The sequence below is a fragment of the Rhinoderma darwinii genome, chromosome 3 (assembly GCF_050947455.1).
Source record: "Rhinoderma darwinii isolate aRhiDar2 chromosome 3, aRhiDar2.hap1, whole genome shotgun sequence".
Lineage (NCBI taxonomy): Eukaryota > Metazoa > Chordata > Amphibia > Anura > Rhinodermatidae > Rhinoderma > Rhinoderma darwinii.
In genome coordinates, this window is record NC_134689.1 from 415,730,370 (window position 1) to 416,014,414 (window position 284,045).

The following is a 284,045-nucleotide window of genomic DNA, read 5'->3' on the forward strand; positions in this document are numbered from 1 at the left end:
TCACCCCAAAAATCTAATACTACTATTCTGGGTCTCTTTCACCCCAAAATCTTCTGGGGCTCTTTCACCCCAAAATCTAATACTACTATTCTGGGTCTCTTTCACCCCAAAATTTTCTGGGTCTCTTTCACTCCAAAAATCTAATACTACTATTCTGGGTCTCTTTCACCCCAAAATCTCCGGCCACTGATAGACAATCCCTTTCTGTCTATTTTCTACAGCTACCGGCAAACAACTTAACTGGGTCTCTTTCACCCCAAAAATATTCTGGGTCTCTTTCACCCCAAAAATCTAATACTACTATTCTGGGTCTCTTTCACCCCAAAATCTTCTGGGTCTCTTTCACCCCAAAAGTAACTGGGTATCCTTTCAACCCTAAAAGTAACTGGGTATCCTTTCAACCCTAAAAATAACTGTGTATCCTTTCAACCCTAAAGATCAAACAACTAAACTGGGTATCTTTTCAACCCTAAAAATCAAACAACTAAACTGACGTCTATCAGGAGTTTCCTCTTTGAGCAGCACTTTCCGACACGCACACACACAAAATAGATTGGAAGTATAACAATTATCCCTGCACAAAGCGATCCCCCTGTAATACGGTCAATGCCGTTTCTCTTTCACACAAACTGAGATGGAAGTCAGGCACTTACTTTCTAAGGGAGTACAGGGTTCTGGAACTGCGGCTTCATACCTTACTCCCTAAGGTGGAGCCTTAGTCATCTGAAAATAGGGGGGCCAGACGGGGAGATGCAGAACAAAATGTGAGAATCAAATCTTACATTATGCTGCAGCTCTTGGTCTACACGTTCCCGTCCGGTCTCCTCTGCCTGGTTCGGGTGGTCTCTGGGTCCTAGTGCCGCAGGCCCTGTTCGGGCGCCAAAAACTGTGAGTGCAATTCAGCATCCCACTACGCCTTGAGTTCCATCCAGCTCCAAATTACCTTTTAAAAATCAATTTATGAGTACGAGCAGCTCGGAGTAGCAAAAACACACAGACACGTTACTGTATGAAAATGCTTCTACTTTATTCTTATCAGCACAGATATTTATAACAAAATTGCAACAACAAATGAGTCAGAAAGTTTAGATAAAGTTCCACAACTTAATTGGCTCTTAGGGGGGCCGTTCCCTCATCTTCCCAATTATTGCTGCGTAGTGCTTTGCACACAGCACTATGATTCTCCATTTTAATTATTATTATTGCTGCGTAGTGCTTTGCACACGGCACTACTGCCTTAAAGTCCCAGAGCATCTACCTTCTAATATAACTAACTTGTACAAGTATATAAGGATATAAGTATATAAGATATAAAGTAAGTCTAAAACACTTTGGAAAATATTTTTGCTTTCACAGTATATATGTGCATGTATGTTTGCATGTATGTTGGCATGTATGTATATATGTGCATGTTTGTATGTATATTTGCATGTATATAGTTGCATGTATGTATGTTTGCTTGTATGTATGTTTGCATGAATGTATGTTTGTATGTATGTTTGCATGTATGTATGTATGTATGTATGTATGTATGTTGTCATGTATGTATATATGTGCATGTATGTTGGCATGTATGTTGGCATGTATGTATATATGTGCATGTTTGTATGTATATTTGCATGTATATATTTGCATATATGTATGTTTGCATGTGTGTATGTATGTATGTATGCTTGCTTGTATGTATGTTTGTATGTATGTATGTGCGTATGTGCATGTATGTATGTTTGCATGTTTTTATTTTTGCATGTATGTTTGTTTATATATATATGTGCATGTATGTATTTATGTTTGCATGTATATTTGTGCATGCTTGTATATTTGTATGTATGTATCTTTGCATGTTTGTTTGTATGTATGTATGTATGTTTTTATGTGTGTGTGTATGCATGTATGTATGTATGTATGATAGTTTGCATGTATGTATATATGTGTGTGTATGTTTGCATGTATGTATATTTGCATGTATATATGTGCATGCTTGTATGTATGTATGTTTGCATGTATGTTTGTTTGTATGTATGTCTGTATGGCCATGTATGATACTGTCTGCTGGCGCCCTGTATCTAAGTCAACTTCGCGGCAGGCTTCTATACATGGTATAACAGTCAGTATCACACATTAAACTGAATCTAAGCCTACGACATGTTTTATTTCATTTTTTTTATTTTTTACAGGTTTGGTGTTTGGCCTACGTCGGTTTCGAGGACTACTTAGATGACGCTTTTTCTTTTTTTCCATCAATAAAATGGTTAATGAGGGTTGTGTTGGGGGTGCTTTATTTCAATAAAATATTTTATCTATATCTTTGTCTTTTTCTTTTCAAATTTTATTAATACCACTTTAGTAATGGCCGCTGTCTGAGTGACAACATCCATTACTAAGACGAGGCTTTCTGTTGTGATGGTCGGGCTCTGGGGCGGCTGCAGGCTGGTATTATGAGGCTGGGAAGGGCCAAAAACAGTGGACCTTCCCACCCTTGTAATGCTAGGCTGCTGCTGCTGCTGTGTTGTATCTGGCTGGTTATAAAAGTGGGGGGGACCCCACGTCATTTTTTAAATTATTATTATTATTTTTTTTTAAAAAGACATGGGGTTCCACCCAATTTATCATAACCTGCCACATACAACACAGTGTTATTAGCTTGGGAATGGACAAAACCAGTGGCCCTTCCCAAACATGTAATGCCAGACTGCTGCGGCCTTGTATATGGCTGGTTATTAAAAATGTGGGGGACCCGTCTATTGTTAAATTTGTTAAATTCCCCCCAAAAAACGACGTGGGGGTCCCCCCCATTTTTATAACCAGCCCGATACAACACAGCAGCAGCAGCCTAGCATTACAAGGGTGGGAAGGTCCACTGTTTTTGGCCCTTCCCAGCCTCATAATACCAGCCTACGGCCGCCCCAGTACCCGACCATCACAACAGATGGTCGGGTACTGGATCGTATCAAGCTCTTCCCGGCACCCCTGGTGGTGGTGGTGGGTAGAGATGAGCGAACTTATGAAAAGTTCGGTTCGGCAGGTCCGCCGAATTTCATGAAAAAGTTAGATTCGGACCGAACTAGTTCTGACCGAACCTGTATTACAAGAAAGCCCCTAAAAATCATGTATAACACTGTTTAAAAGCCCTAGAAGCCCTGTATAACACTCTTAGGTCACCCATGAGTGTATCCAAGTACTTTTGAGCTGTCTTTAAGGCAAAATTTGTGTCAAAGTTGCGCCAACATGTATGGCTATAGGAAAACGGATGGGACACGGTGATAACTAACAGAAACCACTGCACTTGTGCATGTTGTATGCTTAATGCATTGTTAAAAAAGGTACAAAAATTAACCATTTTTGGCGGCAGATGCCTGCCAGGGTTCATACATATAAGGTGGTAAAAGAAGAAGCAATAGCTTTTGACAAGCCCTCAAAAAATTTACCCTTTATGGTGGCAGATGCCTGCCGGGGTTCTTCCATACATGGATGTAAAAGCAACAACCAATGGCTTTTGACAAGCCCTCCAAAAATTGACCCTTTTTATTGGCAGATGCCTGCCGGGGTTCTTCCATACATGGATGTAAAAGCAACAAGCAATGGCTTTTGACAAGCCCTCCAAAAATTGACCCTTTTTATTGGCAGATGCCTGCCGGGGTTCTTCCATACATGGATGTAAAAGCAACAAGCAATGGCTTTTGACAAGCCCTCCAAAAATTGACCCTTTTTATTGGCAGATGCCTGCCGGGGTTCTTTCATACATGGATGTAAAAGCAACAAGCAATGGCTTTTGACAAGCCCTCCAAAAATTGACCCTTTTTATTGGCAGATGCCTGCCGGGGTTCTTCCATACATGGATGTAAAAGCAACAAGCAATGGCTTTTGACAAGCCCTCCAAAAATTGACCCTTTTTATTGGCAGATGCCTGCCGGGGTTCTTCCATACATGGATGAAAAAGCAACAAGCAATGGCTTTTGACAAGCCCTCCAAAAATTGACCCTTTTTATTGGCAGATGCCTGCCGGGGTTCTTCCATACATGGATGTAAAAGCAACAAGCAATGGCTTTTGACAAGCCCTACAAAAATTGACCCTTTTTTTTGGCAGATGCCTGCCGGGGTTCTTCCATACATAGATGTAAAAGCATTAAAGCAACAAGCAATGGCTTTTGACAAGTACTCCAAAAATTGACTCTTTTTATTGACAAGGGTGAGTAGTAGCAGCACATTAAAAGACACTGGACGACAGTCACAGGACAAAGCCCTGTGGTGGGGCAGGCCTGCCTGTAGCAGACGGGCGGCAGTGGAGGTGTATTGGTGGTAGTAGAGGTAGCCAACACAGTCAGCAAGGGTGGTAGACTAGTAGTAGCAGCAGCACATTAAAAAAAGAGACTGGACGACAGTCACAGGACAAAGCCCTGTGGTGGGGCAGGCCTGCTTGTAGCAGACGGGTGGCAGTGGAGGTGTATTGGTGGTAGTAGAGGTAGACTAGCCAACACAGACAGCAAGGGTGGTAGACTGGTAGTAGCAGCAGCAAATTAAAAAAGAGACTGGATGACAGTCACAGGACAAAGCCCTATGGTGGGGTAGGCCTGCTTGTAACAGACGGGCGGCAGTGGAGGTGTATTGGTGGTAGTAGAGGTAGCCATTACAGACAGCAAGGGTGGTAGTAGTAGTAGCAGCACATTAAAAAAGAGACTGGAATGTCACAGGACAAAGCCCTGTGGTGGGGCAGGCCTCAGGCCTGCTTGTAGCAGACGGCAGTGGAGGTGTATTGGTGGTAGTAGAGGTAGCCAACGGACAGCAAGGGTGGTAGTAGTAGTAGCAGTAGCAGCACATTAAAAAAAGAGACTGGACAGTCACAGGACAAAGCCCTCTGGTGGGGCAGGCCTCAGGCCTGCTTGTAGCAGACGGCAGTGGAGGTGTATTGGTGGTAGTAGAGGTAGCCAACGGACAGCAAGGGTGGTAGTAGTAGTAGCAGTAGCAGCACATTAAAAAAAGAGACTGGACAGTCACAGGACAAAGCCCTGTGGTGGGGCAGGCCTCAGGCCTGCTTGTAGCAGACGGCAGTGGAAGTGTATTGGTGGTAGTAGAGGTAGCCAACGGACAGCAAGGGTGGTAGTAGTAGTAGCAGTAGCAGCACATTAAAAAAAGAGACTGGACAGTCACAGGACAAAGCCCTCTGGTGGGGCAGGCCTCAGGCCTGCTTGTAGCAGACGGCAGTGGAGGTGTATTGGTGGTAGTAGAGGTAGCCAATGGACAGAAAGGGTAGTAGTAGTAGTAGCAGCAGTAGCAGCACATTAAAAAAAGAGACTGGACAGTCACAGGACAAAGCCCTGTGGTGGTGCAGGCCTCAGGCCTGCTTATAGCAGACGGCAGTGGAGGTGTATTGGTGGTAGTAGAGGTAGCCAACGGACAGCAAGGGTGGTAGTAGTAGTAGCAGTAGCAGCACATTAAAAAAAGAGACTGGACAGTCACAGGACAAAGCCCTCTGGTGGGGCAGGCCTCAGGCCTGCTTGTAGCAGACGGCAGTGGAGGTGTATTGGTGGTAGTAGAGGTAGCCAACGGACAGCAAGGGTGGTAGTAGTAGTAGCAGTAGCAGGACATTAAAAAAAGAGACTGGACAGTCACAGGACACAGCCCTCTGGTGGGGCAGGCCTCAGGCCTGCTTGTAGCAGACGGCAGTGAAGGTGCATTGGTGGTAGTAGAGGTAGCCAACGGACAGCAAGGGTGGTAGTAGTAGTAGCAGCACATTAAAAAAGAGACTGGACAATCACAGGACAAAGCCCTGTGGTGGGGCAGGCCTACTTGTAGCAGACGGCACTGGGGTGGATTGGTGGTAGAAGTAGTAGCAGCACCAACAGCGGCACATTAAAAAAAGAGTGGACAGGACAGAATCCCGTAGTAGCAGGCGGCAGTAGCAGGCGGCAGCGGCAGCAGCAGCAGCAATGTCAGATCTAATCAGTGGCATCAGGCACAGGGGTTTTAAAATCCTCACCGATCCACGCTTGATTCATTTTCAGAAACGTGAGATTTTCCAAGCTGTTGGCGGACAATCTTGTTCGCTTAGGGGTGACGAAGCCCCCTGCCGCCCTCAATACCCTCTCTGACGCTACACTGGAGGGTGGACAAGACAGTACACCCATGGCAAACTGGGCCAGTTCTTGCCAATGATCCAATCTGCTGACCCAGAAGTCCATGGGGTCTGGGATCAGCATTTCTGACGGAGAAAGGGCACAGTCCAGGTACGAGTGAACCTGGTTGTTTAGGTGCTGCACCTGGTGATGGTGAACATCCCTTTGGTGACTACGATGTGTGTCAGGTCGGGGTATTGGATGTAAAAATGTTGTCATCATATTTTCCAAACTGAATTGGCTGCTGCTGCTGCCGCGGCTGCCGCCTATTGCACAGGTAGCTCTGCCAGAGGCGGTGGAACGATGAGACAGTGGGGAGCGGAGAGTGGCCCCCCGGTCAAACATGCTTGCAGCAGGCATTTGCCGTTTGAAAGCCGTGACAAGCTGGCTGCATAGCTTCTCTCGATAATAAGCCAATTTTGCCTCCCTCTCGGAAGGCGCAAAAAACTCCCCCATTCTGGCTTTATACCGAGGGTCTAAAAGTGTGGCTATCCAGTACTCATCTCTTTGCTTCATGCTAACAATACGACAGTCAGCGCGCAAGTAACGAAGCATACAGCTCGCCATCCTGGCCAGCGTTTCAGAGGGCCCGGTTGGTTCCATCTCCGCCCCATACTGCCATGGTTGTCCATCATCAAGGTCGTCGTCAGACTCGTCATCACCACCATCACTGTCATGTTGTGCGGCTGCCTCGTCCCCTATCCCTTCCTGTGATTCCATCTCCAAATCCAGCTCCTCTTCAGGTCCTGTTTCCTCATCCTCATCCTCCTCCTCCTCCTCCTCAACATCCATAACCAGATGTGATCCTTCCTCCATCCTTTGCTGAATCATCGCTGTGAGTGTTTGCTCCATAATGAATATCAGCGGCATAACATCGTTCATTCCGCTAGCGTCACGGCTCACAAATCGTGTGGCCTCTTCAAAGGGCCTCAAAACGCGACATGCGTCTCTAACCAGCTGCCAGTGCCTGAGCTCGAAATTACACTGGCTCCAAACGCTGCCCGTCTGCTGCATCAGGAAATCATTCACGGCTTTCCGCTGTTCGTACAGACGGTCCAACATGTGCAGGGTGGAATTCCAGCGTGGAATTCCAGCAAATCAAGCTGTGTTCTGGGAGATTGTTTTGATGCTGCAAGTCCAGGAGGGCGTGCTTAAATGCATACGAACGTCTAAAGCGAACGCAAACCCTCCTGGACATGGCCAGCACACCCTTCAAACCAACATATGACTTTAGGAAGCGTGTTATGACCAGATTGATCACATGTGCCATGCAAGGAGCGTGTGTCAGGTGACCTAGACGCAGTGCAGCCACAACGTTCTTGCCGTTATCAGAGACAACATTGCCCAGTGTGAGTTTCAGAGGAGACAGCCAGCGTGCGATTTCCTCCTTGATGCACAGCAGCAGCTCCTGCCCTGTGTGGCTTTTCTCGCCCAGGCTCAGCAGGTGTAAGACAGCGTTGTGACGCTTCACCTTGCACCTATGAAAAGAGGAGGGAGGAGGAGTGGAAGATACGCTGTGTCCTGTCGGGGACGGGAAGACCTCCAAGGAGGAAGGCAAGGAGGAGGAGGAGGAGTTGGAGGATAATAGGCGCCTGGTGTCCGGAGTTGAACCAGAAAGATACAAGCGTGGAGGTGGTAATGCCTGGCATTGCTGCGGTGGTGCATCGGACTGCAATATATTGACCCAGTGGGCCATGAAAGACATGTACTGTCCCTGCCCATAGTTGCTGCTCCACATGTCGACGGTGGCATGTACCCTGCTGCACACGAATAATTGCAAGGACTGGCACACCTTTTCCTCCACATGCTTGTGCAAGGCAGGGACAGCTGTTTTGGAGAAGTAATGTCGGCTAGGTATTCGCCACCTAGGCTGAGCGCACGCCATCAATTTCTTTGAAATCGGCGGAGTCGACCAGGTGGTACGGCAGCAACTGCACCACCAACAACTTAGCCACGTGTGAATTTAGCCGCACGACAAGTGGATGACTGGGTATATATTGTTGCTTATTCGACAACGATTCCGTAATGGATAACTGACGGGACGTAGGAGGAGCACTAGATGACAGTGATGATGATGATGACAACGACATGGTGGATAAGGCCTGGCTACTACTTAGATGACAGGGACTCGGAGCAGCAGCAGCAGCGAAAGAGGGGTCTTCATTAGATATACATGATGATGGTGGGGCATGTCGATTGTCCCACATGGCCTTGTGATGCCGCTCCATGTGTTTACGTAGAGCGGTAGTTCCTACATTGCTGCCCTGCCCACGCCTTACTTTCTGCTTGCAGATACGGTACTGTGCCATGTTTTCGTCCTCCGGGAAGGTACAGAAAAATTGCCACACGGCAGAGTACCGTAAAGAGGTAGTACCACGTCCACCACCACCACCACAACCACCCGAGCTTGCCCCTTGTCTGGCAGGCTTTTTTCAGGAGCCTACACCAGCATCTGTGTCACCGTCACCGGCTCCTAAGCTGACCCTACCGCTGCAACGTTTTGCAGATTGACTTCTGCCCCTACCTCGGCTTGGCTGTTTATAACGTCCAATGCCGCCACTACTACCCTCCTCCTCTGACGCCGTCATCACCTCGTCACCTGGTTCCCACATCCTGTCTAAAACAACATCATCATCATAGCCTTCCTCATCATCCCCGCCACTTCTGTCACTGTGTTGTGAATGTGATGTGACATCATGGCGGGCTCCATGCCCCCCCTCATTACTGCGTCTGCCACCACGGCTACCACCACCAACACCCCCACTACCGCAGCTATGCGTATCGGACACCACTTCCACCTCCACCACTGCCGCAACACACTCCGTTGGCAGACTCGCGGAAAACAAATCATCATCATCATCATCACTATGTTGCTCAGTATCTTCCTTCGCACCCGAGGAGATGTCTCTTAGGACTCTCAGGAAAGATGGCTTCCCGCTAGGAAGGGGGAGCGAAGACATAGATGATGGAATGGAAACGCTAGAAATACCTATATTACTACTGTCACTGTGCCAAGGAACTGTAGAGGATCTGGAATCCAACAAAACCTGGCTTGAAGCCAGATCGTCAGAGTCTTCCTGCTGAGATGACCGCGAGCCAGCCAACCAGTCCACAATGGCCGTATTGTCTAAAGTAACCCGCCCACCGGAGGAGATGGACAAGTCTGGCTTGGTGATACTGCTACTACTACCAGCAGGCACATGGCTGCTGCTACTAGTAGAACTGGGCACATGTCTTGTGCCACAAATGCTGGTACTGGGTCTGGCACCAACAGATCCAACATTTGGACTGGAAGAGGAGACGGCATGGGTGTTTTTTCCTCTACCCCGTCCTTTCACAACCTTTTTTTTCCCAGACATTTCAGAGCCCCTTCTAAAAGAGTATTCACACACTGACACTGGCTTGGCAAATGGCAATGAATGAGAATTTCTATCAGCCACGCTGCAGGTCACTCAGGGAATGCTGGGCCTTGTAGTACTACTAGGCTGCCTGTATTGCAAGTTGGATTGTTTGTTATGTTAACGGCCGGGGATGAGCCTTTTCTAAAAGCGTATTCACAAACTGACACTGGCTTGGCAAATGGCAATGAATGAGAATTTCTATCAGCCACACCGCAGTGCACTCATGGAATGCTGGGCCTTGTAGTACTACTACTACCACTACTACAAAGGCGGCCTGTATTGCAAGTTGTATTGTTATTTGTTTGTTATGTTAACGGGCCGGGGATGAGCCCCTTCTAAAAGCGTATTCACACACTGACACTGGCTTGGCAAATGGCAATAAATGAGAATTTCTATCAGCCACGCTGCAGTGCACTCAGGGAATGCTGGGCCTTGTAGTACTACTAGGCTGCCTGTATTGCAAGTTGGATTGTTTGTTATGTTAACGGCCGGGGATGAGCCCCTTCTAAAAGCGTATTCACACACTGACACTGGCTTGGCAAATGGCAATGAATGAGAATTTCTATCAGCCACGCCGCAGTGCACTCAGGGAATGCTGGGCCTTGTAGTACTACTACTACCACTACTACAAAGGCTGCCTGTATTGCAAGTTGTATTGTTATTTGTTTGTTATGTTAACGGGCCGGGAATGAGCCCCTTCTAAAAGCGTATTCACACACTGACACTGGCTTGGCAAATGGCAATGAATGAGAATTTCTATCAGACACGCCGCGGTGCACTCAGGGAATGCTGGGCATTGTAGTACTACTAGGCTGCCTGTATCGCAAGTTGGATTGTTATTTATGTTAACGGCCGGGGATGAGCCCCTTATAAAAGCGTATTCACACACGGACACTGGCTTGCCAAATGGCAATGAATGAGAATATCTATCAGCCCCGCCGCAGTGCACTCAGGGAATGCTGGGCCTTGTAGTACTACTACTACCACTACTACTACAAAGGCTGCCTGTATTGCAAGTTGGATGCAACGGGAATGAGCCCCTTATAAAAGCGTATTCACACACTGGCTGAGTAGTGAGTAGTGGATGAGCCCCTTCGATTTCTGGATTCTTGCCTTTTAGATTCCTAAAGCTTTCCCTTACTGCACAGAGATGCTATCCCTACAGCTCCTGTCTGTAAAATGGCAGCTGAGCTCCATGCATAGACTTTTCTTGCAGGCTTGAGCCCGCCCCTATGCTGCCTCCCGATTGGCTGAGAGAGCCGTTTGCAAGGCATTATGGGGTAGCCTGATGATCTTGTGAAATCCTCCATTTTAGATGTAACATGTGGCAGGCGCCAAAATGTAACCGGGTTCGGCCGAACCCGGTGAAGTTCGAATTCGCTGCGAACCGAACTTTTCCGGAAGTTCGGACCGAAACCGGGTTCGGTTGTCCCGGTACGCTCATCTCTAGTGGTGGGTACCGGGGTAATAATGGGTGGTTAGTGCTAGCCTCTGCACCGGCTAACACTAAGTACCGCCTTAATAATGGACGCTGTCAATCAGCCAACTGCCATTATCTAGGCACTAATAAAGTTTAAAAAAAAAAACACAAAGACAATTATTTTTTATTGAAATAAGAAATCCCCAACAAAACCCTCGTTAACCAGTTTATTAAAATTTGAAAAAACGTAGATCTGCGCAGTAGTCCAACGAATCGAAGATGTAGTCCAATCGGTACATCAAAATCTGCAACAACATAAAAAAACAGTTATCAATGTGAACAATACCAATACTTCTACTCACAAATATACACGCACACACAAACAACCATACACAAACACACACACATATATACACGAACTCAAACAAAAACACATTTATACACAAACACAACAAGATATACACAAACACACAAACTAACACATATACACAAACACACACACTGTTTCTTTTAAATGCTGCTGGGGAAACAGCTCGGTCCACTATATAAGGTTGCGCTACAGTGCAGCATTTAAAAGAAACAGGATACTGACCTGTCCATAGAGTTTAAGGCAGCACAAAGTATTTCAGGAGATGAGCGTGCAGATTCAGTGCTGCTGTGAACTCTGCTCTTACCATTACGTAGCTCTCAGTCTGTTACCTCTCCTCCACTCCTGTCCTCAAGAACACCTTCACATGATTGGCAAGTCACCACGTAATGGTAAGAGCAGAGTTCACAGCAGCACAGAGTATTTCAGGAGATGAGCGTGCGGATCTTGTGCAGGGTGGTGACTTGCCAATCATGTGAAGGTGTTATTGAGAATATATAACCCCAGCACACACAGAGGTACGCAAAAGATCCAAATGCAAACAAATGTAAGTTTTATTGCAACAAAAGATGGTAGAGTTGAGGTAGAAAGCGACTTGGTAAAGACGTTTCGGCCGAACCTCGGCCTTTGTCACGGTCGCTAAAATGATAAAGAATAAAATGCTTTTACAAAGTTGGCAATACAATTTACAAAAATACAGTATGAACAAATGAAAAATAATAATATGAAAATAACATATATAGATGAGTTCTCTGTTTACATGAAATTATATAGCGCTGTCACCTCAGATATACACAGAGAACAATTATTATACATCATAAGGAAAAAAATAAATTATAAGGAAAAAATAAAATAAAAATATTTTAATACTGAACCATATAAAGAAAATTGCGTGATCAATTAGTGGAACACGTAACACAAGAATTAAGGAAATCATAATCATCTATGAAAGAATAAGTCATAATGATCTATAAAAAACAAGACTAGGGGCTGAATAGTCAGAACAAAATTAAATTAAATATGCTCAAGGAGGATCTAGCAGTATATAACTGTATGGGGCATAAACAATCAGGAAACCTCTGATGGTAATGCAATACCTAGGTTACATATATTGATTTTGTTTTGTTATTGTGGTGGGGAGAGGAAAGAGTCCTCACTGTAAACCATACCATAAAGTACCGGTAGAAAATAAAGGATCGTGTGGAAAGGAACAAACACTAGAGGATAAACTAAAGGGAGAAAGTCATGTGCTGCTGTACCTGTAAGACGATATCACTGGTATGGGATGTCCGCCGGATATTCCCTGTGTGTCTGTGCTATGTGAGTTGCGTCTGTGGAACTGACATCAGTGGTACAGCCAGAGCCTTCTAACAGCTGATATGTGAGTGCAGTGAATATTCATGAGGTAATTATAGTAAGGGACCGTGGAGAAAGAGAGCAAAGGGACCTAGCAGCTGATGTGAGTGCAATGAATATTCCTGAGGTTATTATAGTAAGAATGTGTGTTAGTGTGTGTATATATATGTGAGTGGCATGTAATGAAGGAATGTAACTATATAGAAAAGTATGTTGACAGAAACTGATCGGACGCTATCTAGTTGCCATGACAACGAACCAGAGAAGGAAAGGGACCATATGTCTGAGGGTATAGATTATCTCAACCCATGTGTATGGGATGTCAATGTAAGGATAGATGTAGGAACGGTATAGAAGGTGATAGTAGTCATGGCAACATATAGAGGGAAGGGAAAATTAGAAAAATATATATGTATAAAAATGAAGGAATAAAGATGAGATTTGACAGCCGGTTTTATGGTACTTTTACCTGGTCCGTGTGGATGTGTTTTTTCTCTAGCATGTCTAGAAACAGAAAAGACAACAAGTTAGAATATGCAAGTCAAACAAGATATAGGAACTGGCATTAATACATGAACTGCACAGAAGATAATAGGGTTTCGTATCAATTCATTAGGTCAAATTCCCTATTGAGACCCCTGGGACTTAAGGTTTGTAATGTATGTATCCAGTAGGATTCCCGTTCCTTAAGTAAATGTATGTGGTTGCCACCTCTACGTGGTTGAGGAACGTGTTCAATTATCTGGAACTGAAATTGGGAAAGTTGATGATTAGCCTTACTGAAGTTGTCTGGTAATGGTAACCAGTTTTTATTACAGCGGATAGTAGATTTGTGGTTTGTTATGCGATCCCTAATGTGTTGTGTGGTTTCGCCCACATATATTAGCCCACACGGGCACTTTACCAGGTATACCACAAAATTGGTATCACATGTATAGAAGCCTTTTATGGGAAAATATTTATTCGTGTGGGGATGCTGGAACCGATCACCCTTGATAACGTTGGAACTCTGCTCTTACCATTACGTGGTGACTTGCCAATCATGTGAAGGTGTTATTGAGGACAGTAGTGGAGGAGAGGTAACAGACTGAGAGCTACGTAATGGTAAGAGCAGAGTTCACAGCATCACTGAATCTGCACGCTCATCTCCTGAAATACTCTGTGCTGCTATGAACTCTGCTCTTACCATTACGTGGTGACTTGCCAATCATGTGAAGGTGTTATTGAGGACAGTAGTGGAGGAGAGGAAACAGACTAAGAGCTACGTAATGGTAAGAGCAGAGATCACAGCAGCACTGAATCTGCACGCTCATCTCCTGAAATACTCTGTGCTGCCTTGAACTCTGTGGACAGGTCAGGATCCTGTTTCTTTTAAATGCTACACTGTAGCGCAGCCTTATACAGTGGTTCGAGCGGGTTCCCTAGCAGCATTTAAAAGAAACAGGATCCTGACCTGTCAACAGAGTTTAAGGCAGCACAGAGTATTTCAGAAGATGAGCACGGCCGGCCACAGGCAGCCGGTCGTTTTTCCGAGCCGTGCTCCCATTATGCACACGACCGTAAAAACACCCGTTATTGCGGGTCGTAATTACGACCCGCAATAACGGGCTCATAGACTTCTGTTACCCACGGGTACCTTCCCGTTTTCTCACGGGAAGGTGCCCGTGCCGTTAAAAAAATAGAACATGTTCTATTATTCGATTTTACGGGCCGTGCTGCTATAATTATAATGACAGCACGGCTCGCAAAAGCGGCCGGCTGCCCGTGGCCGGCCGTGCCTGGCCGCGCTCGTAACTACGAGTCGTAATTACGAGCACGGCCCGTAAAATAAAAAAATAGAACATGTTCTATCTTTTTAACGGCACGGGCACCTTCCCGTGAGAAAACGGGAAGGTACCCGTGGCTAACAGAAGTCTATGGACCCGCTATTTTGGGTCATAATTACGACCCGTAATAACGGGTGTTTTTACGGTCATGTGCATGAGGCCCCGTAATGACGGGTGGCTACATGTGTGCACCCGTCATTATGGCAGCGTTGCTAGGCGACGTCAGTAAATAGTCACTGTCCAGGGTGCTGAAAGAGTTAACTGATCGGCAGTAACTGTTTCAACACCCTGGACAGTGACTACCGATCACAATATAGAGTAACCTGTAAAAAAAAAAAGACGTTCATACTTACCGGGAACTCCCTGTTCCTCCAGTCCAGTCTCCTGGCCATTGCCTTGGTGACGCGTCACTCTCGACATCCGGCCCGACATTCCTTGATGACGATGCAGCCCATGTGAGCGCTGCAGCCAATCACAGGCTGCATAGGCCTCTGCAGCCAATCACAGGTTGCCGCGTCAGAAAAGAAGGTCGGACTGGAGGAAGACGAGGGACTCGTCACCAAGACAACGACCAGGTACGTATGAAATGCTTTTTATTTTATTTTTAATCAGCAGCCTCTTTTCAGGCAGTGATTGATAGAGATAAGTGACTGCCAATTTGTATAATATTTTTGACCGGGTTTGGCCGAACCCAGTGAAGTTTGGATTCGCTGCGAACAGAACTTTTCTGGAAGTTCGGACCGAAACCGGGTTCGGTTGTCCCGGTTTGCTCATCTCTACATTACACCATGGAACCCTTGACAATAGAGTGCAGTTTGGATATTTCTACTAAACAGGCAGTACGTGTAATTACAATAACAGGTTGGCTATCATTCAAAATCGACCTCCCACAATAATCAAGATGATCACCAAGATGTAAACTGTGGCAAGGTCCCACCGAGAGTTGAACTTGGATTGCTGGATTCAAACTCCAGAGTGCTAACCATTACACCATGGAACCCTTGACAATAGAGTGAGGTTTGGATATTTCTACTAAACAGGCAGTACGTGTAATTACAATAAAGGGTCGGCTATCAATCAAAGTCGACCTCCCACAATAATCAAGAGGGCATAGCTTCTGTGCCTGCATGATCACCAAGATGTACAATTATTTTCTATTGCGGTTCTATAACAAAAGCTAGAAACCTGCATTTAGAAAGGGAAAATACTATTACCAACTCAATGGGAAATAACTGGGAAATGAAATTATGAATTTCAGTTGACTGAAAAGTTAATGGTAGTAACCAGTGTCAGGCAGCTAACTGCCAAGGCAAAAAGACTGTAAATTAGTTTCCATTTTGGATAATCTACAATGTGGATCATACTAATTTCCAAGGTCTGTCTGTACTGAACACCCTACGAGCTGGAAGTAGAGCCAGTGTTTGCATTACATGCCATAAAAAGACCCTTTAAATTTGTTGATTTTATATGCCCTCAATTCCATTCGTTTAATTATCTCTACGAGAGAATATTATAAAAAAAATTGTGTTGCTAAATCGTGTTTATGGCGTACAACAAGCACTATCAATACAATACCTCATTGAAAAGGTACTACACTCAGAAGTAAACTGTGGCAAGGTCCCACCGAGAATTGAACTCGGATTACTGGATTCAAAGTCCAGAGTGCTAACCATTACACCATGGAACCCTTGACAATAGAGGGAGGTTTGGATATTTCTACTAAACAGGCAGTACGTGTAATTACAATAAAGGGTCGGCTATCAATCAAAGTCGACCTCCAACAATAATCAAGAGGGCATAGATTCTGTGCCTGCATGATCACCAAGATGTACAATTATTTTCTATTGTGGTTCTATAACAAAAGCTAGAACCCTGCATTTGGAAAGGGAAAATACTATTAACAACTCAATGGGAAAAAACTGGGAAATGAAATTATGAATTTCAGTTGACTGAAAAGTTAACGGTAGTAGCCAGTGTCAGGCAGCTACTGCCAAGGCAAGAAGACTGTAAATTAATTTCCATTTGGATAATCTACAATGTGGATCATACTAATTTCCAAGGTCTGTCTGTACTGAACACCCTACGAGCTGGAAGTAGAGCCAGTGTTTGCATTACATGCCATAAAAATACCCTTTAAATTTGTTGATTTTATATGCCCTCAATTCCATTCGTTTAATTATCTCTACGAGAGAATATTATAAAAAAAAATTTGTGTTGCTAAATCGTGTTTATGGCGTACAACAAGCACTATCAATATAATACCTCATTGAAAAGGTACTACACTCAGAAGTAAACTGTGGCAAGGTCCCACCGAAAGTTGAACTCGGATTGCTGGATTCAAAGTCCAGAGTGCTAATCATTACACCATGGAACCCTTGACTACAGAGTGACGTTTGGATATTTCTACTAAACAGGCAGTACGTGTAATTACAATAAAGGGTCGGCTATCAATCAAAGTCGACCTCCCACAATAATCAAGAGGGCATAGATTCTGTGCCTGCATGATTACCAAGATGTACAATTATTTTCTATTGCGGTTATATAACAAAAGCTAGAACCCTGCATTTAGAAAGGGAAAATACTATTACCAACTCAATGGGAAATAACTGGGAAATGAAATTATGAATTTCAGTTGACTGAAAAGTTAATGGTAGTAACCAGTGTCAGGCAGCTAACTGCCAAGGCAAAAATACTATAAATTATTTTCCATTTGGATAATCTACAATGTGGATCATACTAATTTCCAAGGTCTGTCTGTACTGAACACCCTACGAGCTGGAAGTAGAGCCAGTGTTTGCATTACATGCCATAAAAAGACCCTTTAAATGTGTTGATTTTATATGCCCTCAATTCCATTCGTTTAATTATCTCTACGAGAGAATATTATAAAAAAAATTAGTGTTGCTAAATCGTGTTTATGGCGTACAACAAGCACTATCAATATAATACCTCATTGAAAAGGTACTACACTCAGAAGTTAACTGTGGCAAGGTCCCACCGAGAGTTGAACTCGGATTGCTGGATTCAGAGTCCAGAGTGCTAACCATTACACCATCGAACCCTTGACTACAGAGTGACGTTTGGATATTTCTACTAAACAGGCAGTACGTGTAATTACAATAAAGGGTCGGCTATCAATCAAAGTCGACCTCCCACAATAATCAAGAGGGCATAGATTCTGTGCCTGCATGATCACCAAGATGTACAATTATTTTCTATTGCGGTTATATAACAAAAGCTAGAACCCTGCATTTAGAAAGGGAAAATACTATTACCAACTCAATGGGAAAAAACTGGGAAATGAAATTATGAATTTCAGTTGACTTAAAAGTTAATGGTAGTAACCAGTGTCAGGCAGCTACTGCCAAGGCAAAAAGACTGTAAATTAGTTTCCATTTGGATAATCTACAATGTGGATCATACTAATTTCCAAGGTCTGTCTGTACTGAACACCCTACGAGCTGGAAGTAGAGCCAGTGTTTGCATTACATGCCATAAAAAGACCCTTTAAATTTGTTGATTTTATATGCCCTCAATTCCATTTGTTTAATTATCTCTACGAGAGAATTTTATAAAAAAAAATTGTGTTGCTAAATCGTGTTTATGGAGTACAACAAGCACTATCAATACAATACCTCATTGAAAAGGTAATACACTCAGAAGTAAACTGTGGTAAGGTCCCACCGAGAGTTGAACTGAGATTGCTGGATTCAAAGTCCAGAGTGCTAACCATTACACCATGGAACCCTTGACAATTGAGTGAGGTTTGAATATTTCTACTAAACAGGCAGTACGTGTAATTACAATAAAGGGTCGGCTATCAATCAAAGTCGACCTCCCACAATAATCAAGAGGGCATAGATTCTGTGCTTGCATGATCACCAAGATGTACAATTATTTTCTATTGCGGTTATATAACAAAAGCTAGAACCCTGCATTTAGAAAGGGAAAATACTATTACCAACTCAATGGGAAAAAACTGGGAAATTAAATTATGAATTTCAGTTGACTGAAAAGTTAACGGTAGTAGCCAGTGTCAGGCAGCTACTGCAAAGGCAAAAAGACTGTAAATTAGTTTCCATTTGGATAATCTACAATGTGGATCATACTAATTTACAAAGTCTGTCTGTACTGAACACCCTACGAGCTGGAAGTAGAGCCAGTGTTTGCATTACATGCCATAAAAAGACCCTTTAAATTTGTTGATTTTATATGCCCTCAATTCCATTCGTTTAATTATCTCTACGAGAGAATATTATAAAAAATATTTGTGTTGCTAAATCGTGTTTATGGAGTACAACAAGCACTATCAATACAATACCTCATTGAAAAGGTACTACACTCAGAAGTAAACTGTGGCAAGGTCCCACAGAGAGTTGAACTCGGATTGCTGGATTCAAAGTCCAGAGTGCTAACCATTACACCATGTAACCCTTGACAATAGAGAGAGGTTTGGATATTTCTACTAAACAGGCAGTACGTGTAATTACAATAAAGGGTCGGCTATCAATCAAAGTCGACCTCCCACAATAATCAAGAGGGCATAGATTCTGTGCTTGCATGATCACCAAGATGTACAATTATTTTCTATTGCGGTTATATAACAAAAGCTAGAACCCTGCATTTAGAAAGGGAAAATACTATTACCAACTCAATGGGAAAAAACTGGGAAATGAAATTATGAATTTCAGTTGACTGAAAAGTTAATGGTAGTAACCAGTGTCAGGCAGCTTACTGCCAAGGCAAAAAGACTATAAATTAGTTTCCATTTGGATAATCTACAATGTGGATCATACTAATTTCCAAGGTCTGTCTGTACTGAACACCCTACGAGCTGGAAGTAGAGCCAGTGTTTGCATTACATGCCATAAAAGGACCCTTTAAATTTGTTGATTTTATATGCCCTCAATTCCATTTGTTTAATTATCTCTACGAGAGAATTTTATAAAAAAAAATTGTGTTGCTAAATCGTGTTTATGGAGTACAACAAGCACTATCAATACAATACCTCATTGAAAAGGTAATACACTCAGAAGTAAACTGTGGTAAGGTCCCACCGAGAGTTGAACTGAGATTGCTGGATTCAAAGTCCAGAGTGCTAACCATTACACCATGGAACCCTTGACAATTGAGTGAGGTTTGAATATTTCTACTAAACAGGCAGTACGTGTAATTACAATAAAGGGTCGGCTATCAATCAAAGTCGACCTCCCACAATAATCAAGAGGGCATAGATTCTGTGCTTGCATGATCACCAAGATGTACAATTATTTTCTATTGCGGTTATATAACAAAAGCTAGAACCCTGCATTTAGAAAGGGAAAATACTATTACCAACTCAATGGGAAAAAACTGGGAAATGAAATTATGAATTTCAGTTGACTGAAAAGTTAATGGTAGTAACCAGTGTCAGGCAGCTTAATGCCAAGGCAAAAAGACTATAAATTAGTTTCCATTTGGATAATCTACAATGTGGATCATACTAATTTCCAAGGTCTGTCTGTACTGAACACCCTACGAGCTGGAAGTAGAGCCAGTGTTTGCATTACATGCCATAAAAAGACCCTTTAAATTTGTTGATTTTATATGCCCTCAATTCCATTCGTTTAATTATCTCTACGAGAGAATATTATAAAAAAAATAAATGTGTTGCTAAATCGTGTTTATGGAGTACAACAAGCACTATCAATACAATACCTCATTGAAAAGGTACTACACTCAAAAGTAAACTGTGGCAAGGTCCACACAGAGAGTTGAACTCGGATTGCTGGATTCAATGTCCAGAGTGCTAACCATTACACCATGGAACCCTTGACAATAGAGTGAAGTTTGGATATTTCTACTAAACAGGCAGTACGTGTAATTACAATAAAGGGTCGGCTATCAATCAAATTCGACCTCCCACAATAATCAATAGGGCATAGATTCTGTGCCTGCATGATCACCAAGATGTACAATTATTTTCTACTGCGGTTATATAACAAAAGCTAGAACCCTGCATTTAGAAAGGGAAAATACTATTACCAACTCAATGGGAAAAAACTGGGAAATGAAAGGTTGAATTTCAGTTGACTGAAAAGTTAATGGTAGTAACCAGTGTCAGGCAGCTAACTGCCAAGTCAAAAAGACTATAAATTAGTTTCCATTTGGATAATCTACAATGTGGATCATACTAATTTCCAAGGTCTGTCTGTACTGAACACCCTACGAGCTGGAAGTAGAGCCAGTGTTTGCATTACATGCCATAAAAAGACCCTTTAAATTTGTTGATTTTATATGCCCTCAATTCCATTCGTTTAATTATCTCTACGAGAGAATATTATAAAAAAAAATTGTGTTGCTAAATCGTGTTTATGGAGTACAACAATCACTATCAATACAATACCTCATTGAAAAGGTACTAAACTCAGAAGTAAACTGTGGCAAGGTCCCACAGAGAGTTGAACCCGGATTGCTGGATTCAAAGTCCAGAGTGCTAACCATTACACCATGGAACCCTTGACAATAGAGCAAAGTTTGGATATTTCTACTAAACAGGCAGTACGTGTAATTACAATAAAGGGTCGGCTATCAATCAAAGTCGACCTCCCACAATAATCAAGAGGGCATAGATTCTGTGCCTGCATGATCACCAAGATGTACAATTATTTTCTATTGCGGTTATATAACAAAAGCTAGAACCCTGCATTTAGAAAGGGAAAATACTATTACCAACTCAATGGGAAAAAACTGGGAAATGAAATTATGAATTTCAGTTGACTGAAAAGTTAACGGTAGTAACCAGTGTCAGGCAGCTACTGCCAAGGCAAAAAGACTGTAAATTAGTTTCCATTTGGATAATCTACAATGTGGATCATACTAATTTCCAAGGTCTGTCTGTACTGAACACCCTACGAGCTGGAAGTAGAGCCAGTGTTTGCATTACATGCCATAAAAAGACCCTTTAAATGTGTTGATTTAATATGCCCTCAATTCCATTTGTTTAATTATCTCTACGAGAGAATATTATAAAAAAACAATTGTGCTGCTAAATCGTGTTTATGGCGTACAACAAGCACTATCAATACAATACATCATTGAAAAGGTACTACACTCAGAAGTAAACTGTGGCAAGGTCCCACCGAGAGTTGAACTCAGATTGCTGGATTCAAAGTCCAGAGTGCTAACCATTACACCATGGCACCCTTGACAATAGAGTGCTGTTTGGATATTTCAACTAAACAGGCAGTACGTGTAATTACAATAACAGGTCGGCTATCACTCAATATCGACCTCCCACAATAATCAAGAGGGCATAGCTTCTGTGGCTGCATGATCACCAAGATGTACAATTATTTTCTATTGCGGTTATATAACAAAAGCTAGAACCCTGCATTTGGAAAGGGAAAATACTATTACCAACTCAATGGGGAAAAACTGGGAAATGAAATTATGAATTTCAGTTGACTGTAGTGGATATTTCTACTAAACAGGCAGTACGTGTAATTACAATTACAGGTCGGCTATCATTCAAAATCCACCTCCCACAATAATCAAGAGGGCATAGCTTCTGTGCCTGCATGATCACCAAGATGTATAATTATTTTCTATTGCGGTTATATAACAAAAGCTAGAACCCTGCATTTGGAAAGGGAAAATACTATTACCAAGTCAATGGGAAAAAACTGGGAAATGAAATTATGAATTTCAGTTGACTGAAAACTTAACTGTTGTAACCAGTGTCAGGCAGCTACTGCCAAGGCAAAAAGACTGTAAATTAGTTTCCAATTGGATAATCTACAATGTGGATCAAACTAATTTCCAAGGTATGTCTGTACTGAACACCCTACAAGCTGGAAGTAGAGCCAGTGTATGCATTACATGCCATAAAAATACCCTTTAAATGTGTTGATTTTATATGCCCTCAATTACATTGGTTTAATTATCTCTACGAGAGAATATTATCAAATTTTTTTTTGTTGTTAAATCGTGTTTATGGCGTACAACAAGCACTATCAATACAATACCTCATTGAAAAAGGATTACACTCAGAATGAATTAAACTGTGGCAAGGTGCCACCGAGAGTTGAACACGGATTGATGGATTCAGAGTCCAGAGTGCTAACCATTAAACCATGGAAGCCTTGACAATAGAGTGCAGTTTGGATGTTTCTACTAAACAGGCAGTACGTGTAATTACAATAACAGGTCGGCTATCATTCAAAATCGACCTCCCACAATAATCAAGAAGGCATAGCTTCTGTGCCTGCATGATCACCAAGATGTACAATTATTTTCTATTGCGGTTATATAACAAAAGCTAGAACCCTGCATTTGGAAAGGGAAAATACTATTAACAACTCAATGGGAAAAAACTGGGAAATTAAATTATGAATTTCAGTTGACTGAAAACTTAAGTGTTGTAACCAGTGTCAGGCAGCTACTGCCAAGGCAAAAAGACTGTAAATTAGTTTCCAATTGGATAATCTACAATGTGGATCAAACTAATTTCCAAGGTATGTCTGTACTGAACACCCTACAAGCTGGAAGTAGAGCCAGTGTTTGCATTACATGCCATAAAAAGACTCTTTAAATTTGTTAATTTTATATGCCCTCAATTAAATTGGTTTAATTATCTCTACGAGAGAATATTATCACATTTTTTATGTTGTTAAATCGTGTTTATGGCGTACAACAATCACTATCAATACAATACCTCATTGAAAAAGGATTACACTCAGAAGGAAGTAATCTGTGGCAAGGTCCCACTGAGAGTTGAACTTGGATTGCTGGATTCAGAGTCCAGAGTGCTAACCATTACACCATCGAACCCTTGGCAGTAGAGGTCAGTTTGGATATTTCTGCTAAACAGGCAGTACGTGTAATTACAATAACAGGTTGGCTATCATTCAAAATCGACCTCCCGCAATAATCAAGAGGGCATAGCTTCTGTGCCTGCATGATCACCAAGATGTACAATTATTTTCTATTGCGGTTATATAACAAAAGCTACAACCCTGCATTTGGAAAAGGAAAATACTATTAACAACTCAATGGGAAAAAAATGGGAAATTAAATTATGAATTTCAGTTGACTGAAAACTTAACTGTTGTAACCAGTGTCAGGCAGCTACTGCCAAGGCAAAAAGACTGTAAATTAATTTCCATTTGGACAATGTGGATCATACTAATTTCCAAGGTCTGTCTGTACTGAACAACCTACGAGCTGGAAGTAGAGCCAGTGTTTGCATTACATGCCATAAAAAGACTCTTTAAATTTGTTAATTTTATATGCCCTCAATTACATTGGTTTAATTATCTCTACGAGAGAATATTATCACATTTTTTTTGTTGTTAAATCGTGTTTATGGCGTACAACAATCACTATCAATACAATACCTCATTGAAAAAGGATTACACTCAGAAGGAAGTAAACTGTGGCAAGGTCCCACTGAGAGTTGAACTTGGATTGCTGGATTTAGAGTCCAGAGTGCTAACCATTACAGCATCGAACCCTTGGCAGTAGAGGTCAGTTTGGATATTTCTGCTAAACAGGCAGTACGTGTAATTACAATAACAGGTCGGCTATCATTCAAAATCGACCTCCCGCAATAATCAAGAGGGCATAGCTTCTGTGCCTGCATGATCACCAAGATGTACAAATATTTTCTATTGCGGTTATATAACAAAAGCTAGAACCCTGCATTTGGAAAGGGAAAATACTATTAACAACTCAATGGGAAAAAACTGGGAAATTAAATTATGAATTTCAGTTGACTGAAAACTTAACTGTTGTAACCAGTGTCAGGCAGCTACTGCCAAGGCAAAAAGACTGTAAATTAGTTTCCAATTGGATAATCTACAATGTGGATCAAACTAATTTCCAAGGTATGTCTGTACTGAACACCCTACAAGCTGGAAGTAGAGCCAGTGTATGCATTACATGCCTTAAAAATACCGTTTAAATGTGTTGATTTTATATGCCCTCAATTACATTGGTTTAATTATCTCTACGAGAGAATATTATCAAATTTTTTTTTGTTGTTAAATCGTGTTTATGGCGTACAACAAGCACTATCAATACAATACCTCATTGAAAAAGGATTACACTCAGAATGAATTAAACTGTGGCAAGGTCCCACCGAGAGTTGAACACGGATTGATGGATTCAGAGTCCAGAGTGCTAACCATTAAACCATGGAAGCCTTGACAATAGAGTGCAGTTTGGATGTTTCTACTAAACAGGCAGTACGTGTAATTACAATAACAGGTCGGCTATCATTCAAAATCGACCTCCCACAATAATCAAGAAGGCATAGCTTCTGTGCCTGCATGATCACCAAGATGTACAATTATTTTCTATTGCGGTTATATAACAAAAGCTAGAACCCTGCATTTGGAAAGGGAAAATACTATTAACAACTCAATGGGAAAAAACTGGGAAATTAAATTATGAATTTCAGTTGACTGAAAACTTAACTGTTGTAACCAGTGTCAGGCAGCTACTGCCAAGGCAAAAAGACTGTAAATTAGTTTCCAATTGGATAATCTACAATGTGGATCAAACTAATTTCCAAGGTATGTCTGTACTGAACACCCTACAAGCTGGAAGTAGAGCCAGTGTTTGCATTACATGCCATAAAAAGACTCTTTAAATTTGTTAATTTTATATGCCCTCAATTAAATTGGTTTAATTATCTCTACGAGAGAATATTATCACATTTTTTATGTTGTTAAATCGTGTTTATGGCGTACAACAATCACTATCAATACAATACCTCATTGAAAAAGGATTACACTCAGAAGGAAGTAATCTGTGGCAAGGTCCCACTGAGAGTTGAACTTGGATTGCTGGATTCAGAGTCCAGAGTGCTAACCATTACACCATCGAACCCTTGGCAGTAGAGGTCAGTTTGGATATTTCTGCTAAACAGGCAGTACGTGTAATTACAATAACAGGTTGGCTATCATTCAAAATCGACCTCCCGCAATAATCAAGAGGGCATAGCTTCTGTGCCTGCATGATCACCAAGATGTACAATTATTTTCTATTGCGGTTATATAACAAAAGCTACAACCCTGCATTTGGAAAAGGAAAATACTATTAACAACTCAATGGGAAAAAAATGGGAAATTAAATTATGAATTTCAGTTGACTGAAAACTTAACTGTTGTAACCAGTGTCAGGCAGCTACTGCCAAGGCAAAAAGACTGTAAATTAATTTCCATTTGGACAATGTGGATCATACTAATTTCCAAGGTCTGTCTGTACTGAACAACCTACGAGCTGGAAGTAGAGCCAGTGTTTGCATTACATGCCATAAAAAGACTCTTTAAATTTGTTAATTTTATATGCCCTCAATTACATTGGTTTAATTATCTCTACGAGAGAATATTATCACATTTTTTTTGTTGTTAAATCGTGTTTATGGCGTACAACAATCACTATCAATACAATACCTCATTGAAAAAGGATTACACTCAGAAGGAAGTAAACTGTGGCAAGGTCCCACTGAGAGTTGAACTTGGATTGCTGGATTTAGAGTCCAGAGTGCTAACCATTACAGCATCGAACCCTTGGCAGTAGAGGTCAGTTTGGATATTTCTGCTAAACAGGCAGTACGTGTAATTACAATAACAGGTCGGCTATCATTCAAAATCGACCTCCCGCAATAATCAAGAGGGCATAGCTTCTGTGCCTGCATGATCACCAAGATGTACAAATATTTTCTATTGCGGTTATATAACAAAAGCTAGAACCCTGCATTTGGAAAGGGAAAATACTATTAACAACTCAATGGGAAAAAACTGGGAAATTAAATTATGAATTTCAGTTGACTGAAAACTTAACTGTTGTAACCAGTGTCAGGCAGCTACTGCCAAGGCAAAAAGACTGTAAATTAGTTTCCAATTGGATAATCTACAATGTGGATCAAACTAATTTCCAAGGTATGTCTGTACTGAACACCCTACAAGCTGGAAGTAGAGCCAGTGTATGCATTACATGCCTTAAAAATACCGTTTAAATGTGTTGATTTTATATGCCCTCAATTACATTGGTTTAATTATCTCTACGAGAGAATATTATCAAATTTTTTTTTGTTGTTAAATCGTGTTTATGGCGTACAACAAGCACTATCAATACAATACCTCATTGAAAAAGGATTACACTCAGAATGAATTAAACTGTGGCAAGGTCCCACCGAGAGTTGAACACGGATTGATGGATTCAGAGTCCAGAGTGCTAACCATTAAACCATGGAAGCCTTGACAATAGAGTGCAGTTTGGATGTTTCTACTAAACAGGCAGTACCTGTAATTACAATAACAGGTCGGCTATCATTCAAAATCTACCTCCCACAATAATCAAGAAGGCATAGCTTCTGTGCCTGCATGATCACCAAGATGTACAATTATTTTCTATTGCGGTTATATAAAAAAAGCTAGAACCCTGCATTTGGAAAGGGAAAATACTATTAACAACTCAATGGGAAAAAACTGGGAAATTAAATTATGAATTTCAGTTGACTGAAAACTTAACTGTTGTAACCAGTGTCAGGCAGCTACTGCCAAGGCAAAAAGACTGTAAATTAGTTTCCAATTGGATAATCTACAATGTGGATCAAACTAATTTCCAAGGTATGTCTGTACTGAACACCCTACAAGCTGGAAGTAGAGCCAGTGTTTGCATTACATGCCATAAAAAGACTCTTTAAATTTGTTAATTTTATATGCCCTCAATTAAATTGGTTTAATTATCTCTACGAGAGAATATTATCACATTTTTTATGTTGTTAAATCGTGTTTATGGCGTACAACAATCACTATCAATACATTACCTCATTGAAAAAGGATTACACTCAGAAGGAAGTAATCTGTGGCAAGGTCCCACTGAGAGCTGAACTTGGATTGCTGGATTCAGAGTCCAGAGTGCTAACCATTACACCATCGAACCCTTGGCAGTAGAGGTCAGTTTGGATATTTCTGCTAAACAGGCAGTACGTGTAATTACAATAACAGGTCGGCTATCATTCAAAATCGACCTCCCGCAATAATCAAGAGGGCATAGCTTCTGTGCCTGCATGATCACCAAGATGTACAATTATTTTCTATTGCGGTTATATAACAAAAGCTACAACCCTGCATTTGGAAAAGGAAAATACTATTAACAACTCAATGGGAAAAAAATGGGAAATTAAATTATGAATTTCAGTTGACTGAAAACTTAACTGTTGTAACCAGTGTCAGGCAGCTACTGCCAAGGCAAAAAGACTGTAAATTAATTTCCATTTGGACAATGTGGATCATACTAATTTCCAAGGTCTGTCTGTACTGAACAACCTACGAGCTGGAAGTAGAGCCAGTGTTTGCATTACATGCCATAAAAAGACTCTTTAAATTTGTTAATTTTATATGCCCTCAATTACATTGGTTTAATTATCTCTACGAGAGAATATTATCACATTTTTTTTGTTGTTAAATCGTGTTTATGGCGTACAACAATCACTATCAATACAATACCTCATTGAAAAAGGATTACACTCAGAAGGAAGTAAACTGTGGCAAGGTCCCACTGAGAGTTGAACTTGGATTGCTGGATTTAGAGTCCAGAGTGCTAACCATTACAGCATCGAACCCTTGGCAGTAGAGGTCAGTTTGGATATTTCTGCTAAACAGGCAGTACGTGTAATTACAATAACAGGTCGGCTATCATTCAAAATCGACCTCCCGCAATAATCAAGAGGGCATAGCTTCTGTGCCTGCATGATCACCAAGATGTACAAATATTTTCTATTGCGGTTATATAACAAAAGCTAGAACCCTGCATTTGGAAAGGGAAAATACTATTAACAACTCAATGGGAAAAAACTGGGAAATTAAATTATGAATTTCAGTTGACTGAAAACTTAACTGTTGTAACCAGTGTCAGGCAGCTACTGCCAAGGCAAAAAGACTGTAAATTAGTTTCGATTTGGACAATGTGGATCATACTAATTTCCAAGGTCTGTCTGTACTGAACACCCTACGAGCTGGAAGTAGAGCCAGTGTTTGCATTACATGCCATAAAAAGACTCTTTAAATTTGTTAATTTTATATGCCCTCAATTAAATTGGTTTAATTATCTCCACGAGAGAATATTATAAAAAAAATTTTGTTGTTAAATCGTGTTTATGGCGTACAACAATCACAATCAATACATTACCTCATTGAAAAAGGATTACACTCAGAATGAATTCAACTGTGGCAAGGTCCCACCGAGAGTTGAACACGGATTGATGGATTCAGAGTCCAGAGTGCTAACCATTAAACCATGGAAGCCTTGACAATAGAGTGCAGTTTGGATGTTTCTACTAAACAGGCCGTACGTGTAATTACAATAACAGGTCAGCTATCATTCAAAATCGACCTCCCACAATAATCAAGAAGGCATAGCTTCTGTGCCTGCATGATCACCAAGATGTACAATTATTTTCTATTGCGGTTATATAAAAAAAGCTAGAACCCTGCATTTGGAAAGGGAAAATACTATTAACAACTCAATGGGAAAAAACTGGGAAATTAAATTATGAATTTCAGTTGACTGAAAACTTAACTGTTGTAACCAGTGTCAGGCAGCTACTGCCAAGGCAAAAAGACTGTAAATTAGTTTCCAATTGGATAATCTACAATGTGGATCATACTAATTTCCAAGGTCTGTCTGTACTGAACACCCTACGAGCTGGAAGTAGAGCCAGTGTTTGCATTACATGCCATAAAAAGACTCTTTAAATTTGTTAATTTTATTTGCCCTCAATTAAATTGGTTTAATTATCTCTACGAGAGAATATTATCACATTTTTTATGTTGTTAAATCGTGTTTATGGTGTACAACAATCACTATCAATACAATACCTCATTGAAAATGGATTACACTCAGAAGGAAGTAAACTGAGGCAAGGTCCCACCGAGAGATGAACTCGGATTGCTGGATTCAGAGTCCAGAGTGCTAACCATAACACCATGGAACCCTTGACAATAGAGTGAAGTTTGGATATTTCTACTAAACAGGCAGTACGTGTAATTACAATAACAGGTCGGCTATCATTCAAAATCTACCACCCACAATAATCAAGAGGGCATAGCTTCTGTGCCTGCATGATCACCAAGATGTACAATTATTTTTATTGCAGTTATATAACAAAAGCTAGAACCCTGCATTTGGAAAGGGAAAATACTATTAACAACTCAATGGGAAAAAACTGGGAAATTAAATTATGAATTTCAGTTGACTGAAAACTTAACTGTTGTAACCAGTGTCAGGCAGCTACTGCCAAGGCAAAAAGACTGTAAATTAGTTTCCAATTGGATAATCTACAATGTGGATCAAACTAATTTCCAAGGTATGTCTGTACTGAACACCCTACAAGCTGGAAGTAGAGCCAGTGTTTGCATTACATGCCATAAAAAGACTCTTTAAATTTGTTAATTTTATATGCCCTCAATTAAATTGGTTTAATTATCTCTACGAGAGAATATTATCACATTCTTTATGTTGTTAAATCGTGTTTATGGCGTACAACAATCACTATCAATACATTACCTCATTGAAAAAGGATTACACTCAGAAGGAAGTAATCTGTGGCAAGGTCCCACTGAGAGCTGAACTTGGATTGCTGGATTCAGAGTCCAGAGTGCTAACCATTACACCATCGAACCCTTGGCAGTAGAGGTCAGTTTGGATATTTCTGCTAAACAGGCAGTACGTGTAATTACAATAACAGGTCGGCTATCATTCAAAATCGACCTCCCGCAATAATCAAGAGGGCATAGCTTCTGTGCCTGCATGATCACCAAGATGTACAATTATTTTCTATTGCGGTTATATAACAAAAGCTACAACCCTGCATTTGGAAAAGGAAAATACTATTAACAACTCAATGGGAAAAAAATGGGAAATTAAATTATGAATTTCAGTTGACTGAAAACTTAACTGTTGTAACCAGTGTCAGGCAGCTACTGCCAAGGCAAAATGACTGTAAATTAGTTTCCATTTGGATAATCTACAATGTGGATCATACTAATTTCCAAGGTCTGTCTGTACTGAACACCCTACAAGCTGGAAGTAGAGCCAGTGTTTGCATTACATGCCATAAAAAGACCCTTTCAATTTGTTGATTTTATATGCCCTCAATTCCATTTGTTTAATTATCTCCACGAGAGAATATTATAAAAAGCATTTGTGTTGCTAAATCGTGTTTATGGCGTACAACAAGCACTATCAATACAATACATAATTGAAAAGGTACTACACTCAGAAGGAAGTAAACTGTGGCAAGGTGCCACCAAGAGTTGAACTCGAATTGCTAGATTCAAATTCCAGAGTGCTAACCATTACACCATGGAACCCTTGACAATAGAGTGCAGTTTGGATATTTCTACTAAAGAGGCAGTACGTGTAATTACAATAACAGGTCGGCTATCATTCAAAATCGACCTCCCACAATAATCAAGAGGGCATTGCTTCTGTGCCTGCATGATCACCAAGATGTACAATTATTTTCTATTGCGGTTATATAAAAAAAGCTAGAACCCTGCATTTGGAAAGGGAAAATACTATTAACAACTCAATGGGAAAAAACTGGGAAATGAAATTATGAATTTCAGTTGACTGAAAACTTAACTGTTGTAACCAGTGTCAGGCAGCTACTGCCAAGGCAAAAAGACTGTAAATTAGTTTCCATTTGGATAATCTACAATGTGGATAATACTAATTTCCAAGGTCTGCCTGTACTGAACACACTACGAGCTGGAAGTAGAGCCAGTGTTTGCATTACATGCCATAAAAAGACCCTTTAAATTTGTTGATTTTATATGCCCTCAATTCCATTCGTTTAATTATCTCTACGAGAGAAAATTATCACATTTTTTTTGTTGTTAAATCGTGTTTATGGCGTACAACAATCACTATCAATACCTCATTGTAAAAGGATTACACTCAGAAGGAAGTAAACTGTTGCAAGGTCCCACCGAGAGTTTAACTCGGATTGCTGGATTCAGAGTCCAGAGAGCTAACCATTACACCATGGAACCCTTGACAATAAAGTGCAGTTTGGATATTTCTACTAAACAGGCAGTACGTGTAATTACAATAACAGGTCGGCTATCATTCAAAATCGACCTCCCACAATAATCAAGAGGGCATTGCTTCTGTGCCTGCATGATCACCAAGATGTACAATTATTTTCTATTGCGGTTATATAAAAAAAGCTAGAACCCTGCATTTGGAAAGGGAAAATACTATTAACAACTCAATGGGAAAAAACTGGGAAATTAAATTATGAATTTCAGTTGACTGAAAACTTAACTGTTGTAACCAGTGTCAGGCAGCTACTGCCAAGGCAAAAAGACTGTAAATTAGTTTCCATTTGGATAATCTACAATGTGGATAATACTAATTTCTAAGGTCTGTCTGTACTGAACACACTACGAGCTGGAAGTAGAGCGAGTTTTTGCATTACATGCCATAAAAAGACTCTTAATATTTGTTAATTTTATATGCCCTCAATTACATTGGTTTAATTATCTCTACGAGAGAATATTATCACATTTTTTTTGTTGTTAAATCGTGTTTATGGCGTACAACAATCACTATCAATACAATACCTCATTGAAAAAGGATTACACTCAGAAGGAAGTAAACTGTGGCAAGGTCCCACTGAGAGTTGAACTCAGATTGCTGGATTCAGAGTCCAGAGTGCTAACCATTACACCATGGAACCCTTGAGAATAGAGTGCAGTTTGGATATTTCTACTAAACAGGCAGTACGTGTAATTACAATAACAGGTCGGCTATCATTCAAAATCGACCTCCCACAATAATCAAGAGGGCATAGATTCTGTGTCTGCATGATCACCAAGATGTACAATTATTTTCTATTGCGGTTATATAACAAAAGCTAGAACCCTGAATTTGGAAAGGGAAAATACTATTAACAACTCAATGGGAAAAAACTGGGAAATTAAATTATGAATTTTAGTTGACTGAAAACTTAACTGTTGTAACCAGTGTCAGGCAGCTACTGCCAAGGCAAAAAGACTGTAAATTAGTTTCCAATTGGATAATCTACAATGTGGATCATACTAATTTCCAAGGTCTGTCTGTACTGAACACCCTACGAGCTGGAAGTAGAGCCAGTGTTTGCATTACATGCCATAAAAAGACTCTTTAAATTTGTTAATTTTATATGCCCTCAATTACATTGGTTTAATTATTTCTACGAGAGAATATTATCACATTTTTTTTGTTGTTAAATCGTGTTTATGGCGTACAACAATCACTATCAATACCTCATTGTAAAAGGATTACACTCAGAAGGAAGTAAACTGTGGCAAGGTCCCACCGAGAGTTGAACTCGGATTGCTGGATTCAGAGTCCAGAGTGCTAACCATTACACCATGGAACCCTTGACAATAAAGTGCAGTTTGGATATTTCTACTAAACAGGCAGTACGTGTAATTACAATAACAGGTCGGCTATCATTCAAAATCGACCTCCCACAATAATCAAGAGGGCATAGCTTCTGTGCCTGCATGATCACCAACATGTACAATTATTTTCTATTCCGGTTATATAACAAAAGTTAGAACCCTGCATTTGGAAAGGGAAAATACTATTAACCCCTTTAGGACACAGCCTGTTTTGGCCTTGTGGACACAGATGATTTTTTCAAATCTGACATGTGTCACTTTATGTAGTAATAACTCCGGAATGCTTTTACCTATCCAAGCGATTCTGAGATTGTTTTCTCGTGACATATTGTACTTTATGTTAGTGAAAAAAATGTGGTCGATAAATTTAATATTTATTTGTGAAAAACTTCAAATTTTGGCAAAAATGTGCAAAAATTAGCATTTTTCTAAATTTAAATGTATTTGCTTATGAAACAGATAGTAATACCACACAAAATAGTTACTAGTTAACATCCCCCATATGTCTACTTTATGTTTGCATCATTTTTTTTCACGTACTTTTATTTTTCTAGGACGTTACGAGGCTTAGAACTTTAGCAGCAATTTCTCATATTTTCAATAAAATTTCAAAAGGCTATTTTTCCAGGGACCAGTTCAGTTCTGAAGTGGCTTTGAGGGCCTTATATATTAGAAAGTCCCCATAAATCACCCCATTTTGAAAACTGTACCCCTTAAGGTATTCAAAACCACATTCAGAAATATTTTAACCCTTTAGGCATTTCACAGGAATTAAGGCAAAGTAGAGGTGAAATTTACAAATTTCATTTTTTTTGCCGAAATTCATTTGTAATAAAAAAAAATCTGTAACACAGAAGGTTTTACCAGAGAAACGCAACTCAATATTTATTGCCCAGATTTTGCAGATTTTAGAAATATCCAACATGTGGCCCTAGTGCGGTAATGGACTGAAATACCGGCCTCAGAAGCAAAGGAGCAACTAGTGGATTTTGGGGCCTCCTTATTTTAGGAATATATTTTAGGCACCATGTCAGGTTTGAGGAGGTCTTGTGGTACCTAAACAGTCGAAACCCCCCCAAAGTGACCCCATTTTGGAAACTACACCCCTCAAGGCATTTTTCTAGGGGTATAGTTAGCATATTGACCCCACAGTTTTTTTGCAGAATTTAGTGGAATTAGTCTGTGAAGATGAAAATCACCTATTTTTCTGTGGAAACATAGAATTTTTTCATTTTTACAAGGAATAAAAGCACCCCAATATGTGTAAAGCAATTTCTCCCGATTACGGCAATACCCCATATGTGGTCGTAAACTGATGTTTGGACCCACAGCAAGGCTCAGAAGGGAGGGAGCGCCTTTTGGATTTTGGAGCGCAGATTTTGCTGGATTGGTTTTCAGTGCCATGCCGGGTTTGCAACGCCCCGGAGGGACCAAAACAGTGGAAACCCCCCAAAAGTGACCCCATTTTGGAATCTACACCCCTCAAGGTATTGTTCTAGGGGTATAGTGAGCATTTTGGCCCCTCAGGATCTTTTTTAGAGCTAAGGTGACCAAAAAACAGCGATTTTGGCGCTTTAAATTCTTTATTTATTACAGCATTCACCGTGCGCAATAAATTACGTTTTAATTTATTCTGCCGGTCGGTACGATTATGTCGATACCATATGTATATAGATTTTTTTAAGTTTTGCAGCGTTTGCACTATAAAATTAAGTTTCTATAAAATAATTTATTTTCTGGGACACGCTATTTTGAGCCGTAACGTTTTTATTTTTTCGTCAAAAAAGCTGTGGGAGGTCTTGTTTTTTGCGGGATGGGTTGTAGTTTTTAATGGTACCATTTTGGGGTAAATGCGACTTTTTGATCACTTTTTATTCTCTATCTTGGGAGGGGTGGTGACCAAAAAATAGCGATGCTGACAGTTTTCCGTTTATTTTGTTTGCGGCGTTCACCGTGCGGAAAAATTAACATTATAGTTTCATAGATTGGGTCGTTACGAACGCGGCGATACCAAATATGTGTACTTTTTTTTATCGTTTTCATTTTTTCCCTATAATAAATGACTTATTATAGGAAAACAAAACCTTTTATTTTTACACTTTTATAAAACATTTTTATTAACTTTTTTTTTACTTTTTACACTTTATATTTTTGTTTATTAACTTTTCTTTTACTTTTTACACTTTATTTTTTGGACCTGCAGCTTTGATCGCTGCTAGAATACATTACACTACCTAGGTAGTGTAATGTATTCCAACTGTCAGTGTGACGTCACAGTCACTCTGACAGTTGGTCTACGAGGATCAGCAGAGGCTGATCCTCATAGGCTGACATAGATGGCAGACTTGGGGGCCGTTGTCTGGCCCCCGGGTGCCATCACAATCATCAGAAGCCCCCACGATTTCATCGGGGCTGCTGATGCGCTACAAACCCGCTACATGCGGAGATCGCAATCGAGCCCCGCATGTAACGGGTTAATTACCGAAATCAGCGGCGATGAGCCGCTGATCAGCAACACTGGAGAGTGTCAGCTGTCGGGGACAACTGATCTCCAAGTTCCCGATGCACACTGTCGCCGACAGTGTGCATCGGGAACGGCACAGTGACTTTCTGTCACTCTGACAGGAAGCCTATCAGGACCAGCCGAAGGTTGGTCCTGATGGGTTTCCGTCCATGGCAGACCCGAAAGCCATTGTTTGGCTTCTGTTTGCCATACTAACTATCGGCAGACCCCGCAATTTCGGACGGGGGTCTGCCGATATGTTAGAAACCCCTAAAATTCGGTGATTGCACCCGATCGCCGAATTTAAGGGGTTAATGCGCCAAAATCAGCGGCAAAGGACCGCTGGATGGCAAGAGGGGAGTGTCAGCTGTCGACGACAGCTGACCTCCCGATTCCCGGTGCACACTGTCGCCGACAGTGTGCACCGGGATTAACTCAGTAACTGTACGTCCTCGTGCGGGAAGTAACCTCCCGAAACGACGGACAGTTACGTCCTGGTGCGGATAGGGGTTAACCACTCAATGGGAAAAAACTGGGAAATGAAATTATGAATTTCAGTTGACTGAAAACTTAACTGTTGTAACCAGTGTCAGGCAGCTACTGCCAAGGCAAAAAGACTGTAAATTAGTTTCCAATTGGATAATCTACAATGTGGATCATACTAATTTCCAAGGTCTGTCTGTACTGAACACCCTACGAGCTGGTAGTAGAGCCAGTGTTTGCATTACATGCCATAAAAATACTCTTTAAATGTGTTAATTTTTTATGCCCTCAATTACATTGGTTTAATTATCTCTACGAGAGAATATTATCACATTTTTTTTGTTGTTAAATCGTGTTTATGGCGTACAACAATCACTATCAATACCTCATTGTAAAAGGATTACACTCAGAAGGAAGTAAACTGTGGCAAGATCCCACCGAGAGTTGAACTCGGATTGCTGGATTCAGAGTCCAGAGTGCTAACCATTACACCATGGAACCCTTGACAATAAAGTGCAGTTTGGATATTTCTACTAAACAGGCAGTACGTGTAATTACAATAACAGGTCGGCTATCGTTCAAAATCGACCTCCCACAATAATCAAGAGGGCATAGCTTCTGTGCCTGCATGATCACCAAGATGTACAATTATTTTCTATTCCGGTTATATAACAAAAGTTAGAACCCTGCATTTGGAAAGGGAAAATACTATTAACCCCTTTAGGACACAGCCTGTTTTGGCCTTGTGGACACAGATGATTTTTTTCAAATCTGACATGTGTCACTTTATGTAGTAATAACTCCGGAATGCTTTTACCTATCCAAGCGATTCTGAGATTGTTTTCTCGTGACATATTGTACTTTATGTTAGTGAAAAAAATGTGGTCGATAAATTTAATATTTATTTGTGAAAAACTTCAAATTTTAGCAAAAATGTGCAAAAATTAGCATTTTTCTAAATTTAAATGTATTTGCTTATGAAACAGATAGTAATACCACACAAAATAGTTACTAGTTAACATCCCCCATATGTCTACTTTATGTTTGCATCATTTTTTTTCACGTACTTTTATTTTTCTAGGACGTTACGAGGCTTAGAACTTTAGCAGCAATTTCTCATATTTTCAATAAAATTTCAAAAGGCTATTTTTCCAGGGACCAGTTCAGTTCTGAAGTGGCTTTGAGGGCCTTATATATTAGAAAGTCCCCATAAATCACCCCATTTTGAAAACTGTACCCCTTAAGGTATTCAAAACCACATTCAGAAAATATTTTAACCCTTTAGGCGTTTCACAGGAATTAAGGCAAAGTAGAGGTGAAATTTACAAATTTCATTTTTTTTGCCGAAATTCATTTGTAATAAAAAAAAATCTGTAACACAGAAGGTTTTACCAGAGAAACGCAACTCAATATTTATTGCCCAGATTTTGCAGATTTTAGAAATATCCAACATGTGGCCCTAGTGCGGTAATGGACTGAAATACCGGCCTCAGAAGCAAAGGAGCAACTAGTGGATTTTGGGGCCTCCTTATTTTAGGAATATATTTTAGGCACCATGTCAGGTTTGAGGAGGTCTTGTGGTACCTAAACAGTCGAAACCCCCCCAAAGTGACCCCATTTTGGAAACTACACCCCTCAAGGCATTTTTCTAGGGGTATAGTTAGCATATTGACCCCACAGTTTTTTTGCAGAATTTAGTGGAATTAGTCTGTGAAGATGAAAATCACCTATTTTTCTGTGGAAACATAGAATTTTTTCATTTTTACAAGGAATAAAAGCACCCCAATATGTGTAAAGCAATTTCTCCCGATTACGGCAATACCCCATATGTGGTCGTAAACTGATGTTTGGACCCACAGCAAGGCTCAGAAGGGAGGGAGCGCCTTTTGGATTTTGGAGCGCAGATTTTGCTGGATTGGTTTTCAGTGCCATGTCGGGTTTGCAACGCCCCGGAGGGACCAAAACAGTGGAAACCCCCCAAAAGTGACCCCATTTTGGAATCTACACCCCTCAAGGTATTTTTCTAGGGGTATAGTGAGCATTTTGGCCCCTCAGGATCTTTTTTAGAGCTAAGGTGACCAAAAAACAGCGATTTTGGCGCTTTAAATTCTTTATTTATTACAGCATTCACCGTGCGCAATAAATTACGTTTTAATTTATTCTGCCGGTCGGTACGATTATGTCGATACCATATGTGTATAGATTTTTTTAAGTTTTGCAGCGTTTGCACTATAAAATTAAGTTTCTATAAAATAATTTATTTTCTGGGACACGCTATTTTGAGCCGTAACGTTTTTATTTTTTCGTCAAAAAAGCTGTGGGAGGTCTTGTTTTTTGCGGGACGGGTTGTAGTTTTTAATGGTACCATTTTGGGGTAAATGCGACTTTTTGATCACTTTTTATTCTCTATCTTGGGAGGGGTGGTGACCAAAAAATAGCGATGCTGACAGTTTTCCGTTTATTTTGTTTGCGGCGTTCACCGTGCGGAAAAATTAACATTATAGTTTCATAGATTGGGTCGTTACGAACGCGGCGATACCAAATATGTGTACTTTTTTTTATCGTTTTCATTTTTTCCCTATAATAAATGACTTATTATAGGAAAACAAAACCTTTTATTTTTACACTTTTATAAAACATTTTTATTAACTTTTTTTTTACTTTTTACACTTTATATTTTTGTTTATTAACTTTTCTTTTACTTTTTACACTTTATTTTTTGGACCTGCAGCTTTGATCGCTGCTAGAATACATTACACTACCTAGGTAGTGTAATGTATTCCAACTGTCAGTGTGACGTCACAGTCACTCTGACAGTTGGTCTACGAGGATCAGCAGAGGCTGATCCTCATAGGCTGACATAGATGGCAGACTTGGGGGCCGTTGTCTGGCCCCCGGGTGCCATCACAATCATCAGAAGCCCCCACGATTGCATCGGGGCTGCTGATGCGCTACAAACCCGCTACATGCGGAGATCGCAATCGAGCCCCGCATGTAACGGGTTAATTACCGAAATCAGCGGCGATGAGCCGCTGATCAGCAACACTGGAGAGTGTCAGCTGTCGGGGACAACTGATCTCCAAGTTCCCGATGCACACTGTCGCCGACAGTGTGCATCGGGAAGGGCACAGTGACTTTCTGTCACTCTGACAGGAAGCCTATCAGGACCAGCCGAAGGTTGGTCCTGATGGGCTTCCGTCCATGGCAGACCCGAAAGCCATTGTTTGGCTTCTGTTTGCCATACTAACTATCGGCAGACCCCGCAATTTCGGACGGGGGTCTGCCGATATGTTAGAAACCCCTAAAATTCGGTGATTGCACCCGATCGCCGAATTTAAGGGGTTAATGCGCCAAAATCAGCGGCAAAGGACCGCTGGATGGCAAGAGGGGAGTGTCAGCTGTCGACGACAGCTGACCTCCCGATTCCCGGTGCACACTGTCGCCGACAGTGTGCACCGGGATTAACTCAGTAACTGTACGTCCTCGTGCGGGAAGTAACCTCCCGAAACGACGGACAGTTACGTCCTGGTGCGGATAGGGGTTAACCACTCAATGGGAAAAAACTGGGAAATGAAATTATGAATTTCAGTTGACTGAAAACTTAACTGTTGTAACCAGTGTCAGACAGCTACTGCCAAGGCAAAAAGACTGTAAATTAGTTTCCAATTGGATAATCTACAATGTGGATCATACTAATTTCCAAGGTCTGTCTGTACTGAACACCCTACGAGCTGGAAGTAGAGCCAGTGTTTGCATTACATGCCATAAAAAGACTCTTTAAATTTGTTAATTTTATATGCCCTCAATTACATTGGTTTAATTATCTCTACGAGAGAATATTATCACATTTTTTTTGTTTATGGCGTACAACAATCACTATCAATACCTCATTGAAAAAGGATTACACTCAGAAGGAAGTAAACTGTGGCAAGGTCCCACCGAGAGTTGAACTCAGATTGCTGGATTCAGAGTCCAGAGTGCTAACCATTACACCATGGAACCCTTGACAATAGAGTGCAGTTTGGATATTTCTACTAAACAGGCAGTACGTGTAATTACAATAACAGGTCGGCTATCATTCAAAATCGACCTCCCACAATAATCAAGAGGGCATAGCTTCTGTGCCTGCATGATCACCAAGATGTACAATTATTTTCTATTGCGGTTATATAACAAAAGCTAGAACCCTGCATTTGGAAAGGGAAAATACTATTAACAACTCAATGGGAAAAAACTGGGAAATTAAATTATGAATTTCAGTTGACTGAAAACGTCACTGTTGTAACTAGAGATGAGCGAACCGGGACAACCGAACCCGGTTTCGGTCCGAACTTCCGGAAAAGTTCGGTTCGCAGCGAATCTGAACTTCACCGGGTTCGGCCGAACCCGTTTTGACCGAACCCGGTCAAAAACATTATACAAATCGGCAGCCACTTATCTCTATCAATCACTGATAGAGAAAAGAGGCTGCTGATTAAAAATAAAATAAAAAGCATTTCATACGTACCCGGTCGTTGTCTGTGTGACGAGTCCCTCTTCTTCCTCCAGTCCGACCTTTTCTGATGCGGCAGCCTGTGATTGGCTGCAGAGGCCTCTGCAGCCTGTGATTGGCTGCAGAGGCCGCGGCAGCCTGTGATTGGCTGCAGCGCTCACATGGGCTGCATCGTCATCAAGGAATGTCGGGCCGGATGTCGAGAGGGACGCGTCACCATGGCAACGGCCAGGAGACCGGACTGGAGGAAGCAGGGAGTTCCCGGTAAGTATGAACGTCTTTTTTTTTACAGGTACTGTGATCGGTAGTCACTGTCCAGGGTACTGAAACAGTTACTGCCGATCAGTTAACTCTTTCAGCACCCTGGACAGTGACTATTTAGGGTATGTGCACACACACTAATTACGTCCGTAATTGACGGACGTATTTCGGCCGCAAGTACCGGACCGAACACAGTGCAGGGAGCCGGGCTCCTAGCATCATAGTTATGTACGATGCTAGGAGTCCCTGCCTCTCTGCAGGACAACTGTCCCGTACTGTAATCATGTTTTCAGTACGGGACAGTAGTTCCACGGAGAGGCAGGGACTCCTAGCATCGTACATAAATATGATGCTAGGAGCCCGGCTCCCTGCACTGTGTTCGGTCCGGTACTTGCGGCCGAAATACGTCCGTCAATTACGGACGTAATTAGTGTGTGTGCACATACACTTACTGACGTCGCCTAGCAACACTGCCGTAATGACGGGTGCACACATGTAGCCACCCGTCATTACGGGGCCTCATGCACACGACCATTAAAACACCCGTTATCACGGGTCGTAATTACGACCCGAAATAGTGGGCCCATAGACTTCTGTTAGCCACGGGTACCTTCCCGTTTTCTCACGGGAAGGTGCCCGTGCCGTTAAAAAGATAGAACATGTTCTATTTTTTTATTTTACGGGCCGTGCTCGTAATTACGAGCACGGCCGGCCGGCCACGGGCAGCAGGCCGCTTTTGCGAACCGTGCTGTCATTATAATTATAGCAGCACGGCCCGTAAAATAGAAAAATAGAACATGTTCTATTTTTTTAACGGCACGGGCACCTTCCCGTGAGAATACGGAAAGGTACCCGTGGGTAACAGAAGTCTATGAGCCCGTTATTGCGGGTCGTAATTACGACCCGCAATAACGGGTGTTTTTACGGTCGTGTGCATAATGGGAGCACGGCTCGGAAAAACGAACGGCTGCCCGTGCTCATCTCCTGAAATACTCTGTGCTGCCTTATATTCTGTGTACAGGTCAGGATCCTGTTTCTTTTAAATGCTGCTCAGAACCCGCTCGATCCACTATATAAGGCTACGCTACAGTGCAGCATTTAAAAGAAACAGGATCCTGACCTGTCCACAGAGTTTAAGGCAGCACAGAGTATTTCAGGAGATGAGCGTGCAGATTCAGTGCTGCTGTGAACTCTGCTCTTACCATTACGTAGCTCTCAGTCTGTTACCTCTCCTCCACTCCTGTCCTCAAGAACACCTTCACATGATTGGCAAGTCACCACGTAATGGTAAGAGCAGAGTTCACAGCAGCACAGAGTATTTCAGGAGATGAGCGTGCGGATCTTGTGCGTGGTGGTGACTTGCCAATCATGTGAACGTGTTATAGAGGACAGGAGTGGAGGAGATGTAACAGACTGAGCTACGTAATGGTAAGAACAGAGTTCACAGCAGCACAGAGTATTTCAGGAGAGGAGCGTGCAGATTCAGTGCTGCTGTGAACTCTGCTCTTACCATTACGTAGCTCAGTCTGTTACCTCTCCTCCACTCCTGTCCTCAATAACACCTTCACATGATTGGCAAGTCACCACCCCGCACAAGATCCGCACGCTCATCTCCTGAAATACTCTGTGCTGCTGCGAACTCTGCTCTTACCATTACGTGGTGACTTTCCAATCATGTGAAAGTGTTCTGGAGGACAGGAGTGGAGGAGAGGTAACAGACTGAGAGCTACGTAATGGTAAGAGCAGAGTTCACAGCAGCACTGAATCTGCACGCTCATCTCCTGAAATACTCTGTGCTGCCTTAAACTCTATGGACAGGTCAGGATCCTGTTTCTTTTAAATGCTGCACTGTAGCGCAGCCTTATATAGAGGATCAAGCGGGTTCCCCAGCAGCATTTAAAAGAAACCGTGTTTGTGTATGTGTGTGTTTGGGTATATATGTGTTTGGGTATGTGACTTTGTCTGTTTGTGTTTGTGTATATGTGTGTGTGTGTATATATGGGTGTGTTTGTGTATATGTGTTTGTGTATATGTTTGTGTATATATGGGTGTATTTGTGTATATGTTTGTGTGTAGATGTTTGTGTGTGTTTTTGTATATGTGTGTGTTTGTGTATATGGGTGTGTGTTTGTGTGTGTATGTGTGTTTTTGTTTGTATATGTGTTTGTGTATATGTGTTCGTGTATGTGTGTGTATAACTGTGTGTGTGTGTGTTTGGATATGTGTGTTTTTGTTTGTATATGTGTGAGTTCGTGTATATGTGTGTGTGTGTGTGTTTGTCTGTTTATGTGTGTGTGTGTGTATATCTTGTTGTGTTTGTGTATATATGTGTGTGTCTGTGTATGGTTGTTTGTTTGTGTGTGCGTGTATATATGTGTGTAGGTGAGTAGAAGTATTGGTATTGTTCACATTGATAACTGTTTTTTTATGTTGTTGCAGATTTTGATGTACCGATTGGACTACATCTTCGATTCGTTGGACTACTGCGTAGATCTACGTTTTTTCAAATTTTAATAAAATGGTTAACGAGGGTTTTGTTGGGGATTTCTTATTTCAATAAAAAAGAATTGTCTTTGTGTTTTTTTTTAAACTTTATTAGTGCCTAGATAATGGCAGTTGGCTGATTGACAGCATCCATTATTAAGGCGGTACTTAGTGTTAGCCGATGCAGAGGCTAGCACTAACCACCCATTATTACCCCGGTACCCACCACCACCAGGGGTGCCGGGAAGAGCTTGGTACGATCCAGTACCCGACCATCTGTTGTGATGGTCGGGTGCTGGGGCGGCCGTAGGCTGGTATTATGAGGCTGGGAAGGGCCAAAATCAGTGGACCTTCCCACCCTTGTAATGCTAGGCTGCTGCTGCTGTGTTGTATCGGGCTGGTTATAAAAATGGGGGGGACCCCACGTCGTTTTTTTTTTTAATTTAACAAATTTAGCAATAGATGGGTCCCCCACATTTTTAATAACCAGCCATATACAAGGCCGCAGCAGTCTGGCATTACATGGGTGGGAAGGGCCACTGGTTTTGTCCATTCCCAGGCTAATAAAACTGTGTTGTATGTGGCTGGTTATGATAAATTGGGTGGAACCCCATGTCTTTTTTAAAAAAAAATGTAAATAAATAAAGAATTAAAAAAAATGACGTGGGGTCCCCCCCACTTTTATAACCAGCCAGATACAACACAGCAGCAGCAGCCAAGCATTACAAGGGTGGGAAGGTCCACTGTTTTTGGCCCTTCCCAGCCTCATAATACCAGCCTGCGGCCGCCCCAGGGCCCGACCATCACAACAGATGGTCAGGTACTGGATTGTACCTGGCTCTTCCCGGCACCCCTGGTGGTGGTGGGTACCGGGGTAATAATGGTGGTTAGTGTTAGCCTCTGCACCGGCTAACACTAAGCCTCGCCTTAGTAATGGATGTTGTCACTCAGACAGCGGCCATTACTAAAGTGGTAGTAATAAAATTTGAAAAGAAAAAGACAAAGATATAGATAAAATATTTTATTGAAATAAAGCACCCCCAACACAACCCTCATTAACCATTTTATTGTAGAAAAAAAAAACGTCATCTAAGTAGTCCTCAAAACCGACGTAGTCCAAAAACCAAACCTGTAAAAAAAAAAAAAAAATGAAATAAAACATGTCGTAGGCTTAGATTCAGTTTAATGTGTGATACTGACTGTTATACCATGTATAGAAGCCTGCCGTGAAGTTGACTTAGATACAGGGCGCCAGCAGACAGTATCATACATGGCCATACATACATATATACAAACATACATACAAGCATGCACATATATACATGCAAATATACACACATATATACATGCAAACTATCATACATACGTACATACATGCATACACACACACATGAAAACATACATACATACAAACAAACATGCAAAGATACATACATACATATATACAAGCATGCACAAATATACATGCAAACATAAATACATGCAAACATAATTACATACATGCACATATATATAAACATACATGCAAAAATAAAAACATGCAAACATACATACATGCACATATATACATACATACATGACAACATACATACATACAAACATACATGACAACATACATACATGCAAACATACATACATGCAAACATACATACACACATGCAAACATATATACCTGCAAATATATACAAACATGCACATGTATACATACATGCCAACATACATGCAAACATACATGCACATATATACATACATGACAACATACATTCTTGCAAATATATACATGCAAATATACATACATACACACATGCACATATATACATACATGCCAACATACATGCACATATATACATACATGACAACATACATGCACATATATACATACATGACAACATATATATATATATATATATATATATATATATATATATACACACACATGCAAATATACATACAAACATGCATACATACATTCAAACATACATTCATGCAAACACACATTCATGCAAACATACATACATACAAATATACATACACACATGCACATATATACATACATACATGACAACATACATACATACATGACAACATACATGCAAAATACATACATGCAAACATACACACATGCAAACATACATACATACATGCAAATATATACATGCAAATATACATACAAACATGCACATATATACATACATGCCAACATACATGCACAGATATACATACATACATACATACATACATACATGCCAACATACATACATGCCAACATACATACATGCCAAAAAAAATAATAATACGTTCATACTTACTTTCCTCCTGTCCGGCCTCCAGCGATGACGTTTCATCCATGTCGCCGCTGCAGCCTGTGATTGGCTGCAGAGGCGGTCACGTGGGATGAAGCGTCATCCTGACGTGCGTGACCGCCACTACAGCCTGTGATTGGCTGCAGCGGCGAAAGGGATGAAACGTCATCGCTGGAGGCCGGACAGGAGGAAAGTAAGTACGAACGTATAATTTTTATTTTTTTATTACATTTAAATTGTATTTTCCGCGCGCCGAGCATGTACTGTGAAGGTTGCTGAAAGAGTTAGTGCAGCCCATTAACTCTATCAGCACCCCGGACAGTAGCATGCTCGGCGCACGGAAGTGACAGGTTCGGTCCGAACTAGTTCGGTACGAACCGAACTTTTTTGTGAAATTCGGCAAACTAGCCGAACCGAACTTTTGATAAGTTCGCTCATCTCTAGTTGTAACCAGTGTCAGGCAGCTACTGCCAAGGCAAAAAAACTGTAAATTAGTTTCCAATTGGATAATCTACAATGTGGATCATACTAATTTCCAAGGTCTGTCTGTACTGAACACCCTACGAGCTGGTAGTAGAGCCAGTGTTTGCATTGCATGCCATAAAAAGACTCTTTAAATGTGTTAATTTTATATGCCCTCAATTACATTGGTTTAATTATCTCTACGAGAGAATATTATCAAATTTTTTTTGTTGTTAAATCGTGTTTATGGCGTACAACAATCACTATTAATACAATACCTCATTGAAAAAGGATTACACTCACTCAGAAGGAAGTAAACTGTGGCAAGGTCCCACCAAGAATTGAACTCAGATTGCTGGATTCAGAGTCCAGAGTGCTAACCATTACACCATGGAACCCTTGACAATAGAGTGCAGTTTGGATATTTCTACTAAACAGGCAGTACGTGTAATTACAATAACAGGTCGGCTATCATTCAAAATCGACCTCCCAAAATAATCAAGAGGGCATAGCTTCTGTGCCTACATGATCACCAAGATGTACAATTATTTTCTATTGCGGTTATGTAACAAAAGCTAGAACCCTGCATTTGGAAAGGGAAAATACTATTAACAACTCAATGGGAAAAAACTGGGAAATGAAATTATGAATTTCAGTTGACTGAAAACGTAACTGTTGTAACCAGTGTCAGGCAGCTACTGCCAAGGCAAAAAGACTGTAAATTAGTTTCCATTTGGATAATCTACTACGTGGATAATACTAATTTCCAAGGTCTGTCTGTACTGAACACCCTACGAGCTGGAAGTAGAGCCAGTATTTGCATTACATGCCACAAAAAGACTCTTTAAATTTGTTAATTTTATATGCCATCAAATACATTGGTTTAATTATCTCTACGAGAGAATATTATCACATTTTCTTTGTTGTTAAATCGTGCTTATGGCGTACAACAATCACTATCAATACCTCATTGTAAAAGGATTACACTCAGAAGGAAGTAAACTGTGGCAAGGTCCCACCGAGAGTTGAACTCGGATTGCTGAATTCAGAGTCCTAACCATTACACCATGGAACCCTTGACAATAGAGTGCAGTTTGGATATACCTACTAAACAGGCAGTACGTGTAATTATAATAACAGGTCGGCTATCATTCAAAATCGACCTCCCACAATAATCAAGAGGGCACAGCTTCTGTGCCTGCATGATCACCAAGATGTACAATTATTTTCTATTGCGGTTATATAACAAAAGCTAGAACCCTGCATTTGGAAAGTGAAAATACTATTAACAACTCAATGGGAAAAAACTGGGAAATTAAATTATAAATTTCAGTTGACTGAAAACTTAACTGTTGTAACCAGTGTCAGGCAGCTACTGCCAAGGCAAAAAGACTGTAAATTAGTTTCCAATTGGATAATCTACAATGTGGATCATACTAATTTCCAAGGTCTGTCTGTACTGAACACCCTACGAGCTGGAAGTAGACCCAGTGTTTGCATTACATGCCATAAAAAAGACTCTTTAAATTTGTTAATTTTATATGCCCTCAATTACATTGGTTTAATTATCTCTACGAGAGAATATTATTACATTTTTTTTGTTGTTAAATCGTGTTTATGGCGTACAACAATCACTATCAATACAATACCTCATTGAAAAAGGATTACACTCAGAAGGAATTAATTTGTGGCAACGTCCCACCAAGAATTGAACTTGGATTGCTGGATTCAGAGTCCAGAGTGCTAACTATTACACTATGTAACCCTCGACAATAGAGTGCAGTTTGGATATTTCTACTAAACAGGCAGTACGTGTAATTACAATAACAGGTCGGCTATCATTCAAAATCGACCTCCCACAATAATCAAGAGGGCATAGCTTCTGTGCCTGCCTGATCACCAAGATGTACTATTATTTTCTATTGCGGTTATATAAAAAAAGCTAGAACCCTGCATTTGGAAAGGGAAAATACTATTAACAACTCAATGGGAAAAAACTGGGAAATGAAATTATGAATTTCAGTTGACTGAAAACTTAACTGTTGTAACCAGTGTAAGGCAGCTACTGCCAAGGCAAAAATACTGTAAATTAGTTTCCATTTGGATAATCTACAATGTGGATAATACTAATTTCCAAGGTCTGTCTGTACTGAACACACTACGAGCTGGAAGTAGAGCCAGTGTTTGCATTACATGCATAAAAAGACTCTTTAAATTTGTTAATTTTATATGCCCTCAATTACATTGGTTTAATTATCTCTACGAGAGAATATTATCACATTTTTTTTGTTGTTAAATCGTGTTTATGGCGTACAACAATCACTATCAATACAATACCTCATTGAAAAAGGATTACACTCAGAAGGAAGTAAACTGTGGCAAGGTCCCACCGATGGTTGAACTCGGATTGCTGGATTCAGAGTCCAGAGTGCTAACCATTACACCATGGAACCCTTGACAATAGAGTGCAGTTTGGATATTTCTACTAAACAGGCAGTACGTGTAATTACAATAACAGGTCGGCTATCATTCAAAATCGACCTCCCAAAATAATCAAGAGGGCACAGCTTCTGTGCCTGCATGATCACCAAGATGTACAATTATTTTCTATTGCGGTTATATAACAAAAGCTAGAACCCTGCATTTGGAAAGTGAAAATACTATTAACAACTCAATGGGAAAAAACTGGGAAATTAAATTATAAATTTCAGTTGACTGAAAACTTAACTGTTGTAACCAGTGTCAGGCAGCTACTGCCAAGGCAAAAAGACTGTAAATTAGTTTCCAATTGGATAATCTACAATGTGGATCATACTAATTTCCAAGGTCTGTCTGTACTGAACACCCTACGAGCTGGAAGTAGACCCAGTGTTTGCATTACATGCCATAAAAAAGACTCTTTAAATTTGTTAATTTTATATGCCCTCAATTACATTGGTTTAATTATCTCTACGAGAGAATATTATTACATTTTTTTTGTTGTTAAATCGTGTTTATGGCGTACAACAATCACTATCAATACAATACCTCATTGAAAAAGGATTACACTCAGAAGGAATTAATTTGTGGCAACGTCCCACCAAGAATTGAACTTGGATTGCTGGATTCAGAGTCCAGAGTGCTAACTATTACACTATGTAACCCTCGACAATAGAGTGCAGTTTGGATATTTCTACTAAACAGGCAGTACGTGTAATTACAATAACAGGTCGGCTATCATTCAAAATCGACCTCCCACAATAATCAAGAGGGCATAGCTTCTGTGCCTGCCTGATCACCAAGATGTACTATTATTTTCTATTGCGGTTATATAAAAAAAGCTAGAACCCTGCATTTGGAAAGGGAAAATACTATTAACAACTCAATGGGAAAAAACTGGGAAATGAAATTATGAATTTCAGTTGACTGAAAACTTAACTGTTGTAACCAGTGTAAGGCAGCTACTGCCAAGGCAAAAATACTGTAAATTAGTTTCCATTTGGATAATCTACAATGTGGATAATACTAATTTCCAAGGTCTGTCTGTACTGAACACACTACGAGCTGGAAGTAGAGCCAGTGTTTGCATTACATGCATAAAAAGACTCTTTAAATTTGTTAATTTTATATGCCCTCAATTACATTGGTTTAATTATCTCTACGAGAGAATATTATCACATTTTTTTTGTTGTTAAATCGTGTTTATGGCGTACAACAATCACTATCAATACAATACCTCATTGAAAAAGGATTACACTCAGAAGGAAGTAAACTGTGGCAAGGTCCCACCGATGGTTGAACTCGGATTGCTGGATTCAGAGTCCAGAGTGCTAACCATTACACCATGGAACCCTTGACAATAGAGTGCAGTTTGGATATTTCTACTAAACAGGCAGTACGTGTAATTACAATAACAGGTCGGCTATCATTCAAAATCGACCTCCCAAAATAATCAAGAGGGCATAGCTTCTGTGCCTACATGATCACCAAGATGTACAATTATTTTCTATTGCGGTTATGTAACAAAAGCTAGAACCCTGCATTTGGAAAGGGAAAATACTATTAACAACTCAATGGGAAAAAACTGGGAAATGAAATTATGAATTTCAGTTGACTGAAAACGTAACTGTTGTAACCAGTGTCAGGCAGCTACTGCCAAGGCAAAAAGACTGTAAATTAGTTTCCATTTGGATAATCTACTACGTGGATAATACTAATTTCCAAGGTCTGTCTGTACTGAACACCCTACGAGCTGGAAGTAGAGCCAGTATTTGCATTACATGCCACAAAAAGACTCTTTAAATTTGTTAATTTTATATGCCATCAAATACATTGGTTTAATTATCTCTACGAGAGAATATTATCACATTTTCTTTGTTGTTAAATCGTGCTTATGGCGTACAACAATCACTATCAATACCTCATTGTAAAAGGATTACACTCAGAAGGAAGTAAACTGTGGCAAGGTCCCACCGAGAGTTGAACTCGGATTGCTGAATTCAGAGTCCAGAGTGCTAACCATTAAACCATGGAACCCTTGACAATAGAGTGCAGTTTGGATATATCTACTAAACAGGCAGTACGTGTAATTACAATAACAGGTCGGCTATCATTCAAAATCGACCTCCCACAATAATCAAGAGGGCACAGCTTCTGTGCCTGCATGATCACCAAGATGTACAATTATTTTCTATTGCGGTTATATAACAAAAGCTAGAACCCTGCATTTGGAAAGTGAAAATACTATTAACAACTCAATGGGAAAAAACTGGGAAATTAAATTATAAATTTCAGTTGACTGAAAACTTAACTGTTGTAACCAGTGTCAGGCAGCTACTGCCAAGGCAAAAAGACTGTAAATTAGTTTCCATTTGGATAATCTACTATGTGGATAATACTAATTTCCAAGGTCTGTCTGTACTGAACACCCTACGAGCTGGAAGTAGAGCCAGTATTTGCATTACATGCCATAAAAAGACTCTTTAAATTTGTTAATTTTATATGCCCTCAAATACATTGGTTTAATTATCTCTACGAGAGAATATTATCACATTTTTTTTGTTGTTAAATCGTGTTTATGGCGTACAACAATCACTATCAATACAATACCTCATTGAAAAAGGATTACACTGAGAAGGAGGTAAACTGTGGCAAGGTCCCACCGAGAGTTGAACTCGGATTGCTGAATTCAGAGTCCAGAGTGCTAACCATTACACCATGGAACCCTTGACAATAGAGTGCAGTTTGGATATATCTACTAAACAGGCAGTACGTGTAATTACAATAACAGGTCGGCTATCATTCAAAATCGACCTCCCACAATAATCAAGAGGGCACAGCTTCTGTGCCTGCATGATCACCAAGATGTACAATTATTTTCTATTGCGGTTATATAACAAAAGCTAGAACCCTGCATTTGGAAAGTGAAAATACTATTAATAACTCAATGGGAAAAAACTGGGAAATTAAATTATACATTTCAGTTGACTGAAAACTTAACTGTTGTAACCAGTGTCAGGCAGCTACTGCCAAGGCAAAAAGACTGTAAATTAGTTTCCATTTGGATAATCTACAATGTGGATAATACTAATTTCCAAGGTCTGTCTGTACTGAACACCCTACGAGCTGGAAGTAGAGCCAGTGTTTGCATTACATGCCATAAAAAGACTCTTTAAATTTGTTAATTTTATATGCCCTCAAATACATTGGTTTAATTATCTCTACGAGAGAATATTATCACATTTTTTTTGTTGTTAAATCGTGTTAATGGCGTACAACAATCACTATCAATACAATACCTCATTGAAAAAGGATAACACTCAGAAGGAAGTAAACTGTGGCAAGGGCCCACCGAGAGTGGAACTCGGATTGCTGGATTCAGAGTGCTAACCATTACACCATGGAACCCTTGACAATAGAGTGCAGTTTGAATATTTCTACTAAACAGGCAGTACGTGTAATTACAATAACAGGTCGGCTATCATTCAAAATCGACCTCCCACAATAATCAAGAGGGCATAGCTTCTGTGCCTGCATGATCACCAAGATGTACAATTATTTTCTATTGCGGTTATATACTAAAAGCTAGAACCCTGCATTTGGAAAGGGAAAATACTATTAACAACTCAATGGGAAAAAACTGGGAAATGAAATTATGAATTTCAGTTGACTGAAAACTTAACTGTTGTAACCAGTGTCAGGCAGCTACTGCCAAGGCAAAAAGACTGTAAATTAGTTTCCATTTGGATAATCTACAATGTGGATAATACTAATTTCCAAGGTCTGTCTGTACTGAACACCCTACGAGCTGGAAGTAGAGCCAGTGTTTGCATTACATGCCATAAAAAGAATCTTTACATTTGTTAATTTTATATGCCCTCAAATACATTGGTTTAATTATCTCTACGAGAGAATATTATCACATTTTTTTTGTTGTTAAATCGTGTTTATGGCATACAACAATCACTATCAATACAATACCTCATTGAAAGAGGATTACACTCAGAAGGAAGTAAACTGTGGCAAGGTCCCACTGAGAGTTGAACTCAGATTGCTGGATTCAGAGTCCAGAGTGCTAACCATTACACCATGGAACCCTTGAGAATAGAGTGCAGTTTGGATATTTCTACTAAACAGGCAGTACGTGTAATTACAATAACAGGTCGGCTATCATTCAAAATCGACCTCCCACAATAATCAAGAGGGCATAGCTTCTGTGCCTACATGATCACCAAGATGTACAATTATTTTCTATTGCGGTTATATAACAAAAGCTAGAACCCTGCATTTGGAAAGGGAAAATACTATTAACAACTCAATGGGAAAAAACTGGGAAATGAAATTATAAATTTCAGTTGACTGAAAACTTAACTGTTGTAATCAGTGTCAGGCAGCTACTGCCAAGGCAAAAAGACTGTAAATTAGTTTCCATTTGGATAATCTACAATGTGGATAATACTAATTTCCAAGGTCTGCCTGTACTGAACACCCTACGAGCTGGAAGTAGAGCCAGTGTTTGCATTACATGCCATAAAAAGACTCTTTAAATTTGTTAATTTTATATGCCCTCAATTACATTGGTTTAATTATCTCTACGAGAGAATATTATCACATTTTTTGTTGTTGTTATATCGTGTTTATGGCGTACAACAATCACTATCAATACAATACCTCATTGAAAAAGGATTACACTGAGAAGGAAGTAAACTGTGGCAAGGTCCCACCAAGAGTTGAACTTGGATTGCTGAATTCAGAGTCCAGAGTGCTAACCATTACACCATGGAACCCTTGACAATAGAGTGCAGTTTGGATATATCTGCTAAACAGGAAGTACGTGTAATTACAATAACAGGTCGGCTATCATTCAAAATCGACCTCCCACAATAATCAAGAGGGCATAGCTTCTGTGCCTGCATGATCACCAAGATGTACAATTATTTTCTATTGCGTTTATATAACAAAAGCTAGAACCCTGCATTTGGAAAGGGAAAATACTATTAACAACTCAATGGGAAAAAACTGGGAAATGAAATTATGAATTTCAGTTGACTGAAAACTTAACTGTTGTAACCAGTGTCAGGCAGCTACTGCCAAGGCAAAAAGACTGTAAATTAGTTTCCATTTGGATAATCTACTATGTGGCTAATACTAATTTCCAAGGTCTGTCTGTACTGAACACCCTACGAGCTGGAAGTAGAGCCAGTATTTGCATTACATGCCATAAAAAGACTCTTTAAATTTGTTAATTTTATATGCCCTCAAATACATTGGTTTAATTATCTCTACGAGAGAATATTATCACATTTTTTTTGTTGTTAAATCGTGTTTATGGCGTACAACAATCACTATCAATACAATACCTCATTGAAAAAGGATTACACTAAGAAGGAGGTAAACTGTGGCAAGGTCCCACCAAGAGTTGAACTCGGATTGCTGGATTCAGAGTCCAGAGTGCTAACCATTACACCATGGAACCCTTGAAAATAGAGTGTAGTTTGGATATTTCTACTAAACAGGCAGTACGTGTAATTACCTTAACAGGTCGGCTATCATTCAAAATCGACCTCCCACAATAATCAAGAGGGCATAGCTTCTGTGCCTGCATGATCACCAAGATGTACAATTATTTTCTATTGCGGTTATATAACAAAAGCTAGAACCCTGCATTTGGAAAGTGAAAATACTATTAACAACTCAATGGGAAAAAACTGGGAAATTAAATTATAAATTTCAGTTGACTGAAAACTTAACTGTTGTAACCAGTGTCAGGCAGCTACTGCCAAGGCAAAAAGACTGTAAATTAGTTTCCATTTGGATAATCTACAATGTGGATAATACTAATTTCCAACGTCTGCCTGTACTGAACACCCTACGAGCTGGAAGTAGAGCCAGTGTTTGCATTACATGCCATAAAAAGACTCTTTAAATTTGTTAATTTTATATGCCCTCAATTACATTGGTTTAATTATCTCTACGAGAGAATATTATCACATTTTTTGTTGTTATATCGTGTTTATGGCGTACAACAATCACTATCAATACAATACCTCATTGAAAAAGGATTACACTGAGAAGGAAGTAAACTGTGGCAAGGTCCCACCAAGAGTTGAACTTGGATTGCTGAATTCAGAGTCCAGAGTGCTAACCATTACACCATGGAACCCTTGACAATAGAGTGCAGTTTGGATATATCTGCTAAACAGGAAGTACGTGTAATTACAATAACAGGTCGGCTATCATTCAAAATCGACCTCCCACAATAATCAAGAGGGCATAGCTTCTGTGCCTGCATGATCACCAAGATGTACAATTATTTTCTATTGCGTTTATATAACAAAAGCTAGAACCCTGCATTTGGAAAGGGAAAATACTATTAACAACTCAATGGGAAAAAACTGGGAAATGAAATTATGAATTTCAGTTGACTGAAAACTTAACTGTTGTAACCAGTGTCAGGCAGCTACTGCCAAGGCAAAAAGACTGTAAATTAGTTTCCATTTGGATAATCTACTATGTGGCTAATACTAATTTCCAAGGTCTGTCTGTACTGAACACCCTACGAGCTGGAAGTAGAGCCAGTATTTGCATTACATGCCATAAAAAGACTCTTTAAATTTGTTAATTTTATATGCCCTCAAATACATTGGTTTAATTATCTCTACGAGAGAATATTATCACATTTTTTTTGTTGTTAAATCGTGTTTATGGCGTACAACAATCACTATCAATACAATACCTCATTGAAAAAGGATTACACTAAGAAGGAGGTAAACTGTGGCAAGGTCCCACCAAGAGTTGAACTCGGATTGCTGGATTCAGAGTCCAGAGTGCTAACCATTACACCATGGAACCCTTGAAAATAGAGTGTAGTTTGGATATTTCTACTAAACAGGCAGTACGTGTAATTACCTTAACAGGTCGGCTATCATTCAAAATCGACCTCCCACAATAATCAAGAGGGCATAGCTTCTGTGCCTGCATGATCACCAAGATGTACAATTATTTTCTATTGCGGTTATATAACAAAAGCTAGAACCCTGCATTTGGAAAGTGAAAATACTATTAACAACTCAATGGGAAAAAACTGGGAAATTAAATTATAAATTTCAGTTGACTGAAAACTTAACTGTTGTAACCAGTGTCAGGCAGCTACTGCCAAGGCAAAAAGACTGTAAATTAGTTTCCATTTGGATAATCTACAATGTGGATAATACTAATTTCCAACGTCTGCCTGTACTGAACACCCTACGAGCTGGAAGTAGAGCCAGTGTTTGCATTACATGCCATAAAAAGACTCTTTAAATTTGTTAATTTTATATGCCCTCAATTACATTGGTTTAATTATCTCTACGAGAGAATATTATCACATTTTTTGTTGTTATATCGTGTTTATGGCGTACAACAATCACTATCAATACAATACCTCATTGAAAAAGGATTACACTGAGAAGGAAGTAAACTGTGGCCATTGCCATATTTATTCATTTTCCTATCATAGGGGGGCACACTAATCTGTATTAGAGTTGTTGAATGGTCTCAGTGGTGTCAGATTAATAGTGAATAACGAGCACAGGGATGTGGGGGCATAGCATAGTTACCAAAACAAAGACCACTCTCGGCATCGGACACGCCATACAGACCCATTCCACATATATGCCATTTACACAATGCACTCAGGCCACACATGCGCCGCTGCTAGGCCTGCTCCACGCAACTCACACAGCCGTGGTATCAGCAGGTCCTCGTTAGTATAGTGGAGAGTATCCCCGCCTGTCACGCGGGAGACCGGGGTTCGATTCCCCGACGGGGAGAATTGTCACTTTTAGACACATCAATAACCAGAATTATAAAACAAGACTCTTTCTTTTCACTTTGGGCGGTGTAATGTTTTCTGTATGACGCTGTCCAATCAGCTTCTGCACCCTTCCCTGTCCAGCAACACAGTGTGATCTTATAGTATACAGCTTTCATTCCCAATTCTGTATTCAACTGGCTATATCTCAGGCTCTGTCACAGCTAGAACTGTGATTCTACTGTCATATGAAAGATTGGAATCTCCCCTTTCATATGCCACCAGAAACGCGGTTCTAGGTCGTCCACAGCCCGAGATATGGCTGTTTGAGTGGATCCCCCTTCCCTCTAGACTGTCTCCTAATGCTGTGAAACAGCATCCTGCTGATAGGACAGAGTCAGAGGCTGGGAGGAAGCCCCACCTCAGGAGAATCGCTGCTGTTACCTCCCAGTTGTCTTATAAATCCTCATTTACATATTTAGAAAAAAGCTCATAACTTTTGAAATAATAAACGTTTTGGGACACAATTTTCACTAGTATTATCAGTGTGACAGCGCCTATCAAATTAGCTAGGAGATAGGGAAGTACAAGTGACAGAGCCTCTTTAAATAGGACGAAATTGCAGTACCAGGATTATTATCTGTCTTACAAGCAGATACATTTAGAAAAATGCTAATTTTCTCTACAATTTTCTCTACGATTCGGATTGTATCGACCACATTTTACCACTTACATAAAGTACAATGTGTCACAAGAAAACAATCTCAGAATGCTTGGATAAATAAAAGAATTCCAAAGTTATTACCACATAAAGAGAAGACAATATGTCATTGCCATATTTATTCATTTTCCTATCATAGGGGGGCACACTAATCTGTATTAGAGTTGTTGAATGGTCTCAGTGGTGTCAGATTAATAGTGAATAACGAGCACAGGGATGTGGGGGCATAGCATAGTTACCAAAACAAAGACCACTCTCGGCATCGGACACGCCATACAGACCCATTCCACATATATGCCATTTACACAATGCACTCAGGCCACACATGCGCCGCTGCTAGGCCTGCTCCACGCAACTCACACAGCCGTGGTATCAGCAGGTCCTCATTAGTATAGTGGAGAGTATCCCCGCCTGTCACGCGGGAGACCGGGGTTCGATTCCGCGACGGGGAGAATTGTCACTTTTAGACAAATCAATAACCAGAATTATAAAACAAGACTCCTTCTTTTCACTTTGGGCGGTGTAATGTTTTCTGTATGACGCTGTCCAATCAGCTTCTGCACCCTTCCCTGTCCAGCAACACAGTGTGATCTTATAGTATACAGCTTTCATTCCCAATTCTGTATTCAACTGGCTATATCTCAGGCTCTGTCACAGCTAGAACTGTGATTCTACTGTCATATGAAAGATTGGAATCTCCCCTTTCATATGCCACCAGAAACGCGGTTCTAGGTCGTCCACAGCCCGAGATATGGCTGTTTGAATGGATCCCCCTTCCCTCTAGACTGTCTCCTAATGCTGTGAAACAGCATCCTGCTGATAGGACAGAGTCAGAGGCTGGGAGGAAGCCCCACCTCAGGAGAATCGCTGCTGTTACCTCCCAGTTGTCTTATAAATCCTCATTTACATATTTAGAAAAAAGCTCATAACTTTTGAAATAATAAACGTTTTGGGACACAATTTTCACTAGTATTATCAGTGTGACAGCGCCTATCAAATTAGCTAGGAGATAGGGAAGTACAAGTGACAGAGCCTCTTTAAATAGGACGAAATTGCAGTACCAGGATTATTATCTGTCTTACAAGCAGATACATTTAGAAAAATGCTAATTTTCTCTACAATTTTCGCTACGATTCGGATTGTATCGACCACATTTTACCACTTACATAAAGTACAATGTGTCACAAGAAAACAATCTCAGAATGCTTGGATAAATAAAAGAATTCCAAAGTTATTACCACATAAAGAGAAGACAATATGTCATTACCATATTTATTCATTTTCCTATCATAGGGGGGCACACTAATCTGTATTAGAGTTGTTGAATGGTCTCAGCGGTGTCAGATTAATAGTGAATAACGAGCACAGGGATGTGGGGGCATAGCATAGTTACCAAAACAAAGACCACTCTCGGCATCGGACACGCCATACAGACCCATTCCACATATATGCCATTTACACAATGCACTCAGGCCACACATGCGCCGCCGCTAGGCCTGCTCCACACAACTCACACAGCCGTGGTATCAGCAGGTCCTCGTTAGTATAGTGGAGAGTATCCCCGCCTGTCACGCGGGAGACCGGGGTTCGATTCCCCGACGGGGAGAATTGTCACTTTTAGACACATCAATAACCAGAATTATAAAACAAGACTCTTTCTTTTCACTTTGGGCGGTGTAATGTTTTCTGTATGACGCTGTCCAATCAGCTTCTGCACCCTTCCCTGTCCAGCAACAAAGTGTGATCTTATAGTATACAGCTTTCATTCCCAATTCTGTATTCAACTGGCTATATCTCAGGCTCTGTCACAGCTAGAACTGTGATTCTACTGTCATATGAAAGATTGGAATCTCCCCTTTCATATGCCACCAGAACCGCGGTTCTAGGTCGTCCACAGCCCGAGATATGGCTGTTTGAATGGATCCCCCTTCCCTCTAGACTGTCTCCTAATGCTGTGAAACAGCATCCTGCTGATAGGACAGAGTCAGAGGCTGGGAGGAAGCCCCACCTCAGGAGAATCGCTGCTGTTACCTCCCAGTTGTCTTATAAATCCTCATTTACATATTTAGAAAAAAGCTCATAACTTTTGAAATAATAAACGTTTTGGGACACAATTTTCACTAGTATTATCAGTGTGACAGCGCCTATCAAATTAGCTAGGAGATAGGGAAGTACAAGTGACAGAGCCTCTTTAAATAGGACGAAATTGCAGTACCAGGATTATTATCTGTCTTACAAGCAGATACATTTAGAAAAATGCTAATTTTCTCTACAATTTCTCTACGATTCGGATTGTATCGACCACATTTTACCACTTACATAAAGTACAATGTGTCACAAGAAAACAATCTCAGAATGCTTGGATAAATAAAAGAATTCCAAAGTTATTACCACATAAAGAGAAGACAATATGTCATTGCCATATTTATTCATTTTCCTATCATAGGGGGGCACACTAATCTGTATTAGAGTTGTTGAATGGTCTCAGTGGTGTCAGATTAATAGTGAATAACGAGCACAGGGATGTGGGGGCATAGCATAGTTACCAAAACAAAGACCACTCTCGGCATCGGACACGCCATACAGACCCATTCCACATATATGCCATTTACACAATGCACTCAGGCCACACATGCGCCGCTGCTAGGCCTGCTCCACGCAACTCACACAGCCGTGGTATCAGCAGGTCCTCATTAGTATAGTGGAGAGTATCCCCGCCTGTCACGCGGGAGACCGGGGTTCGATTCCGCGACGGGGAGAATTGTCACTTTTAGACAAATCAATAACCAGAATTATAAAACAAGACTCTTTCTTTTCACTTTGGGCGGTGTAATGTTTTCTGTATGACGCTGTCCAATCAGCTTCTGCACCCTTCCCTGTCCAGCAACAAAGTGTGATCTTATAGTATACAGCTTTCATTCCCAATTCTGTATTCAACTGGCTATATCTCAGGCTCTGTCACAGCTAGAACTGTGATTCTACTGTCATATGAAAGATTGGAATCTCCCCTTTCATATGCCACCAGAACCGCGGTTCTAGGTCGTCCACAGCCCGAGATATGGCTGTTTGAATGGATCCCCCTTCCCTCTAGACTGTCTCCTAATGCTGTGAAACAGCATCCTGCTGATAGGACAGAGTCAGAGGCTGGGAGGAAGCCCCACCTCAGGAGAATCGCTGCTGTTACCTCCCAGTTGTCTTATAAATCCTCATTTACATATTTAGAAAAAAGCTCATAACTTTTGAAATAATAAACGTTTTGGGACACAATTTTCACTAGTATTATCAGTGTGACAGCGCCTATCAAATTAGCTAGGAGATAGGGAAGTACAAGTGACAGAGCCTCTTTAAATAGGACGAAATTGCAGTACCAGGATTATTATCTGTCTTACAAGCAGATACATTTAGAAAAATGCTAATTTTCTCTACAATTTTCTCTACGATTCGGATTGTATCGACCACATTTTACCACTTACATAAAGTACAATGTGTCACAAGAAAACAATCTCAGAATGCTTGGATAAATAAAAGAATTCCAAAGTTATTACCACATAAAGAGAAGACAATATGTCATTGCCATATTTATTCATTTTCCTATCATAGGGGGGCACACTAATCTGTATTAGAGTTGTTGAATGGTCTCAGTGGTGTCAGATTAATAGTGAATAACGAGCACAGGGATGTGGGGGCATAGCATAGTTACCAAAACAAAGACCACTCTCGGCATCGGACACGCCATACAGACCCATTCCACATATATGCCATTTACACAATGCACTCAGGCCACACATGCGCCGCTGCTAGGCCTGCTCCACGCAACTCACACAGCCGTGGTATCAGCAGGTCCTCATTAGTATAGTGGAGAGTATCCCCGCCTGTCACGCGGGAGACCGGGGTTCGATTCCGCGACGGGGAGAATTGTCACTTTTAGACAAATCAATAACCAGAATTATAAAACAAGACTCCTTCTTTTCACTTTGGGCGGTGTAATGTTTTCTGTATGACGCTGTCCAATCAGCTTCTGCACCCTTCCCTGTCCAGCAACACAGTGTGATCTTATAGTATACAGCTTTCATTCCCAATTCTGTATTCAACTGGCTATATCTCAGGCTCTGTCACAGCTAGAACTGTGATTCTACTGTCATATGAAAGATTGGAATCTCCCCTTTCATATGCCACCAGAAACGCGGTTCTAGGTCGTCCACAGCCCGAGATATGGCTGTTTGAATGGATCCCCCTTCCCTCTAGACTGTCTCCTAATGCTGTGAAACAGCATCCTGCTGATAGGACAGAGTCAGAGGCTGGGAGGAAGCCCCACCTCAGGAGAATCGCTGCTGTTACCTCCCAGTTGTCTTATAAATCCTCATTTACATATTTAGAAAAAAGCTCATAACTTTTGAAATAATAAACGTTTTGGGACACAATTTTCACTAGTATTATCAGTGTGACAGCGCCTATCAAATTAGCTAGGAGATAGGGAAGTACAAGTGACAGAGCCTCTTTAAATAGGACGAAATTGCAGTACCAGGATTATTATCTGTCTTACAAGCAGATACATTTAGAAAAATGCTAATTTTCTCTACAATTTTCGCTACGATTCGGATTGTATCGACCACATTTTACCACTTACATAAAGTACAATGTGTCACAAGAAAACAATCTCAGAATGCTTGGATAAATAAAAGAATTCCAAAGTTATTACCACATAAAGAGAAGACAATATGTCATTACCATATTTATTCATTTTCCTATCATAGGGGGGCACACTAATCTGTATTAGAGTTGTTGAATGGTCTCAGCGGTGTCAGATTAATAGTGAATAACGAGCACAGGGATGTGGGGGCATAGCATAGTTACCAAAACAAAGACCACTCTCGGCATCGGACACGCCATACAGACCCATTCCACATATATGCCATTTACACAATGCACTCAGGCCACACATGCGCCGCCGCTAGGCCTGCTCCACACAACTCACACAGCCGTGGTATCAGCAGGTCCTCGTTAGTATAGTGGAGAGTATCCCCGCCTGTCACGCGGGAGACCGGGGTTCGATTCCCCGACGGGGAGAATTGTCACTTTTAGACACATCAATAACCAGAATTATAAAACAAGACTCTTTCTTTTCACTTTGGGCGGTGTAATGTTTTCTGTATGACGCTGTCCAATCAGCTTCTGCACCCTTCCCTGTCCAGCAACAAAGTGTGATCTTATAGTATACAGCTTTCATTCCCAATTCTGTATTCAACTGGCTATATCTCAGGCTCTGTCACAGCTAGAACTGTGATTCTACTGTCATATGAAAGATTGGAATCTCCCCTTTCATATGCCACCAGAACCGCGGTTCTAGGTCGTCCACAGCCCGAGATATGGCTGTTTGAATGGATCCCCCTTCCCTCTAGACTGTCTCCTAATGCTGTGAAACAGCATCCTGCTGATAGGACAGAGTCAGAGGCTGGGAGGAAGCCCCACCTCAGGAGAATCGCTGCTGTTACCTCCCAGTTGTCTTATAAATCCTCATTTACATATTTAGAAAAAAGCTCATAACTTTTGAAATAATAAACGTTTTGGGACACAATTTTCACTAGTATTATCAGTGTGACAGCGCCTATCAAATTAGCTAGGAGATAGGGAAGTACAAGTGACAGAGCCTCTTTAAATAGGACGAAATTGCAGTACCAGGATTATTATCTGTCTTACAAGCAGATACATTTAGAAAAATGCTAATTTTCTCTACAATTTTCTCTACGATTCGGATTGTATCGACCACATTTTACCACTTACATAAAGTACAATGTGTCACAAGAAAACAATCTCAGAATGCTTGGATAAATAAAAGAATTCCAAAGTTATTACCACATAAAGAGAAGACAATATGTCATTGCCATATTTATTCATTTTCCTATCATAGGGGGGCACACTAATCTGTATTAGAGTTGTTGAATGGTCTCAGTGGTGTCAGATTAATAGTGAATAACGAGCACAGGGATGTGGGGGCATAGCATAGTTACCAAAACAAAGACCACTCTCGGCATCGGACACGCCATACAGACCCATTCCACATATATGCCATTTACACAATGCACTCAGGCCACACATGCGCCGCCGCTAGGCCTGCTCCACACAACTCACACAGCCGTGGTATCAGCAGGTCCTCGTTAGTATAGTGGAGAGTATCCCCGCCTGTCACGCGGGAGACCGGGGTTCGATTCCCCGACGGGGAGAATTGTCACTTTTAGACACATCAATAACCAGAATTATAAAACAAGACTCTTTCTTTTCACTTTGGGCGGTGTAATGTTTTCTGTATGACGCTGTCCAATCAGCTTCTGCACCCTTCCCTGTCCAGCAACAAAGTGTGATCTTATAGTATACAGCTTTCATTCCCAATTCTGTATTCAACTGGCTATATCTCAGGCTCTGTCACAGCTAGAACTGTGATTCTACTGTCATATGAAAGATTGGAATCTCCCCTTTCATATGCCACCAGAACCGCGGTTCTAGGTCGTCCACAGCCCGAGATATGGCTGTTTGAATGGATCCCCCTTCCCTCTAGACTGTCTCCTAATGCTGTGAAACAGCATCCTGCTGATAGGACAGAGTCAGAGGCTGGGAGGAAGCCCCACCTCAGGAGAATCGCTGCTGTTACCTCCCAGTTGTCTTATAAATCCTCATTTACATATTTAGAAAAAAGCTCATAACTTTTGAAATAATAAACGTTTTGGGACACAATTTTCACTAGTATTATCAGTGTGACAGCGCCTATCAAATTAGCTAGGAGATAGGGAAGTACAAGTGACAGAGCCTCTTTAAATAGGACGAAATTGCAGTACCAGGATTATTATCTGTCTTACAAGCAGATACATTTAGAAAAATGCTAATTTTCTCTACAATTTTCGCTACGATTCGGATTGTATCGACCACATTTTACCACTTACATAAAGTACAATGTGTCACAAGAAAACAATCTCAGAATGCTTGGATAAATAAAAGAATTCCAAAGTTATTACCACATAAAGAGAAGACAATATGTCATTACCATATTTATTCATTTTCCTATCATAGGGGGGCACACTAATCTGTATTAGAGTTGTTGAATGGTCTCAGCGGTGTCAGATTAATAGTGAATAACGAGCACAGGGATGTGGGGGCATAGCATAGTTACCAAAACAAAGACCACTCTCGGCATCGGACACGCCATACAGACCCATTCCACATATATGCCATTTACACAATGCACTCAGGCCACACATGCGCCGCCGCTAGGCCTGCTCCACACAACTCACACAGCCGTGGTATCAGCAGGTCCTCGTTAGTATAGTGGAGAGTATCCCCGCCTGTCACGCGGGAGACCGGGGTTCGATTCCCCGACGGGGAGAATTGTCACTTTTAGACACATCAATAACCAGAATTATAAAACAAGACTCTTTCTTTTCACTTTGGGCGGTGTAATGTTTTCTGTATGACGCTGTCCAATCAGCTTCTGCACCCTTCCCTGTCCAGCAACAAAGTGTGATCTTATAGTATACAGCTTTCATTCCCAATTCTGTATTCAACTGGCTATATCTCAGGCTCTGTCACAGCTAGAACTGTGATTCTACTGTCATATGAAAGATTGGAATCTCCCCTTTCATATGCCACCAGAACCGCGGTTCTAGGTCGTCCACAGCCCGAGATATGGCTGTTTGAATGGATCCCCCTTCCCTCTAGACTGTCTCCTAATGCTGTGAAACAGCATCCTGCTGATAGGACAGAGTCAGAGGCTGGGAGGAAGCCCCACCTCAGGAGAATCGCTGCTGTTACCTCCCAGTTGTCTTATAAATCCTCATTTACATATTTAGAAAAAAGCTCATAACTTTTGAAATAATAAACGTTTTGGGACACAATTTTCACTAGTATTATCAGTGTGACAGCGCCTATCAAATTAGCTAGGAGATAGGGAAGTACAAGTGACAGAGCCTCTTTAAATAGGACGAAATTGCAGTACCAGGATTATTATCTGTCTTACAAGCAGATACATTTAGAAAAATGCTAATTTTCTCTACAATTTTCGCTACGATTCGGATTGTATCGACCACATTTTACCACTTACATAAAGTACAATGTGTCACAAGAAAACAATCTCAGAATGCTTGGATAAATAAAAGAATTCCAAAGTTATTACCACATAAAGAGAAGACAATATGTCATTACCATATTTATTCATTTTCCTATCATAGGGGGGCACACTAATCTGTATTAGAGTTGTTGAATGGTCTCAGCGGTGTCAGATTAATAGTGAATAACGAGCACAGGGATGTGGGGGCATAGCATAGTTACCAAAACAAAGACCACTCTCGGCATCGGACACGCCATACAGACCCATTCCACATATATGCCATTTACACAATGCACTCAGGCCACACATGCGCCGCCGCTAGGCCTGCTCCACACAACTCACACAGCCGTGGTATCAGCAGGTCCTCGTTAGTATAGTGGAGAGTATCCCCGCCTGTCACGCGGGAGACCGGGGTTCGATTCCCCGACGGGGAGAATTGTCACTTTTAGACACATCAATAACCAGAATTATAAAACAAGACTCTTTCTTTTCACTTTGGGCGGTGTAATGTTTTCTGTATGACGCTGTCCAATCAGCTTCTGCACCCTTCCCTGTCCAGCAACAAAGTGTGATCTTATAGTATACAGCTTTCATTCCCAATTCTGTATTCAACTGGCTATATCTCAGGCTCTGTCACAGCTAGAACTGTGATTCTACTGTCATATGAAAGATTGGAATCTCCCCTTTCATATGCCACCAGAACCGCGGTTCTAGGTCGTCCACAGCCCGAGATATGGCTGTTTGAATGGATCCCCCTTCCCTCTAGACTGTCTCCTAATGCTGTGAAACAGCATCCTGCTGATAGGACAGAGTCAGAGGCTGGGAGGAAGCCCCACCTCAGGAGAATCGCTGCTGTTACCTCCCAGTTGTCTTATAAATCCTCATTTACATATTTAGAAAAAAGCTCATAACTTTTGAAATAATAAACGTTTTGGGACACAATTTTCACTAGTATTATCAGTGTGACAGCGCCTATCAAATTAGCTAGGAGATAGGGAAGTACAAGTGACAGAGCCTCTTTAAATAGGACGAAATTGCAGTACCAGGATTATTATCTGTCTTACAAGCAGATACATTTAGAAAAATGCTAATTTTCTCTACAATTTTCGCTACGATTCGGATTGTATCGACCACATTTTACCACTTACATAAAGTACAATGTGTCACAAGAAAACAATCTCAGAATGCTTGGATAAATAAAAGAATTCCAAAGTTATTACCACATAAAGAGAAGACAATATGTCATTGCCATATTTATTCATTTTCCTATCATAGGGGGGCACACTAATCTGTATTAGAGTTGTTGAATGGTCTCAGTGGTGTCAGATTAATAGTGAATAACGAGCACAGGGATGTGGGGGCATAGCATAGTTACCAAAACAAAGACCACTCTCGGCATCGGACACGCCATACAGACCCATTCCACATATATGCCATTTACACAATGCACTCAGGCCACACATGCGCCGCCGCTAGGCCTGCTCCACACAACTCACACAGCCGTGGTATCAGCAGGTCCTCGTTAGTATAGTGGAGAGTATCCCCGCCTGTCACGCGGGAGACCGGGGTTCGATTCCCCGACGGGGAGAATTGTCACTTTTAGACACATCAATAACCAGAATTATAAAACAAGACTCTTTCTTTTCACTTTGGGCGGTGTAATGTTTTCTGTATGACGCTGTCCAATCAGCTTCTGCACCCTTCCCTGTCCAGCAACACAGTGTGATCTTATAGTATACAGCTTTCATTCCCAATTCTGTATTCAACTGGCTATATCTCAGGCTCTGTCACAGCTAGAACTGTGATTCTACTGTCATATGAAAGATTGGAATCTCCCCTTTCATATGCCACCAGAACCGTGGTTCTAGGTCGTCCACAGCCCGAGATATGGCTGTTTGAATGGATCCCCCTTCCCTCTAGACTGTCTCCTAATGCTGTGAAACAGCATCCTGCTGATAGGACAGAGTCAGAGGCTGGGAGGAAGCCCCACCTCAGGAGAATCGCTGCTGTTACCTCCCAGTTGTCTTATAAATCCTCATTTACATATTTAGAAAAAAGCTCATAACTTTTGAAATAATAAACGTTTTGGGACACAATTTTCACTAGTATTATCAGTGTGACAGCGCCTATCAAATTAGCTAGGAGATAGGGAAGTACAAGTGACAGAGCCTCTTTAAATAGGACGAAATTGCAGTACCAGGATTATTATCTGTCTTACAAGCAGATACATTTAGAAAAATGCTAATTTTCTCTACAATTTTCTCTACGATTCGGATTGTATCGACCACATTTTACCACTTACATAAAGTACAATGTGTCACAAGAAAACAATCTCAGAATGCTTGGATAAATAAAAGAATTCCAAAGTTATTACCACATAAAGAGAAGACAATATGTCATTGCCATATTTATTCATTTTCCTATCATAGGGGGGCACACTAATCTGTATTAGAGTTGTTGAATGGTCTCAGTGGTGTCAGATTAATAGTGAATAACGAGCACAGGGATGTGGGGGCATAGCATAGTTACCAAAACAAAGACCACTCTCGGCATCGGACACGCCATACAGACCCATTCCACATATATGCCATTTACACAATGCACTCAGGCCACACATGCGCCGCTGCTAGGCCTGCTCCACGCAACTCACACAGCTGTGGTATCAGCAGGTCCTCATTAGTATAGTGGAGAGTATCCCCGCCTGTCACGCGGGAGACCGGGGTTCGATTCCGCGACGGGGAGAATTGTCACTTTTAGACAAATCAATAACCAGAATTATAAAACAAGACTCCTTCTTTTCACTTTGGGCGGTGTAATGTTTTCTGTATGACGCTGTCCAATCAGCTTCTGCACCCTTCCCTGTCCAGCAACACAGTGTGATCTTATAGTATACAGCTTTCATTCCCAATTCTGTATTCAACTGGCTATATCTCAGGCTCTGTCACAGCTAGAACTGTGATTCTACTGTCATATGAAAGATTGGAATCTCCCCTTTCATATGCCACCAGAAACGCGGTTCTAGGTCGTCCACAGCCCGAGATATGGCTGTTTGAATGGATCCCCCTTCCCTCTAGACTGTCTCCTAATTCTGTGAAACAGCATCCTGCTGATAGGACAGAGTCAGAGGCTGGGAGGAAGCCCCACCTCAGGAGAATCGCTGCTGTTACCTCCCAGTTGTCTTATAAATCCTCATTTACATATTTAGAAAAAAGCTCATAACTTTTGAAATAATAAACGTTTTGGGACACAATTTTCACTAGTATTATCAGTGTGACAGCGCCTATCAAATTAGCTAGGAGATAGGGAAGTACAAGTGACAGAGCCTCTTTAAATAGGACGAAATTGCAGTACCAGGATTATTATCTGTCTTACAAGCAGATACATTTAGAAAAATGCTAATTTTCTCTACAATTTTCGCTACGATTCGGATTGTATCGACCACATTTTACCACTTACATAAAGTACAATGTGTCACAAGAAAACAATCTCAGAATGCTTGGATAAATAAAAGAATTCCAAAGTTATTACCACATAAAGAGAAGACAATATGTCATTACCATATTTATTCATTTTCCTATCATAGGGGGGCACACTAATCTGTATTAGAGTTGTTGAATGGTCTCAGTGGTGTCAGATTAATAGTGAATAACGAGCACAGGGATGTGGGGGCATAGCATAGTTACCAAAACAAAGACCACTCTCGGCATCGGACACGCCATACAGACCCATTCCACATATATGCCATTTACACAATGCACTCAGGCCACACATGCGCCGCTGCTAGGCCTGCTCCACGCAACTCACACAACCGTGGTATCAGCAGGTCCTCGTTAGTATAGTGGAGAGTATCCCCGCCTGTCACGCGGGAGACCGGGGTTCGATTCCCCGACGGGGAGAATTGTCACTTTTAGACACATCAATAACCAGAATTATTAAACAAGACTCTTTCTTTTCACTTTGGGCGGTGTAATGTTTTCTGTATGACGCTGTCCAATCAGCTTCTGCACCCTTCCCTGTCCAGCAACACAGTGTGATCTTATAGTATACAGCTTTCATTCCCAATTCTGTATTCAACTGGCTATATCTCAGGCTCTGTCACAGCTAGAACTGTGATTCTACTGTCATATGAAAGATTGGAATCTCCCCTTTCATATGCCACCAGAACCGTGGTTCTATGTCGTCCACAGCCCGAGATATGGCTGTTTGAATGGATCCCCCTTCCCTCTAGACTGTCTCCTAATGCTGTGAAACAGCATCCTGCTGATAGGACAGAGTCAGAGGCTGGGAGGAAGCCCCACCTCAGGAGAATCGCTGCTGTTACCTCCCAGTTGTCTTATAAATCCTCATTTACATATTTAGAAAAAAGCTCATAACTTTTGAAATAATAAACGTTTTGGGACACAATTTTCACTAGTATTATCAGTGTGACAGCGCCTATCAAATTAGCTAGGAGATAGGGAAGTACAAGTGACAGAGCCTCTTTAAATAGGACGAAATTGCAGTACCAGGATTATTATCTGTCTTACAAGCAGATACATTTAGAAAAATGCTAATTTTCTCTACAATTTTCTCTACGATTCGGATTGTATCGACCACATTTTACCACTTACATAAAGTACAATGTGTCACAAGAAAACAATCTCAGAATGCTTGGATAAATAAAAGAATTCCAAAGTTATTACCACATAAAGAGAAGACAATATGTCATTGCCATATTTATTCATTTTCCTATCATAGGGGGGCACACTAATCTGTATTAGAGTTGTTGAATGGTCTCAGTGGTGTCAGATTAATAGTGAATAACGAGCACAGGGATGTGGGGGCATAGCATAGTTACCAAAACAAAGACCACTCTCGGCATCGGACACGCCATACAGACCCATTCCACATATATGCCATTTACACAATGCACTCAGGCCACACATGCGCCGCTGCTAGGCCTGCTCCACGCAACTCACACAGCCGTGGTATCAGCAGGTCCTCGTTAGTATAGTGGAGAGTATCCCCACCTGTCACGCGGGAGACCGGGGTTCGATTCCCCGACGGGGAGAATTGTCACTTTTAGACACATCAATAACCAGAATTATTAAACAAGACTCTTTCTTTTCACTTTGGGCGGTGTAATGTTTTCTGTATGACGCTGTCCAATCAGCTTCTGCACCCTTCCCTGTCCAGCAACACAGTGTGATCTTATAGTATACAGCTTTCATTCCCAATTCTGTATTCAACTGGCTATATCTCAGGCTCTGTCACAGCTAGAACTGTGATTCTACTGTCATATGAAAGATTGGAATCTCCCCTTTCATATGCCACCAGAACCGTGGTTCTAGGTCGTCCACAGCCCGAGATATGGCTGTTTGAATGGATCCCCCTTCCCTCTAGACTGTCTCCTAATGCTGTGAAACAGCATCCTGCTGATAGGACAGAGTCAGAGGCTGGGAGGAAGCCCCACCTCAGGAGAATCGCTGCTGTTACCTCCCAGTTGTCTTATAAATCCTCATTTACATATTTAGAAAAAAGCTCATAACTTTTGAAATAATAAACGTTTTGGGACACAATTTTCACTAGTATTATCAGTGTGACAGCGCCTATCAAATTAGCTAGGAGATAGGGAAGTACAAGTGACAGAGCCTCTTTAAATAGGACGAAATTGCAGTACCAGGATTATTATCTGTCTTACAAGCAGATACATTTAGAAAAATGCTAATTTTCTCTACAATTTTCTCTACGATTCGGATTGTATCGACCACATTTTACCACTTACATAAAGTACAATGTGTCACAAGAAAACAATCTCAGAATGCTTGGATAAATAAAAGAATTCCAAAGTTATTACCACATAAAGAGAAGACAATATGTCATTGCCATATTTATTCATTTTCCTATCATAGGGGGGCACACTAATCTGTATTAGAGTTGTCGAATGGTCTCAGTGGTGTCAGATTAATAGTGAATAACGAGCACAGGGATGTGGGGGCATAGCATAGTTACCAAAACAAAGACCACTCTCGGCATCGGACACGCCATACAGACCCATTCCACATATATGCCATTTACACAATGCACTCAGGCCACACATGCGCCGCCGCTAGGCCTGCTCCACGCAACTCACACAGCCGTGGTATCAGCAGGTCCTCGTTAGTATAGTGGAGAGTATCCCCGCCTGTCACGCGGGAGACCGGGGTTCGATTCCCCGACGGGGAGAATTGTCACTTTTAGACACATCAATAACCAGAATTATAAAACAAGACTCTTTCTTTTCACTTTGGGCGGTGTAATGTTTTCTGTATGACGCTGTCCAATCAGCTTCTGCACCCTTCCCTGTCCAGCAACACAGTGTGATCTTATAGTATACAGCTTTCATTCCCAATTCTGTATTCAACTGGCTATATCTCAGGCTCTGTCACAGCTAGAACTGTGATTCTACTGTCATATGAAAGATTGGAATCTCCCCTTTCATATGCCACCAGAACCGTGGTTCTATGTCGTCCACAGCCCGAGATATGGCTGTTTGAATGGATCCCCCTTCCCTCTAGACTGTCTCCTAATGCTGTGAAACAGCATCCTGCTGATAGGACAGAGTCAGAGGCTGGGAGGAAGCCCCACCTCAGGAGAATCGCTGCTGTTACCTCCCAGTTGTCTTATAAATCCTCATTTACATATTTAGAAAAAAGCTCATAACTTTTGAAATAATAAACGTTTTGGGACACAATTTTCACTAGTATTATCAGTGTGACAGCGCCTATCAAATTAGCTAGGAGATAGGGAAGTACAAGTGACAGAGCCTCTTTAAATAGGACGAAATTGCAGTACCAGGATTATTATCTGTCTTACAAGCAGATACATTTAGAAAAATGCTAATTTTCTCTACAATTTTCTCTACGATTCGGATTGTATCGACCACATTTTACCACTTACATAAAGTACAATGTGTCACAAGAAAACAATCTCAGAATGCTTGGATAAATAAAAGAATTCCAAAGTTATTACCACATAAAGAGAAGACAATATGTCATTGCCATATTTATTCATTTTCCTATCATAGGGGGGCACACTAATCTGTATTAGAGTTGTTGAATGGTCTCAGTGGTGTCAGATTAATAGTGAATAACGAGCACAGGGATGTGGGGGCATAGCATAGTTACCAAAACAAAGACCACTCTCGGCATCGGACACGCCATACAGACCCATTCCACATATATGCCATTTACACAATGCACTCAGGCCACACATGCGCCGCTGCTAGGCCTGCTCCACGCAACTCACACAGCCGTGGTATCAGCAGGTCCTCATTAGTATAGTGGAGAGTATCCCCGCCTGTCACGCGGGAGACCGGGGTTCGATTCCGCGACGGGGAGAATTGTCACTTTTAGACAAATCAATAACCAGAATTATAAAACAAGACTCCTTCTTTTCACTTTGGGCGGTGTAATGTTTTCTGTATGACGCTGTCCAATCAGCTTCTGCACCCTTCCCTGTCCAGCAACACAGTGTGATCTTATAGTATACAGCTTTCATTCCCAATTCTGTATTCAACTGGCTATATCTCAGGCTCTGTCACAGCTAGAACTGTGATTCTACTGTCATATGAAAGATTGGAATCTCCCCTTTCATATGCCACCAGAAACGCGGTTCTAGGTCGTCCACAGCCCGAGATATGGCTGTTTGAATGGATCCCCCTTCCCTCTAGACTGTCTCCTAATGCTGTGAAACAGCATCCTGCTGATAGGACAGAGTCAGAGGCTGGGAGGAAGCCCCACCTCAGGAGAATCGCTGCTGTTACCTCCCAGTTGTCTTATAAATCCTCATTTACATATTTAGAAAAAAGCTCATAACTTTTGAAATAATAAACGTTTTGGGACACAATTTTCACTAGTATTATCAGTGTGACAGCGCCTATCAAATTAGCTAGGAGATAGGGAAGTACAAGTGACAGAGCCTCTTTAAATAGGACGAAATTGCAGTACCAGGATTATTATCTGTCTTACAAGCAGATACATTTAGAAAAATGCTAATTTTCTCTACAATTTTCGCTACGATTCGGATTGTATCGACCACATTTTACCACTTACATAAAGTACAATGTGTCACAAGAAAACAATCTCAGAATGCTTGGATAAATAAAAGAATTCCAAAGTTATTACCACATAAAGAGAAGACAATATGTCATTGCCATATTTATTCATTTTCCTATCATAGGGGGGCACACTAATCTGTATTAGAGTTGTTGAATGGTCTCAGTGGTGTCAGATTAATAGTGAATAACGAGCACAGGGATGTGGGGGCATAGCATAGTTACCAAAACAAAGACCACTCTCGGCATCGGACACGCCATACAGACCCATTCCACATATATGCCATTTACACAATGCACTCAGGCCACACATGCGCCGCTGCTAGGCCTGCTCCACGCAACTCACACAGCCGTGGTATCAGCAGGTCCTCGTTAGTATAGTGGAGAGTATCCCCACCTGTCACGCGGGAGACCGGGGTTCGATTCCCCGACGGGGAGAATTGTCACTTTTAGACACATCAATAACCAGAATTATTAAACAAGACTCTTTCTTTTCACTTTGGGCGGTGTAATGTTTTCTGTATGACGCTGTCCAATCAGCTTCTGCACCCTTCCCTGTCCAGCAACACAGTGTGATCTTATAGTATACAGCTTTCATTCCCAATTCTGTATTCAACTGGCTATATCTCAGGCTCTGTCACAGCTAGAACTGTGATTCTACTGTCATATGAAAGATTGGAATCTCCCCTTTCATATGCCACCAGAACCGTGGTTCTATGTCGTCCACAGCCCGAGATATGGCTGTTTGAATGGATCCCCCTTCCCTCTAGACTGTCTCCTAATGCTGTGAAACAGCATCCTGCTGATAGGACAGAGTCAGAGGCTGGGAGGAAGCCCCACCTCAGGAGAATCGCTGCTGTTACCTCCCAGTTGTCTTATAAATCCTCATTTACATATTTAGAAAAAAGCTCATAACTTTTGAAATAATAAACGTTTTGGGACACAATTTTCACTAGTATTATCAGTGTGACAGCGCCTATCAAATTAGCTAGGAGATAGGGAAGTACAAGTGACAGAGCCTCTTTAAATAGGACGAAATTGCAGTACCAGGATTATTATCTGTCTTACAAGCAGATACATTTAGAAAAATGCTAATTTTCTCTACAATTTTCTCTACGATTCGGATTGTATCGACCACATTTTACCACTTACATAAAGTACAATGTGTCACAAGAAAACAATCTCAGAATGCTTGGATAAATAAAAGAATTCCAAAGTTATTACCACATAAAGAGAAGACAATATGTCATTGCCATATTTATTCATTTTCCTATCATAGGGGGGCACACTAATCTGTATTAGAGTTGTTGAATGGTCTCAGTGGTGTCAGATTAATAGTGAATAACGAGCACAGGGATGTGGGGGCATAGCATAGTTACCAAAACAAAGACCACTCTCGGCATCGGACACGCCATACAGACCCATTCCACATATATGCCATTTACACAATGCACTCAGGCCACACATGCGCCGCTGCTAGGCCTGCTCCACGCAACTCACACAGCCGTGGTATCAGCAGGTCCTCGTTAGTATAGTGGAGAGTATCCCCGCCTGTCACGCGGGAGACCGGGGTTCGATTCCCCGACGGGGAGAATTGTCACTTTTAGACACATCAATAACCAGAATTATTAAACAAGACTCTTTCTTTTCACTTTGGGCGGTGTAATGTTTTCTGTATGACGCTGTCCAATCAGCTTCTGCACCCTTCCCTGTCCAGCAACACAGTGTGATCTTATAGTATACAGCTTTCATTCCCAATTCTGTATTCAACTGGCTATATCTCAGGCTCTGTCACAGCTAGAACTGTGATTCTACTGTCATATGAAAGATTGGAATCTCCCCTTTCATATGCCACCAGAACCGTGGTTCTAGGTCGTCCACAGCCCGAGATATGGCTGTTTGAATGGATCCCCCTTCCCTCTAGACTGTCTCCTAATGCTGTGAAACAGCATCCTGCTGATAGGACAGAGTCAGAGGCTGGGAGGAAGCCCCACCTCAGGAGAATCGCTGCTGTTACCTCCCAGTTGTCTTATAAATCCTCATTTACATATTTAGAAAAAAGCTCATAACTTTTGAAATAATAAACGTTTTGGGACACAATTTTCACTAGTATTATCAGTGTGACAGCGCCTATCAAATTAGCTAGGAGATAGGGAAGTACAAGTGACAGAGCCTCTTTAAATAGGACGAAATTGCAGTACCAGGATTATTATCTGTCTTACAAGCAGATACATTTAGAAAAATGCTAATTTTCTCTACAATTTTCTCTACGATTCGGATTGTATCGACCACATTTTACCACTTACATAAAGTACAATGTGTCACAAGAAAACAATCTCAGAATGCTTGGATAAATAAAAGAATTCCAAAGTTATTACCACATAAAGAGAAGACAATATGTCATTGCCATATTTATTCATTTTCCTATCATAGGGGGGCACACTAATCTGTATTAGAGTTGTTGAATGGTCTCAGTGGTGTCAGATTAATAGTGAATAACGAGCACAGGGATGTGGGGGCATAGCATAGTTACCAAAACAAAGACCACTCTCGGCATCGGACACGCCATACAGACCCATTCCACATATATGCCATTTACACAATGCACTCAGGCCACACATGCGCCGCCGCTAGGCCTGCTCCACGCAACTCACACAGCCGTGGTATCAGCAGGTCCTCGTTAGTATAGTGGAGAGTATCCCCGCCTGTCACGCGGGAGACCGGGGTTCGATTCCCCGACGGGGAGAATTGTCACTTTTAGACACATCAATAACCAGAATTATAAAACAAGACTCTTTCTTTTCACTTTGGGCGGTGTAATGTTTTCTGTATGACGCTGTCCAATCAGCTTCTGCACCATTCCCTGTCCAGCAACACAGTGTGATCTTATAGTATACAGCTTTCATTCCCAATTCTGTATTCAACTGGCTATATCTCAGGCTCTGTCACAGCTAGAACTGTGATTCTACTGTCATATGAAAGATTGGAATCTCCCCTTTCATATACCACCAGAACCGTGGTTCTATGTCGTCCACAGCCCGAGATATGGCTGTTTGAATGGATCCCCCTTCCCTCTAGACTGTCTCCTAATGCTGTGAAACAGCATCCTGCTGATAGGACAGAGTCAGAGGCTGGGAGGAAGCCCCACCTCAGGAGAATCGCTGCTGTTACCTCCCAGTTGTCTTATAAATCCTCATTTACATATTTAGAAAAAAGCTCATAACTTTTGAAATAATAAACGTTTTGGGACACAATTTTCACTAGTATTATCAGTGTGACAGCGCCTATCAAATTAGCTAGGAGATAGGGAAGTACAAGTGACAGAGCCTCTTTAAATAGGACGAAATTGCAGTACCAGGATTATTATCTGTCTTACAAGCAGATACATTTAGAAAAATGCTAATTTTCTCTACAATTTTCTCTACGATTCGGATTGTATCGACCACATTTTACCACTTACATAAAGTACAATGTGTCACAAGAAAACAATCTCAGAATGCTTGGATAAATAAAAGAATTCCAAAGTTATTACCACATAAAGAGAAGACAATATGTCATTGCCATATTTATTCATTTTCCTATCATAGGGGGGCACACTAATCTGTATTAGAGTTGTTGAATGGTCTCAGTGGTGTCAGATTAATAGTGAATAACGAGCACAGGGATGTGGGGGCATAGCATAGTTACCAAAACAAAGACCACTCTCGGCATCGGACACGCCATACAGACCCATTCCACATATATGCCATTTACACAATGCACTCAGGCCACACATGCGCCGCTGCTAGGCCTGCTCCACGCAACTCACACAGCCGTGGTATCAGCAGGTCCTCGTTAGTATAGTGGAGAGTATCCCCGCCTGTCACGCGGGAGACCGGGGTTCGATTCCCCGACGGGGAGAATTGTCACTTTTAGACACATCAATAACCAGAATTATTAAACAAGACTCTTTCTTTTCACTTTGGGCGGTGTAATGTTTTCTGTATGACGCTGTCCAATCAGCTTCTGCACCCTTCCCTGTCCAGCAACACAGTGTGATCTTATAGTATACAGCTTTCATTCCCAATTCTGTATTCAACTGGCTATATCTCAGGCTCTGTCACAGCTAGAACTGTGATTCTACTGTCATATGAAAGATTGGAATCTCCCCTTTCATATGCCACCAGAACCGTGGTTCTAGGTCGTCCACAGCCCGAGATATGGCTGTTTGAATGGATCCCCCTTCCCTCTAGACTGTCTCCTAATGCTGTGAAACAGCATCCTGCTGATAGGACAGAGTCAGAGGCTGGGAGGAAGCCCCACCTCAGGAGAATCGCTGCTGTTACCTCCCAGTTGTCTTATAAATCCTCATTTACATATTTAGAAAAAAGCTCATAACTTTTGAAATAATAAACGTTTTGGGACACAATTTTCACTAGTATTATCAGTGTGACAGCGCCTATCAAATTAGCTAGGAGATAGGGAAGTACAAGTGACAGAGCCTCTTTAAATAGGACGAAATTGCAGTACCAGGATTATTATCTGTCTTACAAGCAGATACATTTAGAAAAATGCTAATTTTCTCTACAATTTTCTCTACGATTCGGATTGTATCGACCACATTTTACCACTTACATAAAGTACAATGTGTCACAAGAAAACAATCTCAGAATGCTTGGATAAATAAAAGAATTCCAAAGTTATTACCACATAAAGAGAAGACAATATGTCATTGCCATATTTATTCATTTTCCTATCATAGGGGGGCACACTAATCTGTATTAGAGTTGTTGAATGGTCTCAGTGGTGTCAGATTAATAGTGAATAACGAGCACAGGGATGTGGGGGCATAGCATAGTTACCAAAACAAAGACCACTCTCGGCATCGGACACGCCATACAGACCCATTCCACATATATGCCATTTACACAATGCACTCAGGCCACACATGCGCCGCTGCTAGGCCTGCTCCACGCAACTCACACAGCCGTGGTATCAGCAGGTCCTCGTTAGTATAGTGGAGAGTATCCCCGCCTGTCACGCGGGAGACCGGGGTTCGATTCCCCGACGGGGAGAATTGTCACTTTTAGACACATCAATAACCAGAATTATTAAACAAGACTCTTTCTTTTCACTTTGGGCGGTGTAATGTTTTCTGTATGACGCTGTCCAATCAGCTTCTGCACCCTTCCCTGTCCAGCAACACAGTGTGATCTTATAGTATACAGCTTTCATTCCCAATTCTGTATTCAACTGGCTATATCTCAGGCTCTGTCACAGCTAGAACTGTGATTCTACTGTCATATGAAAGATTGGAATCTCCCCTTTCATATGCCACCAGAACCGTGGTTCTAGGTCGTCCACAGCCCGAGATATGGCTGTTTGAATGGATCCCCCTTCCCTCTAGACTGTCTCCTAATGCTGTGAAACAGCATCCTGCTGATAGGACAGAGTCAGAGGCTGGGAGGAAGCCCCACCTCAGGAGAATCGCTGCTGTTACCTCCCAGTTGTCTTATAAATCCTCATTTACATATTTAGAAAAAAGCTCATAACTTTTGAAATAATAAACGTTTTGGGACACAATTTTCACTAGTATTATCAGTGTGACAGCGCCTATCAAATTAGCTAGGAGATAGGGAAGTACAAGTGACAGAGCCTCTTTAAATAGGACGAAATTGCAGTACCAGGATTATTATCTGTCTTACAAGCAGATACATTTAGAAAAATGCTAATTTTCTCTACAATTTTCTCTACGATTCGGATTGTATCGACCACATTTTACCACTTACATAAAGTACAATGTGTCACAAGAAAACAATCTCAGAATGCTTGGATAAATAAAAGAATTCCAAAGTTATTACCACATAAAGAGAAGACAATATGTCATTGCCATATTTATTCATTTTCCTATCATAGGGGGGCACACTAATCTGTATTAGAGTTGTTGAATGGTCTCAGTGGTGTCAGATTAATAGTGAATAACGAGCACAGGGATGTGGGGGCATAGCATAGTTACCAAAACAAAGACCACTCTCGGCATCGGACACGCCATACAGACCCATTCCACATATATGCCATTTACACAATGCACTCAGGCCACACATGCGCCGCCGCTAGGCCTGCTCCACGCAACTCACACAGCCGTGGTATCAGCAGGTCCTCGTTAGTATAGTGGAGAGTATCCCCGCCTGTCACGCGGGAGACCGGGGTTCGATTCCCCGACGGGGAGAATTGTCACTTTTAGACACATCAATAACCAGAATTATTAAACAAGACTCTTTCTTTTCACTTTGGGCGGTGTAATGTTTTCTGTATGACGCTGTCCAATCAGCTTCTGCACCCTTCCCTGTCCAGCAACACAGTGTGATCTTATAGTATACAGCTTTCATTCCCAATTCTGTATTCAACTGGCTATATCTCAGGCTCTGTCACAGCTAGAACTGTGATTCTACTGTCATATGAAAGATTGGAATCTCCCCTTTCATATGCCACCAGAACCGTGGTTCTATGTCGTCCACAGCCCGAGATATGGCTGTTTGAATGGATCCCCCTTCCCTCTAGACTGTCTCCTAATGCTGTGAAACAGCATCCTGCTGATAGGACAGAGTCAGAGGCTGGGAGGAAGCCCCACCTCAGGAGAATCGCTGCTGTTACCTCCCAGTTGTCTTATAAATCCTCATTTACATATTTAGAAAAAAGCTCATAACTTTTGAAATAATAAACGTTTTGGGACACAATTTTCACTAGTATTATCAGTGTGACAGCGCCTATCAAATTAGCTAGGAGATAGGGAAGTACAAGTGACAGAGCCTCTTTAAATAGGACGAAATTGCAGTACCAGGATTATTATCTGTCTTACAAGCAGATACATTTAGAAAAATGCTAATTTTCTCTACAATTTTCTCTACGATTCGGATTGTATCGACCACATTTTACCACTTACATAAAGTACAATGTGTCACAAGAAAACAATCTCAGAATGCTTGGATAAATAAAAGAATTCCAAAGTTATTACCACATAAAGAGAAGACAATATGTCATTGCCATATTTATTCATTTTCCTATCATAGGGGGGCACACTAATCTGTATTAGAGTTGTTGAATGGTCTCAGTGGTGTCAGATTAATAGTGAATAACGAGCACAGGGATGTGGGGGCATAGCATAGTTACCAAAACAAAGACCACTCTCGGCATCGGACACGCCATACAGACCCATTCCACATATATGCCATTTACACAATGCACTCAGGCCACACATGCGCCGCCGCTAGGCCTGCTCCACGCAACTCACACAGCCGTGGTATCAGCAGGTCCTCGTTAGTATAGTGGAGAGTATCCCTGCCTGTCACGCGGGAGACCGGGGTTCGATTCCCCGACGGGGAGAATTGTCACTTTTAGACACATCAATAACCAGAATTATTAAACAAGACTCTTTCTTTTCACTTTGGGCGGTGTAATGTTTTCTGTATGACGCTGTCCAATCAGCTTCTGCACCCTTCCCTGTCCAGCAACACAGTGTGATCTTATAGTATACAGCTTTCATTCCCAATTCTGTATTCAACTGGCTATATCTCAGGCTCTGTCACAGCTAGAACTGTGATTCTACTGTCATATGAAAGATTGGAATCTCCCCTTTCATATGCCACCAGAACCGTGGTTCTATGTCGTCCACAGCCCGAGATATGGCTGTTTGAATGGATCCCCCTTCCCTCTAGACTGTCTCCTAATGCTGTGAAACAGCATCCTGCTGATAGGACAGAGTCAGAGGCTGGGAGGAAGCCCCACCTCAGGAGAATCGCTGCTGTTACCTCCCAGTTGTCTTATAAATCCTCATTTACATATTTAGAAAAAAGCTCATAACTTTTGAAATAATAAACGTTTTGGGACACAATTTTCACTAGTATTATCAGTGTGACAGCGCCTATCAAATTAGCTAGGAGATAGGGAAGTACAAGTGACAGAGCCTCTTTAAATAGGACGAAATTGCAGTACCAGGATTATTATCTGTCTTACAAGCAGATACATTTAGAAAAATGCTAATTTTCTCTACAATTTTCTCTACGATTCGGATTGTATCGACCACATTTTACCACTTACATAAAGTACAATGTGTCACAAGAAAACAATCTCAGAATGCTTGGATAAATAAAAGAATTCCAAAGTTATTACCACATAAAGAGAAGACAATATGTCATTGCCATATTTATTCATTTTCCTATCATAGGGGGGCACACTAATCTGTATTAGAGTTGTTGAATGGTCTCAGTGGTGTCAGATTAATAGTGAATAACGAGCACAGGGATGTGGGGGCATAGCATAGTTACCAAAACAAAGACCACTCTCGGCATCGGACACGCCATACAGACCCATTCCACATATATGCCATTTACACAATGCACTCAGGCCACACATGCGCCGCTGCTAGGCCTGCTCCACGCAACTCACACAGCCGTGGTATCAGCAGGTCCTCGTTAGTATAGTGGAGAGTATCCCCGCCTGTCACGCGGGAGACCGGGGTTCGATTCCCCGACGGGGAGAATTGTCACTTTTAGACACATCAATAACCAGAATTATTAAACAAGACTCTTTCTTTTCACTTTGGGCGGTGTAATGTTTTCTGTATGACGCTGTCCAATCAGCTTCTGCACCCTTCCCTGTCCAGCAACACAGTGTGATCTTATAGTATACAGCTTTCATTCCCAATTCTGTATTCAACTGGCTATATCTCAGGCTCTGTCACAGCTAGAACTGTGATTCTACTGTCATATGAAAGATTGGAATCTCCCCTTTCATATGCCACCAGAACCGTGGTTCTAGGTCGTCCACAGCCCGAGATATGGCTGTTTGAATGGATCCCCCTTCCCTCTAGACTGTCTCCTAATGCTGTGAAACAGCATCCTGCTGATAGGACAGAGTCAGAGGCTGGGAGGAAGCCCCACCTCAGGAGAATCGCTGCTGTTACCTCCCAGTTGTCTTATAAATCCTCATTTACATATTTAGAAAAAAGCTCATAACTTTTGAAATAATAAACGTTTTGGGACACAATTTTCACTAGTATTATCAGTGTGACAGCGCCTATCAAATTAGCTAGGAGATAGGGAAGTACAAGTGACAGAGCCTCTTTAAATAGGACGAAATTGCAGTACCAGGATTATTATCTGTCTTACAAGCAGATACATTTAGAAAAATGCTAATTTTCTCTACAATTTTCTCTACGATTCGGATTGTATCGACCACATTTTACCACTTACATAAAGTACAATGTGTCACAAGAAAACAATCTCAGAATGCTTGGATAAATAAAAGAATTCCAAAGTTATTACCACATAAAGAGAAGACAATATGTCATTGCCATATTTATTCATTTTCCTATCATAGGGGGGCACACTAATCTGTATTAGAGTTGTTGAATGGTCTCAGTGGTGTCAGATTAATAGTGAATAACGAGCACAGGGATGTGGGGGCATAGCATAGTTACCAAAACAAAGACCACTCTCGGCATCGGACACGCCATACAGACCCATTCCACATATATGCCATTTACACAATGCACTCAGGCCACACATGCGCCGCCGCTAGGCCTGCTCCACGCAACTCACACAGCCGTGGTATCAGCAGGTCCTCGTTAGTATAGTGGAGAGTATCCCCGCCTGTCACGCGGGAGACCGGGGTTCGATTCCCCGACGGGGAGAATTGTCACTTTTAGACACATCAATAACCAGAATTATAAAACAAGACTCTTTCTTTTCACTTTGGGCGGTGTAATGTTTTCTGTATGACGCTGTCCAATCAGCTTCTGCACCCTTCCCTGTCCAGCAACACAGTGTGATCTTATAGTATACAGCTTTCATTCCCAATTCTGTATTCAACTGGCTATATCTCAGGCTCTGTCACAGCTAGAACTGTGATTCTACTGTCATATGAAAGATTGGAATCTCCCCTTTCATATGCCACCAGAACCGTGGTTCTATGTCGTCCACAGCCCGAGATATGGCTGTTTGAATGGATCCCCCTTCCCTCTAGACTGTCTCCTAATGCTGTGAAACAGCATCCTGCTGATAGGACAGAGTCAGAGGCTGGGAGGAAGCCCCACCTCAGGAGAATCGCTGCTGTTACCTCCCAGTTGTCTTATAAATCCTCATTTACATATTTAGAAAAAAGCTCATAACTTTTGAAATAATAAACGTTTTGGGACACAATTTTCACTAGTATTATCAGTGTGACAGCGCCTATCAAATTAGCTAGGAGATAGGGAAGTACAAGTGACAGAGCCTCTTTAAATAGGACGAAATTGCAGTACCAGGATTATTATCTGTCTTACAAGCAGATACATTTAGAAAAATGCTAATTTTCTCTACAATTTTCTCTACGATTCGGATTGTATCGACCACATTTTACCACTTACATAAAGTACAATGTGTCACAAGAAAACAATCTCAGAATGCTTGGATAAATAAAAGAATTCCAAAGTTATTACCACATAAAGAGAAGACAATATGTCATTGCCATATTTATTCATTTTCCTATCATAGGGGGGCACACTAATCTGTATTAGAGTTGTTGAATGGTCTCAGTGGTGTCAGATTAATAGTGAATAACGAGCACAGGGATGTGGGGGCATAGCATAGTTACCAAAACAAAGACCACTCTCGGCATCGGACACGCCATACAGACCCATTCCACATATATGCCATTTACACAATGCACTCAGGCCACACATGCGCCGCTGCTAGGCCTGCTCCACGCAACTCACACAGCCGTGGTATCAGCAGGTCCTCGTTAGTATAGTGGAGAGTATCCCCGCCTGTCACGCGGGAGACCGGGGTTCGATTCCCCGACGGGGAGAATTGTCACTTTTAGACACATCAATAACCAGAATTATTAAACAAGACTCTTTCTTTTCACTTTGGGCGGTGTAATGTTTTCTGTATGACGCTGTCCAATCAGCTTCTGCACCCTTCCCTGTCCAGCAACACAGTGTGATCTTATAGTATACAGCTTTCATTCCCAATTCTGTATTCAACTGGCTATATCTCAGGCTCTGTCACAGCTAGAACTGTGATTCTACTGTCATATGAAAGATTGGAATCTCCCCTTTCATATGCCACCAGAACCGTGGTTCTATGTCGTCCACAGCCCGAGATATGGCTGTTTGAATGGATCCCCCTTCCCTCTAGACTGTCTCCTAATGCTGTGAAACAGCATCCTGCTGATAGGACAGAGTCAGAGGCTGGGAGGAAGCCCCACCTCAGGAGAATCGCTGCTGTTACCTCCCAGTTGTCTTATAAATCCTCATTTACATATTTAGAAAAAAGCTCATAACTTTTGAAATAATAAACGTTTTGGGACACAATTTTCACTAGTATTATCAGTGTGACAGCGCCTATCAAATTAGCTAGGAGATAGGGAAGTACAAGTGACAGAGCCTCTTTAAATAGGACGAAATTGCAGTACCAGGATTATTATCTGTCTTACAAGCAGATACATTTAGAAAAATGCTAATTTTCTCTACAATTTTCTCTACGATTCGGATTGTATCGACCACATTTTACCACTTACATAAAGTACAATGTGTCACAAGAAAACAATCTCAGAATGCTTGGATAAATAAAAGAATTCCAAAGTTATTACCACATAAAGAGAAGACAATATGTCATTGCCATATTTATTCATTTTCCTATCATAGGGGGGCACACTAATCTGTATTAGAGTTGTTGAATGGTCTCAGTGGTGTCAGATTAATAGTGAATAACGAGCACAGGGATGTGGGGGCATAGCATAGTTACCAAAACAAAGACCACTCTCGGCATCGGACACGCCATACAGACCCATTCCACATATATGCCATTTACACAATGCACTCAGGCCACACATGCGCCGCTGCTAGGCCTGCTCCACGCAACTCACACAGCCGTGGTATCAGCAGGTCCTCGTTAGTATAGTGGAGAGTATCCCCGCCTGTCACGTGGGAGACCGGGGTTCGATTCCCCGACGGGGAGAATTGTCACTTTTAGACACATCAATAACCAGAATTATTAAACAAGACTCTTTCTTTTCACTTTGGGCGGTGTAATGTTTTCTGTATGACGCTGTCCAATCAGCTTCTGCACCCTTCCCTGTCCAGCAACACAGTGTGATCTTATAGTATACAGCTTTCATTCCCAATTCTGTATTCAACTGGCTATATCTCAGGCTCTGTCACAGCTAGAACTGTGATTCTACTGTCATATGAAAGATTGGAATCTCCCCTTTCATATGCCACCAGAACCGCGGTTCTAGGTCGTCCACAGCCCGAGATATGGCTGTTTGAATGGATCCCCCTTCCCTCTAGACTGTCTCCTAATGCTGTGAAACAGCATCCTGCTGATAGGACAGAGTCAGAGGCTGGGAGGAAGCCCCACCTCAGGAGAATCGCTGCTGTTACCTCCCAGTTGTCTTATAAATCCTCATTTACATATTTAGAAAAAAGCTCATAACTTTTGAAATAATAAACGTTTTGGGACACAATTTTCACTAGTATTATCAGTGTGACAGCGCCTATCAAATTAGCTAGGAGATAGGGAAGTACAAGTGACAGAGCCTCTTTAAATAGGACGAAATTGCAGTACCAGGATTATTATCTGTCTTACAAGCAGATACATTTAGAAAAATGCTAATTTTCTCTACAATTTTCTCTACGATTCGGATTGTATCGACCACATTTTACCACTTACATAAAGTACAATGTGTCACAAGAAAACAATCTCAGAATGCTTGGATAAATAAAAGAATTCCAAAGTTATTACCACATAAAGAGAAGACAATATGTCATTGCCATATTTATTCATTTTCCTATCATAGGGGGGCACACTAATCTGTATTAGAGTTGTTGAATGGTCTCAGTGGTGTCAGATTAATAGTGAATAACGAGCACAGGGATGTGGGGGCATAGCATAGTTACCAAAACAAAGACCACTCTCGGCATCGGACACGCCATACAGACCCATTCCACATATATGCCATTTACACAATGCACTCAGGCCACACATGCGCCGCCGCTAGGCCTGCTCCACGCAACTCACACAGCCGTGGTATCAGCAGGTCCTCGTTAGTATAGTGGAGAGTATCCCCGCCTGTCACGCGGGAGACCGGGGTTCGATTCCCCGACGGGGAGAATTGTCACTTTTAGACACATCAATAACCAGAATTATAAAACAAGACTCTTTCTTTTCACTTTGGGCGGTGTAATGTTTTCTGTATGACGCTGTCCAATCAGCTTCTGCACCCTTCCCTGTCCAGCAACACAGTGTGATCTTATAGTATACAGCTTTCATTCCCAATTCTGTATTCAACTGGCTATATCTCAGGCTCTGTCAGAGCTAGAACTGTGATTCTACTGTCATATGAAAGATTGGAATCTCCCCTTTCATATGCCACCAGAACCGTGGTTCTAGGTCGTCCACAGCCCGAGATATGGCTGTTTGAATGGATCCCCCTTCCCTCTAGACTGTCTCCTAATGCTGTGAAACAGCATCCTGCTGATAGGACAGAGTCAGAGGCTGGGAGGAAGCCCCACCTCAGGAGAATCGCTGCTGTTACCTCCCAGTTGTCTTATAAATCCTCATTTACATATTTAGAAAAAAGCTCATAACTTTTGAAATAATAAACGTTTTGGGACACAATTTTCACTAGTATTATCAGTGTGACAGCGCCTATCAAATTAGCTAGGAGATAGGGAAGTACAAGTGACAGAGCCTCTTTAAATAGGACGAAATTGCAGTACCAGGATTATTATCTGTCTTACAAGCAGATACATTTAGAAAAATGCTAATTTTCTCTACAATTTTCTCTACGATTCGGATTGTATCGACCACATTTTACCACTTACATAAAGTACAATGTGTCACAAGAAAACAATCTCAGAATGCTTGGATAAATAAAAGAATTCCAAAGTTATTACCACATAAAGAGAAGACAATATGTCATTGCCATATTTATTCATTTTCCTATCATAGGGGGGCACACTAATCTGTATTAGAGTTGTTGAATGGTCTCAGTGGTGTCAGATTAATAGTGAATAACGAGCACAGGGATGTGTGGGCATAGCATAGTTACCAAAACAAAGACCACTCTCGGCATCGGACACGCCATACAGACCCATTCCACATATATGCCATTTACACAATGCACTCAGGCCACACATGCGCCGCCGCTAGGCCTGCTCCACGCAACTCACACAGCCGTGGTATCAGCAGGTCCTCGTTAGTATAGTGGAGAGTATCCCCGCCTGTCACGCGGGAGACCGGGGTTCGATTCCCCGACGGGGAGAATTGTCACTTTTAGACACATCAATAACCAGAATTATAAAACAAGACTCTTTCTTTTCACTTTGGGCGGTGTAATGTTTTCTGTATGACGCTGTCCAATCAGCTTCTGCACCCTTCCCTGTCCAGCAACACAGTGTGATCTTATAGTATACAGCTTTCATTCCCAATTCTGTATTCAACTGGCTATATCTCAGGCTCTGTCAGAGCTAGAACTGTGATTCTACTGTCATATGAAAGATTGGAATCTCCCCTTTCATATGCCACCAGAACCGTGGTTCTAGGTCGTCCACAGCCCGAGATATGGCTGTTTGAATGGATCCCCCTTCCCTCTAGACTGTCTCCTAATGCTGTGAAACAGCATCCTGCTGATAGGACAGAGTCAGAGGCTGGGAGGAAGCCCCACCTCAGGAGAATCGCTGCTGTTACCTCCCAGTTGTCTTATAAATCCTCATTTACATATTTAGAAAAAAGCTCATAACTTTTGAAATAATAAACGTTTTGGGACACAATTTTCACTAGTATTATCAGTGTGACAGCGCCTATCAAATTAGCTAGGAGATAGGGAAGTACAAGTGACAGAGCCTCTTTAAATAGGACGAAATTGCAGTACCAGGATTATTATCTGTCTTACAAGCAGATGCATTTAGAAAAATGCTAATTTTCTCTACAATTTTCTCTACGATTCGGATTGTATCGACCACATTTTACCACTTACATAAAGTACAATGTGTCACAAGAAAACAATCTCAGAATGCTTGGATAAATAAAAGAATTCCAAAGTTATTACCACATAAAGAGAAGACAATATGTCATTGCCATATTTATTCATTTTCCTATCATAGGGGGGCACACTAATCTGTATTAGAGTTGTTGAATGGTCTCAGTGGTGTCAGATTAATAGTGAATAACGAGCACAGGGATGTGGGGGCATAGCATAGTTACCAAAACAAAGACCACTCTCGGCATCGGACACGCCATACAGACCCATTCCACATATATGCCATTTACACAATGCACTCAGGCCACACATGCGCCGCCGCTAGGCCTGCTCCACGCAACTCACACAGCCGTGGTATCAGCAGGTCCTCTTTAGTATAGTGGAGAGTATCCCCGCCTGTCACGCGGCAGACCGGGGTTCGATTCCCCCACGGGGAGAATTGTCACTTTTAGACACATCAATAACCAGAATTATTAAACAAGACTCTTTCTTTTCACTTTGGGCGGTGTAATGTTTTCTGTATGACGCTGTCCAATCAGCTTCTGCACCCTTCCCTGTCCAGCAACACAGTGTGATCTTATAGTATACAGCTTTCATTCCCAATTCTGTATTCAACTGGCTATATCTCAGGCTCTGTCACAGCTAGAACTGTGATTCTACTGTCATATGAAAGATTGGAATCTCCCCTTTCATATGCCACCAGAACCGTGGTTCTAGGTCGTCCACAGCCCGAGATATGGCTGTTTGAATGGATCCCCCTTCCCTCTAGACTGTCTCCTAATGCTGTGAAACAGCATCCTGCTGATAGGACAGAGTCAGAGGCTGGGAGGAAGCCCCACCTCAGGAGAATCGCTGCTGTTACCTCCCAGTTGTCTTATAAATCCTCATTTACATATTTAGAAAAAAGCTCATAACTTTTGAAATAATAAACGTTTTGGGACACAATTTTCACTAGTATTATCAGTGTGACAGCGCCTATCAAATTAGCTAGGAGATAGGGAAGTACAAGTGACAGAGCCTCTTTAAATAGGACGAAATTGCAGTACCAGGATTATTATCTGTCTTACAAGCAGATACATTTAGAAAAATGCTAATTTTCTCTACAATTTTCTCTACGATTCGGATTGTATCGACCACATTTTACCACTTACATAAAGTACAATGTGTCACAAGAAAACAATCTCAGAATGCTTGGATAAATAAAAGAATTCCAAAGTTATTACCACATAAAGAGAAGACAATATGTCATTGCCATATTTATTCTTTTTCCTATCATAGGGGGGCACACTAATCTGTATTAGAGTTGTTGAATGGTCTCAGTGGTGTCAGATTAATAGTGAATAACCAGCACAGGGATGTGGGGGCATAGCATAGTTACCAAAACAAAGACCACTCTCGGCATCGGACACGCCATACAGACCCATTCCACATATATGCCATTTACACAATGCACTCAGGCCACACATGCGCCGCCGCTAGGCCTGCTCCACGCAACTCACACAGCCGTGGTATCAGCAGGTCCTCGTTAGTATAGTGGAGAGTATCCCCGCCTGTCACGCGGGAGACCGGGGTTCGATTCCCCGACGGGGAGAATTGTCACTTTTAGACACATCAATAACCAGAATTATAAAACAAGACTCTTTCTTTTCACTTTGGGCGGTGTAATGTTTTCTGTATGACGCTGTCCAATCAGCTTCTGCACCCTTCCCTGTCCAGCAACACAGTGTGATCTTATAGTATACAGCTTTCATTCCCAATTCTGTATTCAACTGGCTATATATCAGGCTCTGTCACAGCTAGAACTGTGATTCTACTGTCATATGAAAGATTGGAATCTCCCCTTTCATATGCCACCAGAACCGTGGTTCTAGGTCGTCCACAGCCCGAGATATGGCTGTTTGAATGGATCCCCCTTCCCTCTAGACTGTCTCCTAATGCTGTGAAACAGCATCCTGCTGATAGGACAGAGTCAGAGGCTGGGAGGAAGCCCCACCTCAGGAGAATCGCTGCTGTTACCTCCCAGTTGTCTTATAAATCCTCATTTACATATTTAGAAAAAAGCTCATAACTTTTGAAATAATAAACGTTTTGGGACACAATTTTCACTAGTATTATCAGTGTGACAGCGCCTATCAAATTAGCTAGGAGATAGGGAAGTACAAGTGACAGAGCCTCTTTAAATAGGACGAAATTGCAGTACCAGGATTATTATCTGTCTTACAAGCAGATACATTTAGAAAAATGCTAATTTTCTCTACAATTTTCTCTACGATTCGGATTGTATCGACCACATTTTACCACTTACATAAAGTACAATGTGTCACAAGAAAACAATCTCAGAATGCTTGGATAAATAAAAGAATTCCAAAGTTATTACCACATAAAGAGAAGACAATATGTCATTGCCATATTTATTCATTTTCCTATCATAGGGGGGCACACTAATCTGTATTAGAGTTGTTGAATGGTCTCAGTGGTGTCAGATTAATAGTGAATAACGAGCACAGGGATGAGGGGGCATAGCATAGTTACCAAAACAAAGACCACTCTCGGCATCGGACACGCCATACAGACCCATTCCACATATATGCCATTTACACAATGCACTCAGGCCACACATGCGCCGCTGCTAGGCCTGCTCCACGCAACTCACACAGCCGTGGTATCAGCAGGTCCTCGTTAGTATAGTGGAGAGTATCCCCGCCTGTCACGCGGGAGACCGGGGTTCGATTCCCCGACGGGGAGAATTGTCACTTTTAGACACATCAATAACCCGAATTATAAAACAAGACTCTTTCTTTTCACTTTGGGCGGTGTAATGTTTTCTGTATGACGCTGTCCAATCAGCTTCTGCACCCTTCCCTGTCCAGCAACACAGTGTGATCTTATAGTATACAGCTTTCATTCCCAATTCTGTATTCAACTGGCTATATATCAGGCTCTGTCACAGCTAGAACTGTGGTTCTACTGTCATATGAAAGATTGGAATCTCCCCTTTCATATGCCACCAGAACCGCGGTTCTAGCTCGTCCACAGCCCGAGATATGGCTGTTTGAATGGATCCCGCTTCCCTCTAGACTGTCTCCTAATGCTGTGAAACAGCATCCTGCTGATAGGACAGAGTCAGAGGCTGGGAGGAAGCCCCACCTCAGGAGAATCGCTGCTGTTACCTCCCAGTTGTCTTATAAATCCTCATTTACATATTTAGAAAAAAGCTCATAACTTTTGAAATAATAAACGTTTTGGGACACAATTTTCACTAGTATTATCAGTGTGACAGCGCCTATCAAATTAGCTAGGAGATAGGGAAGTACAAGTGACAGAGCCTCTTTAAATAGGACGAAATTGCAGTACCAGGATTATTATCTGTCTTACAAGCAGATACATTTAGAAAAATGCTAATTTTCTCTACAATTTTCTCTACGATTCGGATTGTATCGACCACATTTTACCACTTACATAAAGTACAATGTGTCACAAGAAAACAATCTCAGAATGCTTGGATAAATAAAAGAATTCCAAAGTTATTACCACATAAAGAGAAGACAATATGTCATTGCCATATTTATTCATTTTCCTATCATAGGGGGGCACACTAATCTGTATTAGAGTTGTTGAATGGTCTCAGTGGTGTCAGATTAATAGTGAATAACGAGCACAGGGATGTGGGGGCATAGCATAGTTACCAAAACAAAGACCACTCTCGGCATCGGACACGCCATACAGACCCATTCCACATATATGCCATTTACACAATGCACTCAGGCCACACATGCGCCGCCGCTAGGCCTGCTCCACGCAACTCACACAGCCGTGGTATCAGCAGGTCCTCGTTAGTATAGTGGAGAGTATCCCCGCCTGTCACGCGGGAGACCGGGGTTCGATTCCCCCACGGGGAGAATTGTCACTTTTAGACACATCAATAACCAGAATTATTAAACAAGACTCTTTCTTTTCACTTTGGGCGGTGTAATGTTTTCTGTATGACGCTGTCCAATCAGCTTCTGCACCCTTCCCTGTCCAGCAACACAGTGTGATCTTATAGTATACAGCTTTCATTCCCAATTATGTATTCAACTGGCTATATCTCAGGCTCTGTCACAGCTAGAACTGTGATTCTACTGTCATATGAAAGATTGGAATCTCCCCTTTCATATGCCACCAGAACCGCGGTTCTAGGTCGTCCACAGCCCGAGATATGGCTGTTTGAATGGATCCCCCTTCCCTCTAGACTGTCTCCTAATGCTGTGAAACAGCATCCTGCTGATAGGACAGAGTCAGAGGCTGGGAGGAAGCCCCACCTCAGGAGAATCGCTGCTGTTACCTCCCAGTTGTCTTATAAATCCTCATTTACATATTTAGAAAAAAGCTCATAACTTTTGAAATAATAAACGTTTTGGGACACAATTTTCACTAGTATTATCAGTGTGACAGCGCCTATCAAATTAGCTAGGAGATAGGGAAGTACAAGTGACAGAGCCTCTTTAAATAGGACGAAATTGCAGTACCAGGATTATTATCTGTCTTACAAGCAGATACATTTAGAAAAATGCTAATTTTCTCTACAATTTTAGCTACGATTCGGATTGTATCGACCACATTTTACCACTTACATAAAGTACAATGTGTCACAAGAAAACAATCTCAGAATGCTTGGATAAATAAAAGAATTCCAAAGTTATTACCACATAAAGAGAAGACAATATGTCATTACCATATTTATTCATTTTCCTATCATAGGGGGGCACACTAATCTGTATTAGAGTTGTTGAATGGTCTCAGTGGTGTCAGATTAATAGTGAATAACGAGCACAGGGATGTGGGGGCATAGCATAGTTACCAAAACAAAGACCACTCTCGGCATCGGACACGCCATACAGACCCATTCCACATATATGCCATTTACACAATGCACTCAGGCCACACATGCGCCGCCGCTAGGCCTGCTCCACACAACTCACACAGCCGTGGTATCAGCAGGTCCTCGTTAGTATAGTGGAGAGTATCCCCGCCTGTCACGCGGGAGACCGGGGTTCGATTCCCCGACGGGGAGAATTGTCACTTTTAGACACATCAATAACCAGAATTATAAAACAAGACTCTTTCTTTTCACTTTGGGCGGTGTAATGTTTTCTGTATGACGCTGTCCAATCAGCTTCTGCACCCTTCCCTGTCCAGCAACACAGTGTGATCTTATAGTATACAGCTTTCATTCCCAATTCTGTATTCAACTGGCTATATCTCAGGCTCTGTCACAGCTAGAACTGTGATTCTACTGTCATATGAAAGATTGGAATCTCCCCTTTCATATGCCACCAGAACCGTGGTTCTATGTCGTCCACAGCCCGAGATATGGCTGTTTGAATGGATCCCCCTTCCCTCTAGACTGTCTCCTAATGCTGTGAAACAGCATCCTGCTGATAGGACAGAGTCAGAGGCTGGGAGGAAGCCCCACCTCAGGAGAATCGCTGCTGTTACCTCCCAGTTGTCTTATAAATCCTCATTTACATATTTAGAAAAAAGCTCATAACTTTTGAAATAATAAACGTTTTGGGACACAATTTTCACTAGTATTATCAGTGTGACAGCGCCTATCAAATTAGCTAGGAGATAGGGAAGTACAAGTGACAGAGCCTCTTTAAATAGGACGAAATTGCAGTACCAGGATTATTATCTGTCTTACAAGCAGATACATTTAGAAAAATGCTAATTTTCTCTACAATTTTCTCTACGATTCGGATTGTATCGACCACATTTTACCACTTACATAAAGTACAATGTGTCACAAGAAAACAATCTCAGAATGCTTGGATAAATAAAAGAATTCCAAAGTTATTACCACATAAAGAGAAGACAATATGTCATTGCCATATTTATTCATTTTCCTATCATAGGGGGGCACACTAATCTGTATTAGAGTTGTTGAATGGTCTCAGTGGTGTCAGATTAATAGTGAATAACGAGCACAGGGATGTGGGGGCATAGCATAGTTACCAAAACAAAGACCACTCTCGGCATCGGACACGCCATACAGACCCATTCCACATATATGCCATTTACACAATGCACTCAGGCCACACATGCGCCGCTGCTAGGCCTGCTCCACGCAACTCACACAGCCGTGGTATCAGCAGGTCCTCATTAGTATAGTGGAGAGTATCCCCGCCTGTCACGCGGGAGACCGGGGTTCGATTCCGCGACGGGGAGAATTGTCACTTTTAGACAAATCAATAACCAGAATTATAAAACAAGACTCCTTCTTTTCACTTTGGGCGGTGTAATGTTTTCTGTATGACGCTGTCCAATCAGCTTCTGCACCCTTCCCTGTCCAGCAACACAGTGTGATCTTATAGTATACAGCTTTCATTCCCAATTCTGTATTCAACTGGCTATATCTCAGGCTCTGTCACAGCTAGAACTGTGATTCTACTGTCATATGAAAGATTGGAATCTCCCCTTTCATATGCCACCAGAAACGCGGTTCTAGGTCGTCCACAGCCCGAGATATGGCTGTTTGAATGGATCCCCCTTCCCTCTAGACTGTCTCCTAATGCTGTGAAACAGCATCCTGCTGATAGGACAGAGTCAGAGGCTGGGAGGAAGCCCCACCTCAGGAGAATCGCTGCTGTTACCTCCCAGTTGTCTTATAAATCCTCATTTACATATTTAGAAAAAAGCTCATAACTTTTGAAATAATAAACGTTTTGGGACACAATTTTCACTAGTATTATCAGTGTGACAGCGCCTATCAAATTAGCTAGGAGATAGGGAAGTACAAGTGACAGAGCCTCTTTAAATAGGACGAAATTGCAGTACCAGGATTATTATCTGTCTTACAAGCAGATACATTTAGAAAAATGCTAATTTTCTCTACAATTTTAGCTACGATTCGGATTGTATCGACCACATTTTACCACTTACATAAAGTACAATGTGTCACAAGAAAACAATCTCAGAATGCTTGGATAAATAAAAGAATTCCAAAGTTATTACCACATAAAGAGAAGACAATATGTCATTACCATATTTATTCATTTTCCTATCATAGGGGGGCACACTAATCTGTATTAGAGTTGTTGAATGGTCTCAGTGGTGTCAGATTAATAGTGAATAACGAGCACAGGGATGTGGGGGCATAGCATAGTTACCAAAACAAAGACCACTCTCGGCATCGGACACGCCATACAGACCCATTCCACATATATGCCATTTACACAATGCACTCAGGCCACACATGCGCCGCCGCTAGGCCTGCTCCACACAACTCACACAGCCGTGGTATCAGCAGGTCCTCGTTAGTATAGTGGAGAGTATCCCCGCCTGTCACGCGGGAGACCGGGGTTCGATTCCCCGACGGGGAGAATTGTCACTTTTAGACACATCAATAACCAGAATTATAAAACAAGACTCTTTCTTTTCACTTTGGGCGGTGTAATGTTTTCTGTATGACGCTGTCCAATCAGCTTCTGCACCCTTCCCTGTCCAGCAACACAGTGTGATCTTATAGTATACAGCTTTCATTCCCAATTCTGTATTCAACTGGCTATATCTCAGGCTCTGTCACAGCTAGAACTGTGATTCTACTGTCATATGAAAGATTGGAATCTCCCCTTTCATATGCCACCAGAACCGTGGTTCTATGTCGTCCACAGCCCGAGATATGGCTGTTTGAATGGATCCCCCTTCCCTCTAGACTGTCTCCTAATGCTGTGAAACAGCATCCTGCTGATAGGACAGAGTCAGAGGCTGGGAGGAAGCCCCACCTCAGGAGAATCGCTGCTGTTACCTCCCAGTTGTCTTATAAATCCTCATTTACATATTTAGAAAAAAGCTCATAACTTTTGAAATAATAAACGTTTTGGGACACAATTTTCACTAGTATTATCAGTGTGACAGCGCCTATCAAATTAGCTAGGAGATAGGGAAGTACAAGTGACAGAGCCTCTTTAAATAGGACGAAATTGCAGTACCAGGATTATTATCTGTCTTACAAGCAGATACATTTAGAAAAATGCTAATTTTCTCTACAATTTTCTCTACGATTCGGATTGTATCGACCACATTTTACCACTTACATAAAGTACAATGTGTCACAAGAAAACAATCTCAGAATGCTTGGATAAATAAAAGAATTCCAAAGTTATTACCACATAAAGAGAAGACAATATGTCATTGCCATATTTATTCATTTTCCTATCATAGGGGGGCACACTAATCTGTATTAGAGTTGTTGAATGGTCTCAGTGGTGTCAGATTAATAGTGAATAACGAGCACAGGGATGTGGGGGCATAGCATAGTTACCAAAACAAAGACCACTCTCGGCATCGGACACGCCATACAGACCCATTCCACATATATGCCATTTACACAATGCACTCAGGCCACACATGCGCCGCTGCTAGGCCTGCTCCACGCAACTCACACAGCCGTGGTATCAGCAGGTCCTCATTAGTATAGTGGAGAGTATCCCCGCCTGTCACGCGGGAGACCGGGGTTCGATTCCGCGACGGGGAGAATTGTCACTTTTAGACAAATCAATAACCAGAATTATAAAACAAGACTCCTTCTTTTCACTTTGGGCGGTGTAATGTTTTCTGTATGACGCTGTCCAATCAGCTTCTGCACCCTTCCCTGTCCAGCAACACAGTGTGATCTTATAGTATACAGCTTTCATTCCCAATTCTGTATTCAACTGGCTATATCTCAGGCTCTGTCACAGCTAGAACTGTGATTCTACTGTCATATGAAAGATTGGAATCTCCCCTTTCATATGCCACCAGAAACGCGGTTCTAGGTCGTCCACAGCCCGAGATATGGCTGTTTGAATGGATCCCCCTTCCCTCTAGACTGTCTCCTAATGCTGTGAAACAGCATCCTGCTGATAGGACAGAGTCAGAGGCTGGGAGGAAGCCCCACCTCAGGAGAATCGCTGCTGTTACCTCCCAGTTGTCTTATAAATCCTCATTTACATATTTAGAAAAAAGCTCATAACTTTTGAAATAATAAACGTTTTGGGACACAATTTTCACTAGTATTATCAGTGTGACAGCGCCTATCAAATTAGCTAGGAGATAGGGAAGTACAAGTGACAGAGCCTCTTTAAATAGGACGAAATTGCAGTACCAGGATTATTATCTGTCTTACAAGCAGATACATTTAGAAAAATGCTAATTTTCTCTACAATTTTCGCTACGATTCGGATTGTATCGACCACATTTTACCACTTACATAAAGTACAATGTGTCACAAGAAAACAATCTCAGAATGCTTGGATAAATAAAAGAATTCCAAAGTTATTACCACATAAAGAGAAGACAATATGTCATTGCCATATTTATTCATTTTCCTATCATAGGGGGGCACACTAATCTGTATTAGAGTTGTTGAATGGTCTCAGTGGTGTCAGATTAATAGTGAATAACGAGCACAGGGATGTGGGGGCATAGCATAGTTACCAAAACAAAGACCACTCTCGGCATCGGACACGCCATACAGACCCATTCCACATATATGCCATTTACACAATGCACTCAGGCCACACATGCGCCGCTGCTAGGCCTGCTCCACGCAACTCACACAGCCGTGGTATCAGCAGGTCCTCGTTAGTATAGTGGAGAGTATCCCCACCTGTCACGCGGGAGACCGGGGTTCGATTCCCCGACGGGGAGAATTGTCACTTTTAGACACATCAATAACCAGAATTATTAAACAAGACTCTTTCTTTTCACTTTGGGCGGTGTAATGTTTTCTGTATGACGCTGTCCAATCAGCTTCTGCACCCTTCCCTGTCCAGCAACACAGTGTGATCTTATAGTATACAGCTTTCATTCCCAATTCTGTATTCAACTGGCTATATCTCAGGCTCTGTCACAGCTAGAACTGTGATTCTACTGTCATATGAAAGATTGGAATCTCCCCTTTCATATGCCACCAGAACCGTGGTTCTATGTCGTCCACAGCCCGAGATATGGCTGTTTGAATGGATCCCCCTTCCCTCTAGACTGTCTCCTAATGCTGTGAAACAGCATCCTGCTGATAGGACAGAGTCAGAGGCTGGGAGGAAGCCCCACCTCAGGAGAATCGCTGCTGTTACCTCCCAGTTGTCTTATAAATCCTCATTTACATATTTAGAAAAAAGCTCATAACTTTTGAAATAATAAACGTTTTGGGACACAATTTTCACTAGTATTATCAGTGTGACAGCGCCTATCAAATTAGCTAGGAGATAGGGAAGTACAAGTGACAGAGCCTCTTTAAATAGGACGAAATTGCAGTACCAGGATTATTATCTGTCTTACAAGCAGATACATTTAGAAAAATGCTAATTTTCTCTACAATTTTCTCTACGATTCGGATTGTATCGACCACATTTTACCACTTACATAAAGTACAATGTGTCACAAGAAAACAATCTCAGAATGCTTGGATAAATAAAAGAATTCCAAAGTTATTACCACATAAAGAGAAGACAATATGTCATTGCCATATTTATTCATTTTCCTATCATAGGGGGGCACACTAATCTGTATTAGAGTTGTTGAATGGTCTCAGTGGTGTCAGATTAATAGTGAATAACGAGCACAGGGATGTGGGGGCATAGCATAGTTACCAAAACAAAGACCACTCTCGGCATCGGACACGCCATACAGACCCATTCCACATATATGCCATTTACACAATGCACTCAGGCCACACATGCGCCGCTGCTAGGCCTGCTCCACGCAACTCACACAGCCGTGGTATCAGCAGGTCCTCGTTAGTATAGTGGAGAGTATCCCCGCCTGTCACGCGGGAGACCGGGGTTCGATTCCCCGACGGGGAGAATTGTCACTTTTAGACACATCAATAACCAGAATTATTAAACAAGACTCTTTCTTTTCACTTTGGGCGGTGTAATGTTTTCTGTATGACGCTGTCCAATCAGCTTCTGCACCCTTCCCTGTCCAGCAACACAGTGTGATCTTATAGTATACAGCTTTCATTCCCAATTCTGTATTCAACTGGCTATATCTCAGGCTCTGTCACAGCTAGAACTGTGATTCTACTGTCATATGAAAGATTGGAATCTCCCCTTTCATATGCCACCAGAACCGTGGTTCTAGGTCGTCCACAGCCCGAGATATGGCTGTTTGAATGGATCCCCCTTCCCTCTAGACTGTCTCCTAATGCTGTGAAACAGCATCCTGCTGATAGGACAGAGTCAGAGGCTGGGAGGAAGCCCCACCTCAGGAGAATCGCTGCTGTTACCTCCCAGTTGTCTTATAAATCCTCATTTACATATTTAGAAAAAAGCTCATAACTTTTGAAATAATAAACGTTTTGGGACACAATTTTCACTAGTATTATCAGTGTGACAGCGCCTATCAAATTAGCTAGGAGATAGGGAAGTACAAGTGACAGAGCCTCTTTAAATAGGACGAAATTGCAGTACCAGGATTATTATCTGTCTTACAAGCAGATACATTTAGAAAAATGCTAATTTTCTCTACAATTTTCTCTACGATTCGGATTGTATCGACCACATTTTACCACTTACATAAAGTACAATGTGTCACAAGAAAACAATCTCAGAATGCTTGGATAAATAAAAGAATTCCAAAGTTATTACCACATAAAGAGAAGACAATATGTCATTGCCATATTTATTCATTTTCCTATCATAGGGGGGCACACTAATCTGTATTAGAGTTGTTGAATGGTCTCAGTGGTGTCAGATTAATAGTGAATAACGAGCACAGGGATGTGGGGGCATAGCATAGTTACCAAAACAAAGACCACTCTCGGCATCGGACACGCCATACAGACCCATTCCACATATATGCCATTTACACAATGCACTCAGGCCACACATGCGCCGCCGCTAGGCCTGCTCCACGCAACTCACACAGCCGTGGTATCAGCAGGTCCTCGTTAGTATAGTGGAGAGTATCCCCGCCTGTCACGCGGGAGACCGGGGTTCGATTCCCCGACGGGGAGAATTGTCACTTTTAGACACATCAATAACCAGAATTATAAAACAAGACTCTTTCTTTTCACTTTGGGCGGTGTAATGTTTTCTGTATGACGCTGTCCAATCAGCTTCTGCACCATTCCCTGTCCAGCAACACAGTGTGATCTTATAGTATACAGCTTTCATTCCCAATTCTGTATTCAACTGGCTATATCTCAGGCTCTGTCACAGCTAGAACTGTGATTCTACTGTCATATGAAAGATTGGAATCTCCCCTTTCATATGCCACCAGAACCGTGGTTCTATGTCGTCCACAGCCCGAGATATGGCTGTTTGAATGGATCCCCCTTCCCTCTAGACTGTCTCCTAATGCTGTGAAACAGCATCCTGCTGATAGGACAGAGTCAGAGGCTGGGAGGAAGCCCCACCTCAGGAGAATCGCTGCTGTTACCTCCCAGTTGTCTTATAAATCCTCATTTACATATTTAGAAAAAAGCTCATAACTTTTGAAATAATAAACGTTTTGGGACACAATTTTCACTAGTATTATCAGTGTGACAGCGCCTATCAAATTAGCTAGGAGATAGGGAAGTACAAGTGACAGAGCCTCTTTAAATAGGACGAAATTGCAGTACCAGGATTATTATCTGTCTTACAAGCAGATACATTTAGAAAAATGCTAATTTTCTCTACAATTTTCTCTACGATTCGGATTGTATCGACCACATTTTACCACTTACATAAAGTACAATGTGTCACAAGAAAACAATCTCAGAATGCTTGGATAAATAAAAGAATTCCAAAGTTATTACCACATAAAGAGAAGACAATATGTCATTGCCATATTTATTCATTTTCCTATCATAGGGGGGCACACTAATCTGTATTAGAGTTGTTGAATGGTCTCAGTGGTGTCAGATTAATAGTGAATAACGAGCACAGGGATGTGGGGGCATAGCATAGTTACCAAAACAAAGACCACTCTCGGCATCGGACACGCCATACAGACCCATTCCACATATATGCCATTTACACAATGCACTCAGGCCACACATGCGCCGCTGCTAGGCCTGCTCCACGCAACTCACACAGCCGTGGTATCAGCAGGTCCTCGTTAGTATAGTGGAGAGTATCCCCGCCTGTCACGCGGGAGACCGGGGTTCGATTCCCCGACGGGGAGAATTGTCACTTTTAGACACATCAATAACCAGAATTATTAAACAAGACTCTTTCTTTTCACTTTGGGCGGTGTAATGTTTTCTGTATGACGCTGTCCAATCAGCTTCTGCACCCTTCCCTGTCCAGCAACACAGTGTGATCTTATAGTATACAGCTTTCATTCCCAATTCTGTATTCAACTGGCTATATCTCAGGCTCTGTCACAGCTAGAACTGTGATTCTACTGTCATATGAAAGATTGGAATCTCCCCTTTCATATGCCACCAGAACCGTGGTTCTAGGTCGTCCACAGCCCGAGATATGGCTGTTTGAATGGATCCCCCTTCCCTCTAGACTGTCTCCTAATGCTGTGAAACAGCATCCTGCTGATAGGACAGAGTCAGAGGCTGGGAGGAAGCCCCACCTCAGGAGAATCGCTGCTGTTACCTCCCAGTTGTCTTATAAATCCTCATTTACATATTTAGAAAAAAGCTCATAACTTTTGAAATAATAAACGTTTTGGGACACAATTTTCACTAGTATTATCAGTGTGACAGCGCCTATCAAATTAGCTAGGAGATAGGGAAGTACAAGTGACAGAGCCTCTTTAAATAGGACGAAATTGCAGTACCAGGATTATTATCTGTCTTACAAGCAGATACATTTAGAAAAATGCTAATTTTCTCTACAATTTTCTCTACGATTCGGATTGTATCGACCACATTTTACCACTTACATAAAGTACAATGTGTCACAAGAAAACAATCTCAGAATGCTTGGATAAATAAAAGAATTCCAAAGTTATTACCACATAAAGAGAAGACAATATGTCATTGCCATATTTATTCATTTTCCTATCATAGGGGGGCACACTAATCTGTATTAGAGTTGTTGAATGGTCTCAGTGGTGTCAGATTAATAGTGAATAACGAGCACAGGGATGTGGGGGCATAGCATAGTTACCAAAACAAAGACCACTCTCGGCATCGGACACGCCATACAGACCCATTCCACATATATGCCATTTACACAATGCACTCAGGCCACACATGCGCCGCCGCTAGGCCTGCTCCACGCAACTCACACAGCCGTGGTATCAGCAGGTCCTCGTTAGTATAGTGGAGAGTATCCCCGCCTGTCACGCGGGAGACCGGGGTTCGATTCCCCGACGGGGAGAATTGTCACTTTTAGACACATCAATAACCAGAATTATAAAACAAGACTCTTTCTTTTCACTTTGGGCGGTGTAATGTTTTCTGTATGACGCTGTCCAATCAGCTTCTGCACCATTCCCTGTCCAGCAACACAGTGTGATCTTATAGTATACAGCTTTCATTCCCAATTCTGTATTCAACTGGCTATATCTCAGGCTCTGTCACAGCTAGAACTGTGATTCTACTGTCATATGAAAGATTGGAATCTCCCCTTTCATATGCCACCAGAACCGTGGTTCTATGTCGTCCACAGCCCGAGATATGGCTGTTTGAATGGATCCCCCTTCCCTCTAGACTGTCTCCTAATGCTGTGAAACAGCATCCTGCTGATAGGACAGAGTCAGAGGCTGGGAGGAAGCCCCACCTCAGGAGAATCGCTGCTGTTACCTCCCAGTTGTCTTATAAATCCTCATTTACATATTTAGAAAAAAGCTCATAACTTTTGAAATAATAAACGTTTTGGGACACAATTTTCACTAGTATTATCAGTGTGACAGCGCCTATCAAATTAGCTAGGAGATAGGGAAGTACAAGTGACAGAGCCTCTTTAAATAGGACGAAATTGCAGTACCAGGATTATTATCTGTCTTACAAGCAGATACATTTAGAAAAATGCTAATTTTCTCTACAATTTTCTCTACGATTCGGATTGTATCGACCACATTTTACCACTTACATAAAGTACAATGTGTCACAAGAAAACAATCTCAGAATGCTTGGATAAATAAAAGAATTCCAAAGTTATTACCACATAAAGAGAAGACAATATGTCATTGCCATATTTATTCATTTTCCTATCATAGGGGGGCACACTAATCTGTATTAGAGTTGTTGAATGGTCTCAGTGGTGTCAGATTAATAGTGAATAACGAGCACAGGGATGTGGGGGCATAGCATAGTTACCAAAACAAAGACCACTCTCGGCATCGGACACGCCATACAGACCCATTCCACATATATGCCATTTACACAATGCACTCAGGCCACACATGCGCCGCTGCTAGGCCTGCTCCACGCAACTCACACAGCCGTGGTATCAGCAGGTCCTCGTTAGTATAGTGGAGAGTATCCCCGCCTGTCACGCGGGAGACCGGGGTTCGATTCCCCGACGGGGAGAATTGTCACTTTTAGACACATCAATAACCAGAATTATTAAACAAGACTCTTTCTTTTCACTTTGGGCGGTGTAATGTTTTCTGTATGACGCTGTCCAATCAGCTTCTGCACCCTTCCCTGTCCAGCAACACAGTGTGATCTTATAGTATACAGCTTTCATTCCCAATTCTGTATTCAACTGGCTATATCTCAGGCTCTGTCACAGCTAGAACTGTGATTCTACTGTCATATGAAAGATTGGAATCTCCCCTTTCATATGCCACCAGAACCGTGGTTCTAGGTCGTCCACAGCCCGAGATATGGCTGTTTGAATGGATCCCCCTTCCCTCTAGACTGTCTCCTAATGCTGTGAAACAGCATCCTGCTGATAGGACAGAGTCAGAGGCTGGGAGGAAGCCCCACCTCAGGAGAATCGCTGCTGTTACCTCCCAGTTGTCTTATAAATCCTCATTTACATATTTAGAAAAAAGCTCATAACTTTTGAAATAATAAACGTTTTGGGACACAATTTTCACTAGTATTATCAGTGTGACAGCGCCTATCAAATTAGCTAGGAGATAGGGAAGTACAAGTGACAGAGCCTCTTTAAATAGGACGAAATTGCAGTACCAGGATTATTATCTGTCTTACAAGCAGATACATTTAGAAAAATGCTAATTTTCTCTACAATTTTCTCTACGATTCGGATTGTATCGACCACATTTTACCACTTACATAAAGTACAATGTGTCACAAGAAAACAATCTCAGAATGCTTGGATAAATAAAAGAATTCCAAAGTTATTACCACATAAAGAGAAGACAATATGTCATTGCCATATTTATTCTTTTTCCTATCATAGGGGGGCACACTAATCTGTATTAGAGTTGTTGAATGGTCTCAGTGGTGTCAGATTAATAGTGAATAACCAGCACAGGGATGTGGGGGCATAGCATAGTTACCAAAACAAAGACCACTCTCGGCATCGGACACGCCATACAGACCCATTCCACATATATGCCATTTACACAATGCACTCAGGCCACACATGCGCCGCCGCTAGGCCTGCTCCACGCAACTCACACAGCCGTGGTATCAGCAGGTCCTCGTTAGTATAGTGGAGAGTATCCCCGCCTGTCACGCGGGAGACCGGGGTTCGATTCCCCGACGGGGAGAATTGTCACTTTTAGACACATCAATAACCAGAATTATAAAACAAGACTCTTTCTTTTCACTTTGGGCGGTGTAATGTTTTCTGTATGACGCTGTCCAATCAGCTTCTGCACCCTTCCCTGTCCAGCAACACAGTGTGATCTTATAGTATACAGCTTTCATTCCCAATTCTGTATTCAACTGGCTATATATCAGGCTCTGTCACAGCTAGAACTGTGATTCTACTGTCATATGAAAGATTGGAATCTCCCCTTTCATATGCCACCAGAACCGTGGTTCTAGGTCGTCCACAGCCCGAGATATGGCTGTTTGAATGGATCCCCCTTCCCTCTAGACTGTCTCCTAATGCTGTGAAACAGCATCCTGCTGATAGGACAGAGTCAGAGGCTGGGAGGAAGCCCCACCTCAGGAGAATCGCTGCTGTTACCTCCCAGTTGTCTTATAAATCCTCATTTACATATTTAGAAAAAAGCTCATAACTTTTGAAATAATAAACGTTTTGGGACACAATTTTCACTAGTATTATCAGTGTGACAGCGCCTATCAAATTAGCTAGGAGATAGGGAAGTACAAGTGACAGAGCCTCTTTAAATAGGACGAAATTGCAGTACCAGGATTATTATCTGTCTTACAAGCAGATACATTTAGAAAAATGCTAATTTTCTCTACAATTTTCTCTACGATTCGGATTGTATCGACCACATTTTACCACTTACATAAAGTACAATGTGTCACAAGAAAACAATCTCAGAATGCTTGGATAAATAAAAGAATTCCAAAGTTATTACCACATAAAGAGAAGACAATATGTCATTGCCATATTTATTCTTTTTCCTATCATAGGGGGGCACACTAATCTGTATTAGAGTTGTTGAATGGTCTCAGTGGTGTCAGATTAATAGTGAATAACCAGCACAGGGATGTGGGGGCATAGCATAGTTACCAAAACAAAGACCACTCTCGGCATCGGACACGCCATACAGACCCATTCCACATATATGCCATTTACACAATGCACTCAGGCCACACATGCGCCGCCGCTAGGCCTGCTCCACGCAACTCACACAGCCGTGGTATCAGCAGGTCCTCGTTAGTATAGTGGAGAGTATCCCCGCCTGTCACGCGGGAGACCGGGGTTCGATTCCCCGACGGGGAGAATTGTCACTTTTAGACACATCAATAACCAGAATTATAAAACAAGACTCTTTCTTTTCACTTTGGGCGGTGTAATGTTTTCTGTATGACGCTGTCCAATCAGCTTCTGCACCCTTCCCTGTCCAGCAACACAGTGTGATCTTATAGTATACAGCTTTCATTCCCAATTCTGTATTCAACTGGCTATATATCAGGCTCTGTCACAGCTAGAACTGTGGTTCTACTGTCATATGAAAGATTGGAATCTCCCCTTTCATATGCCACCAGAACCGCGGTTCTAGCTCGTCCACAGCCCGAGATATGGCTGTTTGAATGGATCCCCCTTCCCTCTAGACTGTCTCCTAATGCTGTGAAACAGCATCCTGCTGATAGGACAGAGTCAGAGGCTGGGAGGAAGCCCCACCTCAGGAGAATCGCTGCTGTTACCTCCCAGTTGTCTTATAAATCCTCATTTACATATTTAGAAAAAAGCTCATAACTTTTGAAATAATAAACGTTTTGGGACACAATTTTCACTAGTATTATCAGTGTGACAGCGCCTATCAAATTAGCTAGGAGATAGGGAAGTACAAGTGACAGAGCCTCTTTAAATAGGACGAAATTGCAGTACCAGGATTATTATCTGTCTTACAAGCAGATACATTTAGAAAAATGCTAATTTTCTCTACAATTTTCTCTACGATTCGGATTGTATCGACCACATTTTACCACTTACATAAAGTACAATGTGTCACAAGAAAACAATCTCAGAATGCTTGGATAAATAAAAGAATTCCAAAGTTATTACCACATAAAGAGAAGACAATATGTCATTGCCATATTTATTCATTTTCCTATCATAGGGGGGCACACTAATCTGTATTAGAGTTGTTGAATGGTCTCAGTGGTGTCAGATTAATAGTGAATAACGAGCACAGGGATGAGGGGGCATAGCATAGTTACCAAAACAAAGACCACTCTCGGCATCGGACACGCCATACAGACCCATTCCACATATATGCCATTTACACAATGCACTCAGGCCACACATGCGCCGCTGCTAGGCCTGCTCCACGCAACTCACACAGCCGTGGTATCAGCAGGTCCTCGTTAGTATAGTGGAGAGTATCCCCGCCTGTCACGCGGGAGACCGGGGTTCGATTCCCCGACGGGGAGAATTGTCACTTTTAGACACATCAATAACCCGAATTATAAAACAAGACTCTTTCTTTTCACTTTGGGCGGTGTAATGTTTTCTGTATGACGCTGTCCAATCAGCTTCTGCACCCTTCCCTGTCCAGCAACACAGTGTGATCTTATAGTATACAGCTTTCATTCCCAATTCTGTATTCAACTGGCTATATATCAGGCTCTGTCACAGCTAGAACTGTGGTTCTACTGTCATATGAAAGATTGGAATCTCCCCTTTCATATGCCACCAGAACCGCGGTTCTAGCTCGTCCACAGCCCGAGATATGGCTGTTTGAATGGATCCCGCTTCCCTCTAGACTGTCTCCTAATGCTGTGAAACAGCATCCTGCTGATAGGACAGAGTCAGAGGCTGGGAGGAAGCCCCACCTCAGGAGAATCGCTGCTGTTACCTCCCAGTTGTCTTATAAATCCTCATTTACATATTTAGAAAAAAGCTCATAACTTTTGAAATAATAAACGTTTTGGGACACAATTTTCACTAGTATTATCAGTGTGACAGCGCCTATCAAATTAGCTAGGAGATAGGGAAGTACAAGTGACAGAGCCTCTTTAAATAGGACGAAATTGCAGTACCAGGATTATTATCTGTCTTACAAGCAGATACATTTAGAAAAATGCTAATTTTCTCTACAATTTTCTCTACGATTCGGATTGTATCGACCACATTTTACCACTTACATAAAGTACAATGTGTCACAAGAAAACAATCTCAGAATGCTTGGATAAATAAAAGAATTCCAAAGTTATTACCACATAAAGAGAAGACAATATGTCATTGCCATATTTATTCATTTTCCTATCATAGGGGGGCACACTAATCTGTATTAGAGTTGTTGAATGGTCTCAGTGGTGTCAGATTAATAGTGAATAACGAGCACAGGGATGTGGGGGCATAGCATAGTTACCAAAACAAAGACCACTCTCGGCATCGGACACGCCATACAGACCCATTCCACATATATGCCATTTACACAATGCACTCAGGCCACACATGCGCCGCCGCTAGGCCTGCTCCACGCAACTCACACAGCCGTGGTATCAGCAGGTCCTCGTTAGTATAGTGGAGAGTATCCCCGCCTGTCACGCGGGAGACCGGGGTTCGATTCCCCCACGGGGAGAATTGTCACTTTTAGACACATCAATAACCAGAATTATTAAACAAGACTCTTTCTTTTCACTTTGGGCGGTGTAATGTTTTCTGTATGACGCTGTCCAATCAGCTTCTGCACCCTTCCCTGTCCAGCAACACAGTGTGATCTTATAGTATACAGCTTTCATTCCCAATTATGTATTCAACTGGCTATATCTCAGGCTCTGTCACAGCTAGAACTGTGATTCTACTGTCATATGAAAGATTGGAATCTCCCCTTTCATATGCCACCAGAACCGTGGTTCTAGGTCGTCCACAGCCCGAGATATGGCTGTTTGAATGGATCCCCCTTCCCTCTAGACTGTCTCCTAATGCTGTGAAACAGCATCCTGCTGATAGGACAGAGTCAGAGGCTGGGAGGAAGCCCCACCTCAGGAGAATCGCTGCTGTTACCTCCCAGTTGTCTTATAAATCCTCATTTACATATTTAGAAAAAAGCTCATAACTTTTGAAATAATAAACGTTTTGGGACACAATTTTCACTAGTATTATCAGTGTGACAGCGCCTATCAAATTAGCTAGGAGATAGGGAAGTACAAGTGACAGAGCCTCTTTAAATAGGACGAAATTGCAGTACCAGGATTATTATCTGTCTTACAAGCAGATACATTTAGAAAAATGCTAATTTTCTCTACAATTTTCTCTACGATTCGGATTGTATCGACCACATTTTACCACTTACATAAAGTACAATGTGTCACAAGAAAACAATCTCAGAATGCTTGGATAAATAAAAGAATTCCAAAGTTATTACCACATAAAGAGAAGACAATATGTCATTGCCATATTTATTCATTTTCCTATCATAGGGGGGCACACTAATCTGTATTAGAGTTGTTGAATGGTCTCAGTGGTGTCAGATTAATAGTGAATAACGAGCACAGGGATGTGGGGGCATAGCATAGTTACCAAAACAAAGACCACTCTCGGCATCGGACACGCCATACAGACCCATTCCACATATATGCCATTTACACAATGCACTCAGGCCACACATGCGCCGCCGCTAGGCCTGCTCCACGCAACTCACACAGCCGTGGTATCAGCAGGTCCTCGTTAGTATAGTGGAGAGTATCCCCGCCTGTCACGCGGGAGACCGGGGTTCGATTCCCCCACGGGGAGAATTGTCACTTTTAGACACATCAATAACCAGAATTATTAAACAAGACTCTTTCTTTTCACTTTGGGCGGTGTAATGTTTTCTGTATGACGCTGTCCAATCAGCTTCTGCACCCTTCCCTGTCCAGCAACACAGTGTGATCTTATAGTATACAGCTTTCATTCCCAATTCTGTATTCAACTGGCTATATCTCAGGCTCTGTCACAGCTAGAACTGTGATTCTACTGTCATATGAAAGATTGGAATCTCCCCTTTCATATGCCACCAGAACCGTGGTTCTAGGTCGTCCACAGCCCGAGATATGGCTGTTTGAATGGATCCCCCTTCCCTCTAGACTGTCTCCTAATGCTGTGAAACAGCATCCTGCTGATAGGACAGAGTCAGAGGCTGGGAGGAAGCCCCACCTCAGGAGAATCGCTGCTGTTACCTCCCAGTTGTCTTATAAATCCTCATTTACATATTTAGAAAAAAGCTCATAACTTTTGAAATAATAAACGTTTTGGGACACAATTTTCACTAGTATTATCAGTGTGACAGCGCCTATCAAATTAGCTAGGAGATAGGGAAGTACAAGTGACAGAGCCTCTTTAAATAGGACGAAATTGCAGTACCAGGATTATTATCTGTCTTACAAGCAGATACATTTAGAAAAATGCTAATTTTCTCTACAATTTTCTCTACGATTCGGATTGTATCGACCACATTTTACCACTTACATAAAGTACAATGTGTCACAAGAAAACAATCTCAGAATGCTTGGATAAATAAAAGAATTCCAAAGTTATTACCACATAAAGAGAAGACAATATGTCATTGCCATATTTATTCATTTTCCTATCATAGGGGGGCACACTAATCTGTATTAGAGTTGTTGAATGGTCTCAGTGGTGTCAGATTAATAGTGAATAACGAGCACAGGGATGTGGGGGCATAGCATAGTTACCAAAACAAAGACCACTCTCGGCATCGGACACGCCATACAGACCCATTCCACATATATGCCATTTACACAATGCACTCAGGCCACACATGCGCCGCCGCTAGGCCTGCTCCACGCAACTCACACAGCCGTGGTATCAGCAGGTCCTCGTTAGTATAGTGGAGAGTATCCCCGCCTGTCACGCGGGAGACCGGGGTTCGATTCCCCCACGGGGAGAATTGTCACTTTTAGACACATCAATAACCAGAATTATTAAACAAGACTCTTTCTTTTCACTTTGGGCGGTGTAATGTTTTCTGTATGACGCTGTCCAATCAGCTTCTGCACCCTTCCCTGTCCAGCAACACAGTGTGATCTTATAGTATACAGCTTTCATTCCCAATTCTGTATTCAACTGGCTATATCTCAGGCTCTGTCACAGCTAGAACTGTGATTCTACTGTCATATGAAAGATTGGAATCTCCCCTTTCATATGCCACCAGAACCGTGGTTCTAGGTCGTCCACAGCCCGAGATATGGCTGTTTGAATGGATCCCCCTTCCCTCTAGACTGTCTCCTAATGCTGTGAAACAGCATCCTGCTGATAGGACAGAGTCAGAGGCTGGGAGGAAGCCCCACCTCAGGAGAATCGCTGCTGTTACCTCCCAGTTGTCTTATAAATCCTCATTTACATATTTAGAAAAAAGCTCATAACTTTTGAAATAATAAACGTTTTGGGACACAATTTTCACTAGTATTATCAGTGTGACAGCGCCTATCAAATTAGCTAGGAGATAGGGAAGTACAAGTGACAGAGCCTCTTTAAATAGGACGAAATTGCAGTACCAGGATTATTATCTGTCTTACAAGCAGATACATTTAGAAAAATGCTAATTTTCTCTACAATTTTCTCTACGATTCGGATTGTATCGACCACATTTTACCACTTACATAAAGTACAATGTGTCACAAGAAAACAATCTCAGAATGCTTGGATAAATAAAAGAATTCCAAAGTTATTACCACATAAAGAGAAGACAATATGTCATTGCCATATTTATTCATTTTCCTATCATAGGGGGGCACACTAATCTGTATTAGAGTTGTTGAATGGTCTCAGTGGTGTCAGATTAATAGTGAATAACGAGCACAGGGATGTGGGGGCATAGCATAGTTACCAAAACAAAGACCACTCTCGGCATCGGACACGCCATACAGACCCATTCCACATATATGCCATTTACACAATGCACTCAGGCCACACATGCGCCGCCGCTAGGCCTGCTCCACACAACTCACACAGCCGTGGTATCAGCAGGTCCTCGTTAGTATAGTGGAGAGTATCCCCGCCTGTCACGCGGGAGACCGGGGTTCGATTCCCCGACGGGGAGAATTGTCACTTTTAGACACATCAATAACCAGAATTATAAAACAAGACTCTTTCTTTTCACTTTGGGCGGTGTAATGTTTTCTGTATGACGCTGTCCAATCAGCTTCTGCACCCTTCCCTGTCCAGCAACACAGTGTGATCTTATAGTATACAGCTTTCATTCCCAATTATGTATTCAACTGGCTATATCTCAGGCTCTGTCACAGCTAGAACTGTGATTCTACTGTCATATGAAAGATTGGAATCTCCCCTTTCATATGCCACCAGAACCGCGGTTCTAGGTCGTCCACAACCCGAGATATGGCTGTTTGAATGGATCCCCCTTCCCTCTAGACTGTCTCCTAATGCTGTGAAACAGCATCCTGCTGATAGGACAGAGTCAGAGGCTGGGAGGAAGCCCCACCTCAGGAGAATCGCTGCTGTTACCTCCCAGTTGTCTTATAAATCCTCATTTACATATTTAGAAAAAAGCTCATAACTTTTGAAATAATAAACGTTTTGGGACACAATTTTCACTAGTATTATCAGTGTGACAGCGCCTATCAAATTAGCTAGGAGATAGGGAAGTACAAGTGACAGAGCCTCTTTAAATAGGACGAAATTGCAGTACCAGGATTATTATCTGTCTTACAAGCAGATACATTTAGAAAAATGCTAATTTTCTCTACAATTTTAGCTACGATTCGGATTGTATCGACCACATTTTACCACTTACATAAAGTACAATGTGTCACAAGAAAACAATCTCAGAATGCTTGGATAAATAAAAGAATTCCAAAGTTATTACCACATAAAGAGAAGACAATATGTCATTACCATATTTATTCATTTTCCTATCATAGGGGGGCACACTAATCTGTATTAGAGTTGTTGAATGGTCTCAGTGGTGTCAGATTAATAGTGAATAACGAGCACAGGGATGTGGGGGCATAGCATAGTTACCAAAACAAAGACCACTCTCGGCATCGGACACGCCATACAGACCCATTCCACATATATGCCATTTACACAATGCACTCAGGCCACACATGCGCCGCCGCTAGGCCTGCTCCACACAACTCACACAGCCGTGGTATCAGCAGGTCCTCGTTAGTATAGTGGAGAGTATCCCCGCCTGTCACGCGGGAGACCGGGGTTCGATTCCCCGACGGGGAGAATTGTCACTTTTAGACACATCAATAACCCGAATTATAAAACAAGACTCTTTCTTTTCACTTTGGGCGGTGTAATATTTTCTGTATGACGCTGTCCAATCAGCTTCTGCACCCTTCCCTGTCCAGCAACACAGTGTGATCTTATAGTATACAGCTTTCATTCCCAATTATGTATTCAACTGGCTATATCTCAGGCTCTGTCACAGCTAGAACTGTGATTCTACTGTCATATGAAAGATTGGAATCTCCCCTTTCATATGCCACCAGAACCGCGGTTCTAGGTCGTCCACAACCCGAGATATGGCTGTTTGAATGGATCCCCCTTCCCTCTAGACTGTCTCCTAATGCTGTGAAACAGCATCCTGCTGATAGGACAGAGTCAGAGGCTGGGAGGAAGCCCCACCTCAGGAGAATCGCTGCTGTTACCTCCCAGTTGTCTTATAAATCCTCATTTACATATTTAGAAAAAAGCTCATAACTTTTGAAATAATAAACGTTTTGGGACACAATTTTCACTAGTATTATCAGTGTGACAGCGCCTATCAAATTAGCTAGGAGATAGGGAAGTACAAGTGACAGAGCCTCTTTAAATAGGACGAAATTGCAGTACCAGGATTATTATCTGTCTTACAAGCAGATACATTTAGAAAAATGCTAATTTTCTCTACAATTTTCGCTACGATTCGGATTGTATCGACCACATTTTACCACTTACATAAAGTACAATGTGTCACAAGAAAACAATCTCAGAATGCTTGGATAAATAAAAGAATTCCAAAGTTATTACCACATAAAGAGAAGACAATATGTCATTGCCATATTTATTCATTTTCCTATCATAGGGGGGCACACTAATCTGTATTAGAGTTGTTGAATGGTCTCAGTGGTGTCAGATTAATAGTGAATAACGAGCACAGGGATGTGGGGGCATAGCATAGTTACCAAAACAAAGACCACTCTCGGCATCGGACACGCCATACAGACCCATTCCACATATATGCCATTTACACAATGCACTCAGGCCACACATGCGCCGCCGCTAGGCCTGCTCCACACAACTCACACAGCCGTGGTATCAGCAGGTCCTCGTTAGTATAGTGGAGAGTATCCCCGCCTGTCACGCGGGAGACCGGGGTTCGATTCCCCGACGGGGAGAATTGTCACTTTTAGACACATCAATAACCAGAATTATAAAACAAGACTCTTTCTTTTCACTTTGGGCGGTGTAATATTTTCTGTATGACGCTGTCCAATCAGCTTCTGCACCCTTCCCTGTCCAGCAACACAGTGTGATCTTATAGTATACAGCTTTCATTCCCAATTATGTATTCAACTGGCTATATCTCAGGCTCTGTCACAGCTAGAACTGTGATTCTACTGTCATATGAAAGATTGGAATCTCCCCTTTCATATGCCACCAGAACCGCGGTTCTAGGTCGTCCACAACCCGAGATATGGCTGTTTGAATGGATCCCCCTTCCCTCTAGACTGTCTCCTAATGCTGTGAAACAGCATCCTGCTGATAGGACAGAGTCAGAGGCTGGGAGGAAGCCCCACCTCAGGAGAATCGCTGCTGTTACCTCCCAGTTGTCTTATAAATCCTCATTTACATATTTAGAAAAAAGCTCATAACTTTTGAAATAATAAACGTTTTGGGACACAATTTTCACTAGTATTATCAGTGTGACAGCGCCTATCAAATTAGCTAGGAGATAGGGAAGTACAAGTGACAGAGCCTCTTTAAATAGGACGAAATTGCAGTACCAGGATTATTATCTGTCTTACAAGCAGATACATTTAGAAAAATGCTAATTTTCTCTACAATTTTCGCTACGATTCGGATTGTATCGACCACATTTTACCACTTACATAAAGTACAATGTGTCACAAGAAAACAATCTCAGAATGCTTGGATAAATAAAAGAATTCCAAAGTTATTACCACATAAAGAGAAGACAATATGTCATTGCCATATTTATTCATTTTCCTATCATAGGGGGGCACACTAATCTGTATTAGAGTTGTTGAATGGTCTCAGTGGTGTCAGATTAATAGTGAATAACGAGCACAGGGATGTGGGGGCATAGCATAGTTACCAAAACAAAGACCACTCTCGGCATCGGACACGCCATACAGACCCATTCCACATATATGCCATTTACACAATGCACTCAGGCCACACATGTGCCGCCGCTAGGCCTGCTCCACACAACTCACACAGCCGTGGTATCAGCAGGTCCTCGTTAGTATAGTGGAGAGTATCCCCGCCTGTCACGCGGGAGACCGGGGTTCGATTCCCCGACGGGGAGAATTGTCACTTTTAGACACATCAATAACCAGAATTATAAAACAAGACTCTTTCTTTTCACTTTGGGCGGTGTAATGTTTTCTGTATGACGCTGTCCAATCAGCTTCTGCACCCTTCCCTGTCCAGCAACACAGTGTGATCTTATAGTATACAGCTTTCATTCCCAATTCTGTATTCAACTGGCTATATCTCAGGCTCTGTCACAGCTAGAACTGTGATTCTACTGTCATATGAAAGATTGGAATCTCCCCTTTCATATGCCACCAGAACCGCGGTTCTAGGTCGTCCACAACCCGAGATATGGCTGTTTGAATGGATCCCCCTTCCCTCTAGACTGTCTCCTAATGCTGTGAAACAGCATCCTGCTGATAGGACAGAGTCAGAGGCTGGGAGGAAGCCCCACCTCAGGAGAATCGCTGCTGTTACCTCCCAGTTGTCTTATAAATCCTCATTTACATATTTAGAAAAAAGCTCATAACTTTTGAAATAATAAACGTTTTGGGACACAATTTTCACTAGTATTATCAGTGTGACAGCGCCTATCAAATTAGCTAGGAGATAGGGAAGTACAAGTGACAGAGCCTCTTTAAATAGGACGAAATTGCAGTACCAGGATTATTATCTGTCTTACAAGCAGATACATTTAGAAAAATGCTAATTTTCTCTACAATTTTCGCTACGATTCGGATTGTATCGACCACATTTTACCACTTACATAAAGTACAATGTGTCACAAGAAAACAATCTCAGAATGCTTGGATAAATAAAAGAATTCCAAAGTTATTACCACATAAAGAGAAGACAATATGTCATTGCCATATTTATTCATTTTCCTATCATAGGGGGGCACACTAATCTGTATTAGAGTTGTTGAATGGTCTCAGTGGTGTCAGATTAATAGTGAATAACGAGCACAGGGATGTGGGGGCATAGCATAGTTACCAAAACAAAGACCACTCTCGGCATCGGACACGCCATACAGACCCATTCCACATATATGCCATTTACACAATGCACTCAGGCCACACATGCGCCGCCGCTAGGCCTGCTCCACACAACTCACACAGCCGTGGTATCAGCAGGTCCTCGTTAGTATAGTGGAGAGTATCCCCGCCTGTCACGCGGGAGACCGGGGTTCGATTCCCCGACGGGGAGAATTGTCACTTTTAGACACATCAATAACCAGAATTATAAAACAAGACTCTTTCTTTTCACTTTGGGCGGTGTAATGTTTTCTGTATGACGCTGTCCAATCAGCTTCTGCACCCTTCCCTGTCCAATCAGCTTCTGCACCCTTCCCTGTCCAGCAACACAGTGTGATCTTATAGTATACAGCTTTCATTCCCAATTCTGTATTCAACTGGCTATATCTCAGGCTCTGTCACAGCTAGAACTGTGGTTCTACTGTCATATGAAAGATTGGAATCTCCCCTTTCATATGCCACCAGAACCGCGGTTCTAGCTCGTCCACAGCCCGAGATATGGCTGTTTGAATGGATCCCCCTTCCCTCTAGACTGTCTCCTAATGCTGTGAAACAGCATCCTGCTGATAGGACAGAGTCAGAGGCTGGGAGGAAGCCCCACCTCAGGAGAATCGCTGCTGTTACCTCCCAGTTGTCTTATAAATCCTCATTTACATATTTAGAAAAAAGCTCATAACTTTTGAAATAATAAACGTTTTGGGACACAATTTTCACTAGTATTATCAGTGTGACAGCGCCTATCAAATTAGCTAGGAGATAGGGAAGTACAAGTGACAGAGCCTCTTTAAATAGGACGAAATTGCAGTACCAGGATTATTATCTGTCTTACAAGCAGATACATTTAGAAAAATGCTAATTTTCTCTACAATTTTCGCTACGATTCGGATTGTATCGACCACATTTTACCACTTACATAAAGTACAATGTGTCACAAGAAAACAATCTCAGAATGCTTGGATAAATAAAAGAATTCCAAAGTTATTACCACATAAAGAGAAGACAATATGTCATTGCCATATTTATTCATTTTCCTATCATAGGGGGGCACACTAATCTGTATTAGAGTTGTTGAATGGTCTCAGTGGTGTCAGATTAATAGTGAATAACGAGCACAGGGATGTGGGGGCATAGCATAGTTACCAAAACAAAGACCACTCTCGGCATCGGACACGCCATACAGACCCATTCCACATATATGCCATTTACACAATGCACTCAGGCCACACATGCGCCGCCGCTAGGCCTGCTCCACACAACTCACACAGCCGTGGTATCAGCAGGTCCTCGTTAGTATAGTGGAGAGTATCCCCGCCTGTCACGCGGGAGACCGGGGTTCGATTCCCCGACGGGGAGAATTGTCACTTTTAGACACATCAATAACCAGAATTATAAAACAAGACTCTTTCTTTTCACTTTGGGCGGTGTAATGTTTTCTGTATGACGCTGTCCAATCAGCTTCTGCACCCTTCCCTGTCCAATCAGCTTCTGCACCCTTCCCTGTCCAGCAACACAGTGTGATCTTATAGTATACAGCTTTCATTCCCAATTCTGTATTCAACTGGCTATATCTCAGGCTCTGTCACAGCTAGAACTGTGGTTCTACTGTCATATGAAAGATTGGAATCTCCCCTTTCATATGCCACCAGAACCGCGGTTCTAGCTCGTCCACAGCCCGAGATATGGCTGTTTGAATGGATCCCCCTTCCCTCTAGACTGTCTCCTAATGCTGTGAAACAGCATCCTGCTGATAGGACAGAGTCAGAGGCTGGGAGGAAGCCCTACCTCAGGAGAATCGCTGCTGTTACCTCCCAGTTGTCTTATAAATCCTCATTTACATATTTAGAAAAAAGCTCATAACTTTTGAAATAATAAACGTTTTGGGACACAATTTTCACTAGTATTATCAGTGTGACAGCGCCTATCAAATTAGCTAGGAGATAGGGAAGTACAAGTGACAGAGCCTCTTTAAATAGGACGAAATTGCAGTACCAGGATTATTATCTGTCTTACAAGCAGATACATTTAGAAAAATGCTAATTTTCTCTACAATTTTCTCTACGATTCGGATTGTATCGACCACATTTTACCACTTACATAAAGTACAATGTGTCACAAGAAAACAATCTCAGAATGCTTGGATAAATAAAAGAATTCCAAAGTTATTACCACATAAAGAGAAGACAATATGTCATTGCCATATTTATTCATTTTCCTATCATAGGGGGGCACACTAATCTGTATTAGAGTTGTTGAATGGTCTCAGTGGTGTCAGATTAATAGTGAATAACGAGCACAGGGATGTGGGGGCATAGCATAGTTACCAAAACAAAGACCACTCTCGGCATCGGACACGCCATACAGACCCATTCCACATATATGCCATTTACACAATGCACTCAGGCCACACATGCGCCGCTGCTAGGCCTGCTCCACGCAACTCACACAGCCGTGGTATCAGCAGGTCCTCGTTAGTATAGTGGAGAGTATCCCCGCCTGTCACGCTGGAGACCGGGGTTCGATTCCGCGACGGGGAGAATTGTCACTTTTAGACACATCAATAACCAGAATTATAAAACAAGACTCTTTCTTTTCACTTTGGGCGGTGTAATGTTTTCTGTATGACGCTGTCCAATCAGCTTCTGCACCCTTCCCTGTCCAGCAACACAGTGTGATCTTATAGTATACAGCTTTCATTCCCAATTCTGTATTCAACTGGCTATATCTCAGGCTCTGTCACAGCTAGAACTGTGATTCTACTGTCATATGAAAGATTGGAATCTCCCCTTTCATATGCCACCAGAACCGTGGTTCTAGGTCGTCCACAGCCCGAGATATGGCTGTTTGAATGGATCCCCCTTCCCTCTAGACTGTCTCCTAATGCTGTGAAACAGCATCCTGCTGATAGGACAGAGTCAGAGGCTGGGAGGAAGCCCTACCTCAGGAGAATCGCTGCTGTTACCTCCCAGTTGTCTTATAAATCCTCATTTACATATTTAGAAAAAAGCTCATAACTTTTGAAATAATAAACGTTTTGGGACACAATTTTCACTAGTATTATCAGTGTGACAGCGCCTATCAAATTAGCTAGGAGATAGGGAAGTACAAGTGACAGAGCCTCTTTAAATAGGACGAAATTGCAGTACCAGGATTATTATCTGTCTTACAAGCAGATACATTTAGAAAAATGCTAATTTTCTCTACAATTTTCTCTACGATTCGGATTGTATCGACCACATTTTACCACTTACATAAAGTACAATGTGTCACAAGAAAACAATCTCAGAATGCTTGGATAAATAAAAGAATTCCAAAGTTATTACCACATAAAGAGAAGACAATATGTCATTGCCATATTTATTCATTTTCCTATCATAGGGGGGCACACTAATCTGTATTAGAGTTGTTGAATGGTCTCAGTGGTGTCAGATTAATAGTGAATAACGAGCACAGGGATGTGGGGGCATAGCATAGTTACCAAAACAAAGACCACTCTCGGCATCGGACACGCCATACAGACCCATTCCACATATATGCCATTTACACAATGCACTCAGGCCACACATGCGCCGCTGCTAGGCCTGCTCCACGCAACTCACACAGCCGTGGTATCAGCAGGTCCTCGTTAGTATAGTGGAGAGTATCCCCGCCTGTCACGCTGGAGACCGGGGTTCGATTCCGCGACGGGGAGAATTGTCACTTTTAGACACATCAATAACCAGAATTATAAAACAAGACTCTTTCTTTTCACTTTGGGCGGTGTAATGTTTTCTGTATGACGCTGTCCAATCAGCTTCTGCACCCTTCCCTGTCCAGCAACACAGTGTGATCTTATAGTATACAGCTTTCATTCCCAATTCTGTATTCAACTGGCTATATCTCAGGCTCTGTCACAGCTAGAACTGTGATTCTACTGTCATATGAAAGATTGGAATCTCCCCTTTCATATGCCACCAGAACCGTGGTTCTAGGTCGTCCACAGCCCGAGATATGGCTGTTTGAATGGATCCCCCTTCCCTCTAGACTGTCTCCTAATGCTGTGAAACAGCATCCTGCTGATAGGACAGAGTCAGAGGCTGGGAGGAAGCCCTACCTCAGGAGAATCGCTGCTGTTACCTCCCAGTTGTCTTATAAATCCTCATTTACATATTTAGAAAAAAGCTCATAACTTTTGAAATAATAAACGTTTTGGGACACAATTTTCACTAGTATTATCAGTGTGACAGCGCCTATCAAATTAGCTAGGAGATAGGGAAGTACAAGTGACAGAGCCTCTTTAAATAGGACGAAATTGCAGTACCAGGATTATTATCTGTCTTACAAGCAGATACATTTAGAAAAATGCTAATTTTCTCTACAATTTTCTCTACGATTCGGATTGTATCGACCACATTTTACCACTTACATAAAGTACAATGTGTCACAAGAAAACAATCTCAGAATGCTTGGATAAATAAAAGAATTCCAAAGTTATTACCACATAAAGAGAAGACAATATGTCATTGCCATATTTATTCATTTTCCTATCATAGGGGGGCACACTAATCTGTATTAGAGTTGTTGAATGGTCTCAGTGGTGTCAGATTAATAGTGAATAACGAGCACAGGGATGTGGGGGCATAGCATAGTTACCAAAACAAAGACCACTCTCGGCATCGGACACGCCATACAGACCCATTCCACATATATGCCATTTACACAATGCACTCAGGCCACACATGCGCCGCTGCTAGGCCTGCTCCACGCAACTCACACAGCCGTGGTATCAGCAGGTCCTCGTTAGTATAGTGGAGAGTATCCCCGCCTGTCACGCGGGAGACCGGGGTTCGATTCCGCGACGGGGAGAATTGTCACTTTTAGACACATCAATAACCAGAATTATAAAACAAGACTCTTTCTTTTCACTTTGGGCGGTGTAATGTTTTCTGTATGACGCTGTCCAATCAGCTTCTGCACCCTTCCCTGTCCAGCAACACAGTGTGATCTTATAGTATACAGCTTTCATTCCCAATTCTGTATTCAACTGGCTATATCTCAGGCTCTGTCACAGCTAGAACTGTGATTCTACTGTCATATGAAAGATTGGAATCTCCCCTTTCATATGCCACCAGAACCGCGGTTCTAGGTCGTCCACAGCCCGAGATATGGCTGTTTGAATGGATCCCCCTTCCCTCTAGACTGTCTCCTAATGCTGTGAAACAGCATCCTGCTGATAGGACAGAGTCAGAGGCTGGGAGGAAGCCCCACCTCAGGAGAATCGCTGCTGTTACCTCCCAGTTGTCTTATAAATCCTCATTTACATATTTAGAAAAAAGCTCATAACTTTTGAAATAATAAACGTTTTGGGACACAATTTTCACTAGTATTATCAGTGTGACAGCGCCTATCAAATTAGCTAGGAGATAGGGAAGTACAAGTGACAGAGCCTCTTTAAATAGGACGAAATTGCAGTACCAGGATTATTATCTGTCTTACAAGCAGATACATTTAGAAAAATGCTAATTTTCTCTACAATTTTCTCTACGATTCGGATTGTATCGACCACATTTTACCACTTACATAAAGTACAATGTGTCACAAGAAAACAATCTCAGAATGCTTGGATAAATAAAAGAATTCCAAAGTTATTACCACATAAAGAGAAGACAATATGTCATTGCCATATTTATTCATTTTCCTATCATAGGGGGGCACACTAATCTGTATTAGAGTTGTTGAATGGTCTCAGTGGTGTCAGATTAATAGTGAATAACGAGCACAGGGATGTGGGGGCATAGCATAGTTACCAAAACAAAGACCACTCTCGGCATCGGACACGCCATACAGACCCATTCCACATATATGCCATTTACACAATGCACTCAGGCCACACATGCGCCGCTGCTAGGCCTGCTCCACGCAACTCACACAGCCGTGGTATCAGCAGGTCCTCGTTAGTATAGTGGAGAGTATCCCCGCCTGTCACGCGGGAGACTTGTCACTTTTAGACACATCAATAACCAGAATTATAAAACAAGACTCTTTCTTTTCACTTTGGGCGGTGTAATGTTTTCTGTATGACGCTGTCCAATCAGCTTCTGCACCCTTCCCTGTCCAGCAACACAGTGTGATCTTATAGTATACAGCTTTCATTCCCAATTCTGTATTCAACTGGCTATATCTCAGGCTCTGTCAGAGCTAGAACTGTGATTCTACTGTCATATGAAAGATTGGAATCTCCCCTTTCATATGCCACCAGAACCGTGGTTCTAGGTCGTCCACAGCCCGAGATATGGCTGTTTGAATGGATCCCCCTTCCCTCTAGACTGTCTCCTAATGCTGTGAAACAGCATCCTGCTGATAGGACAGAGTCAGAGGCTGGGAGGAAGCCCTACCTCAGGAGAATCGCTGCTGTTACCTCCCAGTTGTCTTATAAATCCTCATTTACATATTTAGAAAAAAGCTCATAACTTTTGAAATAATAAACGTTTTGGGACACAATTTTCACTAGTATTATCAGTGTGACAGCGCCTATCAAATTAGCTAGGAGATAGGGAAGTACAAGTGACAGAGCCTCTTTAAATAGGACGAAATTGCAGTACCAGGATTATTATCTGTCTTACAAGCAGATACATTTAGAAAAATGCTAATTTTCTCTACAATTTTCTCTACGATTCGGATTGTATCGACCACATTTTACCACTTACATAAAGTACAATGTGTCACAAGAAAACAATCTCAGAATGCTTGGATAAATAAAAGAATTCCAAAGTTATTACCACATAAAGAGAAGACAATATGTCATTGCCATATTTATTCATTTTCCTATCATAGGGGGGCACACTAATCTGTATTAGAGTTGTTGAATGGTCTCAGTGGTGTCAGATTAATAGTGAATAACGAGCACAGGGATGTGGGGGCATAGCATAGTTACCAAAACAAAGACCACTCTCGGCATCGGACACGCCATACAGACCCATTCCACATATATGCCATTTACACAATGCACTCAGGCCACACATGCGCCGCTGCTAGGCCTGCTCCACGCAACTCACACAGCCGTGGTATCAGCAGGTCCTCGTTAGTATAGTGGAGAGTATCCCCGCCTGTCACGCGGGAGACCGGGGTTCGATTCCGCGACGGGGAGAATTGTCACTTTTAGACACATCAATAACCAGAATTATAAAACAAGACTCTTTCTTTTCACTTTGGGCGGTGTAATGTTTTCTGTATGACGCTGTCCAATCAGCTTCTGCACCCTTCCCTGTCCAGCAACACAGTGTGATCTTATAGTATACAGCTTTCATTCCCAATTCTGTATTCAACTGGCTATATCTCAGGCTCTGTCAGAGCTAGAACTGTGATTCTACTGTCATATGAAAGATTGGAATCTCCCCTTTCATATGCCACCAGAACCGTGGTTCTAGGTCGTCCACAGCCCGAGATATGGCTGTTTGAATGGATCCCCCTTCCCTCTAGACTGTCTCCTAATGCTGTGAAACAGCATCCTGCTGATAGGACAGAGTCAGAGGCTGGGAGGAAGCCCTACCTCAGGAGAATCGCTGCTGTTACCTCCCAGTTGTCTTATAAATCCTCATTTACATATTTAGAAAAAAGCTCATAACTTTTGAAATAATAAACGTTTTGGGACACAATTTTCACTAGTATTATCAGTGTGACAGCGCCTATCAAATTAGCTAGGAGATAGGGAAGTACAAGTGACAGAGCCTCTTTAAATAGGACGAAATTGCAGTACCAGGATTATTATCTGTCTTACAAGCAGATACATTTAGAAAAATGCTAATTTTCTCTACAATTTTCTCTACGATTCGGATTGTATCGACCACATTTTACCACTTACATAAAGTACAATGTGTCACAAGAAAACAATCTCAGAATGCTTGGATAAATAAAAGAATTCCAAAGTTATTACCACATAAAGAGAAGACAATATGTCATTGCCATATTTATTCATTTTCCTATCATAGGGGGGCACACTAATCTGTATTAGAGTTGTTGAATGGTCTCAGTGGTGTCAGATTAATAGTGAATAACGAGCACAGGGATGTGGGGGCATAGCATAGTTACCAAAACAAAGACCACTCTCGGCATCGGACACGCCATACAGACCCATTCCACATATATGCCATTTACACAATGCACTCAGGCCACACATGCGCCGCTGCTAGGCCTGCTCCACGCAACTCACACAGCCGTGGTATCAGCAGGTCCTCGTTAGTATAGTGGAGAGTATCCCCGCCTGTCACGCGGGAGACCGGGGTTCGATTCCGCGACGGGGAGAATTGTCACTTTTAGACACATCAATAACCAGAATTATAAAACAAGACTCTTTCTTTTCACTTTGGGCGGTGTAATGTTTTCTGTATGACGCTGTCCAATCAGCTTCTGCACCCTTCCCTGTCCAGCAACACAGTGTGATCTTATAGTATACAGCTTTCATTCCCAATTCTGTATTCAACTGGCTATATCTCAGGCTCTGTCACAGCTAGAACTGTGATTCTACTGTCATATGAAAGATTGGAATCTCCCCTTTCATATGCCACCAGAACCGCGGTTCTAGGTCGTCCACAGCCCGAGATATGGCTGTTTGAATGGATCCCCCTTCCCTCTAGACTGTCTCCTAATGCTGTGAAACAGCATCCTGCTGATAGGACAGAGTCAGAGGCTGGGAGGAAGCCCTACCTCAGGAGAATCGCTGCTGTTACCTCCCAGTTGTCTTATAAATCCTCATTTACATATTTAGAAAAAAGCTCATAACTTTTGAAATAATAAACGTTTTGGGACACAATTTTCACTAGTATTATCAGTGTGACAGCGCCTATCAAATTAGCTAGGAGATAGGGAAGTACAAGTGACAGAGCCTCTTTAAATAGGACGAAATTGCAGTACCAGGATTATTATCTGTCTTACAAGCAGATACATTTAGAAAAATGCTAATTTTCTCTACAATTTTCTCTACGATTCGGATTGTATCGACCACATTTTACCACTTACATAAAGTACAATGTGTCACAAGAAAACAATCTCAGAATGCTTGGATAAATAAAAGAATTCCAAAGTTATTACCACATAAAGAGAAGACAATATGTCATTGCCATATTTATTCATTTTCCTATCATAGGGGGGCACACTAATCTGTATTAGAGTTGTTGAATGGTCTCAGTGGTGTCAGATTAATAGTGAATAACGAGCACAGGGATGTGGGGGCATAGCATAGTTACCAAAACAAAGACCACTCTCGGCATCGGACACGCCATACAGACCCATTCCACATATATGCCATTTACACAATGCACTCAGGCCACACATGCGCCGCTGCTAGGCCTGCTCCACGCAACTCACACAGCCGTGGTATCAGCAGGTCCTCGTTAGTATAGTGGAGAGTATCCCCGCCTGTCACGCGGGAGACCGGGGTTCGATTCCGCGACGGGGAGAATTGTCACTTTTAGACACATCAATAACCAGAATTATAAAACAAGACTCTTTCTTTTCACTTTGGGCGGTGTAATGTTTTCTGTATGACGCTGTCCAATCAGCTTCTGCACCCTTCCCTGTCCAGCAACACAGTGTGATCTTATAGTATACAGCTTTCATTCCCAATTCTGTATTCAACTGGCTATATCTCAGGCTCTGTCACAGCTAGAACTGTGATTCTACTGTCATATGAAAGATTGGAATCTCCCCTTTCATATGCCACCAGAACCGTGGTTCTAGGTCGTCCACAGCCCGAGATATGGCTGTTTGAATGGATCCCCCTTCCCTCTAGACTGTCTCCTAATGCTGTGAAACAGCATCCTGCTGATAGGACAGAGTCAGAGGCTGGGAGGAAGCCCTACCTCAGGAGAATCGCTGCTGTTACCTCCCAGTTGTCTTATAAATCCTCATTTACATATTTAGAAAAAAGCTCATAACTTTTGAAATAATAAACGTTTTGGGACACAATTTTCACTAGTATTATCAGTGTGACAGCGCCTATCAAATTAGCTAGGAGATAGGGAAGTACAAGTGACAGAGCCTCTTTAAATAGGACGAAATTGCAGTACCAGGATTATTATCTGTCTTACAAGCAGATACATTTAGAAAAATGCTAATTTTCTCTACAATTTTCTCTACGATTCGGATTGTATCGACCACATTTTACCACTTACATAAAGTACAATGTGTCACAAGAAAACAATCTCAGAATGCTTGGATAAATAAAAGAATTCCAAAGTTATTACCACATAAAGAGAAGACAATATGTCATTGCCATATTTATTCATTTTCCTATCATAGGGGGGCACACTAATCTGTATTAGAGTTGTTGAATGGTCTCAGTGGTGTCAGATTAATAGTGAATAACGAGCACAGGGATGTGGGGGCATAGCATAGTTACCAAAACAAAGACCACTCTCGGCATCGGACACGCCATACAGACCCATTCCACATATATGCCATTTACACAATGCACTCAGGCCACACATGCGCCGCTGCTAGGCCTGCTCCACGCAACTCACACAGCTGTGGTATCAGCAGGTCCTCGTTAGTATAGTGGAGAGTATCCCCGCCTGTCACGCGGGAGACCGGGGTTCGATTCCGCGACGGGGAGAATTGTCACTTTTAGACACATCAATAACCAGAATTATAAAACAAGACTCTTTCTTTTCACTTTGGGCGGTGTAATGTTTTCTGTATGACGCTGTCCAATCAGCTTCTGCACCCTTCCCTGTCCAGCAACACAGTGTGATCTTATAGTATACAGCTTTCATTCCCAATTCTGTATTCAACTGGCTATATCTCAGGCTCTGTCACAGCTAGAACTGTGATTCTACTGTCATATGAAAGATTGGAATCTCCCCTTTCATATGCCACCAGAACCGCGGTTCTAGGTCGCCCACAGCCCGAGATATGGCTGTTTGAATGGATCCCCCTTCCCTCTAGACTGTCTCCTAATGCTGTGAAACAGCATCCTGCTGATAGGACAGAGTCAGAGGCTGGGAGGAAGCCCCACCTCAGGAGAATCGCTGCTGTTACCTCCCAGTTGTCTTATAAATCCTCATTTACATATTTAGAAAAAAGCTCATAACTTTTGAAATAATAAACGTTTTGGGACACAATTTTCACTAGTATTATCAGTGTGACAGCGCCTATCAAATTAGCTAGGAGATAGGGAAGTACAAGTGACAGAGCCTCTTTAAATAGGACGAAATTGCAGTACCAGGATTATTATCTGTCTTACAAGCAGATACATTTAGAAAAATGCTAATTTTCTCTACAATTTTCTCTACGATTCGGATTGTATCGACCACATTTTACCACTTACATAAAGTACAATGTGTCACAAGAAAACAATCTCAGAATGCTTGGATAAATAAAAGAATTCCAAAGTTATTACCACATAAAGAGAAGACAATATGTCATTGCCATATTTATTCATTTTCCTATCATAGGGGGGCACACTAATCTGTATTAGAGTTGTTGAATGGTCTCAGTGGTGTCAGATTAATAGTGAATAACGAGCACAGGGATGTGGGGGCATAGCATAGTTACCAAAACAAAGACCACTCTCGGCATCGGACACGCCATACAGACCCATTCCACATATATGCCATTTACACAATGCACTCAGGCCACACATGCGCCGCTGCTAGGCCTGCTCCACGCAACTCACACAGCTGTGGTATCAGCAGGTCCTCGTTAGTATAGTGGAGAGTATCCCCGCCTGTCACGCGGGAGACCGGGGTTCGATTCCCCGACGGGGAGAATTGTCACTTTTAGACACATCAATAACCAGAATTATAAAACAAGACTCTTTCTTTTCACTTTGGGCGGTGTAATGTTTTCTGTATGACGCTGTCCAATCAGCTTCTGCACCCTTCCCTGTCCAGCAACACAGTGTGATCTTATAGTATACAGCTTTCATTCCCAATTCTGTATTCAACTGGCTATATATCAGGCTCTGTCACAGCTAGAACTGTGGTTCTACTGTCATATGAAAGATTGGAATCTCCCCTTTCATATGCCACCAGAACCGCGGTTCTAGCTCGTCCACAGCCCGAGATATGGCTGTTTGAATGGATCCCCCTTCCCTCTAGACTGTCTCCTAATGCTGTGAAACAGCATCCTGCTGATAGGACAGAGTCAGAGGCTGGGAGGAAGCCCCACCTCAGGAGAATCGCTGCTGTTACCTCCCAGTTGTCTTATAAATCCTCATTTACATATTTAGAAAAAAGCTCATAACTTTTGAAATAATAAACGTTTTGGGACACAATTTTCACTAGTATTATCAGTGTGACAGCGCCTATCAAATTAGCTAGGAGATAGGGAAGTACAAGTGACAGAGCCTCTTTAAATAGGACGAAATTGCAGTACCAGGATTATTATCTGTCTTACAAGCAGATACATTTAGAAAAATGCTAATTTTCTCTACAATTTTCTCTACGATTCGGATTGTATCGACCACATTTTACCACTTACATAAAGTACAATGTGTCACAAGAAAACAATCTCAGAATGCTTGGATAAATAAAAGAATTCCAAAGTTATTACCACATAAAGAGAAGACAATATGTCATTGCCATATTTATTCATTTTCCTATCATAGGGGGGCACACTAATCTGTATTAGAGTTGTTGAATGGTCTCAGTGGTGTCAGATTAATAGTGAATAACGAGCACAGGGATGTGGGGGCATAGCATAGTTACCAAAACAAAGACCACTCTCGGCATCGGACACGCCATACAGACCCATTCCACATATATGCCATTTACACAATGCACTCAGGCCACACATGCGCCGCTGCTAGGCCTGCTCCACGCAACTCACACAGCCGTGGTATCAGCAGGTCCTCGTTAGTATAGTGGAGAGTATCCCCGCCTGTCACGCGGGAGACCGGGGTTCGATTCCGCGACGGGGAGAATTGTCACTTTTAGACACATCAATAACCAGAATTATAAAACAAGACTCTTTCTTTTCACTTTGGGCGGTGTAATGTTTTCTGTATGACGCTGTCCAATCAGCTTCTGCACCCTTCCCTGTCCAGCAACACAGTGTGATCTTATAGTATACAGCTTTCATTCCCAATTCTGTATTCAACTGGCTATATCTCAGGCTCTGTCACAGCTAGAACTGTGATTCTACTGTCATATGAAAGATTGGAATCTCCCCTTTCATATGCCACCAGAACCGTGGTTCTAGGTCGTCCACAGCCCGAGATATGGCTGTTTGAATGGATCCCCCTTCCCTCTAGACTGTCTCCTAATGCTGTGAAACAGCATCCTGCTGATAGGACAGAGTCAGAGGCTGGGAGGAAGCCCTACCTCAGGAGAATCGCTGCTGTTACCTCCCAGTTGTCTTATAAATCCTCATTTACATATTTAGAAAAAAGCTCATAACTTTTGAAATAATAAACGTTTTGGGACACAATTTTCACTAGTATTATCAGTGTGACAGCGCCTATCAAATTAGCTAGGAGATAGGGAAGTACAAGTGACAGAGCCTCTTTAAATAGGACGAAATTGCAGTACCAGGATTATTATCTGTCTTACAAGCAGATACATTTAGAAAAATGCTAATTTTCTCTACAATTTTCTCTACGATTCGGATTGTATCGACCACATTTTACCACTTACATAAAGTACAATGTGTCACAAGAAAACAATCTCAGAATGCTTGGATAAATAAAAGAATTCCAAAGTTATTACCACATAAAGAGAAGACAATATGTCATTGCCATATTTATTCATTTTCCTATCATAGGGGGGCACACTAATCTGTATTAGAGTTGTTGAATGGTCTCAGTGGTGTCAGATTAATAGTGAATAACGAGCACAGGGATGTGGGGGCATAGCATAGTTACCAAAACAAAGACCACTCTCGGCATCGGACACGCCATACAGACCCATTCCACATATATGCCATTTACACAATGCACTCAGGCCACACATGCGCCGCTGCTAGGCCTGCTCCACGCAACTCACACAGCCGTGGTATCAGCAGGTCCTCGTTAGTATAGTGGAGAGTATCCCCGCCTGTCACGTGGGAGACCGGGGTTCGATTCCGCGACGGGGAGAATTGTCACTTTTAGACACATCAATAACCAGAATTATAAAACAAGACTCTTTCTTTTCACTTTGGGCGGTGTAATGTTTTCTGTATGACGCTGTCCAATCAGCTTCTGCACCCTTCCCTGTCCAGCAACACAGTGTGATCTTATAGTATACAGCTTTCATTCCCAATTCTGTATTCAACTGGCTATATCTCAGGCTCTGTCACAGCTAGAACTGTGATTCTACTGTCATATGAAAGATTGGAATCTCCCCTTTCATATGCCACCAGAACCGCGGTTCTAGGTCGTCCACAGCCCGAGATATGGCTGTTTGAATGGATCCCCCTTCCCTCTAGACTGTCTCCTAATGCTGTGAAACAGCATCCTGCTGATAGGACAGAGTCAGAGGCTGGGAGGAAGCCCTACCTCAGGAGAATCGCTGCTGTTACCTCCCAGTTGTCTTATAAATCCTCATTTACATATTTAGAAAAAAGCTCATAACTTTTGAAATAATAAACGTTTTGGGACACAATTTTCACTAGTATTATCAGTGTGACAGCGCCTATCAAATTAGCTAGGAGATAGGGAAGTACAAGTGACAGAGCCTCTTTAAATAGGACGAAATTGCAGTACCAGGATTATTATCTGTCTTACAAGCAGATACATTTAGAAAAATGCTAATTTTCTCTACAATTTTCTCTACGATTCGGATTGTATCGACCACATTTTACCACTTACATAAAGTACAATGTGTCACAAGAAAACAATCTCAGAATGCTTGGATAAATAAAAGAATTCCAAAGTTATTACCACATAAAGAGAAGACAATATGTCATTGCCATATTTATTCATTTTCCTATCATAGGGGGGCACACTAATCTGTATTAGAGTTGTTGAATGGTCTCAGTGGTGTCAGATTAATAGTGAATAACGAGCACAGGGATGTGGGGGCATAGCATAGTTACCAAAACAAAGACCACTCTCGGCATCGGACACGCCATACAGACCCATTCCACATATATGCCATTTACACAATGCACTCAGGCCACACATGCGCCGCTGCTAGGCCTGCTCCACGCAACTCACACAGCCGTGGTATCAGCAGGTCCTCGTTAGTATAGTGGAGAGTATCCCCGCCTGTCACGCGGGAGACCGGGGTTCGATTCCGCGACGGGGAGAATTGTCACTTTTAGACACATCAATAACCAGAATTATAAAACAAGACTCTTTCTTTTCACTTTGGGCGGTGTAATGTTTTCTGTATGACGCTGTCCAATCAGCTTCTGCACCCTTCCCTGTCCAGCAACACAGTGTGATCTTATAGTATACAGCTTTCATTCCCAATTCTGTATTCAACTGGCTATATCTCAGGCTCTGTCACAGCTAGAACTGTGATTCTACTGTCATATGAAAGATTGGAATCTCCCCTTTCATATGCCACCAGAACCGCGGTTCTAGGTCGTCCACAGCCCGAGATATGGCTGTTTGAATGGATCCCCCTTCCCTCTAGACTGTCTCCTAATGCTGTGAAACAGCATCCTGCTGATAGGACAGAGTCAGAGGCTGGGAGGAAGCCCTACCTCAGGAGAATCGCTGCTGTTACCTCCCAGTTGTCTTATAAATCCTCATTTACATATTTAGAAAAAAGCTCATAACTTTTGAAATAATAAACGTTTTGGGACACAATTTTCACTAGTATTATCAGTGTGACAGCGCCTATCAAATTAGCTAGGAGATAGGGAAGTACAAGTGACAGAGCCTCTTTAAATAGGACGAAATTGCAGTACCAGGATTATTATCTGTCTTACAAGCAGATACATTTAGAAAAATGCTAATTTTCTCTACAATTTTCTCTACGATTCGGATTGTATCGACCACATTTTACCACTTACATAAAGTACAATGTGTCACAAGAAAACAATCTCAGAATGCTTGGATAAATAAAAGAATTCCAAAGTTATTACCACATAAAGAGAAGACAATATGTCATTGCCATATTTATTCATTTTCCTATCATAGGGGGGCACACTAATCTGTATTAGAGTTGTTGAATGGTCTCAGTGGTGTCAGATTAATAGTGAATAACGAGCACAGGGATGTGGGGGCATAGCATAGTTACCAAAACAAAGACCACTCTCGGCATCGGACACGCCATACAGACCCATTCCACATATATGCCATTTACACAATGCACTCAGGCCACACATGCGCCGCTGCTAGGCCTGCTCCACGCAACTCACACAGCCGTGGTATCAGCAGGTCCTCGTTAGTATAGTGGAGAGTATCCCCGCCTGTCACGCGGGAGACCGGGGTTCGATTCCGCGACGGGGAGAATTGTCACTTTTAGACACATCAATAACCAGAATTATAAAACAAGACTCTTTCTTTTCACTTTGGGCGGTGTAATGTTTTCTGTATGACGCTGTCCAATCAGCTTCTGCACCCTTCCCTGTCCAGCAACACAGTGTGATCTTATAGTATACAGCTTTCATTCCCAATTCTGTATTCAACTGGCTATATCTCAGGCTCTGTCACAGCTAGAACTGTGATTCTACTGTCATATGAAAGATTGGAATCTCCCCTTTCATATGCCACCAGAACCGTGGTTCTAGGTCGTCCACAGCCCGAGATATGGCTGTTTGAATGGATCCCCCTTCCCTCTAGACTGTCTCCTAATGCTGTGAAACAGCATCCTGCTGATAGGACAGAGTCAGAGGCTGGGAGGAAGCCCTACCTCAGGAGAATCGCTGCTGTTACCTCCCAGTTGTCTTATAAATCCTCATTTACATATTTAGAAAAAAGCTCATAACTTTTGAAATAATAAACGTTTTGGGACACAATTTTCACTAGTATTATCAGTGTGACAGCGCCTATCAAATTAGCTAGGAGATAGGGAAGTACAAGTGACAGAGCCTCTTTAAATAGGACGAAATTGCAGTACCAGGATTATTATCTGTCTTACAAGCAGATACATTTAGAAAAATGCTAATTTTCTCTACAATTTTCTCTACGATTCGGATTGTATCGACCACATTTTACCACTTACATAAAGTACAATGTGTCACAAGAAAACAATCTCAGAATGCTTGGATAAATAAAAGAATTCCAAAGTTATTACCACATAAAGAGAAGACAATATGTCATTGCCATATTTATTCATTTTCCTATCATAGGGGGGCACACTAATCTGTATTAGAGTTGTTGAATGGTCTCAGTGGTGTCAGATTAATAGTGAATAACGAGCACAGGGATGTGGGGGCATAGCATAGTTACCAAAACAAAGACCACTCTCGGCATCGGACACGCCATACAGACCCATTCCACATATATGCCATTTACACAATGCACTCAGGCCACACATGCGCCGCTGCTAGGCCTGCTCCACGCAACTCACACAGCTGTGGTATCAGCAGGTCCTCGTTAGTATAGTGGAGAGTATCCCCGCCTGTCACGCGGGAGACCGGGGTTCGATTCCGCGACGGGGAGAATTGTCACTTTTAGACACATCAATAACCAGAATTATAAAACAAGACTCTTTCTTTTCACTTTGGGCGGTGTAATGTTTTCTGTAGGACGCTGTCCAATCAGCTTCTGCACCCTTCCCTGTCCAGCAACACAGTGTGATCTTATAGTATACAGCTTTCATTCCCAATTCTGTATTCAACTGGCTATATCTCAGGCTCTGTCACAGCTAGAACTGTGATTCTACTGTCATATGAAAGATTGGAATCTCCCCTTTCATATGCCACCAGAACCGCGGTTCTAGGTCGCCCACAGCCCGAGATATGGCTGTTTGAATGGATCCCCCTTCCCTCTAGACTGTCTCCTAATGCTGTGAAACAGCATCCTGCTGATAGGACAGAGTCAGAGGCTGGGAGGAAGCCCCACCTCAGGAGAATCGCTGCTGTTACCTCCCAGTTGTCTTATAAATCCTCATTTACATATTTAGAAAAAAGCTCATAACTTTTGAAATAATAAACGTTTTGGGACACAATTTTCACTAGTATTATCAGTGTGACAGCGCCTATCAAATTAGCTAGGAGATAGGGAAGTACAAGTGACAGAGCCTCTTTAAATAGGACGAAATTGCAGTACCAGGATTATTATCTGTCTTACAAGCAGATACATTTAGAAAAATGCTAATTTTCTCTACAATTTTCTCTACGATTCGGATTGTATCGACCACATTTTACCACTTACATAAAGTACAATGTGTCACAAGAAAACAATCTCAGAATGCTTGGATAAATAAAAGAATTCCAAAGTTATTACCACATAAAGAGAAGACAATATGTCATTGCCATATTTATTCATTTTCCTATCATAGGGGGGCACACTAATCTGTATTAGAGTTGTTGAATGGTCTCAGTGGTGTCAGATTAATAGTGAATAACGAGCACAGGGATGTGGGGGCATAGCATAGTTACCAAAACAAAGACCACTCTCGGCATCGGACACGCCATACAGACCCATTCCACATATATGCCATTTACACAATGCACTCAGGCCACACATGCGCCGCTGCTAGGCCTGCTCCACGCAACTCACACAGCTGTGGTATCAGCAGGTCCTCGTTAGTATAGTGGAGAGTATCCCCGCCTGTCACGCGGGAGACCGGGGTTCGATTCCCCGACGGGGAGAATTGTCACTTTTAGACACATCAATAACCAGAATTATAAAACAAGACTCTTTCTTTTCACTTTGGGCGGTGTAATGTTTTCTGTATGACGCTGTCCAATCAGCTTCTGCACCCTTCCCTGTCCAGCAACACAGTGTGATCTTATAGTATACAGCTTTCATTCCCAATTCTGTATTCAACTGGCTATATATCAGGCTCTGTCACAGCTAGAACTGTGGTTCTACTGTCATATGAAAGATTGGAATCTCCCCTTTCATATGCCACCAGAACCGCGGTTCTAGCTCGTCCACAGCCCGAGATATGGCTGTTTGAATGGATCCCCCTTCCCTCTAGACTGTCTCCTAATGCTGTGAAACAGCATCCTGCTGATAGGACAGAGTCAGAGGCTGGGAGGAAGCCCCACCTCAGGAGAATCGCTGCTGTTACCTCCCAGTTGTCTTATAAATCCTCATTTACATATTTAGAAAAAAGCTCATAACTTTTGAAATAATAAACGTTTTGGGACACAATTTTCACTAGTATTATCAGTGTGACAGCGCCTATCAAATTAGCTAGGAGATAGGGAAGTACAAGTGACAGAGCCTCTTTAAATAGGACGAAATTGCAGTACCAGGATTATTATCTGTCTTACAAGCAGATACATTTAGAAAAATGCTAATTTTCTCTACAATTTTCTCTACGATTCGGATTGTATCGACCACATTTTACCACTTACATAAAGTACAATGTGTCACAAGAAAACAATCTCAGAATGCTTGGATAAATAAAAGAATTCCAAAGTTATTACCACATAAAGAGAAGACAATATGTCATTGCCATATTTATTCATTTTCCTATCATAGGGGGGCACACTAATCTGTATTAGAGTTGTTGAATGGTCTCAGTGGTGTCAGATTAATAGTGAATAACGAGCACAGGGATGTGGGGGCATAGCATAGTTACCAAAACAAAGACCACTCTCGGCATCGGACACGCCATACAGACCCATTCCACATATATGCCATTTACACAATGCACTCAGGCCACACATGCGCCGCTGCTAGGCCTGCTCCACGCAACTCACACAGCCGTGGTATCAGCAGGTCCTCGTTAGTATAGTGGAGAGTATCCCCGCCTGTCACGCGGGAGACCGGGGTTCGATTCCGCGACGGGGAGAATTGTCACTTTTAGACACATCAATAACCAGAATTATAAAACAAGACTCTTTCTTTTCACTTTGGGCGGTGTAATGTTTTCTGTATGACGCTGTCCAATCAGCTTCTGCACCCTTCCCTGTCCAGCAACACAGTGTGATCTTATAGTATACAGCTTTCATTCCCAATTCTGTATTCAACTGGCTATATCTCAGGCTCTGTCACAGCTAGAACTGTGATTCTACTGTCATATGAAAGATTGGAATCTCCCCTTTCATATGCCACCAGAACCGCGGTTCTAGGTCGCCCACAGCCCGAGATATGGCTGTTTGAATGGATCCCCCTTCCCTCTAGACTGTCTCCTAATGCTGTGAAACAGCATCCTGCTGATAGGACAGAGTCAGAGGCTGGGAGGAAGCCCCACCTCAGGAGAATCGCTGCTGTTACCTCCCAGTTGTCTTATAAATCCTCATTTACATATTTAGAAAAAAGCTCATAACTTTTGAAATAATAAACGTTTTGGGACACAATTTTCACTAGTATTATCAGTGTGACAGCGCCTATCAAATTAGCTAGGAGATAGGGAAGTACAAGTGACAGAGCCTCTTTAAATAGGACGAAATTGCAGTACCAGGATTATTATCTGTCTTACAAGCAGATACATTTAGAAAAATGCTAATTTTCTCTACAATTTTCTCTACGATTCGGATTGTATCGACCACATTTTACCACTTACATAAAGTACAATGTGTCACAAGAAAACAATCTCAGAATGCTTGGATAAATAAAAGAATTCCAAAGTTATTACCACATAAAGAGAAGACAATATGTCATTGCCATATTTATTCATTTTCCTATCATAGGGGGGCACACTAATCTGTATTAGAGTTGTTGAATGGTCTCAGTGGTGTCAGATTAATAGTGAATAACGAGCACAGGGATGTGGGGGCATAGCATAGTTACCAAAACAAAGACCACTCTCGGCATCGGACACGCCATACAGACCCATTCCACATATATGCCATTTACACAATGCACTCAGGCCACACATGCGCCGCTGCTAGGCCTGCTCCACGCAACTCACACAGCCGTGGTATCAGCAGGTCCTCGTTAGTATAGTGGAGAGTATCCCCGCCTGTCACGCGGGAGACCGGGGTTCGATTCCGCGACGGGGAGAATTGTCACTTTTAGACACATCAATAACCAGAATTATAAAACAAGACTCTTTCTTTTCACTTTGGGCGGTGTAATGTTTTCTGTATGACGCTGTCCAATCAGCTTCTGCACCCTTCCCTGTCCAGCAACACAGTGTGATCTTATAGTATACAGCTTTCATTCCCAATTCTGTATTCAACTGGCTATATCTCAGGCTCTGTCACAGCTAGAACTGTGATTCTACTGTCATATGAAAGATTGGAATCTCCCCTTTCATATGCCACCAGAACCGCGGTTCTAGGTCGCCCACAGCCCGAGATATGGCTGTTTGAATGGATCCCCCTTCCCTCTAGACTGTCTCCTAATGCTGTGAAACAGCATCCTGCTGATAGGACAGAGTCAGAGGCTGGGAGGAAGCCCCACCTCAGGAGAATCGCTGCTGTTACCTCCCAGTTGTCTTATAAATCCTCATTTACATATTTAGAAAAAAGCTCATAACTTTTGAAATAATAAACGTTTTGGGACACAATTTTCACTAGTATTATCAGTGTGACAGCGCCTATCAAATTAGCTAGGAGATAGGGAAGTACAAGTGACAGAGCCTCTTTAAATAGGACGAAATTGCAGTACCAGGATTATTATCTGTCTTACAAGCAGATACATTTAGAAAAATGCTAATTTTCTCTACAATTTTCTCTACGATTCGGATTGTATCGACCACATTTTACCACTTACATAAAGTACAATGTGTCACAAGAAAACAATCTCAGAATGCTTGGATAAATAAAAGAATTCCAAAGTTATTACCACATAAAGAGAAGACAATATGTCATTGCCATATTTATTCATTTTCCTATCATAGGGGGGCACACTAATCTGTATTAGAGTTGTTGAATGGTCTCAGTGGTGTCAGATTAATAGTGAATAACGAGCACAGGGATGTGGGGGCATAGCATAGTTACCAAAACAAAGACCACTCTCGGCATCGGACACGCCATACAGACCCATTCCACATATATGCCATTTACACAATGCACTCAGGCCACACATGCGCCGCTGCTAGGCCTGCTCCACGCAACTCACACAGCTGTGGTATCAGCAGGTCCTCGTTAGTATAGTGGAGAGTATCCCCGCCTGTCACGCGGGAGACCGGGGTTCGATTCCCCGACGGGGAGAATTGTCACTTTTAGACACATCAATAACCAGAATTATAAAACAAGACTCTTTCTTTTCACTTTGGGCGGTGTAATGTTTTCTGTATGACGCTGTCCAATCAGCTTCTGCACCCTTCCCTGTCCAGCAACACAGTGTGATCTTATAGTATACAGCTTTCATTCCCAATTCTGTATTCAACTGGCTATATATCAGGCTCTGTCACAGCTAGAACTGTGGTTCTACTGTCATATGAAAGATTGGAATCTCCCCTTTCATATGCCACCAGAACCGCGGTTCTAGCTCGTCCACAGCCCGAGATATGGCTGTTTGAATGGATCCCCCTTCCCTCTAGACTGTCTCCTAATGCTGTGAAACAGCATCCTGCTGATAGGACAGAGTCAGAGGCTGGGAGGAAGCCCCACCTCAGGAGAATCGCTGCTGTTACCTCCCAGTTGTCTTATAAATCCTCATTTACATATTTAGAAAAAAGCTCATAACTTTTGAAATAATAAACGTTTTGGGACACAATTTTCACTAGTATTATCAGTGTGACAGCGCCTATCAAATTAGCTAGGAGATAGGGAAGTACAAGTGACAGAGCCTCTTTAAATAGGACGAAATTGCAGTACCAGGATTATTATCTGTCTTACAAGCAGATACATTTAGAAAAATGCTAATTTTCTCTACAATTTTCTCTACGATTCGGATTGTATCGACCACATTTTACCACTTACATAAAGTACAATGTGTCACAAGAAAACAATCTCAGAATGCTTGGATAAATAAAAGAATTCCAAAGTTATTACCACATAAAGAGAAGACAATATGTCATTGCCATATTTATTCATTTTCCTATCATAGGGGGGCACACTAATCTGTATTAGAGTTGTTGAATGGTCTCAGTGGTGTCAGATTAATAGTGAATAACGAGCACAGGGATGTGGGGGCATAGCATAGTTACCAAAACAAAGACCACTCTCGGCATCGGACACGCCATACAGACCCATTCCACATATATGCCATTTACACAATGCACTCAGGCCACACATGCGCCGCTGCTAGGCCTGCTCCACGCAACTCACACAGCCGTGGTATCAGCAGGTCCTCGTTAGTATAGTGGAGAGTATCCCCGCCTGTCACGCGGGAGACCGGGGTTCGATTCCGCGACGGGGAGAATTGTCACTTTTAGACACATCAATAACCAGAATTATAAAACAAGACTCTTTCTTTTCACTTTGGGCGGTGTAATGTTTTCTGTATGACGCTGTCCAATCAGCTTCTGCACCCTTCCCTGTCCAGCAACACAGTGTGATCTTATAGTATACAGCTTTCATTCCCAATTCTGTATTCAACTGGCTATATCTCAGGCTCTGTCACAGCTAGAACTGTGATTCTACTGTCATATGAAAGATTGGAATCTCCCCTTTCATATGCCACCAGAACCGCGGTTCTAGGTCGCCCACAGCCCGAGATATGGCTGTTTGAATGGATCCCCCTTCCCTCTAGACTGTCTCCTAATGCTGTGAAACAGCATCCTGCTGATAGGACAGAGTCAGAGGCTGGGAGGAAGCCCCACCTCAGGAGAATCGCTGCTGTTACCTCCCAGTTGTCTTATAAATCCTCATTTACATATTTAGAAAAAAGCTCATAACTTTTGAAATAATAAACGTTTTGGGACACAATTTTCACTAGTATTATCAGTGTGACAGCGCCTATCAAATTAGCTAGGAGATAGGGAAGTACAAGTGACAGAGCCTCTTTAAATAGGACGAAATTGCAGTACCAGGATTATTATCTGTCTTACAAGCAGATACATTTAGAAAAATGCTAATTTTCTCTACAATTTTCTCTACGATTCGGATTGTATCGACCACATTTTACCACTTACATAAAGTACAATGTGTCACAAGAAAACAATCTCAGAATGCTTGGATAAATAAAAGAATTCCAAAGTTATTACCACATAAAGAGAAGACAATATGTCATTGCCATATTTATTCATTTTCCTATCATAGGGGGGCACACTAATCTGTATTAGAGTTGTTGAATGGTCTCAGTGGTGTCAGATTAATAGTGAATAACGAGCACAGGGATGTGGGGGCATAGCATAGTTACCAAAACAAAGACCACTCTCGGCATCGGACACGCCATACAGACCCATTCCACATATATGCCATTTACACAATGCACTCAGGCCACACATGCGCCGCTGCTAGGCCTGCTCCACGCAACTCACACAGCCGTGGTATCAGCAGGTCCTCGTTAGTATAGTGGAGAGTATCCCCGCCTGTCACGCGGGAGACCGGGGTTCGATTCCGCGACGGGGAGAATTGTCACTTTTAGACACATCAATAACCAGAATTATAAAACAAGACTCTTTCTTTTCACTTTGGGCGGTGTAATGTTTTCTGTATGACGCTGTCCAATCAGCTTCTGCACCCTTCCCTGTCCAGCAACACAGTGTGATCTTATAGTATACAGCTTTCATTCCCAATTCTGTATTCAACTGGCTATATCTCAGGCTCTGTCACAGCTAGAACTGTGATTCTACTGTCATATGAAAGATTGGAATCTCCCCTTTCATATGCCACCAGAACCGCGGTTCTAGGTCGCCCACAGCCCGAGATATGGCTGTTTGAATGGATCCCCCTTCCCTCTAGACTGTCTCCTAATGCTGTGAAACAGCATCCTGCTGATAGGACAGAGTCAGAGGCTGGGAGGAAGCCCCACCTCAGGAGAATCGCTGCTGTTACCTCCCAGTTGTCTTATAAATCCTCATTTACATATTTAGAAAAAAGCTCATAACTTTTGAAATAATAAACGTTTTGGGACACAATTTTCACTAGTATTATCAGTGTGACAGCGCCTATCAAATTAGCTAGGAGATAGGGAAGTACAAGTGACAGAGCCTCTTTAAATAGGACGAAATTGCAGTACCAGGATTATTATCTGTCTTACAAGCAGATACATTTAGAAAAATGCTAATTTTCTCTACAATTTTCTCTACGATTCGGATTGTATCGACCACATTTTACCACTTACATAAAGTACAATGTGTCACAAGAAAACAATCTCAGAATGCTTGGATAAATAAAAGAATTCCAAAGTTATTACCACATAAAGAGAAGACAATATGTCATTGCCATATTTATTCATTTTCCTATCATAGGGGGGCACACTAATCTGTATTAGAGTTGTTGAATGGTCTCAGTGGTGTCAGATTAATAGTGAATAACGAGCACAGGGATGTGGGGGCATAGCATAGTTACCAAAACAAAGACCACTCTCGGCATCGGACACGCCATACAGACCCATTCCACATATATGCCATTTACACAATGCACTCAGGCCACACATGCGCCGCTGCTAGGCCTGCTCCACGCAACTCACACAGCCGTGGTATCAGCAGGTCCTCGTTAGTATAGTGGAGAGTATCCCCGCCTGTCACGCGGGAGACCGGGGTTCGATTCCGCGACGGGGAGAATTGTCACTTTTAGACACATCAATAACCAGAATTATAAAACAAGACTCTTTCTTTTCACTTTGGGCGGTGTAATGTTTTCTGTATGACGCTGTCCAATCAGCTTCTGCACCCTTCCCTGTCCAGCAACACAGTGTGATCTTATAGTATACAGCTTTCATTCCCAATTCTGTATTCAACTGGCTATATCTCAGGCTCTGTCACAGCTAGAACTGTGATTCTACTGTCATATGAAAGATTGGAATCTCCCCTTTCATATGCCACCAGAACCGCGGTTCTAGGTCGCCCACAGCCCGAGATATGGCTGTTTGAATGGATCCCCCTTCCCTCTAGACTGTCTCCTAATGCTGTGAAACAGCATCCTGCTGATAGGACAGAGTCAGAGGCTGGGAGGAAGCCCCACCTCAGGAGAATCGCTGCTGTTACCTCCCAGTTGTCTTATAAATCCTCATTTACATATTTAGAAAAAAGCTCATAACTTTTGAAATAATAAACGTTTTGGGACACAATTTTCACTAGTATTATCAGTGTGACAGCGCCTATCAAATTAGCTAGGAGATAGGGAAGTACAAGTGACAGAGCCTCTTTAAATAGGACGAAATTGCAGTACCAGGATTATTATCTGTCTTACAAGCAGATACATTTAGAAAAATGCTAATTTTCTCTACAATTTTCTCTACGATTCGGATTGTATCGACCACATTTTACCACTTACATAAAGTGCAATGTGTCACAAGAAAACAATCTCAGAATGCTTGGATAAATAAAAGAATTCCAAAGTTATTACCACATAAAGAGAAGACAATATGTCATTGCCATATTTATTCATTTTCCTATCATAGGGGGGCACACTAATCTGTATTAGAGTTGTTGAATGGTCTCAGTGGTGTCAGATTAATAGTGAATAACGAGCACAGGGATGTGGGGGCATAGCATAGTTACCAAAACAAAGACCACTCTCGGCATCGGACACGCCATACAGACCCATTCCACATATATGCCATTTACACAATGCACTCAGGCCACACATGCGCCGCTGCTAGGCCTGCTCCACGCAACTCACACAGCCGTGGTATCAGCAGGTCCTCGTTAGTATAGTGGAGAGTATCCCCGCCTGTCACGCGGGAGACCGGGGTTCGATTCCGCGACGGGGAGAATTGTCACTTTTAGACACATCAATAACCAGAATTATTAAACAAGACTCTTTCTTTTCACTTTGGGCGGTGTAATGTTTTCTGTATGACGCTGTCCAATCAGCTTCTGCACCCTTCCCTGTCCAGCAACACAGTGTGATCTTATAGTATACAGCTTTCATTCCCAATTCTGTATTCAACTGGCTATATCTCAGGCTCTGTCACAGCTAGAACTGTGATTCTACTGTCATATGAAAGATTGGAATCTCCCCTTTCATATGCCACCAGAACCGTGGTTCTAGGTCGTCCACAGCCCGAGATATGGCTGTTTGAATGGATCCCCCTTCCCTCTAGACTGTCTCCTAATGCTGTGAAACAGCATCCTGCTGATAGGACAGAGTCAGAGGCTGGGAGGAAGCCCTACCTCAGGAGAATCGCTGCTGTTACCTCCCAGTTGTCTTATAAATCCTCATTTACATATTTAGAAAAAAGCTCATAACTTTTGAAATAATAAACGTTTTGGGACACAATTTTCACTAGTATTATCAGTGTGACAGCGCCTATCAAATTAGCTAGGAGATAGGGAAGTACAAGTGACAGAGCCTCTTTAAATAGGACGAAATTGCAGTACCAGGATTATTATCTGTCTTACAAGCAGATACATTTAGAAAAATGCTAATTTTCTCTACAATTTTCTCTACGATTCGGATTGTATCGACCACATTTTACCACTTACATAAAGTACAATGTGTCACAAGAAAACAATCTCAGAATGCTTGGATAAATAAAAGAATTCCAAAGTTATTACCACATAAAGAGAAGACAATATGTCATTGCCATATTTATTCATTTTCCTATCATAGGGGGGCACACTAATCTGTATTAGAGTTGTTGAATGGTCTCAGTGGTGTCAGATTAATAGTGAATAACGAGCACAGGGATGTGGGGGCATAGCATAGTTACCAAAACAAAGACCACTCTCGGCATCGGACACGCCATACAGACCCATTCCACATATATGCCATTTACACAATGCACTCAGGCCACACATGCGCCGCTGCTAGGCCTGCTCCACGCAACTCACACAGCCGTGGTATCAGCAGGTCCTCGTTAGTATAGTGGAGAGTATCCCCGCCTGTCACGCGGGAGACCGGGGTTCGATTCCGCGACGGGGAGAATTGTCACTTTTAGACACATCAATAACCAGAATTATTAAACAAGACTCTTTCTTTTCACTTTGGGCGGTGTAATGTTTTCTGTATGACGCTGTCCAATCAGCTTCTGCACCCTTCCCTGTCCAGCAACACAGTGTGATCTTATAGTATACAGCTTTCATTCCCAATTCTGTATTCAACTGGCTATATCTCAGGCTCTGTCACAGCTAGAACTGTGATTCTACTGTCATATGAAAGATTGGAATCTCCCCTTTCATATGCCACCAGAACCGCGGTTCTAGGTCGCCCACAGCCCGAGATATGGCTGTTTGAATGGATCCCCCTTCCCTCTAGACTGTCTCCTAATGCTGTGAAACAGCATCCTGCTGATAGGACAGAGTCAGAGGCTGGGAGGAAGCCCCACCTCAGGAGAATCGCTGCTGTTACCTCCCAGTTGTCTTATAAATCCTCATTTACATATTTAGAAAAAAGCTCATAACTTTTGAAATAATAAACGTTTTGGGACACAATTTTCACTAGTATTATCAGTGTGACAGCGCCTATCAAATTAGCTAGGAGATAGGGAAGTACAAGTGACAGAGCCTCTTTAAATAGGACGAAATTGCAGTACCAGGATTATTATCTGTCTTACAAGCAGATACATTTAGAAAAATGCTAATTTTCTCTACAATTTTCTCTACGATTCGGATTGTATCGACCACATTTTACCACTTACATAAAGTACAATGTGTCACAAGAAAACAATCTCAGAATGCTTGGATAAATAAAAGAATTCCAAAGTTATTACCACATAAAGAGAAGACAATATGTCATTGCCATATTTATTCATTTTCCTATCATAGGGGGGCACACTAATCTGTATTAGAGTTGTTGAATGGTCTCAGTGGTGTCAGATTAATAGTGAATAACGAGCACAGGGATGTGGGGGCATAGCATAGTTACCAAAACAAAGACCACTCTCGGCATCGGACACGCCATACAGACCCATTCCACATATATGCCATTTACACAATGCACTCAGGCCACACATGCGCCGCTGCTAGGCCTGCTCCACGCAACTCACACAGCCGTGGTATCAGCAGGTCCTCGTTAGTATAGTGGAGAGTATCCCCGCCTGTCACGCGGGAGACCGGGGTTCGATTCCGCGACGGGGAGAATTGTCACTTTTAGACACATCAATAACCAGAATTATTAAACAAGACTCTTTCTTTTCACTTTGGGCGGTGTAATGTTTTCTGTATGACGCTGTCCAATCAGCTTCTGCACCCTTCCCTGTCCAGCAACACAGTGTGATCTTATAGTATACAGCTTTCATTCCCAATTCTGTATTCAACTGGCTATATCTCAGGCTCTGTCACAGCTAGAACTGTGATTCTACTGTCATATGAAAGATTGGAATCTCCCCTTTCATATGCCACCAGAACCGCGGTTCTAGGTCGCCCACAGCCCGAGATATGGCTGTTTGAATGGATCCCCCTTCCCTCTAGACTGTCTCCTAATGCTGTGAAACAGCATCCTGCTGATAGGACAGAGTCAGAGGCTGGGAGGAAGCCCCACCTCAGGAGAATCGCTGCTGTTACCTCCCAGTTGTCTTATAAATCCTCATTTACATATTTAGAAAAAAGCTCATAACTTTTGAAATAATAAACGTTTTGGGACACAATTTTCACTAGTATTATCAGTGTGACAGCACCTATCAAATTAGCTAGGAGATAGGGAAGTACAAGTGACAGAGCCTCTTTAAATAGGACGAAATTGCAGTACCAGGATTATTATCTGTCTTACAAGCAGATACATTTAGAAAAATGCTAATTTTCTCTACAATTTTCTCTACGATTCGGATTGTATCGACCACATTTTACCACTTACATAAAGTACAATGTGTCACAAGAAAACAATCTCAGAATGCTTGGATAAATAAAAGAATTCCAAAGTTATTACCACATAAAGAGAAGACAATATGTCATTGCCATATTTATTCATTTTCCTATCATAGGGGGGCACACTAATCTGTATTAGAGTTGTTGAATGGTCTCAGTGGTGTCAGATTAATAGTGAATAACGAGCACAGGGATGTGGGGGCATAGCATAGTTACCAAAACAAAGACCACTCTCGGCATCGGACACGCCATACAGACCCATTCCACATATATGCCATTTACACAATGCACTCAGGCCACACATGCGCCGCTGCTAGGCCTGCTCCACGCAACTCACACAGCCGTGGTATCAGCAGGTCCTCGTTAGTATAGTGGAGAGTATCCCCGCCTGTCACGCGGGAGACCGGGGTTCGATTCCGCGACGGGGAGAATTGTCACTTTTAGACACATCAATAACCAGAATTATTAAACAAGACTCTTTCTTTTCACTTTGGGCGGTGTAATGTTTTCTGTATGACGCTGTCCAATCAGCTTCTGCACCCTTCCCTGTCCAGCAACACAGTGTGATCTTATAGTATACAGCTTTCATTCCCAATTCTGTATTCAACTGGCTATATCTCAGGCTCTGTCACAGCTAGAACTGTGATTCTACTGTCATATGAAAGATTGGAATCTCCCCTTTCATATGCCACCAGAACCGTGGTTCTAGGTCGTCCACAGCCCGAGATATGGCTGTTTGAATGGATCCCCCTTCCCTCTAGACTGTCTCCTAATGCTGTGAAACAGCATCCTGCTGATAGGACAGAGTCAGAGGCTGGGAGGAAGCCCTACCTCAGGAGAATCGCTGCTGTTACCTCCCAGTTGTCTTATAAATCCTCATTTACATATTTAGAAAAAAGCTCATAACTTTTGAAATAATAAACGTTTTGGGACACAATTTTCACTAGTATTATCAGTGTGACAGCGCCTATCAAATTAGCTAGGAGATAGGGAAGTACAAGTGACAGAGCCTCTTTAAATAGGACGAAATTGCAGTACCAGGATTATTATCTGTCTTACAAGCAGATACATTTAGAAAAATGCTAATTTTCTCTACAATTTTCTCTACGATTCGGATTGTATCGACCACATTTTACCACTTACATAAAGTACAATGTGTCACAAGAAAACAATCTCAGAATGCTTGGATAAATAAAAGAATTCCAAAGTTATTACCACATAAAGAGAAGACAATATGTCATTGCCATATTTATTCATTTTCCTATCATAGGGGGGCACACTAATCTGTATTAGAGTTGTTGAATGGTCTCAGTGGTGTCAGATTAATAGTGAATAACGAGCACAGGGATGTGGGGGCATAGCATAGTTACCAAAACAAAGACCACTCTCGGCATCGGACACGCCATACAGACCCATTCCACATATATGCCATTTACACAATGCACTCAGGCCACACATGCGCCGCTGCTAGGCCTGCTCCACGCAACTCACACAGCCGTGGTATCAGCAGGTCCTCGTTAGTATAGTGGAGAGTATCCCCGCCTGTCACGCGGGAGACCGGGGTTCGATTCCGCGACGGGGAGAATTGTCACTTTTAGACACATCAATAACCAGAATTATAAAACAAGACTCTATCTTTTCACTTTGGGCGGTGTAATGTTTTCTGTATGACGCTGTCCAATCAGCTTCTGCACCCTTCCCTGTCCAGCAACACAGTGTGATCTTATAGTATACAGCTTTCATTCCCAATTCTGTATTCAACTGGCTATATCTCAGGCTCTGTCACAGCTAGAACTGTGATTCTACTGTCATATGAAAGATTGGAATCTCCCCTTTCATATGCCACCAGAACCGTGGTTCTAGGTCGTCCACAGCCCGAGATATGGCTGTTTGAATGGATCCCCCTTCCCTCTAGACTGTCTCCTAATGCTGTGAAACAGCATCCTGCTGATAGGACAGAGTCAGAGGCTGGGAGGAAGCCCTACCTCAGGAGAATCGCTGCTGTTACCTCCCAGTTGTCTTATAAATCCTCATTTACATATTTAGAAAAAAGCTCATAACTTTTGAAATAATAAACGTTTTGGGACACAATTTTCACTAGTATTATCAGTGTGACAGCGCCTATCAAATTAGCTAGGAGATAGGGAAGTACAAGTGACAGAGCCTCTTTAAATAGGACGAAATTGCAGTACCAGGATTATTATCTGTCTTACAAGCAGATACATTTAGAAAAATGCTAATTTTCTCTACAATTTTCTCTACGATTCGGATTGTATCGACCACATTTTACCACTTACATAAAGTACAATGTGTCACAAGAAAACAATCTCAGAATGCTTGGATAAATAAAAGAATTCCAAAGTTATTACCACATAAAGAGAAGACAATATGTCATTGCCATATTTATTCATTTTCCTATCATAGGGGGGCACACTAATCTGTATTAGAGTTGTTGAATGGTCTCAGTGGTGTCAGATTAATAGTGAATAACGAGCACAGGGATGTGGGGGCATAGCATAGTTACCAAAACAAAGACCACTCTCGGCATCGGACACGCCATACAGACCCATTCCACATATATGCCATTTACACAATGCACTCAGGCCACACATGCGCCGCTGCTAGGCCTGCTCCACGCAACTCACACAGCCGTGGTATCAGCAGGTCCTCGTTAGTATAGTGGAGAGTATCCCCGCCTGTCACGCGGGAGACCGGGGTTCGATTCCGCGACGGGGAGAATTGTCACTTTTAGACACATCAATAACCAGAATTATAAAACAAGACTCTATCTTTTCACTTTGGGCGGTGTAATGTTTTCTGTATGACGCTGTCCAATCAGCTTCTGCACCCTTCCCTGTCCAGCAACACAGTGTGATCTTATAGTATACAGCTTTCATTCCCAATTCTGTATTCAACTGGCTATATCTCAGGCTCTGTCACAGCTAGAACTGTGATTCTACTGTCATATGAAAGATTGGAATCTCCCCTTTCATATGCCACCAGAACCGTGGTTCTAGGTCGTCCACAGCCCGAGATATGGCTGTTTGAATGGATCCCCCTTCCCTCTAGACTGTCTCCTAATGCTGTGAAACAGCATCCTGCTGATAGGACAGAGTCAGAGGCTGGGAGGAAGCCCTACCTCAGGAGAATCGCTGCTGTTACCTCCCAGTTGTCTTATAAATCCTCATTTACATATTTAGAAAAAAGCTCATAACTTTTGAAATAATAAACGTTTTGGGACACAATTTTCACTAGTATTATCAGTGTGACAGCGCCTATCAAATTAGCTAGGAGATAGGGAAGTACAAGTGACAGAGCCTCTTTAAATAGGACGAAATTGCAGTACCAGGATTATTATCTGTCTTACAAGCAGATACATTTAGAAAAATGCTAATTTTCTCTACAATTTTCTCTACGATTCGGATTGTATCGACCACATTTTACCACTTACATAAAGTACAATGTGTCACAAGAAAACAATCTCAGAATGCTTGGATAAATAAAAGAATTCCAAAGTTATTACCACATAAAGAGAAGACAATATGTCATTGCCATATTTATTCATTTTCCTATCATAGGGGGGCACACTAATCTGTATTAGAGTTGTTGAATGGTCTCAGTGGTGTCAGATTAATAGTGAATAACGAGCACAGGGATGTGGGGGCATAGCATAGTTACCAAAACAAAGACCACTCTCGGCATCGGACACGCCATACAGACCCATTCCACATATATGCCATTTACACAATGCACTCAGGCCACACATGCGCCGCTGCTAGGCCTGCTCCACGCAACTCACACAGCCGTGGTATCAGCAGGTCCTCGTTAGTATAGTGGAGAGTATCCCCGCCTGTCACGCGGGAGACCGGGGTTCGATTCCGCGACGGGGAGAATTGTCACTTTTAGACACATCAATAACCAGAATTATAAAACAAGACTCTATCTTTTCACTTTGGGCGGTGTAATGTTTTCTGTATGACGCTGTCCAATCAGCTTCTGCACCCTTCCCTGTCCAGCAACACAGTGTGATCTTATAGTATACAGCTTTCATTCCCAATTCTGTATTCAACTGGCTATATCTCAGGCTCTGTCACAGCTAGAACTGTGATTCTACTGTCATATGAAAGATTGGAATCTCCCCTTTCATATGCCACCAGAACCGCGGTTCTAGGTCGCCCACAGCCCGAGATATGGCTGTTTGAATGGATCCCCCTTCCCTCTAGACTGTCTCCTAATGCTGTGAAACAGCATCCTGCTGATAGGACAGAGTCAGAGGCTGGGAGGAAGCCCCACCTCAGGAGAATCGCTGCTGTTACCTCCCAGTTGTCTTATAAATCCTCATTTACATATTTAGAAAAAAGCTCATAACTTTTGAAATAATAAACGTTTTGGGACACAATTTTCACTAGTATTATCAGTGTGACAGCGCCTATCAAATTAGCTAGGAGATAGGGAAGTACAAGTGACAGAGCCTCTTTAAATAGGACGAAATTGCAGTACCAGGATTATTATCTGTCTTACAAGCAGATACATTTAGAAAAATGCTAATTTTCTCTACAATTTTCTCTACGATTCGGATTGTATCGACCACATTTTACCACTTACATAAAGTACAATGTGTCACAAGAAAACAATCTCAGAATGCTTGGATAAATAAAAGAATTCCAAAGTTATTACCACATAAAGAGAAGACAATATGTCATTGCCATATTTATTCATTTTCCTATCATAGGGGGGCACACTAATCTGTATTAGAGTTGTTGAATGGTCTCAGTGGTGTCAGATTAATAGTGAATAACGAGCACAGGGATGTGGGGGCATAGCATAGTTACCAAAACAAAGACCACTCTCGGCATCGGACACGCCATACAGACCCATTCCACATATATGCCATTTACACAATGCACTCAGGCCACACATGCGCCGCCGCTAGGCCTGCTCCACGCAACTCACACAGCCGTGGTATCAGCAGGTACTGGTTAGTATAGTGGAGAGTATCCCGGCCTGTCATGCGGGAGACCGGGGTTTGATTCCCCGACGGGGAGAATTGTCACTTTTAGACACATCAATAACCAGAATTATAAAACAAGACTCTTTCTTTTCACTTTGGGCGGTGTAATGTTTTCTGTATGACGCTGTCCAATCAGCTTCTGCACCCTTCCCTGTCCAGCAACACAGTGTGATCTTATAGTATACAGCTTTCATTCCCAATTCTGTATTCAACTGGCTATATCTCAGGCTCTGTCACAGCTAGAACAGCTAGAAGATTGGAATCTCCCCTTTCATATGCCACCAGAACCGTGGTTCTAGGTCGTCCACAGCCCGAGATATGGCTGTTTGAATGGATCCCCCTTCCCTCTAGACTGTCTCCTAATGCTGTGAAACAGCATCCTGCTGATAGGACAGAGTCAGAGGCTGGGAGGAAGCCCCACCTCAGGAGAATCGCTGCTGTTACCTCCCAGTTGTCTTATAAATCCTCATTTACATATTTAGAAAAAAGCTCATAACTTTTGAAATAATAAACGTTTTGGGACACAATTTTCACTAGTATTATCAGTGTGACAGCGCCTATCAAATTAGCTAGGAGATAGGGAAGTACAAGTGACAGAGCCTCTTTAAATAGGACGAAATTGCAGTACCAGGATTATTATCTGTCTTACAAGCAGATACATTTAGAAAAATGCTAATTTTCTCTACAATTTTCTCTACGATTCGGATTGTATCGACCACATTTTACCACTTACATAAAGTACAATGTGTCACAAGAAAACAATCTCAGAATGCTTGGATAAATAAAAGAATTCCAAAGTTATTACCACATAAAGAGAAGACAATATGTCATTGCCATATTTATTCATTTTCCTATCATAGGGGGGCACACTAATCTGTATTAGAGTTGTTGAATGGTCTCAGTGGTGTCAGATTAATAGTGAATAACGAGCACAGGGATGTGGGGGCATAGCATAGTTACCAAAACAAAGACCACTCTCGGCATCGGACACGCCATACAGACCCATTCCACATATATGCCATTTACACAATGCACTCAGGCCACACATGCGCCGCTGCTAGGCCTGCTCCACGCAACTCACACAGCCATGGTATCAGCAGGTCCTCGTTAGTATAGTGGAGAGTATCCCCGCCTGTCACGCGGGAGACCGGGGTTCGATTCCCCGACGGGGAGAATTGTCACTTTTAGACACATCAATAACCAGAATTATAAAACAAGACTCTTTCTTTTCACTTTGGGCGGTGTAATGTTTTCTGTATGACGCTGTCCAATCAGCTTCTGCACCCTTCCCTGTCCAGCAACACAGTGTGATCTTATAGTATACAGCTTTCATTCCCAATTCTGTATTCAACTGGCTATATCTCAGGCTCTGTCACAGCTAGAACAGCTAGAAGATTGGAATCTCCCCTTTCATATGCCACCAGAACCGTGGTTCTAGGTCGTCCACAGCCCGAGATATGGCTGTTTGAATGGATCCCCCTTCCCTCTAGACTGTCTCCTAATGCTGTGAAACAGCATCCTGCTGATAGGACAGAGTCAGAGGCTGGGAGGAAGCCCCACCTCAGGAGAATCGCTGCTGTTACCTCCCAGTTGTCTTATAAATCCTCATTTACATATTTAGAAAAAAGCTCATAACTTTTGAAATAATAAACGTTTTGGGACACAATTTTCACTAGTATTATCAGTGTGACAGCGCCTATCAAATTAGCTAGGAGATAGGGAAGTACAAGTGACAGAGCCTCTTTAAATAGGACGAAATTGCAGTACCAGGATTATTATCTGTCTTACAAGCAGATACATTTAGAAAAATGCTAATTTTCTCTACAATTTTCTCTACGATTCGGATTGTATCGACCACATTTTACCACTTACATAAAGTACAATGTGTCACAAGAAAACAATCTCAGAATGCTTGGATAAATAAAAGAATTCCAAAGTTATTACCACATAAAGAGAAGACAATATGTCATTGCCATATTTATTCATTTTCCTATCATAGGGGGGCACACTAATCTGTATTAGAGTTGTTGAATGGTCTCAGTGGTGTCAGATTAATAGTGAATAACGAGCACAGGGATGTGGGGGCATAGCATAGTTACCAAAACAAAGACCACTCTCGGCATCGGACACGCCATACAGACCCATTCCACATATATGCCATTTACACAATGCACTCAGGCCACACATGCGCCGCTGCTAGGCCTGCTCCACGCAACTCACACAGCCGTGGTATCAGCAGGTCCTCGTTAGTATAGTGGAGAGTATCCCCGCCTGTCACGCGGGAGACCGGGGTTCGATTCCCCGACGGGGAGAATTGTCACTTTTAGACACATCAATAACCAGAATTATAAAACAAGACTCTTTCTTTTCACTTTGGGCGGTGTAATGTTTTCTGTATGACGCTGTCCAATCAGCTTCTGCACCCTTCCCTGTCCAGCAACACAGTGTGATCTTATAGTATACAGCTTTCATTCCCAATTCTGTATTCAACTGGCTATATCTCAGGCTCTGTCACAGCTAGAACAGCTAGAAGATTGGAATCTCCCCTTTCATATGCCACCAGAACCGTGGTTCTAGGTCGTCCACAGCCCGAGATATGGCTGTTTGAATGGATCCCCCTTCCCTCTAGACTGTCTCCTAATGCTGTGAAACAGCATCCTGCTGATAGGACAGAGTCAGAGGCTGGGAGGAAGCCCCACCTCAGGAGAATCGCTGCTGTTACCTCCCAGTTGTCTTATAAATCCTCATTTACATATTTAGAAAAAAGCTCATAACTTTTGAAATAATAAACGTTTTGGGACACAATTTTCACTAGTATTATCAGTGTGACAGCGCCTATCAAATTAGCTAGGAGATAGGGAAGTACAAGTGACAGAGCCTCTTTAAATAGGACGAAATTGCAGTACCAGGATTATTATCTGTCTTACAAGCAGATACATTTAGAAAAATGCTAATTTTCTCTACAATTTTCTCTACGATTCGGATTGTATCGACCACATTTTACCACTTACATAAAGTACAATGTGTCACAAGAAAACAATCTCAGAATGCTTGGATAAATAAAAGAATTCCAAAGTTATTACCACATAAAGAGAAGACAATATGTCATTGCCATATTTATTCATTTTCCTATCATAGGGGGGCACACTAATCTGTATTAGAGTTGTTGAATGGTCTCAGTGGTGTCAGATTAATAGTGAATAACGAGCACAGGGATGTGGGGGCATAGCATAGTTACCAAAACAAAGACCACTCTCGGCATCGGACACGCCATACAGACCCATTCCACATATATGCCATTTACACAATGCACTCAGGCCACACATGCGCCGCTGCTAGGCCTGCTCCACGCAACTCACACAGCCGTGGTATCAGCAGGTCCTCGTTAGTATAGTGGAGAGTATCCCCGCCTGTCACGCGGGAGACCGGGGTTCGATTCCCCGACGGGGAGAATTGTCACTTTTAGACACATCAATAACCAGAATTATAAAACAAGACTCTTTCTTTTCACTTTGGGCGGTGTAATGTTTTCTGTATGACGCTGTCCAATCAGCTTCTGCACCCTTCCCTGTCCAGCAACACAGTGTGATCTTATAGTATACAGCTTTCATTCCCAATTCTGTATTCAACTGGCTATATCTCAGGCTCTGTCACAGCTAGAACTGTGATTCTACTGTCATATGAAAGATTGGAATCTCCCCTTTCATATGCCACCAGAACCGTGGTTCTAGGTCGTCCACAGCCCGAGATATGGCTGTTTGAATGGATCCCCCTTCCCTCTAGACTGTCTCCTAATGCTGTGAAACAGCATCCTGCTGATAGGACAGAGTCAGAGGCTGGGAGGAAGCCCCACCTCAGGAGAATCGCTGCTGTTACCTCCCAGTTGTCTTATAAATCCTCATTTACATATTTAGAAAAAAGCTCATAACTTTTGAAATAATAAACGTTTTGGGACACAATTTTCACTAGTATTATCAGTGTGACAGCGCCTATCAAATTAGCTAGGAGATAGGGAAGTACAAGTGACAGAGCCTCTTTAAATAGGATGAAATTGCAGTACCAGGATTATTATCTGTCTTACAAGCAGATACATTTAGAAAAATGCTAATTTTCTCTACAATTTTCTCTACGATTCGGATTGTATCGACCACATTTTACCACTTACATAAAGTACAATGTGTCACAAGAAAACAATCTCAGAATGCTTGGATAAATAAAAGAATTCCAAAGTTATTACCACATAAAGAGAAGACAATATGTCATTGCCATATTTATTCATTTTCCTATCATAGGGGGGCACACTAATCTGTATTAGAGTTGTTGAATGGTCTCAGTGGTGTCAGATTAATAGTGAATAACGAGCACAGGGATGTGGGGGCATAGCATAGTTACCAAAACAAAGACCACTCTCGGCATCGGACACGCCATACAGACCCATTCCACATATATGCCATTTACACAATGCACTCAGGCCACACATGCGCCGCTGCTAGGCCTGCTCCACGCAACTCACACAGCCGTGGTATCAGCAGGTCCTCGTTAGTATAGTGGAGAGTATCCCCGCCTGTCACGCGGGAGACCGGGGTTCGATTCCCCGACGGGGAGAATTGTCACTTTTAGACACATCAATAACCAGAATTATAAAACAAGACTCTTTCTTTTCACTTTGGGCGGTGTAATGTTTTCTGTATGACGCTGTCCAATCAGCTTCTGCACCCTTCCCTGTCCAGCAACACAGTGTGATCTTATAGTATACAGCTTTCATTCCCAATTCTGTATTCAACTGGCTATATCTCAGGCTCTGTCACAGCTAGAACAGCTAGAAGATTGGAATCTCCCCTTTCATATGCCACCAGAACCGTGGTTCTAGGTCGTCCACAGCCCGAGATATGGCTGTTTGAATGGATCCCCCTTCCCTCTAGACTGTCTCCTAATGCTGTGAAACAGCATCCTGCTGATAGGACAGAGTCAGAGGCTGGGAGGAAGCCCCACCTCAGGAGAATCGCTGCTGTTACCTCCCAGTTGTCTTATAAATCCTCATTTACATATTTAGAAAAAAGCTCATAACTTTTGAAATAATAAACGTTTTGGGACACAATTTTCACTAGTATTATCAGTGTGACAGCGCCTATCAAATTAGCTAGGAGATAGGGAAGTACAAGTGACAGAGCCTCTTTAAATAGGACGAAATTGCAGTACCAGGATTATTATCTGTCTTACAAGCAGATACATTTAGAAAAATGCTAATTTTCTCTACAATTTTCTCTACGATTCGGATTGTATCGACCACATTTTACCACTTACATAAAGTACAATGTGTCACAAGAAAACAATCTCAGAATGCTTGGATAAATAAAAGAATTCCAAAGTTATTACCACATAAAGAGAAGACAATATGTCATTGCCATATTTATTCATTTTCCTATCATAGGGGGGCACACTAATCTGTATTAGAGTTGTTGAATGGTCTCAGTGGTGTCAGATTAATAGTGAATAACGAGCACAGGGATGTGGGGGCATAGCATAGTTACCAAAACAAAGACCACTCTCGGCATCGGACACGCCATACAGACCCATTCCACATATATGCCATTTACACAATGCACTCAGGCCACACATGCGCCGCTGCTAGGCCTGCTCCACACAACTCACACAGCCGTGGTATCAGCAGGTCCTCGTTAGTATAGTGGAGAGTATCCCCGCCTGTCACGCGGGAGACCGGGGTTCGATTCCCCGACGGGGAGAATTGTCACTTTTAGACACATCAATAACCAGAATTATAAAACAAGACTCTTTCTTTTCACTTTGGGCGGTGTAATGTTTTCTGTATGACGCTGTCCAATCAGCTTCTGCACCCTTCCCTGTCCAGCAACACAGTGTGATCTTATAGTATACAGCTTTCATTCCCAATTCTGTATTCAACTGGCTATATCTCAGGCTCTGTCACAGCTAGAACAGCTAGAAGATTGGAATCTCCCCTTTCATATGCCACCAGAACCGTGGTTCTAGGTCGTCCACAGCCCGAGATATGGCTGTTTGAATGGATCCCCCTTCCCTCTAGACTGTCTCCTAATGCTGTGAAACAGCATCCTGCTGATAGGACAGAGTCAGAGGCTGGGAGGAAGCCCCACCTCAGGAGAATCGCTGCTGTTACCTCCCAGTTGTCTTATAAATCCTCATTTACATATTTAGAAAAAAGCTCATAACTTTTGAAATAATAAACGTTTTGGGACACAATTTTCACTAGTATTATCAGTGTGACAGCGCCTATCAAATTAGCTAGGAGATAGGGAAGTACAAGTGACAGAGCCTCTTTAAATAGGACGAAATTGCAGTACCAGGATTATTATCTGTCTTACAAGCAGATACATTTAGAAAAATGCTAATTTTCTCTACAATTTTCTCTACGATTCGGATTGTATCGACCACATTTTACCACTTACATAAAGTACAATGTGTCACAAGAAAACAATCTCAGAATGCTTGGATAAATAAAAGAATTCCAAAGTTATTACCACATAAAGAGAAGACAATATGTCATTGCCATATTTATTCATTTTCCTATCATAGGGGGGCACACTAATCTGTATTAGAGTTGTTGAATGGTCTCAGTGGTGTCAGATTAATAGTGAATAACGAGCACAGGGATGTGGGGGCATAGCATAGTTACCAAAACAAAGACCACTCTCGGCATCGGACACGCCATACAGACCCATTCCACATATATGCCATTTACACAATGCACTCAGGCCACACATGCGCCGCTGCTAGGCCTGCTCCACGCAACTCACACAGCCGTGGTATCAGCAGGTCCTCGTTAGTATAGTGGAGAGTATCCCCGCCTGTCACGCGGGAGACCGGGGTTTGATTCCCCGACGGGGAGAATTGTCACTTTTAGACACATCAATAACCAGAATTATAAAACAAGACTCTTTCTTTTCACTTTGGGCGGTGTAATGTTTTCTGTATGACGCTGTCCAATCAGCTTCTGCACCCTTCCCTGTCCAGCAACACAGTGTGATCTTATAGTATACAGCTTTCATTCCCAATTCTGTATTCAACTGGCTATATCTCAGGCTCTGTCACAGCTAGAACTGTGATTCTACTGTCATATGAAAGATTGGAATCTCCCCTTTCATATGCCACCAGAACCGTGGTTCTAGGTCGTCCACAGCCCGAGATATGGCTGTTTGAATGGATCCCCCTTCCCTCTAGACTGTCTCCTAATGCTGTGAAACAGCATCCTGCTGATAGGACAGAGTCAGAGGCTGGGAGGAAGCCCCACCTCAGGAGAATCGCTGCTGTTACCTCCCAGTTGTCTTATAAATCCTCATTTACATATTTAGAAAAAAGCTCATAACTTTTGAAATAATAAACGTTTTGGGACACAATTTTCACTAGTATTATCAGTGTGACAGCGCCTATCAAATTAGCTAGGAGATAGGGAAGTACAAGTGACAGAGCCTCTTTAAATAGGACGAAATTGCAGTACCAGGATTATTATCTGTCTTACAAGCAGATACATTTAGAAAAATGCTAATTTTCTCTACAATTTTCTCTACGATTCGGATTGTATCGACCACATTTTACCACTTACATAAAGTACAATGTGTCACAAGAAAACAATCTCAGAATGCTTGGATAAATAAAAGAATTCCAAAGTTATTACCACATAAAGAGAAGACAATATGTCATTGCCATATTTATTCATTTTCCTATCATAGGGGGGCACACTAATCTGTATTAGAGTTGTTGAATGGTCTCAGTGGTGTCAGATTAATAGTGAATAACGAGCACAGGGATGTGGGGGCATAGCATAGTTACCAAAACAAAGACCACTCTCGGCATCGGACACGCCATACAGACCCATTCCACATATATGCCATTTACACAATGCACTCAGGCCACACATGCGCCGCTGCTAGGCCTGCTCCACGCAACTCACACAGCCGTGGTATCAGCAGGTCCTCGTTAGTATAGTGGAGAGTATCCCCGCCTGTCACGCGGGAGACCGGGGTTCGATTCCGCGACGGGGAGAATTGTCACTTTTAGACACATCAATAACCAGAATTATAAAACAAGACTCTTTCTTTTCACTTTGGGCGGTGTAATGTTTTCTGTATGACGCTGTCCAATCAGCTTCTGCACCCTTCCCTGTCCAGCAACACAGTGTGATCTTATAGTATACAGCTTTCATTCCCAATTCTGTATTCAACTGGCTATATCTCAGGCTCTGTCACAGCTAGAACTGTGATTCTACTGTCATATGAAAGATTGGAATCTCCCCTTTCATATGCCACCAGAACCGCGGTTCTAGGTCGTCCACAGCCCGAGATATGGCTGTTTGAATGGATCCCCCTTCCCTCTAGACTGTCTCCTAATGCTGTGAAACAGCATCCTGCTGATAGGACAGAGTCAGAGGCTGGGAGGAAGCCCCACCTCAGGAGAATCGCTGCTGTTACCTCCCAGTTGTCTTATAAATCCTCATTTACATATTTAGAAAAAAGCTCATAACTTTTGAAATAATAAACGTTTTGGGACACAATTTTCACTAGTATTATCAGTGTGACAGCGCCTATCAAATTAGCTAGGAGATAGGGAAGTACAAGTGACAGAGCCTCTTTAAATAGGACGAAATTGCAGTACCAGGATTATTATCTGTCTTACAAGCAGATACATTTAGAAAAATGCTAATTTTCTCTACAATTTTCTCTACGATTCGGATTGTATCGACCACATTTTACCACTTACATAAAGTACAATGTGTCACAAGAAAACAATCTCAGAATGCTTGGATAAATAAAAGAATTCCAAAGTTATTACCACATAAAGAGAAGACAATATGTCATTGCCATATTTATTCATTTTCCTATCATAGGGGGGCACACTAATCTGTATTAGAGTTGTCGAATGGTCTCAGTGGTGTCAGATTAATAGTGAATAACGAGCACAGGGATGTGGGGGCATAGCATAGTTACCAAAACAAAGACCACTCTCGGCATCGGACACGCCATACAGACCCATTCCACATATATGCCATTTACACAATGCACTCAGGCCACACATGCGCCGCCGCTAGGCCTGCTCCACGCAACTCACACAGCCGTGGTATCAGCAGGTCCTCGTTAGTATAGTGGAGAGTATCCCCGCCTGTCACGCGGGAGACCGGGGTTCGATTCCGCGACGGGGAGAATTGTCACTTTTAGACACATCAATAACCAGAATTATAAAACAAGACTCTTTCTTTTCACTTTGGGCGGTGTAATGTTTTCTGTATGACGCTGTCCAATCAGCTTCTGCACCCTTCCCTGTCCAGCAACACAGTGTGATCTTATAGTATACAGCTTTCATTCCCAATTCTGTATTCAACTGGCTATATCTCAGGCTCTGTCACAGCTAGAACTGTGATTCTACTGTCATATGAAAGATTGGAATCTCCCCTTTCATATGCCACCAGAACCGTGGTTCTAGGTCGTCCACAGCCCGAGATATGGCTGTTTGAATGGATCCCCCTTCCCTCTAGACTGTCTCCTAATGCTGTGAAACAGCATCCTGCTGATAGGACAGAGTCAGAGGCTGGGAGGAAGCCCCACCTCAGGAGAATCGCTGCTGTTACCTCCCAGTTGTCTTATAAATCCTCATTTACATATTTAGAAAAAAGCTCATAACTTTTGAAATAATAAACGTTTTGGGACACAATTTTCACTAGTATTATCAGTGTGACAGCGCCTATCAAATTAGCTAGGAGATAGGGAAGTACAAGTGACAGAGCCTCTTTAAATAGGACGAAATTGCAGTACCAGGATTATTATCTGTCTTACAAGCAGATACATTTAGAAAAATGCTAATTTTCTCTACAATTTTCTCTACGATTCGGATTGTATCGACCACATTTTACCACTTACATAAAGTACAATGTGTCACAAGAAAACAATCTCAGAATGCTTGGATAAATAAAAGAATTCCAAAGTTATTACCACATAAAGAGAAGACAATATGTCATTGCCATATTTATTCATTTTCCTATCATAGGGGGGCACACTAATCTGTATTAGAGTTGTTGAATGGTCTCAGTGGTGTCAGATTAATAGTGAATAACGAGCACAGGGATGTGGGGGCATAGCATAGTTACCAAAACAAAGACCACTCTCGGCATCGGACACGCCATACAGACCCATTCCACATATATGCCATTTACACAATGCACTCAGGCCACACATGCGCCGCCGCTAGGCCTGCTCCACGCAACTCACACAGCCGTGGTATCAGCAGGTACTGGTTAGTATAGTGGAGAGTATCCCCGCCTGTCACGCGGGAGACCGGGGTTTGATTCCCCGACGGGGAGAATTGTCACTTTTAGACACATCAATAACCAGAATTATAAAACAAGACTCTTTCTTTTCACTTTGGGCGGTGTAATGTTTTCTGTATGACGCTGTCCAATCAGCTTCTGCACCCTTCCCTGTCCAGCAACACAGTGTGATCTTATAGTATACAGCTTTCATTCCCAATTCTGTATTCAACTGGCTATATCTCAGGCTCTGTCACAGCTAGAACTGTGATTCTACTGTCATATGAAAGATTGGAATCTCCCCTTTCATATGCCACCAGAACCGTGGTTCTAGGTCGTCCACAGCCCGAGATATGGCTGTTTGAATGGATCCCCCTTCCCTCTAGACTGTCTCCTAATGCTGTGAAACAGCATCCTGCTGATAGGACAGAGTCAGAGGCTGGGAGGAAGCCCCACCTCAGGAGAATCGCTGCTGTTACCTCCCAGTTGTCTTATAAATCCTCATTTACATATTTAGAAAAAAGCTCATAACTTTTGAAATAATAAACGTTTTGGGACACAATTTTCACTAGTATTATCAGTGTGACAGCGCCTATCAAATTAGCTAGGAGATAGGGAAGTACAAGTGACAGAGCCTCTTTAAATAGGACGAAATTGCAGTACCAGGATTATTATCTGTCTTACAAGCAGATACATTTAGAAAAATGCTAATTTTCTCTACAATTTTCTCTACGATTCGGATTGTATCGACCACATTTTACCACTTACATAAAGTACAATGTGTCACAAGAAAACAATCTCAGAATGCTTGGATAAATAAAAGAATTCCAAAGTTATTACCACATAAAGAGAAGACAATATGTCATTGCCATATTTATTCATTTTCCTATCATAGGGGGGCACACTAATCTGTATTAGAGTTGTTGAATGGTCTCAGTGGTGTCAGATTAATAGTGAATAACGAGCACAGGGATGTGGGGGCATAGCATAGTTACCAAAACAAAGACCACTCTCGGCATCGGACACGCCATACAGACCCATTCCACATATATGCCATTTACACAATGCACTCAGGCCACACATGCGCCGCTGCTAGGCCTGCTCCACGCAACTCACACAGCCGTGGTATCAGCAGGTCCTCGTTAGTATAGTGGAGAGTATCCCCGCCTGTCACGCGGGAGACCGGGGTTCGATTCCCCGACGGGGAGAATTGTCACTTTTAGACACATCAATAACCAGAATTATAAAACAAGACTCTTTCTTTTCACTTTGGGCGGTGTAATGTTTTCTGTATGACGCTGTCCAATCAGCTTCTGCACCCTTCCCTGTCCAGCAACACAGTGTGATCTTATAGTATACAGCTTTCATTCCCAATTCTGTATTCAACTGGCTATATCTCAGGCTCTGTCACAGCTAGAACTGTGATTCTACTGTCATATGAAAGATTGGAATCTCCCCTTTCATATGCCACCAGAACCGTGGTTCTAGGTCGTCCACAGCCCGAGATATGGCTGTTTGAATGGATCCCCCTTCCCTCTAGACTGTCTCCTAATGCTGTGAAACAGCATCCTGCTGATAGGACAGAGTCAGAGGCTGGGAGGAAGCCCCACCTCAGGAGAATCGCTGCTGTTACCTCCCAGTTGTCTTATAAATCCTCATTTACATATTTAGAAAAAAGCTCATAACTTTTGAAATAATAAACGTTTTGGGACACAATTTTCACTAGTATTATCAGTGTGACAGCGCCTATCAAATTAGCTAGGAGATAGGGAAGTACAAGTGACAGAGCCTCTTTAAATAGGACGAAATTGCAGTACCAGGATTATTATCTGTCTTACAAGCAGATACATTTAGAAAAATGCTAATTTTCTCTACAATTTTCTCTACGATTCGGATTGTATCGACCACATTTTACCACTTACATAAAGTACAATGTGTCACAAGAAAACAATCTCAGAATGCTTGGATAAATAAAAGAATTCCAAAGTTATTACCACATAAAGAGAAGACAATATGTCATTGCCATATTTATTCATTTTCCTATCATAGGGGGGCACACTAATCTGTATTAGAGTTGTTGAATGGTCTCAGTGGTGTCAGATTAATAGTGAATAACGAGCACAGGGATGTGGGGGCATAGCATAGTTACCAAAACAAAGACCACTCTCGGCATCGGACACGCCATACAGACCCATTCCACATATATGCCATTTACACAATGCACTCAGGCCACACATGCGCCGCTGCTAGGCCTGCTCCACGCAACTCACACAGCCGTGGTATCAGCAGGTCCTCGTTAGTATAGTGGAGAGTATCCCCGCCTGTCACGCGGGAGACCGGGGTTCGATTCCGCGACGGGGAGAATTGTCACTTTTAGACACATCAATAACCAGAATTATAAAACAAGACTCTTTCTTTTCACTTTGGGCGGTGTAATGTTTTCTGTATGACGCTGTCCAATCAGCTTCTGCACCCTTCCCTGTCCAGCAACACAGTGTGATCTTATAGTATACAGCTTTCATTCCCAATTCTGTATTCAACTGGCTATATCTCAGGCTCTGTCACAGCTAGAACTGTGATTCTACTGTCATATGAAAGATTGGAATCTCCCCTTTCATATGCCACCAGAACCGTGGTTCTAGGTCGTCCACAGCCCGAGATATGGCTGTTTGAATGGATCCCCCTTCCCTCTAGACTGTCTCCTAATGCTGTGAAACAGCATCCTGCTGATAGGACAGAGTCAGAGGCTGGGAGGAAGCCCCACCTCAGGAGAATCGCTGCTGTTACCTCCCAGTTGTCTTATAAATCCTCATTTACATATTTAGAAAAAAGCTCATAACTTTTGAAATAATAAACGTTTTGGGACACAATTTTCACTAGTATTATCAGTGTGACAGCGCCTATCAAATTAGCTAGGAGATAGGGAAGTACAAGTGACAGAGCCTCTTTAAATAGGACGAAATTGCAGTACCAGGATTATTATCTGTCTTACAAGCAGATACATTTAGAAAAATGCTAATTTTCTCTACAATTTTCTCTACGATTCGGATTGTATCGACCACATTTTACCACTTACATAAAGTACAATGTGTCACAAGAAAACAATCTCAGAATGCTTGGATAAATAAAAGAATTCCAAAGTTATTACCACATAAAGAGAAGACAATATGTCATTGCCATATTTATTCATTTTCCTATCATAGGGGGGCACACTAATCTGTATTAGAGTTGTTGAATGGTCTCAGTGGTGTCAGATTAATAGTGAATAACGAGCACAGGGATGTGGGGGCATAGCATAGTTACCAAAACAAAGACCACTCTCGGCATCGGACACGCCATACAGACCCATTCCACATATATGCCATTTACACAATGCACTCAGGCCACACATGCGCCGCTGCTAGGCCTGCTCCACGCAACTCACACAGCCGTGGTATCAGCAGGTCCTCGTTAGTATAGTGGAGAGTATCCCCGCCTGTCACGCGGGAGACCGGGGTTCGATTCCGCGACGGGGAGAATTGTCACTTTTAGACACATCAATAACCAGAATTATAAAACAAGACTCTTTCTTTTCACTTTGGGCGGTGTAATGTTTTCTGTATGACGCTGTCCAATCAGCTTCTGCACCCTTCCCTGTCCAGCAACACAGTGTGATCTTATAGTATACAGCTTTCATTCCCAATTCTGTATTCAACTGGCTATATCTCAGGCTCTGTCACAGCTAGAACTGTGATTCTACTGTCATATGAAAGATTGGAATCTCCCCTTTCATATGCCACCAGAACCGCGGTTCTAGGTCGCCCACAGCCCGAGATATGGCTGTTTGAATGGATCCCCCTTCCCTCTAGACTGTCTCCTAATGCTGTGAAACAGCATCCTGCTGATAGGACAGAGTCAGAGGCTGGGAGGAAGCCCCACCTCAGGAGAATCGCTGCTGTTACCTCCCAGTTGTCTTATAAATCCTCATTTACATATTTAGAAAAAAGCTCATAACTTTTGAAATAATAAACGTTTTGGGACACAATTTTCACTAGTATTATCAGTGTGACAGCGCCTATCAAATTAGCTAGGAGATAGGGAAGTACAAGTGACAGAGCCTCTTTAAATAGGACGAAATTGCAGTACCAGGATTATTATCTGTCTTACAAGCAGATACATTTAGAAAAATGCTAATTTTCTCTACAATTTTCTCTACGATTCGGATTGTATCGACCACATTTTACCACTTACATAAAGTACAATGTGTCACAAGAAAACAATCTCAGAATGCTTGGATAAATAAAAGAATTCCAAAGTTATTACCACATAAAGAGAAGACAATATGTCATTGCCATATTTATTCATTTTCCTATCATAGGGGGGCACACTAATCTGTATTAGAGTTGTTGAATGGTCTCAGTGGTGTCAGATTAATAGTGAATAACGAGCACAGGGATGTGGGGGCATAGCATAGTTACCAAAACAAAGACCACTCTCGGCATCGGACACGCCATACAGACCCATTCCACATATATGCCATTTACACAATGCACTCAGGCCACACATGCGCCGCCGCTAGGCCTGCTCCACGCAACTCACACAGCCGTGGTATCAGCAGGTACTGGTTAGTATAGTGGAGAGTATCCCCGCCTGTCACGCGGGAGACCGGGGTTTGATTCCCCGACGGGGAGAATTGTCACTTTTAGACACATCAATAACCAGAATTATAAAACAAGACTCTTTCTTTTCACTTTGGGCGGTGTAATGTTTTCTGTATGACGCTGTCCAATCAGCTTCTGCACCCTTCCCTGTCCAGCAACACAGTGTGATCTTATAGTATACAGCTTTCATTCCCAATTCTGTATTCAACTGGCTATATCTCAGGCTCTGTCACAGCTAGAACTGTGATTCTACTGTCATATGAAAGATTGGAATCTCCCCTTTCATATGCCACCAGAACCGTGGTTCTAGGTCGTCCACAGCCCGAGATATGGCTGTTTGAATGGATCCCCCTTCCCTCTAGACTGTCTCCTAATGCTGTGAAACAGCATCCTGCTGATAGGACAGAGTCAGAGGCTGGGAGGAAGCCCCACCTCAGGAGAATCGCTGCTGTTACCTCCCAGTTGTCTTATAAATCCTCATTTACATATTTAGAAAAAAGCTCATAACTTTTGAAATAATAAACGTTTTGGGACACAATTTTCACTAGTATTATCAGTGTGACAGCGCCTATCAAATTAGCTAGGAGATAGGGAAGTACAAGTGACAGAGCCTCTTTAAATAGGACGAAATTGCAGTACCAGGATTATTATCTGTCTTACAAGCAGATACATTTAGAAAAATGCTAATTTTCTCTACAATTTTCTCTACGATTCGGATTGTATCGACCACATTTTACCACTTACATAAAGTACAATGTGTCACAAGAAAACAATCTCAGAATGCTTGGATAAATAAAAGAATTCCAAAGTTATTACCACATAAAGAGAAGACAATATGTCATTGCCATATTTATTCATTTTCCTATCATAGGGGGGCACACTAATCTGTATTAGAGTTGTTGAATGGTCTCAGTGGTGTCAGATTAATAGTGAATAACGAGCACAGGGATGTGGGGGCATAGCATAGTTACCAAAACAAAGACCACTCTCGGCATCGGACACGCCATACAGACCCATTCCACATATATGCCATTTACACAATGCACTCAGGCCACACATGCGCCGCTGCTAGGCCTGCTCCACGCAACTCACACAGCCGTGGTATCAGCAGGTCCTCGTTAGTATAGTGGAGAGTATCCCCGCCTGTCACGCGGGAGACCGGGGTTCGATTCCCCGACGGGGAGAATTGTCACTTTTAGACACATCAATAACCAGAATTATAAAACAAGACTCTTTCTTTTCACTTTGGGCGGTGTAATGTTTTCTGTATGACGCTGTCCAATCAGCTTCTGCACCCTTCCCTGTCCAGCAACACAGTGTGATCTTATAGTATACAGCTTTCATTCCCAATTCTGTATTCAACTGGCTATATCTCAGGCTCTGTCACAGCTAGAACTGTGATTCTACTGTCATATGAAAGATTGGAATCTCCCCTTTCATATGCCACCAGAACCGTGGTTCTAGGTCGTCCACAGCCCGAGATATGGCTGTTTGAATGGATCCCCCTTCCCTCTAGACTGTCTCCTAATGCTGTGAAACAGCATCCTGCTGATAGGACAGAGTCAGAGGCTGGGAGGAAGCCCCACCTCAGGAGAATCGCTGCTGTTACCTCCCAGTTGTCTTATAAATCCTCATTTACATATTTAGAAAAAAGCTCATAACTTTTGAAATAATAAACGTTTTGGGACACAATTTTCACTAGTATTATCAGTGTGACAGCGCCTATCAAATTAGCTAGGAGATAGGGAAGTACAAGTGACAGAGCCTCTTTAAATAGGACGAAATTGCAGTACCAGGATTATTATCTGTCTTACAAGCAGATACATTTAGAAAAATGCTAATTTTCTCTACAATTTTCTCTACGATTCGGATTGTATCGACCACATTTTACCACTTACATAAAGTACAATGTGTCACAAGAAAACAATCTCAGAATGCTTGGATAAATAAAAGAATTCCAAAGTTATTACCACATAAAGAGAAGACAATATGTCATTGCCATATTTATTCATTTTCCTATCATAGGGGGGCACACTAATCTGTATTAGAGTTGTTGAATGGTCTCAGTGGTGTCAGATTAATAGTGAATAACGAGCACAGGGATGTGGGGGCATAGCATAGTTACCAAAACAAAGACCACTCTCCGCATCGGACACGCCATACAGACCCATTCCACATATATGCCATTTACACAATGCACTCAGGCCACACATGCGCCGCCGCTAGGCCTGCTCCACGCAACTCACACAGCCCTGGTATCAGCAGGTCATCGTTAGTATAGTGGAGAGTATCCCCGCCTGTCACGCGGGGACCGGGGTTCGATTCCCCGACGGGGAGAATTCATACTTTTAGACACATCAATAACCAGAATTATAAAACAAGACTCTTTCTTTTCACTTTGGGCGGTGTAATGTTTTCTGTATGACGCTGTCCAATCAGCTTCTGCCCCTTCCCTGTCCAGCAACACAGTATGATCTTATAGTATACAGCTTTCATTCCCAATTCTGTATTCAACTGGCTATATCTCAGGCTCTGTCACAGCTAGAACTGTGATTCTACTGTCATATGAAAGATTGGAATCTCCCCTTTCATATGCCACAAGAACCGCGGTTCTAGGTCGTCCACAGCCCGAGATATGGCTGTTTGAATGGATCCCCCTTCCCTCTAGACTGTCTCCTAATGCTGTGAAACAGCATCCTGCTGATAGGACAGAGTCAGAGGCTGGGAGGAAGCCCCACCTCAGGAGAATCGCTGCTGTTACCTCCCAGTTGTCTTATAAATCCTCATTTACATATTTAGAAAAAAGCTCATAACTTTTGAAATAATAAACGTTTTGGGACACAATTTTCACTAGTATTATCAGTGTGACAGCGCCTATCAAATTAGCTAGGAGATAGGGAAGTACAAGTGACAGAGCCTCTTTAAATAGGACGAAATTGCAGTACCAGGATTATTATCTGTCTTACAAGCAGATACATTTAGAAAAATGCTAATTTTCTCTACAATTTTCTCTACGATTCGGATTGTATCGACCACATTTTACCACTTACATAAAGTACAATGTGTCACAAGAAAACAATCTCAGAATGCTTGGATAAATAAAAGAATTCCAAAGTTATTACCACATAAAGAGAAGACAATATGTCATTGCCATATTTATTCATTTTCCTATCATAGGGGGGCACACTAATCTGTATTAGAGTTGTTGAATGGTCTCAGTGGTGTCAGATTAATAGTGAATAACGAGCACAGGGATGTGGGGGCATAGCATAGTTACCAAAACAAAGACCACTCTCCGCATCGGACACGCCATACAGACCCATTCCACATATATGCCATTTACACAATGCACTCAGGCCACACATGCGCCGCCGCTAGGCCTGCTCCACGCAACTCACACAGCCCTGGTATCAGCAGGTCATCGTTAGTATAGTGGAGAGTATCCCCGCCTGTCACGCGGGGACCGGGGTTCGATTCCCCGACGGGGAGAATTCATACTTTTAGACACATCAATAACCAGAATTATAAAACAAGACTCTTTCTTTTCACTTTGGGCGGTGTAATGTTTTCTGTATGACGCTGTCCAATCAGCTTCTGCCCCTTCCCTGTCCAGCAACACAGTATGATCTTATAGTATACAGCTTTCATTCCCAATTCTGTATTCAACTGGCTATATCTCAGGCTCTGTCACAGCTAGAACTGTGATTCTACTGTCATATGAAAGATTGGAATCTCCCCTTTCATATGCCACAAGAACCGCGGTTCTAGGTCGTCCACAGCCCGAGATATGGCTGTTTGAATGGATCCCCCTTCCCTCTAGACTGTCTCCTAATGCTGTGAAACAGCATCCTGCTGATAGGACAGTGTCAGAGGCTGGGAGGAAGCCCCACCTCAGGAGAATCGCTGCTGTTACCTCCCAGTTGTCTTATAAATCCTCATTTACATATTTAGAAAAAAGCTCATAACTTTTGAAATAATAAACGTTTTGGGACACAATTTTCACTAGTATTATCAGTGTGACAGCGCCTATCAAATTAGCTAGGAGATAGGGAAGTACAAGTGACAGAGCCTCTTTAAATAGGACGAAATTGCAGTACCAGGATTATTATCTGTCTTACAAGCAGATACATTTAGAAAAATGCTAATTTTCTCTACAATTTTCTCTACGATTCGGATTGTATCGACCACATTTTACCACTTACATAAAGTACAATGTGTCACAAGAAAACAATCTCAGAATGCTTGGATAAATAAAAGAATTCCAAAGTTATTACCACATAAAGAGAAGACAATATGTCATTGCCATATTTATTCATTTTCCTATCATAGGGGGGCACACTAATCTGTATTAGAGTTGTTGAATGGTCTCAGTGGTGTCAGATTAATAGTGAATAACGAGCACAGGGATGTGGGGGCATAGCATAGTTACCAAAACAAAGACCACTCTCCGCATCGGACACGCCATACAGACCCATTCCACATATATGCCATTTACACAATGCACTCAGGCCACACATGCGCCGCCGCTAGGCCTGCTCCACGCAACTCACACAGCCCTGGTATCAGCAGGTCATCGTTAGTATAGTGGAGAGTATCCCCGCCTGTCACGCGGGGACCGGGGTTCGATTCCCCGACGGGGAGAATTCATACTTTTAGACACATCAATAACCAGAATTATAAAACAAGACTCTTTCTTTTCACTTTGGGCGGTGTAATGTTTTCTGTATGACGCTGTCCAATCAGCTTCTGCCCCTTCCCTGTCCAGCAACACAGTATGATCTTATAGTATACAGCTTTCATTCCCAATTCTGTATTCAACTGGCTATATCTCAGGCTCTGTCACAGCTAGAACTGTGATTCTACTGTCATATGAAAGATTGGAATCTCCCCTTTCATATGCCACAAGAACCGCGGTTCTAGGTCGTCCACAGCCCGAGATATGGCTGTTTGAATGGATCCCCCTTCCCTCTAGACTGTCTCCTAATGCTGTGAAACAGCATCCTGCTGATAGGACAGAGTCAGAGGCTGGGAGGAAGCCCCACCTCAGGAGAATCGCTGCTGTTACCTCCCAGTTGTCTTATAAATCCTCATTTACATATTTAGAAAAAAGCTCATAACTTTTGAAATAATAAACGTTTTGGGACACAATTTTCACTAGTATTATCAGTGTGACAGCGCCTATCAAATTAGCTAGGAGATAGGGAAGTACAAGTGACAGAGCCTCTTTAAATAGGACGAAATTGCAGTACCAGGATTATTATCTGTCTTACAAGCAGATACATTTAGAAAAATGCTAATTTTCTCTACAATTTTCTCTACGATTCGGATTGTATCGACCACATTTTACCACTTACATAAAGTACAATGTGTCACAAGAAAACAATCTCAGAATGCTTGGATAAATAAAAGAATTCCAAAGTTATTACCACATAAAGAGAAGACAATATGTCATTGCCATATTTATTCATTTTCCTATCATAGGGGGGCACACTAATCTGTATTAGAGTTGTTGAATGGTCTCAGTGGTGTCAGATTAATAGTGAATAACGAGCACAGGGATGTGGGGGCATAGCATAGTTACCAAAACAAAGACCACTCTCCGCATCGGACACGCCATACAGACCCATTCCACATATATGCCATTTACACAATGCACTCAGGCCACACATGCGCCGCCGCTAGGCCTGCTCCACGCAACTCACACAGCCCTGGTATCAGCAGGTCATCGTTAGTATAGTGGAGAGTATCCCCGCCTGTCACGCGGGGACCGGGGTTCGATTCCCCGACGGGGAGAATTCATACTTTTAGACACATCAATAACCAGAATTATAAAACAAGACTCTTTCTTTTCACTTTGGGCGGTGTAATGTTTTCTGTATGACGCTGTCCAATCAGCTTCTGCCCCTTCCCTGTCCAGCAACACAGTATGATCTTATAGTATACAGCTTTCATTCCCAATTCTGTATTCAACTGGCTATATCTCAGGCTCTGTCACAGCTAGAACTGTGATTCTACTGTCATATGAAAGATTGGAATCTCCCCTTTCATATGCCACAAGAACCGCGGTTCTAGGTCGTCCACAGCCCGAGATATGGCTGTTTGAATGGATCCCCCTTCCCTCTAGACTGTCTCCTAATGCTGTGAAACAGCATCCTGCTGATAGGACAGAGTCAGAGGCTGGGAGGAAGCCCCACCTCAGGAGAATCGCTGCTGTTACCTCCCAGTTGTCTTATAAATCCTCATTTACATATTTAGAAAAAAGCTCATAACTTTTGAAATAATAAACGTTTTGGGACACAATTTTCACTAGTATTATCAGTGTGACAGCGCCTATCAAATTAGCTAGGAGATAGGGAAGTACAAGTGACAGAGCCTCTTTAAATAGGACGAAATTGCAGTACCAGGATTATTATCTGTCTTACAAGCAGATACATTTAGAAAAATGCTAATTTTCTCTACAATTTTCTCTACGATTCGGATTGTATCGACCACATTTTACCACTTACATAAAGTACAATGTGTCACAAGAAAACAATCTCAGAATGCTTGGATAAATAAAAGAATTCCAAAGTTATTACCACATAAAGAGAAGACAATATGTCATTGCCATATTTATTCATTTTCCTATCATAGGGGGGCACACTAATCTGTATTAGAGTTGTTGAATGGTCTCAGTGGTGTCAGATTAATAGTGAATAACGAGCACAGGGATGTGGGGGCATAGCATAGTTACCAAAACAAAGACCACTCTCCGCATCGGACACGCCATACAGACCCATTCCACATATATGCCATTTACACAATGCACTCAGGCCACACATGCGCCGCCGCTAGGCCTGCTCCACGCAACTCACACAGCCCTGGTATCAGCAGGTCCTCGTTAGTATAGTGGAGAGTATCCCCGCCTGTCACGTGGGAGACCGGGGTTCGATTCCCCGACGGGGAGAATTGTCAATTTTAGACACATCAATAACCAGAATTATAAAACAAGACTCTTTCTTTTCACTTTGGGTGGTGTAATGTTTTCTGTATGACGCTGTCCAATCAGCTTCTGCCCCTTCCCTGTCCAGCAACACAGTATGATCTTATAGTATACAGCTTTCATTCCCAATTCTGTATTCAACTGGCTATATCTCAGGCTCTGTCACAGCTAGAACTGTGATTCTACTGTCGTATGAAAGATTGGAATCTCCCCTTTCATATGCCACCAGAACCGCGGTTCTAGGTCGTCCACAGCCCGAGATATGGCTGTTTGAATGGATCCCCCTTCCCTCTAGACTGTCTCCTAATGCTGTGAAACAGCATCCTGCTGATAGGACAGAGTCAGAGGCTGGGAGGAAGCCCCACCTCAGGAGAATCGCTGCTGTTACCTCCCAGTTGTCTTATAAATCCTCATTTACATATTTAGAAAAAAGCTCATAACTTTTGAAATAATAAACGTTTTGGGACACAATTTTCACTAGTATTATCAGTGTGACAGCGCCTATCAAATTAGCTAGGAGATAGGGAAGTACAAGTGACAGAGCCTCTTTAAATAGGACGAAATTGCAGTACCAGGATTATTATCTGTCTTACAAGCAGATACATTTAGAAAAATGCTAATTTTCTCTACAATTTTCTCTACGATTCGGATTGTATCGACCACATTTTACCACTTACATAAAGTACAATGTGTCACAAGAAAACAATCTCAGAATGCTTGGATAAATAAAAGAATTCCAAAGTTATTACCACATAAAGAGAAGACAATATGTCATTGCCATATTTATTCATTTTCCTATCATAGGGGGGCACACTAATCTGTATTAGAGTTGTTGAATGGTCTCAGTGGTGTCAGATTAATAGTGAATAACGAGCACAGGGATGTGGGGGCATAGCATAGTTACCAAAACAAAGACCACTCTCCGCATCGGACACGCCATACAGACCCATTCCACATATATGCCATTTACACAATGCACTCAGGCCACACATGCGCCGCCGCTAGGCCTGCTCCACGCAACTCACACAGCCCTGGTATCAGCAGGTCCTCGTTAGTATAGTGGAGAGTATCCCCGCCTGTCACGCGGGAGACCGGGGTTCGATTCCCCGACGGGGAGAATTGTCACTTTTAGACACATCAATAACCAGAATTATAAAACAAGACTCTTTCTTTTCACTTTGGGCGGTGTAATGTTTTCTGTATGACGCTGTCCAATCAGCTTCTGCCCCTTCCCTGTCCAGCAACACAGTATGATCTTATAGTATACAGCTTTCATTCCCAATTCTGTATTCAACTGGCTATATCTCAGGCTCTGTCACAGCTAGAACTGTGATTCTACTGTCATATGAAAGATTGGAATCTCCCCTTTCATATGCCACCAGAACCGCGGTTCTAGGTCGTCCACAGCCCGAGATATGGCTGTTTGAATGGATCCCCCTTCCCTCTAGACTGTCTCCTAATGCTGTGAAACAGCATCCTGCTGATAGGACAGAGTCAGAGGCTGGGAGGAAGCCCCACCTCAGGAGAATCGCTGCTGTTACCTCCCAGTTGTCTTATAAATCCTCATTTACATATTTAGAAAAAAGCTCATAACTTTTGAAATAATAAACGTTTTGGGACACAATTTTCACTAGTATTATCAGTGTGACAGCGCCTATCAAATTAGCTAGGAGATAGGGAAGTACAAGTGACAGAGCCTCTTTAAATAGGACGAAATTGCAGTACCAGGATTATTATCTGTCTTACAAGCAGATACATTTAGAAAAATGCTAATTTTCTCTACAATTTTCTCTACGATTCGGATTGTATCGACCACATTTTACCACTTACATAAAGTACAATGTGTCACAAGAAAACAATCTCAGAATGCTTGGATAAATAAAAGAATTCCAAAGTTATTACCACATAAAGAGAAGACAATATGTCATTGCCATATTTATTCATTTTCCTATCATAGGGGGGCACACTAATCTGTATTAGAGTTGTTGAATGGTCTCAGTGGTGTCAGATTAATAGTGAATAACGAGCACAGGGATGTGGGGGCATAGCATAGTTACCAAAACAAAGACCACTCTCCGCATCGGACACGCCATACAGACCCATTCCACATATATGCAATTTACACAATGCACTCAGGCCACACATGCGCCGCCGCTAGGCCTGCTCCACGCAACTCACACAGCCCTGCTATCAGCAGGTCCTCGTTAGCATAGTGGAGAGTATCCCCGCCTGTCACGCGGGAGACCGGGGTTCGATTCCCCGACGGGGAGAATTGTCACTTTTAGACACATCAATAACCAGAATTATAAAACAAGACTCTTTCTTTTCACTTTGGGCGGTGTAATGTTTTCTGTATGACGCTGTCCAATCAGCTTCTGCCCCTTCCCTGTCCAGCAACACAGTATGATCTTATAGTATACAGCTTTCATTCCCAATTCTGTATTCAACTGGCTATATCTCAGGCTCTGTCACAGCTAGAACTGTGATTCTACTGTCATATGAAAGATTGGAATCTCCCCTTTCATATGCCACCAGAACCGCGGTTCTAGGTCGTCCACAGCCCGAGATATGCCTGTTTGAATGGATCCCCCTTCCCTCTAGACTGTCTCCTAATGCTGTGAAACAGCATCCTGCTGATAGGACAGAGTCAGAGGCTGGGAGGAAGCCCCACCTCAGGAGAATCGCTGCTGTTACCTCCCAGTTGTCTTATAAATCCTCATTTACATATTTAGAAAAAAGCTCATAACTTTTGAAATAATAAACGTTTTGGGACACAATTTTCACTAGTATTATCAGTGTGACAGCGCCTATCAAATTAGCTAGGAGATAGGGAAGTACAAGTGACAGAGCCTCTTTAAATAGGACGAAATTGCAGTACCAGGATTATTATCTGTCTTACAAGCAGATACATTTAGAAAAATTGTAATGGTGGGGGGGGGTAGGGAAACGGACAAGTGAGCCCTAATCTACCCGCCACTCTGTCCCTGCCTACTTGCAACGACCCGCCCTAGGCGACGGGGTACAACTGGGCGGCGGTCCCTGCGCTCAGTAAGTGCATGACAAACACGACAAACAAACAAGGGAATACAAGCAAGGGAAATGGGCAGTTGCTCGCGGAAACACCGTGAGCAACAGAGTAGTGAACGAGCCGAGTCAAGCCAGGAGAGTGCGAGGTACAAAGCGAAAAGCAGAAGAGTAGTCGGTAAGCCGGGGTCTGTATGGAGCAGGATCAAAAAGAAGCAGGAGCTGTAGCTGGGCCAGGAAACCTCAAGGAAAGAATTCACAAGCACAGGTGGACAGGAAGAGCAGGCTTAAATAGACCGAGGGCGGGAGCTAGCTGAGTCTGGCCAGGTTGCGATAGGCTCTCCCACTCCTAAGCCTGCCAGCCTGAGTGGAGGAAGCTGGTGTCTGTCTCAGGGATGTACACTCAGGTGTTGACTGATTAATTCTGGGAATTAACCCCGAAGCAGTGCCTGGCAGATCCTTTACAGTACCCCCCCTTTTATGAGGGGCCACCGGACCCTTTCTAAGTGGACCTGGCTTACTGGGGAAACGCAGGTGGAACCTCCTGACCAATGCCCCAGCGTGAACATCCCGGGCGGGTACCCAAGTCCTCTCCTCGGGCCCGTATCCTCTCCAATGGACCAGGTACTGGAGGGAGCCTTGGACCATCTTGCTGTCCACGATCCTGGCCACCTCAAATTCCACCCCCTCAGGGGTGAGGACGGGAACAGGAGGTTTCCTCGAGGGGGCCAAGGACGGGGAGCAGCGTTTCAGGAGGGAGGCATGAAACACGTTGTGTATACGAAAAGACGGGGGTAACTCCAGCCGGAAAGAGACAGGACTGAGGACCTCAATGACCTTATACGGCCCAATAAACCGGGGAGCAAACTTTTTGGACGGAACCTTGAGACGCAAGTTCCTGGATGACAACCACACCAGATCCCCGACCACAAACAGGGGGTTAGCAGAACGTCTTCTATCGGCCTGAGCCTTCTGTATGCTCTGGGACGCCTCTAGGTTCTTCTGAACCTGGGCCCAGACTGTGCACAGATCCCGATGAACGACCTCCACCTCGGGATTGTTGGAACAACCAGGTGAAACGGAGGAGAACCGTGGATTAAACCCAAAATTACAGAAAAAGGGAGAGACCCCTGACGAGTTACTGACCCGGTTATTAAGGGAAAATTCGGCGAGGGGAATGAAAGAAACCCAATCAAATTGACAGTCAGAGACAAAACATCTTAAGTATTGTTCTAGAGACTGATTAGTCCTCTCCGTTTGGCCATTGGTTTCAGGATGGAAAGCAGAGGAGAAGGACAGATCAATCCCCAACTTATTACAGAAGGCTCTCCAAAACAATGAAACAAATTGTACCCCCCTGTCAGAAACAATATTGACGGGGACCCCATGGAGACGCAGGATGTGTTTGATAAACAAGGTAGCCAACGTCTTGGCGTTGGGTAGTTTCTTGAGGGGCACAAAGTGGCACATTTTACTGAAGCGGTCTACCACCACCCACACCACCGACTTGCCTTGGGATGGAGGCAAATCGGTGATGAAATCCATGGAGATATGTGTCCAAGGTCTCTGGGGAATGGGCAACGAACGCAGTAAGCCCGCTGGTCGGGACCTGGGAGTCTTGGACCTGGCACAAACCTCACAGGCGGCGACGTAGGCCTTAACGTCTTTAGGCAAACCAGGCCACCAATAATTTCTGGTAATGAGGTGTTTGGTACCCAGGATGCCTGGATGGCCAGATAGTGCGGAGTCGTGATTTTCCCTTAGTACCCTTAGCCGGAATTGCAGGGGAACAAACAGCTTGTTCTCAGGAAGGTTCCCAGGAGCTGAACCTTGATCAGCAGCAATTTCAGAGACTAAATCGGACTCGATAGAGGAAATGACTATACCTGGAGGCAAAATACAAACAGGATCTTCCTCCGAAGGAGGGCTGGCCATGAAGCTACGCGACAGTGCATCTGCCTTAATATTTTTAGACCCGGCCCTATAGGTAACCAAAAAATTGAATCTGGTAAAAAACAACGCCCATCGAGCTTGTCTCGGGTTTAGCCTCCGGGCAGATTCTAGGAAAACCAGATTCTTGTGGTCGGTAAGGACCGTTACCTGGTGCCTAGCCCCCTCCAGGAAGTGGCGCCACTCTTCAAATGCCCATTTAATGGCTAAAAGTTTGCGGTTGCCAATATCATAGTTACACTCCGTGGGCGAAAACTTCCTAGAAAAGTAAGCACAGGGGCGGAGATGGGTGAGGGAGCTGGTACCCTGGGACAAGACGGCCCCCACTCCCACCTCGGACGCGTCAACCTCCACAATAAATGGCTCCCTTTGGTTGGGCTGAACCAGCACGGGGGCCGAGATAAAGCACTTCTTGAGGGTCTCAAAAGCCTGGACGGCCTCAGGGGGCCAATGGAGGACATCAGCACCCTTGCGAGTGAGGTCCGTAAGAGGCTTAGCGACGACCGAGAAGTTAGCAATAAATCTCCTGTAATAGTTAGCGAACCCCAAAAAACACTGTAGCGCTTTCAGGGAGGCAGGTTGGACCCATTCAGCCACAGCCTGAACCTTGGCAGGGTCCATGCGGAATTCATGAGGAGTGAGGATTTGACCTAAAAATGGTATCTCCTGTACCCCAAATACACATTTTTCGATTTTGGCAAACAGTTTGTTTTCTCGAAGGACCTGGAGCACTTTCCTGACATGCTCTATGTGGGAGGACCAGTCCCTGGAAAACACCAATATGTCATCAAGGTACACTACAAGAAATATCCCCAGGTAATTTCTCAAAATCTCATTTATGAAGTTCTGGAAGACCGCAGGGGCATTGCACAACCCAAAGGGCATGACGAGGTATTCGAAATGGCCTTCGGGCGTGTTAAACGCAGTCTTCCACTCATCCCCCTCTTTGATACGAATAAGGTTATACGCCCCCCGTAGATCCAATTTAGAGAACCATTGGGCCCCCTGAACCTGATTAAAGAGATCAGGAATCAAAGGAAGGGGATACTGGTTCCTTACCGTGACCTTATTCAGGCCACGGTAGTCAATGCATGGCCTAAGACCCCCATCCTTCTTCCCTACGAAGAAGAAGCCAGCACCTACCGGAGAAGAAGAGGGACGAATGTAACCCTTGGCCAGGGATTCCTGGATATACTCCCTCATGGCTTCACGTTCGGGACAAGAAAGGTTAAATATCCTACCCTTAGGAAGCTTAGCTCCTGGTACCAATTCGATAGCGCAATCGTATTCTCTATGAGGCGGTAATACTTCGGAGGCCTCTTTAGAGAAAACATCAGCGAAGTCCTGAACAAACTCGGGTAGCGTACTCACCTCCTTAGGGGGAGAAATAGAATTAACAGAAAAACATGACGTACAACATTCATTACCCCATTTGGTTAGCTCCCCAGTATTCCAGTCAAACGTAGGATTATGCAACTGCAACCAGGGAAGACCTAGAACCAAATCGTACGATAATCCCTGCATCAATAGTACAGAGCATTGCTCCAAATGCATGGAGCCAACAAGGAGTTCAAAAACAGGGGTATGCTGTGTAAAATAACCATTAGCAAGAGGAGTGGAGTCGATACCCACTACCGGAACAGGTTTAGGCAAATCAATCAGAGGCATAGCGAGAGACATAGCAAATTCCACAGACATGATATTAGTAGAGGACCCTGAATCCACGAAGGCACTGCCGGTAGCAGACCTACCACCAAAAGAGACCTGAAAGGGAAGCAATATCTTAGTACGTTTCATATTTACGGGAAATACCTGTGCGCCCAAGTGACCTCCCCGATGATCACTTAGACGCGGGAGCTCTCTGACAGCATTCTTACGCTTGGGACAGTTGTTTACTTGATGCTTGACATCCCCACAGTAGAAGCAGAGACCATTCTTCCTGCGGAATTCTCTACGTTGTTGAGGGGACACGGAGGCCCCGAGTTGCATAGGTATTTCTGAGTCTTTAGGGGAGAAACGAAGCAACGGGACTTCGGGAGGCATCATGGGGGAGTCGGAGGAAAAAACACATAAACGTTCACGTTGTCGTTCCCTGAGACGTCGGTCAAGTCGTACCACTAAAGCCATAACCTGGTCTAAGGAGTCAGAAGAGGGATAACTAACTAGCAGGTCTTTCAGGGCATTCGACAGACCCAACCTAAACTGGCACCTTAAGGCAGGGTCATTCCACCGAGAAGCTACGCACCACTTCCTAAAGTCAGAGCAATACTCCTCAACAGGTCTCTTACCCTGACGTAAGGTCACCAGCTGACTCTCGGCAAAGGCAGTTCTGTCAGTCTCGTTATAAATAAGTCCGAGGGCAGAAAAGAAACAATCAACGGAGGAAAGTTCAGGGGCGCCAGGAGCCAAGGAGAAGGCCCACTCTTGGGGCCCTTCCTGGAGCCGGGACATAATTATACCCACCCGCTGGCTCTCAGAACCTGAGGAGTGAGGCTTTAAGCGAAAGTAAAGCCTACAACTCTCCCGAAAGGAGAGAAAAGCCCTCCGGTCACCTGAGAACCGGTCGGGGAACTTGAGGTGGGGTTCAAGGGGTGCGGTGAGGGGAACTACCAAGGTAGCATCAGGCTGGTTGACCCTCTGAGCCAGGGCCTGGACCTGTAGGGAGAGACCCTGCATTTGCTGAGCCAGGGTTTCACGGGGTTCCATAATGGTGTCAGGGACCAGGGTAGACTAGGTATAAGGCTTGTGAATTTGTATGGTGGGGGGGGTAGGGAAACGGACAAGTGAGCCCTAATCTACGCGCCACTCTGTCCCTGCCTACTTGCAACGACCCGCCCTAGGCGACGGGGTACAACTGGGCGGCGGTCCCTGCGCTCAGTAAGTGCATGACAAACACGACAAACAAACAAGGGAATACAAGCGAGGGAAATGGGCAGTTGCTCGCGGAAACACCGTGAGCAACAGAGTAGTGAACGAGCCGAGTCAAGCCAGGAGAGTGCGAGGTACAAAGCGAAAAGCAGAAGAGTAGTCGGTAAGCCGGGGTCTGTATGGAGCAGGATCAAAAAGAAGCAGGAGCTGTAGCTGGGCCAGGAAACCTCAAGGAAAGAATTCACAAGCACAGGTGGACAGGAAGAGCAGGCTTAAATAGACCGAGGGCGGGAGCTAGCTGAGTCTGGCCAGGTTGCGATAGGCTCTCCCACTCCTAAGCCTGCCAGCCTGAGTGGAGGAAGCTGGTGTCTGTCTCAGGGATGTACACTCAGGTGTTGACTGATTAATTCTGGGAATTAACCCCGAAGCAGTGCCTGGCAGATCCTTTACAAAAATGCTAATTTTCTCTACAATTTTCTCTACGATTCGGATTGTATCGACCACATTTTACCACTTACATAAAGTACAATGTGTCACAAGAAAACAATCTCAGAATGCTTGGATAAATAAAAGAATTCCAAAGTTATTACCACATAAAGAGAAGACAATATGTCATTGCCATATTTATTCATTTTCCTATCATAGGGGGGCACACTAATCTGTATTAGAGTTGTTGAATGGTCTCAGTGGTGTCAGATTAATAGTGAATAACGAGCACAGGGATGTGGGGGCATAGCATAGTTACCAAAACAAAGACCACTCTCCGCATCGGACACGCCATACAGACCCATTCCACATATATGCCATTTACACAATGCACTCAGGCCACACATGCGCCGCCGCTAGGCCTGCTCCACGCAACTCACACAGCCCTGGTATCAGCAGGTCCTCGTTAGTATAGTGGAGATTATCCCCGCCTGTCACGTGGGAGACCGGGGTTCGATTCCCCGACGGGGAGAATTGTCACTTTTAGACACATCAATAACCAGAATTATAAAACAAGACTCTTTCTTTTCACTTTGGGCGGTGTAATGTTTTCTGTATGACGCTGTCCAATCAGCTTCTGCCCCTTCCCTGTCCAGCAACACAGTATGATCTTATAGTATACAGCTTTCATTCCCAATTCTGTATTCAACTGGCTATATCTCAGGCTCTGTCACAGCTAGAACTGTGATTCTACTGTCATATGAAAGATTGGAATCTCCCCTTTCATATGCACCAGAACCGCGGTTCTAGGTCGTCCACAGCCCGAGATATGGCTGTTTGAATGGATCCCCCTTCCCTCTAGACTGTCTCCTAATGCTGTGAAACAGCATCCTGCTGATAGGACAGAGTCAGAGGCTGGGAGGAAGCCCCACCTCAGGAGAATCGCTGCTGTTACCTCCCAGTTGTCTTATAAATCCTCATTTACATATTTAGAAAAAAGCTCATAACTTTTGAAATAATAAACGTTTTGGGACACAATTTTCACTAGTATTATCAGTGTGACAGCGCCTATCAAATTAGCTAGGAGATAGGGAAGTACAAGTGACAGAGCCTCTTTAAATAGGACGAAATTGCAGTACCAGGATTATTATCTGTCTTACAAGCAGATACATTTAGAAAAATGCTAATTTTCTCTACAATTTTCTCTACGATTCGGATTGTATCGACCACATTTTACCACTTACATAAAGTACAATGTGTCACAAGAAAACAATCTCAGAATGCTTGGATAAATAAAAGAATTCCAAAGTTATTACCACATAAAGAGAAGACAATATGTCATTGCCATATTTATTCATTTTCCTATCATAGGGGGGCACACTAATCTGTATTAGAGTTGTTGAATGGTCTCAGTGGTGTCAGATTAATAGTGAATAAGGAGCACAGGGATGTGGGGGCATAGCATAGTTACCAAAACAAAGACCACTCTCCGCATCGGACACGCCATACAGACCCATTCCACATATATGCCATTTACACAATGCACTCAGGCCACACATGCGCCGCCGCTAGGCCTGCTCCACGCAACTCACACAGCCCTGGTATCAGCAGGTCATCGTTAGTATAGTGGAGAGTATCCCCGCCTGTCACGCGGGAGACCGGGGTTCGATTCCGCGACGGGGAGAATTGTCACTTTTAGACACATCAATAACCAGAATTATAAAACAAGACTCTTTCTTTTCACTTTGGGCGGTGTAATGTTTTCTGTATGACGCTGTCCAATCAGCTTCTGCCCCTCCCCTGTCCAGCAACACAGTATGATCTTATAGTATACAGCTTTCATTCCCAATTCTGTATTCAACTGGCTATATCTCAGGCTCTGTCACAGCTAGAACTGTGATTCTACTGTCATATGAAAGATTGGAATCTCCCCTTTCATATGCCACCAGAACCGCGGTTCTAGGTCGTCCACAGCCCGAGATATGGCTGTTTGAATGGATCCCCCTTCCCTCTAGACTGTCTCCTAATGCTGTGAAACAGCATCCTGCTGATAGGACAGAGTCAGAGGCTGGGAGGAAGCCCCACCTCAGGAGAATCGCTGCTGTTACCTCCCAGTTGTCTTATAAATCCTCATCTACATATTTAGAAAAAAGCTCATAACTTTTGAAATAATAAACGTTTTGGGACACAATTTTCACTAGTATTATCAGTGTGACAGCGCCTATCAAATTAGCTAGGAGATAGGGAAGTACAAGTGACAGAGCCTCTTTAAATAGGACGAAATTGCAGTACCAGGATTATTATCTGTCTTACAAGCAGATACATTTAGAAAAATGCTAATTTTCTCTACAATTTTCTCTACGATTCGGATTGTATCGACCACATTTTACCACTTACATAAAGTACAATGTGTCACAAGAAAACAATCTCAGAATGCTTGGATAAATAAAAGAATTCCAAAGTTATTACCACATAAAGAGAAGACAATATGTCATTGCCATATTTATTCATTTTCCTATCATAGGGGGGCACACTAATCTGTATTAGAGTTGTTGAATGGTCTCAGTGGTGTCAGATTAATAGTGAATAATGAGCACAGGGATGTGGGGGCATAGCATAGTTACCAAAACAAAGACCACTCTCCGCATCGGACACGCCATACAGACCCATTCCACATATATGCCATTTACACAATGCACTCAGGCCACACATGCGCCGCCGCTAGGCCTGCTCCACGCAACTCACACAGCCCTGGTATCAGCAGGTCATCGTTAGTATAGTGGAGAGTATCCCCGCCTGTCACGCGGGAGACCGGGGTTCGATTCCGCGACGGGGAGAATTGTCACTTTTAGACACATCAATAACCAGAATTATAAAACAAGACTCTTTCTTTTCACTTTGGGCGGTGTAATGTTTTCTGTATGACGCTGTCCAATCAGCTTCTGCCCCTTCCCTGTCCAGCAACACAGTATGATCTTATAGTATACAGCTTTCATTCCCAATTCTGTATTCAACTGGCTATATCTCAGGCTCTGTCACAGCTAGAACTGTGATTCTACTGTCATATGAAAGATTGGAATCTCCCCTTTCATATGCCACCAGAACCGCGGTTCTAGGTCGTCCACAGCCCGAGATATGGCTGTTTGAATGGATCCCCCTTCCCTCTAGACTGTCTCCTAATGCTGTGAAACAGCATCCTGCTGATAGGACAGAGTCAGAGGCTGGGAGGAAGCCCCACCTCAGGAGAATCGCTGCTGTTACCTCCCAGTTGTCTTATAAATCCTCATCTACATATTTAGAAAAAAGCTCATAACTTTTGAAATAATAAACGTTTTGGGACACAATTTTCACTAGTATTATCAGTGTGACAGCGCCTATCAAATTAGCTAGGAGATAGGGAAGTACAAGTGACAGAGCCTCTTTAAATAGGACGAAATTGCAGTACCAGGATTATTATCTGTCTTACAAGCAGATACATTTAGAAAAATGCTAATTTTCTCTACAATTTTCTCTACGATTCGGATTGTATCGACCACATTTTACCACTTACATAAAGTACAATGTGTCACAAGAAAACAATCTCAGAATGCTTGGATAAATAAAAGAATTCCAAAGTTATTACCACATAAAGAGAAGACAATATGTCATTGCCATATTTATTCATTTTCCTATCATAGGGGGGCACACTAATCTGTATTAGAGTTGTTGAATGGTCTCAGTGGTGTCAGATTAATAGTGAATAATGAGCACAGGGATGTGGGGGCATAGCATAGTTACCAAAACAAAGACCACTCTCCGCATCGGACACGCCATACAGACCCATTCCACATATATGCCATTTACACAATGCACTCAGGCCACACATGCGCCGCCGCTAGGCCTGCTCCACGCAACTCACACAGCCCTGGTATCAGCAGGTCATCGTTAGTATAGTGGAGAGTATCCCCGCCTGTCACGCGGGAGACCGGGGTTCGATTCCGCGACGGGGAGAATTGTCACTTTTAGACACATCAATAACCAGAATTATAAAACAAGACTCTTTCTTTTCACTTTGGGCGGTGTAATGTTTTCTGTATGATGCTGTCCAATCAGCTTCTGCCCCTCCCCTGTCCAGCAACACAGTATGATCTTATAGTATACAGCTTTCATTCCCAATTCTGTATTCAACTGGCTATATCTCAGGCTCTGTCACAGCTAGAACTGTGATTCTACTGTCATATGAAAGATTGGAATCTCCCCTTTCATATGCCACCAGAACCGCGGTTCTAGGTCGTCCACAGCCCGAGATATGGCTGTTTGAATGGATCCCCCTTCCCTCTAGACTGTCTCCTAATGCTGTGAAACAGCATCCTGCTGATAGGACAGAGTCAGAGGCTGGGAGGAAGCCCCACCTCAGGAGAATCGCTGCTGTTACCTCCCAGTTGTCTTATAAATCCTCATCTACATATTTAGAAAAAAGCTCATAACTTTTGAAATAATAAACGTTTTGGGACACAATTTTCACTAGTATTATCAGTGTGACAGCGCCTATCAAATTAGCTAGGAGATAGGGAAGTACAAGTGACAGAGCCTCTTTAAATAGGACGAAATTGCAGTACCAGGATTATTATCTGTCTTACAAGCAGATACATTTAGAAAAATGCTAATTTTCTCTACAATTTTCTCTACGATTCGGATTGTATCGACCACATTTTACCACTTACATAAAGTACAATGTGTCACAAGAAAACAATCTCAGAATGCTTGGATAAATAAAAGAATTCCAAAGTTATTACCACATAAAGAGAAGACAATATGTCATTGCCATATTTATTCATTTTCCTATCATAGGGGGGCACACTAATCTGTATTAGAGTTGTTGAATGGTCTCAGTGGTGTCAGATTAATAGTGAATAACGAGCACAGGGATGTGGGGGCATAGCATAGTTACCAAAACAAAGACCACTCTCCGCATCGGACACGCCATACAGACCCATTCCACATATATGCCATTTACACAATGCACTCAGGCCACACATGCGCCGCCGCTAGGCCTGCTCCACGCAACTCACACAGCCCTGGTATCAGCAGGTCATCGTTAGTATAGTGGAGAGTATCCCCGCCTGTCACGCGGGAGACCGGGGTTCGATTCCGCGACGGGGAGAATTGTCACTTTTAGACACATCAATAACCAGAATTATAAAACAAGACTCTTTCTTTTCACTTTGGGCGGTGTAATGTTTTCTGTATGACGCTGTCCAATCAGCTTCTGCCCCTTCCCTGTCCAGCAACACAGTATGATCTTATAGTATACAGCTTTCATTCCCAATTCTGTATTCAACTGGCTATATCTCAGGCTCTGTCACAGCTAGAACTGTGATTCTACTGTCATATGAAAGATTGGAATCTCCCCTTTCATATGCCACCAGAACCGTGGTTCTAGGTCGTCCACAGCCCGAGATATGGCTGTTTGAATGGATCCCCCTTCCCTCTAGACTGTCTCCTAATGCTGTGAAACAGCATCCTGCTGATAGGACAGAGTCAGAGGCTGGGAGGAAGCCCCACCTCAGGAGAATCGCTGCTGTTACCTCCCAGTTGTCTTATAAATCCTCATTTACATATTTAGAAAAAAGCTCATAACTTTTGAAATAATAAACGTTTTGGGACACAATTTTCACTAGTATTATCAGTGTGACAGCGCCTATCAAATTAGCTAGGAGATAGGGAAGTACAAGTGACAGAGCCTCTTTAAATAGGACGAAATTGCAGTACCAGGATTATTATCTGTCTTACAAGCAGATACATTTAGAAAAATGCTAATTTTCTCTACAATTTTCTCTACGATTCGGATTGTATCGACCACATTTTACCACTTACATAAAGTACAATGTGTCACAAGAAAACAATCTCAGAATGCTTGGATAAATAAAAGAATTCCAAAGTTATTACCACATAAAGAGAAGACAATATGTCATTGCCATATTTATTCATTTTCCTATCATAGGGGGGCACACTAATCTGTATTAGAGTTGTTGAATGGTCTCAGTGGTGTCAGATTAATAGTGAATAACGAGCACAGGGATGTGGGGGCATAGCATAGTTACCAAAACAAAGACCACTCTCCGCATCGGACACGCCATACAGACCCATTCCACATATATGCCATTTACACAATGCACTCAGGCCACACATGCGCCGCCGCTAGGCCTGCTCCACGCAACTCACACAGCCCTGGTATCAGCAGGTCATCGTTAGTATAGTGGAGAGTATCCCCGCCTATCACGCGGGGACCGGGGTTCGATTCCCCGACGGGGAGAATTCATACTTTTAGACACATCAATAACCAGAATTATAAAACAAGACTCTTTCTTTTCACTTTGGGCGGTGTAATGTTTTCTGTATGACGCTGTCCAATCAGCTTCTGCCCCTTCCCTGTCCAGCAACACAGTATGATCTTATAGTATACAGCTTTCATTCCCAATTCTGTATTTAACTGGCTATATCTCAGGCTCTGTCACAGCTAGAACTGTGATTCTACTGTCATATGAAAGATTGGAATCTCCCCTTTCATATGCCACCAGAACCGCGGTTCTAGGTCGTCCACAGCCCGAGATATGGGTGTTTGAATGGATCCCCCTTCCCTCTAGACTGTCTCCTAATGCTGTGAAACAGCATCCTGCTGATAGGACAGAGTCAGAGGCTGGGAGGAAGCCCCACCTCAGGAGAATCGCTGCTGTTACCTCCCAGTTGTCTTATAAATCCTCATTTACATATTTAGAAAAAAGCTCATAACTTTTGAAATAATAAACGTTTTGGGACACAATTTTCACTAGTATTATCAGTGTGACAGCGCCTATCAAATTAGCTAGGAGATAGGGAAGTACAAGTGACAGAGCCTCTTTAAATAGGACGAAATTGCAGTACCAGGATTATTATCTGTCTTACAAGCAGATACATTTAGAAAAATGCTAATTTTCTCTACAATTTTCTCTACGATTCGGATTGTATCGACCACATTTTACCACTTACATAAAGTACAATGTGTCACAAGAAAACAATCTCAGAATGCTTGGATAAATAAAAGAATTCCAAAGTTATTACCACATAAAGAGAAGACAATATGTCATTGCCATATTTATTCATTTTCCTATCATAGGGGGGCACACTAATCTGTATTAGAGTTGTTGAATGGTCTCAGTGGTGTCAGATTAATAGTGAATAACGAGCACAGGGATGTGGGGGCATAGCATAGTTACCAAAACAAAGACCACTCTCCGCATCGGACACGCCATACAGACCCATTCCACATATATGCCATTTACACAATGCACTCAGGCCACACATGCGCCGCCGCTAGGCCTGCTCCACGCAACTCACACAGCCCTGGTATCAGCAGGTCATCGTTAGTATAGTGGAGAGTATCCCCGCCTGTCACGCGGGAGACCGGGGTTCGATTCCCCGACGGGGAGAATTGTCACTTTTAGACACATCAATAACCAGAATTATAAAACAAGACTCTTTCTTTTCACTTTGGGCGGTGTAATGTTTTCTATATGACGCTGTCCAATCAGCTTCTGCCCCTTCCCTGTCCAGCAACACAGTGTGATCTTATAGTATACAGCTTTCATTCCCAATTCTGTATTCAACTGGCTATATCTCAGGCTCTGTCACAGCTAGAACTGTGATTCTACTGTCATATGAAAGATTGGAATCTCCCCTTTCATATGCCACCAGAACCGCGGTTCTAGGTCGTCCACAGCCCGAGATATGGGTGTTTGAATGGATCCCCCTTCCCTCTAGACTGTCTCCTAATGCTGTGAAACAGCATCCTGCTGATAGGACAGAGTCAGAGGCTGGGAGGAAGCCCCACCTCAGGAGAATCGCTGCTGTTACCTCCCAGTTGTCTTATAAATCCTCATTTACATATTTAGAAAAAAGCTCATAACTTTTGAAATAATAAACGTTTTGGGACACAATTTTCACTAGTATTATCAGTGTGACAGCGCCTATCAAATTAGCTAGGAGATAGGGAAGTACAAGTGACAGAGCCTCTTTAAATAGGACGAAATTGCAGTACCAGGATTATTATCTGTCTTACAAGCAGATACATTTAGAAAAATGCTAATTTTCTCTACAATTTTCTCTACGATTCGGATTGTATCGACCACATTTTACCACTTACATAAAGTACAATGTGTCACAAGAAAACAATCTCAGAATGCTTGGATAAATAAAAGAATTCCAAAGTTATTACCACATAAAGAGAAGACAATATGTCATTGCCATATTTATTCATTTTCCTATCATAGGGGGGCACACTAATCTGTATTAGAGTTGTTGAATGGTCTCAGTGGTGTCAGATTAATAGTGAATAACGAGCACAGGGATGTGGGGGCATAGCATAGTTACCAAAACAAAGACCACTCTCCGCATCGGACACGCCATACAGACCCATTCCACATATATGCCATTTACACAATGCACTCAGGCCACACATGCGCCGCCGCTAGGCCTGCTCCACGCAACTCACACAGCCCTGGTATCAGCAGGTCATCGTTAGTATGGTGGAGAGTATCCCCGCCTGTCACGCGGGAGACCGGGGTTCGATTCCCCGACGGGGAGAATTCACACTTTTAGACACATCAATAACCAGAATTATAAAACAAGACTCTTTCTTTTCACTTTGGGCGGTGTAATGTTTTCTGTATGACGCTGTCCAATCAGCTTCTGCCCCTCCCCTGTCCAGCAACACAGTATGATCTTATAGTATACAGCTTTCATTCCCAATTCTGTATTCAACTGGCTATATCTCAGGCTCTGTCACAGCTAGAACGTGATTCTACTGTCATATGAAAGATTGGAATCTCCCCTTTCATATGCCACCAGAACCGCGGTTCTAGGTCGTCCACAGCCCGAGATATGGCTGTTTGAATGGATCCCCCTTCCCTCTAGACTGTCTCCTAATGCTGTGAAACAGCATCCTGCTGATAGGACAGAGTCAGAGGCTGGGAGGAAGCCCCACCTCAGGAGAATCGCTGCTGTTACCTCCCAGTTGTCTTATAAATCCTCATCTACATATTTAGAAAAAAGCTCATAACTTTTGAAATAATAAACGTTTTGGGACACAATTTTCACTAGTATTATCAGTGTGACAGCGCCTATCAAATTAGCTAGGAGATAGGGAAGTACAAGTGACAGAGCCTCTTTAAATAGGACGAAATTGCAGTACCAGGATTATTATCTGTCTTACAAGCAGATACATTTAGAAAAATGCTAATTTTCTCTACAATTTTCTCTACGATTCGGATTGTATCGACCACATTTTACCACTTACATAAAGTACAATGTGTCACAAGAAAACAATCTCAGAATGCTTGGATAAATAAAAGAATTCCAAAGTTATTACCACATAAAGAGAAGACAATATGTCATTGCCATATTTATTCATTTTCCTATCATAGGGGGGCACACTAATCTGTATTAGAGTTGTTGAATGGTCTCAGTGGTGTCAGATTAATAGTGAATAACGAGCACAGGGATGTGGGGGCATAGCATAGTTACCAAAACAAAGACCACTCTCCGCATCGGACACGCCATACAGACCCATTCCACATATATGCCATTTACACAATGCACTCAGGCCACACATGCGCCGCCGCTAGGCCTGCTCCACGCAACTCACACAGCCCTGGTATCAGCAGGTCATCGTTAGTATAGTGGAGAGTATCCCCGCCTGTCACGCGGGAGACCGGGGTTCGATTCCGCGACGGGGAGAATTGTCACTTTTAGACACATCAATAACCAGAATTATAAAACAAGACTCTTTCTTTTCACTTTGGGCGGTGTAATGTTTTCTGTATGACGCTGTCCAATCAGCTTCTGCCCCTTCCCTGTCCAGCAACACAGTATGATCTTATAGTATACAGCTTTCATTCCCAATTCTGTATTCAACTGGCTATATCTCAGGCTCTGTCACAGCTAGAACTGTGATTCTACTGTCATATGAAAGATTGGAATCTCCCCTTTCATATGCCACCAGAACCGTGGTTCTAGGTCGTCCACAGCCCGAGATATGGCTGTTTGAATGGATCCCCCTTCCCTCTAGACTGTCTCCTAATGCTGTGAAACAGCATCCTGCTGATAGGACAGAGTCAGAGGCTGGGAGGAAGCCCCACCTCAGGAGAATCGCTGCTGTTACCTCCCAGTTGTCTTATAAATCCTCATTTACATATTTAGAAAAAAGCTCATAACTTTTGAAATAATAAACGTTTTGGGACACAATTTTCACTAGTATTATCAGTGTGACAGCGCCTATCAAATTAGCTAGGAGATAGGGAAGTACAAGTGACAGAGCCTCTTTAAATAGGACGAAATTGCAGTACCAGGATTATTATCTGTCTTACAAGCAGATACATTTAGAAAAATGCTAATTTTCTCTACAATTTTCTCTACGATTCGGATTGTATCGACCACATTTTACCACTTACATAAAGTACAATGTGTCACAAGAAAACAATCTCAGAATGCTTGGATAAATAAAAGAATTCCAAAGTTATTACCACATAAAGAGAAGACAATATGTCATTGCCATATTTATTCATTTTCCTATCATAGGGGGGCACACTAATCTGTATTAGAGTTGTTGAATGGTCTCAGTGGTGTCAGATTAATAGTGAATAACGAGCACAGGGATGTGGGGGCATAGCATAGTTACCAAAACAAAGACCACTCTCCGCATCGGACACGCCATACAGACCCATTCCACATATATGCCATTTACACAATGCACTCAGGCCACACATGCGCCGCCGCTAGGCCTGCTCCACGCAACTCACACAGCCCTGGTATCAGCAGGTCATCGTTAGTATAGTGGAGAGTATCCCCGCCTGTCACGCGGGAGACCGGGGTTCGATTCCGCGACGGGGAGAATTGTCACTTTTAGACACATCAATAACCAGAATTATAAAACAAGACTCTTTCTTTTCACTTTGGGCGGTGTAATGTTTTCTGTATGACGCTGTCCAATCAGCTTCTGCCCCTTCCCTGTCCAGCAACACAGTATGATCTTATAGTATACAGCTTTCATTCCCAATTCTGTATTCAACTGGCTATATCTCAGGCTCTGTCACAGCTAGAACTGTGATTCTACTGTCATATGAAAGATTGGAATCTCCCCTTTCATATGCCACCAGAACCGTGGTTCTAGGTCGTCCACAGCCCGAGATATGGCTGTTTGAATGGATCCCCCTTCCCTCTAGACTGTCTCCTAATGCTGTGAAACAGCATCCTGCTGATAGGACAGAGTCAGAGGCTGGGAGGAAGCCCCACCTCAGGAGAATCGCTGCTGTTACCTCCCAGTTGTCTTATAAATCCTCATTTACATATTTAGAAAAAAGCTCATAACTTTTGAAATAATAAACGTTTTGGGACACAATTTTCACTAGTATTATCAGTGTGACAGCGCCTATCAAATTAGCTAGGAGATAGGGAAGTACAAGTGACAGAGCCTCTTTAAATAGGACGAAATTGCAGTACCAGGATTATTATCTGTCTTACAAGCAGATACATTTAGAAAAATGCTAATTTTCTCTACAATTTTCTCTACGATTCGGATTGTATCGACCACATTTTACCACTTACATAAAGTACAATGTGTCACAAGAAAACAATCTCAGAATGCTTGGATAAATAAAAGAATTCCAAAGTTATTACCACATAAAGAGAAGACAATATGTCATTGCCATATTTATTCATTTTCCTATCATAGGGGGGCACACTAATCTGTATTAGAGTTGTTGAATGGTCTCAGTGGTGTCAGATTAATAGTGAATAACGAGCACAGGGATGTGGGGGCATAGCATAGTTACCAAAACAAAGACCACTCTCCGCATCGGACACGCCATACAGACCCATTCCACATATATGCCATTTACACAATGCACTCAGGCCACACATGCGCCGCCGCTAGGCCTGCTCCACGCAACTCACACAGCCCTGGTATCAGCAGGTCATCGTTAGTATAGTGGAGAGTATCCCCGCCTGTCACGCGGGGACCGGGGTTCGATTCCCCGACGGGGAGAATTCATACTTTTAGACACATCAATAACCAGAATTATAAAACAAGACTCTTTCTTTTCACTTTGGGCGGTGTAATGTTTTCTGTATGACGCTGTCCAATCAGCTTCTGCCCCTTCCCTGTCCAGCAACACAGTATGATCTTATAGTATACAGCTTTCATTCCCAATTCTGTATTTAACTGGCTATATCTCAGGCTCTGTCACAGCTAGAACTGTGATTCTACTGTCATATGAAAGATTGGAATCTCCCCTTTCATATGCCACCAGAACCGCGGTTCTAGGTCGTCCACAGCCCGAGATATGGCTGTTTGAATGGATCCCCCTTCCCTCTAGACTGTCTCCTAATGCTGTGAAACAGCATCCTGCTGATAGGACAGAGTCAGAGGCTGGGAGGAAGCCCCACCTCAGGAGAATCGCTGCTGTTACCTCCCAGTTGTCTTATAAATCCTCATCTACATATTTAGAAAAAAGCTCATAACTTTTGAAATAATAAACGTTTTGGGACACAATTTTCACTAGTATTATCAGTGTGACAGCGCCTATCAAATTAGCTAGGAGATAGGGAAGTACAAGTGACAGAGCCTCTTTAAATAGGACGAAATTGCAGTACCAGGATTATTATCTGTCTTACAAGCAGATACATTTAGAAAAATGCTAATTTTCTCTACAATTTTCTCTACGATTCGGATTGTATCGACCACATTTTACCACTTACATAAAGTACAATGTGTCACAAGAAAACAATCTCAGAATGCTTGGATAAATAAAAGAATTCCAAAGTTATTACCACATAAAGAGAAGACAATATGTCATTGCCATATTTATTCATTTTCCTATCATAGGGGGGCACACTAATCTGTATTAGAGTTGTTGAATGGTCTCAGTGGTGTCAGATTAATAGTGAATAACGAGCACAGGGATGTGGGGGCATAGCATAGTTACCAAAACAAAGACCACTCTCCGCATCGGACACGCCATACAGACCCATTCCACATATATGCCATTTACACAATGCACTCAGGCCACACATGCGCCGCCGCTAGGCCTGCTCCACGCAACTCACACAGCCCTGGTATCAGCAGGTCATCGTTAGTATAGTGGAGAGTATCCCCGCCTGTCACGCGGGAGACCGGGGTTCGATTCCGCGACGGGGAGAATTGTCACTTTTAGACACATCAATAACCAGAATTATAAAACAAGACTCTTTCTTTTCACTTTGGGCGGTGTAATGTTTTCTGTATGACGCTGTCCAATCAGCTTCTGCCCCTTCCCTGTCCAGCAACACAGTATGATCTTATAGTATACAGCTTTCATTCCCAATTCTGTATTCAACTGGCTATATCTCAGGCTCTGTCACAGCTAGAACTGTGATTCTACTGTCATATGAAAGATTGGAATCTCCCCTTTCATATGCCACCAGAACCGTGGTTCTAGGTCGTCCACAGCCCGAGATATGGCTGTTTGAATGGATCCCCCTTCCCTCTAGACTGTCTCCTAATGCTGTGAAACAGCATCCTGCTGATAGGACAGAGTCAGAGGCTGGGAGGAAGCCCCACCTCAGGAGAATCGCTGCTGTTACCTCCCAGTTGTCTTATAAATCCTCATCTACATATTTAGAAAAAAGCTCATAACTTTTGAAATAATAAACGTTTTGGGACACAATTTTCACTAGTATTATCAGTGTGACAGCGCCTATCAAATTAGCTAGGAGATAGGGAAGTACAAGTGACAGAGCCTCTTTAAATAGGACGAAATTGCAGTACCAGGATTATTATCTGTCTTACAAGCAGATACATTTAGAAAAATGCTAATTTTCTCTACAATTTTCTCTACGATTCGGATTGTATCGACCACATTTTACCACTTACATAAAGTACAATGTGTCACAAGAAAACAATCTCAGAATGCTTGGATAAATAAAAGAATTCCAAAGTTATTACCACATAAAGAGAAGACAATATGTCATTGCCATATTTATTCATTTTCCTATCATAGGGGGGCACACTAATCTGTATTAGAGTTGTTGAATGGTCTCAGTGGTGTCAGATTAATAGTGAATAACGAGCACAGGGATGTGGGGGCATAGCATAGTTACCAAAACAAAGACCACTCTCCGCATCGGACACGCCATACAGACCCATTCCACATATATGCCATTTACACAATGCACTCAGGCCACACATGCGCCGCCGCTAGGCCTGCTCCACGCAACTCACACAGCCCTGGTATCAGCAGGTCATCGTTAGTATAGTGGAGAGTATCCCCGCCTGTCACGCGGGAGACCGGGGTTCGATTCCGCGACGGGGAGAATTGTCACTTTTAGACACATCAATAACCAGAATTATAAAACAAGACTCTTTCTTTTCACTTTGGGCGGTGTAATGTTTTCTGTATGACGCTGTCCAATCAGCTTCTGCCCCTTCCCTGTCCAGCAACACAGTATGATCTTATAGTATACAGCTTTCATTCCCAATTCTGTATTCAACTGGCTATATCTCAGGCTCTGTCACAGCTAGAACTGTGATTCTACTGTCATATGAAAGATTGGAATCTCCCCTTTCATATGCCACCAGAACCGTGGTTCTAGGTCGTCCACAGCCCGAGATATGGCTGTTTGAATGGATCCCCCTTCCCTCTAGACTGTCTCCTAATGCTGTGAAACAGCATCCTGCTGATAGGACAGAGTCAGAGGCTGGGAGGAAGCCCCACCTCAGGAGAATCGCTGCTGTTACCTCCCAGTTGTCTTATAAATCCTCATTTACATATTTAGAAAAAAGCTCATAACTTTTGAAATAATAAACGTTTTGGGACACAATTTTCACTAGTATTATCAGTGTGACAGCGCCTATCAAATTAGCTAGGAGATAGGGAAGTACAAGTGACAGAGCCTCTTTAAATAGGACGAAATTGCAGTACCAGGATTATTATCTGTCTTACAAGCAGATACATTTAGAAAAATGCTAATTTTCTCTACAATTTTCTCTACGATTCGGATTGTATCGACCACATTTTACCACTTACATAAAGTACAATGTGTCACAAGAAAACAATCTCAGAATGCTTGGATAAATAAAAGAATTCCAAAGTTATTACCACATAAAGAGAAGACAATATGTCATTGCCATATTTATTCATTTTCCTATCATAGGGGGGCACACTAATCTGTATTAGAGTTGTTGAATGGTCTCAGTGGTGTCAGATTAATAGTGAATAACGAGCACAGGGATGTGGGGGCATAGCATAGTTACCAAAACAAAGACCACTCTCCGCATCGGACACGCCATACAGACCCATTCCACATATATGCCATTTACACAATGCACTCAGGCCACACATGCGCCGCCGCTAGGCCTGCTCCACGCAACTCACACAGCCCTGGTATCAGCAGGTCATCGTTAGTATAGTGGAGAGTATCCCCGCCTGTCACGCGGGGACCGGGGTTCGATTCCCCGACGGGGAGAATTCATACTTTTAGACACATCAATAACCAGAATTATAAAACAAGACTCTTTCTTTTCACTTTGGGCGGTGTAATGTTTTCTGTATGACGCTGTCCAATCAGCTTCTGCCCCTTCCCTGTCCAGCAACACAGTATGATCTTATAGTATACAGCTTTCATTCCCAATTCTGTATTTAACTGGCTATATCTCAGGCTCTGTCACAGCTAGAACTGTGATTCTACTGTCATATGAAAGATTGGAATCTCCCCTTTCATATGCCACCAGAACCGTGGTTCTAGGTCGTCCACAGCCCGAGATATGGCTGTTTGAATGGATCCCCCTTCCCTCTAGACTGTCTCCTAATGCTGTGAAACAGCATCCTGCTGATAGGACAGAGTCAGAGGCTGGGAGGAAGCCCCACCTCAGGAGAATCGCTGCTGTTACCTCCCAGTTGTCTTATAAATCCTCATTTACATATTTAGAAAAAAGCTCATAACTTTTGAAATAATAAACGTTTTGGGACACAATTTTCACTAGTATTATCAGTGTGACAGCGCCTATCAAATTAGCTAGGAGATAGGGAAGTACAAGTGACAGAGCCTCTTTAAATAGGACGAAATTGCAGTACCAGGATTATTATCTGTCTTACAAGCAGATACATTTAGAAAAATGCTAATTTTCTCTACAATTTTCTCTACGATTCGGATTGTATCGACCACATTTTACCACTTACATAAAGTACAATGTGTCACAAGAAAACAATCTCAGAATGCTTGGATAAATAAAAGAATTCCAAAGTTATTACCACATAAAGAGAAGACAATATGTCATTGCCATATTTATTCATTTTCCTATCATAGGGGGGCACACTAATCTGTATTAGAGTTGTTGAATGGTCTCAGTGGTGTCAGATTAATAGTGAATAACGAGCACAGGGATGTGGGGGCATAGCATAGTTACCAAAACAAAGACCACTCTCCGCATCGGACACGCCATACAGACCCATTCCACATATATGCCATTTACACAATGCACTCAGGCCACACATGCGCCGCCGCTAGGCCTGCTCCACGCAACTCACACAGCCCTGGTATCAGCAGGTCATCGTTAGTATAGTGGAGAGTATCCCCGCCTGTCACGCGGGGACCGGGGTTCGATTCCCCGACGGGGAGAATTCATACTTTTAGACACATCAATAACCAGAATTATAAAACAAGACTCTTTCTTTTCACTTTGGGCGGTGTAATGTTTTCTGTATGACGCTGTCCAATCAGCTTCTGCCCCTTCCCTGTCCAGCAACACAGTATGATCTTATAGTATACAGCTTTCATTCCCAATTCTGTATTTAACTGGCTATATCTCAGGCTCTGTCACAGCTAGAACTGTGATTCTACTGTCATATGAAAGATTGGAATCTCCCCTTTCATATGCCACCAGAACCGTGGTTCTAGGTCGTCCACAGCCCGAGATATGGCTGTTTGAATGGATCCCCCTTCCCTCTAGACTGTCTCCTAATGCTGTGAAACAGCATCCTGCTGATAGGACAGAGTCAGAGGCTGGGAGGAAGCCCCACCTCAGGAGAATCGCTGCTGTTACCTCCCAGTTGTCTTATAAATCCTCATTTACATATTTAGAAAAAAGCTCATAACTTTTGAAATAATAAACGTTTTGGGACACAATTTTCACTAGTATTATCAGTGTGACAGCGCCTATCAAATTAGCTAGGAGATAGGGAAGTACAAGTGACAGAGCCTCTTTAAATAGGACGAAATTGCAGTACCAGGATTATTATCTGTCTTACAAGCAGATACATTTAGAAAAATGCTAATTTTCTCTACAATTTTCTCTACGATTCGGATTGTATCGACCACATTTTACCACTTACATAAAGTACAATGTGTCACAAGAAAACAATCTCAGAATGCTTGGATAAATAAAAGAATTCCAAAGTTATTACCACATAAAGAGAAGACAATATGTCATTGCCATATTTATTCATTTTCCTATCATAGGGGGGCACACTAATCTGTATTAGAGTTGTTGAATGGTCTCAGTGGTGTCAGATTAATAGTGAATAACGAGCACAGGGATGTGGGGGCATAGCATAGTTACCAAAACAAAGACCACTCTCCGCATCGGACACGCCATACAGACCCATTCCACATATATGCCATTTACACAATGCACTCAGGCCACACATGCGCCGCCGCTAGGCCTGCTCCACGCAACTCACACAGCCCTGGTATCAGCAGGTCATCGTTAGTATAGTGGAGAGTATCCCCGCCTGTCACGCGGGGACCGGGGTTCGATTCCCCGACGGGGAGAATTCATACTTTTAAACACATCAATAACCAGAATTATAAAACAAGACTCTTTCTTTTCACTTTGGGCGGTGTAATGTTTTCTGTATGACGCTGTCCAATCAGCTTCTGCCCCTTCCCTGTCCAGCAACACAGTATGATCTTATAGTATACAGCTTTCATTCCCAATTCTGTATTTAACTGGCTATATCTCAGGCTCTGTCACAGCTAGAACTGTGATTCTACTGTCATATGAAAGATTGGAATCTCCCCTTTCATATGCCACCAGAACCGCGGTTCTAGGTCGTCCACAGCCCGAGATATGGCTGTTTGAATGGATCCCCCTTCCCTCTAGACTGTCTCCTAATGCTGTGAAACAGCATCCTGCTGATAGGACAGAGTCAGAGGCTGGGAGGAAGCCCCACCTCAGGAGAATCGCTGCTGTTACCTCCCAGTTGTCTTATAAATCCTCATTTACATATTTAGAAAAAAGCTCATAACTTTTGAAATAATAAACGTTTTGGGACACAATTTTCACTAGTATTATCAGTGTGACAGCGCCTATCAAATTAGCTAGGAGATAGGGAAGTACAAGTGACAGAGCCTCTTTAAATAGGACGAAATTGCAGTACCAGGATTATTATCTGTCTTACAAGCAGATACATTTAGAAAAATGCTAATTTTCTCTACAATTTTCTCTACGATTCGGATTGTATCGACCACATTTTACCACTTACATAAAGTACAATGTGTCACAAGAAAACAATCTCAGAATGCTTGGATAAATAAAAGAATTCCAAAGTTATTACCACATAAAGAGAAGACAATATGTCATTGCCATATTTATTCATTTTCCTATCATAGGGGGGCACACTAATCTGTATTAGAGTTGTTGAATGGTCTCAGTGGTGTCAGATTAATAGTGAATAACGAGCACAGGGATGTGGGGGCATAGCATAGTTACCAAAACAAAGACCACTCTCCGCATCGGACACGCCATACAGACCCATTCCACATATATGCCATTTACACAATGCACTCAGGCCACACATGCGCCGCCGCTAGGCCTGCTCCACGCAACTCACACAGCCCTGGTATCAGCAGGTCATCGTTAGTATAGTGGAGAGTATCCCCGCCTGTCACGCGGGAGACCGGGGTTCTATTCCCCGACGGGGAGAATTGTCACTTTTAGACACATCAATAACCAGAATTATAAAACAAGACTCTTTCTTTTCACTTTGGGCGGTGTAATGTTTTCTATATGACGCTGTCCAATCAGCTTCTGCCCCTTCCCTGTCCAGCAACACAGTGTGATCTTATAGTATACAGCTTTCATTCCCAATTCTGTATTCAACTGGCTATATCTCAGGCTCTGTCACAGCTAGAACTGTGATTCTACTGTCATATGAAAGATTGGAATCTCCCCTTTCATATGCCACCAGAACCGCGGTTCTAGGTCGTCCACAGCCCGAGATATGGGTGTTTGAATGGATCCCCCTTCCCTCTAGACTGTCTCCTAATGCTGTGAAACAGCATCCTGCTGATAGGACAGAGTCAGAGGCTGGGAGGAAGCCCCACCTCAGGAGAATCGCTGCTGTTACCTCCCAGTTGTCTTATAAATCCTCATTTACATATTTAGAAAAAAGCTCATAACTTTTGAAATAATAAACGTTTTGGGACACAATTTTCACTAGTATTATCAGTGTGACAGCGCCTATCAAATTAGCTAGGAGATAGGGAAGTACAAGTGACAGAGCCTCTTTAAATAGGACGAAATTGCAGTACCAGGATTATTATCTGTCTTACAAGCAGATACATTTAGAAAAATGCTAATTTTCTCTACAATTTTCTCTACGATTCGGATTGTATCGACCACATTTTACCACTTACATAAAGTACAATGTGTCACAAGAAAACAATCTCAGAATGCTTGGATAAATAAAAGAATTCCAAAGTTATTACCACATAAAGAGAAGACAATATGTCATTGCCATATTTATTCATTTTCCTATCATAGGGGGGCACACTAATCTGTATTAGAGTTGTTGAATGGTCTCAGTGGTGTCAGATTAATAGTGAATAACGAGCACAGGGATGTGGGGGCATAGCATAGTTACCAAAACAAAGACCACTCTCCGCATCGGACACGCCATACAGACCCATTCCACATATATGCCATTTACACAATGCACTCAGGCCACACATGCGCCGCCGCTAGGCCTGCTCCACGCAACTCACACAGCCCTGGTATCAGCAGGTCATCGTTAGTATAGTGGAGAGTATCCCCGCCTGTCACGCGGGAGACCGGGGTTCGATTCCCCGACGGGGAGAATTCACACTTTTAGACACATCAATAACCAGAATTATAAAACAAGACTCTTTCTTTTCACTTTGGGCGGTGTAATGTTTTCTGTATGACGCTGTCCAATCAGCTTCTGCCCCTTCCCTGTCCAGCAACACAGTATGATCTTATAGTATACAGCTTTCATTCCCAATTCTGTATTCAACTGGCTATATCTCAGGCTCTGTCACAGCTAGAACTGTGATTCTACTGTCGTATGAAAGATTGGAATCTCCCCTTTCATATGCCACCAGAACCGCGGTTCTAGGTCGTCCACAGCCCGAGATATGGCTGTTTGAATGGATCCCCCTTCCCTCTAGACTGTCTCCTAATGCTGTGAAACAGCATCCTGCTGATAGGACAGAGTCAGAGGCTGGGAGGAAGCCCCACCTCAGGAGAATCGCTGCTGTTACCTCCCAGTTGTCTTATAAATCCTCATTTACATATTTAGAAAAAAGCTCATAACTTTTGAAATAATAAACGTTTTGGGACACAATTTTCACTAGTATTATCAGTGTGACAGCGCCTATCAAATTAGCTAGGAGATAGGGAAGTACAAGTGACAGAGCCTCTTTAAATAGGACGAAATTGCAGTACCAGGATTATTATCTGTCTTACAAGCAGATACATTTAGAAAAATGCTAATTTTCTCTACAATTTTCTCTACGATTCGGATTGTATCGACCACATTTTACCACTTACATAAAGTACAATGTGTCACAAGAAAACAATCTCAGAATGCTTGGATAAATAAAAGAATTCCAAAGTTATTACCACATAAAGAGAAGACAATATGTCATTGCCATATTTATTCATTTTCCTATCATAGGGGGGCACACTAATCTGTATTAGAGTTGTTGAATGGTCTCAGTGGTGTCAGATTAATAGTGAATAACGAGCACAGGGATGTGGGGGCATAGCATAGTTACCAAAACAAAGACCACTCTCCGCATCGGACACGCCATACAGACCCATTCCACATATATGCCATTTACACAATGCACTCAGGCCACACATGCGCCGCCGCTAGGCCTGCTCCACGCAACTCACACAGCCCTGGTATCAGCAGGTCATCGTTAGTATAGTGGAGAGTATCCCCGCCTGTCACGCGGGAGACCGGGGTTCTATTCCCCGACGGGGAGAATTGTCACTTTTAGACACATCAATAACCAGAATTATAAAACAAGACTCTTTCTTTTCACTTTGGGCGGTGTAATGTTTTCTATATGACGCTGTCCAATCAGCTTCTGCCCCTTCCCTGTCCAGCAACACAGTGTGATCTTATAGTATACAGCTTTCATTCCCAATTCTGTATTCAACTGGCTATATCTCAGGCTCTGTCACAGCTAGAACTGTGATTCTACTGTCATATGAAAGATTGGAATCTCCCCTTTCATATGCCACCAGAACCGCGGTTCTAGGTCGTCCACAGCCCGAGATATGGGTGTTTGAATGGATCCCCCTTCCCTCTAGACTGTCTCCTAATGCTGTGAAACAGCATCCTGCTGATAGGACAGAGTCAGAGGCTGGGAGGAAGCCCCACCTCAGGAGAATCGCTGCTGTTACCTCCCAGTTGTCTTATAAATCCTCATTTACATATTTAGAAAAAAGCTCATAACTTTTGAAATAATAAACGTTTTGGGACACAATTTTCACTAGTATTATCAGTGTGACAGCGCCTATCAAATTAGCTAGGAGATAGGGAAGTACAAGTGACAGAGCCTCTTTAAATAGGACGAAATTGCAGTACCAGGATTATTATCTGTCTTACAAGCAGATACATTTAGAAAAATGCTAATTTTCTCTACAATTTTCTCTACGATTCGGATTGTATCGACCACATTTTACCACTTACATAAAGTACAATGTGTCACAAGAAAACAATCTCAGAATGCTTGGATAAATAAAAGAATTCCAAAGTTATTACCACATAAAGAGAAGACAATATGTCATTGCCATATTTATTCATTTTCCTATCATAGGGGGGCACACTAATCTGTATTAGAGTTGTTGAATGGTCTCAGTGGTGTCAGATTAATAGTGAATAACGAGCACAGGGATGTGGGGGCATAGCATAGTTACCAAAACAAAGACCACTCTCCGCATCGGACACGCCATACAGACCCATTCCACATATATGCCATTTACACAATGCACTCAGGCCACACATGCGCCGCCGCTAGGCCTGCTCCACGCAACTCACACAGCCCTGGTATCAGCAGGTCATCGTTAGTATAGTGGAGAGTATCCCCGCCTGTCACGCGGGAGACCGGGGTTCGATTCCCCGACGGGGAGAATTCACACTTTTAGACACATCAATAACCAGAATTATAAAACAAGACTCTTTCTTTTCACTTTGGGCGGTGTAATGTTTTCTGTATGACGCTGTCCAATCAGCTTCTGCCCCTTCCCTGTCCAGCAACACAGTATGATCTTATAGTATACAGCTTTCATTCCCAATTCTGTATTCAACTGGCTATATCTCAGGCTCTGTCACAGCTAGAACTGTGATTCTACTGTCATATGAAAGATTGGAATCTCCCCTTTCATATGCCACCAGAACCGCGGTTCTAGGTCGTCCACAGCCCGAGATATGCCTGTTTGAATGGATCCCCCTTCCCTCTAGACTGTCTCCTAATGCTGTGAAACAGCATCCTGCTGATAGGACAGAGTCAGAGGCTGGGAGGAAGCCCCACCTCAGGAGAATCGCTGCTGTTACCTCCCAGTTGTCTTATAAATCCTCATTTACATATTTAGAAAAAAGCTCATAACTTTTGAAATAATAAACGTTTTGGGACACAATTTTCACTAGTATTATCAGTGTGACAGCGCCTATCAAATTAGCTAGGAGATAGGGAAGTACAAGTGACAGAGCCTCTTTAAATAGGACGAAATTGCAGTACCAGGATTATTATCTGTCTTACAAGCAGATACATTTAGAAAAATGCTAATTTTCTCTACAATTTTCTCTACGATTCGGATTGTATCGACCACATTTTACCACTTACATAAAGTACAATGTGTCACAAGAAAACAATCTCAGAATGCTTGGATAAATAAAAGAATTCCAAAGTTATTACCACATAAAGAGAAGACAATATGTCATTGCCATATTTATTCATTTTCCTATCATAGGGGGGCACACTAATCTGTATTAGAGTTGTTGAATGGTCTCAGTGGTGTCAGATTAATAGTGAATAACGAGCACAGGGATGTGGGGGCATAGCATAGTTACCAAAACAAAGACCACTCTCCGCATCGGACACGCCATACAGACCCATTCCACATATATGCCATTTACACAATGCACTCAGGCCACACATGCGCCGCCGCTAGGCCTGCTCCACGCAACTCACACAGCCCTGGTATCAGCAGGTCCTCGTTAGTATAGTGGAGAGTATCCCCGCCTGTCACGTGGGAGACCGGGGTTCAATTCCCCGACGGGGAGAATTGTCACTTTTAGACACATCAATAACCAGAATTATAAAACAAGACTCTTTCTTTTCACTTTGGGCGGTGTAATGTTTTCTGTATGACGCTGTCCAATCAGCTTCTGCCCCTTCCCTGTCCAGCAACACAGTATGATCTTATAGTATACAGCTTTCATTCCCAATTCTGTATTCAACTGGCTATATCTCAGGCTCTGTCACAGCTAGAACTGTGATTCTACTGTCATATGAAAGATTGGAATCTCCCCTTTCATATGCACCAGAACCGCGGTTCTAGGTCGTCCACAGCCCGAGATATGGCTGTTTGAATGGATCCCCCTTCCCTCTAGACTGTCTCCTAATGCTGTGAAACAGCATCCTGCTGATAGGACAGAGTCAGAGGCTGGGAGGAAGCCCCACCTCAGGAGAATCGCTGCTGTTACCTCCCAGTTGTCTTATAAATCCTCATTTACATATTTAGAAAAAAGCTCATAACTTTTGAAATAATAAACGTTTTGGGACACAATTTTCACTAGTATTATCAGTGTGACAGCGCCTATCAAATTAGCTAGGAGATAGGGAAGTACAAGTGACAGAGCCTCTTTAAATAGGACGAAATTGCAGTACCAGGATTATTATCTGTCTTACAAGCAGATACATTTAGAAAAATGCTAATTTTCTCTACAATTTTCTCTACGATTCGGATTGTATCGACCACATTTTACCACTTACATAAAGTACAATGTGTCACAAGAAAACAATCTCAGAATGCTTGGATAAATAAAAGAATTCCAAAGTTATTACCACATAAAGAGAAGACAATATGTCATTGCCATATTTATTCATTTTCCTATCATAGGGGGGCACACTAATCTGTATTAGAGTTGTTGAATGGTCTCAGTGGTGTCAGATTAATAGTGAATAATGAGCACAGGGATGTGGGGGCATAGCATAGTTACCAAAACAAAGACCACTCTCCGCATCGGACACGCCATACAGACCCATTCCACATATATGCCATTTACACAATGCACTCAGGCCACACATGCGCCGCCGCTAGGCCTGCTCCACGCAACTCACACAGCCCTGGTATCAGCAGGTCATCGTTAGTATAGTGGAGAGTATCCCCGCCTGTCACGCGGGAGACCGGGGTTCGATTCCGCGACGGGGAGAATTGTCACTTTTAGACACATCAATAACCAGAATTATAAAACAAGACTCTTTCTTTTCACTTTGGGCGGTGTAATGTTTTCTGTATGACGCTGTCCAATCAGCTTCTGCCCCTTCCCTGTCCAGCAACACAGTATGATCTTATAGTATACAGCTTTCATTCCCAATTCTGTATTCAACTGGCTATATCTCAGGCTCTGTCACAGCTAGAACTGTGATTCTACTGTCATATGAAAGATTGGAATCTCCCCTTTCATATGCCACCAGAACCGCGGTTCTAGGTCGTCCACAGCCCGAGATATGGCTGTTTGAATGGATCCCCCTTCCCTCTAGACTGTCTCCTAATGCTGTGAAACAGCATCCTGCTGATAGGACAGAGTCAGAGGCTGGGAGGAAGCCCCACCTCAGGAGAATCGCTGCTGTTACCTCCCAGTTGTCTTATAAATCCTCATCTACATATTTAGAAAAAAGCTCATAACTTTTGAAATAATAAACGTTTTGGGACACAATTTTCACTAGTATTATCAGTGTGACAGCGCCTATCAAATTAGCTAGGAGATAGGGAAGTACAAGTGACAGAGCCTCTTTAAATAGGACGAAATTGCAGTACCAGGATTATTATCTGTCTTACAAGCAGATACATTTAGAAAAATGCTAATTTTCTCTACAATTTTCTCTACGATTCGGATTGTATCGACCACATTTTACCACTTACATAAAGTACAATGTGTCACAAGAAAACAATCTCAGAATGCTTGGATAAATAAAAGAATTCCAAAGTTATTACCACATAAAGAGAAGACAATATGTCATTGCCATATTTATTCATTTTCCTATCATAGGGGGGCACACTAATCTGTATTAGAGTTGTTGAATGGTCTCAGTGGTGTCAGATTAATAGTGAATAACGAGCACAGGGATGTGGGGGCATAGCATAGTTACCAAAACAAAGACCACTCTCCGCATCGGACACGCCATACAGACCCATTCCACATATATGCCATTTACACAATGCACTCAGGCCACACATGCGCCGCCGCTAGGCCTGCTCCACGCAACTCACACAGCCCTGGTATCAGCAGGTCATCGTTAGTATAGTGGAGAGTATCCCCGCCTGTCACGCGGGAGACCGGGGTTCGATTCCCCGACGGGGAGAATTCATACTTTTAGACACATCAATAACCAGAATTATAAAACAAGACTCTTTCTTTTCACTTTGGGCGGTGTAATGTTTTCTGTATGACGCTGTCCAATCAGCTTCTGCCCCTTCCCTGTCCAGCAACACAGTATGATCTTATAGTATACAGCTTTCATTCCCAATTCTGTATTTAACTGGCTATATCTCAGGCTCTGTCACAGCTAGAACTGTGATTCTACTGTCATATGAAAGATTGGAATCTCCCCTTTCATATGCCACCAGAACCGCGGTTCTAGGTCGTCCACAGCCCGAGATATGGGTGTTTGAATGGATCCCCCTTCCCTCTAGACTGTCTCCTAATGCTGTGAAACAGCATCCTGCTGATAGGACAGAGTCAGAGGCTGGGAGGAAGCCCCACCTCAGGAGAATCGCTGCTGTTACCTCCCAGTTGTCTTATAAATCCTCATTTACATATTTAGAAAAAAGCTCATAACTTTTGAAATAATAAACGTTTTGGGACACAATTTTCACTAGTATTATCAGTGTGACAGCGCCTATCAAATTAGCTAGGAGATAGGGAAGTACAAGTGACAGAGCCTCTTTAAATAGGACGAAATTGCAGTACCAGGATTATTATCTGTCTTACAAGCAGATACATTTAGAAAAATGCTAATTTTCTCTACAATTTTCTCTACGATTCGGATTGTATCGACCACATTTTACCACTTACATAAAGTACAATGTGTCACAAGAAAACAATCTCAGAATGCTTGGATAAATAAAAGAATTCCAAAGTTATTACCACATAAAGAGAAGACAATATGTCATTGCCATATTTATTCATTTTCCTATCATAGGGGGGCACACTAATCTGTATTAGAGTTGTTGAATGGTCTCAGTGGTGTCAGATTAATAGTGAATAACGAGCACAGGGATGTGGGGGCATAGCATAGTTACCAAAACAAAGACCACTCTCCGCATCGGACACGCCATACAGACCCATTCCACATATATGCCATTTACACAATGCACTCAGGCCACACATGCGCCGCCGCTAGGCCTGCTCCACGCAACTCACACAGCCCTGGTATCAGCAGGTCATCGTTAGTATAGTGGAGAGTATCCCCGCCTGTCACGCGGGAGACCGGGGTTCGATTCCCCGACGGGGAGAATTCACACTTTTAGACACATCAATAACCAGAATTATAAAACAAGACTCTTTCTTTTCACTTTGGGCGGTGTAATGTTTTCTGTATGACGCTGTCCAATCAGCTTCTGCCCCTTCCCTGTCCAGCAACACAGTATGATCTTATAGTATACAGCTTTCATTCCCAATTCTGTATTCAACTGGCTATATCTCAGGCTCTGTCACAGCTAGAACTGTGATTCTACTGTCATATGAAAGATTGGAATCTCCCCTTTCATATGCCACCAGAACCGCGGTTCTAGGTCGTCCACAGCCCGAGATATGGCTGTTTGAATGGATCCCCCTTCCCTCTAGACTGTCTCCTAATGCTGTGAAACAGCATCCTGCTGATAGGACAGAGTCAGAGGCTGGGAGGAAGCCCCACCTCAGGAGAATCGCTTCTGTTACCTCCCAGTTGTCTTATAAATCCTCATTTACATATTTAGAAAAAAGCTCATAACTTTTGAAATAATAAACGTTTTGGGACACAATTTTCACTAGTATTATCAGTGTGACAGTGCCTATCAAATTAGCTAGGAGATAGGGAAGTACAAGTGACAGAGCCTCTTTAAATAGGACGAAATTGCAGTACCAGGATTATTATCTGTCTTACAAGCAGATACATTTAGAAAAATGCTAATTTTCTCTACAATTTTCTCTACGATTCGGATTGTATCGACCACATTTTACCACTTACATAAAGTACAATGTGTCACAAGAAAACAATCTCAGAATGCTTGGATAAATAAAAGAATTCCAAAGTTATTACCACATAAAGAGAAGACAATATGTCATTGCCATATTTATTCATTTTCCTATCATAGGGGGGCAAACTAATCTGTATTAGAGTTGTTGAATGGTCTCAGTGGTGTCAGATTAATAGTGAATAACGAGCACAGGGATGTGGGGGCATAGCATAGTTACCAAAACAAAGACCACTCTCTGCATCGGACACGCCATACAGACCCATTCCACATATATGCCATTTACACAATGCACTCAGGCCACACATGCGCCGCCGCTAGGCCTGCTCCACGCAACTCACACAGCCCTGGTATCAGCAGGTCATCGTTAGTATAGTGGAGAGTATCCCCGCCTGTCACGCGGGAGACTGGGGTTCGATTCCCCGACGGGGAGAATTCACACTTTTAGACACATCAATAACCAGAATTATAAAACAAGACTCTTTCTTTTCACTTTGGGCGGTGTAATGTTTTCTGTATGACGCTGTCCAATCAGCTTCTGCCCCTTCCCTGTCCAGCAACACAGTATGATCTTATAGTATACAGCTTTCATTCCCAATTCTGTATTCAACTGGCTATATCTCAGGCTCTGTCACAGCTAGAACTGTGATTCTACTGTCATATGAAAGATTGGAATCTCCCCTTTCATATGCCACCAGAACCGCGGTTCTAGGTCGTCCACAGCCCGAGATATGGCTGTTTGAATGGATCCCCCTTCCCTCTAGACTGTCTCCTAATGCTGTGAAACAGCATCCTGCTGATAGGACAGAGTCAGAGGCTGGGAGGAAGCCCCACCTCAGGAGAATCGCTGCTGTTACCTCCCAGTTGTCTTATAAATCCTCATTTACATATTTAGAAAAAAGCTCATAACTTTTGAAATAATAAACGTTTTGGGACACAATTTTCACTAGTATTATCAGTGTGACAGCGCCTATCAAATTAGCTAGGAGATAGGGAAGTACAAGTGACAGAGCCTCTTTAAATAGGACGAAATTGCAGTACCAGGATTATTATCTGTCTTACAAGCAGATACATTTAGAAAAATGCTAATTTTCTCTACAATTTTCTCTACGATTCGGATTGTATCAACCACATTTTACCACTTACATAAAGTACAATGTGTCACAAGAAAACAATCTCAGAATGCTTGGATAAATAAAAGAATTCCAAAGTTATTACCACATAAAGAGAAGACAATATGTCATTGCCATATTTATTCATTTTCCTATCATAGGGGGGCACACTAATCTGTATTAGAGTTGTTGAATGGTCTCAGTGGTGTCAGATTAATAGTGAATAACGAGCACAGGGATGTGGGGGCATAGCATAGTTACCAAAACAAAGACCACTCTCCGCATCGGACACGCCATACAGACCCATTCCACATATATGCCATTTACACAATGCACTCAGGCCACACATGCGCCGCCGCTAGGCCTGCTCCACGCAACTCACACAGCCCTGGTATCAGCAGGTCATCGTTAGTATAGTGGAGAGTATCCCCGCCTGTCACGCGGGAGACTGGGGTTCGATTCCCCGACGGGGAGAATTCACACTTTTAGACACATCAATAACCAGAATTATAAAACAAGACTCTTTCTTTTCACTTTGGGCGGTGTAATGTTTTCTATATGACGCTGTCCAATCAGCTTCTGCCCCTTCCCTGTCCAGCAACACAGTGTGATCTTATAGTATACAGCTTTCATTCCCAATTCTGTATTCAACTGGCTATATCTCAGGCTCTGTCACAGCTAGAACTGTGATTCTACTGTCATATGAAAGATTGGAATCTCCCCTTTCATATGCACCAGAACCGCGGTTCTAGGTCGTCCACAGCCCGAGATATGGCTGTTTGAATGGATCCCCCTTCCCTCTAGACTGTCTCCTAATGCTGTGAAACAGCATCCTGCTGATAGGACAGAGTCAGAGGCTGGGAGGAAGCCCCACCTCAGGAGAATCGCTGCTGTTACCTCCCAGTTGTCTTATAAATCCTCATTTACATATTTAGAAAAAAGCTCATAACTTTTGAAATAATAAACGTTTTGGGACACAATTTTCACTAGTATTATCAGTGTGACAGCGCCTATCAAATTAGCTAGGAGATAGGGAAGTACAAGTGACAGAGCCTCTTTAAATAGGACGAAATTGCAGTACCAGGATTATTATCTGTCTTACAAGCAGATACATTTAGAAAAATGCTAATTTTCTCTACAATTTTCTCTACGATTCGGATTGTATCGACCACATTTTACCACTTACATAAAGTACAATGTGTCACAAGAAAACAATCTCAGAATGCTTGGATAAATAAAAGAATTCCAAAGTTATTACCACATAAAGAGAAGACAATATGTCATTGCCATATTTATTCATTTTCCTATCATAGGGGGGCACACTAATCTGTATTAGAGTTGTTGAATGGTCTCAGTGGTGTCAGATTAATAGTGAATAACGAGCACAGGGATGTGGGGGCATAGCATAGTTACCAAAACAAAGACCACTCTCCGCATCGGACACGCCATACAGACCCATTCCACATATATGCCATTTACACAATGCACTCAGGCCACACATGCGCCGCCGCTAGGCCTGCTCCACGCAACTCACACAGCCCTGGTATCAGCAGGTCATCGTTAGTATAGTGGAGAGTATCCCCGCCTGTCACGCGGGAGACTGGGGTTCGATTCCCCGACGGGGAGAATTCACACTTTTAGACACATCAATAACCAGAATTATAAAACAAGACTCTTTCTTTTCACTTTGGGCGGTGTAATGTTTTCTATATGACGCTGTCCAATCAGCTTCTGCCCCTTCCCTGTCCAGCAACACAGTGTGATCTTATAGTATACAGCTTTCATTCCCAATTCTGTATTCAACTGGCTATATCTCAGGCTCTGTCACAGCTAGAACTGTGATTCTACTGTCATATGAAAGATTGGAATCTCCCCTTTCATATGCACCAGAACCGCGGTTCTAGGTCGTCCACAGCCCGAGATATGGCTGTTTGAATGGATCCCCCTTCCCTCTAGACTGTCTCCTAATGCTGTGAAACAGCATCCTGCTGATAGGACAGAGTCAGAGGCTGGGAGGAAGCCCCACCTCAGGAGAATCGCTGCTGTTACCTCCCAGTTGTCTTATAAATCCTCATTTACATATTTAGAAAAAAGCTCATAACTTTTGAAATAATAAACGTTTTGGGACACAATTTTCACTAGTATTATCAGTGTGACAGCGCCTATCAAATTAGCTAGGAGATAGGGAAGTACAAGTGACAGAGCCTCTTTAAATAGGACGAAATTGCAGTACCAGGATTATTATCTGTCTTACAAGCAGATACATTTAGAAAAATGCTAATTTTCTCTACAATTTTCTCTACGATTCGGATTGTATCGACCACATTTTACCACTTACATAAAGTACAATGTGTCACAAGAAAACAATCTCAGAATGCTTGGATAAATAAAAGAATTCCAAAGTTATTACCACATAAAGAGAAGACAATATGTCATTGCCATATTTATTCATTTTCCTATCATAGGGGGGCACACTAATCTGTATTAGAGTTGTTGAATGGTCTCAGTGGTGTCAGATTAATAGTGAATAACGAGCACAGGGATGTGGGGGCATAGCATAGTTACCAAAACAAAGACCACTCTCCGCATCGGACACGCCATACAGACCCATTCCACATATATGCCATTTACACAATGCACTCAGGCCACACATGCGCCGCCGCTAGGCCTGCTCCACGCAACTCACACAGGCCTGGTATCAGCAGGTCATCGTTAGTATAGTGGAGAGTATCCCCGCCTGTCACGCGGGAGACTGGGGTTCGATTCCCCGACGGGGAGAATTCACACTTTTAGACACATCAATAACCAGAATTATAAAACAAGACTCTTTCTTTTCACTTTGGGCGGTGTAATGTTTTCTGTATGACGCTGTCCAATCAGCTTCTGCCCCTTCCCTGTCCAGCAACACAGTATGATCTTATAGTATACAGCTTTCATTCCCAATTCTGTATTCAACTGGCTATATCTCAGGCTCTGTCACAGCTAGAACTGTGATTCTACTGTCATATGAAAGATTGGAATCTCCCCTTTCATATGCCACCAGAACCGCGGTTCTAGGTCGTCCACAGCCCGAGATATGGCTGTTTGAATGGATCCCCCTTCCCTCTAGACTGTCTCCTAATGCTGTGAAACAGCATCCTGCTGATAGGACAGAGTCAGAGGCTGGGAGGAAGCCCCACCTCAGGAGAATCGCTGCTGTTACCTCCCAGTTGTCTTATAAATCCTCATTTACATATTTAGAAAAAAGCTCATAACTTTTGAAATAATAAACGTTTTGGGACACAATTTTCACTAGTATTATCAGTGTGACAGCGCCTATCAAATTAGCTAGGAGATAGGGAAGTACAAGTGACAGAGCCTCTTTAAATAGGACGAAATTGCAGTACCAGGATTATTATCTGTCTTACAAGCAGATACATTTAGAAAAATGCTAATTTTCTCTACAATTTTCTCTACGATTCGGATTGTATCGACCACATTTTACCACTTACATAAAGTACAATGTGTCACAAGAAAACAATCTCAGAATGCTTGGATAAATAAAAGAATTCCAAAGTTATTACCACATAAAGAGAAGACAATATGTCATTGCCATATTTATTCATTTTCCTATCATAGGGGGGCACACTAATCTGTATTAGAGTTGTTGAATGGTCTCAGTGGTGTCAGATTAATAGTGAATAACGAGCACAGGGATGTGGGGGCATAGCATAGTTACCAAAACAAAGACCACTCTCCGCATCGGACACGCCATACAGACCCATTCCACATATATGCCATTTACACAATGCACTCAGGCCACACATGCGCCGCCGCTAGGCCTGCTCCACGCAACTCACACAGGCCTGGTATCAGCAGGTCATCGTTAGTATAGTGGAGAGTATCCCCGCCTGTCACGCGGGAGACTGGGGTTCGATTCCCCGACGGGGAGAATTCACACTTTTAGACACATCAATAACCAGAATTATAAAACAAGACTCTTTCTTTTCACTTTGGGCGGTGTAATGTTTTCTGTATGACGCTGTCCAATCAGCTTCTGCCCCTTCCCTGTCCAGCAACACAGTATGATCTTATAGTATACAGCTTTCATTCCCAATTCTGTATTCAACTGGCTATATCTCAGGCTCTGTCACAGCTAGAACTGTGATTCTACTGTCATATGAAAGATTGGAATCTCCCCTTTCATATGCCACCAGAACCGCGGTTCTAGGTCGTCCACAGCCCGAGATATGGCTGTTTGAATGGATCCCCCTTCCCTCTAGACTGTCTCCTAATGCTGTGAAACAGCATCCTGCTGATAGGACAGAGTCAGAGGCTGGGAGGAAGCCCCACCTCAGGAGAATCGCTGCTGTTACCTCCCAGTTGTCTTATAAATCCTCATTTACATATTTAGAAAAAAGCTCATAACTTTTGAAATAATAAACGTTTTGGGACACAATTTTCACTAGTATTATCAGTGTGACAGTGCCTATCAAATTAGCTAGGAGATAGGGAAGTACAAGTGACAGAGCCTCTTTAAATAGGACGAAATTGCAGTACCAGGATTATTATCTGTCTTACAAGCAGATACATTTAGAAAAATGCTAATTTTCTCTACAATTTTCTCTACGATTCGGATTGTATCGACCACATTTTACCACTTACATAAAGTACAATGTGTCACAAGAAAACAATCTCAGAATGCTTGGATAAATAAAAGAATTCCAAAGTTATTACCACATAAAGAGAAGACAATATGTCATTGCCATATTTATTCATTTTCCTATCATAGGGGGGCACACTAATCTGTATTAGAGTTGTTGAATGGTCTCAGTGGTGTCAGATTAATAGTGAATAACGAGCACAGGGATGTGGGGGCATAGCATAGTTACCAAAACAAAGACCACTCTCCGCATCGGACACGCCATACAGACCCATTCCACATATATGCCATTTACACAATGCACTCAGGCCACACATGCGTCGCCGCTAGGCCTGCTCCACGCAACTCACACAGCCCTGGTATCAGCAGGTCATCGTTAGTATAGTGGAGAGTATCCCCGCCTGTCACGCGGGAGACTGGGGTTCGATTCCCCGACGGGGAGAATTCACACTTTTAGACACATCAATAACCAGAATTATAAAACAAGACTCTTTCTTTTCACTTTGGGCGGTGTAATGTTTTCTGTATGACGCTGTCCAATCAGCTTCTGCCCCTTCCCTGTCCAGCAACACAGTATGATCTTATAGTATACAGCTTTCATTCCCAATTCTGTATTCAACTGGCTATATCTCAGGCTCTGTCACAGCTAGAACTGTGATTCTACTGTCATATGAAAGATTGGAATCTCCCCTTTCATATGCACCAGAACCGCGGTTCTAGGTCGTCCACAGCCCGAGATATGGCTGTTTGAATGGATCCCCCTTCCCTCTAGACTGTCTCCTAATGCTGTGAAACAGCATCCTGCTGATAGGACAGAGTCAGAGGCTGGGAGGAAGCCCCACCTCAGGAGAATCGCTGCTGTTACCTCCCAGTTGTCTTATAAATCCTCATTTACATATTTAGAAAAAAGCTCATAACTTTTGAAATAATAAACGTTTTGGGACACAATTTTCACTAGTATTATCAGTGTGACAGTGCCTATCAAATTAGCTAGGAGATAGGGAAGTACAAGTGACAGAGCCTCTTTAAATAGGACGAAATTGCAGTACCAGGATTATTATCTGTCTTACAAGCAGATACATTTAGAAAAATGCTAATTTTCTCTACAATTTTCTCTACGATTCGGATTGTATCGACCACATTTTACCACTTACATAAAGTACAATGTGTCACAAGAAAACAATCTCAGAATGCTTGGATAAATAAAAGAATTCCAAAGTTATTACCACATAAAGAGAAGACAATATGTCATTGCCATATTTATTCATTTTCCTATCATAGGGGGGCACACTAATCTGTATTAGAGTTGTTGAATGGTCTCAGTGGTGTCAGATTAATAGTGAATAACGAGCACAGGGATGTGGGGGCATAGCATAGTTACCAAAACAAAGACCACTCTCCGCATCGGACACGCCATACAGACCCATTCCACATATATGCCATTTACACAATGCACTCAGGCCACACATGCGCCGCCGCTAGGCCTGCTCCACGCAACTCACACAGCCCTGGTATCAGCAAGTCCTCGTTAGTATAGTGGAGAGTATCCCCGCCTGTCACGCGGGAGACCGGGGTTCGATTCCCCGACGGGGAGAATTGTCACTTTTAGACACATCAATAACCAGAATTATAAAACAAGACTCTTTCTTTTCACTTTGGGCGGTGTAATGTTTTCTATATGACGCTGTCCAATCAGCTTCTGCCCCTTCCCTGTCCAGCAACACAGTGTGATCTTATAGTATACAGCTTTCATTCCCAATTCTGTATTCAACTGGCTATATCTCAGGCTCTGTCACAGCTAGAACTGTGATTCTACTGTCATATGAAAGATTGGAATCTCCCCTTTCATATGCCACCAGAACCGCGGTTCTAGGTCGTCCACAGCCCGAGATATGGCTGTTTGAATGGATCCCCCTTCCCTCTAGACTGTCTCCTAATGCTGTGAAACAGCATCCTGCTGATAGGACAGAGTCAGAGGCTGGGAGGAAGCCCCACCTCAGGAGAATCGCTGCTGTTACCTCCCAGTTGTCTTATAAATCCTCATTTACATATTTAGAAAAAAGCTCATAACTTTTGAAATAATAAACGTTTTGGGACACAATTTTCACTAGTATTATCAGTGTGACAGCGCCTATCAAATTAGCTAGGAGATAGGGAAGTACAAGTGACAGAGCCTCTTTAAATAGGACGAAATTGCAGTACCAGGATTATTATCTGTCTTACAAGCAGATACATTTAGAAGAATGCTAATTTTCTCTACAATTTTCTCTACGATTCGGATTGTATCGACCACATTTTACCACTTACATAAAGTACAATGTGTCACAAGAAAACAATCTCAGAATGCTTGGATAAATAAAAGAATTCCAAAGTTATTACCACATAAAGAGAAGACAATATGTCATTGCCATATTTATTCATTTTCCTATCATAGGGGGGCACACTAATCTGTATTAGAGTTGTTGAATGGTCTCAGTGGTGTCAGATTAATAGTGAATAACGAGCACAGGGATGTGTGGGCATAGCATAGTTACCAAAACAAAGACCACTCTCCGCATCGGACACGCCATACAGACCCATTCCACATATATGCCATTTACACAATGCACTCAGGCCACACATGCGCCGCCGCTAGGCCTGCTCCACGCAACTCACACATCCCCGGTATCAGCAGGTCCTCGTTAGTATAGTGGAGAGTATCCCCGCCTGTCACGCGGGAGACCGGGGTTCGATTCCCCGAAGGGGAGAATTGTCACTTTTAGACACATCAATAACCAGAATTATAAAACAAGACTCTTTCTTTTCACTTTGGGCGGTGTAATGTTTTCTGTATGACGCTGTCCAATCAGCTTCTGCCCCTTCCCTGTCCAGCAACACAGTATGATCTTATAGTATACAGCTTTCATTCCCAATTCTGTATTCAACTGGCTATATCTCAGGCTCTGTCACAGCTAGAACTGTGATTCTACTGTCATATGAAAGATTGGAATCTCCCCTTTCATATGCCACAAGAACCGCGGTTCTAGGTCGTCCACAGCCCGAGATATGGCTGTTTGAATGGATCCCCCTTCCCTCTAGACTGTCTCCTAATGCTGTGAAACAGCATCCTGCTGATAGGACAGAGTCAGAGGCTGGGAGGAAGCCCCACCTCAGGAGAATCGCTGCTGTTACCTCCCAGTTGTCTTATAAATCCTCATTTACATATTTAGAAAAAAGCTCATAACTTTTGAAATAATAAACGTTTTGGGACACAATTTTCACTAGTATTATCAGTGTGACAGTGCCTATCAAATTAGCTAGGAGATAGGGAAGTACAAGTGACAGAGCCTCTTTAAATAGGACGAAATTGCAGTACCAGGATTATTATCTGTCTTACAAGCAGATACATTTAGAAAAATGCTAATTTTCTCTACAATTTTCTCTACGATTCGGATTGTATCGACCACATTTTACCACTTACATAAAGTACAATGTGTCACAAGAAAACAATCTCAGAATGCTTGGATAAATAAAAGAATTCCAAAGTTATTACCACATAAAGAGAAGACAATATGTCATTGCCATATTTATTCATTTTCCTATCATAGGGGGGCACACTAATCTGTATTAGAGTTGTTGAATGGTCTCAGTGGTGTCAGATTAATAGTGAATAACGAGCACAGGGATGTGGGGGCATAGCATAGTTACCAAAACAAAGACCACTCTCCGCATCGGACACGCCATACAGACCCATTCCACATATATGCCATTTACACAATGCACTCAGGCCACACATGCGCCGCCGCTAGGCCTGCTCCACGCAACTCACACATACCTGGTATCAGCAGGTCCTCGTTAGTATAGTGGAGAGTATCCCCGCCTGTCATGCGGGAGACCGGGGTTCGATTCCCCGACGGGGAGAATTGTCACTTTTAGACACATCAATAACCAGAATTATAAAACAAGACTCTTTCTTTTCACTTTGGGCGGTGTAATGTTTTCTGTATGACGCTGTCCAATCAGCTTCTGCCCCTTCCCTGTCCAGCAACACAGTATGATCTTATAATATACAGCTTTCATTCCCAATTCTGTATTCAACTGGCTATATCTCAGGCTCTGTCACAGCTAGAACTGTGATTCTACTGTCATATGAAAGATTGGAATCTCCCCTTTCATATGCACCAGAACCGCGGTTCTAGGTCGTCCACAGCCCGAGATATGGCTGTTTGAATGGATCCCCCTTCCCTCTAGACTGTCTCCTAATGCTGTGAAACAGCATCCTGCTGATAGGACAGAGTCAGAGGCTGGGAGGAAGCCCCACCTCAGGAGAATCGCTGCTGTTACCTCCCAGTTGTCTTATAAATCCTCATTTACATATTTAGAAAAAAGCTCATAACTTTTGAAATAATAAACGTTTTGGGACACAATTTTCACTAGTATTATCAGTGTGACAGCGCCTATCAAATTATCTAGGAGATAGGGAAGTACAAGTGACAGAGCCTCTTTAAATAGGACGAAATTGCAGTACCAGGATTATTATCTGTCTTACAAGCAGATACATTTAGAAAAATGCTAATTTTCTCTACAATTTTCTCTACGATTCGGATTGTATCGACCACATTTTACCACTTACATAAAGTACAATGTGTCACAAGAAAACAATCTCAGAATGCTTGGATAAATAAAAGAATTCCAAAGTTATTACCACATAAAGAGAAGACAATATGTCATTGCCATATTTATTCATTTTCCTATCATAGGGGGGCACACTAATCTGTATTAGAGTTGTTGAATGGTCTCAGTGGTGTCAGATTAATAGTGAATAACGAGCACAGGGATGTGGGGGCATAGCATAGTTACCAAAACAAAGACCACTCTCCGCATCGGACACGCCATACAGACCCATTCCACATATATGCCATTTACACAATGCACTCAGGCCACACATGCGCCGCCGCTAGGCCTGCTCCACGCAACTCACACATCCCTGGTATCAGCAGGTCCTCGTTAGTATAGTGGAGAGTATCCCCGCCTGTCACGCGGGAGACCGGGGTTCGATTCCCCGAAGGGGAGAATTGTCACTTTTAGACACATCAATAACCAGAATTATAAAACAAGACTCTTTCTTTTCACTTTGGGCGGTGTAATGTTTTCTGTATGACGCTGTCCAATCAGCTTCTGCCCCTTCCCTGTCCAGCAACACAGTATGATCTTATAGTATACAGCTTTCATTCCCAATTCTGTATTCAACTGGCTATATCTCAGGCTCTGTCACAGCTAGAACTGTGATTCTACTGTCATATGAAAGATTGGAATCTCCCCTTTCATATGCACCAGAACCGCGGTTCTAGGTCGTCCACAGCCCGAGATATGGCTGTTTGAATGGATCCCCCTTCCCTCTAGACTGTCTCCTAATGCTGTGAAACAGCATCCTGCTGATAGGACAGAGTCAGAGGCTGGGAGGAAGCCCCACCTCAGGAGAATCGCTGCTGTTACCTCCCAGTTGTCTTCTAAATCCTCATTTACATATTTAGAAAAAAGCTCATAACTTTTGAAATAATAAACGTTTTGGGACACAATTTTCACTAGTATTATCAGTGTGACAGCGCCTATCAAATTAGCTAGGAGATAGGGAAGTACAAGTGACAGAGCCTCTTTAAATAGGACGAAATTGCAGTACCAGGATTATTATCTGTCTTACAAGCAGATACATTTAGAAAAATGCTAATTTTCTCTACAATTTTCTCTACGATTCGGATTGTATCGACCACATTTTACCACTTACATAAAGTACAATGTGTCACAAGAAAACAATCTCAGAATGCTTGGATAAATAAAAGAATTCCAAAGTTATTACCACATAAAGAGAAGACAATATGTCATTGCCATATTTATTCATTTTCCTATCATAGGGGGGCACACCAATCTGTATTAGAGTTGTTGAATGGTCTCAGTGGTGTCAGATTAATAGTGAATAACGAGCACAGGGATGTGAGGGCATAGCATAGTTACCAAAACAAAGACCACTCTCCGCATCGGACACGCCATACAGACCCATTCCACATATATGCCATTTACACAATGCACTCAGGCCACACATGCGCCGCTGCTAGGCCTGCTCCACGCAACTCACACATCCCTGGTATCAGCAGGTCCTCGTTAGTATAGTGGAGAGTATCCCCGCCTGTCACGCGGGAGACCGGGGTTCGATTCCCCGAAGGGGAGAATTGTCACTTTTAGACACATCCATAACCAGAATTATAAAACAAGACTCTTTCTTTTCACTTTGGGCGGTGTAATGTTTTCTGTATGACGCTGTCCAATCAGCTTCTGCCCCTTCCCTGTCCAGCAACACAGTATGATCTTATAGTATACAGCTTTCATTCCCAATTCTGTATTCAACTGGCTATATCTCAGGCTCTGTCACAGCTAGAACTGTGATTCTACTGTCATATGAAAGATTGGAATCTCCCCTTTCATATGCCACAAGAACCGCGGTTCTAGGTCGTCCACAGCCCGAGATATGGCTGTTTGAATGGATCCCCCTTCCCTCTAGACTGTCTCCTAATGCTGTGAAACAGCATCCTGCTGATAGGACAGAGTCAGAGGCTGGGAGGAAGCCCCACCTCAGGAGAATCGCTGCTGTTACCTCCCAGTTGTCTTATAAATCCTCATTTACATATTTAGAAAAAAGCTCATAACTTTTGAAATAATAAACGTTTTGGGACACAATTTTCACTAGTATTATCAGTGTGACAGTGCCTATCAAATTAGCTAGGAGATAGGGAAGTACAAGTGACAGAGCCTCTTTAAATAGGACGAAATTGCAGTACCAGGATTATTATCTGTCTTACAAGCAGATACATTTAGAAAAATGCTAATTTTCTCTACAATTTTCTCTACGATTCGGATTGTATCGACCACATTTTACCACTTACATAAAGTACAATGTGTCACAAGAAAACAATCTCAGAATGCTTGGATAAATAAAAGAATTCCAAAGTTATTACCACATAAAGAGAAGACAATATGTCATTGCCATATTTATTCATTTTCCTATCATAGGGGGGCACACTAATCTGTATTAGAGTTGTTGAATGGTCTCAGTGGTGTCAGATTAATAGTGAATAACGAGCACAGGGATGTGGGGGCATAGCATAGTTACCAAAACAAAGACCACTCTCCGCATCGGACACGCCATACAGACCCATTCCACATATATGCCATTTACACAATGCACTCAGGCCACACATGCGCCGCCGCTAGGCCTGCTCCACGCAACTCACACATCCCTGGTATCAGCAGGTCCTCGTTAGTATAGTGGAGAGTATCCCCGCCTGTCATGCGGGAGACCGGGGTTCGATTCCCCGACGGGGAGAATTGTCACTTTTAGACACATCAATAACCAGAATTATAAAACAAGACTCTTTCTTTTCACTTTGGGCGGTGTAATGTTTTCTGTATGACGCTGTCCAATCAGCTTCTGCCCCTTCCCTGTCCAGCAACACAGTATGATCTTATAGTATACAGCTTTCATTCCCAATTCTGTATTCAACTGGCTATATCTCAGGCTCTGTCACAGCTAGAACTGTGATTCTACTGTCATATGAAAGATTGGAATCTCCCCTTTCATATGCACCAGAACCGCGGTTCTAGGTCGTCCACAGCCCGAGATATGGCTGTTTGAATGGATCCCCCTTCCCTCTAGACTGTCTCCTAATGCTGTGAAACAGCATCCTGCTGATAGGACAGAGTCAGAGGCTGGGAGGAAGCCCCACCTCAGGAGAATCGCTGCTGTTACCTCCCAGTTGTCTTATAAATCCTCATTTACATATTTAGAAAAAAGCTCATAACTTTTGAAATAATAAACGTTTTGGGACACAATTTTCACTAGTATTATCAGTGTGACAGTGCCTATCAAATTAGCTAGGAGATAGGGAAGTACAAGTGACAGAGCCTCTTTAAATAGGACGAAATTGCAGTACCAGGATTATTATCTGTCTTACAAGCAGATACATTTAGAAAAATGCTAATTTTCTCTACAATTTTCTCTACGATTCGGATTGTATCGACCACATTTTACCACTTACATAAAGTACAATGTGTCACAAGAAAACAATCTCAGAATGCTTGGATAAATAAAAGAATTCCAAAGTTATTACCACATAAAGAGAAGACAATATGTCATTGCCATATTTATTCATTTTCCTATCATAGGGGGGCACACTAATCTGTATTAGAGTTGTTGAATGGTCTCAGTGGTGTCAGATTAATAGTGAATAATGAGCACAGGGATGTGGGGGCATAGCATAGTTACCAAAACAAAGACCACTCTCCGCATCGGACACGCCATACAGACCCATTCCACATATATGCCATTTACACAATGCACTCAGGCCACACATGCGCCGCCGCTAGGCCTGCTCCACACAACTCACACAGCCCTGGTATCAGCAGGTCCTCGTTAGTATAGTGGAGAGTATCCCTGCCTGTCACGCGGGAGACCGGGGTTCGATTCCCCGACGGGGAGAATTGTCACTTTTAGACACATCAATAACCAGAATTATAAAACAAGACTCTTTCTTTTCACTTTGGGCGGTGTAATGTTTTCTGTATGACGCTGTCCAATCAGCTTCTGCCCCTTCCCTGTCCAGCAACACAGTATGATCTTATAGTATACAGCTTTCATTCCCAATTCTGTATTCAACTGGCTATATCTCAGGCTCTGTCACAGCTAGAACTGTGATTCTACTGTCATATGAAAGATTGGAATCTCCCCTTTCATATGCCACCAGAACCGCGGTTCTAGGTCGTCCACAGCCCGAGATATGCCTGTTTGAATGGATCCCCCTTCCCTCTAGACTGTCTCCTAATGCTGTGAAACAGCATCCTGCTGATAGGACAGAGTCAGAGGCTGGGAGGAAGCCCCACCTCAGGAGAATCGCTGCTGTTACCTCCCAGTTGTCTTATAAATCCTCATTTACATATTTAGAAAAAAGCTCATAACTTTTGAAATAATAAACGTTTTGGGACACAATTTTCACTAGTATTATCAGTGTGACAGCGCCTATCAAATTAGCTAGGAGATAGGGAAGTACAAGTGACAGAGCCTCTTTAAATAGGACGAAATTGCAGTACCAGGATTATTATCTGTCTTACAAGCAGATACATTTAGAAAAATGCTAATTTTCTCTACAATTTTCTCTACGATTCGGATTGTATCGACCACATTTTACCACTTATATAAAGTACAATGTGTCACAAGAAAACAATCTCAGAATGCTTGGATAAATAAAAGAATTCCAAAGTTATTACCACATAAAGAGAAGACAATATGTCATTGCCATATTTATTCATTTTCCTATCATAGGGGGGCACACTAATCTGTATTAGAGTTGTTGAATGGTCTCAGATTAATAGTGAATAATGAGCACAGGGATGTGGGGGCATAGCATAGTTACCAAAACAAAGACCACTCTCCGCATCGGACACGCCATACAGACCCATTCCACATATATGCCATTTACACAATGCACTCAGGCCACACATGCGCCGCCGCTAGGCCTGCTCCACACAACTCACACAGCCCTGGTATCAGCAGGTCCTCGTTAGTATAGTGGAGAGTATCCCTGCCTGTCACGCGGGAGACCGGGGTTCGATTCCCCGACGGGGAGAATTGTCACTTTTAGACACATCAATAACCAGAATTATAAAACAAGACTCTTTCTTTTCACTTTGGGCGGTGTAATGTTTTCTGTATGACGCTGTCCAATCAGCTTCTGCCCCTTCCCTGTCCAGCAACACAGTATGATCTTATAGTATACAGCTTTCATTCCCAATTCTGTATTCAACTGGCTATATCTCAGGCTCTGTCACAGCTAGAACTGTGATTCTACTGTCATATGAAAGATTGGAATCTCCCCTTTCATATGCCACCAGAACCGCGGTTCTAGGTCGCCCACAGCCCGAGATATGGCTGTTTGAATGGATCCCCCTTCCCTCTAGACTGTCTCCTAATGCTGTGAAACAGCATCCTGCTGATAGGACAGAGTCAGAGGCTGGGAGGAAGCCCCACCTCAGGAGAATCGCTGCTGTTACCTCCCAGTTGTCTTATAAATCCTCATTTACATATTTAGAAAAAAGCTCATAACTTTTGAAATAATAAACGTTTTGGGACACAATTTTCACTAGTATTATCAGTGTGACAGCGCCTATCAAATTAGCTAGGAGATAGGGAAGTACAAGTGACAGAGCCTCTTTAAATAGGACGAAATTGCAGTACCAGGATTATTATCTGTCTTACAAGCAGAAACATTTAGAAAAATGCTAATTTTCTCTACAATTTTCTCTACGATTCGGATTGTATCGACCACATTTTACCACTTACATAAAGTACAATGTGTCACAAGAAAACAATCTCAGAATGCTTGGATAAATAAAAGAATTCCAAAGTTATTACCACATAAAGAGAAGACAATATGTCATTGCCATATTTATTCATTTTCCTATCATAGGGGGGCACACTAATCTGTATTAGAGTTGTTGAATGGTCTCAGTGGTGTCAGATTAATAGTGAATAATGAGCACAGGGATGTGGGGGCATAGCATAGTTACCAAAACAAAGACCACTCTCCGCATCGGACACGCCATACAGACCCATTCCACATATATGCCATTTACACAATGCACTCAGGCCACACATGCGCCGCCGCTAGGCCTGCTCCACACAACTCACACAGCCCTGGTATCAGCAGGTCCTCGTTAGTATAGTGGAGAGTATCCCTGCCTGTCACGCGGGAGACCGGGGTTCGATTCCCCGACGGGGAGAATTGTCACTTTTAGACACATCAATAACCAGAATTATAAAACAAGACTCTTTCTTTTCACTTTGGGCGGTGTAATGTTTTCTGTATGACGCTGTCCAATCAGCTTCTGCCCCTTCCCTGTCCAGCAACACAGTATGATCTTATAGTATACAGCTTTCATTCCCAATTCTGTATTCAACTGGCTATATCTCAGGCTCTGTCACAGCTAGAACTGTGATTCTACTGTCATATGAAAGATTGGAATCTCCCCTTTCATATGCACCAGAACCGCGGTTCTAGGTCGTCCACAGCCCGAGATATGGCTGTTTGAATGGATCCCCCTTCCCTCTAGACTGTCTCCTAATGCTGTGAAACAGCATCCTGCTGATAGGACAGAGTCAGAGGCTGGGAGGAAGCCCCACCTCAGGAGAATCGCTGCTGTTACCTCCCAGTTGTCTTATAAATCCTCATTTACATATTTAGAAAAAAGCTCATAACTTTTGAAATAATAAACGTTTTGGGACACAATTTTCACTAGTATTATCAGTGTGACAGCGCCTATCAAATTAGCTAGGAGATAGGGAAGTACAAGTGACAGAGCCTCTTTAAATAGGACGAAATTGCAGTACCAGGATTATTATCTGTCTTACAAGCAGAAACATTTAGAAAAATGCTAATTTTCTCTACAATTTTCTCTACGATTCGGATTGTATCGACCACATTTTACCACTTACATAAAGTACAATGTGTCACAAGAAAACAATCTCAGAATGCTTGGATAAATAAAAGAATTCCAAAGTTATTACCACATAAAGAGAAGACAATATGTCATTGCCATATTTATTCATTTTCCTATCATAGGGGGGCACACTAATCTGTATTAGAGTTGTTGAATGGTCTCAGTGGTGTCAGATTAATAGTGAATAATGAGCACAGGGATGTGGGGGCATAGCATAGTTACCAAAACAAAGACCACTCTCCGCATCGGACACGCCATACAGACCCATTCCACATATATGCCATTTACACAATGCACTCAGGCCACACATGCGCCGCCGCTAGGCCTGCTCCACGCAACTCACGCAGCCCTGGTATCAGCAGGTCCTCGTTAGTATAGTGGAGAGTATCCCCGCCTGTCACGCGGGAGACCGGGGTTCGATTCCCCGACGGGGAGAATTGTCACTTTTAGACACATCAATAACCAGAATTATAAAACAAGACTCTTTCTTTTCACTTTGGGCGGTGTAATGTTTTCTGTATGACGCTGTCCAATCAGCTTCTGCCCCTTCCCTGTCCAGCAACACAGTATGATCTTATAGTATACAGCTTTCATTCCCAATTCTGTATTCAACTGGCTATATCTCAGGCTCTGTCACAGCTAGAACTGTGATTCTACTGTCATATGAAAGATTGGAATCTCCCCTTTCATATGCACCAGAACCGCGGTTCTAGGTCGTCCACAGCCCGAGATATGGCTGTTTGAATGGATCCCCCTTCCCTCTAGACTGTCTCCTAATGCTGTGAAACAGCATCCTGCTGATAGGACAGAGTCAGAGGCTGGGAGGAAGCCCCACCTCAGGAGAATCGCTGCTGTTACCTCCCAGTTGTCTTATAAATCCTCATTTACATATTTAGAAAAAAGCTCATAACTTTTGAAATAATAAACGTTTTGGGACACAATTTTCACTAGTATTATCAGTGTGACAGCGCCTATCAAATTAGCTAGGAGATAGGGAAGTACAAGTGACAGAGCCTCTTTAAATAGGACGAAATTGCAGTACCAGGATTATTATCTGTCTTACAAGCAGAAACATTTAGAAAAATGCTAATTTTCTCTACAATTTTCTCTACGATTCGGATTGTATCGACCACATTTTACCACTTACATAAAGTACAATGTGTCACAAGAAAACAATCTCAGAATGCTTGGATAAATAAAAGAATTCCAAAGTTATTACCACATAAAGAGAAGACAATATGTCATTGCCATATTTATTCATTTTCCTATCATAGGGGGGCACACTAATCTGTATTAGAGTTGTTGAATGGTCTCAGTGGTGTCAGATTAATAGTGAATAATGAGCACAGGGATGTGGGGGCATAGCATAGTTACCAAAACAAAGACCACTCTCCGCATCGGACACGCCATACAGACCCATTCCACATATATGCCATTTACACAATGCACTCAGGCCACACATGCGCCGCCGCTAGGCCTGCTCCACACAACTCACACAGCCCTGGTATCAGCAGGTCCTCGTTAGTATAGTGGAGAGTATCCCTGCCTGTCACGCGGGAGACCGGGGTTCGATTCCCCGACGGGGAGAATTGTCACTTTTAGACACATCAATAACCAGAATTATAAAACAAGACTCTTTCTTTTCACTTTGGGCGGTGTAATGTTTTCTGTATGACGCTGTCCAATCAGCTTCTGCCCCTTCCCTGTCCAGCAACACAGTATGATCTTATAGTATACAGCTTTCATTCCCAATTCTGTATTCAACTGGCTATATCTCAGGCTCTGTCACAGCTAGAACTGTGATTCTACTGTCATATGAAAGATTGGAATCTCCCCTTTCATATGCACCAGAACCGCGGTTCTAGGTCGTCCACAGCCCGAGATATGGCTGTTTGAATGGATCCCCCTTCCCTCTAGACTGTCTCCTAATGCTGTGAAACAGCATCCTGCTGATAGGACAGAGTCAGAGGCTGGGAGGAAGCCCCACCTCAGGAGAATCGCTGCTGTTACCTCCCAGTTGTCTTATAAATCCTCATTTACATATTTAGAAAAAAGCTCATAACTTTTGAAATAATAAACGTTTTGGGACACAATTTTCACTAGTATTATCAGTGTGACAGCGCCTATCAAATTAGCTAGGAGATAGGGAAGTACAAGTGACAGAGCCTCTTTAAATAGGACGAAATTGCAGTACCAGGATTATTATCTGTCTTACAAGCAGAAACATTTAGAAAAATGCTAATTTTCTCTACAATTTTCTCTACGATTCGGATTGTATCGACCACATTTTACCACTTACATAAAGTACAATGTGTCACAAGAAAACAATCTCAGAATGCTTGGATAAATAAAAGAATTCCAAAGTTATTACCACATAAAGAGAAGACAATATGTCATTGCCATATTTATTCATTTTCCTATCATAGGGGGGCACACTAATCTGTATTAGAGTTGTTGAATGGTCTCAGTGGTGTCAGATTAATAGTGAATAATGAGCACAGGGATGTGGGGGCATAGCATAGTTACCAAAACAAAGACCACTCTCCGCATCGGACACGCCATACAGACCCATTCCACATATATGCCATTTACACAATGCACTCAGGCCACACATGCGCCGCCGCTAGGCCTGCTCCACGCAACTCACGCAGCCCTGGTATCAGCAGGTCCTCGTTAGTATAGTGGAGAGTATCCCCGCCTGTCACGCGGGAGACCGGGGTTCGATTCCCCGACGGGGAGAATTGTCACTTTTAGACACATCAATAACCAGAATTATAAAACAAGACTCTTTCTTTTCACTTTGGGCGGTGTAATGTTTTCTGTATGACGCTGTCCAATCAGCTTCTGCCCCTTCCCTGTCCAGCAACACAGTATGATCTTATAGTATACAGCTTTCATTCCCAATTCTGTATTCAACTGGCTATATCTCAGGCTCTGTCACAGCTAGAACTGTGATTCTACTGTCATATGAAAGATTGGAATCTCCCCTTTCATATGCACCAGAACCGCGGTTCTAGGTCGTCCACAGCCCGAGATATGGCTGTTTGAATGGATCCCCATTCCCTCTAGACTGTCTCCTAATGCTGTGAAACAGCATCCTGCTGATAGGACAGAGTCAGAGTCAGAGGCTGGGAGGAAGCCCCACCTCAGGAGAATCGCTGCTGTTACCTCCCAGTTGTCTTCTAAATCCTCATTTACATATTTAGAAAAAAGCTCATAACTTTTGAAATAATAAACGTTTTGGGACACAATTTTCACTAGTATTATCAGTGTGACAGCGCCTATCAAATTAGCTAGGAGATAGGGAAGTACAAGTGACAGAGCCTCTTTAAATAGGACGAAATTGCAGTACCAGGATTATTATCTGTCTTACAAGCAGATACATTTAGAAAAATGCTAATTTTCTCTACAATTTTCTCTACGATTCGGATTGTATCGACCACATTTTACCACTTACATAAAGTACAATGTGTCACAAGAAAACAATCTCAGAATGCTTGGATAAATAAAAGAATTCCAAAGTTATTACCACATAAAGAGAAGACAATATGTCATTGCCATCTTTATTCATTTTCCTATCATAGGGGGGCACACTAATCTGTATTAGAGTTGTTGAATGGTCTCAGTGGTGTCAGATTAATAGTGAATAACGAGCACAGGGATGTGGGGGCATAGCATAGTTACCAAAACAAAGACCACTCTCCGCATCGGACACGCCATACAGACCCATTCCACATATATGCCATTTACACAATGCACTCAGGCCACACATGCGCCGCCGCTAGGCCTGCTCCACGCAACTCACACAGCCGTGGTATCAGCAGGTCCTCGTTAGTATAGTGGAGAGTATCCCCGCCTGTCACGCGGGAGACCGGGGTTCGGTTCCCCGACGGGGAGAATTGTCACTTTTAGACACATCAATAACCAGAATTATAAAACAAGACTCTTTCTTTTCACTTTGGGCGGTGTAATGTTTTCTGTATGACGCTGTCCAATCAGCTTCTGCCCCTTCCCTGTCCAGCAACACAGTGTGATCTTATAGTATACAGCTTTCATTCCCAATTCTGTATTCAACTGGCTATATCTCAGGCTCTGTCACAGCTAGAACTGTGATTCTACTGTCATATGAAAGATTGGAATCTCCCCTTTCATATGCCACCAGAACCGCGGTTCTAGGTCGTCCACAGCCCGAGATATGGCGGTTTGAATGGATCCCCCTTCCCTCTAGACTGTCTCCTAATGCTGTGAAACAGCATCCTGCTGATAGGACAGAGTCAGAGGCTGGGAGGAAGCCCCACCTCAGGAGAATCGCTGCTGTTACCTCCCTGTTGTCTTATAAATCCTCATTTACATATTTAGAAAAAAGCTCATAACTTTTGAAATAATAAACGTTTTGGGACACAATTTTCACTAGTATTATCAGTGTGACAGCGCCTATCAAATTAGCTAGGAGATAGGGAAGTACAAGTGACAGAGCCTCTTTAAATAGGACGAAATTGCAGTACCAGGATTATTATCTGTCTTACAAGCAGATACATTTAGAAAAATGCTAATTTTCTCTACAATTTTCTCTACGATTCGGATTGTATCGACCACATTTTACCACTTACATAAAGTACAATGTGTCACAAGAAAACAATCTCAGAATGCTTGGATAAATAAAAGAATTCCAAAGTTATTACCACATAAAGAGAAGACAATATGTCATTGCCATCTTTATTCATTTTCCTATCATAGGGGGGCACACTAATCTGTATTAGAGTTGTTGAATGGTCTCAGTGGTGTCAGATTAATAGTGAATAACGAGCACAGGGATGTGGGGGCATAGCATAGTTACCAAAACAAAGACCACTCTCCGCATCGGACACGCCATACAGACCCATTCCACATATATGCCATTTACACAATGCACTCAGGCCACACATGCGCCGCCGCTAGGCCTGCTCCACGCAACTCACACAGCCGTGGTATCAGCAGGTCCTCGTTAGTATAGTGGAGAGTATCCCCGCCTGTCACGCGGGAGACCGGGGTTCGATTCCCCGACGGGGAGAATTGTCACTTTTAGACACATCAATAACCAGAATTATAAAACAAGACTCTTTCTTTTCACTTTGGGCGGTGTAATGTTTTCTGTATGACGCTGTCCAATCAGCTTCTGCCCCTTCCCTGTCCAGCAACACAGTGTGATCTTATAGTATACAGCTTTCATTCCCAATTCTGTATTCAACTGGCTATATCTCAGGCTCTGTCACAGCTAGAACTGTGATTCTACTGTCATATGAAAGATTGGAATCTCCCCTTTCATATGCCACCAGAACCGCGGTTCTAGGTCGTCCACAGCCCGAGATATGGCGGTTTGAATGGATCCCCCTTCCCTCTAGACTGTCTCCTAATGCTGTGAAACAGCATCCTGCTGATAGGACAGAGTCAGAGGCTGGGAGGAAGCCCCACCTCAGGAGAATCGCTGCTGTTACCTCCCTGTTGTCTTATAAATCCTCATTTACATATTTAGAAAAAAGCTCATAACTTTTGAAATAATAAACGTTTTGGGACACAATTTTCACTAGTATTATCAGTGTGACAGCGCCTATCAAATTAGCTAGGAGATAGGGAAGTACAAGTGACAGAGCCTCTTTAAATAGGACGAAATTGCAGTACCAGGATTATTATCTGTCTTACAAGCAGATATATTTAGAAAAATGCTAATTTTCTCTACAATTTTCTCTACGATTCGGATTGTATCGACCACATTTTACCACTTACATAAAGTACAATGTGTCACAAGAAAACAATCTCAGAATGCTTGGATAAATAAAAGAATTCCAAAGTTATTACCACATAAAGAGAAGACAATATGTCATTGCCATCTTTATTCATTTTCCTATCATAGGGGGGCACACTAATCTGTATTAGAGTTGTTGAATGGTCTCAGTGGTGTCAGATTAATAGTGAATAACGAGCACAGGGATGTGGGGGCATAGCATAGTTACCAAAACAAAGACCACTCTCCGCATCGGACACGCCATACAGACCCATTCCACATATATGCCATTTACACAATGCACTCAGGCCACACATGCGCCGCCGCTAGGCCTGCTCCACGCAACTCACACAGCCATGGTATCAGCAGGTCCTCGTTAGTATAGTGGAGAGTATCCCCGCCTGTCACGCGGGAGACCGGGGTTCGATTCCCCGACGGGGAGAATTGTCACTTTTAGACACATCAATAACCAGAATTATAAAACAAGACTCTTTCTTTTCACTTTGGGCGGTGTAATGTTTTCTGTATGACGCTGTCCAATCAGCTTCTGCCCCTTCCCTGTCCAGCAACACAGTGTGATCTTATAGTATACAGCTTTCATTCCCAATTCTGTATTCAACTGGCTATATCTCAGGCTCTGTCACAGCTAGAACTGTGATTCTACTGTCATATGAAAGATTGGAATCTCCCCTTTCATATGCACCAGAACCGCGGTTCTAGGTCGTCCACAGCCCGAGATATGGCTGTTTGAATGGATCCCCCTTCCCTCTAGACTGTCTCCTAATGCTGTGAAACAGCATCCTGCTGATAGGACAGAGTCAGAGGCTGGGAGGAAGCCCCACCTCAGGAGAATCGCTGCTGTTGCCTCCCAGTTGTCTTATAAATCCTCATTTACATATTTAGAAAAAAGCTCATAACTTTTGAAATAATAAACGTTTTGGGACACAATTTTCACTAGTATTATCAGTGTGACAGCGCCTATCAAATTAGCTAGGAGATAGGGAAGTACAAGTGACAGAGCCTCTTTAAATAGGACGAAATTGCAGTACCAGGATTATTATCTGTCTTACAAGCAGAAACATTTAGAAAAATGCTAATTTTCTCTACAATTTTCTCTACGATTCGGATTGTATCGACCACATTTTACCACTTACATAAAGTACAATGTGTCACAAGAAAACAATCTCAGAATGCTTGGATAAATAAAAGAATTCCAAAGTTATTACCACATAAAGAGAAGACAATATGTCATTGCCATATTTATTCATTTTCCTATCATAGGGGGGCACACTAATCTGTATTAGAGTTGTTGAATGGTCTCAGTGGTGTCAGATTAATAGTGAATAATGAGCACAGGGATGTGGGGGCATAGCATAGTTACCAAAACAAAGACCACTCTCCGCATCGGACACGCCATACAGACCCATTCCACATATATGCCATTTACACAATGCACTCAGGCCACACATGCGCCGCCGCTAGGCCTGCTCCACGCAACTCACACAGCCCTGGTATCAGCAGGTCCTCGTTAGTATAGTGGAGAGTATCCCCGCCTGTCACGCGGGAGACCGGGGTTCGATTCCCCGACGGGGAGAATTGTCACTTTTAGACACATCAATAACCAGAATTATAAAACAAGACTCTTTCTTTTCACTTTGGGCGGTGTAATGTTTTCTGTATGACGCTGTCCAATCAGCTTCTGCCCCTTCCCTGTCCAGCAACACAGTATGATCTTATAGTATACAGCTTTCATTCCCAATTCTGTATTCAACTGGCTATATCTCAGGCTCTGTCACAGCTAGAACTGTGATTCTACTGTCATATGAAAGATTGGAATCTCCCCTTTCATATGCACCAGAACCGCGGTTCTAGGTCGTCCACAGCCCGAGATATGGCTGTTTGAATGGATCCCCCTTCCCTCTAGACTGTCTCCTAATGCTGTGAAACAGCATCCTGCTGATAGGACAGAGTCAGAGGCTGGGAGGAAGCCCCACCTCAGGAGAATCGCTGCTGTTACCTCCCAGTTGTCTTATAAATCCTCATTTACATATTTAGAAAAAAGCTCATAACTTTTGAAATAATAAACGTTTTGGGACACAATTTTCACTAGTATTATCAGTGTGACAGCGCCTATCAAATTAGCTAGGAGATAGGGAAGTACAAGTGACAGAGCCTCTTTAAATAGGACAAAATTGCAGTACCAGGATTATTATCTGTCTTACAAGCAGATACATTTAGAAAAATGCTAATTTTCTCTACAATTTTCTCTACGATTCGGATTGTATCGACCACATTTTACCTCTTACATAAAGTACAATGTGTCACAAGAAAACAATCTCAGAATGCTTGGATAAATAAAAGAATTCCAAAGTTATTACCACATAAAGAGAAGACAATATGTCATTGCCATATTTATTCATTTTCCTATCAAAGGGGGGCACACTAATCTGTATTAGAGTTGTTGAATGGTCTCAGTGGTGTCAGATTAATAGTGAATAACGAGCACAGGGATGTGGGGGCATAGCATAGTTACCAAAACAAAGACCACTCTCCGCATCGGACACGCCATACAGACCCATTCCACATATATGCCATTTACACAATGCACTCAGGCCACACATGCGCCGCCGCTAGGCCTGCTCCACGCAACTCACACAGCCCTGGCATCAGCAGGTCCTCGTTAGTATAGTGGAGAGTATCCCCGCCTGTCACGCGGGAGACCGGGGTTCGATTCCCCGACGGGGAGAATTGTCACTTTTAGACACATCAATAACCAGAATTATAAAACAAGACTCTTTCTTTTCACTTTGGGCAGTGTAATGTTTTCTGTATGACGCTCTCCAATCAGCTTCTGCCCCTTCCCTGTCCAGCAACACAGTGTGATCTTATAGTATACAGCTTTCATTCCCAATTCTGTATTCAACTGGCTATATCTCAGGCTCTGTCACAGCTAGAACTGTGATTCTACTGTCATATGAAAGATTGGAATCTCCCCTTTCATATGCCACCAGAACCGCGGTTCTAGGTCGTCCACAGCCCGAGATATGGCTGTTTGAATGGATCCCCCTTCCCTCTAGACTGTCTCCTAATGCTGTGAAACAGCATCCTGCTGATAGGACAGAGTCAGAGGCTGGGAGGAAGCCCCACCTCAGGAGAATCGCTGCTGTTACCTCCCTGTTGTCTTATAAATCCTCATTTACATATTTAGAAAAAAGCTCATAACTTTTGAAATAATAAACGTTTTGGGACACAATTTTCACTAGTATTATCAGTGTGACAGCGCCTATCAAATTAGCTAGGAGATAGGGAAGTACAAGTGACAGAGCCTCTTTAAATAGGACGAAATTGCAGTACCAGGATTATTATCTGTCTTACAAGCAGATACATTTAGAAAAATGCTAATTTTCTCTACAATTTTCTCTACGATTCGGATTGTATCGACCACATTTTACCTCTTACATAAAGTACAATGTGTCACAAGAAAACAATCTCAGAATGCTTGGATAAATAAAAGAATTCCAAAGTTATTACCACATAAAGAGAAGACAATATGTCATTGCCATATTTATTCATTTTCCTATCATAGGGGGGCACACTAATCTGTATTAGAGTTGTTGAATGGTCTCAGTGGTGTCAGATTAATAGTGAATAACGAGCACAGGGATGTGGGGGCATAGCATAGTTACCAAAACAAAGACCACTCTCCGCATCGGACACGCCATACAGACCCATTCCACATATATGCCATTTACACAATGCACTCAGGCCACACATGCGCCGCCGCTAGGCCTGCTCCATGCAACTCACACAGCCCTGGTATCAGCAGGTTCTCGTTAGTATAGTGGAGAGTATCCCCGCCTGTCACGCGGGAGACCGGGGTTCGATTCCCCGACGGGGAGAATTGTCACTTTTAGACACATCAATAACCAGAATTATAAAACAAGACTCTTTCTTTTCACTTTGGGCGGTGTAATGTTTTCTGTATGACGCTGTCCAATCAGCTTCTGCCCCTTCCCTGTCCAGCAACACAGTGTGATCTTATAGTATACAGCTTTCATTCCCAATTCTGTATTCAACTGGCTATATCTCAGGCTCTGTCACAGCTAGAACTGTGATTCTACTGTCATATGAAAGATTGGAATCTCCCCTTTCATATGCACCAGAACCGCGGTTCTAGGTCGTCCACAGCCCGAGATATGGCTGTTTGAATGGATCCCCCTTCCCTCTAGACTGTCTCCTAATGCTGTGAAACAGCATCCTGCTGATAGGACAGAGTCAGAGGCTGGGAGGAAGCCCCACCTCAGGAGAATCGCTGCTGTTACCTCCCAGTTGTCTTATAAATCCTCATTTACATATTTAGAAAAAAGCTCATAACTTTTGAAATAATAAACGTTTTGGGACACAATTTTCACTAGTATTATCAGTGTGACAGCGCCTATCAAATTAGCTAGGAGATAGGGAAGTACAAGTGACAGAGCCTCTTTAAATAGGACGAAATTGCAGTACCAGGATTATTATCTGTCTTACAAGCAGATACATTTAGAAAAATGCTAATTTTCTCTACAATTTTCTCTACGATTCGGATTGTATCGACCACATTTTACCTCTTACATAAAGTACAATGTGTCACAAGAAAACAATCTCAGAATGCTTGGATAAATAAAAGAATTCCAAAGTTATTACCACATAAAGAGAAGACAATATGTCATTGCCATATTTATTCATTTTCCTATCATAGGGGGGCACACTAATCTGTATTAGAGTTGTTGAATGGTCTCAGTGGTGTCAGATTAATAGTGAATAACGAGCACAGGGATGTGGGGGCATAGCATAGTTACCAAAACAAAGACCACTCTCCGCATCGGACACGCCATACAGACCCATTCCACATATATGCCATTTACACAATGCACTCAGGCCACACATGCGCCGCCGCTAGGCCTGCTCCACGGAACTCACACAGCCCTGGTATCAGCAGGTCCTCGTTAGTATAGTGGAGAGTATCCCCGCCTGTCACGCGGGAGACCGGGGTTCGATTCCCCGACGGGGAGAATTGTCACTTTTAGACACATCAATAACCAGAATTATAAAACAAGACTCTTTCTTTTCACTTTGGGCGGTGTAATGTTTTCTGTATGACGCTGTCCAATCAGCTTCTGCCCCTTCCCTGTCCAGCAACACAGTGTGATCTTATAGTATACAGCTTTCATTCCCAATTCTGTATTCAACTGGCTATATCTCAGGCTCTGTCACAGCTAGAACTGTGATTCTACTGTCATATGAAAGATTGGAATCTCCCCTTTCATATGCCACCAGAACCGTGGTTCTAGGTCGTCCACAGCCCGAGATATGGCTGTTTGAATGGATCCCCCTTCCCTCTAGACTGTCTCCTAATGCTGTGAAACAGCATCCTGCTGATAGGACAGAGTCAGAGGCTGGGAGGAAGCCCCACCTCAGGAGTATCGCTGCTGTTACCTCCCAGTTGTCTTATAAATCCTCATTTACATATTTAGAAAAAAGCTCATAACTTTTGAAATAATAAACGTTTTGGGACACAATTTTCACTAGTATTATCAGTGTGACAGCGCCTATCAAATTAGCTAGGAGATAGGGAAGTACAAGTGACAGAGCCTCTTTAAATAGGACGAAATTGCAGTACCAGGATTATTATCTGTCTTACAAGCAGATACATTTAGAAAAATGCTAATTTTCTCTACAATTTTCTCTACGATTCGGATTGTATCGACCACATTTTACCTCTTACATAAAGTACAATGTGTCACAAGAAAACAATCTCAGAATGCTTGGATAAATAAAAGAATTCCAAAGTTATTACCACATAAAGAGAAGACAATATGTCATTGCCATATTTATTCATTTTCCTATCATAGGGGGGCACACTAATCTGTATTAGAGTTGTTGAATGGTCTCAGTGGTGTCAGATTAATAGTGAATAACGAGCACAGGGATTGGGGGCATAGCATAGTTACCAAAACAAAGACCACTCTCCGCATCGGACACGCCATACAGACCCATTCCACATATATGCCATTTACACAATGCACTCAGGCCACACATGCGCCGCCGCTAGGCCTGCTCCACGCAACTCACACAGCCCTGGTATCAGCAGGTCCTCGTTAGTATAGTGGAGAGTATCCCCGCCTGTCACGCGGGAGACCGGGGTTCGATTCCCCGACGGGGAGAATTGTCACTTTGAGACACATCAATAACCAGAATTATAAAACAAGACTCTTTCTTTTCACTTTGGGCGGTGTAATGTTTTCTGTATGACGCTGTCCAATCAGCTTCTGCCCCTTCCCTGTCCAGCAACACAGTGTGATCTTATAGTATACAGCTTTCATTCCCAATTCTGTATTCAACTGGCTATATCTCAGGCTCTGTCACAGCTAGAACTGTGATTCTACTGTCATATGAAAGATTGGAATCTCCCCTTTCATATGCCACCAGAACCGTGGTTCTAGGTCGTCCACAGCCCGAGATATGGCTGTTTGAATGGATCCCCCTTCCCTCTAGACTGTCTCCTAATGCTGTGAAACAGCATCCTGCTGATAGGACAGAGTCAGAGGCTGGGAGGAAGCCCCACCTCAGGAGTATCGCTGCTGTTACCTCCCAGTTGTCTTATAAATCCTCATTTACATATTTAGAAAAAAGCTCATAACTTTTGAAATAATAAACGTTTTGGGACACAATTTTCACTAGTATTATCAGTGTGACAGCGCCTATCAAATTAGCTAGGAGATAGGGAAGTACAAGTGACAGAGCCTCTTTAAATAGGACGAAATTGCAGTACCAGGATTATTATCTGTCTTACAAGCAGATACATTTAGAAAAATGCTAATTTTCTCTACAATTTTCTCTACGATTCGGATTGTATCGACCACATTTTACCTCTTACATAAAGTACAATGTGTCACAAGAAAACAATCTCAGAATGCTTGGATAAATAAAAGAATTCCAAAGTTATTACCACATAAAGAGAAGACAATATGTCATTGCCATATTTATTCATTTTCCTATCATAGGGGGGCACACTAATCTGTATTAGAGTTGTTGAATGGTCTCAGTGGTGTCAGATTAATAGTGAATAACGAGCACAGGGATTGGGGGCATAGCATAGTTACCAAAACAAAGACCACTCTCCGCATCGGACACGCCATACAGACCCATTCCACATATATGCCATTTACACAATGCACTCAGGCCACACATGCGCCGCCGCTAGGCCTGCTCCACGCAACTCACACAGCCCTGGTATCAGCAGGTCCTCGTTAGTATAGTGGAGAGTATCCCCGCCTGTCACGCGGGAGACCGGGGTTCGATTCCCCGACGGGGAGAATTGTCACTTTGAGACACATCAATAACCAGAATTATAAAACAAGACTCTTTCTTTTCACTTTGGGCAGTGTAATGTTTTCTGTATGACGCTGTCCAATCAGCTTCTGCCCCTTCCCTGTCCAGCAACACAGTGTGATCTTATAGTATACAGCTTTCATTCCCAATTCTGTATTCAACTGGCTATATCTCAGGCTCTGTCACAGCTAGAACTGTGATTCTACTGTCATATGAAAGATTGGAATCTCCCCTTTCATATGCCACCAGAACCGCGGTTCTAGGTCGTCCACAGCCCGAGATATGGCTGTTTGAATGGATCCCCCTTCCCTCTAGACTGTCTCCTAATGCTGTGAAACAGCATCCTGCTGATAGGACAGAGTCAGAGGCTGGGAGGAAGCCCCACCTCAGGAGTATCGCTGCTGTTACCTCCCAGTTGTCTTATAAATCCTCATTTACATATTTAGAAAAAAGCTCATAACTTTTGAAATAATAAACGTTTTGGGACACAATTTTCACTAGTATTATCAGTGTGACAGCGCCTATCAAATTAGCTAGGAGATAGGGAAGTACAAGTGACAGAGCCTCTTTAAATAGGACGAAATTGCAGTACCAGGATTATTATCTGTCTTACAAGCAGATACATTTAGAAAAATGCTAATTTTCTCTACAATTTTCTCTACGATTCGGATTGTATCGACCACATTTTACCTCTTACATAAAGTACAATGTGTCACAAGAAAACAATCTCAGAATGCTTGGATATATAAAAGAATTCCAAAGTTATTACCACATAAAGAGAAGACAATATGTCATTGCCATATTTATTCATTTTCCTATCATAGGGGGGCACACTAATCTGTATTAGAGTTGTTGAATGGTCTCAGTGGTGTCAGATTAATAGTGAATAACGAGCACAGGGATTGGGGGCATAGCATAGTTACCAAAACAAAGACCACTCTCCGCATCGGACACGCCATACAGACCCATTCCACATATATGCCATTTACACAATGCACTCAGGCCACACATGCGCCGCCGCTAGGCCTGCTCCACGCAACTCACACAGCTGTGGTATCAGCAGGTCCTCGTTAGTATAGTGGAGAGTATCCCCGCCTGTCACGCGGGAGACCGGGGTTCGATTCCCCGACGGGGAGAATTGTCACTTTGAGACACATCAATAACCAGAATTATAAAACAAGACTCTTTCTTTTCACTTTGGGCGGTGTAATGTTTTCTGTATGACGCTGTCCAATCAGCTTCTGCCCCTTCCCTGTCCAGCAACACAGTGTGATCTTATAGTATACAGCTTTCATTCCCAATTCTGTATTCAACTGGCTATATCTCAGGCTCTGTCACAGCTAGAACTGTGATTCTACTGTCATATGAAAGATTGGAATCTCCCCTTTCATATGCCACCAGAACCGTGGTTCTAGGTCGTCCACAGCCCGAGATATGGCTGTTTGAATGGATCCCCCTTCCCTCTAGACTGTCTCCTAATGCTGTGAAACAGCATCCTGCTGATAGGACAGAGTCAGAGGCTGGGAGGAAGCCCCACCTCAGGAGTATCGCTGCTGTTACCTCCCAGTTGTCTTATAAATCCTCATTTACATATTTAGAAAAAAGCTCATAACTTTTGAAATAATAAACGTTTTGGGACACAATTTTCACTAGTATTATCAGTGTGACAGCGCCTATCAAATTAGCTAGGAGATAGGGAAGTACAAGTGACAGAGCCTCTTTAAATAGGACGAAATTGCAGTACCAGGATTATTATCTGTCTTACAAGCAGATACATTTAGAAAAATGCTAATTTTCTCTACAATTTTCTCTACGATTCGGATTGTATCGACCACATTTTACCTCTTACATAAAGTACAATGTGTCACAAGAAAACAATCTCAGAATGCTTGGATAAATAAAAGAATTCCAAAGTTATTACCACATAAAGAGAAGACAATATGTCATTGCCATATTTATTCATTTTCCTATCATAGGGGGGCACACTAATCTGTATTAGAGTTGTTGAATGGTCTCAGTGGTGTCAGATTAATAGTGAATAACGAGCACAGGGATTGGGGGCATAGCATAGTTACCAAAACAAAGACCACTCTCCGCATCGGACACGCCATACAGACCCATTCCACATATATGCCATTTACACAATGCACTCAGGCCACACATGCGCCGCCGCTAGGCCTGCTCCACGCAACTCACACAGCCCTGGTATCAGCAGGTCCTCGTTAGTATAGTGGAGAGTATCCCCGCCTGTCACGCGGGAGACCGGGGTTCGATTCCCCGACGGGGAGAATTGTCACTTTGAGACACATCAATAACCAGAATTATAAAACAAGACTCTTTCTTTTCACTTTGGGCAGTGTAATGTTTTCTGTATGACGCTGTCCAATCAGCTTCTGCCCCTTCCCTGTCCAGCAACACAGTGTGATCTTATAGTATACAGCTTTCATTCCCAATTCTGTATTCAACTGGCTATATCTCAGGCTCTGTCACAGCTAGAACTGTGATTCTACTGTCATATGAAAGATTGGAATCTCCCCTTTCATATGCCACCAGAACCGCGGTTCTAGGTCGTCCACAGCCCGAGATATGGCTGTTTGAATGGATCCCCCTTCCCTCTAGACTGTCTCCTAATGCTGTGAAACAGCATCCTGCTGATAGGACAGAGTCAGAGGCTGGGAGGAAGCCCCACCTCAGGAGTATCGCTGCTGTTACCTCCCAGTTGTCTTATAAATCCTCATTTACATATTTAGAAAAAAGCTCATAACTTTTGAAATAATAAACGTTTTGGGACACAATTTTCACTAGTATTATCAGTGTGACAGCGCCTATCAAATTAGCTAGGAGATAGGGAAGTACAAGTGACAGAGCCTCTTTAAATAGGACGAAATTGCAGTACCAGGATTATTATCTGTCTTACAAGCAGATACATTTAGAAAAATGCTAATTTTCTCTACAATTTTCTCTACGATTCGGATTGTATCGACCACATTTTACCTCTTACATAAAGTACAATGTGTCACAAGAAAACAATCTCAGAATGCTTGGATAAATAAAAGAATTCCAAAGTTATTACCACATAAAGAGAAGACAATATGTCATTGCCATATTTATTCATTTTCCTATCATAGGGGGGCACACTAATCTGTATTAGAGTTGTTGAATGGTCTCAGTGGTGTCAGATTAATAGTGAATAACGAGCACAGGGATTGGGGGCATAGCATAGTTACCAAAACAAAGACCACTCTCCGCATCGGACACGCCATACAGACCCATTCCACATATATGCCATTTACACAATGCACTCAGGCCACACATGCGCCGCCGCTAGGCCTGCTCCACGCAACTCACACAGCTGTGGTATCAGCAGGTCCTCGTTAGTATAGTGGAGAGTATCCCCGCCTGTCACGCGGGAGACCGGGGTTCGATTCCCCGACGGGGAGAATTGTCACTTTTAGACACATCAATAACCAGAATTATAAAACAAGACTCTTTCTTTTCACTTTGGGCAGTGTAATGTTTTCTGTATGACGCTGTCCAATCAGCTTCTGCCCCTTCCCTGTCCAGCAACACAGTGTGATCTTATAGTATACAGCTTTCATTCCCAATTCTGTATTCAACTGGCTATATCTCAGGCTCTGTCACAGCTAGAACTGTGATTCTACTGTCATATGAAAGATTGGAATCTCCCCTTTCATATGCCACCAGAACCGCGGTTCTAGGTCGTCCACAGCCCGAGATATGGCTGTTTGAATGGATCCCCCTTCCCTCTAGACTGTCTCCTAATGCTGTGAAACAGCATCCTGCTGATAGGACAGAGTCAGAGGCTGGGAGGAAGCCCCACCTCAGGAGAATCGCTGCTGTTACCTCCCAGTTGTCTTATAAATCCTCATTTACATATTTAGAAAAAAGCTCATAACTTTTGAAATAATAAACGTTTTGGGACACAATTTTCACTAGTATTATCAGTGTGACAGCGCCTATCAAATTAGCTAGGAGATAGGGAAGTACAAGTGACAGAGCCTCTTTAAATAGGACGAAATTGCAGTACCAGGATTATTATCTGTCTTACAAGCAGATACATTTAGAAAAATGCTAATTTTCTCTACAATTTTCTCTACGATTCGGATTGTATCGACCACATTTTACCACTTACATAAAGTACAATGTGTCACAAGAAAACAATCTCAGAATGCTTGGATAAATAAAAGAATTCCAAAGTTATTACCACATAAAGAGAAGACAATATGTCATTGCCATATTTATTCATTTTCCTATCATAGGGGGGCACACTAATCTGTATTAGAGTTGTTGAATGGTCTCAGTGGTGTCAGATTAATAGTGAATAACGAGCACAGGGATGTGGGGGCATAGCATAGTTACCAAAACAAAGACCACTCTCCGCATCGGACACGCCATACAGACCCATTCCACATATATGCCATTTACACAATGCACTCAGGCCACACATGCGCCGCCGCTAGGCCTGCTCCACGCAACTCACACAGCTGTGGTATCAGCAGGTCCTCGTTAGTATAGTGGAGAGTATCCCCGCCTGTCACGCGGGAGACCGGGGTTCGATTCCCCGACGGGGAGAATTGTCACTTTTAGACACATCAATAACCAGAATTATAAAACAAGACTCTTTCTTTTCACTTTGGGCGGTGTAATGTTTTCTGTATGACGCTGTCCAATCAGCTTCTGCCCCTTCCCTGTCCAGCAACACAGTGTGATCTTATAGTATACAGCTTTCATTCCCAATTCTGTATTCAACTGGCTATATCTCAGGCTCTGTCACAGCTAGAACTGTGATTCTACTGTCATATGAAAGATTGGAATCTCCCCTTTCATATGCCACCAGAACCGCGGTTCTAGGTCGTCCACAGCCCGAGATATGGCTGTTTGAATGGATCCCCCTTCCCTCTAGACTGTCTCCTAATGCTGTGAAACAGCATCCTGCTGATAGGACAGAGTCAGAGGCTGGGAGGAAGCCCCACCTCAGGAGAATCGCTGCTGTTACCTCCCAGTTGTCTTATAAATCCTCATTTACATATTTAGAAAAAAGCTCATAACTTTTGAAATAATAAACGTTTTGGGACACAATTTTCACTAGTATTATCAGTGTGACAGCGCCTATCAAATTAGCTAGGAGATAGGGAAGTACAAGTGACAGAGCCTCTTTAAATAGGACGAAATTGCAGTACCAGGATTATTATCTGTCTTACAAGCAGATACATTTAGAAAAATGCTAATTTTCTCTACAATTTTCTCTACGATTCGGATTGTATCGACCACATTTTACCTCTTACATAAAGTACAATGTGTCACAAGAAAACAATCTCAGAATGCTTGGATAAATAAAAGAATTCCAAAGTTATTACCACATAAAGAGAAGACAATATGTCATTGCCATATTTATTCATTTTCCTATCATAGGGGGGCACACTAATCTGTATTAGAGTTGTTGAATGGTCTCAGTGGTGTCAGATTAATAGTGAATAACGAGCACAGGGATGTGGGGGCATAGCATAGTTACCAAAACAAAGACCACTCTCCGCATCGGACACGCCATACAGACCCATTCCACATATATGCCATTTACACAATGCACTCAGGCCACACATGCGCCGCCGCTAGGCCTGCTCCACGGAACTCACACAGCCCTGGTATCAGCAGGTCCTCGTTAGTATAGTGGAGAGTATCCCCGCCTGTCACGCGGGAGACCGGGGTTCGATTCCCCGACGGGGAGAATTGTCACTTTTAGACACATCAATAACCAGAATTATAAAACAAGACTCTTTCTTTTCACTTTGGGCGGTGTAATGTTTTCTGTATGACGCTGTCCAATCAGCTTCTGCCCCTTCCCTGTCCAGCAACACAGTGTGATCTTATAGTATACAGCTTTCATTCCCAATTCTGTATTCAACTGGCTATATCTCAGGCTCTGTCACAGCTAGAACTGTGATTCTACTGTCATATGAAAGATTGGAATCTTCCCTTTCATATGCCACCAGAACCGTGGTTCTAGGTCGTCCACAGCCCGAGATATGGCTGTTTGAATGGATCCCCCTTCCCTCTAGACTGTCTCCTAATGCTGTGAAACAGCATCCTGCTGATAGGACAGAGTCAGAGGCTGGGAGGAAGCCCCACCTCAGGAGAATCGCTGCTGTTACCTCCCAGTTGTCTTATAAATCCTCATTTACATATTTAGAAAAAAGCTCATAACTTTTGAAATAATAAACGTTTTGGGACACAATTTTCACTAGTATTATCAGTGTGACAGCGCCTATCAAATTAGCTAGGAGATAGGGAAGTACAAGTGACAGAGCCTCTTTAAATAGGACGAAATTGCAGTACCAGGATTATTATCTGTCTTACAAGCAGATACATTTAGAAAAATGCTAATTTTCTCTACAATTTTCTCTACGATTCGGATTGTATCGACCACATTTTACCTCTTACATAAAGTACAATGTGTCACAAGAAAACAATCTCAGAATGCTTGGATAAATAAAAGAATTCCAAAGTTATTACCACATAAAGAGAAGACAATATGTCATTGCCATATTTATTCATTTTCCTATCATAGGGGGGCACACTAATCTGTATTAGAGTTGTTGAATGGTCTCAGTGGTGTCAGATTAATAGTGAATAACGAGCACAGGGATGTGGGGGCATAGCATAGTTACCAAAACAAAGACCACTCTCCGCATCGGACACGCCATACAGACCCATTCCACATATATGCCATTTACACAATGCACTCAGGCCACACATGCGCCGCCGCTAGGCCTGCTCCACGGAACTCACACAGCCCTGGTATCAGCAGGTCCTCGTTAGTATAGTGGAGAGTATCCCCGCCTGTCACGCGGGAGACCGGGGTTCGATTCCCCGACGGGGAGAATTGTCACTTTTAGACACATCAATAACCAGAATTATAAAACAAGACTCTTTCTTTTCACTTTGGGCGGTGTAATGTTTTCTGTATGACGCTGTCCAATCAGCTTCTGCCCCTTCCCTGTCCAGCAACACAGTGTGATCTTATAGTATACAGCTTTCATTCCCAATTCTGTATTCAACTGGCTATATCTCAGGCTCTGTCACAGCTAGAACTGTGATTCTACTGTCATATGAAAGATTGGAATCTCCCCTTTCATATGCCACCAGAACCGTAGTTCTAGGTCGTCCACAGCCCGAGATATGGCTGTTTGAATGGATCCCCCTTCCCTCTAGACTGTCTCCTAATGCTGTGAAACAGCATCCTGCTGATAGGACAGAGTCAGAGGCTGGGAGGAAGCCCCACCTCAGGAGTATCGCTGCTGTTACCTCCCAGTTGTCTTATAAATCCTCATTTACATATTTAGAAAAAAGCTCATAACTTTTGAAATAATAAACGTTTTGGGACACAATTTTCACTAGTATTATCAGTGTGACAGCGCCTATCAAATTAGCTAGGAGATAGGGAAGTACAAGTGACAGAGCCTCTTTAAATAGGACGAAATTGCAGTACCAGGATTATTATCTGTCTTACAAGCAGATACATTTAGAAAAATGCTAATTTTCTCTACAATTTTCTCTACGATTCGGATTGTATCGACCACATTTTACCTCTTACATAAAGTACAATGTGTCACAAGAAAACAATCTCAGAATGCTTGGATAAATAAAAGAATTCCAAAGTTATTACCACATAAAGAGAAGACAATATGTCATTGCCATATTTATTCATTTTCCTATCATAGGGGGGCACACTAATCTGTATTAGAGTTGTTGAATGGTCTCAGTGGTGTCAGATTAATAGTGAATAACGAGCACAGGGATTGGGGGCATAGCATAGTTACCAAAACAAAGACCACTCTCCGCATCGGACACGCCATACAGACCCATTCCACATATATGCCATTTACACAATGCACTCAGGCCACACATGCGCCGCCGCTAGGCCTGCTCCACGCAACTCACACAGCCCTGGTATCAGCAGGTCCTCGTTAGTATAGTGGAGAGTATCCCCGCCTGTCACGCGGGAGACCGGGGTTCGATTCCCCGACGGGGAGAATTGTCACTTTTAGACACATCAATAACCAGAATTATAAAACAAGACTCTTTCTTTTCACTTTGGGCGGTGTAATGTTTTCTGTATGACGCTGTCCAATCAGCTTCTGCCCCTTCCCTGTCCAGCAACACAGTGTGATCTTATAGTATACAGCTTTCATTCCCAATTCTGTATTCAACTGGCTATATCTCAGGCTCTGTCACAGCTAGAACTGTGATTCTACTGTCATATGAAAGATTGGAATCTCCCCTTTCATATGCCACCAGAACCGTAGTTCTAGGTCGTCCACAGCCCGAGATATGGCTGTTTGAATGGATCCCCCTTCCCTCTAGACTGTCTCCTAATGCTGTGAAACAGCATCCTGCTGATAGGACAGAGTCAGAGGCTGGGAGGAAGCCCCACCTCAGGAGTATCGCTGCTGTTACCTCCCAGTTGTCTTATAAATCCTCATTTACATATTTAGAAAAAAGCTCATAACTTTTGAAATAATAAACGTTTTGGGACACAATTTTCACTAGTATTATCAGTGTGACAGCGCCTATCAAATTAGCTAGGAGATAGGGAAGTACAAGTGACAGAGCCTCTTTAAATAGGACGAAATTGCAGTACCAGGATTATTATCTGTCTTACAAGCAGATACATTTAGAAAAATGCTAATTTTCTCTACAATTTTCTCTACGATTCGGATTGTATCGACCACATTTTACCTCTTACATAAAGTACAATGTGTCACAAGAAAACAATCTCAGAATGCTTGGATAAATAAAAGAATTCCAAAGTTATTACCACATAAAGAGAAGACAATATGTCATTGCCATATTTATTCATTTTCCTATCATAGGGGGGCACACTAATCTGTATTAGAGTTGTTGAATGGTCTCAGTGGTGTCAGATTAATAGTGAATAACGAGCACAGGGATTGGGGGCATAGCATAGTTACCAAAACAAAGACCACTCTCCGCATCGGACACGCCATACAGACCCATTCCACATATATGCCATTTACACAATGCACTCAGGCCACACATGCGCCGCCGCTAGGCCTGCTCCACGCAACTCACACAGCCCTGGTATCAGCAGGTCCTCGTTAGTATAGTGGAGAGTATCCCCGCCTGTCACGCGGGAGACCGGGGTTCGATTCCCCGACGGGGAGAATTGTCACTTTTAGACACATCAATAACCAGAATTATAAAACAAGACTCTTTCTTTTCACTTTGGGCGGTGTAATGTTTTCTGTATGACGCTGTCCAATCAGCTTCTGCCCCTTCCCTGTCCAGCAACACAGTGTGATCTTATAGTATACAGCTTTCATTCCCAATTCTGTATTCAACTGGCTATATCTCAGGCTCTGTCACAGCTAGAACTGTGATTCTACTGTCATATGAAAGATTGGAATCTCCCCTTTCATATGCCACCAGAACCGCGGTTCTAGGTCGTCCACAGCCCGAGATATGGCTGTTTGAATGGATCCCCCTTCCCTCTAGACTGTCTCCTAATGCTGTGAAACAGCATCCTGCTGATAGGACAGAGTCAGAGGCTGGGAGGAAGCCCCACCTCAGGAGAATCGCTGCTGTTACCTCCCAGTTGTCTTATAAATCCTCATTTACATATTTAGAAAAAAGCTCATAACTTTTGAAATAATAAACGTTTTGGGACACAATTTTCACTAGTATTATCAGTGTGACAGCGCCTATCAAATTAGCTAGGAGATAGGGAAGTACAAGTGACAGAGCCTCTTTAAATAGGACGAAATTGCAGTACCAGGATTATTATCTGTCTTACAAGCAGATACATTTAGAAAAATGCTAATTTTCTCTACAATTTTCTCTACGATTCGGATTGTATCGACCACATTTTACCACTTACATAAAGTACAATGTGTCACAAGAAAACAATCTCAGAATGCTTGGATAAATAAAAGAATTCCAAAGTTATTACCACATAAAGAGAAGACAATATGTCATTGCCATATTTATTCATTTTCCTATCATAGGGGGGCACACTAATCTGTATTAGAGTTGTTGAATGGTCTCAGTGGTGTCAGATTAATAGTGAATAACGAGCACAGGGATGTGGGGGCATAGCATAGTTACCAAAACAAAGACCACTCTCGGCATCGGACACGCCATACAGACCCATTCCACATATATGCCATTTACACAATGCACTCAGGCCACACATGCGCCGCGGCTAGGCCTGCTCCATGCAACTCACACAGCCGGGGTATCAGCAGGTCCTCGTTAGTATAGTGGAGAGTATCCCCGCCTGTCACGCGGGAGACCGGGGTTCGATTCCCCGACGGGGAGAATTGTCACTTTTAGACACATCAATAACCAGAATTATAAAACAAGACTCTTTCTTTTCACTTTGGGCGGTGTAATGTTTTCTGTATGACGCTGTCCAGTCAGCTTCTGCACCCTTCCCTGTTCAGCAACACAGTGTGATCTTATAGTATACAGCTTTCATTCCCAATTCTGTATTCAACTGGCTATATCTCAGGCTCTGTCACAGCTAGAACTGTGATTCTACTGTCATATGAAAGATTGGAATCTCCCCTTTCATATGCCACCAGAACCGCGGTTCTAGGTCGTCCACAGCCCGAGATATAGCTGTTTGAATGGATCCCCCTTCCCTCTAGACTGTCTCCTAATGCTGTGAAACAGCATCCTGCTGATAGGACAGAGTCAGAGGCTGGGAGGAAGCCCCACCTCAGGAGAATCGCTGCTGTTACCTCCCAGTTGTCTTATAAATCCTAATTTACATATTTAGAAAAAAGCTCATAACTTTTGAAATAATAAACGTTTTGGGACACAATTTTCACTAGTATTATCAGTGTGACAGCGCCTATCAAATTAGCTAGGAGATAGGGAAGTACAAGTGACAGAGCCTCTTTAAATAGGACGAAATTGCAGTACCAGGATTATTATCTGTCTTACAAGCAGATACATTTAGAAAAATGCTAATTTTCTCTACAATTTTCTCTACGATTCGGATTGTATCGACCACATTTTACCACTTACATAAAGTACAATGTGTCACAAGAAAACAATCTCAGAATGCTTGGATAAATAAAAGAATTCCAAAGTTATTACCACATAAAGAGAAGACAATATGTCATTGCCATATTTATTCATTTTCCTATCATAGGGGGGCACACTAATCTGTATTAGAGTTGTTGAATGGTCTCAGTGGTGTCAGATTAATAGTGAATAACGAGCACAGGGATGTGGGGGCATAGCATAGTTACCAAAACAAAGACCACTCTCGGCATCGGACACGCCATACAGACCCATTCCACATATATGCCATTTACACAATGCACTCAGGCCACACATGCGCCGCCGCTAGGCCTGCTCCATGCAACTCACACAGCCGGGGTATCAGCAGGTCCTCGTTAGTATAGTGGAGAGTATCCCCGCCTGTCACGCGGGAGACCGGGGTTCGATTCCCCGACGGGGAGAATTGTCACTTTTAGACACATCAATAACCAGAATTATAAAACAAGACTCTTTCTTTTCACTTTGGGCGGTGTAATGTTTTCTGTATGACGCTGTCCAGTCAGCTTCTGCACCCTTCCCTGTTCAGCAACACAGTGTGATCTTATAGTATACAGCTTTCATTCCCAATTCTGTATTCAACTGGCTATATCTCAGGCTCTGTCACAGCTAGAACTGTGATTCTACTGTCATATGAAAGATTGGAATCTCCCCTTTCATATGCCACCAGAACCGCGGTTCTAGGTCGTCCACAGCCCGAGATATGGCTGTTTGAATGGATCCCCCTTCCCTCTAGACTGTCTCCTAATGCTGTGAAACAGCATCCTGCTGATAGGACAGAGTCAGAGGCTGGGAGGAAGCCCCACCTCAGGAGAATCGCTGCTGTTACCTCCCAGTTGTCTTATAAATCCTAATTTACATATTTAGAAAAAAGCTCATAACTTTTGAAATAATAAACGTTTTGGGACACAATTTTCACTAGTATTATCAGTGTGACAGCGCCTATCAAATTAGCTAGGAGATAGGGAAGTACAAGTGACAGAGCCTCTTTAAATAGGACGAAATTGCAGTACCAGGATTATTATCTGTCTTACAAGCAGATACATTTAGAAAAATGCTAATTTTCTCTACAATTTTCTCTACGATTCGGATTGTATCGACCAAATTTTACCACTTACATAAAGTACAATGTGTCACAAGAAAACAATCTCAGAATGCTTGGATAAATAAAAGAATTCCAAAGTTATTACCACATAAAGATTAGACAATATGTCATTGCCATATTTATTCATTTTCCTATCATAGGGGGGCACACTAATCTGTATTAGAGTTGTTGAATGGTCTCAGTGGTGTCAGATTAATAGTGAATAACGAGCACAGGGATGTGGGGGCATAGCATAGTTACCAAAACAAAGACCACTCTCGGCATCGGACACGCCATACAGACCCATTCCACATATATGCCATTTACACAATGCACTCAGGCCACACATGCGCCGCCGCTAGGCCTGCTCCACGCAACTCACACAGCCGGGGTATCAGCAGGTCCTCGTTAGTATAGTGGAGAGTATCCCCGCCTGTCACGCGGGAGACCGGGGTTCGATTCCCCGACGGCGAGAATTGGCACTTTTAGACACATCAATAACCAGAATTATAAAACAAGACTCTTTCTTTTCACTTTGGGCGGTGTAATGTTTTCTGTATGACGCTGTCCAATCAGCTTCTGCACCCTTCCCTGTCCAGCAACACAGTGTGATCTTATAGTATACAGCTTTCATTCCCAATTCTGTATTCAACTGGCTATATCTCAGGCTTTGTCACAGCTAGAACTGTGATTCTACTGTCATATGAAAGATTGGAATCTCCCCTTTCATATGCCACCAGAACCGCAGTTCTAGGTCGTCCACAGCCCGATATATGGCTGTTTGAATGGATCCCCTTTCCCTCTAGACTGCCTCCTATTGCTATGAAACAGCATCCTGCTGATAGGACAGAGTCAGAGGCTGGGAGGAAGCCCCACCTCAGGAGAATCGCTGCTGTTACCTCCCAGTTGTCTTATAAATCCTAATTTACATATTTAGAAAAAAGCTCATAACTTTTGAAATAATAAACGTTTTGGGACACAATTTTCACTAGTATTATCAGTGTGACAGCGCCTATCAAATTAGCTAGGAGATAGGGAAGTACAAGTGACAGAGCCTCTTTAAATAGGACGAAATTGCAGTACCAGGATTATTATCTGTCTTACAAGCAGATACATTTAGAAAAATGCTAATTTTCTCTACAATTTTCTCTACGATTCGGATTGTATCGACCAAATTTTACCACTTACATAAAGTACAATGTGTCACAAGAAAACAATCTCAGAATGCTTGGATAAATAAAAGAATTCCAAAGTTATTACCACATAAAGAGAAGACAATATGTCATTGCCATATTTATTCATTTTCCTATCATAGGGGGGCACACTAATCTGTATTAGAGTTGTTGAATGGTCTCAGTGGTGTCAGATTAATAGTGAATAACGAGCACAGGGATGTGGGGGCATAGCATAGTTACCAAAACAAAGACCACTCTCGGCATCGGACACGCCATACAGACCCATTCCACATATATGCCATTTACACAATGCACTCAGGCCACACATGCGCCGCCGCTAGGCCTGCTCCACGCAACTCACACAGCCGGGGTATCAGCAGGTCCTCGTTAGTATAGTGGAGAGTATCCCCGCCTGTCACGCGGGAGACCGGGGTTCGATTCCCCGACGGGGAGAATTGTCACTTTTAGACACATCAATAACCAGAATTATAAAACAAGACTCTTTCTTTTCACTTTGGGCGGTGTAATGTTTTCTGTATGACGCTGTCCAATCAGCTTCTGCACCCTTCCCTGTCCAGCAACACAGTGTGATCTTATAGTATACAGCTTTCATTCCCAATTCTGTATTCAACTGGCTATATCTCAGGCTTTGTCACAGCTAGAACTGTGATTCTACTGTCATATGAAAGATTGGAATCTCCCCTTTCATATGCCACCAGAACCGCAGTTCTAGGTCGTCCACAGCCCGATATATGGCTGTTTGAATGGATCCCCCTTCCCTCTAGACTGTCTCCTAATGCTGTGAAACAGCATCCTGCTGATAGGACAGAGTCAGAGGCTGGGAGGAAGCCCCACCTCAGGAGAATCGCTGCTGTTACCTCCCAGTTGTCTTATAAATCCTAATTTACATATTTAGAAAAAAGCTCATAACTTTTGAAATAATAAACGTTTTGGGACACAATTTTCACTAGTATTATCAGTGTGACAGCGCCTATCAAATTAGCTAGGAGATAGGGAAGTACAAGTGACAGAGCCTCTTTAAATAGGACGAAATTGCAGTACCAGGATTATTATCTGTCTTACAAGCAGATACATTTAGAAAAATGCTAATTTTCTCTACAATTTTCTCTACGATTCGGATTGTATCGACCACATTTTACCACTTACATAAAGTACAATGTGTCACAAGAAAACAATCTCAGAATGCTTGGATAAATAAAAGAATTCCAAAGTTATTACCACATAAAGAGAAGACAATATGTCATTGCCATATTTATTCATTTTCCTATCATAGGGGGGCACACTAATCTGTATTAGAGTTGTTGAATGGTCTCAGTGGTGTCAGATTAATAGTGAATAACGAGCACAGGGATGTGGGGGCATAGCATAGTTACCAAAACAAAGACCACTCTCGGCATCGGACACGCCATACAGACCCATTCCACATATATGCCATTTACATAATGCACTCAGGCCACACATGCGCCGCCGCTAGGCCTGCTCCACGCAACTCACACAGCCGTCGTATCAGCAGGTCCCCGTTAGTATAGTGGAGAGTGTCCCCGCCTGTCACGCGGGAGACCGGGGTTCGATTCCCCGACGGGGAGAATTGTCACTTTTAGACACATCAATAACCAGAATTATAAAACAAGACTCTTTCTTTTCACTTTGGGCGGTGTAATGTTTTCTGTATGCCGCTGTCCAATCAGCTTCTGCACCCTTCCCTGTCCAGCAACACAGTGTGATCTTATAGTATACAGCTTTCATTCCCAATTCTGTATTCAACTGGCTATATCTCAGGCTCTATCACAGCTAGAACTGTGATTCTACTGTCATATGAAAGATTGGAATCTCCCCTTTCATATGCCACCAGAACCGCGGTTCTAGGTCGTCCACAGCCCGAGATATGGCTGTTTGAATGGATCCCCCTTCCCTCTAGACTGTCTCCTAATGCTGTGAAACAGCATCCTGCTGATAGGACAGAGTCAGAGGCTGGGAAGAAGCCCCACCTCAGGAGAATCGCTGCTGTTACCTCCCAGTTGTCTTATAAATCCTCATTTACATATTTAGAAAAAAGCTCATAACTTTTGAAATAATAAACGTTTTGGGACACAATTTTCACTAGTATTATCAGTGTGACAGCGCCTATCAAATTAGCTAGGAGATAGGGAAGTACAAGTGACAGAGCCTCTTTAAATAGGACGAAATTGCAGTACCAGGATTATTATCTGTCTTACAAGCAGATACATTTAGAAAAATGCTAATTTTCTCTACAATTTTCTCTACGATTCGGATTGTATCGACCACATTTTACCACTTACATAAAGTACAATGTGTCACAAGAAAACAATCTCAGAATGCTTGGATAAATAAAAGAATTCCAAAGTTATTACCACATAAAGAGAAGACAATATGTCATTGCCATATTTATTCATTTTCCTATCATAGGGGGGCACACTAATCTGTATTAGAGTTGTTGAATGGTCTCAGTGGTGTCAGATTAATAGTGAATAACGAGCACAGGGATGTGGGGGCATAGCATAGTTACCAAAACAAAGACCACTCTCGGCATCGGACACGCCATACAGACCCATTCCACATATATGCCATTTACACAATGCACTCAGGCCACACATGCGCCGCCGCTAGGCCTGCTCCACGCAACTCACACAGCCGGGGTATCAGCAGGTCCTCGTTAGTATAGTGGAGAGTATCCCCGCCTGTCACGCGGGAGACCGGGGTTCGATTCCCCGACGGGGAGAATTGTCACTTTTAGACACATCAATAACCAGAATTATAAAACAAGACTCTTTCTTTTCACTTTGGGCGGTGTAATGTTTTCTGTATGACGCTGTCCAATCAGCTTCTGCACCCTTCCCTGTCCAGCAACACAGTGTGATCTTATAGTATACAGCTTTCATTCCCAATTCTGTATTCAACTGGCTATATCTCAGGCTCTGTCACAGCTAGAACTGTGATTCTACTGTCATATGAAAGATTGGAATCTCCCCTTTCATATGCCACCAGAACCGCGGTTCTAGGTCGTCCACAGCCCGAGATATGGCTGTTTGAATGGATCCCCCTTCCCTCTAGACTGTCTCCTAATGCTGTGAAACAGCATCCTGCTGATAGGACAGAGTCAGAGGCTGGGAGGAAGCCCCACCTCAGGAGAATCGCTGCTGTTACCTCCCAGTTGTCTTATAAATCCTCATTTACATATTTAGAAAAAAGCTCATAACTTTTGAAATAATAAACGTTTTGGGACACAATTTTCACTAGTATTATCAGTGTGACAGCGCCTATCAAATTAGCTAGGAGATAGGGAAGTACAAGTGACAGAGCCTCTTTAAATAGGACGAAATTGCAGTACCAGGATTATTATCTGTCTTACAAGCAGATACATTTAGAAAAATGCTAATTTTCTCTACAATTTTCTCTACGATTCGGATTGTATCGACCACATTTTACCACTTACATAAAGTACAATGTGTCACAAGAAAACAATCTCAGAATGCTTGGATAAATAAAAGAATTCCAAAGTTATTACCACATAAAGAGAAGACAATATGTCATTGCCATATTTATTCATTTTCCTATCATAGGGGGGCACACTAATCTGTATTAGAGTTGTTGAATGGTCTCAGTGGTGTCAGATTAATAGTGAATAACGAGCACAGGGATGTGGGGGCATAGCATAGTTACCAAAACAAAGACCACTCTCGGCATCGGACACGCCATACAGACCCATTCCACATATATGCCATTTACACAATGCACTCAGGCCACACATGCGCCGCCGCTAGGCCTGCTCCACGCAACTCACACAGCCGGGGTATCAGCAGGTCCTCGTTAGTATAGTGGAGAGTATCCCCGCCTGTCACGCGGGAGACCGGGGTTCGATTCCCCGACGGGGAGAATTGTCACTTTTAGACACATCAATAACCAGAATTATAAAACAAGACTCTTTCTTTTCACTTTGGGCGGTGTAATGTTTTCTGTATGACGCTGTCCAATCAGCTTCTGCACCCTTCCCTGTCCAGCAACACAGTGTGATCTTATAGTATACAGCTTTCATTCCCAATTCTGTATTCAACTGGCTATATCTCAGGCTTTGTCACAGCTAGAACTGTGATTCTACTGTCATATGAAAGATTGGAATCTCCCCTTTCATATGCCACCAGAACCGCAGTTCTAGGTCGTCCACAGCCCGATATATGGCTGTTTGAATGGATCCCCCTTCCCTCTAGACTGTCTCCTAATGCTGTGAAACAGCATCCTGCTGATAGGACAGAGTCAGAGGCTGGGAGGAAGCCCCACCTCAGGAGAATCGCTGCTGTTACCTCCCAGTTGTCTTATAAATCCTAATTTACATATTTAGAAAAAAGCTCATAACTTTTGAAATAATAAACGTTTTGGGACACAATTTTCACTAGTATTATCAGTGTGACAGCGCCTATCAAATTAGCTAGGAGATAGGGAAGTACAAGTGACAGAGCCTCTTTAAATAGGACGAAATTGCAGTACCAGGATTATTATCTGTCTTACAAGCAGATACATTTAGAAAAATGCTAATTTTCTCTACAATTTTCTCTACGATTCGGATTGTATCGACCACATTTTACCACTTACATAAAGTACAATGTGTCACAAGAAAACAATCTCAGAATGCTTGGATAAATAAAAGAATTCCAAAGTTATTACCACATAAAGAGAAGACAATATGTCATTGCCATATTTATTCATTTTCCTATCATAGGGGGGCACACTAATCTGTATTAGAGTTGTTGAATGGTCTCAGTGGTGTCAGATTAATAGTGAATAACGAGCACAGGGATGTGGGGGCATAGCATAGTTACCAAAACAAAGACCACTCTCGGCATCGGACACGCCATACCAACCCATTCCACATATATGCCATTTACATAATGCACTCAGGCCACACATGCGCCGCCGCTAGGCCTGCTCCACGCAACTCACACAGCCGTGGTATCAGCAGGTCCCCGTTAGTATAGTGGAGAGTGTCCCCGCCTGTCACGCGGGAGACCGGGGTTCGATTCCCCGACGGGGAGAATTGTCACTTTTAGACACATCAATAACCAGAATTATAAAACAAGACTCTTTTCACTTTGGGCGGTGTAATGTTTTCTGTATGCCGCTGTCCAATCAGCTTCTGCACCCTTCCCTGTCCAGCAACACAGTGTGATCTTATAGTATACAGCTTTCATTCCCAATTCTGTATTCAACTGGCTATATCTCAGGCTCTATCACAGCTAGAACTGTGATTCTACTGTCATATGAAAGATTGGAATCTCCCCTTTCATATGCCACCAGAACCGCGGTTCTAGGTCGTCCACAGCCCGAGATATGGCTGTTTGAATGGATCCCCCTTCCCTCTAGACTGTCTCCTAATGCTGTGAAACAGCATCCTGCTGATAGGACAGAGTCAGAGGCTGGGAAGAAGCCCCACCTCAGGAGAATCGCTGCTGTTACCTCCCAGTTGTCTTATAAATCCTCATTTACATATTTAGAAAAAAGCTCATAACTTTTGAAATAATAAACGTTTTGGGACACAATTTTCACTAGTATTATCAGTGTGACAGCGCCTATCAAATTAGCTAGGAGATAGGGAAGTACAAGTGACAGAGCCTCTTTAAATAGGACGAAATTGCAGTACCAGGATTATTATCTGTCTTACAAGCAGATACATTTAGAAAAATGCTAATTTTCTCTACAATTTTCTCTACGATTCGGATTGTATCGACCACATTTTACCACTTACATAAAGTACAATGTGTCACAAGAAAACAATCTCAGAATGCTTGGATAAATAAAAGAATTCCAAAGTTATTACCACATAAAGAGAAGACAATATGTCATTGCCATATTTATTCATTTTCCTATCATAGGGGGGCACACTAATCTGTATTAGAGTTGTTGAATGGTCTCAGTGGTGTCAGATTAATAGTGAATAACGAGCACAGGGATGTGGGGGCATAGCATAGTTACCAAAACAAAGACCACTCTCGGCATCGGACACGCCATACAGACCCATTCCACATATATGCCATTTACACAATGCACTCAGGCCACACATGCGCCGCCGCTAGGCCTGCTCCACGCAACTCACACAGCCGGGGTATCAGCAGGTCCTCGTTAGTATAGTGGAGAGTATCCCCGCCTGTCACGCGGGAGACCGGGGTTCGATTCCCCGACGGGGAGAATTGTCACTTTTAGACACATCAATAACCAGAATTATAAAACAAGACTCTTTCTTTTCACTTTGGGCGGTGTAATGTTTTCTGTATGACGCTGTCCAATCAGCTTCTGCACCCTTCCCTGTCCAGCAACACAGTGTGATCTTATAGTATACAGCTTTCATTCCCAATTCTGTATTCAACTGGCTATATCTCAGGCTCTGTCACAGCTAGAACTGTGATTCTACTGTCATATGAAAGATTGGAATCTCCCCTTTCATATGCCACCAGAACCGCGGTTCTAGGTCGTCCACAGCCCGAGATATGGCTGTTTGAATGGATCCCCCTTCCCTCTAGACTGTCTCCTAATGCTGTGAAACAGCATCCTGCTGATAGGACAGAGTCAGAGGCTGGGAGGAAGCCCCACCTCAGGAGAATCGCTGCTGTTACCTCCCAGTTGTCTTATAAATCCTCATTTACATATTTAGAAAAAAGCTCATAACTTTTGAAATAATAAACGTTTTGGGACACAATTTTCACTAGTATTATCAGTGTGACAGCGCCTATCAAATTAGCTAGGAGATAGGGAAGTACAAGTGACAGAGCCTCTTTAAATAGGACGAAATTGCAGTACCAGGATTATTATCTGTCTTACAAGCAGATACATTTAGAAAAATGCTAATTTTCTCTACAATTTTCTCTACGATTCGGATTGTATCGACCACATTTTACCACTTACATAAAGTACAATGTGTCACAAGAAAACAATCTCAGAATGCTTGGATAAATAAAAGAATTCCAAAGTTATTACCACATAAAGAGAAGACAATATGTCATTGCCATATTTATTCATTTTCCTATCATAGGGGGGCACACTAATCTGTATTAGAGTTGTTGAATGGTCTCAGTGGTGTCAGATTAATAGTGAATAACGAGCACAGGGATGTGGGGGCATAGCATAGTTACCAAAACAAAGACCACTCTCGGCATCGGACACGCCATACAGACCCATTCCACATATATGCCATTTACACAATGCACTCAGGCCACACATGCGCCGCCGCTAGGCCTGCTCCACGCAACTCACACAGCCGGGGTATCAGCAGGTCCTCGTTAGTATAGTGGAGAGTATCCCCGCCTGTCACGCGGGAGACCGGGGTTCGATTCCCCGACGGGGAGAATTGTCACTTTTAGACACATCAATAACCAGAATTATAAAACAAGACTCTTTCTTTTCACTTTGGGCGGTGTAATGTTTTCTGTATGACGCTGTCCAATCAGCTTCTGCACCCTTCCCTGTCCAGCAACACAGTGTGATCTTATAGTATACAGCTTTCATTCCCAATTCTGTATTCAACTGGCTATATCTCAGGCTTTGTCACAGCTAGAACTGTGATTCTACTGTCATATGAAAGATTGGAATCTCCCCTTTCATATGCCACCAGAACCGCAGTTCTAGGTCGTCCACAGCCCGATATATGGCTGTTTGAATGGATCCCCCTTCCCTCTAGACTGTCTCCTAATGCTGTGAAACAGCATCCTGCTGATAGGACAGAGTCAGAGGCTGGGAGGAAGCCCCACCTCAGGAGAATCGCTGCTGTTACCTCCCAGTTGTCTTATAAATCCTAATTTACATATTTAGAAAAAAGCTCATAACTTTTGAAATAATAAACGTTTTGGGACACAATTTTCACTAGTATTATCAGTGTGACAGCGCCTATCAAATTAGCTAGGAGATAGGGAAGTACAAGTGACAGAGCCTCTTTAAATAGGACGAAATTGCAGTACCAGGATTATTATCTGTCTTACAAGCAGATACATTTAGAAAAATGCTAATTTTCTCTACAATTTTCTCTACGATTCGGATTGTATCGACCACATTTTACCACTTACATAAAGTACAATGTGTCACAAGAAAACAATCTCAGAATGCTTGGATAAATAAAAGAATTCCAAAGTTATTACCACATAAAGAGAAGACAATATGTCATTGCCATATTTATTCATTTTCCTATCATAGGGGGGCACACTAATCTGTATTAGAGTTGTTGAATGGTCTCAGTGGTGTCAGATTAATAGTGAATAACGAGCACAGGGATGTGGGGGCATAGCATAGTTACCAAAACAAAGACCACTCTCGGCATCGGACACGCCATACAGACCCATTCCACATATATGCCATTTACATAATGCACTCAGGCCACACATGCGCCGCCGCTAGGCCTGCTCCACGCAACTCACACAGCCGTGGTATCAGCAGGTCCCCGTTAGTATAGTGGAGAGTGTCCCCGCCTGTCACGCGGGAGACCGGGGTTCGATTCCCCGACGGGGAGAATTGTCACTTTTAGACACATCAATAACCAGAATTATAAAACAAGACTCTTTCTTTTCACTTTGGGCGGTGTAATGTTTTCTGTATGCCGCTGTCCAATCAGCTTCTGCACCCTTCCCTGTCCAGCAACACAGTGTGATCTTATAGTATACAGCTTTCATTCCCAATTCTGTATTCAACTGGCTATATCTCAGGCTCTATCACAGCTAGAACTGTGATTCTACTGTCATATGAAAGATTGGAATCTCCCCTTTCATATGCCACCAGAACCGCGGTTCTAGGTCGTCCACAGCCCGAGATATGGCTGTTTGAATGGATCCCCCTTCCCTCTAGACTGTCTCCTAATGCTGTGAAACAGCATCCTGTTGATAGGACAGAGTCAGAGGCTGGGAAGAAGCCCCACCTCAGGAGAATCGCTGCTGTTACCTCCCAGTTGTCTTATAAATCCTCATTTACATATTTAGAAAAAAGCTCATAACTTTTGAAATAATAAACGTTTTGGGACACAATTTTCACTAGTATTATCAGTGTGACAGCGCCTATCAAATTAGCTAGGAGATAGGGAAGTACAAGTGACAGAGCCTCTTTAAATAGGACGAAATTGCAGTACCAGGATTATTATCTGTCTTACAAGCAGATACATTTAGAAAAATGCTAATTTTCTCTACAATTTTCTCTACGATTCGGATTGTATCGACCACATTTTACCACTTACATAAAGTACAATGTGTCACAAGAAAACAATCTCAGAATGCTTGGATAAATAAAAGAATTCCAAAGTTATTACCACATAAAGAGAAGACAATATGTCATTGCCATATTTATTCATTTTCCTATCATAGGGGGGCACACTAATCTGTATTAGAGTTGTTGAATGGTCTCAGTGGTGTCAGATTAATAGTGAATAACGAGCACAGGGATGTGGGGGCATAGCATAGTTACCAAAACAAAGACCACTCTCGGCATCGGACACGCCATACAGACCCATTCCACATATATGCCATTTACACAATGCACTCAGGCCACACATGCGCCGCCGCTAGGCCTGCTCCACGCAACTCACACAGCCGGGGTATCAGCAGGTCCTCGTTAGTATAGTGGAGAGTATCCCCGCCTGTCACGCGGGAGACCGGGGTTCGATTCCCCGACGGGGAGAATTGTCACTTTTAGACACATCAATAACCAGAATTATAAAACAAGACTCTTTCTTTTCACTTTGGGCGGTGTAATGTTTTCTGTATGACGCTGTCCAATCAGCTTCTGCACCCTTCCCTGTCCAGCAACACAGTGTGATCTTATAGTATACAGCTTTCATTCCCAATTCTGTATTCAACTGGCTATATCTCAGGCTCTGTCACAGCTAGAACTGTGATTCTACTGTCATATGAAAGATTGGAATCTCCCCTTTCATATGCCACCAGAACCGCGGTTCTAGGTCGTCCACAGCCCGAGATATGGCTGTTTGAATGGATCCCCCTTCCCTCTAGACTGTCTCCTAATGCTGTGAAACAGCATCCTGCTGATAGGACAGAGTCAGAGGCTGGGAGGAAGCCCCACCTCAGGAGAATCGCTGCTGTTACCTCCCAGTTGTCTTATAAATCCTCATTTACATATTTAGAAAAAAGCTCATAACTTTTGAAATAATAAACGTCTTGGGACACAATTTTCACTAGTATTATCAGTGTGACAGCGCCTATCAAATTAGCTAGGAGATAGGGAAGTACAAGTGACAGAGCCTCTTTAAATAGGACGAAATTGCAGTACCAGGATTATTATCTGTCTTACAAGCAGATACATTTAGAAAAATGCTAATTTTCTCTACAATTTTCTCTACGATTCGGATTGTATCGACCAAATTTTACCACTTACATAAAGTACAATGTGTCACAAGAAAACAATCTCAGAATGCTTGGATAAATAAAAGAATTCCAAAGTTATTACCACATAAAGAGAAGACAATATGTCATTGCCATATTTATTCATTTTCCTATCATAGGGGGGCACACTAATCTGTATTAGAGTTGTTGAATGGTCTCAGTGGTGTCAGATTAATAGTGAATAACGAGCACAGGGATGTGGGGGCATAGCATAGTTACCAAAACAAAGACCACTCTCGGCATCGGACACGCCATACAGACCCATTCCACATATATGCCATTTACATAATGCACTCAGGCCACACATGCGCCGCCGCTAGGCCTGCTCCACGCAACTCACACAGCCGTGGTATCAGCAGGTCCCCGTTAGTATAGTGGAGAGTGTCCCCGCCTGTCACGCGGGAGACCGGGGTTCGATTCCCCGACGGGGAGAATTGTCACTTTTAGACACATCAATAACCAGAATTATAAAACAAGACTCTTTCTTTTCACTTTGGGCGGTGTAATGTTTTCTGTATGCCGCTGTCCAATCAGCTTCTGCACCCTTCCCTGTCCAGCAACACAGTGTGATCTTATAGTATACAGCTTTCATTCCCAATTCTGTATTCAACTGGCTATATCTCAGGCTCTATCACAGCTAGAACTGTGATTCTACTGTCATATGAAAGATTGGAATCTCCCCTTTCATATGCCACCAGAACCGCGGTTCTAGGTCGTCCACAGCCCGAGATATGGCTGTTTGAATGGATCCCCCTTCCCTCTAGACTGTCTCCTAATGCTGTGAAACAGCATCCTGCTGATAGGACAGAGTCAGAGGCTGGGAGGAAGCCCCACCTCAGGAGAATCGCTGCTGTTACCTCCCAGTTGTCTTATAAATCCTCATTTACATATTTAGAAAAAAGCTCATAACTTTTGAAATAATAAACGTTTTGGGACACAATTTTCACTAGTATTATCAGTGTGACAGCGCCTATCAAATTAGCTAGGAGATAGGGAAGTACAAGTGACAGAGCCTCTTTAAATAGGACGAAATTGCAGTACCAGGATTATTATCTGTCTTACAAGCAGATACATTTAGAAAAATGCTAATTTTCTCTACAATTTTCTCTACGATTCGGATTGTATCGACCACATTTTACCACTTACATAAAGTACAATGTGTCACAAGAAAACAATCTCAGAATGCTTGGATAAATAAAAGAATTCCAAAGTTATTACCACATAAAGAGAAGACAATATGTCATTGCCATATTTATTCATTTTCCTATCATAGGGGGGCACACTAATCTGTATTAGAGTTGTTGAATGGTCTCAGTGGTGTCAGATTAATAGTGAATAACGAGCACAGGGATGTGGGGGCATAGCATAGTTACCAAAACAAAGACCACTCTCGGCATCGGACACGCCATACAGACCCATTCCACATATATGCCATTTACACAATGCACTCAGGCCACACATGCGCCGCCGCTAGGCCTGCTCCACGCAACTCACACAGCCGTGGTATCAGCAGGTCCCCGTTAGTATAGTGGAGAGTGTCCCCGCCTGTCACGCGGGAGACCGGGGTTCGATTCCCCGACGGGGAGAATTGTCACTTTTAGACACATCAATAACCAGAATTATAAAACAAGACTCTTTCTTTTCACTTTGGGCGGTGTAATGTTTTCTGTATGCCGCTGTCCAATCAGCTTCTGCACCCTTCCCTGTCCAGCAACACAGTGTGATCTTATAGTATACAGCTTTCATTCCCAATTCTGTATTCAACTGGCTATATCTCAGGCTCTATCACAGCTAGAACTGTGATTCTACTGTCATATGAAAGATTGGAATCTCCCCTTTCATATGCCACCAGAACCGCGGTTCTAGGTCGTCCACAGCCCGAGATATGGCTGTTTGAATGGATCCCCCTTCCCTCTAGACTGTCTCCTAATGCTGTGAAACAGCATCCTGTTGATAGGACAGAGTCAGAGGCTGGGAAGAAGCCCCACCTCAGGAGAATCGCTGCTGTTACCTCCCAGTTGTCTTATAAATCCTCATTTACATATTTAGAAAAAAGCTCATAACTTTTGAAATAATAAACGTTTTGGGACACAATTTTCACTAGTATTATCAGTGTGACAGCGCCTATCAAATTAGCTAGGAGATAGGGAAGTACAAGTGACAGAGCCTCTTTAAATAGGACGAAATTGCAGTACCAGGATTATTATCTGTCTTACAAGCAGATACATTTAGAAAAATGCTAATTTTCTCTACAATTTTCTCTACGATTCGGATTGTATCGACCACATTTTACCACTTACATAAAGTACAATGTGTCACAAGAAAACAATCTCAGAATGCTTGGATAAATAAAAGAATTCCAAAGTTATTACCACATAAAGAGAAGACAATATGTCATTGCCATATTTATTCATTTTCCTATCATAGGGGGGCACACTAATCTGTATTAGAGTTGTTGAATGGTCTCAGTGGTGTCAGATTAATAGTGAATAACGAGCACAGGGATGTGGGGGCATAGCATAGTTACCAAAACAAAGACCACTCTCGGCATCGGACACGCCATACAGACCCATTCCACATATATGCCATTTACACAATGCACTCAGGCCACACATGCGCCGCCGCTAGGCCTGCTCCACGCAACTCACACAGCCGGGGTATCAGCAGGTCCTCGTTAGTATAGTGGAGAGTATCCCCGCCTGTCACGCGGGAGACCGGGGTTCGATTCCCCGACGGGGAGAATTGTCACTTTTAGACACATCAATAACCAGAATTATAAAACAAGACTCTTTCTTTTCACTTTGGGCGGTGTAATGTTTTCTGTATGACGCTGTCCAATCAGCTTCTGCACCCTTCCCTGTCCAGCAACACAGTGTGATCTTATAGTATACAGCTTTCATTCCCAATTCTGTATTCAACTGGCTATATCTCAGGCTCTGTCACAGCTAGAACTGTGATTCTACTGTCATATGAAAGATTGGAATCTCCCCTTTCATATGCCACCAGAACCGCGGTTCTAGGTCGTCCACAGCCCGAGATATGGCTGTTTGAATGGATCCCCCTTCCCTCTAGACTGTCTCCTAATGCTGTGAAACAGCATCCTGTTGATAGGACAGAGTCAGAGGCTGGGAAGAAGCCCCACCTCAGGAGAATCGCTGCTGTTACCTCCCAGTTGTCTTATAAATCCTCATTTACATATTTAGAAAAAAGCTCATAACTTTTGAAATAATAAACGTTTTGGGACACAATTTTCACTAGTATTATCAGTGTGACAGCGCCTATCAAATTAGCTAGGAGATAGGGAAGTACAAGTGACAGAGCCTCTTTAAATAGGACGAAATTGCAGTACCAGGATTATTATCTGTCTTACAAGCAGATACATTTAGAAAAATGCTAATTTTCTCTACAATTTTCTCTACGATTCGGATTGTATCGACCACATTTTACCACTTACATAAAGTACAATGTGTCACAAGAAAACAATCTCAGAATGCTTGGATAAATAAAAGAATTCCAAAGTTATTACCACATAAAGAGAAGACAATATGTCATTGCCATATTTATTCATTTTCCTATCATAGGGGGGCACACTAATCTGTATTAGAGTTGTTGAATGGTCTCAGTGGTGTCAGATTAATAGTGAATAACGAGCACAGGGATGTGGGGGCATAGCATAGTTACCAAAACAAAGACCACTCTCGGCATCGGACACGCCATACAGACCCATTCCACATATATGCCATTTACATAATGCACTCAGGCCACACATGCGCCGCCGCTAGGCCTGCTCCACGCAACTCACACAGCCGTGGTATCAGCAGGTCCCCGTTAGTATAGTGGAGAGTGTCCCCGCCTGTCACGCGGGAGACCGGGGTTCGATTCCCCGACGGGGAGAATTGTCACTTTTAGACACATCAATAACCAGAATTATAAAACAAGACTCTTTCTTTTCACTTTGGGCGGTGTAATGTTTTCTGTATGCCGCTGTCCAATCAGCTTCTGCACCCTTCCCTGTCCAGCAACACAGTGTGATCTTATAGTATACAGCTTTCATTCCCAATTCTGTATTCAACTGGCTATATCTCAGGCTCTATCACAGCTAGAACTGTGATTCTACTGTCATATGAAAGATTGGAATCTCCCCTTTCATATGCCACCAGAACCGCGGTTCTAGGTCGTCCACAGCCCGAGATATGGCTGTTTGAATGGATCCCCCTTCCCTCTAGACTGTCTCCTAATGCTGTGAAACAGCATCCTGCTGATAGGACAGAGTCAGAGGCTGGGAGGAAGCCCCACCTCAGGAGAATCGCTGCTGTTACCTCCCAGTTGTCTTATAAATCCTCATTTACATATTTAGAAAAAAGCTCATAACTTTTGAAATAATAAACGTTTTGGGACACAATTTTCACTAGTATTATCAGTGTGACAGCGCCTATCAAATTAGCTAGGAGATAGGGAAGTACAAGTGACAGAGCCTCTTTAAATAGGACGAAATTGCAGTACCAGGATTATTATCTGTCTTACAAGCAGATACATTTAGAAAAATGCTAATTTTCTCTACAATTTTCTCTACGATTCGGATTGTATCGACCACATTTTACCACTTACATAAAGTACAATGTGTCACAAGAAAACAATCTCAGAATGCTTGGATAAATAAAAGAATTCCAAAGTTATTACCACATAAAGAGAAGACAATATGTCATTGCCATATTTATTCATTTTCCTATCATAGGGGGGCACACTAATCTGTATTAGAGTTGTTGAATGGTCTCAGTGGTGTCAGATTAATAGTGAATAACGAGCACAGGGATGTGGGGGCATAGCATAGTTACCAAAACAAAGACCACTCTCGGCATCGGACACGCCATACAGACCCATTCCACATATATGCCATTTACACAATGCACTCAGGCCACACATGCGCCGCCGCTAGGCCTGCTCCACGCAACTCACACAGCCGGCGTATCAGCAGGTCCTCGTTAGTATAGTGGAGAGTATCCCCGCCTGTCACGCGGGAGACCGGGGTTCGATTCCCCGACGGGGAGAATTGTCACTTTTAGACACATCAATAACCAGAATTATAAAACAAGACTCTTTCTTTTCACTTTGGGCGGTGTAATGTTTTCTGTATGACGCTGTCCAATCAGCTTCTGCACCCTTCCCTGTCCAGCAACACAGTGTGATCTTATAGTATACAGCTTTCATTCCCAATTCTGTATTCAACTGGCTATATCTCAGGCTCTGTCACAGCTAGAACTGTGATTCTACTGTCATATGAAAGATTGGAATCTCCCCTTTCATATGCCACCAGAACCGCGGTTCTAGGTCGTCCACAGCTCGAGATATGGCTGTTTGAATGGATCCCCCTTCCCTCTAGACTGTCTCCTAATGCTGTGAAACAGCATCCTGCTGATAGGACAGAGTCAGAGGCTGGGAGGAAGCCCCACCTTAGGAGAATCGCTGCTGTTACCTCCCAGTTGTCTTATAAATCCTCATTTACATATTTAGAAAAAAGCTCATAACTTTTGAAATAATAAACGTTTTGGGACACAATTTTCACTAGTATTATCAGTGTGACAGCGCCTATCAAATTAGCTAGGAGATAGGGAAGTACAAGTGACAGAGCCTCTTTAAATAGGACGAAATTGCAGTACCAGGATTATTATCTGTCTTACAAGCAGATACATTTAGAAAAATGCTAATTTTCTCTACAATTTTCTCTACGATTCGGATTGTATCGACCACATTTTACCACTTACATAAAGTACAATGTGTCACAAGAAAACAATCTCAGAATGCTTGGATAAATAAAAGAATTCCAAAGTTATTACCACATAAAGAGAAGACAATATGTCATTGCCATATTTATTCATTTTCCTATCATAGGGGGGCACACTAATCTGTATTAGAGTTGTTGAATGGTCTCAGTGGTGTCAGATTAATAGTGAATAACGAGCACAGGGATGTGGGGGCATAGCATAGTTACCAAAACAAAGACCACTCTCGGCATCGGACACGCCATACAGACCCATTCCACATATATGCCATTTACATAATGCACTCAGGCCACACATGCGCCGCCGCTAGGCCTGCTCCACGCAACTCACACAGCCGTGGTATCAGCAGGTCCCCGTTAGTATAGTGGAGAGTGTCCCCGCCTGTCACGCGGGAGACCGGGGTTCGATTCCCCGACGGGGAGAATTGTCACTTTTAGACACATCAATAACCAGAATTATAAAACAAGACTCTTTCTTTTCACTTTGGGCGGTGTAATGTTTTCTGTATGACGCTGTCCAATCAGCTTCTGCACCCTTCCCTGTCCAGCAACACAGTGTGATCTTATAGTATACAGCTTTCATTCCCAATTCTGTATTCAACTGGCTATATCTCAGGCTCTATCACAGCTAGAACTGTGATTCTACTGTCATATGAAAGATTGGAATCTCCCCTTTCATATGCCACCAGAACCGCGGTTCTAGGTCGTCCACAGCCCGAGATATGGCTGTTTGAATGGATCCCCCTTCCCTCTAGACTGTCTCCTAATGCTGTGAAACAGCATCCTGCTGATAGGACAGAGTCAGAGGCTGGGAAGAAGCCCCACCTCAGGAGAATCGCTGCTGTTACCTCCCAGTTGTCTTATAAATCCTCATTTACATATTTAGAAAAAAGCTCATAACTTTTGAAATAATAAACGTTTTGGGACACAATTTTCACTAGTATTATCAGTGTGACAGCGCCTATCAAATTAGCTAGGAGATAGGGAAGTACAAGTGACAGAGCCTCTTTAAATAGGACGAAATTGCAGTACCAGGATTATTATCTGTCTTACAAGCAGATACATTTAGAAAAATGCTAATTTTCTCTACAATTTTCTCTACGATTCGGATTGTATCGACCACATTTTACCACTTACATAAAGTACAATGTGTCACAAGAAAACAATCTCAGAATGCTTGGATAAATAAAAGAATTCCAAAGTTATTACCACATAAAGAGAAGACAATATGTCATTGCCATATTTATTCATTTTCCTATCATAGGGGGGCACACTAATCTGTATTAGAGTTGTTGAATGGTCTCAGTGGTGTCAGATTAATAGTGAATAACGAGCACAGGGATGTGGGGGCATAGCATAGTTACCAAAACAAAGACCACTCTCGGCATCGGACACGCCATACAGACCCATTCCACATATATGCCATTTACATAATGCACTCAGGCCACACATGCGCCGCCGCTAGGCCTGCTCCACGCAACTCACACAGCCGTGGTATCAGCAGGTCCCCGTTAGTATAGTGGAGAGTGTCCCCGCCTGTCACGCGGGAGACCGGGGTTCGATTCCCCGACGGGGAGAATTGTCACTTTTAGACACATCAATAACCAGAATTATAAAACAAGACTCTTTCTTTTCACTTTGGGCGGTGTAATGTTTTCTGTATGACGCTGTCCAATCAGCTTCTGCACCCTTCCCTGTCCAGCAACACAGTGTGATCTTATAGTATACAGCTTTCATTCCCAATTCTGTATTCAACTGGCTATATCTCAGGCTCTATCACAGCTAGAACTGTGATTCTACTGTCATATGAAAGATTGGAATCTCCCCTTTCATATGCACCAGAACCGCGGTTCTAGGTCGTCCACAGCCCGAGATATGGCTGTTTGAATGGATCCCCCTTCCCTCTAGACTGTCTCCTAATGCTGTGAAACAGCATCCTGCTGATAGGACAGAGTCAGAGGCTGGGAAGAAGCCCCACCTCAGGAGAATCGCTGCTGTTACCTCCCAGTTGTCTTATAAATCCTCATTTACATATTTAGAAAAAAGCTCATAACTTTTGAAATAATAAACGTTTTGGGACACAATTTTCACTAGTATTATCAGTGTGACAGCGCCTATCAAATTAGCTAGGAGATAGGGAAGTACAAGTGACAGAGCCTCTTTAAATAGGACGAAATTGCAGTACCAGGATTATTATCTGTCTTACAAGCAGATACATTTAGAAAAATGCTAATTTTCTCTACAATTTTCTCTACGATTCGGATTGTATCGACCACATTTTACCACTTACATAAAGTACAATGTGTCACAAGAAAACAATCTCAGAATGCTTGGATAAATAAAAGAATTCCAAAGTTATTACCACATAAAGAGAAGACAATATGTCATTGCCATATTTATTCATTTTCCTATCATAGGGGGGCACACTAATCTGTATTAGAGTTGTTGAATGGTCTCAGTGGTGTCAGATTAATAGTGAATAACGAGCACAGGGATGTGGGGGCATAGCATAGTTACCAAAACAAAGACCACTCTCGGCATCGGACACGCCATACAGACCCATTCCACATATATGCCATTTACATAATGCACTCAGGCCACACATGCGCCGCCGCTAGGCCTGCTCCACGCAACTCACACAGCCGTGGTATCAGCAGGTCCCCGTTAGTATAGTGGAGAGTGTCCCCGCCTGTCACGCGGGAGACCGGGGTTCGATTCCCCGACGGGGAGAATTGTCACTTTTAGACACATCAATAACCAGAATTATAAAACAAGACTCTTTCTTTTCACTTTGGGCGGTGTAATGTTTTCTGTATGACGCTGTCCAATCAGCTTCTGCACCCTTCCCTGTCCAGCAACACAGTGTGATCTTATAGTATACAGCTTTCATTCCCAATTCTGTATTCAACTGGCTATATCTCAGGCTCTATCACAGCTAGAACTGTGATTCTACTGTCATATGAAAGATTGGAATCTCCCCTTTCATATGCCACCAGAACCGCGGTTCTAGGTCGTCCACAGCCCGAGATATGGCTGTTTGAATGGATCCCCCTTCCCTCTAGACTGTCTCCTAATGCTGTGAAACAGCATCCTGCTGATAGGACAGAGTCAGAGGCTGGGAAGAAGCCCCACCTCAGGAGAATCGCTGCTGTTACCTCCCAGTTGTCTTATAAATCCTCATTTACATATTTAGAAAAAAGCTCATAACTTTTGAAATAATAAACGTTTTGGGACACAATTTTCACTAGTATTATCAGTGTGACAGCGCCTATCAAATTAGCTAGGAGATAGGGAAGTACAAGTGACAGAGCCTCTTTAAATAGGACGAAATTGCAGTACCAGGATTATCTGTCTTACAAGCAGATACATTTAGAAAAATGCTAATTTTCTCTACAATTTTCTCTACGATTCGGATTGTATCGACCACATTTTACCACTTACATAAAGTACAATGTGTCACAAGAAAACAATCTCAGAATGCTTGGATAAATAAAAGAATTCCAAAGTTATTACCACATAAAGAGAAGACAATATGTCATTGCCATATTTATTCATTTTCCTATCATAGGGGGGCACACTAATCTGTATTAGAGTTGTTGAATGGTCTCAGTGGTGTCAGATTAATAGTGAATAACGAGCACAGGGATGTGGGGGCATAGCATAGTTACCAAAACAAAGACCACTCTCGGCATCGGACACGCCATACAGACCCATTCCACATATATGCCATTTACATAATGCACTCAGGCCACACATGCGCCGCCGCTAGGCCTGCTCCACGCAACTCACACAACCGTGGTATCAGCAGGTCCCCGTTAGTATAGTGGAGAGTGTCCCCGCCTGTCACGCGGGAGACCGGGGTTCGATTCCCCGACGGGGAGAATTGTCACTTTTAGACACATCAATAACCAGAATTATAAAACAAGACTCTTTCTTTTCACTTTGGGCGGTGTAATGTTTTCTGTATGACGCTGTCCAATCAGCTTCTGCACCCTTCCCTGTCCAGCAACACAGTGTGATCTTATAGTATACAGCTTTCATTCCCAATTCTGTATTCAACTGGCTATATCTCAGGCTCTATCACAGCTAGAACTGTGATTCTACTGTCATATGAAAGATTGGAATCTCCCCTTTCATATGCACCAGAACCGCGGTTCTAGGTCGTCCACAGCCCGAGATATGGCTGTTTGAATGGATCCCCCTTCCCTCTAGACTGTCTCCTAATGCTGTGAAACAGCATCCTGCTGATAGGACAGAGTCAGAGGCTGGGAAGAAGCCCCACCTCAGGAGAATCGCTGCTGTTACCTCCCAGTTGTCTTATAAATCCTCATTTACATATTTAGAAAAAAGCTCATAACTTTTGAAATAATAAACGTTTTGGGACACAATTTTCACTAGTATTATCAGTGTGACAGCGCCTATCAAATTAGCTAGGAGATAGGGAAGTACAAGTGACAGAGCCTCTTTAAATAGGACGAAATTGCAGTACCAGGATTATTATCTGTCTTACAAGCAGATACATTTAGAAAAATGCTAATTTTCTCTACAATTTTCTCTACGATTCGGATTGTATCGACCACATTTTACCACTTACATAAAGTACAATGTGTCACAAGAAAACAATCTCAGAATGCTTGGATAAATAAAAGAATTCCAAAGTTATTACCACATAAAGAGAAGACAATATGTCATTGCCATATTTATTCATTTTCCTATCATAGGGGGGCACACTAATCTGTATTAGAGTTGTTGAATGGTCTCAGTGGTGTCAGATTAATAGTGAATAACGAGCACAGGGATGTGGGGGCATAGCATAGTTACCAAAACAAAGACCACTCTCGGCATCGGACACGCCATACAGACCCATTCCACATATATGCCATTTACATAATGCACTCAGGCCACACATGCGCCGCCGCTAGGCCTGCTCCACGCAACTCACACAGCCGTGGTATCAGCAGGTCCCCGTTAGTATAGTGGAGAGTGTCCCCGCCTGTCACGCGGGAGACCGGGGTTCGATTCCCCGACGGGGAGAATTGTCACTTTTAGACACATCAATAACCAGAATTATAAAACAAGACTCTTTCTTTTCACTTTGGGCGGTGTAATGTTTTCTGTATGACGCTGTCCAATCAGCTTCTGCACCCTTCCCTGTCCAGCAACACAGTGTGATCTTATAGTATACAGCTTTCATTCCCAATTCTGTATTCAACTGGCTATATCTCAGGCTCTATCACAGCTAGAACTGTGATTCTACTGTCATATGAAAGATTGGAATCTCCCCTTTCATATGCACCAGAACCGCGGTTCTAGGTCGTCCACAGCCCGAGATATGGCTGTTTGAATGGATCCCCCTTCCCTCTAGACTGTCTCCTAATGCTGTGAAACAGCATCCTGCTGATAGGACAGAGTCAGAGGCTGGGAAGAAGCCCCACCTCAGGAGAATCGCTGCTGTTACCTCCCAGTTGTCTTATAAATCCTCATTTACATATTTAGAAAAAAGCTCATAACTTTTGAAATAATAAACGTTTTGGGACACAATTTTCACTAGTATTATCAGTGTGACAGCGCCTATCAAATTAGCTAGGAGATAGGGAAGTACAAGTGACAGAGCCTCTTTAAATAGGACGAAATTGCAGTACCAGGATTATTATCTGTCTTACAAGCAGATACATTTAGAAAAATGCTAATTTTCTCTACAATTTTCTCTACGATTCGGATTGTATCGACCACATTTTACCACTTACATAAAGTACAATGTGTCACAAGAAAACAATCTCAGAATGCTTGGATAAATAAAAGAATTCCAAAGTTATTACCACATAAAGAGAAGACAATATGTCATTGCCATATTTATTCATTTTCCTATCATAGGGGGGCACACTAATCTGTATTAGAGTTGTTGAATGGTCTCAGTGGTGTCAGATTAATAGTGAATAACGAGCACAGGGATGTGGGGGCATAGCATAGTTACCAAAACAAAGACCACTCTCGGCATCGGACACGCCATACAGACCCATTCCACATATATGCCATTTACATAATGCACTCAGGCCACACATGCGCCGCCGCTAGGCCTGCTCCACGCAACTCACACAGCCGTGGTATCAGCAGGTCCCCGTTAGTATAGTGGAGAGTGTCCCCGCCTGTCACGCGGGAGACCGGGGTTCGATTCCCCGACGGGGAGAATTGTCACTTTTAGACACATCAATAACCAGAATTATAAAACAAGACTCTTTCTTTTCACTTTGGGCGGTGTAATGTTTTCTGTATGACGCTGTCCAATCAGCTTCTGCACCCTTCCCTGTCCAGCAACACAGTGTGATCTTATAGTATACAGCTTTCATTCCCAATTCTGTATTCAACTGGCTATATCTCAGGCTCTATCACAGCTAGAACTGTGATTCTACTGTCATATGAAAGATTGGAATCTCCCCTTTCATATGCACCAGAACCGCGGTTCTAGGTCGTCCACAGCCCGAGATATGGCTGTTTGAATGGATCCCCCTTCCCTCTAGACTGTCTCCTAATGCTGTGAAACAGCATCCTGCTGATAGGACAGAGTCAGAGGCTGGGAAGAAGCCCCACCTCAGGAGAATCGCTGCTGTTACCTCCCAGTTGTCTTATAAATCCTCATTTACATATTTAGAAAAAAGCTCATAACTTTTGAAATAATAAACGTTTTGGGACACAATTTTCACTAGTATTATCAGTGTGACAGCGCCTATCAAATTAGCTAGGAGATAGGGAAGTACAAGTGACAGAGCCTCTTTAAATAGGACGAAATTGCAGTACCAGGATTATTATCTGTCTTACAAGCAGATACATTTAGAAAAATGCTAATTTTCTCTACAATTTTCTCTACGATTCGGATTGTATCGACCACATTTTACCACTTACATAAAGTACAATGTGTCACAAGAAAACAATCTCAGAATGCTTGGATAAATAAAAGAATTCCAAAGTTATTACCACATAAAGAGAAGACAATATGTCATTGCCATATTTATTCATTTTCCTATCATAGGGGGGCACACTAATCTGTATTAGAGTTGTTGAATGGTCTCAGTGGTGTCAGATTAATAGTGAATAACGAGCACAGGGATGTGGGGGCATAGCATAGTTACCAAAACAAAGACCACTCTCGGCATCGGACACGCCATACAGACCCATTCCACATATATGCCATTTACATAATGCACTCAGGCCACACATGCGCCGCCGCTAGGCCTGCTCCACGCAACTCACACAGCCGTGGTATCAGCAGGTCCCCGTTAGTATAGTGGAGAGTGTCCCCGCCTGTCACGCGGGAGACCGGGGATCGATTCCCCGACGGGGAGAATTGTCACTTTTAGACACATCAATAACCAGAATTATAAAACAAGACTCTTTCTTTTCACTTTGGGCGGTGTAATGTTTTCTGTATGACGCTGTCCAATCAGCTTCTGCACCCTTCCCTGTCCAGCAACACAGTGTGATCTTATAGTATACAGCTTTCATTCCCAATTCTGTATTCAACTGGCTATATCTCAGGCTCTATCACAGCTAGAACTGTGATTCTACTGTCATATGAAAGATTGGAATCTCCCCTTTCATATGCCACCAGAACCGCGGTTCTAGGTCGTCCACAGCCCGAGATATGGCTGTTTGAATGGATCCCCCTTCCCTCTAGACTGTCTCCTAATGCTGTGAAACAGCATCCTGCTGATAGGACAGAGTCAGAGGCTGGGAAGAAGCCCCACCTCAGGAGAATCGCTGCTGTTACCTCCCAGTTGTCTTATAAATCCTCATTTACATATTTAGAAAAAAGCTCATAACTTTTGAAATAATAAACGTTTTGGGACACAATTTTCACTAGTATTATCAGTGTGACAGCGCCTATCAAATTAGCTAGGAGATAGGGAAGTACAAGTGACAGAGCCTCTTTAAATAGGACGAAATTGCAGTACCAGGATTATTATCTGTCTTACAAGCAGATACATTTAGAAAAATGCTAATTTTCTCTACAATTTTCTCTACGATTCGGATTGTATCGACCACATTTTACCACTTACATAAAGTACAATGTGTCACAAGAAAACAATCTCAGAATGCTTGGATAAATAAAAGAATTCCAAAGTTATTACCACATAAAGAGAAGACAATATGTCATTGCCATATTTATTCATTTTCCTATCATAGGGGGGCACACTAATCTGTATTAGAGTTGTTGAATGGTCTCAGTGGTGTCAGATTAATAGTGAATAACGAGCACAGGGATGTGGGGGCATAGCATAGTTACCAAAACAAAGACCACTCTCGGCATCGGACACGCCATACAGACCCATTCCACATATATGCCATTTACATAATGCACTCAGGCCACACATGCGCCGCCGCTAGGCCTGCTCCACGCAACTCACACAACCGTGGTATCAGCAGGTCCCCGTTAGTATAGTGGAGAGTGTCCCCGCCTGTCACGCGGGAGACCGGGGTTCGATTCCCCGACGGGGAGAATTGTCACTTTTAGACACATCAATAACCAGAATTATAAAACAAGACTCTTTCTTTTCACTTTGGGCGGTGTAATGTTTTCTGTATGACGCTGTCCAATCAGCTTCTGCACCCTTCCCTGTCCAGCAACACAGTGTGATCTTATAGTATACAGCTTTCATTCCCAATTCTGTATTCAACTGGCTATATCTCAGGCTCTATCACAGCTAGAACTGTGATTCTACTGTCATATGAAAGATTGGAATCTCCCCTTTCATATGCACCAGAACCGCGGTTCTAGGTCGTCCACAGCCCGAGATATGGCTGTTTGAATGGATCCCCCTTCCCTCTAGACTGTCTCCTAATGCTGTGAAACAGCATCCTGCTGATAGGACAGAGTCAGAGGCTGGGAAGAAGCCCCACCTCAGGAGAATCGCTGCTGTTACCTCCCAGTTGTCTTATAAATCCTCATTTACATATTTAGAAAAAAGCTCATAACTTTTGAAATAATAAACGTTTTGGGACACAATTTTCACTAGTATTATCAGTGTGACAGCGCCTATCAAATTAGCTAGGAGATAGGGAAGTACAAGTGACAGAGCCTCTTTAAATAGGACGAAATTGCAGTACCAGGATTATTATCTGTCTTACAAGCAGATACATTTAGAAAAATGCTAATTTTCTCTACAATTTTCTCTACGATTCGGATTGTATCGACCACATTTTACCACTTACATAAAGTACAATGTGTCACAAGAAAACAATCTTAGAATGCTTGGATAAATAAAAGAATTCCAAAGTTATTACCACATAAAGAGAAGACAATATGTCATTGCCATATTTATTCATTTTCCTATCATAGGGGGGCACACTAATCTGTATTAGAGTTGTTGAATGGTCTCAGTGGTGTCAGATTAATAGTGAATAACGAGCACAGGGATGTGGGGGCATAGCATAGTTACCAAAACAAAGACCACTCTCGGCATCGGACACGCCATACAGACCCATTCCACATATATGCCATTTACATAATGCACTCAGGCCACACATGCGCCGCCGCTAGGCCTGCTCCACGCAACTCACACAGCCGTGGTATCAGCAGGTCCCCGTTAGTATAGTGGAGAGTGTCCCCGCCTGTCACGCGGGAGACCGGGGTTCGATTCCCCGACGGGGAGAATTGTCACTTTTAGACACATCAATAACCAGAATTATAAAACAAGACTCTTTCTTTTCACTTTGGGCGGTGTAATGTTTTCTGTATGACGCTGTCCAATCAGCTTCTGCACCCTTCCCTGTCCAGCAACACAGTGTGATCTTATAGTATACAGCTTTCATTCCCAATTCTGTATTCAACTGGCTATATCTCAGGCTCTATCACAGCTAGAACTGTGATTCTACTGTCATATGAAAGATTGGAATCTCCCCTTTCATATGCACCAGAACCGCGGTTCTAGGTCGTCCACAGCCCGAGATATGGCTGTTTGAATGGATCCCCCTTCCCTCTAGACTGTCTCCTAATGCTGTGAAACAGCATCCTGCTGATAGGACAGAGTCAGAGGCTGGGAAGAAGCCCCACCTCAGGAGAATCGCTGCTGTTACCTCCCAGTTGTCTTATAAATCCTCATTTACATATTTAGAAAAAAGCTCATAACTTTTGAAATAATAAACGTTTTGGGACACAATTTTCACTAGTATTATCAGTGTGACAGCGCCTATCAAATTAGCTAGGAGATAGGGAAGTACAAGTGACAGAGCCTCTTTAAATAGGACGAAATTGCAGTACCAGGATTATTATCTGTCTTACAAGCAGATACATTTAGAAAAATGCTAATTTTCTCTACAATTTTCTCTACGATTCGGATTGTATCGACCACATTTTACCACTTACATAAAGTACAATGTGTCACAAGAAAACAATCTTAGAATGCTTGGATAAATAAAAGAATTCCAAAGTTATTACCACATAAAGAGAAGACAATATGTCATTGCCATATTTATTCATTTTCCTATCATAGGGGGGCACACTAATCTGTATTAGAGTTGTTGAATGGTCTCAGTGGTGTCAGATTAATAGTGAATAACGAGCACAGGGATGTGGGGGCATAGCATAGTTACCAAAACAAAGACCACTCTCGGCATCGGACACGCCATACAGACCCATTCCACATATATGCCATTTACATAATGCACTCAGGCCACACATGCGCCGCCGCTAGGCCTGCTCCACGCAACTCACACAGCCGTGGTATCAGCAGGTCCCCGTTAGTATAGTGGAGAGTGTCCCCGCCTGTCACGCGGGAGACCGGGGTTCGATTCCCCGACGGGGAGAATTGTCACTTTTAGACACATCAATAACCAGAATTATAAAACAAGACTCTTTCTTTTCACTTTGGGCGGTGTAATGTTTTCTGTATGACGCTGTCCAATCAGCTTCTGCACCCTTCCCTGTCCAGCAACACAGTGTGATCTTATAGTATACAGCTTTCATTCCCAATTCTGTATTCAACTGGCTATATCTCAGGCTCTATCACAGCTAGAACTGTGATTCTACTGTCATATGAAAGATTGGAATCTCCCCTTTCATATGCCACCAGAACCGCGGTTCTAGGTCGTCCACAGCCCGAGATATGGCTGTTTGAATGGATCCCCCTTCCCTCTAGACTGTCTCCTAATGCTGTGAAACAGCATCCTGCTGATAGGACAGAGTCAGAGGCTGGGAAGAAGCCCCACCTCAGGAGAATCGCTGCTGTTACCTCCCAGTTGTCTTATAAATCCTCATTTACATATTTAGAAAAAAGCTCATAACTTTTGAAATAATAAACGTTTTGGGACACAATTTTCACTAGTATTATCAGTGTGACAGCGCCTATCAAATTAGCTAGGAGATAGGGAAGTACAAGTGACAGAGCCTCTTTAAATAGGACGAAATTGCAGTACCAGGATTATTATCTGTCTTACAAGCAGATACATTTAGAAAAATGCTAATTTTCTCTACAATTTTCTCTACGATTCGGATTGTATCGACCACATTTTACCACTTACATAAAGTACAATGTGTCACAAGAAAACAATCTCAGAATGCTTGGATAAATAAAAGAATTCCAAAGTTATTACCACATAAAGAGAAGACAATATGTCATTGCCATATTTATTCATTTTCCTATCATAGGGGGGCACACTAATCTGTATTAGAGTTGTTGAATGGTCTCAGTGGTGTCAGATTAATAGTGAATAACGAGCACAGGGATGTGGGGGCATAGCATAGTTACCAAAACAAAGACCACTCTCGGCATCGGACACGCCATACAGACCCATTCCACATATATGCCATTTACACAATGCACTCAGGCCACACATGCGCCGCCGCTAGGCCTGCTCCACGCAACTCACACAGCCGGGGTATCAGCAGGTCCTCGTTAGTATAGTGGAGAGTATCCCCGCCTGTCACGCGGGAGACCGGGGTTCGATTCCCCGACGGGGAGAATTGTCACTTTTAGACACATCAATAACCAGAATTATAAAACAAGACTCTTTCTTTTCACTTTGGGCGGTGTAATGTTTTCTGTATGACGCTGTCCAATCAGCTTCTGCACCCTTCCCTGTCCAGCAACACAGTGTGATCTTATAGTATACAGCTTTCATTCCCAATTCTGTATTCAACTGGCTATATCTCAGGCTCTATCACAGCTAGAACTGTGATTCTACTGTCATATGAAAGATTGGAATCTCCCCTTTCATATGCACCAGAACCGCGGTTCTAGGTCGTCCACAGCCCGAGATATGGCTGTTTGAATGGATCCCCCTTCCCTCTAGACTGTCTCCTAATGCTGTGAAACAGCATCCTGCTGATAGGACAGAGTCAGAGGCTGGGAAGAAGCCCCACCTCAGGAGAATCGCTGCTGTTACCTCCCAGTTGTCTTATAAATCCTCATTTACATATTTAGAAAAAAGCTCATAACTTTTGAAATAATAAACGTTTTGGGACACAATTTTCACTAGTATTATCAGTGTGACAGCGCCTATCAAATTAGCTAGGAGATAGGGAAGTACAAGTGACAGAGCCTCTTTAAATAGGACGAAATTGCAGTACCAGGATTATTATCTGTCTTACAAGCAGATACATTTAGAAAAATGCTAATTTTCTCTACAATTTTCTCTACGATTCGGATTGTATCGACCACATTTTACCACTTACATAAAGTACAATGTGTCACAAGAAAACAATCTCAGAATGCTTGGATAAATAAAAGAATTCCAAAGTTATTACCACATAAAGAGAAGACAATATGTCATTGCCATATTTATTCATTTTCCTATCATAGGGGGGCACACTAATCTGTATTAGAGTTGTTGAATGGTCTCAGTGGTGTCAGATTAATAGTGAATAACGAGCACAGGGATGTGGGGGCATAGCATAGTTACCAAAACAAAGACCACTCTCGGCATCGGACACGCCATACAGACCCATTCCACATATATGCCATTTACATAATGCACTCAGGCCACACATGCGCCGCCGCTAGGCCTGCTCCACGCAACTCACACAGCCGTGGTATCAGCAGGTCCCCGTTAGTATAGTGGAGAGTGTCCCCGCCTGTCACGCGGGAGACCGGGGTTCGATTCCCCGACGGGGAGAATTGTCACTTTTAGACACATCAATAACCAGAATTATAAAACAAGACTCTTTCTTTTCACTTTGGGCGGTGTAATGTTTTCTGTATGACGCTGTCCAATCAGCTTCTGCACCCTTCCCTGTCCAGCAACACAGTGTGATCTTATAGTATACAGCTTTCATTCCCAATTCTGTATTCAACTGGCTATATCTCAGGCTCTATCACAGCTAGAACTGTGATTCTACTGTCATATGAAAGATTGGAATCTCCCCTTTCATATGCACCAGAACCGCGGTTCTAGGTCGTCCACAGCCCGAGATATGGCTGTTTGAATGGATCCCCCTTCCCTCTAGACTGTCTCCTAATGCTGTGAAACAGCATCCTGCTGATAGGACAGAGTCAGAGGCTGGGAAGAAGCCCCACCTCAGGAGAATCGCTGCTGTTACCTCCCAGTTGTCTTATAAATCCTCATTTACATATTTAGAAAAAAGCTCATAACTTTTGAAATAATAAACGTTTTGGGACACAATTTTCACTAGTATTATCAGTGTGACAGCGCCTATCAAATTAGCTAGGAGATAGGGAAGTACAAGTGACAGAGCCTCTTTAAATAGGACGAAATTGCAGTACCAGGATTATTATCTGTCTTACAAGCAGATACATTTAGAAAAATGCTAATTTTCTCTACAATTTTCTCTACGATTCGGATTGTATCGACCACATTTTACCACTTACATAAAGTACAATGTGTCACAAGAAAACAATCTCAGAATGCTTGGATAAATAAAAGAATTCCAAAGTTATTACCACATAAAGAGAAGACAATATGTCATTGCCATATTTATTCATTTTCCTATCATAGGGGGGCACACTAATCTGTATTAGAGTTGTTGAATGGTCTCAGTGGTGTCAGATTAATAGTGAATAACGAGCACAGGGATGTGGGGGCATAGCATAGTTACCAAAACAAAGACCACTCTCGGCATCGGACACGCCATACAGACCCATTCCACATATATGCCATTTACATAATGCACTCAGGCCACACATGCGCCGCCGCTAGGCCTGCTCCACGCAACTCACACAGCCGTGGTATCAGCAGGTCCCCGTTAGTATAGTGGAGAGTGTCCCCGCCTGTCACGCGGGAGACCGGGGTTCGATTCCCCGACGGGGAGAATTGTCACTTTTAGACACATCAATAACCAGAATTATAAAACAAGACTCTTTCTTTTCACTTTGGGCGGTGTAATGTTTTCTGTATGACGCTGTCCAATCAGCTTCTGCACCCTTCCCTGTCCAGCAACACAGTGTGATCTTATAGTATACAGCTTTCATTCCCAATTCTGTATTCAACTGGCTATATCTCAGGCTCTATCACAGCTAGAACTGTGATTCTACTGTCATATGAAAGATTGGAATCTCCCCTTTCATATGCCACCAGAACCGCGGTTCTAGGTCGTCCACAGCCCGAGATATGGCTGTTTGAATGGATCCCCCTTCCCTCTAGACTGTCTCCTAATGCTGTGAAACAGCATCCTGCTGATAGGACAGAGTCAGAGGCTGGGAAGAAGCCCCACCTCAGGAGAATCGCTGCTGTTACCTCCCAGTTGTCTTATAAATCCTCATTTACATATTTAGAAAAAAGCTCATAACTTTTGAAATAATAAACGTTTTGGGACACAATTTTCACTAGTATTATCAGTGTGACAGCGCCTATCAAATTAGCTAGGAGATAGGGAAGTACAAGTGACAGAGCCTCTTTAAATAGGACGAAATTGCAGTACCAGGATTATTATCTGTCTTACAAGCAGATACATTTAGAAAAATGCTAATTTTCTCTACAATTTTCTCTACGATTCGGATTGTATCGACCACATTTTACCACTTACATAAAGTACAATGTGTCACAAGAAAACAATCTCAGAATGCTTGGATAAATAAAAGAATTCCAAAGTTATTACCACATAAAGAGAAGACAATATGTCATTGCCATATTTATTCATTTTCCTATCATAGGGGGGCACACTAATCTGTATTAGAGTTGTTGAATGGTCTCAGTGGTGTCAGATTAATAGTGAATAACGAGCACAGGGATGTGGGGGCATAGCATAGTTACCAAAACAAAGACCACTCTCGGCATCGGACACGCCATACAGACCCATTCCACATATATGCCATTTACATAATGCACTCAGGCCACACATGCGCCGCCGCTAGGCCTGCTCCACGCAACT

At 42.5% G+C, this 284,045-nt stretch overlaps 129 non-coding genes across 129 annotated transcripts; 115 read left to right on the top strand and 14 right to left on the bottom strand.

Moving 5' to 3' along the window:
* Positions 1-16,098: 16,098 nt before the first annotated feature.
* Positions 16,099-16,170, bottom strand: TRNAQ-UUG (transfer RNA glutamine (anticodon UUG)). The gene has a single exon. It is a non-coding gene; the product is annotated as a tRNA-Gln (tRNA).
* A 1,302-nt stretch (positions 16,171-17,472) lies between these two features.
* On the bottom strand, positions 17,473-17,544 carry TRNAQ-CUG (transfer RNA glutamine (anticodon CUG)). Its single transcript has one exon. It is a non-coding gene; the product is annotated as a tRNA-Gln (tRNA).
* A 4,051-nt stretch (positions 17,545-21,595) lies between these two features.
* On the bottom strand, positions 21,596-21,667 carry TRNAQ-UUG (transfer RNA glutamine (anticodon UUG)). Its single transcript has one exon. It is a non-coding gene; the product is annotated as a tRNA-Gln (tRNA).
* A 10,481-nt stretch (positions 21,668-32,148) lies between these two features.
* Positions 32,149-32,220, bottom strand: TRNAQ-CUG (transfer RNA glutamine (anticodon CUG)). The gene has a single exon. It is a non-coding gene; the product is annotated as a tRNA-Gln (tRNA).
* A 612-nt stretch (positions 32,221-32,832) lies between these two features.
* Positions 32,833-32,904, bottom strand: TRNAQ-CUG (transfer RNA glutamine (anticodon CUG)). The gene has a single exon. It is a non-coding gene; the product is annotated as a tRNA-Gln (tRNA).
* Positions 32,905-36,344: 3,440 nt separating this feature from the next.
* On the bottom strand, positions 36,345-36,416 carry TRNAQ-CUG (transfer RNA glutamine (anticodon CUG)). The gene has a single exon. It is a non-coding gene; the product is annotated as a tRNA-Gln (tRNA).
* A 3,429-nt stretch (positions 36,417-39,845) lies between these two features.
* On the bottom strand, positions 39,846-39,917 carry TRNAQ-CUG (transfer RNA glutamine (anticodon CUG)). Its single transcript has one exon. It is a non-coding gene; the product is annotated as a tRNA-Gln (tRNA).
* A 6,326-nt stretch (positions 39,918-46,243) lies between these two features.
* Positions 46,244-46,315, bottom strand: TRNAQ-CUG (transfer RNA glutamine (anticodon CUG)). Its single transcript has one exon. It is a non-coding gene; the product is annotated as a tRNA-Gln (tRNA).
* Positions 46,316-51,049: 4,734 nt separating this feature from the next.
* Positions 51,050-51,121, bottom strand: TRNAQ-CUG (transfer RNA glutamine (anticodon CUG)). Its single transcript has one exon. It is a non-coding gene; the product is annotated as a tRNA-Gln (tRNA).
* Positions 51,122-52,420: 1,299 nt separating this feature from the next.
* On the bottom strand, positions 52,421-52,492 carry TRNAQ-CUG (transfer RNA glutamine (anticodon CUG)). Its single transcript has one exon. It is a non-coding gene; the product is annotated as a tRNA-Gln (tRNA).
* Positions 52,493-53,110: 618 nt separating this feature from the next.
* On the bottom strand, positions 53,111-53,182 carry TRNAQ-CUG (transfer RNA glutamine (anticodon CUG)). Its single transcript has one exon. It is a non-coding gene; the product is annotated as a tRNA-Gln (tRNA).
* A 617-nt stretch (positions 53,183-53,799) lies between these two features.
* On the bottom strand, positions 53,800-53,871 carry TRNAQ-CUG (transfer RNA glutamine (anticodon CUG)). The gene has a single exon. It is a non-coding gene; the product is annotated as a tRNA-Gln (tRNA).
* Positions 53,872-54,486: 615 nt separating this feature from the next.
* TRNAQ-CUG (transfer RNA glutamine (anticodon CUG)) lies at positions 54,487-54,558 on the bottom strand. Its single transcript has one exon. It is a non-coding gene; the product is annotated as a tRNA-Gln (tRNA).
* A 617-nt stretch (positions 54,559-55,175) lies between these two features.
* TRNAQ-CUG (transfer RNA glutamine (anticodon CUG)) lies at positions 55,176-55,247 on the bottom strand. Its single transcript has one exon. It is a non-coding gene; the product is annotated as a tRNA-Gln (tRNA).
* An 887-nt stretch (positions 55,248-56,134) lies between these two features.
* On the top strand, positions 56,135-56,206 carry TRNAD-GUC (transfer RNA aspartic acid (anticodon GUC)). The gene has a single exon. It is a non-coding gene; the product is annotated as a tRNA-Asp (tRNA).
* Positions 56,207-58,442: 2,236 nt separating this feature from the next.
* TRNAD-GUC (transfer RNA aspartic acid (anticodon GUC)) lies at positions 58,443-58,514 on the top strand. Its single transcript has one exon. It is a non-coding gene; the product is annotated as a tRNA-Asp (tRNA).
* A 3,389-nt stretch (positions 58,515-61,903) lies between these two features.
* On the top strand, positions 61,904-61,975 carry TRNAD-GUC (transfer RNA aspartic acid (anticodon GUC)). The gene has a single exon. It is a non-coding gene; the product is annotated as a tRNA-Asp (tRNA).
* Positions 61,976-63,057: 1,082 nt separating this feature from the next.
* TRNAD-GUC (transfer RNA aspartic acid (anticodon GUC)) lies at positions 63,058-63,129 on the top strand. Its single transcript has one exon. It is a non-coding gene; the product is annotated as a tRNA-Asp (tRNA).
* Positions 63,130-64,211: 1,082 nt separating this feature from the next.
* On the top strand, positions 64,212-64,283 carry TRNAD-GUC (transfer RNA aspartic acid (anticodon GUC)). Its single transcript has one exon. It is a non-coding gene; the product is annotated as a tRNA-Asp (tRNA).
* Positions 64,284-65,365: 1,082 nt separating this feature from the next.
* On the top strand, positions 65,366-65,437 carry TRNAD-GUC (transfer RNA aspartic acid (anticodon GUC)). Its single transcript has one exon. It is a non-coding gene; the product is annotated as a tRNA-Asp (tRNA).
* A 1,082-nt stretch (positions 65,438-66,519) lies between these two features.
* Positions 66,520-66,591, top strand: TRNAD-GUC (transfer RNA aspartic acid (anticodon GUC)). The gene has a single exon. It is a non-coding gene; the product is annotated as a tRNA-Asp (tRNA).
* A 2,236-nt stretch (positions 66,592-68,827) lies between these two features.
* TRNAD-GUC (transfer RNA aspartic acid (anticodon GUC)) lies at positions 68,828-68,899 on the top strand. Its single transcript has one exon. It is a non-coding gene; the product is annotated as a tRNA-Asp (tRNA).
* Positions 68,900-69,981: 1,082 nt separating this feature from the next.
* TRNAD-GUC (transfer RNA aspartic acid (anticodon GUC)) lies at positions 69,982-70,053 on the top strand. The gene has a single exon. It is a non-coding gene; the product is annotated as a tRNA-Asp (tRNA).
* A 1,082-nt stretch (positions 70,054-71,135) lies between these two features.
* Positions 71,136-71,207, top strand: TRNAD-GUC (transfer RNA aspartic acid (anticodon GUC)). The gene has a single exon. It is a non-coding gene; the product is annotated as a tRNA-Asp (tRNA).
* Positions 71,208-73,443: 2,236 nt separating this feature from the next.
* On the top strand, positions 73,444-73,515 carry TRNAD-GUC (transfer RNA aspartic acid (anticodon GUC)). Its single transcript has one exon. It is a non-coding gene; the product is annotated as a tRNA-Asp (tRNA).
* Positions 73,516-74,597: 1,082 nt separating this feature from the next.
* TRNAD-GUC (transfer RNA aspartic acid (anticodon GUC)) lies at positions 74,598-74,669 on the top strand. Its single transcript has one exon. It is a non-coding gene; the product is annotated as a tRNA-Asp (tRNA).
* A 1,082-nt stretch (positions 74,670-75,751) lies between these two features.
* Positions 75,752-75,823, top strand: TRNAD-GUC (transfer RNA aspartic acid (anticodon GUC)). The gene has a single exon. It is a non-coding gene; the product is annotated as a tRNA-Asp (tRNA).
* A 1,082-nt stretch (positions 75,824-76,905) lies between these two features.
* TRNAD-GUC (transfer RNA aspartic acid (anticodon GUC)) lies at positions 76,906-76,977 on the top strand. The gene has a single exon. It is a non-coding gene; the product is annotated as a tRNA-Asp (tRNA).
* Positions 76,978-78,059: 1,082 nt separating this feature from the next.
* Positions 78,060-78,131, top strand: TRNAD-GUC (transfer RNA aspartic acid (anticodon GUC)). The gene has a single exon. It is a non-coding gene; the product is annotated as a tRNA-Asp (tRNA).
* Positions 78,132-79,213: 1,082 nt separating this feature from the next.
* On the top strand, positions 79,214-79,285 carry TRNAD-GUC (transfer RNA aspartic acid (anticodon GUC)). The gene has a single exon. It is a non-coding gene; the product is annotated as a tRNA-Asp (tRNA).
* A 1,082-nt stretch (positions 79,286-80,367) lies between these two features.
* On the top strand, positions 80,368-80,439 carry TRNAD-GUC (transfer RNA aspartic acid (anticodon GUC)). Its single transcript has one exon. It is a non-coding gene; the product is annotated as a tRNA-Asp (tRNA).
* Positions 80,440-81,521: 1,082 nt separating this feature from the next.
* On the top strand, positions 81,522-81,593 carry TRNAD-GUC (transfer RNA aspartic acid (anticodon GUC)). The gene has a single exon. It is a non-coding gene; the product is annotated as a tRNA-Asp (tRNA).
* Positions 81,594-82,675: 1,082 nt separating this feature from the next.
* Positions 82,676-82,747, top strand: TRNAD-GUC (transfer RNA aspartic acid (anticodon GUC)). Its single transcript has one exon. It is a non-coding gene; the product is annotated as a tRNA-Asp (tRNA).
* Positions 82,748-83,829: 1,082 nt separating this feature from the next.
* On the top strand, positions 83,830-83,901 carry TRNAD-GUC (transfer RNA aspartic acid (anticodon GUC)). Its single transcript has one exon. It is a non-coding gene; the product is annotated as a tRNA-Asp (tRNA).
* Positions 83,902-84,983: 1,082 nt separating this feature from the next.
* On the top strand, positions 84,984-85,055 carry TRNAD-GUC (transfer RNA aspartic acid (anticodon GUC)). Its single transcript has one exon. It is a non-coding gene; the product is annotated as a tRNA-Asp (tRNA).
* Positions 85,056-86,137: 1,082 nt separating this feature from the next.
* TRNAD-GUC (transfer RNA aspartic acid (anticodon GUC)) lies at positions 86,138-86,209 on the top strand. Its single transcript has one exon. It is a non-coding gene; the product is annotated as a tRNA-Asp (tRNA).
* A 1,082-nt stretch (positions 86,210-87,291) lies between these two features.
* TRNAD-GUC (transfer RNA aspartic acid (anticodon GUC)) lies at positions 87,292-87,363 on the top strand. Its single transcript has one exon. It is a non-coding gene; the product is annotated as a tRNA-Asp (tRNA).
* Positions 87,364-89,599: 2,236 nt separating this feature from the next.
* Positions 89,600-89,671, top strand: TRNAD-GUC (transfer RNA aspartic acid (anticodon GUC)). Its single transcript has one exon. It is a non-coding gene; the product is annotated as a tRNA-Asp (tRNA).
* A 1,082-nt stretch (positions 89,672-90,753) lies between these two features.
* Positions 90,754-90,825, top strand: TRNAD-GUC (transfer RNA aspartic acid (anticodon GUC)). The gene has a single exon. It is a non-coding gene; the product is annotated as a tRNA-Asp (tRNA).
* A 1,082-nt stretch (positions 90,826-91,907) lies between these two features.
* Positions 91,908-91,979, top strand: TRNAD-GUC (transfer RNA aspartic acid (anticodon GUC)). The gene has a single exon. It is a non-coding gene; the product is annotated as a tRNA-Asp (tRNA).
* A 1,082-nt stretch (positions 91,980-93,061) lies between these two features.
* TRNAD-GUC (transfer RNA aspartic acid (anticodon GUC)) lies at positions 93,062-93,133 on the top strand. The gene has a single exon. It is a non-coding gene; the product is annotated as a tRNA-Asp (tRNA).
* Positions 93,134-95,369: 2,236 nt separating this feature from the next.
* Positions 95,370-95,441, top strand: TRNAD-GUC (transfer RNA aspartic acid (anticodon GUC)). The gene has a single exon. It is a non-coding gene; the product is annotated as a tRNA-Asp (tRNA).
* Positions 95,442-97,677: 2,236 nt separating this feature from the next.
* On the top strand, positions 97,678-97,749 carry TRNAD-GUC (transfer RNA aspartic acid (anticodon GUC)). The gene has a single exon. It is a non-coding gene; the product is annotated as a tRNA-Asp (tRNA).
* A 1,082-nt stretch (positions 97,750-98,831) lies between these two features.
* On the top strand, positions 98,832-98,903 carry TRNAD-GUC (transfer RNA aspartic acid (anticodon GUC)). The gene has a single exon. It is a non-coding gene; the product is annotated as a tRNA-Asp (tRNA).
* Positions 98,904-99,985: 1,082 nt separating this feature from the next.
* On the top strand, positions 99,986-100,057 carry TRNAD-GUC (transfer RNA aspartic acid (anticodon GUC)). The gene has a single exon. It is a non-coding gene; the product is annotated as a tRNA-Asp (tRNA).
* Positions 100,058-101,139: 1,082 nt separating this feature from the next.
* On the top strand, positions 101,140-101,211 carry TRNAD-GUC (transfer RNA aspartic acid (anticodon GUC)). Its single transcript has one exon. It is a non-coding gene; the product is annotated as a tRNA-Asp (tRNA).
* A 1,082-nt stretch (positions 101,212-102,293) lies between these two features.
* TRNAD-GUC (transfer RNA aspartic acid (anticodon GUC)) lies at positions 102,294-102,365 on the top strand. Its single transcript has one exon. It is a non-coding gene; the product is annotated as a tRNA-Asp (tRNA).
* A 1,082-nt stretch (positions 102,366-103,447) lies between these two features.
* On the top strand, positions 103,448-103,519 carry TRNAD-GUC (transfer RNA aspartic acid (anticodon GUC)). The gene has a single exon. It is a non-coding gene; the product is annotated as a tRNA-Asp (tRNA).
* Positions 103,520-104,601: 1,082 nt separating this feature from the next.
* Positions 104,602-104,673, top strand: TRNAD-GUC (transfer RNA aspartic acid (anticodon GUC)). Its single transcript has one exon. It is a non-coding gene; the product is annotated as a tRNA-Asp (tRNA).
* Positions 104,674-105,755: 1,082 nt separating this feature from the next.
* On the top strand, positions 105,756-105,827 carry TRNAD-GUC (transfer RNA aspartic acid (anticodon GUC)). Its single transcript has one exon. It is a non-coding gene; the product is annotated as a tRNA-Asp (tRNA).
* A 1,082-nt stretch (positions 105,828-106,909) lies between these two features.
* Positions 106,910-106,981, top strand: TRNAD-GUC (transfer RNA aspartic acid (anticodon GUC)). The gene has a single exon. It is a non-coding gene; the product is annotated as a tRNA-Asp (tRNA).
* Positions 106,982-108,063: 1,082 nt separating this feature from the next.
* Positions 108,064-108,135, top strand: TRNAD-GUC (transfer RNA aspartic acid (anticodon GUC)). Its single transcript has one exon. It is a non-coding gene; the product is annotated as a tRNA-Asp (tRNA).
* Positions 108,136-109,217: 1,082 nt separating this feature from the next.
* TRNAD-GUC (transfer RNA aspartic acid (anticodon GUC)) lies at positions 109,218-109,289 on the top strand. The gene has a single exon. It is a non-coding gene; the product is annotated as a tRNA-Asp (tRNA).
* A 1,082-nt stretch (positions 109,290-110,371) lies between these two features.
* Positions 110,372-110,443, top strand: TRNAD-GUC (transfer RNA aspartic acid (anticodon GUC)). The gene has a single exon. It is a non-coding gene; the product is annotated as a tRNA-Asp (tRNA).
* Positions 110,444-111,525: 1,082 nt separating this feature from the next.
* Positions 111,526-111,597, top strand: TRNAD-GUC (transfer RNA aspartic acid (anticodon GUC)). Its single transcript has one exon. It is a non-coding gene; the product is annotated as a tRNA-Asp (tRNA).
* Positions 111,598-112,679: 1,082 nt separating this feature from the next.
* On the top strand, positions 112,680-112,751 carry TRNAD-GUC (transfer RNA aspartic acid (anticodon GUC)). The gene has a single exon. It is a non-coding gene; the product is annotated as a tRNA-Asp (tRNA).
* Positions 112,752-113,833: 1,082 nt separating this feature from the next.
* On the top strand, positions 113,834-113,905 carry TRNAD-GUC (transfer RNA aspartic acid (anticodon GUC)). Its single transcript has one exon. It is a non-coding gene; the product is annotated as a tRNA-Asp (tRNA).
* A 1,082-nt stretch (positions 113,906-114,987) lies between these two features.
* On the top strand, positions 114,988-115,059 carry TRNAD-GUC (transfer RNA aspartic acid (anticodon GUC)). The gene has a single exon. It is a non-coding gene; the product is annotated as a tRNA-Asp (tRNA).
* A 1,082-nt stretch (positions 115,060-116,141) lies between these two features.
* Positions 116,142-116,213, top strand: TRNAD-GUC (transfer RNA aspartic acid (anticodon GUC)). Its single transcript has one exon. It is a non-coding gene; the product is annotated as a tRNA-Asp (tRNA).
* Positions 116,214-117,322: 1,109 nt separating this feature from the next.
* TRNAD-GUC (transfer RNA aspartic acid (anticodon GUC)) lies at positions 117,323-117,394 on the top strand. The gene has a single exon. It is a non-coding gene; the product is annotated as a tRNA-Asp (tRNA).
* Positions 117,395-127,708: 10,314 nt separating this feature from the next.
* On the top strand, positions 127,709-127,780 carry TRNAD-GUC (transfer RNA aspartic acid (anticodon GUC)). The gene has a single exon. It is a non-coding gene; the product is annotated as a tRNA-Asp (tRNA).
* A 6,852-nt stretch (positions 127,781-134,632) lies between these two features.
* TRNAD-GUC (transfer RNA aspartic acid (anticodon GUC)) lies at positions 134,633-134,704 on the top strand. Its single transcript has one exon. It is a non-coding gene; the product is annotated as a tRNA-Asp (tRNA).
* A 3,390-nt stretch (positions 134,705-138,094) lies between these two features.
* TRNAD-GUC (transfer RNA aspartic acid (anticodon GUC)) lies at positions 138,095-138,166 on the top strand. Its single transcript has one exon. It is a non-coding gene; the product is annotated as a tRNA-Asp (tRNA).
* A 13,761-nt stretch (positions 138,167-151,927) lies between these two features.
* TRNAD-GUC (transfer RNA aspartic acid (anticodon GUC)) lies at positions 151,928-151,999 on the top strand. Its single transcript has one exon. It is a non-coding gene; the product is annotated as a tRNA-Asp (tRNA).
* Positions 152,000-153,066: 1,067 nt separating this feature from the next.
* TRNAD-GUC (transfer RNA aspartic acid (anticodon GUC)) lies at positions 153,067-153,138 on the top strand. The gene has a single exon. It is a non-coding gene; the product is annotated as a tRNA-Asp (tRNA).
* A 1,067-nt stretch (positions 153,139-154,205) lies between these two features.
* On the top strand, positions 154,206-154,277 carry TRNAD-GUC (transfer RNA aspartic acid (anticodon GUC)). Its single transcript has one exon. It is a non-coding gene; the product is annotated as a tRNA-Asp (tRNA).
* Positions 154,278-155,359: 1,082 nt separating this feature from the next.
* Positions 155,360-155,431, top strand: TRNAD-GUC (transfer RNA aspartic acid (anticodon GUC)). The gene has a single exon. It is a non-coding gene; the product is annotated as a tRNA-Asp (tRNA).
* Positions 155,432-156,498: 1,067 nt separating this feature from the next.
* Positions 156,499-156,570, top strand: TRNAD-GUC (transfer RNA aspartic acid (anticodon GUC)). Its single transcript has one exon. It is a non-coding gene; the product is annotated as a tRNA-Asp (tRNA).
* A 1,067-nt stretch (positions 156,571-157,637) lies between these two features.
* On the top strand, positions 157,638-157,709 carry TRNAD-GUC (transfer RNA aspartic acid (anticodon GUC)). The gene has a single exon. It is a non-coding gene; the product is annotated as a tRNA-Asp (tRNA).
* Positions 157,710-162,253: 4,544 nt separating this feature from the next.
* TRNAD-GUC (transfer RNA aspartic acid (anticodon GUC)) lies at positions 162,254-162,325 on the top strand. Its single transcript has one exon. It is a non-coding gene; the product is annotated as a tRNA-Asp (tRNA).
* Positions 162,326-166,869: 4,544 nt separating this feature from the next.
* Positions 166,870-166,941, top strand: TRNAD-GUC (transfer RNA aspartic acid (anticodon GUC)). Its single transcript has one exon. It is a non-coding gene; the product is annotated as a tRNA-Asp (tRNA).
* Positions 166,942-172,631: 5,690 nt separating this feature from the next.
* On the top strand, positions 172,632-172,703 carry TRNAD-GUC (transfer RNA aspartic acid (anticodon GUC)). The gene has a single exon. It is a non-coding gene; the product is annotated as a tRNA-Asp (tRNA).
* A 1,081-nt stretch (positions 172,704-173,784) lies between these two features.
* Positions 173,785-173,856, top strand: TRNAD-GUC (transfer RNA aspartic acid (anticodon GUC)). The gene has a single exon. It is a non-coding gene; the product is annotated as a tRNA-Asp (tRNA).
* Positions 173,857-174,937: 1,081 nt separating this feature from the next.
* Positions 174,938-175,009, top strand: TRNAD-GUC (transfer RNA aspartic acid (anticodon GUC)). Its single transcript has one exon. It is a non-coding gene; the product is annotated as a tRNA-Asp (tRNA).
* A 6,458-nt stretch (positions 175,010-181,467) lies between these two features.
* TRNAD-GUC (transfer RNA aspartic acid (anticodon GUC)) lies at positions 181,468-181,539 on the top strand. Its single transcript has one exon. It is a non-coding gene; the product is annotated as a tRNA-Asp (tRNA).
* Positions 181,540-204,520: 22,981 nt separating this feature from the next.
* On the top strand, positions 204,521-204,592 carry TRNAD-GUC (transfer RNA aspartic acid (anticodon GUC)). The gene has a single exon. It is a non-coding gene; the product is annotated as a tRNA-Asp (tRNA).
* Positions 204,593-216,046: 11,454 nt separating this feature from the next.
* TRNAD-GUC (transfer RNA aspartic acid (anticodon GUC)) lies at positions 216,047-216,118 on the top strand. Its single transcript has one exon. It is a non-coding gene; the product is annotated as a tRNA-Asp (tRNA).
* A 2,234-nt stretch (positions 216,119-218,352) lies between these two features.
* Positions 218,353-218,424, top strand: TRNAD-GUC (transfer RNA aspartic acid (anticodon GUC)). Its single transcript has one exon. It is a non-coding gene; the product is annotated as a tRNA-Asp (tRNA).
* Positions 218,425-221,809: 3,385 nt separating this feature from the next.
* TRNAD-GUC (transfer RNA aspartic acid (anticodon GUC)) lies at positions 221,810-221,881 on the top strand. The gene has a single exon. It is a non-coding gene; the product is annotated as a tRNA-Asp (tRNA).
* A 1,080-nt stretch (positions 221,882-222,961) lies between these two features.
* On the top strand, positions 222,962-223,033 carry TRNAD-GUC (transfer RNA aspartic acid (anticodon GUC)). The gene has a single exon. It is a non-coding gene; the product is annotated as a tRNA-Asp (tRNA).
* A 1,072-nt stretch (positions 223,034-224,105) lies between these two features.
* TRNAD-GUC (transfer RNA aspartic acid (anticodon GUC)) lies at positions 224,106-224,177 on the top strand. Its single transcript has one exon. It is a non-coding gene; the product is annotated as a tRNA-Asp (tRNA).
* Positions 224,178-225,258: 1,081 nt separating this feature from the next.
* On the top strand, positions 225,259-225,330 carry TRNAD-GUC (transfer RNA aspartic acid (anticodon GUC)). Its single transcript has one exon. It is a non-coding gene; the product is annotated as a tRNA-Asp (tRNA).
* A 1,080-nt stretch (positions 225,331-226,410) lies between these two features.
* On the top strand, positions 226,411-226,482 carry TRNAD-GUC (transfer RNA aspartic acid (anticodon GUC)). The gene has a single exon. It is a non-coding gene; the product is annotated as a tRNA-Asp (tRNA).
* Positions 226,483-227,562: 1,080 nt separating this feature from the next.
* TRNAD-GUC (transfer RNA aspartic acid (anticodon GUC)) lies at positions 227,563-227,634 on the top strand. Its single transcript has one exon. It is a non-coding gene; the product is annotated as a tRNA-Asp (tRNA).
* A 1,080-nt stretch (positions 227,635-228,714) lies between these two features.
* TRNAD-GUC (transfer RNA aspartic acid (anticodon GUC)) lies at positions 228,715-228,786 on the top strand. Its single transcript has one exon. It is a non-coding gene; the product is annotated as a tRNA-Asp (tRNA).
* A 2,239-nt stretch (positions 228,787-231,025) lies between these two features.
* On the top strand, positions 231,026-231,097 carry TRNAD-GUC (transfer RNA aspartic acid (anticodon GUC)). Its single transcript has one exon. It is a non-coding gene; the product is annotated as a tRNA-Asp (tRNA).
* A 1,081-nt stretch (positions 231,098-232,178) lies between these two features.
* TRNAD-GUC (transfer RNA aspartic acid (anticodon GUC)) lies at positions 232,179-232,250 on the top strand. The gene has a single exon. It is a non-coding gene; the product is annotated as a tRNA-Asp (tRNA).
* A 1,080-nt stretch (positions 232,251-233,330) lies between these two features.
* Positions 233,331-233,402, top strand: TRNAD-GUC (transfer RNA aspartic acid (anticodon GUC)). Its single transcript has one exon. It is a non-coding gene; the product is annotated as a tRNA-Asp (tRNA).
* A 1,080-nt stretch (positions 233,403-234,482) lies between these two features.
* Positions 234,483-234,554, top strand: TRNAD-GUC (transfer RNA aspartic acid (anticodon GUC)). Its single transcript has one exon. It is a non-coding gene; the product is annotated as a tRNA-Asp (tRNA).
* A 1,081-nt stretch (positions 234,555-235,635) lies between these two features.
* TRNAD-GUC (transfer RNA aspartic acid (anticodon GUC)) lies at positions 235,636-235,707 on the top strand. The gene has a single exon. It is a non-coding gene; the product is annotated as a tRNA-Asp (tRNA).
* A 1,080-nt stretch (positions 235,708-236,787) lies between these two features.
* Positions 236,788-236,859, top strand: TRNAD-GUC (transfer RNA aspartic acid (anticodon GUC)). The gene has a single exon. It is a non-coding gene; the product is annotated as a tRNA-Asp (tRNA).
* Positions 236,860-237,939: 1,080 nt separating this feature from the next.
* On the top strand, positions 237,940-238,011 carry TRNAD-GUC (transfer RNA aspartic acid (anticodon GUC)). The gene has a single exon. It is a non-coding gene; the product is annotated as a tRNA-Asp (tRNA).
* Positions 238,012-239,091: 1,080 nt separating this feature from the next.
* TRNAD-GUC (transfer RNA aspartic acid (anticodon GUC)) lies at positions 239,092-239,163 on the top strand. Its single transcript has one exon. It is a non-coding gene; the product is annotated as a tRNA-Asp (tRNA).
* Positions 239,164-240,243: 1,080 nt separating this feature from the next.
* TRNAD-GUC (transfer RNA aspartic acid (anticodon GUC)) lies at positions 240,244-240,315 on the top strand. The gene has a single exon. It is a non-coding gene; the product is annotated as a tRNA-Asp (tRNA).
* A 1,080-nt stretch (positions 240,316-241,395) lies between these two features.
* TRNAD-GUC (transfer RNA aspartic acid (anticodon GUC)) lies at positions 241,396-241,467 on the top strand. Its single transcript has one exon. It is a non-coding gene; the product is annotated as a tRNA-Asp (tRNA).
* Positions 241,468-242,547: 1,080 nt separating this feature from the next.
* Positions 242,548-242,619, top strand: TRNAD-GUC (transfer RNA aspartic acid (anticodon GUC)). The gene has a single exon. It is a non-coding gene; the product is annotated as a tRNA-Asp (tRNA).
* Positions 242,620-243,700: 1,081 nt separating this feature from the next.
* Positions 243,701-243,772, top strand: TRNAD-GUC (transfer RNA aspartic acid (anticodon GUC)). Its single transcript has one exon. It is a non-coding gene; the product is annotated as a tRNA-Asp (tRNA).
* Positions 243,773-244,853: 1,081 nt separating this feature from the next.
* Positions 244,854-244,925, top strand: TRNAD-GUC (transfer RNA aspartic acid (anticodon GUC)). Its single transcript has one exon. It is a non-coding gene; the product is annotated as a tRNA-Asp (tRNA).
* A 1,081-nt stretch (positions 244,926-246,006) lies between these two features.
* Positions 246,007-246,078, top strand: TRNAD-GUC (transfer RNA aspartic acid (anticodon GUC)). The gene has a single exon. It is a non-coding gene; the product is annotated as a tRNA-Asp (tRNA).
* A 1,080-nt stretch (positions 246,079-247,158) lies between these two features.
* TRNAD-GUC (transfer RNA aspartic acid (anticodon GUC)) lies at positions 247,159-247,230 on the top strand. The gene has a single exon. It is a non-coding gene; the product is annotated as a tRNA-Asp (tRNA).
* A 1,080-nt stretch (positions 247,231-248,310) lies between these two features.
* Positions 248,311-248,382, top strand: TRNAD-GUC (transfer RNA aspartic acid (anticodon GUC)). Its single transcript has one exon. It is a non-coding gene; the product is annotated as a tRNA-Asp (tRNA).
* Positions 248,383-249,463: 1,081 nt separating this feature from the next.
* Positions 249,464-249,535, top strand: TRNAD-GUC (transfer RNA aspartic acid (anticodon GUC)). Its single transcript has one exon. It is a non-coding gene; the product is annotated as a tRNA-Asp (tRNA).
* A 1,082-nt stretch (positions 249,536-250,617) lies between these two features.
* TRNAD-GUC (transfer RNA aspartic acid (anticodon GUC)) lies at positions 250,618-250,689 on the top strand. Its single transcript has one exon. It is a non-coding gene; the product is annotated as a tRNA-Asp (tRNA).
* Positions 250,690-252,925: 2,236 nt separating this feature from the next.
* TRNAD-GUC (transfer RNA aspartic acid (anticodon GUC)) lies at positions 252,926-252,997 on the top strand. Its single transcript has one exon. It is a non-coding gene; the product is annotated as a tRNA-Asp (tRNA).
* Positions 252,998-254,079: 1,082 nt separating this feature from the next.
* TRNAD-GUC (transfer RNA aspartic acid (anticodon GUC)) lies at positions 254,080-254,151 on the top strand. The gene has a single exon. It is a non-coding gene; the product is annotated as a tRNA-Asp (tRNA).
* Positions 254,152-255,233: 1,082 nt separating this feature from the next.
* Positions 255,234-255,305, top strand: TRNAD-GUC (transfer RNA aspartic acid (anticodon GUC)). Its single transcript has one exon. It is a non-coding gene; the product is annotated as a tRNA-Asp (tRNA).
* A 1,082-nt stretch (positions 255,306-256,387) lies between these two features.
* TRNAD-GUC (transfer RNA aspartic acid (anticodon GUC)) lies at positions 256,388-256,459 on the top strand. The gene has a single exon. It is a non-coding gene; the product is annotated as a tRNA-Asp (tRNA).
* A 1,082-nt stretch (positions 256,460-257,541) lies between these two features.
* On the top strand, positions 257,542-257,613 carry TRNAD-GUC (transfer RNA aspartic acid (anticodon GUC)). Its single transcript has one exon. It is a non-coding gene; the product is annotated as a tRNA-Asp (tRNA).
* Positions 257,614-258,691: 1,078 nt separating this feature from the next.
* TRNAD-GUC (transfer RNA aspartic acid (anticodon GUC)) lies at positions 258,692-258,763 on the top strand. Its single transcript has one exon. It is a non-coding gene; the product is annotated as a tRNA-Asp (tRNA).
* Positions 258,764-259,845: 1,082 nt separating this feature from the next.
* On the top strand, positions 259,846-259,917 carry TRNAD-GUC (transfer RNA aspartic acid (anticodon GUC)). Its single transcript has one exon. It is a non-coding gene; the product is annotated as a tRNA-Asp (tRNA).
* Positions 259,918-260,999: 1,082 nt separating this feature from the next.
* On the top strand, positions 261,000-261,071 carry TRNAD-GUC (transfer RNA aspartic acid (anticodon GUC)). The gene has a single exon. It is a non-coding gene; the product is annotated as a tRNA-Asp (tRNA).
* Positions 261,072-262,153: 1,082 nt separating this feature from the next.
* TRNAD-GUC (transfer RNA aspartic acid (anticodon GUC)) lies at positions 262,154-262,225 on the top strand. The gene has a single exon. It is a non-coding gene; the product is annotated as a tRNA-Asp (tRNA).
* Positions 262,226-263,307: 1,082 nt separating this feature from the next.
* TRNAD-GUC (transfer RNA aspartic acid (anticodon GUC)) lies at positions 263,308-263,379 on the top strand. Its single transcript has one exon. It is a non-coding gene; the product is annotated as a tRNA-Asp (tRNA).
* A 1,082-nt stretch (positions 263,380-264,461) lies between these two features.
* TRNAD-GUC (transfer RNA aspartic acid (anticodon GUC)) lies at positions 264,462-264,533 on the top strand. Its single transcript has one exon. It is a non-coding gene; the product is annotated as a tRNA-Asp (tRNA).
* Positions 264,534-265,615: 1,082 nt separating this feature from the next.
* On the top strand, positions 265,616-265,687 carry TRNAD-GUC (transfer RNA aspartic acid (anticodon GUC)). Its single transcript has one exon. It is a non-coding gene; the product is annotated as a tRNA-Asp (tRNA).
* Positions 265,688-266,769: 1,082 nt separating this feature from the next.
* Positions 266,770-266,841, top strand: TRNAD-GUC (transfer RNA aspartic acid (anticodon GUC)). The gene has a single exon. It is a non-coding gene; the product is annotated as a tRNA-Asp (tRNA).
* Positions 266,842-267,923: 1,082 nt separating this feature from the next.
* On the top strand, positions 267,924-267,995 carry TRNAD-GUC (transfer RNA aspartic acid (anticodon GUC)). Its single transcript has one exon. It is a non-coding gene; the product is annotated as a tRNA-Asp (tRNA).
* A 1,082-nt stretch (positions 267,996-269,077) lies between these two features.
* On the top strand, positions 269,078-269,149 carry TRNAD-GUC (transfer RNA aspartic acid (anticodon GUC)). Its single transcript has one exon. It is a non-coding gene; the product is annotated as a tRNA-Asp (tRNA).
* Positions 269,150-270,231: 1,082 nt separating this feature from the next.
* On the top strand, positions 270,232-270,303 carry TRNAD-GUC (transfer RNA aspartic acid (anticodon GUC)). The gene has a single exon. It is a non-coding gene; the product is annotated as a tRNA-Asp (tRNA).
* A 1,081-nt stretch (positions 270,304-271,384) lies between these two features.
* Positions 271,385-271,456, top strand: TRNAD-GUC (transfer RNA aspartic acid (anticodon GUC)). The gene has a single exon. It is a non-coding gene; the product is annotated as a tRNA-Asp (tRNA).
* Positions 271,457-272,535: 1,079 nt separating this feature from the next.
* Positions 272,536-272,607, top strand: TRNAD-GUC (transfer RNA aspartic acid (anticodon GUC)). Its single transcript has one exon. It is a non-coding gene; the product is annotated as a tRNA-Asp (tRNA).
* A 1,081-nt stretch (positions 272,608-273,688) lies between these two features.
* Positions 273,689-273,760, top strand: TRNAD-GUC (transfer RNA aspartic acid (anticodon GUC)). The gene has a single exon. It is a non-coding gene; the product is annotated as a tRNA-Asp (tRNA).
* A 1,081-nt stretch (positions 273,761-274,841) lies between these two features.
* Positions 274,842-274,913, top strand: TRNAD-GUC (transfer RNA aspartic acid (anticodon GUC)). The gene has a single exon. It is a non-coding gene; the product is annotated as a tRNA-Asp (tRNA).
* Positions 274,914-277,148: 2,235 nt separating this feature from the next.
* Positions 277,149-277,220, top strand: TRNAD-GUC (transfer RNA aspartic acid (anticodon GUC)). The gene has a single exon. It is a non-coding gene; the product is annotated as a tRNA-Asp (tRNA).
* A 1,081-nt stretch (positions 277,221-278,301) lies between these two features.
* On the top strand, positions 278,302-278,373 carry TRNAD-GUC (transfer RNA aspartic acid (anticodon GUC)). The gene has a single exon. It is a non-coding gene; the product is annotated as a tRNA-Asp (tRNA).
* Positions 278,374-279,454: 1,081 nt separating this feature from the next.
* Positions 279,455-279,526, top strand: TRNAD-GUC (transfer RNA aspartic acid (anticodon GUC)). Its single transcript has one exon. It is a non-coding gene; the product is annotated as a tRNA-Asp (tRNA).
* Positions 279,527-280,608: 1,082 nt separating this feature from the next.
* TRNAD-GUC (transfer RNA aspartic acid (anticodon GUC)) lies at positions 280,609-280,680 on the top strand. The gene has a single exon. It is a non-coding gene; the product is annotated as a tRNA-Asp (tRNA).
* Positions 280,681-281,761: 1,081 nt separating this feature from the next.
* Positions 281,762-281,833, top strand: TRNAD-GUC (transfer RNA aspartic acid (anticodon GUC)). Its single transcript has one exon. It is a non-coding gene; the product is annotated as a tRNA-Asp (tRNA).
* A 1,081-nt stretch (positions 281,834-282,914) lies between these two features.
* Positions 282,915-282,986, top strand: TRNAD-GUC (transfer RNA aspartic acid (anticodon GUC)). Its single transcript has one exon. It is a non-coding gene; the product is annotated as a tRNA-Asp (tRNA).
* Positions 282,987-284,045: the final 1,059 nt, after the last annotated feature.